This window comes from Heloderma suspectum, chromosome 4 (assembly GCF_057233095.1).
Source record: "Heloderma suspectum isolate Gila_16-S chromosome 4, 16-S_ref, whole genome shotgun sequence".
Taxonomy (NCBI): domain Eukaryota; kingdom Metazoa; phylum Chordata; class Lepidosauria; order Squamata; family Helodermatidae; genus Heloderma; species Heloderma suspectum.
The window spans coordinates 313,864,856-314,153,213 of NC_139461.1; the positions used below are offsets into that span (position 1 = coordinate 313,864,856).

At 49.4% G+C, this 288,358-nt stretch overlaps 1 protein-coding gene and 1 long non-coding RNA gene across 4 annotated transcripts; one reads left to right on the plus strand and one right to left on the minus strand.

Moving 5' to 3' along the window:
- Window positions 1-404: 404 nt before the first annotated feature.
- Window positions 405-156,834, minus strand: CTNNBL1 (catenin beta like 1). Of its 3 annotated transcripts, XM_084854910.1 has the most exons (18): window positions 156,695-156,834; window positions 129,896-130,076; window positions 124,596-124,706; window positions 120,616-120,801; window positions 118,376-118,482; window positions 112,158-112,297; window positions 89,695-89,792; window positions 80,901-80,994; window positions 79,116-79,207; window positions 73,850-73,922; window positions 73,509-73,567; window positions 71,812-71,960; window positions 55,498-55,679; window positions 17,528-17,625; window positions 15,726-15,806; window positions 8,562-8,699; window positions 6,977-7,049; window positions 405-629 (listed from the first exon to the last, which is right to left on the minus strand). In XM_084854910.1, exons 4-18 carry the CDS (start codon window positions 120,676-120,678, stop codon window positions 541-543), a joined length of 1,536 nt encoding a protein of 511 aa, XP_084711036.1. In that variant the 5' UTR covers window positions 120,679-120,801; window positions 124,596-124,706; window positions 129,896-130,076; window positions 156,695-156,834; the 3' UTR covers window positions 405-540. The 3 variants fall into 3 exon arrangements, with proteins under 3 accessions (XP_084711036.1, XP_084711035.1, XP_084711034.1); XM_084854909.1 differs by lacking the exon at window positions 124,596-124,706; XM_084854908.1 differs by lacking the exons at window positions 124,596-124,706; window positions 129,896-130,076.
- Window positions 156,780-176,315, plus strand: LOC146349089 (uncharacterized). The gene is made up of 4 exons (XR_014790828.1): window positions 156,780-156,928; window positions 164,274-164,659; window positions 174,551-174,617; window positions 175,063-176,315. It is a non-coding gene; the product is annotated as an uncharacterized LOC146349089 (long non-coding RNA).
- Window positions 176,316-288,358: the final 112,043 nt, after the last annotated feature.

Below are 288,358 nucleotides of genomic sequence, written 5' to 3' on the forward strand. Positions count from 1 at the left end.
ACTGCTGCAATAAAACCAAAAATCATTGTTAGTTTTATTGTTGGCTTTTATTGTTTTTATCTCTTTTAATATTTTAATTATTTTTATGTATTTTACTGTTGTGAGCCACCTTGGGAGGGCTTCTGCTCTGAAAGGTGGCCAAGAAATATTGTAAGTAAGCAAGCAAGCAAGCAAGTAAGTAAAAGGCTGGCTGGCTGGCGGGAGTCCAGCAACACCCGGAGGGCCTCATGTTCTTCCCCACTATTGTCAACAGCCAGTTCTGGCATCAGGAACCCATGCCCCCAACCCACGGAACCCTTTTTGGAAAGGAAAGGTCACCGGATTTAAGTGTCCCTGGCCAGGCCAGGCCTTTCCAAGAGATGGGTCTCATCTGTTGCACCCAAGCAGACAAGCAGTCGAGAAACTTAAAAAAACCAAACTCTCTTTAATATCTCAAAAAGCCTGGAGAGGCTCTGTTTCTTTAGGAAGTCCTTCTACGGCTCCGGGATGCCACAGATTACGGACTCTGCTGGGGCAACCTAGCGGCCAAATGCAGGACCTTCAGAAATTCTCCAGGAGCTCCACAATCCGCTTCTGCTCGCTCTCCCGGAATTCTGGGTTCTTCCCGTCCCCGATGTTCTCGGCATACTCTGCAGAAAGACAAGAGGCAGCCCTAAGCAAGAAGCACAAACAGCTGTGGCTCCCAATTTGGTGCAAAAAAGCAAACTAAACGTCTCTTACAGTGGGAACTGGAAGAGGGGGAAGCGTGTCCTTTCAAGCATCTCTCTTGGGCTTGCATTAGGAGAGAAGTGCTGCTCTGGCACTACTCAACCTGCTCTTCCTCCCCTCCAGCCCAGAAATCAGCAGATACCTGGCAACACTTCTACGGTCGGATAATGGGGGAGCACATTTTGAGACCTGGGCCCTCCACCATTGGTAAGAATGTCAGCTTTGGAAAGATCAAGCTGAGGAAAGGAAGACACAGCAGGGCCAGGAAGGAGAAGCTGAACCGCCCCAGTTCAGCTCCTACTTCCTGGCCCTGCTGTGTCTTCCTTTCCTCCTCTTGAACATCGTGGCCCACCCAACACTACAGGAAGATCCATCCTTTGACTGCAGGAAGACACGCCAACATTTGTTTCACTTCCAGAAGCCAGAGAGAATGGATGGAGCTACAGGTTATCTCTGGGGTCGTGAGCATGCAGTGGTGGAAAGGGCGTTTCTGGGAGTGAATCCATGGGTGGGAAGAAAGGGCCCTTAACCCCTGCCATGCCTGCCAATTCTCCCGTTCAACACCACCACCCTTCTCCCTGCATTTCAACTGTCCCACACTTTCAAGCTTTTCTAAAACCACGACCACTGGCCACGTGTCTCCCCGCTGCCCCTCCATGAGGGTAGACTGTCTCAAGAAAACAGACGGAGTGAAGGACACACCTTATCTACCAAGCCTTGCTTTTAATCCACTGAAGTGGGCCTGCATTGGTTTGGCCATTGCCATCAGCTTCCAGCAGTCTTTTCTGTGGAGGAAAAGCTCCGATGTTTGTGCCACTGAAGAGGCAGGAGGGTCATTCTGGCCACACTCTGCTCAAGGGCAGCCCTTCTCTCCGGGGCCAAGAATCAGCTCAGCCACAATGTTTCCTGCACATGCCAGGCTGCATCTGACCGGGTGAGCCAATAGGGCTTTCTAGACGGAACCAGTGAGGAGACTCCTTGGCTGCAGGCGCAACCTGTTCCTTGCCAGCCTTGTGGCAAAAGTCAACATGGGCTTCTCCTTCCAGCGTCACTGGCTCTTGGATGTGCATTCTCAAAACCCGAGTGGGAAGCAACACAAATCCTCCTGCTGTCACTGCCGCCAAAATACCAAGCAGGTATTTTTAATCTGCAACCCAATTTAACCCTCTGTGACATGGGGTGGGGGAACCATTATTTCGATCTCAGGGATGGAAAACTGATAAGACTTGTCCAAGACAATGGATCCATGGCCGGAGGAGGAAGACACCTCGGTACCGAAACACTGCCCCTCAAAATTGATCTGCAAGATCCAGGCACAGGGTGCCACAAGCAGACAGATGGGTGCTCTGCTTGCCCCAGAAGCAGTGACACAGGGCTCACACTGCGGGTTTGCAACAGCTGATGCGGGAGCGATGGCTGAGCTGTCGCTTACACAGAGGAAGCCAAAGCGGGCTGTGCGTGGTGCTGCCTGGCCACTAAAGCATACAGAGCTGCTAGTTGTGTCCAGTGCCTGGATGGAAACATGCAGCTGGGGCTCGCATGCATATTGATGGAGCTGGTGCTGCTGCATGTGCAAGAGGCCCATCAAACCCCTTCAGACGTGCACGACGAGAAGGCTGCTGGCTGGCTGGACGGATGGGGACACTTCTGCACAACACGCAGACACAAACAAAGGGGGGTAACTTGCTGCCGCTGCCAGGGCTCCTGGGAGGAAGCTGTGAAGATTGATGGTGCCCCAAGTCTGCTGTGAGGCCCCCCACCCCAGGCAGAGCCACTGGCCTGATCCTGAGCAGGCCCAACAGCTGTAGGGGACATGCTGCTGCTCCGTGGAGGTGGCACCTTTGGGCTTCCAGCAGAAGGAGTGACTGTAATGCCTTAAGAAGGGCCAGAGTGATGGGTTCAGATCCCTGAGCCTCTTGTTCAGTGGCTGTTTGCTGGACCTCCCCCCCCCCCCATAACTGGACTGCTGAAAGATCAAATGAGGCAAGAATTCTGCATGCGGAGGAGTGGTATATCTACGATACAGACGGTTCTCCAAGAGGTGCATGTTTATCCTGGCATCTCCGAAGTGACTGCATCTCTTGTCATGGGCTTCCAAGCTTCTGGTCCTTTCATTTAAGGCTCTCCGGCCCTACTCTCCCGAGTCGCCCACCCCCTTGAGAAGGAGACGCAAAGGTGGGTTGCAGGAAGCCAAAGAGATGTGGTGGGGGACAGCCTTGGGCAGAGGAGACTGAGGTTGAAACAGGTTCAGGGGCCAGTCACTCTCTCTCATCCTCATCCTCACAGGGATGTTAGGAGAATAAATAAGAATTTCAAAACATTTGTACACTAAAAGGGGCGAGAAGTTACTTTCCCCCAAGCCCCCTTTCACCATGCACCTCACCCTGCCTGAGCCTCAGATTCTGGGGCCTCTGTCATGCTTCATCACTTTTCAGCTCCACCCCCCCGCCCCCCACCAAGCAGCTGCAACGAGAACGCTACTGTGAGACACTCTCCCTGCACAGGAAATGTCGCTCTCCCTTGACTGCCCCAGGGCGGGAGAGAGGCAGCCGTACAGCTGCAACTGTCTTCACCCCCTCTCCGCCCAAGGGCAGCTCTTGCTCTCTTCTCCCCCACCCCATGTCCACATCAGGGCTCTCTGGCAGGCAGAACTGCCAGCTACGAGGAGGGGTTCCCGCCCCTCAGCATGCTCTCCACCTAGGAGGAATTCCTGGGACCCTCCCTTGCTCCTGGGAGGGTCCCAGGAATGTTCAGATCCTCCCACACAGCTCCGGGCAGCAGCTTCAAGGCCAGAGCAGCAGGCGGCCCGCAGAAAGCAGGGGGAGAGCATCCTGGCTTGCTCGAAGCCCGGTTCTGGACAGGCTGACCCAGAAGCACGCCTCACTGAGCTCAGTGGGATGGGCTTCCTGCAGAGGAGGCTTAGGGCTGCTGCCTTAAAGATGGACAGTTTCTGGAGGGATCTGTGCAAAGACTGTATGGCCCCATGACCCACATCTAACCATCAGCTGCAACACCCACCCCACCCCTCTCCACGGGACTGGAGCCTCCACTGGGGGCAAGGGACCAGGGACACCACCACCACTACTGTTATTTTAGGGTTACATTTATATCCCACCCTTTCCCCTCCAAATAGCCCAAGGAGGCTTACGTGGTCTTCCTCCCCTCCATTTTATCCCTACAACAACCCTGTGAGGTAGGTTAGGCTGAGAGCCAGTGACTGGACCAAAGTCACCCCATGAGTTTCATGGCTGAGTGGGGACTAGAACCTGGATCTCCCGAGTGCCCACCACTGCACCACACCGGCTTTCAAAAACTTTGGGTGATTTCACAAGACATTCTCATGCTGTCTCATGGATTCCCCATATCTCTGGGAAAGATGCCATGCCAAGCAACATTATATGCACTCAAACAAATACTGTGTCCACTGTTTTACAATGGATCTCTGTCTGTCTGTCTGTCTCTCTCACACACACAGGGGGGGAGGGAGAGAGAGAGAGAGAGAGAGAACCTGCATGTTGTGCTATTCTATAGCACATACAGGAATTGTTGACTGATAACACAGGTCTGTTCACAGGGAAAGCCCACGGCACTACATGATGAAACAGCCATATTTCTAGGCACTCTCACTCACCTCCAAAAGAGCCGCTTCTGGTCTTACATGCCCCACAAACCATATTCACAAGTTCTGAACACAACGAGCTGCCACCCAGCAGCCACATTAGGGAGAAAAATGGCTTCTTCGCCTCACTTGCGAGGGCACCTCAAGGTCACCACTCACCACTCTCTCTTGCATCTGCTGAAATGCCATTAACCACCAAGGAGGTGAAACTGAAACAAGCCGACAATTGAGCAAACTGTTCTAACCAGCCACCACTGTTGGCTTAGAGGCTGCTGTTCGGGAGTGATAAAGTCAACTGCAGCAGCGGAGAGCCAAGCGCTCTTTTGGGCCAAGATGGGGACATTGCCGGCATCTGCAGCACAGTGAAGCGGGGGAGGGAATGAGTGGTGGTGGTGGGCTGTTACTGAATGCTCAGAACCTCAGGAATGTGCCTCCTCATCAGTCCTCGGTGAGTATGAGCTCCCACCCCTACCCCGCAACCAAGCGATCTACTACTAAGCGCAGGATCTATCACACATTGGCATTTCCCCCTCCGAACTCCAGAGATTAACCTGCACTGTTTGGATGACAATGTGCCATGGTACCGTGTACAGGAGTGAATGAGACACATACAAGAGACCAGAAATATCTACAAGTATGGAATAATTCAATCCAGATGGCTCAAGCAAGTAAGCCAAGCTAAATGTTACAAAGGCAGAAAAAAATGTAACTGGAGCCCCTAGCAAATCCCAGGGGAAATGACAGATATCAGCCCCTGATGTGGCAATCTGAGAGAATGAGAGAGGCAATGTCCTGCCGCTTCCCTTCAAGTTGCCCCAAAAGAAGATGCCCTTATTGCCCTAGCATTCCACCCATCCACCCTGACATCTCAAGCTGTGGCTGCCTGCGATAACGGCAGAGGTGGGAAGAAAAAAGCACCCCAAAGACAGGGAAGAAAGCAGCCTTTCCTGACCCCCATGATCCTTGTGTGGAGTGGCAACCCCCACCTGCTCCCACCCAAGGCAGCCCACCCCCGCCCTTCAGAGCCCAGCTGGTCAACTGGCAAAGATTCGCTTTAATGACTCTGGCGCTCCTCCCTGCCCACCTCCATCTCCACTTAAAATAAATGGAGAGCACAATTCCCTCCCTTGCATCCGAAGCAATTCTTGGCCCTCCCGGGGGACCCATCAGCTGTCAGGCTGCCAGAGAAACACAGAAAATATGTAGGCCATAAAAATCAAACTAAAAAACAGGCTTCCAATTAGTATGCAAAAAAGCAGGAGGGAGAAGGGGACAGGAGCGCTGCATGCAAAGCAGAAAGCAAGGAGGCTGTGGAAGCTCTGCGTTGGCTGTGGCCCGGCTGAGGGAATGTGGGCTGCCGCTGGGGTGCTCCTGCCAGCCTGCCACCCATGGCTCATCTGTTCCCCTCCCTAAAGACTAACCCCTTCCTATCTCCCTCAGCCCCCAGATACCAGTTAAACAACCAGGTGGTACAGCAAATATGACCTATGACCCAGCTGTGCAACACTCAATACTAGTTACTCTCTCCACTATGTGCCATCTGTGCGGTATCCAATAATTGCCAACTGAACATGTTTCTTCCCATGCTATTACTTATTCTTCCATTGCGTGCAACGCAACTTGCTCCAAGGAAGCATGCACAGCATTACAGCCTTGATATCATATCTTTTCCAGCAAGAAAGCAATCGGCCTTTGCTGCTGTGGCACCCCAGCTGTGGAATGAGCTTCCCAGAGAGGCTCGCCTGGCACATTTGCTGTGGTCTTTTCTGTGCTAGGTGAAGACCTTATTTTCCCAGGCATTTCAGTCTTTCAGTTTCTATTGTTTGTAAATCTATTATTGTATTTTTAAAATCTTTACACTGCTGCTGGTTTTGGTTTCACACTGTAGTTTTAAACTTTAAAAAGTTTTATGTTTATCATGCTGTATTTTATGGCTTTAATTGTTGCAAACTGCCCAGAATGCTTTGGCTATTGGGCAGTACAGAAATGTAATAAATAAAATAAAATAAAAACTATCTGGATCCCACCAGTGGAGTGCAGAAATCCAGCCCTGCTGACAGAGAGCTGTGGCTGCAAGGAGCCGGCGCAAGCTATGGCCACACTGAGTAATTTGGAGGGTCGTGCTGCCTCGGAGTTGGCCCACACCACACAGGTGCCAGTCCATGCAAGCAGGTGAGCAGCTAATTCCCCCAGTGCGGCTCAGGCCTTGAGAGATCACAGTTTGGGTAGATACAGGCGGAATAAAGGGTCTGTTACAGTTCTCTCTCCACATCCCGTCTAGCAGAAAGACATTAAAAACAAGTCCTGCCTTAAAAGTGTGATCACACCAACCTATTTCTAAGCTCACAAATGTCACAACCCCTCTTAATCTGACCTTAAGAGCAAAAGCCTAAAGATCAGGAATCAAAGAAACCAGCCCGCTCTTTGGGTTTGCATTTAGCATTTGCCTTCTATGATTTCACTGGTAGCCCAAGGGACCAGAATGCAAGGACTACAGCAGAGCCCTTAGTGGGAGGAGAGCTTAGCTTTCTCCCAGACTCATGGCTGGGGCCAAAGAGCTGCCTACAGTCAGCTCTCCTGGCCAAACAGGAGCCTGAACGGGGCCCTGAAGCAAGCCTCACTTTTCCGCTCCTGGTCTTGAGGACTCACCTTTAATGATGTGCCGAACTATTTTGATGGAGCTTCCCCGCATGTTCAGAATCTGATGGACTCTCTGTCGAATCTGGCCAGAAAAAAAGACATAGAGAGCTGCAGTCATTTAAATGGAAACAGAGATCAGAAGAGCCGCCTAACAGCAACAGCCCAACAGTTGGAATTTTCTGGGAAGCAGCTTGGCTGAAATGTCTTCTAAGTTCTCTACCACACTCTACTCCCAAAGCCCAAAACATCCAGAGAGACTTTCTAGAGGGGGTTCAAAGAGAGCACAGCACTCAGCAAGGAAAAGGCAGGTGTGTTGACAAGGGAGACGATGGACACTGCGGGAAATCCTGCAGGAGGCCTCCAACTCCATCTAACACACCTCGAGGGAGCCTGCAGTGAGTGGCGAGGTGAAATGCTGCATGGAATGATGCCTGGACTGAGCCCACTGGGGTCTCTGCAAGCCTGAGTCTAGATAGCATCCACCACCATGCCTGACACCAGAGACCCTGCAGTGGAGGGGGCTGGTGATGGAAAGAGGAAGGATGAGATGCAGAACAGCCACCGCTGTGGCTGCATTCCACAACACACTTTTTAAAAAGGGCCCAAGAAGCCTGATCGCCTGGCTGGGGGCTCAAGGACCAGAGTTCAGTTAACAGGTAAAAGTCAAAGGGCATGGGAGTGTGGCCAACAACATGCCAAGCACCTCGCCTGACAGGCCTCATTCTTAATTTTATTTGTTGGCGTAGGGAGGGGGGTCTGATGCGGAGCAGCATCTCGGACCACAGAGCGTGAGTCACCATGACTCCCATTTTACAGGCAGGGAACTGAGCCTGAGTTACTTGCCCAAGGCCCCACCAGGAACCTACAGCCGTAGTGGGAGTGGAACCAAGATCAAAAACTAGCTCTCTAGCCACAGGAACACCAGCCCCCTGCCCTGCCACTGCCCAAGGCTCATCAGTCCTCTTACTGTCTCTGGCAGGGGAAGCAGGGGCCAGATAGTGTCCCTGCTCACCGAGGAAGTGAGGACTTATCTCTGAAGACTGCCCTGCTCCCACCACCCCCATTTTGTAGGCCTAGGAGAGGATCCTGCCACCTTCCAAATGAGACCTCCAGCCCTGGAGCCTACTTATGGGAGCAGGAATGAGCAGCTCTGTGTGCTGGTTGTGAGACCCCTGCTAGTGGTGGGATCCAGCCCACATGCGTGAAGGAAATGCCGGCTAACCCCGCACCTCCCGAGGGTCACACCACTAAAAGCTCAACAGTCCAAGGAGGGGAGGGGGACAATTTGCTCACAAGTGCCTTCCTTCCACGGCTGCGGCCCACTTCAGTAGCTCCCACCTCATCTCCCTTTACTGCCGTCCTCCCTCCCAGCGCTACCAGTCCTTGGCAATCTTGCCAAGATTCCACATTCTACAAGGGAAAACTCAAGCAAGGCCTCACAAGATAAAATATGCAACCCAAGCCTTTGGTTCAGGAGTGCTGAATTCACCTTGCAGAGCTGCAAAAGCGAAAACACGGCATGGCTGTGCAGTGAACTGGGAAAATGCGCGGCAAGCATATGCAGCAGGGCTGGCAGCGGCCGCGTTGCCCTCACCTGTGCGATGCTGGCACTGCATATCTCTGCCATGATGTAGCAGATGAGCTGGAGGACAAAGAGACCAGCGTCCAGGCGGCGGAGGTAGAACTCGTCTTCCATGTCGTCATCAATTATCTCTCCCCGGCGGACCATGTCCTGGAAGGAAGCAGGCAGAAGGCTGGGTCAAAGGGAGCTAACAACTACTTGCACCCTCAGTTTAGGCACCTGTCCTGGAAGCCCAGCAGCAGCCTCTCAAAAGTTAGGTGGTGCTCAGGGCAAGGAGATCTGTCCAGTTCCCAACCCTCCTCCCTGTCATGTTCCCCAGACTTGATCCACCCTCCAGCTCCAAAGAGGACTTGGAAGCAGAGGAGACTCCCTCCTTTATCCCATCCCCTGCTATGCCAGGGCCTTCCAGGCCAGAAAATGTGGTTCTACCTGACTCAGCAGATGCAGAGCACACTCCGCCATCACAGCCTTTGCCACCCCTACCCTATAGGAGCCAGTGGCTACAAAATTGGGCAGTGGCCCTTTAAGAAGCCTTTGACTGGTGCTGAGTCAACAGCTCTCCCTGCCTGAGTCTCAGCTAGCATGGAGCTATCCAAGGTCCTGAAAGGCCCTGCCTGGTCTAGCCTTGCCTTGCGATTCTGCAAATGACAAGACATGACATGATGTGACTGGAAACGACCTGATTTAACCCAATTTGGCCTGCCGAGACTGTCTGGCCTCAACGCTGCTTCCTTGCATGTAACCTGGCCTTGCTGGTTTCAGCACCTTGAACTGAGCCAGACAAGACGCTCCCTTGGATTGTGACGGAGTCACAGGAGGAGCCTTCCTGGGCAAAAAGAATCAAGCAATTCAGAGAACATTTTCTTTGTCGGGAAGGCCCAGAAGACTGGGCTGGTCTTGATGGGGGCAGGCCCCAGAATCTACTGGATTGGAGCTTGGAAAACGCCCTGGCAGGGTCATTTCTAAGGGCCAGGCCAGAGTTCAGGCAGGAACAGGAAGGGAAGGCAGACAGGCAAAGCCAGAAAACAGGAATCTGGAGCTGGTCCCAGGCGCAAGGAAAGGCTTGCAGAAGTGGGTGGCAGGGGGAGAGATAGAAGCGTGGGATTTGTAGGGGCTGCTATAAGGCCAGAGGCCTAATATTAGTCCTGGCTGTGCCTCATTCTGGGTGGAAAACAAGTCCTGGCAGAGAAGCCTCAGGAGGAGCTAGAATAGAAAAATCCATTTTGCACCCAAGTCTCAGATGAAATCCCTGCCCCTCCCCTGCCAAAGGAATTCCACGGGCCACCCACCCTCGAATCTGCCTGCTGCCCTCCACTTCCTGGCCCTGTGCCAGCAGTAACTCATGCCACATGTGACCTTTTGCTATCCTCACACTGGAATTTTGTTTTGCCAACCTGAGAGCTCCCTGCTGCCTGCGTGATTTATTATACAGTGGCCCAGCAGGTGGGCACACTCCTCTGGAGCAATATTTCCTCATTAGAGGGAGCACATGCTGCACCTGCAATGCTCAGCAAGTGAAGCCTCCTCCTCCTCTGTGTGTGTGTTGCAGACAAAAACATGTCAGCGAGCTTGCAGTGCCACAGGTGAGATCCACTTTTCCTGGCTAGCCCGGCCCCAGTGAGAGGCAGGAGGCTCCAGAGACCATGTGAACCCAGAGAGCTGTGGACCACGGACACCCTGCCTGCAATCTGCTGAGCTCAGCAACAGCCCGTAGGCGGAGCCGAGGGGCGGCTCCCTAAAATGGCTCCTTGGGTGACATCTGGAAGGGAACTGGAACGTTCCTTCACTCTCACCCCGGCCTCACTGCCACTACTCCTAGTTGAGGGGTCACTCCCCCATGATCCAGACCAGGGGCACGCAACCTTCTGGGCTGTAGGCACATTTGGCAATTTGAAGAACTATCCTGGGCACCACCACAACATGGCTAACATAGCTGCCATGGGAGGTGTGGCAAAGGACAAGGAACCTGCCCCAAAGACTGAGTACAAGGCAGCAGTGAGTTCTGAGCCCCAACACACTAAACAGCCCCTTTTAACCCAGAATTTTCAGCACCTCTTTCACAGCAATACCAGCTGCAGGTAAGAAAATAAGTTATTTTTTTTAAGTGGGTGGGGTAGGGCACCCTGGTGTGATCCAGACTGGAAGTGAGACCTGCACGGTGCATTACCAACCCAACTGAGGCCTGCCAAGGCCTCGGTAACCCAAGCAGTGGCAGAACTGCGGGGGGGGGGGGGGCTCCTCAGACGTCAAGGCCTGAGAGTTTGCGCTTTCTTCACCTCACTGAAGAAGTGCTACCACAGTGCTCAGTCTGGGCAACTCTTCGACTGACCTCGCTGCTGCCCCTTCCCCATTCCTGCTCTGGCGTGCTGCTCCCGGGAACACGCCTCTGCCTTGCTTGTGCCTGTCCAATCCCTGAGCCTAGCTGGGTTATGGCTGATGCCAGCTTCCCTCCCCTTGCTTTTCTGATGACAGGTTCCAGCCTGGATTTTGGATGCTCAGAAGCCCCATGCTTTGGCAAGCCACATTTAACCTCTTCTTCTTTCCCAATCCTGCCTCCACTTCTTCCACCTAACTGTACCGAGAACCAGCAGTCACAAGGGCGTGACTTCTGCAACCGAGCCCTGGCAGGAACGTTGCTGACATATACAAGCCATGGCGGGAGCTCTCCCATCAGCCACAGTTTCTCCCCATCTGCCTTGACAGCTCTTGAATTTTTAAATCCAAAAAGTGAGCTTTCCAGAGCCATCAGCCCTGCCAGCTCAAGCTGACATCTGAAGTGCGCGGCACACGACACCTGCAATCTAGGAGAACGACTGATTTGGAAGCCGGATCTGCTGATTACACAGGCAGCAAACAGGAAGGCTTTTCCCCCATGCAAAGTGGAAGCCCCTCCTGCAGTGCTGACAGCAGGACATGAATCGCAAGCGCCAGGAAATTAAGCAGAAGCCACTCGCCAGGTGCACAGGAAGCTGCAGTGTGCAATGCCACTGTGCCATTTTTAGTCTTGTTAACAACTGCTGCCGCACCCCCCTCCAAATGTTAATCTGTTTTCAGCACAAATACCACGCAGCCACCCTGCCTCTCCCTCTCTCCAAGCCGTCAAGATGCGAATCTCCAAGCAAGTGCTCAGATGCCATTCCTTATCTGCCGCGAGATGCCCCATGCTGATGGGAGAAGACAGCAATAAGATGGGCTTCTGTGAAGCTAAAACAAGAGTCTCTCACACTAATGAGGCTGGACTGACAACTGGGGAACGGCAGATGGCAACGCTCAGAGCCCCGGGAGCAGGGCCTGCTGCTGCCACGGCCGGCAAAAGCAGACAGGACTCCCTGTCCCTGACCCAGCCACGACTTTGTCCTGTTGCCCTTGTCTGGGGCATCAGGATCTGCCACAACTGGAGACATGATGCTGGGTGCTGTGGACTCCAGCACCAACAACATTTCTCTGAGGAACTGGGGTGATGGTGGCAGTGGTTCGCACCTACACAGGGAGTGACCACTTGCTGTAGCAGGGGTTAGGAAGGTTTCTCCAGCAAGACAGATTGGCTAGCGTCCAGGAAGGCTGCTTTGCCTTCCTCTGCAGGTTGTGGCTTGGAGGCCTTTGCTCTGCATGCACCGTTCCGCAGTCCATCTGTCTGTGGCCAGGGTGTGTGATGGTGCTGAATGTCCAGGCTACTCTGGGCAAGAGGGATGCATCAGACTAGACTGTCCTTCCCCAGCTGGCTGCCCTCCAGATGCGCTGGACTACAACTGTTGGAACCCGGCTGGGCAACACTGGCACAGACCATCTCTGCTCACCTCCTAATTATTACCAACTGTTATGGTGACTGAGAGGCTGTGACAGGATAGCAAAGGCACACGAGCAGCCCTTTGTGGGACTTGGTGCAAGGCACAGTGACGGCATCCTGGGCAAGCACTGTGAGGCTTCCCACCATGGGGCTGATCCTGCTCCCTCCAGCAGGAGCCATCCCAAATCCTTTCCAGGTATGGAGGGATGAGGAGGGACTCCAAGTCCAGAGTGCTGACCTTGGAAGGCCAGAAAACACCTCACCCCCCAGGCCAGGGGAGCTCCAGCTAAGGTCCAAGGCCCCCTTCAGAGAGCCTCTCCCAGGCCAAGATGCTGTGCCTGTTGCTGCTGCTGGGAGGAATGGCAAGCCTGGCCCTGCCACCCTCCTTTTTTAAAGTGGGTCAAGGGGAAGGTGGAGAGAACTCTGCTGCGCCCTTGCGGAAGTCTGAGAACCAGGATGTTAAAGAGGATCTCAGGTTCTCAGTGATGAAAATGGGTGGGCCTTGAAGGCGGGCTGGGCCTTTCACACTGCAAGCAGGGGAGATAAAATGTGCCGAGTTTCCCCCCACATAAAACACACCCTGCACCATGGAGAATGTACCAAGCTAACCTTTCCCCATGTTAGCTCTGTGTGTGAGTGTGCGCACACACTGAGTTGTTTTTTAATGCAAGTAAACATCCAGATATGCAATCAACACTGTGCAGTCTGAAACGGCACAGGCACAAACAGATACATGGGAAGGGCTGTTTGTGTATCTTCTGCTCAGCTGTTTCAGCTTTCCTTCAGCTGGGTGGGCAGGAACAACAAAGGAGAAATGTACAGGTGTGCGCAGCCATGTGTGGGACCTTAGTAGAAGAATGGGCATGACTCACAGTTGGCAAGGCCAAGAAATCCTGCAGCAGGATTAAAAAGAAAGCTGAAGAGGCCTCTGAATGCAGAGGAGCCAGGGCGCCACACCACAGTGCATGCTTTAGCTGGAACATCCACGTAAAGGGTCAGCAGGGCTGGCAAAGGCCTTTCTCTGCCCGGGTCTCTGGACAGCAAGCAAGAGCAGCCAAGCTGGGTCAGGCCAAAGGCCCCTCTAGTCCAGCATCCTGTTTCCCACAGTGGCCGATCAGATGCCTCAATGGGAAGCCCACAAGCAGGACATGAATACAGCGGCACCCTCTCGCTTGCGTTCCCGCAGCATTCATGACATTAATGGTCTTACTCTCCACGAATCTGTCAAACCCACTTTTAGCCATCTAAGCTGGTGGCCATCACATCGTCTTGCGGCAGTAAATCCTGTAGTCTGATTTTGTGCTGTGTGAAGAAGTCCTTTGTTTTGTCCGTCTTGAATCTCCCACCATTCAGATTCACAGGATGGCCCCAGGAGCCACTGCCTCCCCAACCTGGTGTCCTCCAGATGTTTTGGGCTTCAGCTCCCATCACCCCAGCCAGCATGGCCAATGGTCATGAATGCTGGGAGCTGTGGTGTTTTTCCCTATAATGAAGGGCACCAGGTTGGGGAAGTCTGGACTGGAGATTCCAGGATCTGACAGACCAGAGCCATGCATGGCACTGAAGCCACAACTCTTGGTGCAGCCCACATGGCCACGTTCTCGCTCTCCAGATTTCTGTGTTCCATCCAGTGCCTAGCACAGGCCGCTGTGGAGAAACACTGATGTGCATCCCCAGCCTCCACAGCTTAAAATGTGCTTTAGAAGCTGAAGGAGTGCTGGTAAAACTGGATCAGAGGCTACCTCTCACACTTGAGCAGCAAAATCACAACTCACAAAACGTATGCATGCAAGATGCACGCTAGGCAAGGCTGAGTGAGGATAATGGTGTGAGCACAACAATGTATCCCCCAGCCTGCCTACCCACAGCCAGACTGGCTACTCAGGTGACAGCTCTGCTGGCTAATCCAGTCTCACTCAGCCATCTGTACCCCCAATCTGAATCACACCTGCTCGAAAGTTCACACAGCATGCACAGCGAAGCATTTGCTGGGCTGTCTCATGCATCCCAAGCACTTCCACTCCGCCTGGGGCCAGGGGCTCGTAGGCCAGGGGCTGTGCAGTCGGCCAGCCTGGAAGTCGAGGGGCCTCAAGGATGCTTCCTGGCTCAACCCAGAGGCAGCTCAGAGCTCAGGCACAGAAGGTCCTCGTGGCTCCAACCAGCCTGTGAAGTCTCTGTGCCCTGCAGAGGATGGAGCCACGTTCCTCCCACTCTGCATTAACCCGTCATTATCTCCCGCCCTCGATGCAATTCCACACAATTCAAGCCATTTGCAGCCGCACTGAAATGCCAGGTTAATTCAAATCCCCCATTTGAGCTATCAAAACCTACGGACGGCCGCTGCTTCACTTCCAGGCGCCCCATCTCTCCCTTTCAAGGATGGAACGACTTAACTGTGGCACAATTAGCATCTAATTTGTAAGTCTTTATGGCGCAAAGTATCCGGTGAGAACGTTTTATTGAATAAACCTGCTGAGCATAATTTTCTCACAGAACTAAGAAGAAATGCATTAAGCCACCTCCCGCCTCGGCCTCCCATTTGTGGTGATCGCTGCCGAGGCTCTATAATTGTGCCTCATTTCAGAGGGCGTCAGGAGCTGAGGGACTTTGCCACCCTTTCCCGAAGGAAGGATGGAAACAGCCAGAAAAAAGACGAGGCATTTTACCCTCAAGTCGCTGCATGGAGATGTTCCGGGCTGTGTCTGCTGGAGGACAAAGAAGAGCCACGGCTTCCTTGGCTTCCTGCAGTGGTCTGGCCTGAGGAAGACCCCCAAGCCTGGCTTTGTGGCCCCCGCTGTGGCTCTCTGCACTGACCCTTGCCTCCAGCTGAAAGGCTCAAGGGCTCCAACGTGCACTGGGGCTGCCCCAGTCCTTCAATCCCATGGAAAGCATTGCACAGTTAATCCGCCACCATTGAAGGGAATGGTGAACAGATGTGCATGCACTCCCACACTCCCCTGGCAAACTGGTCAGCAGGCACTCCTCTGAGGAGGATGCATCTGAAGAACTGGGCACTAAGCTGCTGAAGCGTAATGGGGCAGGAGGCAGGGGAGCTCCTTTGCCACAGGAATGTCATTTCCAGCACTCCTCAGCTGCCTCCCTAAGAAGGGTCCAGCAAGAACGATGCAGGTGGCAGGCAACAGAACGAGGCAGCAGAAAGACAAGAGACCTGTGTCGAACCAAAGGCCTCTCCTGTCCGTCATGTTGTTCCCACCACGGCCAAACAGATGCCCCAGTGGGAGGCCTGCAAGCAGGACACAAGGGCAGCAGGCGCCTCCTGCTGCCACCCGCAGTCAGAGGCACACTGCTTCTGGTCCTGCAGGAGGCACACGGCCATCAGGGCTAGCAGCCACGGATGGTGGGTGGTGGTGGAAGGGAAGGACACTTACATGCTTTTCTCCTTCAATCTTCTTATCAGCTGCCTGCATTGCATCCAGGTACTTGAAATATAACTCCATAAGTCTATCCACCTGCCGTGGGGGGAAAAAAGCGGGTAGGGGGCTCCTGAGCATCAGAAAAGAAAAACTGTGTTTGCCGCACAACGATGCTGTCTCCTCAAGGCCAAGACAAAGGACCCAGAAAGCATGGGAAAGCTCTGTTCAGCTGGCCAGGTCTTTAGCCAAATGGGGCTGGCTTCGTAAATCACATCTGAACTAGATGGGGCAGTGTGCTTTGCCTTGTGCCTGGGCGGCCCTTCGGATTCAGAATGCAAGTGGCCTTGAAGGCAGGGCCTGGCGCGTTCTCCACCTGCAGGATTCATAGCATGACGCCCTGGGGGCACAACAGCCCCAGCAGCTGCCAAACCTCTGCTGCTCATCTCCCCCCTGCCCCCAGTTCACTCCCCACTCCCCTGACATGGGACTTTTGGTAGTCGCGTCTCCATACCAGCCTCACCTCAGCGCTCCCTTACATTGCCTCTTGCCAAAACAGCTGGGCTGCCGTCTCTTGAAATACTTCATCGCTAGAGCCCAAATGGAAGACCCCTGCAAAGGCCCCTGGCCAGACGCTTCTAGGAAGCCCACAAGGAGGACCGAAGGCCATCGCCCTCCCCTGCCCCCGGGCCTGGCACGCAGAGGTCTGCTGCCTCTGACCCAGGGGTTCCGTGTAACTGCCATGGCTCATAGCCGACGAAGGATCCCTCCTCCTCTTCCTTGAATTTCAGCGGAAAAACAGCTTTAATGAAAGCAATTCCAACAGCAAAGTTTTAAAAGGGCTGTGGGCACATGGACTGCTGCTCACTGCAGAAGGAAACCCACAGAAGCCCCCCTGGACCTGTTTTACAAGTCCCACCATAAATGTTGACTTGCATACACTTCAGTTTGGCTCCCTTCTAGGAGGGAATTCCTGGTTCTCACTGCTATGCTAATTCATTTTCAGAACAGACCCTTATTTTGAGGCATTTCCAGGAGCACTGAAAGCACCATCATCACAGACATGATGAAATGGAAGGCAGCCCAGGGGTGACACTGCTGCTGCCAACAATCCACACAGCAGTGGCAAGCTGCGCACAAGGGGGCTGCCCTTCACAAGATGGGACTATGCCACACGTCCCAGCGTGCCTTGCTGCTCCTGGGTGGGCTCCTCAAAACAGGCGCAGGAGCCCTGGATGCCACCTGGAGGTCTGACCACCACAGCATGCCCTCAGCCCACTGCCAGCACCGTGGGCGGTCCTACCCGGAAGCAAGGTGAGAGGGCCACCCGGGGAACTAATAAGGGTGAGCCAGTGTAGTGCAGTATAGTGGTTAGAGTGTTGGGACTGGGACTCGGGAGATGCGGGTTCCAGTCCCCACTCGGCCGTGACACTCAATGGGTGACCTCGGGCCAGTCACTGACTCTCAGCCTAACCCACCTCATGGGGTTGTTGTGAGGCTAAAATGGATAAGCTGCTTTGGGTTCCTCGCAAGGAGGTGGGATATAAATGTACTAACGAATAATAATAGAATAAATGAGGGTGGTAGATCTGCCTGACAGGGCACAAGCCCCACTGAAGGAGCTGAAGAGCGCAATGGCGATTGTGCAGAGAGCCTCCTGGCGGACTGGCTACACGGTCACGAGGGGACTGCACGCATGCGCACGTGTGTCTGAGGATACCGTGTGGATCTCCCTGAGGCAATGCGCAGCTTAAAGACAAGGCAGCCTGTTTCCCCCGCCAACCCCCCCCACTCCCATTCCCACTGCCCCAGCCCCTCACCTTCTCGCTGTCGTTCTCCGTGAACTTGTTGAGCAGCCGCGTCCTCTGCTGGCCCCTCAGGTTCCTCAGCAGGGAGGCCAAGATGGAGCAGACGTGCTCTGCAACGGACAGAGAGAAAAAAGGCAGATGTGGGTCAGGGAGCCACGGCTCCATCCCCCACCCGTTCTGCATCCGTATTTTATTTATTTATTTGCTTTAAGGATCCCTAAGCCCCTCCCAGGCAAAAGCCCGCCCAGGACACAGCACCATTCCAGTTCCTGTCCATTCGACAGAACGAGAAACAACTCATCCCCCCAAGCGACCCCAAAGGTGCCGTGCACAGCGGGACCATTGGCAGTGATGGGGATTCACTGGGTCAGGAAGAGGAGGCCCGGCGGCAGAGCCACCGCAGGAGCGCGTTGTGCCGCCAGGCTTGGCTCCATCCAGAGAAAGGCCTTTGTGCCAAACAGAGCTGCAGACAAAAGCAGCGCAACATAATGAGTTTTGCCTGCTCTGCAGCCTCTTGGATTTTGCTGATGGGTCGAGTTCAATGCAGCACAAGCCTTGGAAGAGGAGGGAGCCCGGCTGGGCAGGAGCCCCCAAAGGAAGCTCTTGTTCTCCTGCCTTCACACTCCACCTCGGGCTCTTGCTGGCAATGAGACAAACTCTTCCTTGCTGTCCCCAAGCCTCCGGCAGGGCTTCAAGGCACCAAAGTCAAGACAGCTGCACAGACCTCCTTCAAGCAGACAGGTTTTTTTTCTTGGATGGAGGGGGCCTCGCAGCTATTACTATTGGTCATGTATACAGCAGCAGTGCTATAGAGTATCCATTTACTTAATTTAAAACTTTCTATACTGCCTTTCACTATAAATATTTGCAAGGGGGCTTGCATAATAAAAATAAAACAAACATGATAAGAACATAGTAACGCAACTAAAATGCCCCTCCACCCCCCGATAGCAGATAAAAACCAGCATCACAGTTTAACAATTAAAAGCCTGGGGAAAAAAAGGTCTCAGCCTGGCACAAAGGTGGAAAGTATTCCACAAAGGACCCCCTGCCTCATGTCTGATGGGGGACACACCTGGAGGGTCTTAGATGGCGATCCCCATGTGGAGGAAGGTACTCCTTCAGGCAGACTGATGCCAAGCCATGCAGGACTCTGAAGGTAAACACCAGCACTTTGAATTGTGCTTGTAAACAGGCTGGTAACTAATTAGAATCTTTTAAGGATCCGTGAGATATGCTCCCACCTATTGATCCTGGTCAAAAGCCTTGCAGCTCAGCAGTTTTTCTTTTAATTAGCTGAAGTTTCCGAAAAGTCTTCAAAGGTAGCCCCACGTACAACACATTACAATAGTTGAACCTGAGGATTACCAAGGAATGGATGACCACTCATTATCCGGGGGTGGGGGAGGCCGCAGCTCAGTGGCAGAGCACACGGTCTGCATGCCGAAGGTCTCAGGTTCAATCCCCGGCATGTCCGGGTAGGGCTGGGAGAAACATCTGCCTGAAAGCCCTGGGAGCCATTGCTGCCAGTCGGTGTCGACACTACTGGGCTAAATGGACCGGGGGGGGGGGGCGGAGGCTGACTACAAGGCAGCCTCCTCTGAGTACAAGGCAGCCTCCCCTGTTCCTATATACCATGGCAAAGCTGTTTCTATCCAGGAGATCCCCCAGCTCTAGCTGATGCCAGGCGCCTGGAGCCACTGACACCACTTGGGGCTTTAGTGACAAAGCTGCATCTAGAAGTACCCCCAGACCGCACACGACCTTTCAGGGGTAGTGCAAGCCCACCCAGAACTGGCTGAACTCCACTTCTCTGGCTAGACAAACCACCTACCAACAGTCTTGCCTGACCTGAGCTTCCATTGGACCCCATCCAGTCCATTACAGGCATCAGTTAAGCCCTTCTGTTGCTTCAGCCCTGCCCAAGGCCTGAGGCAACAGCTGCTCAATCAGTAATGCTGAGCCAGATGGATCAGAGGTCGGGCATAAGGCAAGGCAACCCTTTGTGTTTCGAGGAAGGATGAAAGGCACCCTTTTCCCTCCCTCCCCCCCTAGCTGACTGAGCTCTGTGCTTCATGGGTACAATCTAGGCTACAGCACTGGGCTGCGTGAGCATTCCATCACGTGATCCGCAAGTCATATGGCCAATCCCTGTCCTTCAGGCCCCATAAAGCCCTGGACCCAGTGCTTGCTGCTCAGTCCAAGCACCTTGTCTCTGATGTGAGGACACTCCTTGGTTCCTTTTTCTGACAGCTGCCTTGGATCTTGGCTTCAGCCTGGTTTTGACTATCCATCTGCACCTGGCCCTTCTGATCCTTGTTCGGTGTTCTGAAACGCGACTCCTGCCTGGTTTTAATTGTATACCTCTTTCCAGCGCACTTGCACCGACAACCAGCTCCCCACAAGTCCCAGAACCTGACAGCCTGGAGCCTGACCCTGGCTGAAGCTAGACAGACCCAGAGTTTAGGGGTGGAGCATGTACTCTGCATGCCAAAAAGGCCAGGCAAATGGATCTCTGGTAGTCAGGCTGAGAGACCTCTGCTGAAGGCCAGGCAGAGCGGCTGCCAGTCAGGGTAGGCAATACTGAGCTATGCAGACTGCTGGTTTGACTCAGCCCTCCTGCCAAAAAAGTTGGCAGGAGGGGCCAACTTTTGGGGCCCATGGGCACATTTGGAAAATTAAGGAACTGCCCCGAGAACCACCATAAAATGGCTGCCATGGGAAGTGTTGGGAAGTAATCTGCCCAAAAGACTGAGCACAAGGCAGAGGTGGGGTCGGAGCCACAAACACTCCTTTGAACCCAGTTCTTAGCACCAACAGAAACCTCTTCTTCCTCCCACCCCACTACCTACTGGCATTCTGCTGCCCTTAACGCCCCCCACCCTGCTCATCCAACAGTTGTGACAGAGGTCCCTTTTCCTCTCCCCCTTCGTTTCTTGATGGCTCGGCACATGCCATCTTCACTTCCGAAGACTCTGAGCCCCACGTGTGGCCCAGAGGCATTCATGGGAAATGAAGATGGCAGCAGCTGGAGGCCCCACTTTGCTTTGAAGTGATCCCAGCTGCTGGAAAGAAAATATGTGTTATTTTTTCCATAAAAAGTGGGAAGAGCAGGGCACGGCGGGGGGGGGGGGGGTTAAGGAAGGAGTCCAGGGGTGGACATTGCCTACCACTGGTCTAAGGGCTTCTGCTTCTCCAGGCACTGGAAACTCACTCTGGGGAATGTAGGTTAGAGGCGGCAGGGTTGGAGCAAAGGCATCTGACAGTCAACGGCTGAGCGTGAACGGCGCATTAGATATCGTGCCCTGAGTCTTGCCCCACACGTGCTCAGGTTCTGTGGCCCTGCAGGGCCCAGCAGGCCCAGCTCTTAAGTTCTTTGAATCGGGGAGCCAAAGCCCCAAGCATCAAGCCACCCCTCTTGCCAAGGCGTGTGCGGCTGCTTCCTGCACTTAGAGCACGCCTTGGTTTGCAGACATTTCAGTGCAGACGTAATTCCAACTTCTCCACGCTGTCTTTGCTTTAATCTTGCTGATTAAGATTGATGAGGCAGAAGGGGTCATAAAATTTGCCTCTGTTGCCTCGCCGGAGGAGAGTGGTGTCAGAATGCGTTATTTTTCAGAGAGGAAAATGCAATATACAGAGGAGAAAGATCATCTCCTCATTGCTGTCAAGACAGATTAACATGAGTTTCCACAGCTCTGCTTTAGCCCAGGGGCCACAGGATGCCACGATCAATTGCGCTCAGAACAAGCACCTGTGAAGAGGGCTTCCAAGAAACGGATGGCTCAGGCCTTCACTGAAGGTCTGAAAGGGTTCTGCAACAGGCACATGACATCCCAAGTGATGGACACCCCCCCTCCCATCATAGGGGACCTGCGCTCCACATCTAGACAGCACAGACCAAGAACGAGAGCCCACTATGCACACAGGTTTCATTAGCTGCTAATAAACGTTGCTCCCTCAGCAACAGATTTCAGCCCGAAGTGGTGTTGATTTTTCATGCACCAAGGAGTTGGGGTGAGGGGAACCTGCTGGCAGGAAGAGGAGAGGCGATAAACCTGTTATCTGGTGGCCGGCTGTGCTCAGAGGCTTTATCATTCCGACGGAGCAAGAGGGAGGGGAGGGATAGTCAGGGAGATGCCAATGCACAATCTGTGTCAGTGCAGGATTCAGCAGTTGGCATCCACAGCGTGCACACACATGCATGCAAACAATATCAAATCAGCACCCTCTCCTTTAATGCAAGGAGCACGAGGGGGAAAAACAAATCAGAAAACCCAGCAAGACTGTTTGCAAACAACAGAGAGTCCCAAGGGTTCTCTCTGCTCACTGGAGGGATGAGGATGAATTACGAACACATCTCTGGCTCTTGTCTGAATGCCAGAAAACTGAAGATGAACCATCCCCACCAACACCCCTCACCTGCAAACCACAGCAAAAGCGGAATCTGGGCTTGGACTTCCGATTGCCTAGTAAAAAACACTTTGGTAAAAGGTTGAGATGGTAGTGAATGATGCAAGGCAGCCTTCCCCAACCTGGCACCCTGCAGGACTGTTGGACTACACCTCTCATCACTGCATGATGGGAGGTGTAGTCCAACACTTCTGCAGGGCGCCACCTTGGAGAAGCCTCATGTAAGATGACAGCCCCGTGGCCAAAGACTTGGCCCTCCCATCCTGCAGCACTGTGTGACGTTTCCTCCTAGCCAAACCTGAATTCCCACTCACCCCTCAGAGAAGCTGTGCAGCCCATGCTGGAGGGACGGAAAGGGGGCTGCAGCTTTCTGCCTCATCCCATGCCTGGCCAATCTGTTGAACCTTGACTACAACAGAAGCCATAAGTTTGCAAAGCCAGACATATGTGGAAGGAACACGGCCAGTGGGATGCCCACCGCCGGCCCCACATGCCTCGGCCCCAGATATGTGGGTCTCCAGGGGCCAGAGGGTGTCACCACCAAGCCAAGTGTACTCCAAACAAATGTGCCCAAACACAAGGCCCCAAAGGCCCAACACAAGCTCCTGCCGGCTGGATCAGAGAGGCACAGAAGGTGCCAGTGAGCACTTTGAGCTCAGCCTGAAGAGAGGAGCCTGCAGCTGATTGCCTTTGATCTCCCCCTCAGCTGCGGGGCTAAGGGTTAGCATTCCATGGGATGCTAACAGGCCTCAGGCCACACTTCAGGCATCAAAACCAAGGCTGGCCATTTTGCAAAGGAAGCTCCCAAACCGCGGCAGCAAGAAACACAGCAAAAAAAGCCTGCCTCAAAAGTTTCTGTGTGGGAGGGGGCAAACACAGTTCTGAGCCACTGGGCTGTGATGCATCCCGAGTCGGCACTCACGAGGCCCAGAAGAAACGCCGTGGAGGGGCATGCCCCACTGAAAAGGTGGCGGGGGCTGACACCAGCATCTGCCTGGAAGAAGCGGAGCCCAGCATCTCCTGTAGACTCTGCTCTCTCTAGTAAGCCTGGGTAGCCATTCTGGCAGGTCACAATTAAAAAGCAAAACGAGCACCCAAACATATCCATATGAACAGCACAGCAAAGTCTGGTAAAGCCTCAGGACTTTACAAACTCAGCTGAAACCACCCCAATCCTTCCCAAATTAAAAGGATGTGCTGCCAAAAGCTGTGGGTCAGCCACCAAGAAGCCTCCTCCTCTTCCAGTTTTGCCATCTGAACTAAGATGGCGCAGGGAGGGAGTAAACAAGTAGGTGGTAGAAATGTAGAAGCTGCCCCAGAAACTGGGTATCGGAAGCTGCCTTGTGCTGAGCCAGCCTATGGGGTCACTGAGCCCAGTACTGTGTACTGTGACAGGAAGTGGATCTCAGGCAGAGAGGGAGGGAGGCCTTTTCGATCCCCGTAACTGGAGCACGTCAGGGAATGAATTTAGGACTTGCCACATGCAAAGCATGTGCTCTACCACAGAGCTGTTGGCGGCTCCTTTTGTTGGGAAGATGCAATTGCTAAGTTATGTAGCTATGATCTCTGAGCAAGCTTTGTGGCCAAGTGTGGATTCAAATCCAGGCTTTGGGGAGCAGCCGTAGCTCGGTGGCAGAGCACTTGCGTTGGATGCAGAACGTCCCAGGTCTGATCCCTGGCAGCATCTCCAGGTAGGGCTGGAAAAACTCCTGTCTGAAACCCTGGAGAATCGTTGCTGCCAGTCAGTGTCGACAATACCGGGCTAGATGAACCGAGGGTCTGACTCAGTATACGGGAGCTTCCAATGTTCCTACGTTTCACAGGCAAATTCTCTGTCCGCTCTCTCCAGCTGGCTTTGCTGGTCTGAACCAGCACTGCGAACAGTGCCTGGAAGACAAGGAGTTGAGTGCAGAGGCTTCATTCATTCCTTACATTTCTATACCATCCAATAGCCAAAACTCTCTGAGTGGTTTACAAAGATTAAGAGCATGGGTGGAGAGCCAAGAGGTTTGAGAGCCTGGGTGGAATGCCAAGAGACCCAGCCCCAGCCCACAGCACTGGGCACGGTACAGGATGCACATCCTTGCTCCTGCCACCGAATCAGGGATTCTGCTCAGACCAGTTTCCAGCAGATCATCCCTTGCCCCTCCTTCTGCAAGTGAGCAAGGAAGACTTGGGATGCAGGCCGTGTTTAAAATATCCTAATTAGATTGATCTCGACTTTGGCGGAATACAGATTAGTCTATTCTAGGGCTGGCATGCTGGCAGCTGCAGCGGCAGGAGGTCCCGTCAAATCGCACCATAACACCCCGCTCCTCTGCCTTTGTTGTTATTTTTCTCCCACCCCCACTTTACATTACATTATAATGGACATCTGCCTAGCAGGGGAGGAAGGGAGGTGCGGGCAGGCAGAGCGGAAGTGTGTGCACACTCTGGCAGAATATTGATGCTAGTTCAAGAAAATCTCCGTCCCTCAAAAAACCAACCCCACCCCATGCATCACAAAGGAGGGTGATGTGGGTTCTTTGGTACAGATCAGATAAAAGCAGCAAGACAAAGAGTGGCAGCGGCGGTGGGGAGAGTTTCTTGTTAACAAGCTCTGAAGGAACAACAGAATAAAGCAACAGGAGCTGTTTGAAGACCCCTCCAGACTTTGGTTTGATTTCAAATGAGGAGCAGCCAGGACAAAGGAAAGGCCGGTTTCGTGCCCTCCATGCCAATCTGTGCAATGCTGCCTCACTCAGCCTGTTACAATTTGCCAGAATGGAATGAGATGTTTACAATCGACTCCAGAGATCGCCTCCGCTTTGCCTGGTGGAACAGGGTGCTGACTCTTCTGGGCAAAACACTGTCTGTATCAGCAGTCTACCTGCAGGGGGAATGAAAACTCCAAAAGTGTTTCATGCTTGCTGGCAAGTTATCTACTGGCCTGGCCCACTGCCCCTAGCCCCTCCCCCCAAATATTGGACACAGCCTCCCTCTGTGCCACAGACAGATGTACCTGGCTCTAAAAGCCGTGGTTTGATCACTATGTAAGAACTGCAGCAGACCAAAGCAGCAGCAGCAACAGCAATGACGACGGGCATTCTTTTTACCATGTAAGGAAATGCAGGATCATGGCAACAGCCCAAAATGTGCGGCTAACCCTGTACTGGGAAGACACTAACATGGAGGCGGTCTTCTGCTTCTTGGGACTGAATGCCAGTGTGCACAAAACTATTGTCAACCATCCTAGATCTGTTAAAGGCTTCTTGTTAAGGCATTATGGAGCTGAAGAGACTGGAAATATTTGCACTGTCACTTAAGTCATGGGACACTGCAGGAGGGGGAATACTGCCCATGCCAGCCCTGCCAAAATGAATAGGAGCTGCACCAGAACTCAGCTGTGCTCTGAGCCTTGGTGCCTGTGCATAAGCAATACACTGAAGCTTCTCATTCTTGTTTTGAAAGGACGACGTGGAGCTCAAACATGGATACCACCCTCCTCACAGAGAATCTAGCTGCCCAAAATTGCCACCTTAAACAAATCGCAACCCAATCTGCAAACCCGTTAAGGCATTTATCTTTCCCTATTCCCAAAAGATTTGTGGTAGGAAACACCTAGAAACAGTGTAATAAATGCACGGCTGGTCCCCCAAACACGCTAGTCTCTTAACACAACATGCTGGCCCAAATGACAAGTCTTGCATTGGCTTCTGAATGTATTAGTATTACATCCCTGGTGGAGGGCCAGCTCAGAACTTCATGGCCTCCGTGATAACCCTGGGGCTGCCTCAGTTTCTCATCGGCTCAACACGCAGGGCAGGGCGCACCCTTGATTGGGTCTGTGCCTCAGGGCACGAGGGGGGTGTCTGGATATTGTGTGTGGGTGCAGAAATCACCCTGTTATCATGGTCAGACCACCTCCTGGTGAAGTTTGGTCTCATGGTGCCAGTCCCTCCCTGGAGACGTAGGGGACCCATTAAGGTGGTCTGCCCGAGGAGACTTCCATAATCAGACGGAGTCCCGAATGCTCTGGGGAATTTTCCAGCAGCCAGAGCCAGCAATTCTGCTGAGGCCCTTGTCACGTTGTGGAATGGTGAGGTGCGAAGAGCCATCGACACAATCGCTTCCGAGTGCTCCCTTTGGCACTGTGGAGTTTGGAGGGCCCCCTGGTTAACCAAGGCGCTTCAAAGGATGAAACAGGCTAGAAGATGGCTGGAACAAAAGTGGCATGCATCTCATCATGAGGGTGACTGATCATGCATGAGAGTGTATAATTATGCCTGCCACATGGTGGTGAAAGCTACCTACTTTGCTGCCTTCATTGCATCCTCGAGTAGCTGTCCAGCTGAGCTTTTCCGAGTTGTCTGGGGACTGCTTTCATCTACACCTGTAAATCCAGTTCAAAGGCTCACTGCGATGAGTTTGCCAAACACTCTTTGAGGACAAAATCGCTCACCTTCACGCTGACTTGAATGCTAGTATTGATAAAATGTCGTTTGAGGTGTACAGTTCACTGTCTTGTCTTGGAGGGATCAGTTTCAATTTTTGGGGCCTGAAGTTGTGGACAAGATGGTTGCATCTGTGTGATCCACCACATGCTCTCTCACCCCTTGCCCTTCATGGCTTCTTCGAGCTAGCCTCAGGGGACTGATGGGATGAATCAGGGGAGTGCTGGGTGATGGTGTGGTATCAGCTGCCTTCAAGGAGACAGCAGTGCAACCATTCCTGAAAAAACCCTCCTTTGATCCCGAGATCTATACTAATTATCATCTGGTTGCAAACACCCCATTCTTGAGTAAAGTGCTCAACAGAGTGGTGGAGTCTCAGCTACAAGCGGTCTTGAATGAATCTGATTATCTGGATTCATTCCAATCTGGGTTCAGCCCTGGTTTGGGGATGGAATCAGCAGTCCACCTGCTGAATGACCTTCTTTGGGAGAGGGACAGGGGGAGTGTAACACTGATATTTCTTCTTAATCTCTCAGCAGCGTTCGATACTGTTGGCCACGATATCTCTATTTATTTACTTTTATTTATTTATTAAATTTCTTAATCACCCATCTGGCCGGTCAGCCGGCCACTCTGGGAGATGTACAACGGTACAATTTAAAACAGTAAAATTATACATTAAAACATTATTTAAAAATACCCTAACCCACCCCAAATGCCTGCCTGAATAACCAAGATTTCAGTGCGTGGCAGAAGCTCATTAAAGAGGGGGCATGGCGGAGTTCCCTAGGGAGGGAGTTCCACAGAGTGGGGGCCACCACAGAGAAGGCCCTCTCCTTCGTCCCCACCAGCCTAGCTGTCCTGGCGGATGGGACAGAGAGAAGGCCATCCAAGGCTGATCTTGTTAAGCGACCTGTCTGGTGTTGCTGGAAGCACTCCTTGAGATAGGCTGGGCCGGAACCATATAGGGGTTTAAAGGTCAAAACCAACACCTTGAATTTAGCCCGGAAAACAAATGGTAACCAGTGCAACTCCTTCAGCACCGGAGTGATGTGATCACGCTGGCGGCTGCCTTTAATCAGGCAAGTTGCCGTGTTCTGTACCAGATGCAGCTTCCGAACCGTCTTCAAGGGTAACCCCACGTAGAGCGCATTACAGTAGTCTAGACGAGAGGAGACCAGGGCATGTACTACCGATGGGAGCAGATGGTCGGGAAGGTTGGGGTGCTGCCGCCATACCAGATGGAGTTGGTACAGTGCTGTCTGGCTCACGGCTGACACCTCAGCCTCCATGGACAGCTGGGAGTCTAAAATGACCCCCAGGCTGCGGACCTGGTTTTTCAAGGGCAGCTGTACCCCATTCAATATCAGGTCAACATCCCCCAACCTCTTCTTGTCTCTCACCAAAAGTACCTTGGTCTTGTCAGGGTTCAGCTTCAGCTTATTCCTTCTCATCCAGCTGCTCAGCATCTCCAGACATCTGGACAAGGATTCCACAGCCAACCCTGGTGAAGATTAGAACGAGAGGTAGAGCTGCGTGTCATCCGCGTATTGCTGACACCGCACCCCAAACCTCCTGATGATAGCCCCCAGCCGCTTCACATAGATGTTAAACAGCATCGGGGAGAGGATGGAACCCTGTGGCACCCCACAAGTGAGCGGCCATGGGTCCGACACCTCCTCTCCCAGTGCTACCCTCTGGTACCTGCTGGAGAGGACAGACTGGAACCACCGTAATATGGTGTCTCCAATGCCCAACCCCTCCAGGCAGTCCAGGAGGATACCGTGGTCAACGGTATCAAAAGCTGCTGAGAGGTTGAGGAGAACAAGGAAGGAGCATTCGCCCCTATCCAGAGCCCTCCTCATATCATCCACCAAAGCGACCAAGGCTGTTTCTGTCCCATGCCCAGGCCTGAAGCCTGACCAAAATGGATCTAGATAATTGGCTTTTTCCAAGCGTGCCTTCAACTGCATCGCCACCACACGCTCAATGATCTTGCCCCAAAATGGCAGATTTGAGACTGGGCAAAAGTTGTTCAGAACTTGGGGATCCAAGGAGGGCTTCTTTAAGAGTGGTAATAAATTTTATCACTGCCTCCTTGAGGGCTGATGGCATCACTCCCTCCTCAAGCGAGGCGTTCACCACCGCCCTGATCCCCTCACCTAGTCTCTCTCTGCAGCCCATAATGAGCCAAGATGGGCAAGGATCAAGCAAGCAGGTGGTCGGCCTTACAGACGAAAGCACCTTGTCCGCGTCATCTTCCTGGACCTCCTCCACAAGATGGGAGCGGGAGGCTCTGTTCTACCGTGGTTTGGCTCTCACTTGCGGCGTTGGTTCCAGAGAATGACACTGGGTGATGTGCCTCGGCCCCTCAGCAGGTGGGGTGTCACAGGGCATGATTTGGCCACCAATGTTATTTAGTATCTACATGAAGCTGTTGCAAGCGGTCAGCAGATGTGGGCCAAGGTGTCACCGGTATGCTGATGACATCCAGCTCTCTTTGTCTGTGACATCTGAATCAGGAGAGGCCATGGACATTCTGAATGGATGTCATTATCAGATGGATGAGGTGAGGCTGAATCAGGCAGTTCCCAGGACCAGGAACTGCCTGTTCTGGATGGGGTTGCACCCCCTCTGAAGGAGCAGGTATGTCATTTGGGGGCGCTCCTGGATCCATCCTTGTCACTGGAGGTCCAGGTGACGTCAGTGGCTCTGAGTGCCCGCTACCAACTTCAGTTGGTGCACCAACTATGCCCGTTACTGGATAGGAATAGTCTAACCATGGTGATACATGCACTGGTAACCTCATGATTAGACTACTATAATGTGCTCTATGTGGGGCTGTCCTTGTACCTGGTTTGGAAGCTGCAGAAAGTGCAGAATGCAGCAGCTAGGATGCTCAATGGAGCACCTAGCTATACACATATTACACCTGTTCTAAAAGAACTCTGCACTAACAGCCTATTAGCTACCGAGCCATGTCCAAGGTTTTGTTGTTGACATTCAAAGCCCTGAACAACTCGGGGCCAGGATACCTAGCTGACCACCTTCCCCTATATACACCAGATCAACCGGAGATCTTCCAAGGAAGCCTTATTGGTTGTTCCACGACCAACAGTATGTTGTCAGGTAGCGGCACGTAAGTGAGCCTTCTTGGTAGTGGCACCCACCCTCTGGAACATTCTTCCACACATGGTTCAAGAGGAGGAAACTGTGGCAAGTTTCCAATGCCTCTTCAAAATGCATCTTTTCACTCAGACTTTCCCTGACTTGTAATCGATTGTGACACTGCTGTTTTTCTGCTTTTGTTGTAACGTTTTTAAAGTATTCATTGTTTTTATATTAGCTTTTATATTACACTGTATGTGTTTTTATGTAAACCACTTGAAAATCCTGGGATATCAAGCGGAATAGCAGCAGATTAAATACATCAATAAAATTCGAAAGCCACTACATACGCCTTTCTGAGTGACTCTGCCAACTAGATTTGGTGCATGAAGAGCACCACCGAGAGACCGCTTGGTTGTCCGTAGAGGTTCCAATGGGGCATAGAGAAGAACACATTCTCCATTTAGCCCTAATGCAAGTGGATCACTTCTTAAGCTGCCGTAGATGCATAGGGGGATCCACTTCACCAGCAAGATCTTCAGCCTGGTTTGAAATTCTCAATTTCAGAAGTCTATTAGCAAATCCAACATGCTGATGAATCATTAGCCATGAATCTGACTCCCACATCTGCAAAGGCAAGGCCATAATCCCTGCCCCAAATCAGTGAGATTAAAGAGGCTAAGCTCTAAGGATCCCAGCGCAGCTAGCCTTTAGCCCTCCCACTTTCTGGAATCACCCAGAATGGCTGAGGCTGTTCCCTGCCAACTTGCTGGCTGGTTACGGGCATCACTGCCACCTGTGCCAGCACTTCTCAGATCCAATCTGCAATTCTGAGTGGTGACAACCAAAAGCATTGGCTTGTTCGGACAGGCGGACAAACTCCTCTTCCTAGCTGGACATTTTAGCATTCCCACCACATAGCTCTCCCCTCCCTCCCTCCTTCCTACCAGGGCTCAGCAATAGAAATGGGGTCACAGTTTTCCTCACATGTGAGTGTTTCCAAGTCTTCCCTTTTATATCACTCAAGACCAAGAATTTAGGCAATTAACAAATTTGTTTTCTTCGAGCTACTTGACACCTTGATTCATTATGTTTGTGATGCTGTGAGTGAGATGCATGTTTTGGTGGCAAAGCGATTTACACGTTTAATGCAGGATGTCAGCTTAGTTTATCACAAGGAAAGTTAAACAGGCAGCGGACTGAAGCTTGGAAGCATTACATCTCGGTAGACCAAGGACACCTTGTACAGTCAGGCTCTACAGCTAGCAGAAAACAGAAGGTTCAGATGCAGGACCAGTTCAGATGACACCAACTATCCTGGGACAGAACCCCATAAAGACATGTCAGCCTCTGATCAGTTTACACATCCCAAGAGCCTGTCAGTGGATGAAATGAGATGACAAGGTCAGGGACTTGACTTGACTGACCTCACTTTCATCCTGGAGTCATATAACCAAACCATGGTTGTTATCTCTGATGGGTGGCACTCACAGTTCCACAGAGATTCTATGCAGTGATCTATGAATGGCCCAAGACAGAGTATGTGGCTGACACATTCTGGGATGCCTTGTTTGCCTCCAATGGAGTGGTTGTCCTACATCAAAGGTCACCAGTCCTGCACTTTATCCGTGATTGCAAATTAGAGAACAAACCCCCTGAATGCCTCCAGTGTGGGAAAGCCCACCATTTCCCTAGGTAATTGGTTCCCTTGTCATATTGCTCTAACAGTCAGGAAGTTTTTCCTGATGTTCAGCCGGAATCTGGCTTCCTGGAACTTGAGCCCATGATTCCATGTCCTGCACGCTGGGATGATGGAGAGGAGATCCTGGCCTTCCTCTCTGTGATAACCTTTCAAGTACTTGAACAGCGCTGTCTTGTCTCCCCTCAGTCTTCTCAAGGCTAAACATGCCCAGTTCTTTCAGTCTCTCCTCAGAGGGCTTTGTTTCCAGTCCCCTGATCATCTTTGTTGCCCTCCTCTGAACCCTCTCTAGTTTGTCGAAAGCTTTGCTGAAGTCAAGGTATATTATGTCCACAGCATGTATTTCTAACATATAGTGCAATGCCACTTTCTGTTCCTTGCCTCCTCATCATTACCATCTATAAATGGTTCCCTCTTTTGGCTGTTCCAAGCAACTGCCCATAGTAGGAATGACAACTTCGATTTGTATCTAAAATACAGTTCACAGTTTAGCTTCAAGAGATCCTATGGCAAGCTTCCTTTCTTCAAAGCATCTTTCTAGCCCTCGTGGGAAAAGAGAGAAGTTTGAAATGCTGGAGCAGCAGGTAACAGATGGATCCTTGGGCTGGGTTTGCATCAGGTGCTGAAGAGAGAGAATTTGAAGGCCATGCAAGACCTCCAGACAATGAATTTTTTGCCAGAGCTCAGCCATCACCTGTGCCACCAGCGACAACAGCAACAATTGCCCACTTAAGCCATGAAACTGTTACTTGTCTGTATAGATAAAGTGCTTTGTTGTTGTTGTTGTTCAGTCGTGTCCGACTCTTCGTGACCCCATGGACCACAGCACGCCAGGCCTTCCTGTCCTGCGCTCTCTCCCGGAGCGTGCTCAAGTTCATATTCATTGCATCCGTGATGCTATCTAGCCATCTCATCCTCTGCCGTCCCCTTCTCCTTTTGCCTTCAGTCTTTCCCAGCATCAGGGTCTTTTCCAGGGAGTTTTCTCTTCGCATTAGGTGGCCAAAATATTGGAGCTTCAGCTTCAGTATCTGTCCTTCCAATGAGCACTCAGGGTTGATTTCCTTTAGCATGGACTGATTGGACCTCCTTGCAGTCCAGGGGACTCGTAAGAGTCTTCTCCAGCACCACAGTTCGAAAGCATCAATTCTTCGGCGCTCAGCCTTCCTTATAGTCCAGCTCTCACAGCCATACATTACTACTGGGAAAACCATAGCTTTGATTAGACAGACCTTTGTCGGCAAGGTGATATCTCTGCTTCTTACTATGCTGTCTAGGTTGGCCATAGCTTTCCTCCCAAGGAGCAAGCGTCTTTTAATTTCATGGCTACAGTCACCGTCTGCGGTGATCTTGGAGCCCAAGAAAGTAAAATCTGTCACTGCTTCCATTTCCTCCCCTTCTATATGCCAGGAAGTGATGGGGCCAGATGCCATGATCTTCGTTTTTGTAATGTTGAGTTTCAAACCAGCTTTTGCACTCTCCTCTTTCACCCTCAACAAAAGGCTCTTGAGATCCTCTTCGCTTTCTGCCATTAGGGTGGTATCGTCTGCATATCGGAGGTTGTTGATAATTCTCCCAGCAATCTTAATTCCGACCTCTGATTCATCCAACCCGGCTTTTCTCATGATGTACTCTGCATATAAGTTAAATAAGCAGGGTGACAATATGCAGCCTTGTCATACTCCTTTCCCAATTTTGAACCAATCGGTTGTTCCATCTCTGGTTCTTACTGTTGCTTCTTGAGGTTTCTCAGGAGACAGGTAAGGTGGTCTGGTACTCCCATCACTTTAAGAATTTGCCACAGTTTGTTGTGATCCACACAATCAAAGGCTTTAGCGTAGTCAATGAAGCAGAAATAGACGTTTTTCTGGAGTTCTCTTGCTTTCTCCATGATGCAGCGAATGTTGGCGATTTGATCTCTAGTTCCTCTGCCTCTTCGAAACCCAGCTTGTACTTCCGGTAGTTGTCAGTTCGCATACTGCTGAAGCCTAGCTTGTAGGATTTTGAGCATCACCTTGCTGGCATGTGAAATGAGCGCAATGGTGCGGTTGTTTGAACACTCTTTGGCGCTGCCCTTCTTTGGAATTGGAATGTAAACTGACCTTTTCCAGTCTTGTGGCCACTGTTGAGTGTTCCAGATTTGTTGGCATATTGAATGCAGCACTTTAACAGCATCATCTTTTAGGATTTTAAATAGCTCTGCTGGAATACTGTCATCTCCGCTAGCTTTGTTGTTACTAATGCTTCCTAAGGCCCACTTGACTTCACTCTCGAGGATGTCCGGCTCAAGTTCAGTGACCGCACTATCATGGCTATCAGGGACATTCAGATCTTTCCTGTATAGTTCTTCTGTGTATTCTTTTCGCCTCTTCTTAATCTCATCTGCTTCCGTTAGGTCCCTGCCTTCTTTGTCCTTTATCATGCCCGTCTTTGCACAAAACGTTCCCTTGAGATCTCCGATTTTCTTGAAGAGATCTCTAGTCTTTCCCATTATGTTGTTTTCCTCGATTTTGCATTGTTCATTTAAGAAGGCCCTCTTGTCTCTCCTTGCTATTCTCTGGAACTCTGCATTCAGTTGGATATATCTTCCCCTTTCTCCCTTGCTTTTCGCTTCCGTTCTTTCCTCAGCTACTTGTAAAGCCTCATCAGACAGACACTTGGCTTTCTTGCATTTCTTTTCCTTTGGGATGGATTTCGTTGCTGCCTCCTGAACAATGTTACGGACCTCCGTCCATAGTTCCTCAGGCACTCTGTCTATCAGGTCTAATCCCTTAAATCTATTCCTCACCTCCACTGTATATTCATCAGGGATATGATTTAGGTCATACCTGAACGGTTTAGTGGTTTTCCCGACGTTCTTCAATTTAAGCTGAAATTTTGCAAGAAGCAGCTCATGATCTGAGCCACAGTCAGCTCCAGGTCTTGTTTTTACTGACTGTATGGAGCTTCTCCATCTTTGGCTGCAACGGACATAATCAATCTGATTTCGATATTGACCATCTGGTGATGTCCATGTGTAGAGTTGCCTATTGTGCTGTTGGAAAAGAGTGTTTGCTATGATCAGCATGTTCTCTTGGCAAAACTCTATTAGCTTTTGTCCTGCTTCATTATGTACACCAAGGCCATGCCTGCCTGTTATCCCGGTGATTTCTTGACTTCCTACTTTAGCATTCCAATCCCCTATGATGAAGAGGACATCTTTTTTTGGTGTTACTTCTAGAAGGTGTTGTAGGTCTTCATAGAACCGATCAACCTCAGCTTCTTCGGCCTCAGTGGTTGGGGCATAGACTTGAATTACTGTGATGTTGAATGGTTTGCCTTGGATTCGTACTGAGATCATTCTATCATTTTTAAGATTGTACCCCAGTACTGCTTTTCCCACCCTTTTGTTGACTATGAGTGCTACTCCATTTCTTCTCAGGGATTCTTGCCCACAATAGTAGATATGATGGTCACCTGAATTAAATTCGCCCATGCCTATCCATTTTAGTTCGCTGATTCCCAAGATGTCGATGTTCAATCTTGCCATCTCATGTTTGACCACCTCCAGCTTACCTTGATTCATTGATCTGACATTCCAGGTTCCTAAACAATATTGTTCTTTACAGCATCGGATTTTTTTTTCACCACCAGACACATCCACAGCTGAGTGTCCTTTCGGCTTTGGCCCAGCCGCTTCACTCTTTCTGGCGCTACTTGGAAATACCCTCTGCTCTTCCCCAGTAGCATATTGGACACCTTCCGACCTGAGGGGCTCATCTTCCGGCGTCATCTCTTTTAGCCCTGTGATATGTTCCATGGGGTTTTCATGGCAAGAATACTGGAGTGGGTTGCCATTTCCTTCTCCAGTGGACCACATTTGGTCAGAACTCTCTGCCATGACCTGTCCGTCTTGGGTGGCCCTGCACTGCATAGCTTATGGCTTCACTGAGTTACGCAAGCCCCTTCGCCACAACAAGGCAGTGATCCATGAAGGGGATTAAGTGCTTAGGAAAGGTCATTCCCTCTAAGTGTTGTGCTTTTGTGCTTCACTCTATATTGTACACGGTATTCTGTCAGCTCCTGGGAGGCTCACCTGGCTTATGCTTCTATAGGGATCATAATCCTTAATCCAGAAGATTACAACAAGCTGTTAATCCTAAAAACCCACAAAAAAACCCACAAAAAACCCCAAACAGCCCCAGTGATGGGCACAGTTAAATGTTTGGGATGACAGTAATTTCAGTCATTAACTTGACAACATTTGCAGAAATTTCCTGTGCACTCTCTCCAGCAGCAGTATGGTGTGTGTGTGTGTGTGTGTGGGGGGGGGGGTTAATAGGTTCATTAACATTAAAGGATGTTTTACACATTCGATAGAGCAAACCTGGGTCTGTCTTTGCATCAGGCAATTCTGGCTCCCAGATGAGCGCACCTGCATTATACATGTTTGTCTCCTTCACACTTCACATTTTTTAAAGTGCACACCTGAATATGTAATGTGTGAAGAGGCCCCAAGGTGTCCACAGATGCAATAGATGTTTTCTAATTTTGATACCCCCTTTGAAAGCAGCACATTTGATGGAGCCGAAGAGTTCCCCCTGCTACCTCTAAATACTCACCTGGCCAAACATTCACATTCATTTGATGATACCTGATGGACTTTGGTTCCAGTAGTGGTTTCATCTCGGTGCCGTTTCCCTTCTCCTCCCCTGTTGCCCTCGTGGCATCGTTTGCCCGTGCCGCTGCTGCATCAGACTGGCTTTGGACTACCATGAAATTCTATTTGCAAGCATCTGAGAGCAGGGCAGGTCACATGACCAGCAAGATCACATGGGTCGCCAGAGTTAATGGGATTAAATGGCAGTGTGGGCAAAGGAAGAGGAAGAAAAAGGTGCTGAGAATATATAGCAAATATATAGCATTTATTTATTTATTTGTTACATTTATATCCTGCTTTTTTCTCCAAGGATCCCAAGGTGGTGTAACATTCTAACCACTGAACCACACTGGTGTAGAATAGTATAGAATAGAATTTATTGAATTAGTCCACAGACCATATCAAAAGAATAGCACTGAAGCAACACAAGTGTGTTTTGCAATGCGTGGCAAGTCACCAGAGATGGGAAGCATTTTGTGACACTCACAATGAAGAAAACAAAATGTGGTATAATGTTTCTACTCAGCCCAAGCCTACATGTACTGCAGCGCACATGCACAAAATGCAGTGTCAAAACAGCCAGTTTTAGGGCAGTCTACTGGACAAGTAGAGCAGCTCTTGCTCCTTCCTAAAAGTATTTACCAGCATGTGCAGCTGCATGTAGTTACTTGCCTAAAAGGAACAGGTTATTCAGACTGGGCAAATGGATTTCGAGTGTCAAGTACATCCTCTGACAACAAAAGGCATGCATGACACAAGATGGCTGGCTGGCATTGTCCCGTTTCCATCCTTGCATCTCCTTGTAATATGCATCACAGATTATTTCCTCTTGCAATACAATCACCCGCAGGAGAGTTCCAAAAACACTCTACCAAATTTCCAGCTCTTTAAGCCAGCAGTGGCCAACCTTTTTGGCACCTAAACCCTAAATGACATCCAGAATATTGGAGTGTATTGCTCTATTTCACATGACAATACACATATATTCCCCCCGCTCCACTATCTGGGGTGCTTCTGACTCTGATATCTTACGCTAGGGAGGAAGCAGCTGCGCAGTGCAGTGCAGTGCAGTTCAGGCAGGCAGGCAGGCAGGCAGGCAGGCGTGCAGCATCGGTTCTGCATCACTGCCTGGCCTAGTAACTGGCGCCCCCGCCCAGGCTTGCCGTGAAGGTGCACCGCCTGTGACTCTACTTGACCAGCCAAGCTGGCTGCAGGGCCTCCCTGCAGCTCTGGCATAGCTGGTTTGTGTACATCTTGTGTATTGCAAACTCTGCCATTCTGCTGTGCTTGGTTGTGGGGCACGTGACGGTCTGGAACATGAGAGCTGATCTGTGGGCAGCCGGTGGCCTTCCCTTTCGTTCATCTGGTCTCTTCTAATTCTATATGGTGATCTTTGACAGCAAGCATACTCCTCTCACCCTGGTACCACCAGCAAATTGAAAGCATCCTGGAGTCACTGCTGCAAAGACACGCGCACACACACACAGAGCAGGAGGCAAAATTGGCCAGTCTTCTGCCAGGTGTACTCCAAGAGGGGCAGGGACTCTTTCTTCTCTACTGCAAACGGCAAAGTTCCTCTGCTTCAGCTGCAGGGGTAGGCAATCCAGTGCCCTCTAGAAGTTTTAGACTATAACTCCCATCAGCCCCAGCCAATGGTCAGGGATTATACAACTTGTAGTCCAAAACATCTGGAGGGCAGCGGGTTGCCCAGACCTGGTTTAGGGTAAAGGACAGACAGCCCTTACGTCCATCAGAGCAGCTGGGTCAGGACTTCTGTCTGAAAGCAAAAGCTGAACCACTCTCCTTGGGTGGTTTTTAGGATGCAATAGCCATCACAGAGGGAATCTGTTATTATGAAATATCAGCTTGACTAACGTACGCACATGTATCGGGGGTGGGGTGTGTGTGTGTGAGGGGATGCCCACACCCGCCTCTCTCCTGTAAATGCAGAAGAGAATGTGAAAGACTGATAAACAGCTTGCATGACAGTTCACAACATCCACCTCTCACAACATGCTGATTCACTGTGCTCCTCAGACAGTCATGGCCAGCCACATCTCCACCCCGCCCCTTCCTTGATTAACCAGTCGATCACAGGGTGCCACTAGTAAAAGGAAACAAGGGGAACCCCACCAGGCAGCCTGAAAGGAAATGTGTCAAGGAAGCATGCCAAGCCATGCACTGTAAGCAGTCCTTTGCCCCTGGGTTCCTGGCTATCTGGGCCAGAGGAAGTCAGAATCCAAGCACAAGGCCACCCCCACCCACAGGCTCTCCAAAACACTACACAGTGTGCATGTGGGCACGCTCCATCCTGCCATCCTTTTCCTAGTTGCGGGAGTACTAGAGGAGAAAAGAAAATCCCTCTTCTTTAGTGTGCATGCAAGGGGGATGCTTCTGAACCCATGAGGAAAACATGCTCCAGTTTTTCCAGTGCAAATATCATAATGCATGGAGGGAAGGTATGTCTTGGTCATTCTATGTGTTTTCAGGTATGGCATCTGTCCTCCAGACTATATAGTGGCCACTGCAGAGATTCATGGCTGAAAATAAGAGCTCCTTTTTGCCATAAGCATGTGAAAAGGCTTGGAAAGGTACAGTTTTGAGCCACTTCATTATGAGATTGTGGTACCACCTACAAGAGGAAGGATCTCGTACATAATACAATTTAAAATTTTGTGAGCTGCCAATTTTTGCTGACCTCTGCACCCTCAGATGTTCTGGGTACAAAAATCCAACTCCTTGGAGTACAAAGAAGACAGGGCTCATGAGGTTTTGTTGCCATGTTCAAACACTCCCAAGTTCACCTCCATTAAGCACATGCTCCCTCTCTCTCCTACACAGCCTGAAGATTAGGGCGCACAGTGTGGACTCCGGGCTGAGGCAGCAGAGGCAAGCAAACAATCTCTTCTATCAAAGGAGTTTTGTTTGCACATACAAGATGAGAGGGTGGCCAAACAACAGGCAGACTCACCAAGCTGCTGTGTTGTCGCCGGAGCAGATAACAAGCGATAATTAAACATTTATAGCAGAAAGACTGGCTGCTTTTTCTGACTGGAGCAGAGGAAAAAGAAGACTCCCACCTCCATTCCAATGTGCCCTCTTGCAACACAGGGACCGGGAGCTCTGAGGGCAGAGCGTGCAGCAGACTATGAACTGCAGAGCCCTCCTTCAGATCTCTGCTCAGCTGTGAAGTGCTTGGGGATGGTCTTCAGCAGACCACTCTCCCAGCCTAGCCCAGCTCAGTCCTGGGGGGAACTGGGAACATGGAGGTGCCCGTCCTCTTCTTCCTCCTCCTCCTCCTCCTCAGAACACACATCCTCAAAGAAGCCTTTCCAGGAGCACCTGACTCAGAGGTCTCCTCTACTGCATTCCCACTCCCCGTTTGTCAAAGTCTGGCAAGTCCACTCCACTGCTCCCTTGGCAGTCTTGCCTAGGGACTGTGTCATTCCTATGTTCTGTACAGCACCAAGCTGTACAGAACATAGGAATCACAGTTGGCTACAGAATCGGACTCAAAGAGTGCTTATCAATGGGACCTTCTCAAGCTGGGGAGAGGTAACGAGTGGGGTACCGCAGGGCTCAGTCCTGGGCCCAGTGCTCTTCAACATTTGTATTAATGACTTGGAGGAGGAGGTGCAGGGAATGCTGATCAAATTTGCAGATGACACAAAATTGGGAGGGATAGCTAATACTTTGGAAGACAGAAACAAAATTCAAAGTGATCTGGATAGACTGGAGCGCTGGGCAGAAAACAACAGAATGGCATTTAATAGGGACAAATGCCAAGTTCTGCACCTAGGAAAAAGAAACCAAATGCACAGTTACAAGATGGGGATACGTGGCTCAACCACACTACAAGCGAGAAGGATCTTGGAATTGTTGTCGATCACAAGCTGAATATGAGCCAACAATGTGATGTGGCTGCAAAAAAGGCAAATGCTCTTTTGGGCTGCATTCATAGAAGCATCGCTTCCAAATCCCGGGAAGTACTAGTTCCCCTCTACTCAGCACTGGTTAGGCCTCATCTGGAGTACTGTGTCCAGTTCTGGGCACCACGCTTTAAGAAGGATGCAGACAAACTGGAGAGGGTTCAAAGGAGGGCAACAAAGATGATGAGGGGACTGGAAACAAAGCCCTATGAAGAGAGACTGAAAGAACTGGGCATGTTTAGCCTTGAGAAGAGAAGACTGAGGGGAGACATGATAGCACTCTTCAAGTACTTGAAAGGTTGTCACAGAGAAGAAGGCCAGGATCTCTTCTTGATCATCCCAGAGTGCAGGACACGGAATAATGAGCTCAAGTTACAGGAAGCCAGATTCCGGCTGAACATCAGGAAAAACTTCCTGACTGTAAGAGCAATACGACAGTGGAACCAATTACCTGGGGAGGTGGTGGGCTCTCCCACACTGGAGGCCTTCAAGATGAGGCTGGACAGCCATCTGCCAGGGATGCTCTGATTTGGATTCCTGCATTGAGCAGGGGGTTGGACTCGATGGCCTTGTAGGCCCCTTCCAACCCTACTATTCTATGATTCTATGATTCTAAGCGCACTGTCAGAACAAATACATGTTTGTTAGCAGCAGTCAGCAGCAGCTATGTCACAAGCGGTTGGGGAGGAAGCTTGCAGCTTCGTATCTTGCACTATTCAGGACACGTGCAGTGTGGAGAGATCAGGATTCTTCCCTCCCCACAACACGCATCCATACACACACACGTGCTTGCTTAAGAAGGCCAGTTGCTTTACACATTTGTATAATTGAATAGTGGACGATTTCTAAGAAGAGACATGCCATCCCCACCCTCTGCTACATAATCCCAGATTGGTGGTGGTCACCCATGATTAGCCATGAGTGAAAAGCCTCTGTATGCATGCCCAGAAGCCCTCTGCTTTGTTCCTAGCCTGCCCATTCCAGGGCAAAGCCAACATTCCAGCGAACCCCAGTGGTTAAGCTAAATGACAAGGAAACCACTTCACCACATTAGATCAGGATTTGGACCTCCTGCCACGTTCCCTGGCTTTGAGGCTCTGCAATACTCTGAGGAGGACTCGGACAGGTCACAGATCGCCCAGCTTCAGGAGGAGCCCTCACTACCATCTCCTATACCTTCCCAGCCTGAGGACATCGCTCTCCCATCAACAACTCCAAGGATGGCTTCCCTACAGCTTGTCCTGTTCCTCACACGTGCAGCAGCATGAGACTGTAGAAACAGACTAGTTCTTTAATAGCTACAGTCAGCATCCAACAAGGGGAGAGCCACTGGGAGACCAGGCTTTGCCAGCCCTTTTAAGGCCTCAGTTGACTACAGCCCTTTGCTGGGGCAACAGCTTTCTTCGTGGAATAGTCCAGCCAGCACTTCCTGCATGTGCTATCCAAGTCCTGACAACCCAGGATAGACAGTGAGCATCATGTTGTAATCTGCTTCCCTTGGGCCTCACACATGCTGCTGTTCCAGCCTACCCCAGCCTGGTACACCCCACATCTGTTGACTACAATCAACCTGGCCAGCATTTGCCCATAGTGGCTGGGGATCATGAGAGCTGTAGCCCAACACTTCTGGAGGGCACCAGGTTGGGGAAGGTGGCTCTGTCTTGATATAAAAATCACAAGTGGTTTGGTGGGGAAGCGAGGAGAGAAGAAATGGAGAGTACCAAAGAGATTATTCCATGGCTAAACACTGGCACCACCATACAAACTTTCCAGAGATAAACACCTTTTACGTTTCTTCTATAAAGTTTAATTAGAACCATGAAATTTCATAATAAAGGGAAAGCTGCCCGAGCCACATTGATGTAGTAATAAAAAGACAGGAGCTGGGAGAAGAGCTTTGAATAAGAGGATAAACATTGTTTTACTCATAATCTCTGACGTGAAATGCAATAGGACTAGTGCTTCATCCGCTCAAGAACAGCGGGAGGGTGGGCACCCAATTCCTTTGTGGGAGCTCCAATGAAACAGGGAGGAAGTACCACTGCCCGCCTGTGCCATGGGAACCCACATGTACTCTACCCTCCTATTAACAGCAGCACCATCTCTGCATCATGCCATAGCAGAAGCATCTTCTAGCCAAAAGGGCTACTGAAATCCCAGGCACTGCCAAGGCAAGCCACAGCAACATATAACCCTCTCCCTCAAAGCTACAACTGGCTATTTGGCCTAGGGGTGGGGCCCAAGAAACTCCTAAAAGTACACCTGTCCCTCAATAAAGGATTGATGGATTGTACACGTTTCAAGTGACTGGTTAAATATGGATTATTCCATTTATGGAATAATCTCCCTGCCGAGGCCCATCTTTTCGGCACCAGGTTAAAACTGCTCTCTTCATTCAGGCATTTGGCGGCGTATAATGAGTCTCTTGATTGTCTCTGGCTGATTGTTTTAAATTGTTTTAGATATATGTTGTTGTTGTTGTTGTGTGTGTTACTTGTTTTATATCATTATGTGAATGGTTTTTATATTTTATATAATGTATTTTAATGGTTTTCAATTTTTGTGAACTGCCCAGAGAGCTTCAGCTATGGGGTGGTATAGAAATGTAATAAATGAAATGAAATATAGGTAGATTTCCAGGTAGAGAAAGTAACAGTCCTGAAGGGAGTTTTCCTGAAGAGAAAAGCAATCACTGAGGGAAGTCAAGGCCTGACCAATCCTAACTCAGCAGTTCCTAACTTCACCATGTCAAGGGCACTCTCCTAAAGCAGGAAAGGTCTCGGATGCCTTGGAGACTACCCATCCCTTTGGCATCAATGCAGTGTTAACAGGCTTTCACCTGCAGGCTGCTATATATTCTGTAATCTTGCACTGGTTACCGGCCTATGATTAAGGAGCTGAATGAGGGAACTTGTGCCGCTGCTCCCATTGTCAGGCTGACAAAACTAAGTGGGTCCCAGGAGGGGCACAAGGCTCCTCTAAGGAATGAAAGTGTGCCAGGCCGCTGGAGAAGGATAGGGAAGCTCCCTCCCCCACAAGGGAAGCAATGGCCAGGATCCAAATTAAGTGGGCCACTTGTGCTGCATGCTTCTTGAAGAGCAGCCACCCATGTCACATGGAAGCCTAACTGCTGTTGGAACCGAGGAGTTCTGAAAGCTGCTTCAGAGAAGTTTTGAGATGTGTGGGTATGCACGCATGCTTGCACTGTTTGGCAAGGGAAAGCCACAGACCCCACTAAAAAGCTACCAGCACACCGGAAGTTGCCATTTTCGATCCTAGTCATTATGAAGAAAGGCTCGGCTAAGCTGACAGGAGAACCTTATCCTCCCTGCCTGGAAACTCTGAGCACTGATTTCTGGGAAAGTCTCCCACAAAACCCCCACGTAAGTGAAGGGAAGGTAACAGTAAGCAGAGCTGATACACACCCTCCCCCCGCTCAGGGTAAAAGGGCTGGGGCCAGAGATGATCTGGGGGATGGTGTGTCCATGTGTCCTCGCTTGTAGCATTCCCTCCTAGGCCCAGAATATTGCTTTTGATTTTGGGGCAGGGGGAATGTGGGGTGCAGGGAGTAAAGATTTTATGAGGCACGGGCCATTACTCAGTGGTGGAGCTCATGCTTTGCATGCCAAAAGTCTCAGGTTCGGTCCCTGCACCTCTTCCAGTTGAGGAACCTGGCAGTAGGTGATGGGAAAGGGCCCCAGCATCTGCCTGAGACCTTGGAGAACCAGTGCTGCCAGCCACAGCAGATCATCCTGGGCTACAGGGACAGTCTGACCTGGCAGAAGGCAGCTTCCCATTTTCCTAAGCAGAGATGAGAATGGGGGCTGCTTGGGGATCTCCTGCCTGTTTTGTGTTTTCTCAAGAGAAGTAACAGAAGACTTTCCAACCCTGCTTCAGCACCAGCCTCGTAACAAAGCCCAAACTTTAGGCTTGTGCAGTGTTGTATAGTCTAATGTGTTCAGCCTCACAACAACACTGCAAAGACAGCTGATTGTTCTTACATTTGGGGGAACTGAGCTTCTCATGAGAGACAATGACTTCCTCATGGCCACAAAAGAACAGAGGTGAGGATTCAGGAGAAAAGGAGCTATCTTAGAGGAAACAAGACCACTGGTCCATCTGGTCTTTTCTGTCTTGTCTTTTTGGACAGACAGGGGATCTTCAGGGTCTCATCCAATTCCATTCGGCAGAGATTCTTTTAACTGGAGATGCCAGGGACAGCATCTGGCACCCTATCCCTAAACAGCATGCATTCTGTGCACTGCATTATATGGCCCTTCCTTGAAGCCAGACTTTGAAAGTTCAACTCTCTCAACAGACCATAATAGCTGATCTGGACACTCTCCTACTGACGCCAGAAGAAGTATCCTAATACTTGCTCAAAACATACACACACCACACACAAAAATGTATGTTACTGATTTATGTTTGAAAAAAATATTGTATGCACATCTTTGAATATATTGCATGACTATATATTTCTATATTATATTTAAAAGACAAGAGTATTGTTGTAAAACATGACAATAGTAAACTCATATATGGAAAATGTCCTGGAAATTCAGCCTTTCCAAACTAACTCTTCACTGAGCATGTGGTCTGACTGCCCATTTTAGTATTTGTCTTGGTCATGAGTGTTCATGAGAGAGAGGAGAAAAGAGGAATAACTGTACACCTATACTGTGGTGGTATGATAGAAAGTCATCAGCTATGGTGATTTCCACTAGTCTCTTGGAAACTGTAATATTTGATCTAAATTTTATAAAAATGATGGAACAAACTCTCCTTTTTTTGTTATTAACAGTTTATCTTCAATATGATTGATGTAGCACAGATGCAAGAGTATGCCTCTCTCTCTCTCTCTCTCTCTGTAGCTAGGCTCAAAATGCCCACTGTCCTGGAGTTCAATTCTCTGCTGGTGTTTACAAGAACTGCATCCTTCCTAACACCCACTCATAGAGCTCTCTGATTCCTACCACCATTACAGGAACTCCACAGGTGGGGGAGTCCTAGACCTATTTTAAATCCAACTTCAGTGGGCTACAGATGGTGCATTATCGCCCCGCACTCCCGGACCTATCATGGCTGCTGGCCGAGATAGCCTTACCCTGAGATTGATTGATTCTCTCTTTCTTTCCCTATCCCCCCTCTCTCTCTACACACACACATATATAAAAAGAGAGAGGGGAGGGAGCAGGGGGGAATCAATCTCAGGGGAAGCTAATAATGTGTTACTTCGACATGATGAGGGGGAGGTGGGTGTCCATTCGTGGAGCTGGTGGGTCACCTTCAAGCTGAAGTCGCATTCTGAAATTAGTCGCTTGGGATGATCTAGCCACTGAAACTCAGCTGGCAGCTTCATGTTACATTGCTACCAAACAGAAGCTTTCTAGATATGCTGCAAAGTTGCCACTCTCAGACACCTTTAGGGACCCCTCGCTCATCACACATTTGGAGTGGGGCAGAAGTGCACAGCTTGCCCAGAACTGTGCACTCCAGAGCCTGCAATGTTTCCTAGGGTGCCTATTTCTGAAGATAATCCAACTGAACAATGGCTTCCACTTTTAGAATAAAACCCCTTGTGAACAAGGATCACATACGTGCAGCCAGCATGTGAATTCACAGAAGCCTTTTGTCAAAATGCAGACATTTCAAAAGCCTACTAGGTATTAAACTCGATGGCCTTGTAGGCCCCTTCCAACCCTACTATTTTATGACACATACAGTCAATTCTCTGAATACTGGCATGGATATTTCAGGTGCACAGCAGCAACTTTGGCAACCCGGTTCCCTCTTGCAGAATGGAAGCATTTCAAAACTCAAGAGGTAACAGAAATTCAGGGAATGGATTTCCTACCTCAAAATGGATTTCCTACGCCCTAATCTGGACAGAGATATACAAATGGTAAAAGTCCACCTCTGGAGGCAACAAGACCCAAACCTGAGTGAAAGGTCAGGGAAAGAAGAACTGGAGCCATCCTCTGGAGCTGAGCTGGATGCAGGAAGCTGTATGAAGCAGTTTGGTGCTAAAACTATACAAATCAGGGGAAGGCCAGAGCTCAATGGCAAAAGGCCTCAGGTCCAGTCCCCAGCACCTCCAGTTACAGCAGATCTTGTCTAGCAGGGCTCAGGAAAGCCTGTCTAGCCCCAAGACCCTGGATGGCTGCTGCCGGTTAGAGTAGGAAGTACTAGGGTAGATGGACCAGGGATCTGACTTCGTACAAGGCAGCTTCGCATGTTCAAATTAGGCACCAAGAAAAGCCAATGTCGAGAACCCACAAGCATGCATAGCTTTATTTTATTTAGTTACACCAAAGCAATCAAATATAAAATATATAACTCCGGGCTGGTATTGAATTGTGTCAGTCCAGTAACGCAAATGACGTCGTGCTGGCGGAAATCAAGGTTCGAATTATGTACAAGGGGAGAATCCAACTAAAGTTCTGCTTGCGCAGCCACGTGCAGATCTTTGGCTCACAAATGGCCCCCTGCCTCGTGAGCAACGGGAAAAGGCGGCAAAACTCTGCTAGAGCAGAAATTTCGCTAACAGCACATCGGATTTAGGCCTATAAAAATGTTTATATAGTTATAACATGAACCCTAAAAGCTTTGCTTAATTTGAAGTTAAGCTGTCCAAGATGAGGCTGTCCAAGCCGAGGCTGGACAGCCACCTGTCAGGGCTGCTCTGACTTGGATTCCTGCATTGAGCAGGGGTTGGGCTCGATGGCCTTGGAGGCCCCTTCCAGCCCTACTATTCTATGATTCTATGGTAAGTGTTGATCCTGCTTCTGCTGGTCACTGGGGGGCAGGGGGGATAGCTCTGCACAGCATCCCAGACCCTGACTGCCAACTCCTCCCGCTCAGGTAGCCCAGCTCAGCCCACTCCCCACTCCCTCCCTTCCCCTCCCCACCTCAGCTGCGCCCCAACGCCGAGATTCCCAGAAGGCGTTCTGCCTGCACACTTTCAAGTCTACAGTGACAGCCCTACTGACAAGGAATAGACCTTGAAAAACAAAACCAAACCACAAATGCTTTTTATGGTTGTTTCAGTTAAAGGTTGTTCAGGTACTGATTTCTGGGTCTCAGTACAAGTTCTGCACTTTCAGAATCATACTACGAGGAAGAGTCCAAATAAAGAGGGTGTAGATGGGAGCTGGATGAACGCCGGGTCCAGGGGGAGGCGCTTTGGAGGAGATTCATAGCGGAGACAGCTCAATGGTGAGATTCTTAAACAGCAACAAAAGCCATCAAGACACACATTTTAATCCTTGTTTAACACAAAGTGCCTGTTAGTGAACAGCTTAATGCCATTCTTTAATTTAAACGGCATTGACTGTTTAAGGCTTTATAGCCAGGCAGGGAAAATCCTCTTTTGAGATTTCCAGCTCAGAAGGATGGGTGGCAGGCATATACACACACACACACGAGCACACACACACACACAGGATTTTGAAGCTCTCAGGGCCAAACTAGTTGCTAACATTGCAAAGGATCCGATTAAGCAGAAAAAGCCCATTCTGAACGGGGGCAGTGATTGGCAAGGATGCTTAACCCTTTCCCTACACTCATGTGATGCTGGTCCACCGCCCCCCCGCTCCCTGACAGGGTCCAAAGTGCACTAGGAACCTTAAGGGGAGGAGAATCTACTTGGGGAGGAGGGAGTTAAGAAAATGGGGGTGGGGAAAGGATTAAGCAGTTCCTCTTCTCCTCCTGTCATGTCCCCTGGTTCTGAGGCCCAGAGTCACTCCAGGGAGGACTCAGATTCAGACAGGTTACAGGTCATCACGGTCCAGGGGGAGCCCTCGGCACCCCTTGTATACCTTCCCAGCCTGAGGACGTTGGCCTCCCATCAACCCCTGACTCTGAGAATGACTCCCCTGCAGCTTCTCCTCTCCCTCTGCCTTGCAGGAGCATGAGACTGCAGAAACAGACACTGGCCCTTTAAGAACTAGAGTCAGCATCTAGCAGGGGTGGAGTCCCTGGGAGACTGGCCTCTTCCAGCCCTTTTATAGACAGCAGCTCTCTGCAGGAGAATGCTCCAGCCAGCAGTTCTGCAGTGTGCTATGCAGGGTCCTCACAGCCCCTGCCTTGTGTGATGTGACCCTGCCCTCCTCTGCCTCGCTTCGCCAGACGTGACTCAGAACCACCAGTAAGTGCCCCTGCTGCAGCCTGCATCCCTGAGCCTCCAGCCAGGATGCAACACCTCTGATCCTGATCAGTCCCGCCCACACCACTGAAGGGGTCTTTTCATAAAGGGTAACTTCTACACACAACTACATGCGGTGTCCAGTTTGGCCCGCAGGACTTTGGATGCAGACGTTGGACTTCACACTTATATGGAAGGGACAGGTCCTCCTATGGATTAATAACTGGTTAAAAAACAAGAAGCATGCAGTAAAATAAATGGGCAATTTTCACAATGGAGGGAGGACAAGAAGTGGGGTCCCCCAAGGATTTGTATTATTTTATTTTTAAAATGTGTACTCCACCTATTTTTAAAATGTGTACTCCACCTATTTCTCACCTATTTCCTGAGAGGGAATTCAAGGCGGTGAACAGACAAAATCAGCAATACTGAAAACAATCCTAAACTCAAAGAAATAAACACAAAAAGAACCATTTGTAAGAACAGCAGTTAACTCTAAGGAATGGATATTGGTACTGGTGCTTTTTAAGTTGTTTCTATAAATGGTCTGGAGTTGGGGCGAGCAAAGAAGTTGCCACATTTGTGGATGACACCAAATTATTCAGGGTGGTGAAAACCAAGGCAGTTCCAAAAATCTCTCTCCAAAATGGGTGAACAGCGAACAAAAGTGGCACATGCAGTTTAATGTATGTGTAAAGTGATGCACAGTGAGGCAAACAAATCCTAATTTTACATATGCAGTCATGGAGACTGAGCTGACTGGCCCAGAAAAAGATCTTGGCATCATGGTGCAGCTCGCGGAAAGCATCTAACCAGGTGCTGCAGCAGGGGAAGATGCACATATGCAGCGCTAGCGGCACCCGGACAGCCTGTGCTAACATCTGGAATTCTATTTGACACTAGACAATATTTATTTATTTATTTATTACATTTATATCCCACCTTTTTTCCTCCAAGGAACTCAAGGTGGCGTACATAATCCTCCTCCTCTTCCATTTTATCCTCACAACAACAACCCTGTGAGGTAGGTTGGGCTGAGAGTATGTGACTGGCCCAAAGTCACCCAGTGGGCTTCCATGGCCGAGTGGGGACTAGAACCCAGATCTCCCGACTCCCAGTCCAGCACTCTAGCCACTACACCATGCTGGCTCTCTATATTCTCACGTTGGGGGAAATCTACAGTATGCCAGGTCTGTGCAGCTGCCAGTTTGAATATGCAACCCACAATTGGGGCAACGGGGGGTTGTGGCATGCCATGCGAACCTTGCTAGCGTGGGTTAGTCAAGAGTTAAACAATCCTCGGATAACCCTCAATTAGTAGTAGCGCTATGCAAAGGTTGTTTAACCCTCTAATAAACCATGCTGGCCAGGTTCACATGACACGCCACAACCTGCTATCGCCCCAATCAGGGCTTGCATATTAAAAATGGTGGCTGCATGCACCCGGCACAGGCCGCGGGTCATCGTGGGTTAACCCATGATGACCTGGCTGTGTCATGAGAACTGGCCCTGTCTCACACAGAAAAAGAGTAGATGAACTTTATATCTGCTTGCATGAAGAAAGGGCTGGGCAGTCAAGAGGGGTGAACACAGAGCCACAGACACAAGATGGCCCAGCGTCTTCTGCATGACATTGGTAGTTTCAGCTATTCTAGACAAACAGACCCTATCAAGCTATGCATGCCCAGAGTCCTGCTGGATTGCCTGACCATTAGGAGAAGTCTAGCAAGGCAAAGGAAGGATATTACACTGCTGTATCAAAACCACTCCCTGCTCCATCAGGATAATGGCCGGCAAGACGCTGGGGAGGCCTGTTAAACATCTCAGTTAACTGCAATTGCTAGTCTCAATAACTCACTTGCCTAGTCATACAAAACAAAGAAAATTGGACTTAATTTTAAAAACCCCAGTATTTTAAGTCTATATCAAAACCACTCTTGGATTCTGTCTATCCTCACTGCCATTCCCCGTATTTGGTAGAAACATTAAGCAAAAGAAAGCCAGTAATTCAGTTCTCCCTACTCCCTAATCCCCAACATTCTCCCTATAACATATGAATTACTGAACAACTGGCCCTTCAAAAGTGTGATGCTTGTCCCAAGCCCGTGTTTACAGCTGCTGCAGGAACAGAACACATAACAGGATGGGGCATAAAAACATAAGGACATAAGAGGAGCCCTGCTGGATCAGACCAAGGGTCCATCTAGTCCAGCATTCTCTTCACACAGTGGCCAACCAGCTGCCCACAGGGAACCCACAAGCAGGATATGAGCGCAACAGCACCCTCCTGCCCAGGTTCCCCAGCAACTGGTGTACATAGGCATACTGCCTCTGATACTGGAGGTAGCACGTAGCCATCAGGCCTGGTAGCCATTGATAGCCTTCTCCTCCAGGAATTTGTCTAACCCTCTTTTAAAGTCATCCAAACTGGTGGCCATCACCATGTCTTGTGGTAGCGAATTCCACAGTTTGACTATGCACTGTGTGAAGAAGTCCTTCCTTTACTCTGTCCTGAATCTCCCACCAATCAGCTTCATGGGGTGACCCCACTGGGTTCTAGTAGTATACAAGAGGGAGATAAATGTCTCCCTATCCACATTCTCCACACTGTGCATTATTTTGTACACCTCTGTTATGTCTCCCCTTACTCGCCTATTTTCCAAGTTAAACAATCCCCGCTGTTTTAACCTTCCCTCACGGGGGGGGGGGGGGGGGTGCTCCAGCCCCTTGATCATTCTAGTTGCCCTTTTCTGCATAAGGATCTCATTGCATTTTAAGTGACCCAAATCTGAGAACATCTACCATGGCCCCAACTATGGCCCAGAACGGTCCTCTGCAAGGCCACAGACGGGACTTGCTATGCTGTATTCAAACAACAGCCCCTTCTGTGGGACCCTGAGGGGCTTCAAATGGGCCTCAAGGGCCCTGCAAATTCCTGTGTCGGCTGGCAGAGCTTTGCATGCTTCTGCCTGCACCACTGCAACCAAAGCAGTCCTTTGGACTGCAGGCATTAGGTATCCTTGCAAGGTTCAGTAACACTTCTGAGACCAGAGCAGCTGGCCATGCTAAGTAGGAGCCGAAATAGGGGGAATCCAGGCCCTGCTCCAAAGTAGCCCCACATTTTTTTTTATAAAGCTACAGCAGTAGTTGGAATTTAATTAAATGTACATTCAAAGCCAGATGCTTATTCAAGACCAGAAAGATGGATTCCAAAATGCTGATTTCCACGTGCACATTCAGTTTGAGAAACTCTCCCAGTCACTCCAAAAACAAGACATTTCTGCTCCAGGTAGAATTTTGGAACAACTACAAACCACATTCAAACAACTCCTTACCAAAAGCGAGGACTCAAAATACTGCACAAGTGAACTGTTTCAAAAAACAGAAATCTGATGTTTGAACTTCAAAAGCTCACCCCATTTGGTTTTTAATGCCAAAACTTGGGTACAGTCACCAGAGTTTGACACACAAAGACAGACATGCCATAATACAGGTCTGAAGCCTAGACAACGTTAAATTGCAAATCTGAATACTCAAGGGGATGTTGTTGTTGTTGTTGTTGTTCAGTCGTGTCCGACTCTTCGTGACCCCATGGACCATAGCACGCCAGGCCTTCCTGTCCTGCGCTCTCTCCCGGAGCGTGCTCAAGTTCATATTCATTGCATCCGTGATGCTATCTAGCCATCTCATCCTCTGCCGTCCCCTTCTCCTTTTGCCTTCAGTCTTTCCCAGCATCAGGGTCTTTTCCAGGGAGTTTTCTCTTCGCATTAGGTGGCCAAAATATTGGAGCTTCAGCTTCATTATCTGTCCTTCCAATGAGCACTCAGGGTTGATTTCCTTTAGGATGGATTAATTTGACCTCCTTGCAGTCCAGGGGACTCGTAAGAATCTTCTCCAGCACCACAGTTCGAAAGCATCAATTCTTCGGCGCTCAGCCTTCCTTATAGTCCAGCTCTCACAGCCATACATTACTACTGGGAAAACCATAGCTTTGATTAGACGGACCTTTGTCGGCAAGGTGATGTCTCTGCTTCTTACTATGCTGTCTAGGTTGGCCATAGCTTTCCTCCCAAGGAGCAAGCGTCTTTTAATTTCATGGCTACAGTCACCGTCTGCGGTGATCTTGGAGCCCAAGAAAGTAAAATCTGTCACTGCTTCCATTTCCTCCCCTTCTATATGCCAGGAAGTGATGGGGTCAGATGCCATGATCTTCGTTTTTGTAATGCTGAGTTTCAAACCAGCTTTTGCACTCTCCTCTTTCACCCTCAACAAGAGGCTCTTGAGATCCTCTTCGCTTTCTGCCATTAGGGTGGTATCGTCTGCATATCGGAGGTTGTTGATAATTCTCCCAGCAATCTTAATTCCGACCTCTGATTCATCCAACCCGGCTTTTCTCATGATGTACTCTGCATATAAGTTAAATAAGCAGGGTGACAATATGCAGCCTAGTCGTACTCCTTTCCCAATTTTGAACCAATCGGTTGTTCCATCTCTGGTTCTTACTGTTGCTTCTTGACCCTCGTACAGGTTTCTCAGGAGACAGGTAAGGTGGTCTGGTACTCCCATCACTTTAAGAATTTGCCACAGTTTGTTGTGATCCACACAATCAAAGGCTTTAGCGTAGTCAATGAAGCAGAAAGAGACGTTTTTCTGGAATTCTCTTGCTTTCTCCATGATGCAGCGAATGTTGGCGATTTGATCTCTAGTTCCTCTGCCTCTTCGAAACCCAGCTTGTACTTCCGGTAGTTCTCGGTTCGCATACTGCTGAAGCCTAGCTTGTAGGATTTTGAGCATCACCTTGCTGGCATGTGAAATGAGCGCAATGGTGCGGTAGTTTGAACACTCTTTGGCGTTGCCCTTCTTTGGAATTGGAATGTAAACTGACCTTTTCCAGTCTTGTGGCCACTGTTGAGTGTTCCAGATTTGTTGGCATATTGAATGCAGCACTTTAACAGCATCATCTTTTAGGATTTTAAATAGCTCGGCTGGAATACTGTCATCTCCGCTAGCTTTGTTGTTACTAATGCTTCCTAAGGCCCACTTGACTTCACTCTCGAGGATGTCCGGCTCAAGTTCAGTGACCGCACTATCATGGCTATCAGGGACATTCAGATCTTTCCTGTATAGTACTTCTGTGTATTCTTGCCACCTCTTCTGAATCTCATCTGCTTCCGTTAAGTCCCTGCCTTCTTTGTCCTTTATCATGCCCGTCTTTGCACAAAACGTTCCCTTGAGATCTCCAATTTTCTTGAAGAGATCTCTAGTCTTTCCCATTCTGTTGTTTTCCTCGATTTCTTTGCATTGTTCATTTAAGAAGGCCTTCTTGTCTGTCCTTGCTATTCTCTGGAACTCTGCATTCAGGTGGGTATATCTTCCCCTTTCTCCCTTGCTTTTCGCTTCCGTTCTTTCCTCAGCTACTTGTAAAGCCTCATCAGACAGCCACTTGGCTTTCTTGCATTTCTTTTTCTTTGGGATGGATTTCGTTGCTGCCTCCTGAACAATGTTACGGACCTCCGTCCATAGTTCCTCAGGCACTCTGTCTATCAGGTCTAATCCCTGAAATCTATTCCTCACCTCCACTGTATATTCATCAGGGATATGATTTAGGTCATACCTGAACGGTTTAGTGGTTTTCCCGACGTTCTTCAATTTAAGCCGAAATTTTGCAAGAAGCAGCTCATGATCTGAGCCACAGTCAGCTCCAGGTCTTGTTTTTACTGACTGTATGGAGCTTCTCCATCTTTGGCTGCAAAGGACATAATCAATCTGATTTCGATATTGACCATCTGGTGACGTCCATGTGTAGAGTCGCCTCTTGTGCTGTTGGAAAAGAGTGTTTGCTATGATCAGCATGTTCTGTTGGCAAAACTCTATTAGCTTTTGTCCTGCTTCATTTTGTACACCAAGGCCATGCCTGCCTGTTATCCCGGTGATTTCTTGACTTCCTACTTTAGCATTCCAATCCCCTATGATGAAGAGGACATGTTTTTTTGGTGTTACTTCTAGAAGGTGTTGTAGGTCTTCATAGAACCGATCAACCTCAGCTTCTTCGGCCTCAGTGGTTGGGGCATAGACTTGAATTACTGTGATGTTGAATGGTTTGCCTTGGATTCGTACTGAGATCATTCTATCATTTTTAAGATTGTACCCCAGTACTGCTTTTCCCACCCTTTTGTTGACTATGAGTGCTACTCCATTTCTTCTAAGGGATTCTTGCCCACAATAGTAGATGTGATGGTCACCTGAATTAAATTCGCCCATGCCTGTCCATTTTAGTTCGCTGATTCCCAAGATGTCGATGTTCAATCTTGCCATCTCATGTTTGACCACCTCCAGCTTACCTTGATTCATTGATCTGACATTCCAGGTTCCTAAACAATCTTGTTCTTTACAGCATCGGATTTTCTTTTCACCACCAGACACATCCACAGCTGAGTTTCCTTTCGGCTTTGGCCCAGCCGCTTCACTCTTTCTGGCGCTACTTGGAAATACCCTCTGCTCTTCCCCAGTAGCATATTGGACACCTTCCGACCTGAGGGGCTCATCTTCCGGCGTCATCTCTTTTAGCCTTGTGATACGTTCCATGGGGTTTTCTTGGCAAGAATACTGGAGTGGGTTGCCATTTCCTTCTCCAGTGGACCACATTTTGTCAGAACTCTCTGCCATGACCTGTCCGTCTTGGGTGGCCCTGCACGGCATAGCTTATGGCTCAAGGGGATGACCTCCACATAAAAATGTAAAATGTGAGAATTGGGTGAAAATACTTTCCCCCAAAATCTTTCCAACTGCAATGCTTAGCACTGCTTTAATTCACTGTCAAACACAACAATGAACTAGACAGTACTTATCAGAAATTGCAACCTAAACCCTGCAGTTTTCATTGTGCTTTGGAGAAGAGGAGGGAAATCAAGACTGGCCTCCTTGGAGCACATATTTTGTTGCAGTTTTTGTGGCACATTTTTTCAATGCAGTAAATAAGTGCATATCTGGGGATTTCCTTTGTTTGTTTTTGAACACCCACTGATATTCCTCACTAGTGGTGAATTGTTTTTGTTCACTGTCATCATCAGATGTGGTAAGTTCAGTATTTCTTGCTAACATTGCCGCACCTTGTGCTCAAAAGGAGAAAACAACAGCTCTGAAATCAGCAGCCGATTGGGTCGATGGGAATTCTGGATCTCTCCACAAAGCCAGCATCCCTGGGGAGCAGCTGCGTGGTGGAGAGAAACGGAGAAAAGGAACGGGAGCCACAAGAAGTTTGAGTCTGCAATGCCTGATGTTCACTCACGCTTCAGTGCTGGGAGCCAGGAAAAACACTGCTTTGGAGGTGACATTTGCAGTTGGCTCATTACTCCTTTCAAAAGAGTTTGGCATCAAAGAGCCAGCTTCAAACAGGCTCACATGCGCATATGCAAGAGCTAATTAACCGCCAGGGAGGAGCTGCTGGGAACAAGCCCAGCCCCACTGTGCTGACTGGTGGGGAAAGTCTGTGGATGCATTCTGGGCTGGCAGTCTGGGGAGGGAGGGGGGGTAAGTGAAGCTTTGATGGGCCAAGCCTTTTATTCTGGCAGCTCCTTTCCCCAGAAAGGTGGGAGGATGAGCTTTGACTAAATCCTACCTTCGTGTTCCTTTTCTGAGGTTCCAACCTTCTTGATTTTCTTTGGGGACTTCATGAAGAGCGGGAAGAGGGTCCGAAGGCCGAGAATGTCGACAAACTTGTGGCAGTTGTCTGCCCCCTCAGGCCCAATCATGGCATGATCCAGCACTTTCAGGGCGCTGCTCCTGGAGACCTTCTTCTCTCTATAAAAAGCAACGGTTGTCAGTGAAGCAGGCGGCAGTGTGCTTCGCGACAAAATAAAGGTTTCCCTATGCTATTCAGATGAGGCTCCAAAATTTAATTTCAGTCTGCAGAAAGGAGATTTTGGCGCCCACCATTGTAGGTCAGGCATCTAAACGTCACTCCCTTCCTTCTTTCTCCTGCGGTGTCTGCCATGCAGACACACTTGCCCCTTAAGGAACCCCCACTGAAATGGTAAACGGTGATGCACAAGAGACCTGCCCATATGTTAGTAGGCAAGCAACACACTGAAGCCAAAAGGCTTCAGCCAAACTGCTAATGTGCTTCTACAGTATGATCACTCACTATTAATCACCATTTCCAGGGCCACTAATTTGGATGGCACTTTCCATTTGCCAAGTGCTTTGTCAGGCTTATTGTGCTTGCTCCCACAGTTTGGATCACCATTATACCTATTTTACAGATGGCAAACCCAAAGCTGAAGGAGAGACTGACTAGGCCAAGCATGCACAATGAGCACAGGACAGAGGCGGGACCCAAGTCTCCGAGCTCCAAGTCAAACTCTCCATCCAGGAGACTACGCTGGCCATCACCCATCTCAGTGCTTGAGTTGGACCTCTTTGGATTCCACAGCTGGATTTCATAGGCTAACCTTTGAGAGAGAGTGAGTGATCAAATGGGGAAAAGGAGATGGTTCCCAAGTCCAGATTGGTTCCTATTAACTGTACACCCAATAAGGGACTTGCCCTGAAGTTAAGCCACAACTGAGAAATTTTCAAACTTGAACCATGGTGCATATTTATTCTGCACAAGATTTTCCAGGGCAGTTCCTGCGGTTTTATTGACCTTTTGCACAAAGGGCCCCAGCTTCCCCTCTCACTGCTGTAACTAGCAAGGAATGAGGCGCAAATGGATATGTCAAGGGGAAAAACACTCCCTACTCAGAGCATATCGATCCACTAATCATGTTTCATATTTCTTGTATGACAGCTACACGTGTGTGCAAATAAGCAGAAGCGGAGAGGAGAGGAAAGGAAGAAACTGTGTTCAACTGCGATTCCATTTTGCGCTTTCTTCTCAAGTACACCCCTAGTCCATGCAGTCTGTGAAGGGGCCCTTCCCATTCTCCCAGCCTTGGGGGAAGTGGTGCTTCCGCAGCACCTCCTCCTCAGGCAACAGAGAATGACACAATGGCAGAAGCAGCCCTGCTGGGCCAGATCAAAGATCCACCTGGTCCCGCCTCCTGCGTCTCACAACGGCCAAGTAGATGCTTCTGGGAAGCCTGCAGACAGGGCAGGAAGGCAGAAGCTCCCCCCTGCCCACCCCAAGGCATTCCTAGGCAGGGCAGGCCGGCTCAGAGCCTGGAGGTTTCACTTCACTGTCTTGGTGAATAAAGAGCCCTCTTCTCCATCAAGGGATCTAATCCCCCTTTGGACCCATCTCAGCTAGTGGTCACCAGCTCCAGATCCCGTGGTAGCTAATTCCACACGTTAATTCTGCATTGTGCAAAGGACTGTCAGGGTGGAAACTGTGCAGATAGAACCCCAGAGCAGTTCTGATTCTGAGGAGGAACAGCAATCCATGGGAGAGGAGCCAGCTCATCCCTCACAGGCACAGCAGCTGGCAGAGATTCCTCCTGCCGGCATTCCTGAGATAGATAGTGATCCTGGTTGTGGCGAAGGGGCTTGCGTAACTCAGTGAAGCCATAAGCTATGCCGTGCAGGGCCACCCAAGACGGACAGGTCATGGCAGAGAGTTCTGACCAAATGTGGTCCACTGGAGAAGGAAATGGCAACCCACTCCAGTATTCTTGCCTAGAAAACCCCATGAACATTTCACAAGGCTAAAAGAGATGACGCCGGAAGATAAGCCCCTCAGGTCGAAAGGTGTCCAATATACTACTGGGGAAGAGCAGAGGGTATTTCCAAGTAGCGCCAGAAAGAGTGAAGCGGCTGGGCCAAACCCGAAAGGAAACTCAGCTGTGGATGTGTCTGGTGGTGAAAAGAAAATCCGATGCTGTAAAGAACAAGATTGTTTAGGAACCTGGAATGTAAGATCAATGAATCAAGGTAAGCTGGAGGTGGTCAAACATGAGATGGCAAGATTGAACATCGACATCTTGGGAATCAGTGAACTCAAATGGACAGGCATGGGCGAATTTAATTCAGGTGACCATCATATCTACTATTGTGGGCAAGAATCCCTGAGAAGAAATGGAGTAGCACTCATAGTCAATAAAGGGGTGGGAAAAGCAGTACTGGGGTACAATCTTAAAAATGATAGAATGATCTCAGTACGAATCCAAGGCAAACCATTCAACATCACAGTAATACAAGTCTATGCCCCAACCACTGAGGCCGAAGAAGCTGAGGTTGATCGGTTCTATGAAGACCTACAACACCTTCTAGAACTAACACCAAAAAAAGATGTCCTCTTCATCATAGGGGATTGGAATGCTAAAGTAGGAAGTCAAGAAATCACTGGGATAACAGGCAGGCATGGCCTTGGTGTACAAAATGAAGCAGGACAAAAGCTAATAGAGTTTTGCCAAGAGAACACGCTGATCATAGCAAACACTCTTTTCCAACAGCACAAGAGGCGACTCTACACATGGACATCACCAGATGGTCAATATCGAAATCAGATTGATTATGTCCGTTGCAGCCGAAGATGGAGAAGCTCTATACAGTCAGTCAAAACAAGACCTGGAGCTGACTGTGGCTCAGATCATGAGCTGCTTCTTGCAAAATTTCGGCTTAAATTGAAGAACGTCGGGAAAACTACTCAACCATTCAGGTATGACCTAAATCATATCCCTGATGAATATACAGTGGAGGTGAGGAATAGATTTCAGGGATTAGACCTGATAGACAGAGTGCCTGAGGAACTATGGACGGAGGTCCATAACATTGTTCAGGAGGCAGCAACGAAATCCATCCCAAAGAAAAAGAAATGCAAGAAAGCCAAGTGGCTGCCTGATGAGGCTTTACAAGTAGCTCACGAAAGAAGGGAAGCGAAAAGCAAGGGAGAAAGGGGAAGATATATCCAACTGAATGCAGAGTTCCAGAGAATAGCAAGGAGAGACAAGAAGGCCTTCTTAAATGAACAATGCAAAGAAATCGAGGAAAACAACAGAATGGGAAAGACTAGAGATCTCTTCAAGAAAATCGGAGATCTCAAGGGAACGTTTTGTGCAAAGACGGGCATGATAAAGGACAAAGAAGGCAGGGACCTAACGGAAGCAGATGAGATTAAGAAGAGGTGGAAAGAATACACAGAAGAACTATACAGGAAAGATCTGAATGTCCCTGATAGCCATGATAGTGCGGTCACTGAACTTGAGCCGGACATCCTCGAGAGTGAAGTCAAGTGGGCCTTAGGAAGCATTAGTAACAACAAAGCTAGCGGAGATGACAGTCTTCAAGCTGAGCTATTTAAAATCCTAAAAGATGATGCTGTTAAAGTGCTGCATTCAATATGCCAACAAATCTGGAACACTCAACAATGGCCGCAAGACTGGAAAAGGTCAGTTTACATTCCAATTCCAAAGAAGGGCAACGCCAAAGAGTGTTCAAACTACCGCACAATTGCGCTCATTTCACATGCCAGCAAGGTGATGCTCAAAATCCTACAAGCTAGGCTTCAGCAGTATGCGAACCGAGAACTACTGGAAGTACAAGCTGGGTTTCGAAGAGGCAGAGGAACTAGAGATCAAATCGCCAACATTCGCTGCATCATGGAGAAAGCAAGAGAATTCCAGAAAAACGTCTCTTTCTGCTTCATTGACTACGCTAAAGCCTTTGATTGTGTGGATCACAACAAACTGTGGCAAATTCTTAAAGTGATGGGAGTACCAGACCACCTTACCTGTCTCCTGAGAAACCTGTACGAGGGTCAAGAAGCAACAGGAAGAACCAGAGATGGAACAACCGAGTGGTTCAAAATTGGGAAAGGAGTACGACAAGGCTGCATATTGTCACCCTGCTTATTTAACTTATATGCAGAGTACATCATGAGAAATGCCGGGTTGGATGAATCACAGGTCGGAATTAAGATTGCTGGGAGAATTATCAACAACCTCCGATATGCAGACGATACCACCCTAATGGCAGAAAGCGAAGAGGATCTCAAGAGCCTCTTGTTGAGGGTGAAAGAGGAGAGTGCAAAAGCTGGTTTGAAACTCAGCATTACAAAAACGAAGATCATGGCATCTGGCCCCATCACTTCCTGGCATACAGAAGGGGAAGAAATGGAAGCAGTGACAGATTTTACTTTCTTGGGCTCCAAGATCACCGCAGACGGTGACTGTAGCCATGAAATTAAAAGACGCTTGCTCCTTGGGAGGAAAGCTATGGCAAACCTAGACAGCACAGTAAGAAGCAGAGACATCACCTTGCCGACAAAGGTCCGTCTAATCAAAGCTATGGTTTTCCCAGTAGTAATGTATGGCTGTGAGAGCTGGACTATAAGGAAGGCTGAGCCCCAAGAATTGATGCTTTCGAACTGTGGTGCTGGAGAAGACTCTTACGAGTCCCCTGGACTGCAAGGAGGTCAAATCAATCCATCCTAAAGGAAATCAACCCCGAGTGCTCATTGGAAGGACAGATACTGAAGCTGAAATATTTTGGCCACCTAATGCGAAGAGAAAACTCTCTGGAAAAGACCCTGATGCTGGGAAAGACTGAAGGCAAAAGGAGAAGGGGACGGCAGAGGATGAGCCCCATGATATCCTGATGAGCAAACTAGCTCGAAGTGGGCTAGATGAAACAACGATCCGGTGGATCCACAGTTGGCTACAGAATTGGACTCAAAGAGTGCTTATCAATGGGACCTTCTCAAGCTGGGGAGAGGTAACGAGTGGGGTACCGTAGGGCTCAGTCCTGGGCCCAGTGCTCTTCAACATTTCTATTAATGACTTGGAGGAGGAGGTGCAGGGAATGCTGATCAGATTTGCAGATGACACAAAATTGGGAGGGATAGCTAATACTTTGGAAGACAGAAACAAAAATCAAAGTGATCTGGATAGACTGGAGCGCTGGGCAGAAAACAACAGAATGGCATTTAATAGGGACAAATGCCAAGTTCTGCACCTAGGAAAAAGAAACCAAATGCACAGTTACAAGATGGGGGATACGTGGCTCAACCACACTACGAGCGAGAAGGATCTTGGAATTGTTGTCGATCACAAGCTGAATATGAGCCAACAATGTGATGTGGCTGCAAAAAAGGCAAATGCTCTTTTGGGCTGCATTCATAGAAGCATCGCTTCCAAATCCCGGGAAGTCCTAGTTCCCCTCTACTCAGCACTGGTTAGGCCTCATCTGGAGTACTGTGTCCAGTTCTGGGCACCACACTTTAAGAAGGATGCAGACGAACTGGAGAGGGTTCAGAGGAGGGCAACAAAGATGATCAGGGGACTGGAAACAAAGCCCTATGAAGAGAGACTGAAAGAACTGGGCATGTTTAGCCTTGAGAAGAGAAGACTGAGGGGAGATATGATAGCGCTCTTCAAGTACTTGAAAGGTTGTCACAGAGAAGAAGGCCAGGATCTCTTCTCGATCATCCTAGAGTGCAGGACACGGAATAATGGGCTCAAGTTACAGGAAGCCAGATTCCGGCTGAACATCAGGAAAAACTTCCTGAGTGTCAGAGCAATACGACAATGGAACGAATTACCTGGGGAGGTGGTGGGCTCTCCTACACTGGAGGCCTTCAAGACGAGGCTGGACAGCCATTTGTCAGGGATGCTCTGACTTGGATTCCTGCATTGAGCAGGGGGTTGGACTCGATGGCCTTGTAGGCCCCTTCCAACCCTACTATTCTATGATTCTATGAGATGGCTTGATAGCATCACCGATGCAATGAATATTTTTATTTATTTATTTATTTATTTCTATACTGCCCAATAGCCGAAGCTCTCTGGGCGGTTCACAAAAAGAGAACTTGATATGAACTTGAAAAAATATGAACTTGAGCACGCTCCAGGAGAGAGTGCAGGACAGGAAGGCCTGGCATGCTATGGTCCATGGGGTCACGAAGAGTCGGACACGACTGAACGACTGAACAACTGGTAGCGAGAGAGCACTGGAGGGGAGCTTGCTGGACGCTCGACGCCGGGAGCGACAACAGTTGGAGGGCGCGGAAAGGAGGCATAGCACTCGTTTGGCGCGCAGGCAACAGTCGCGTCCCGAGGACCCAAGGGAAAGAGGGAGGATCTCTTTCTAGCCCATAAGTTCAGGGTCTTCCCGTGATTCTCCTTCAAACAGGGACCAACTGCCTAACCTGGAGCATAGGCTACTCTGCTATCTTTCCCCAGTGCTGTTCCTTGCTTAGTCACTGGTGATTAGCATCTGAAAGAGTCATTAAGGTGTAAAAGGATTAAAGCCTTGAAAATAATCCTTTTGTCTGTGTCTTGAGTTAGCTATTGGAGTAGACTGAAAGAGGCTGCCAGGGCGCTCCTGACAAGGACTATCTTTCAGGTTTCCTAAATCTAACTCTACTGCTCCACCTATTTCACTGGTGATCCCAAGTTCTTATATTAGGAGACAGAGACGAACACTCTCTATACACTTTCTCTGAACTATAAGTGTATACTCTTCTGTCATGCCCATCCCCTTCAGTCTTTTTTCAAAACTAAAAAAGCCCCAAATGCTTTAGCCTTTTTCCTTGTAAGCAAGGTGCTTGCTCCAGCCCCTTGATTATTTTGGTTTCCCTTTCTGGCACCTTCTCCATTACTGCTGATCCAGGCAGAATGTGCTATTCGGCAGGAGGATGTCCTTCTCTAGAAGGTCCACTGAAAGGAACCAAGCTCTTGCATAGCTCCCATTCATTTAAATGGCAGTCACAGAGAACTTCCTGCTGGATGTGTCCAAATAATTTTCACAAGGGCTGCTTTGTAGTCATTTATTTTACACTTGTGTGTTTTTCTTCCCACACACCAGCTTTGGCCAGCAAATGCAAAGTGCACGTTAGCAAATGAAGCAGGATTTGCTGCTTCTCCACAACTGCTGCCAGCACAAGTGTGGCAAGGAACGAGATAGCCACCTGTGTGAAATGCTGCTGTAAAATGCCACTGTGGACATGTATTTGTAATTCATGCCAACAAAAGGAATGCAAGAAGCATGCATTTGATAGCAGACGCCGCTTCATTCAGCAAAGCATAGTTTCCAATTTGTTCGAGAAGGGCGTTTCATTTTGAGAAACAACATTCTGAAACATAAACGGAAAGAACAGCCACTGGGATGCTTGAACTGGAACATGAACAGATGAGAGAAAGGGAAGAAAGAGAGAACCAATCTTGGCAGCCTCTTCTGAGTCAACACTGATCACTTCAAGAGAAAAGAGAATACAAGAGAAAGCTAAAAGACCAGCATAGCCACACACTGAGACCAACAATGCAGGAACAGCTCCTTAACCTGCCTTCTTGACTGGAACAAGGGTCTGCATTACCAAAGGCAGAAACAGAACTCAGACATCCAGCTTGTCCTGAGTGGAAGGGAGCCAAGAAGCCATGAGGAAAGAGGGTCAAGACTGCAGAAGGCTCAGCGACGCGTCGCAAGAAACATGTACGTGTCCAGCAGCTCATAAGTCTGGGAAAGCAGACTAAAGTAGGAGTGGTAGCTTTGGAACCACTGACAAAACTCCGGGCGGTTGGCAAAGGTTCTGACTCCCAATTTTTTTAACAGAAGCAACGATATCTTTTCTCACCTAAATTAGGCTGCTAAAATGAGGAAAGGTTGGGATAACCAGGACTAGACACCTGTTTAAGCTCAGTTCAGTTCTGGTACTGAAAACAACCCCTTAGGCTGAAAATGTGCTCAGAAGCACCCTGTCCTTTAATTTTAAGTGGGTTTCTTTTGCATTTGGCTCTGGTTGGTGGATCTTGGGGTTCTAGTAAAAAATCCAAAACCAAAGGAGAAGTGGCATGCCTGAAGTCTGTCCTCCGCTGCTTTAGAAGAAACAACTTATATTTTCAGCCCACTCTTTCTCCAAAGGAGGGGCTCAAGGCCACATACATGGTCCACTTGGACCCCCAATCTCCACACCACCATTTTATTCTGACAACTCTGTGATGTAGGTTAGGCGAAGGGAAAGCAGCTGGTCCAAGGTTGCCCAGCAAGCTTCACTGCCGAGTCGGAATCTGAACCCAGGTCTCCCCAGTTGGAGTCCAACGCTCTAGCCACTACACTGAGTGTAGAGATATGGAGGCGCATTACAGAAGGGGAAGGGGGAATTGGCACACAGCTGGGAATTGGCAGCTACCCTGCATCTCCTGTAATGTTATGTTTCACCCCAAGTAGGGACACCTCAACTGCTTTCTTAGAACCCAAAGAATAGTAGGGAGGTGCTGTTTATGCACAGAGGAGGGCTTCTAACTGGAAAAGTTATTGTTATTACCATGAGCACTTCTTAGTGGTTTGAAAACTAAGCCAGGGAGGGGGTCGCTATTCCTTGCCAATGTATCAGTTCTTGTTTATACCTGCATTTATATCCTGAGAGATTTGAGTCAGCTAAAACATATTTAAAAGCAAACACAAACAAAATATTACATATGAAACAAAAAAAATCATATATAATTCTTGCATCCCCTCACTTTCCCACCCAACTACTCATGCATCCTATTTTCTACCAAAAAGTCCTCTTCTCCAAACGCTGCGTTCTTATTCCATCAGATGCATTCAAGAGCCTCTGACAGGTTGGCAGTTCTGAACGTTTCAGGAAAAAATGAGGCCATAAAAAACATTTCTAACTAACCCAACCTCTGTCAATTCCCAGTTGTTCTTTAAGCCATAGCCCAGGCTTGCACAGTTCCCTTAAAATATGAAATTCTAAGCATTTAAACTTAAAAATATAATAATCATATTGTCAGCCTTATTAGAAACCTGGCCTAATGGCATGTTATGGCAACGAATTCAACAGGTTACCTTTTGGAAGCTCAACGGAGCACAGCGCTTAAAAAAAGGAATATGATGTGATGTATACTTCACTTCTCTCTCTTATTCGCTCGCTCGCTCGCTCGCTCACTCACTCACTCACACACCTCCTCACTTTCAACTCTCCTTCACCTTGTGAGTCAAAATAATAAAAGGCTAAAAAAATAAAGTTCAGGTTTTGGCTGGGGAACTTAAGGACTCTTTTTTGGGGAAGTAATTGCATATTGATCAGCATTTAGGCAGGTTGCAAGGAGCTGATCCCTGGAATATTCATTGGGTTTAAGTTCAGGCTTTTGGAGATCAATAGCTGTTTGACTGGACTGTCTCAGCTTGATTTTATTTGAAATATTTATTCTACTAGAGGCCAAGCAGTTTATCTCAGTCTCTTCATGGGCTTCCTGAAGTCTCCCTTGGATGGGAACTAATTCAAATACCAGTGCCCAGGAGCCTCACCAAATGAGGACTGAACTGGACCTTAGGCAGGCTGGCAACAACTTGGTTGCACCGACACCTTCTGGGGGCCACTTCTCCTGCATGCTCCTGTGATCCACCAAGCCAAATGCAGCCCACTCAGGCTCAATAAGCCTCCTGGGTTTGTTATCTGGCCAGGACTGGAAGAAACGTGCGTGTGAGTGTGTGTGTGTGTGTGTGTGTGTGTGTGTGAGAGAAGCACAATACATAGCTACATTCGGCTTGATGGGTGGCAAGTTGTAGAGACAGATAGCATGAAGATGCTCTCTGGGAGAGTTCTCAGGGGGGGGCATTCCAGTGGTGGGCAAAAATGCAATTCTTACAAATTTGCAGACACCACCCAAAAAACTCAAGCCAAAACAAAACACAAACCTATCACTCAGCTCCTGAAATTAACTAACAGCCCCGATGTTCCTCCGGAAAACAACAAAGGCAACGGAAACCTCTGGAGAATACCAAAGTGCTCTGGAAAGGCAGACCAGGAAGGTTGCCCAAGGTCAGGAGAAGACAGAATGTGTGGGAAAACCACAGACCATAAATGAGTGTTCACAGTACAAAAAGAAAGAGCAGAAGCTGGAGAAAAAGGAAGTGGGTGTGGCAATGGAAAGGGGGCATGCCCAGGCTGGAGAGCTTCATGGGCCAGATGAGGCCCATGGGATGCCCGTTTCCCATCCATGCATCACATGTTCCCCTACCTTACCCGTTATGAGCCTGGGCACCATTCAGGAGGGAGGACCAAAGGGCCCATTGAGACCTGAATGCATCGTATCTTCTCCCAAAGAGGAAGACCCCAAAGGCCAGGGGAAAAGATACTTCAACCCAAGGACTCTAAAGCTTCCAGAAAGATGCATTAGAAGAGTTGGCATGAGGATCTGATTCTGCTAGGTAAACACAGCATGAAGCTGCTAATAAAATAAAATTTCAGTAGATACACATTAATTTTCAGTTTCCAAGGACCTGATGTGACATGAAAACCAGAGGAGTAATGAAAGATTGTGCCGGGGCTGCTGCAGGCAAGCTGCACGGCACTCTGCACATCAATGTATTTGTCTTTTATTCTGTATGCCTGGTCATGCCCACAACCCTGCTTGCTTGTACAGGGCAGCTGGCAGACACCTATGCACACGTCAAGGAAAGCCACCGTGAACAGCTTCATAGCAGAGATCAGCCCACTCACACAGTGAGAGTGTCTGTGCAACCATTTTGCCCAATCCATTTAGTTTCATATGCACTCTTCCTGCACTTAAAAACCAAGACAAGCTCTCTCTCCTTTTGCCATAAATACAAGAGAGGCCTCCCTGGGAGGTCCCTTGAGAAAACAGGAGTATCTTCTCCCTACACAGGAGAGGAATAATACGTCTCATGTCAACGTTCCCAAGGAATTTGACAATGCAATTCTCTCTCCTCTTTCCACAGGGAAAGAAGGGAACCTTAGTTTCTCTCATGGAAGCCTCAGGCTGCTCCCAATCTGTGAAGAAATTGAATCATGCTTAGAGAGAGACCTTAAATGGATGTGACATTTCTAAACCTCCAGTTGGAGGTCATCAACCTGAAACTAAATTTCTTTCTTTTTAAATCTTATTGCAAACCGCCCAGGGAACTCTCATTATTGGACGATATACATAAATACATACAAACATAACTGAACCAAACCGGCTAATTTGCAGGCCAGGCAATTGCAAAGATAAATACCCCATCCCATCCTGCCCAACAACAGGAACATATATATTTAAGCAATCTCAACTCCTCCATGTCTTGGGATTCTCTCCTGTGTCAGGAATGTATTTATTATCCAGTCTATAGGAAGGTGATCTGAGGGTAGAGCCCCCCGTCTCTTGCTGCATAAGCCAACCACAACCCCACCCATTCCAACTGTTTACTTATTTGAAATTATTTTTAGGGGGCCTTTAAGGGTAGAACCCTCTCAAGGCAGCATACAAGATGAAAACAAAACAAAACAGTGCAAAACAAATGCAATAAAAAATATTCAGTACAAATTCTATAAAAACAGTTATCACCGATGAAGCATGCAGCCCACAGAGCATGGAAAGGCCAGTGAGAACAGGTGGGTCTCCAGAGCCTTCCTGAAGACCTGCGAAGGAAGGGCGTGACAAAGCCCTGATGCAGGTGGATTCCAAAGGTGTGGGGCCACCACCGAAGAGGCCCTCTTCTACCCTCTTACCTTCTTGACTGAGCTGATGCAGCTCCCTTCTCAGTGGTCAACCTTGCCCTCCAAGTAGAGAATGTGGCCCCTCTTCCACTCCGTAAGGTGCTTGTGACTGCCCCAACCTCCTTCTTCCCCATTCCCCACTTGTTTGACTTGTTATTCCAGAAAGCAACATAGCCCTTGCTAATGAAACTAGTACTGCCACTCCACTCTACATGTAACCAAAAGGAGTTGCCTCGTGCAGCGGTCTGTGCAGCAGTCCACTGAGCTGAGTGGTGTCTTCTGACTAGAAGCAGCTCTCCTGGTCCTCCAAAAGGGGTCCCTTTCTGGGCCTAGCTACCAGAGATCCTTTAAATGGGAGTGCCAGCAATTTAACCTGGGACTTTCTGTGCGCTAAAAGCATGCATTCTGCCAGTAAGCTATGGACCAACCCTCTATCACATCTTTCCTGGGGCTATGTACAGACAAGATCGTAGCTGAAGTTTTATTCCCTTCTCTCCAAAGCATGTTTGGAAGCAGCATTCAGGAAGATTTAGATGGCTATTTATGGCCCCAATTCTTACGAATTGCTGTAATAAATTCTGCCCCTGAAGAACCGCCCCTTGCCACTGGCAAGTCATGTCACCGACGATGATGGGAGGAGGAAAAATAAGTCAAGTTACACAGTGGCATCATAGACATCCTCCCCTTCTCCATCTCCACCACCACTGTTTTTCAGCCAGCCTCCCTGCCAAAGCCCAGCACTGCTACCCTCAAGGAAGGTTAGTCTGTCCCTCAGCACCTCACACCTACAGTTTAGAAGGCTTAACATTTGGAGGAACATGGGCATGACTTTCTTGCTGCAGTGGCAGGTGGCAAAATTACTTTCATTCCTGGGTAGCTATAAGTGTCATTGCTAAGAGAGATCTTGGACCTCAAGGAAACTTGAGAGCAGGAGGATCTGACCAAGGCAGAGATCCATGACCTAGTGACGTTTGTGCACTACACTCTCCATGGGCATAAGCAACTCTTACATCTGCCACAACCAAACAAACCCTAAGGATGCCAAGTGCATTCAGATTATGGGTAAGGAAGGTGCCAAAGAAGCAAAATGCTGCTCGTTAAGAACCGTTCCCCATTCCTCCCTCCACCACAACCACTGCTCTAGCCAGCATTTACTAGCTATCCCGTTGAACAAAAAAGAATTTCCCAGACATACAATAATCCTGCCCCCCCTCCAGCAATGATAACCTTACAAAATTCCTAACACTATAACCCCCAACTATGGAGCCAAAAATATATGCACCATGACAATTAAGATTGACCACCTCAAAACAGATTAGCCAGAACTGGAGTGGCTGAGTTCAGTAACAATCTGAGTGACAAGAGGGAAAGTGCCAGGTAAACCTTCCAAGGAAAAGTCTCCCACCAAATGGCTGCCAGTAACAAAAAAACCCCCTATTCCATGCCCTTGCCAACTATACCTGAGCAAAAGGTGACATATGGACCAAGGTCTCACCAGGTGATCTCAGTAAATGGGGAGGGATGCAGGGACGAAGATGCCCCTCAACGTGCACAGAAACAGGATTTTACATTGTGCCCAGAAGGAAGTTAGCAACCTATGCAGTGGAGCCAAGCTGCAGTTGTCCACAGCAATTCTGCACAAGCTGAAACTTCCAAACAGTCTCCAAAGGCAGCTCAACAATGAGCATCTTGCAGCAGCCTAAAGCAGGATTCACACCATTAGTAACCAAGCCAAGCAAAATCGCATCTGACTGAACAGACTGGAGACTACTGATCCCCATCTGTCCTTCGCTGCTTCAAGAGGCTCTGCAATGAGTCTGCTAACAGCGATTTACAATCCCTGAAGGATTCAATGGGTTTAGGCCTTTGGTGGAGGCCAGAGGGTCACACCTTTGCCCCTCACCCCGCTGACACTATATTGCTGGTAGCATGCAATGTAAGGTGCCTCCCAGGCAAGCTGCTGCTTGTGGAACATTTGGAGTATGGAACATCTGGAGGCTCCTATCATGCACCACCCGAAAGACCATAAACACAGTAAACTGTCACAGACCATTATCAGACCAGGAGGAAAAGGTATGAATTTGGAAGGGAGCAGGGCCAGGCTCTACAATGTTCCCTACTGCCAACCCTTCCTTGCCCATCAGGGAGAGGGGCTGCCCACCCTGTTTTTCAGAGCTGTTGTAGCAGCAGCAACAGATGGGATTGCTGGTTTATTCAAGCTTTGTCCTTCAGAACTCCTTTCAAATGCAGCCGCGTCCAGGGAGAGTTTTCTCCTTGTCATTATCTGCCAGCTGGGACCAAGGAAGAGAAGGATGGTAAACAGCACAACCCCCCCAAGGGGGGGGGGAACCATTAAAAAAAATCTAAAATGCAAGGTCCCACCCATATGGCTCGAGGACTCCAGGTAATTAGTTCTGCCAGGCTAGCTGAGCAGCTTAGCATTCAGAGGAGAAAAGGACAGGAATTCTGGGACGCGGAAGGAGGAGGGGGCCTCCCTCTTGTCCAGGGTTTCAGAGCTTTGCTTTAATTAGCCTTAAGAAAACTCAGCACTCCTATCTGAATAATCCATGTTCCTGGTTATTTATTCAGTTCCCTGCTGCTGCTGCGCATTACCCAGCCTTAGTCTGCAGGAATATATCATTTCTTGCCGGTGCTTGCCAGCCGCCTCTCCATGCAGCGCAGCTCAGCCCACCCAGGGAAAGCTGCAAGGCGAGAGAAAGTCCTTTCAATGCAGTTTGGGGAAGGGGAGCTTGATGCTGGGGGTGCTGCATGCGTGTGGTGGGGGGGAGTGAGGAAGGGCCTGGATGTACAAGATGGTACAAAATGTAGGTATAAAGGCCTGGAGGCCATTTCACAAAAGCTACTTTTCAAGGGGAAGAGATCACTTCAGAAGCATTCAAGAGAATTTGGGGAAAGGGTGAAGTGTCTGTGCTCATGCAGAGTGTCCATTCGCGGGACTCCCAAGCAACCCTAGTTGGCAGCCACTGAAAGCCCAATAACTGTTGCCTCCAGCACAAAGTCTGGCTGGCAGCAGTTTGTCTCCTGTACATACAACATTCACAGCTAGGATCAAACACATTGAATATAACAAGTGAAAATATATGCCAGTGGGGGTGGGGGGGAGGGCAAGTGGGTAAGAGGGATGCAATTCAGATTTGCTACCATCACACCACAGGGATCAGACTAGGGGCGTAGCACGGGATGTCTTCAACTCAATATGCCAACCCCCCCCCCCACACACACACATTGCCTGCCCCCACGTATAACCACATTGTTCTACACTGCCCAGAAGTGTTTGCTTTGTGCATTTTTAGCTTTCAGTATTTTAGCCAAAAGATGGGCAGCAAAATGAGAGTTGGCACTGGACAAAGGGAAGTCTCCAAATGAGTGTTTCCTTCAATCTCGTCCCCAGCTATGTTTCTCTGCCAGCTGGTTCTCCAGCTACTGATGACAGACCCTCCTGAAAGGCGGTTCCCAAGACTGAAAGGCTTTCCTTGCTGAATGGTAGCCAGAGGGAGTCAGGGATTTTAAGATTCAATGGAAGCACTCTAGAAGACACAGGGTGGAACATGCTTTCCAGGACTGAGAGGCCACACCACCAAACCTCCTCCTCAGAGTCAGTGTGTCTGGCTATGCTGATCACTTAAAGGCCTTGGGATCATGCCAATCACCTGCCAGTTGGGGACTGAGCACACAGGAGAGATTTCCAGCCAAAGAACTGGGCACATCTAGATTCTGAGTATGCTACAGACCAATAAGAGGCACAAGCAACATGTCACACCAACAGTTTTTATCAGGGAAAAGGTGTAGATCAGGGGTGGGCAACTTGTGTCCCTCCATGTTTGGGCCGAAAAGTCCCATCATCACTCACCACTGGTTATGCTGGCTAGGGCTGATGGGAGATGTAGGCCAACCCATCTGGAAGGCCATGCAGTACCCACCCCTGGTGTAGACACTTGCAAGCATGTGGATTCTGCCACACTTGTTTCAAGTGAATGTATCAGATCAGGTAATTGTTTCCCCAAACCGAAATGCAACAACTAACTAAACTAGGGGTGAAAAAGTGATGTTCTGTGGGCCTGATCTGGCCTCCAAAGCAATTGTGTGCAGCCTGTGGAGGTGTTACAATATTATAACCATTCTGTGGCAAAATGTCTGTCCACAGCTTTACTTGCACGGAAGAGAAATATGCTGACAAGTGGCAGGAAAGAGAGAGATTCCCTACTTCTATCATCCTCTCCCTCTCGGACTGTGAAGCCCAGACTGCTCAATGGTACCATCTTCATTGGGAAGCCTCCCCAGCCATGAGGGGTCACTCTGCATAGCTTGCTTCACAGCCCCTGGATCCCCCTAAGAAGAATGCAGCAGCCACTGAACATACAGCCTGACCACCCCTGAACTCAATGCTGGGCATGACAGATCAATCAAGGTTCCCCAAGAGAATGTTCTCTTTGCTCTTGAGCTCCCTACCTGATACCTGGATTTTATGCCTTGGGGTGGTGGGAAGCCTTCACAGCCACCAGAGGCCAGGCATGGTGGCTTACGTGTGCCAGTCTTTACCTGAGCATGAGGTTCATCAGCTGCAGCCCTTCCCCCTTCAGGAAGCGGTCCCGGTTGGAGCTCAGCATCAGTGAGGAGCAAAGGGAGTCGAAGAGGTTCTCCATCATCTCCTGCTCCTCGGCCGTGTTCGGGTTGTGGCGTTTGAACACCTGTGTGAAGAGCAAACCGAAGTCTTCACAGCCTGCTGTGCCAAGGAGCCCTCCTGACCGAATTCCCAACTACAGATGTTGCACCCACTATTTACTGCCATCAGCTGTGCAGTGAGGAAGATCATAGAATCATAGAATAGTAGGGTTGGAAGGGGCCTACAAGGCCATCAAGTCCAACCCCCTGCTCAATGCAGGAACCCAAGTCAGAGCATCCCTGACAGATGGCTGTCTAGCCTTGTTTTGAACGCCTCTGGTATGGGAGAGCCCACCACCGCCCTAGGTAATTGGTTCTATTGTCGTATTGCTCTAACAGGCAGTTTTTTCTGATGTTCAGCCGGAATCTGGCTTCCTGTCACTTGAGCAGGAAATTCATCAACCTTTAGCTCCCTTCTGCCTCAGTACACCACCTGTGCATTGCATCAGGCTTGCCAACATCTCCTCCCCTCCCCCCATTGCTCCCAGTAGCTTCCGGAATCCCCTGCTTTGACCACCATGTCTTCCTCCTGATGTTGAACACACAGTGCACTTTTTGTAAAACCACTGGCCTGGAGGCTCTTCAGGAGGCCTCCTTCTGGTGTTGGGTCATGTATGAACCATCCTTAGGTTGTTAATAAGTTCTATAATGTGAGCATGAGTCCCCCATGAACCCCTTGCTGTGGCCCCCTACAGTATCTTGTACAGTACAGTGGTTTTACAAAAAGTGCACTGTGGGTACAACATCAGGAGGAAGACGTGGTGGTCAAAGCAGGGGATTCCGGAAGCTACTGGGAGCAGAGGGGGGAGGGGAGGAGATGTTGGCAAGCCTGATGCAACGGACAGGTGGTGTACTGAGGCAGAAGGGAGCTAAAAGTTGATGAAACCCAAGCGTTCATTTCCATAGCTGCTGTTTTTATTCCCTAGTCATTAGCTGTTCCTTCATTTATCCCTTACTGACCTGGTTGTACATTTGGCTGTTTGAATGACCTGCTTTTTGAAGACCTTGGGCTCACAACCGGCCTCCCTGTCGGTTCCCTTTGTGTCCCTTGGACTTAGGCCTAACTCTCTCAAGGCCATTTACCCATTACTGCCAGCAGGAAGAGATCCCTTAAACACAGCAGCCTTCATGTACACACGAGCTGTGCAATGGGCACTGCCTCCCCCCTCCACCACCAGAGCCAACAGGGAGGATGTCCATGCTACTGCCAGATGCAGCCAAGTCAGCCTGGGCTGTACCATTTAAGACTAGGGGGTGGGGGCTCATGTGACGGGATGCTTGTACAGGAAGAAAACAAAACGCTGCACATGAAAGAAATGCTAATATTATCCGGGGGGAGGCTAGGCCAGAACACTTCGGCAGACATGGTAGTTTCTTATATGCAGGGAACACTTCTGCACTGAGGAGCATGTAATCACACAAGCCCCCCCCCCCCCCGCCGCCCCCCGCACACACAGTGGTGAACTGCCAGCTTCTCTCATCTCCACTTAGGCCTTCCTCCTCCCATTCCCACCCCGGTCTCAAGCCTGGCTCTGGGGCTCCAATGGCAGACAAGATGGCAGCGAATTACTCACAGATAACTGCTGAAGCAGCACATCGATCCCATCCAGCTCCCCCAGCAATTCTCTGTTGTCTACAGGAAGGAGTAGGGAGGGGAAGAAATGAAACCAGCTGTCAGATTTTACAGCCATCTCGCCCTGATATATCAGCAAAAAAAATCAATATGGCTTGACAGAGTACAAAAGCTGCAGCCAGAGAGGGAGAAGAGCGAGTGAGCAAAAGCAAGGGGAAGCCAAAGGCAGGAGAGAGGCAGAGTCGGAGAAAAGAGGGCACAAGCAAGTGCAGAGGATGCCATGATCTGACACACGCGGGCAGCACAGCCCACTAGGGCAGCCCTGGCAGGAGTGCAGCTCACCGTCCTTGTTCTGGAGGAGAATGGCCAGCACCTCACTGCAGTACAGCTTGTTGGCATCAAAGGGCATCTTGGCCTGTGGGAGGAATGAGAGCAGAGTCAGAGGCACAGAGCTGCTTGCCAGTGACGGCGGAAGAGGGAAGGGGCTCTAGTCGCTTGTTCTTCAAGCTACACTCAAGAAACAGCCAGATCCAACAGAGCCCCATTACAGGGGCCTCCCTGTCTGCAAGAGGCTTCTGGTGTGCCATTCCCACTCCCCACTAGGCTTCAATGTAGCATTTTTACTGGCTCTTGTTGGGTTACGACCTGCCTATGCAATTGCCCTGGGCCCAGCATATCTAAGGGAGAGTGTCTCACAATGCTTTCCAAGGTCAGCTTAGGGCACCCTCTGAACACCAGCCACCGCCACCTGTGTGCTGCGTTTGGGAAGCCAAGGTGCCAAGTGGAACAGTCTTGGTTGCTGTTCGGAACTATGGGATCCAGTTTGGTCTGAAAAAGGCCAAGCTATTTTCAGAAGGATCCTCAGACATTTCCCAATGGGAAGGAGTTCACACTCACTCTGCCTTTAAGCTTTCTACCCTGAAACTGTTTGGGCAGAGCAGAGTGGTACTGTTACCCAACAGAGAAAGTGGAGCGGCATCCTGTGGAAACACGTTGTGTGAAGACCTGGGGACCCAGCAGCTCCAGGCTAGCATCAGCAGGCAGAAATGCTACTTTTGGGAAGCACCATAACAGCCAATGGTCATGATGGTTGGGAATTATGAGAGATGCTGTCCAGCACATCTGAAGGGTGTCAGAATGGGGAAGCCAGGCCCAGTCAAAGCAAGCCAAGATGACCATTTTGTAAATTTACTGCCTTGTGGGATAATCTTGGGGAAGAACAAGAGTGGGGGAATTCACCCACACAAGAATTTGGGATCCAGGTACCTGAGGGAGTTGCTCCTCAAATACCAGTCAGCTAGGGCCCTTCAATTTGCCAGAGATGCACTGTTCAGTGTCCCCCCTATAAATGAGGGGAAGGGGGTGTGGAGGTGAGATAGGGCATTCTCAGTGGTGGCCCCTGTCTGTAAAACTCCTTCCCAGGAGAGGTGCAATTGGCCCCCACAGTGAGTAGTTTTAAATGCAAGTTAAAGACCTTTTTATTTACAAAAGCTGACATGTCGGTTTTGTGGCTTTAGTTTAGATTATTATTGCTGCATTTTAAATTGTTTTATTGCAATAGTACGATTTCATAGTTGTTTTACTGGTCCTTGTTTTATTAACATTGTAAGCGGCACTGTGCTCCTTTTGGAGGAAGGAAGGGCTATAAGAAATTTAAATAAACAAACAACCAGAGCACAGTCTATGTGCTCTTTGGAAAACTGAATCTAAACTGGTTCCAGCTGTATTGCCAGCTGCACTTCCTTTGGATTTAGCCTGCAAGGTCAAGAAATAGGAGCAAGTGCACAACCTTAGCCTGTTTGGGATGCAGTGGCACCCCAGGAATCTCACCCCATCTCAAGAATCAGGTTCACAGTTTGGGAGTGCTCTTGGATCTGGCCCTGCTTCTGGAGGGCCAGGCGGCAGAAGCTGCCTGGAGTGCCTTCTATTAGCTTCACTGTATGTGCTCACTGCACTCTTTCTTGGAGAAAACAGGACTGGCCTCAGTCATTCATGCTCCAGACACTTCCAGATTAGGCTATTGTAACATACTCTACCAGTATGTAGTCCTCTACCAGTATGTAGTCCCTCTACCAGGGACTGCCCTTGAAGACAACCTGCACGCTTCAACTGATTCAAAGTGTGGTAGCCAGAGTTTTGACTGGAGCCGGTTGAGGAGATCGTATTGCACCAATCTTCTACCTGCACTGCAGGTTGTCAATTTGTTTCTGGTCTCAATTCAATATGCTGGCTTTGACCATGAAAGTCCTAAATGGCCTGGGACTAAATACCTCAAGAATCAATTTCCTCCATACAAGTCCGCTCAACAACTTCATTCCTCTCCCAAGGCTGTTGTAGTTTCCCCCATCATCAGAAACACACAAGACAGGGTCTTTTCAACTGTGGTGCCCAAGATTTGGAACAGCTTCCCAAGGGAGTTCCCTAGGCCTGGCTCTGCTGCTGCTCACGGTTAGATGGGCAGTGGGGAGAGATTTACTGCAGTGAGATTTTGCAGAGTGCCCTCTTGAGGCTTCTTTACACTGATACAATCTTTTTTTTAAATTGTTTTTAATTTTTTAAAATCACGTATTATTTTATTCTGATGTTAAGCCACTGTGAGTGTTGAAAATAGATGGAAAGAGGACGCAAGATGCTGGTCAGGTTGGAGTCTCCATATTTCTGCTGTTTCACTTTAGCAGCAGATCATGGAGAGGACACTTTGCCCTAGTACTTTATTATAAAAGCCATCCAAAGTGATGGTGCAGCTGCCATATATGGGGGCTCTCAGCCTTCAGGAACGGCCAGCTAAGAACAGGGGAAGAGACAGATCACAACGAGTCCTGATCCAACAGAAAGCATAAAGCATTGGACATCTGCTTCAAGATCCTGAAAAACCTCAGCTTTCAGTTTTAAAGAAGGCCCACGTTTAGAGCCCCCATGGATGCAAAGATCAGAATGTGAATACAGGCTAGTGAAACTGGAAGGAGGCTAATCTGCTCTCCTGACATTCAGGGAATGGGGCTGAGGCTGAGCAAATGGCTCCATGCCCTTCCCAGGGCTAGCCGAAACAGCACATTATGCAAAGAACACAGATATGCAAATGCACACACTTTAAAGTAAATTAAATGTAGTTTAAAAGTCTTAGGATTAAAACATTAAACATGGTGCCTGCAGTGCTTTCCTTCCAGCGCTTTCTTTGCTCAACATGCAGCTCTAAACCCAGACCATTTTCTCCCTCCAATCACCAGAGTAACAGGAAAATTCCATTGCTGGGGACGTCTCCTGAGCAAGTCCCTTTGAAATGAGTGGGGGCTGCACAAAAGGGCTTCAGAGGAAGAAAGCCAGGCTTCTGAGGTTGCAAAATTTTTCCCGTGGGCCTGAGCTCAGTTTTTGTCACCACATTGGGACCCGAGAGGCAGATCCTATTGATGCCCTATTTTATTGAAGGGGGAAGCTGAGGCTTCAAGAGCAGTTTGGCAGGCTGGTGGAAGCCCAATTCTTCTGGGAAAGGGTCACATGAAGGACTCTCCTCACACACCCATTTACCAGCTGAATCTGCTCCCACTGGAAAAGAGGGTGCACAAGAAGAATTATCCCCATGCACCTTCTTTCCCAGTGCGATCACTGGAAAGAGGGCAAGGGCAAAGCTTCTCCCTCTTCCCAGCAGTCATAAGAAGAAGTGCTGGGATGGGGGGGGGGAGTGGGAGGGTTAACCTTGCCCTCATCCCAGCAGCCTGGATCAGGATTGGGGGGAGTGCACATGCATGCAGATGCAGCCCCCGCTCCCCAGCCCATGCTACATGTGGCCTTTGGGGCTGTACACACTGCCCACCCTTGTGCTAACAGGTACACAGAGTCACTGAGGAACAACGGTGGATTTCTGTGGATGATGGAGAGCATTCTTCCTATGAGCGCATCAGGGCACTTGGGCCAGCTAAAGAGCGAGGCAGATGAAAGGGCAGTGGCCATACGCAAGCAGAAAAATCAAAGCCCTGCATAGTTCTAATGCAGCCAGCAGCTGATCCCAAAGGAGAGGGCAGAAGACCAAGACATGCCTGGGATGGCCCAGGATGAGGCACACCCTCCTCAAAGGAGGCTCATGTAGACATGCAAAGCTACTTTATCCTGGGTTGACCGTCGGTGTATCCAGCCAAGGAACACCTGGCAGCCAGGTCAGGAAAGAGCTTTGCTAGCGCTCTCCGGGGTCTTGGGCAGACAGAGGCTTTCCAAGCCCTGCTACCAGAGACCCTGTTTAACTGGAGGTGCTGCAGGTTGCACCTGCTTAGTCTGCTGTAGCATGCTCTTTGTAGGACACCTCAAAAATCTCACAAGCCTCAGAAACCAGCAGCTCCAAAGCCCTCAGGAAAAGACTACCTGGAGCAGGTGAGATTTTAAGGTCCACTTGAAAGCCTGCATACCTCCACAATCAAGGGGCCACCATGGAGAAGCCCTGTTTTTCATGTCCACCAACCAACATGATCTTCCTGGAAGGCATATGTGAAGGGCCTCCAAAGTTGATCTTAATGTATGGGCAGGTTTGTACTAGTGAAAGGCAGCCCATCAGATAACCTTTACAGCCCTAAATGGTCTGAGATCAGGTTAACACAAGCACTTGAATTGGGCCCAGAAACATACTAGCAACCAGAGCATCTCATGCAAAATCTCAATAGGGTTGCAGCTATTGTACCAGCCTCAGTTGGTAAAAGGCACTCTTGAAAACCATCGCCACCTGCACTTCCACAGAGAGTGCCAAGTTCAGAAGAATCCCTAAGGTGGTCCTTACTGATGTTTTGCCTACCTGTTTTAAGGTTTTGATTGCTATTTTGTATGTGTTGTGAGCCACCTTGAACATTTGGTGGAAAGGCGGGATACAATAATGGATAATAAAAAACAAAGGACATCAACAAGTTGCCAACATTCCATGGCTCTTTTCAGATGATTTGGGCTCATACCCTCCCTCCTCCCTTCCCCCTCATTCACACGAGGGGAAGGGATGAGAAGGTTCTGCTTCTAATCTGTGGCAGTTTGCCATTTCATCCATTTGCAAAAAGCATAGTTTGCAATACACCAGGATCAATTTGCTTTAATAAAATAGGGAATGCGGGGGAGGGTGTCACCAATTCAGCTTGTCATGCAGGTTATAAAATAACTCCCACTCTTACCCATTCAGCCCCATATTTTGCCCCAAGCAAAACCCAACTATAGAGAACCCCTGAATAACTCTTGATTCCTGGATGTCATTCAGGAATGCTGATCCTTAAGTTGCATGGGCGCCCCACTCCAATCACATCACTAGCTGAAACATGCTGTAACCTGCAGTCCTGCCCACACTTCAAGCCATCAGGTGAACTGCTGGGATCCTATGGAATTTCCATAAACATTCTAACTGCAGACAAAAAAGATCAGCAGAGGTAAAAAGATTGTTTGGCTGAGGAGAAAGCTTCACACAGTAGCAAAGGACAGGAGAAACTGTATTGCCTGCTATTTCAGGAAGAGAGAACAGAAGAAAGCCATATACTTGCAATTCCCCTTAGCGGGGTGGGGAGGGGATGGAGAAAGGGGTAAAAAAGAAGGCAAAAGGTCCTAAAATCAGTGTTCTCAGGCCAAACAGAAGGAACCTTGTGCTTACCTTCAGCCTCTTTAGGAGCCATAGCATAAGGCCCTGTTGAGCAGCATCTGAGCACATCTCAGGCCGGAACTCTGCCATATTCTCAATGATTGCTTGGGGGGGGGGGGGGAGAGATGGTAAATTCTGAATTTCCTGGTTTGTTTATTTATGGTATTTCTATACCGTCTTTCTGAAGCCAAGCCAAGCAATTTACAAAAAATTCAGAAGATAAATCACTAATCAAATAAAAACACAGTAAACCACTAAAAGCAACCTTAAACCCCGTAACAATAATTTAGAAAGCCAAATTAGAAAGGTGCGCCCTGAGCCCCTCTTCCTGAATGCTTATGCCAGGTTTCATAATTAAATGCATTCCCCATCATCTTTGGCACTCCTCTCTCACTTCTAAGGCCCTCACTCACCTTGGCTGCTCTTCTGGAATTGACAAGCATTCATTAGGGCAGCACTGTTTGAAAGCAGAGGGGGCTTGTTATTTTTCTCTTTGAAGAATCAATCAAGACACTGCATGTGGCACTGTTTGGGGGTCATCCTTTGCAAGACAACCCAGAAAGAGTACTTCAGCGCCTGGAAAAGTTCAAAAGGACGAGTAGCCTCTTTTTCCTGCATCCAGGCCTGTAGACACCACTGGACACAGTGAAGAGCTGCTCATACCGAAGTATGTAAACTAGAGTAGCAACCTCTTGGCCACAGCTGCAGACTCTTTTTTGCACCCAGTAACTGGAAGCATGGAAAGACATCCCAAATTCCCAGGCATTAGCACCAGTTTCTTAGGCCAACAGGTGCCTGGACGATTTTCCCTATTCCTTTTCTTCCCTTCTTTATAGGGATGCCTGGACAGAGAAACATGGTCCTCTTCAACTGAGCACAAGATGACAAGAGATTCAGAGTGCCTGATGGCCACTGCATCGTGTTGGAGCTGGTTTAATGGGTTGCTCCAAGGAAACACAACTTTTAAGTGAACATCATCTGACTCCAACGCCAGGCTTTGAGGGCAACATCAGTATGAATGAAAGAAGGTAGTCACAGGGACCTTCACTCATTATTATAGGTTGAAAATAGGCTATTGCATTCCTAACATTACTTTGATACAGAAGCTATCGCTGTGGAAGAAGGTGGGGGACGGAGAGCTGCTCAGCCAACTGTCAGCAAAGAACTCTCTAGGACAGCACAGCCAGTATTTTAGGGCATTTTCCCCACCCTAGCAGTTACCTGCACGCAGGCTGAATCCACCATAGGTGGATCCTATCAGCCTGGTTTGAATTGCTGAGGTCAGGCATCTGCTGTGGGGGCCCCCTCTGTGCCAATACTCCCTCCCCTGTGGAAAGGCACACCCCTTAATTCATCCCCAGGTCTCCCTTTCGCCACTTGAGGGCAATTCCTAAGAACATCAAAGGGTTACTGGGAATTTTCCATTCATGATGAGATTTCTCTGTAAACCTCTTCTACAAAACCTCAGCCTCAAAATAAGCTGACCCTGCCTCCAAGCTGTGTGTGTCTGTCTACATGTGTAGACGCCTCTTTCAGGATTTTGGCCAAATGCATGGAAATCCAGGGACTGGGCCAATCCCTTCACACATGGAGCAGATGGGCTGATCAGGACCATGGCACTTGCTGGTGGATCTCAGGAACTCTCTCCACAACAGGAAACAGAAATAGCTGTCCTTCACAAAAAACCCAGAATTACATGGCCCGAGGCACTTCACCTTCCCCACACCCCATGAAACCAGCCCTTTGCTGGCTGAGCTTATGCCGTACGGGTCTTCCACATCATCAGGTCCTCCTTACCCAGAGTGTTATGAACGCCGTCTGCCTCTTCCTTGACACTTTCATCCAGGCGCTCCAGATTTTGCACTAGCAAGGCTACAACCTGCCCATCAACCTGGGCCACAGAAGAGGGAGAGATCAAGAACAGGGTGAGGGAGCTGGGGGCAATGCTGTGCAGAGGAGCTGGTAGAACAACAGAAATCAAACATTACAAAAATACAAACTGCTCCAGTGAGAGATGTTTTGATCAGGGAACAACCTTGGCTGTCAAAGTTCTTTCACAGCAAACTCCACTGCTATGTTTTCCCCTTAATTAATTGGACAATTTTTCTGAGTCAGACACAACAAAAAAAATCTGAAGAATATGAACCTTGTCACAAGTCTGCTATTCCCTAAATCAAGTCTTGATTGACTTATAATCGCTCTGAATTCCAAAGTGCCAAGCAGAACAACCCAACTGGGCATCAGCTAACTGTCAGCCCAGAAAGTGGCCCGGTGAGATTCGATTACCGGTTGCTGCTTGTGCAGGAACTCCCCCTCACTTTCAGCTCTGTCTCCCTGCCTGGGAAGTGGCTGGGGCAAAATCCAGGGGCTGAGCAATTACGCATAATGAAAGCCTAAGGGAAGTAATGTCCCTGTTTTAAAAGGGGAGGAAAACACGCGCCAAGCTGTCACTTTCTGCCTTTTATTATGTAGCCCTACACAGTTAGTGTGGCCAAAGGAAATTCTATCTGATTAAAATTGCCTTGTTTCTTCTTCTGTGTGTGCATGTGCTTTGGGCATGAACAACATTCACTTTGAGCACAGAAAGACAGTTTGCTTACCTGTAACTGCAGTTCTCTGAGTGGTCATCTGTGCATTTGCGCATGTGGGCTCTGTGCCTGTGTGGAGCCTCGATTTGGGAAACTTCTATAGCTGAGGAGTCTGAGCAGGAACCCTTCCCCCACTGTCCCAGTGTACCTGTCCCTAGCAGGTTCCCACTCAGTTTCTTGAGACTGTCACTGTAGCCTTGGAACTGAGAAGAAACATCTTCGGTACCCAACATCAAACTCAAGTTGGACACCAAAGATTAAAGCTTCAAACCTCTGTCAGAGAGGGACAGCACAAAGCGTAGAATCTGGTGCAACAAGCTCCAGCAAGGATCAAACCCCTGGGTGCGGGCGTAAGAAGAAAAGGTAGCCCATTCCCTGACACAGGAATGCTGCATTGAAGGCTGATGAGCTGCATTGAGGATCCTCAGAATCAAAGTACTCCGAGGATCAACGTCAACCACCAGATCCTTCATGCTATCAAGCGGAGCATCAACAATCTGGGTGATGAATCCAGCCCTGCTCCCTGGTGAGAAGGTGCGATAGTGACCACAGTTGAATGTATTCTCCCCATACCATCTGGAGAAGTGGAGCAAACCATGGCTGGCAAGGCCACCACAGGGCAATCAAGATGCACCATGTGCTGTCCATCCCAATCTTTGCCAGGACCCTTGTGATTAGTGGGACTGGGGGGAAGATGCAGAAAAGAGTCCCTGTCCACTGGAATACAAAAGCATCACCTCTCAAACTCAGATCGCAGCCTGTTCAGCTACAGAACACCAGACAAACTGCATTGCCCTTGCAGACAAAAAGATCAACCTCCGGTTTGCCCCAGAGGCAAAAAAGGGTGGCTAGGACTGTCCTGTCCAACTCCCACTCATGGGAGGTCAGCATCATTCAATTGAGTCCGTCAGCCAGCACATTGCTCACACCAGCCGCACAGATTGCCACCAGTCCAATTTGATGGGATACACACCACTCGAAGATCTAGAGAGTCAGGTCAAGCAAGGGAAGGGACCTTGTACCTCCACATTTGTTCAAGTGCACAACAACAGTGGTATTGTCCAAGGTAATCTGAACCTGTCCGCCCACCAGGTCCAGCTCAAACCCCCTGAGCTCCTTGTCGACTGTCCTTACCTCTAATAAACTGATATGCTTGGTGACTTCATTGGGTGACGACTAACTGTGTACTATGAGTCCTGAACAGTGGGCTCCCCAACCTGAGAATGAGGCATACGTAGTTACTACTTGGGATGGTGAGGGTTGTAGAAATGGCAATCTTTGTGTGAGGTTGCCTGGTATTGTCCACCAGCATAGGGACTTCCATACTTCCAAAGGGAGGCAAAGCGCAGTCCAGCAAACATCTTGATCAGTATTGAATCATAGAATCATAGAATAGTAGGGTTGGAAGGGGTCTACAAGGCCATCGAGTCCAACCCCCTGCTCAATGCAGGAATCCTGACATTGTGTATCAGCCAGTTCTGTATTGGTCCCATATGCAACTGGGCATAAAGAACAACTGCTGTCATTGCAGCCATCAAGCCAGGGAGATGCTGGAGCCTGAAGGCCGTTGTGGTTCTCTGAGTGAGAGACTTTGCAGCCAGTGACATTAAAGCAGACACCTGATCTTCGGGCAGGAATGAATGCCCCTCCCAATGAATTGGAGCATCCAAGTTGGTTGAAGGTGGGACTTCTCCCAATTGACTTAGAGGCCCAAGTCCTGGAGGGGAATGCAAGTCACCTCTGTTGACAGAAGCTGACACCTGGTTGATGCTATCAATAGCCACTCATCTACAGACAGACAGACTTCAACGCGTACACGCAAAGGTGGGAGCAGACCACTGCCATGCACTTTGAAGCAGTGGCCAGGCTGAAAGGCAGGACCTGAAACTGGTAAGCAAGTATGCCGATCATGAATGGGAAGTAGCGTTGGTGTGACTTTGCTATCGCATTACGGAAGTAGGTATCTTTCAGGTTGATCGAGGCAAACCAGTCTGCCTAGGAGAGTAGTGGAAGAATGGGTGATAGAGAGACCATGCAGAACTTCCTGGGCATGATGTACATGTTCACGTCTCTCAAGTCCAGGATCAGACAAAGCCCTCCATCCCTCTTTGGTACCATGAAGTACCCTGAGTAGAAACCTTCATGGAGGTTATCATGTGGAACTGATTTAATGGCGCCCTTTTGGAGGAGTGTCTGTACTTGTTGGTGGAGAACTGGCAAAGGGGTTGTTGCTCACACAGCTCCAAGCAGAGGGAGGGTGTCAAACTTGATCTTGCACCCCCTCCAAACAATGGACAGGACCCAGGAGTTCAATATGATGTTGATCCAGGCAGGAAGGACAGAAGGGTGGTCGACCACAGGGATGAAGAAAGAGGGAGATAAATCAAAGGTTTGTTGTCCCCGTCACCCTTGTGGCGAAAGCTGCGGAACTTTGAAGAGGAATAGTGTTGCCTCAGTACCAAAGGCTGTTAATGCTGTTGCTATGAGGACACCATCTGTTGGTATGGGCAGTGAGTAGTGGGTTGCTGGAACCACCGATGCTGCTTAGGATGTGGAGTTTGGGAAAAATCCATGCAGCAGGCTGTGGTGCACACCTTTTGGACCAAGTCCAGAGCATCACCTGTTTTGGCATTAAATAGGCCATGGCAGTCAAAGGGCAGAGTCTCGATGCAAGATCAAGCCTCTCGGGAAAGTCCCGCACACCTCTGCCAGGTGTGGCACTGCAGAGTTATGGAACCGACAGGAAATTTAGCCTGACAGTCCACTTGATGCCTTGAGGTGTTAACTTGCTGTCTAGACTGCTGCATCGCCTCAGTTTGAAAATCCTGGGCAAGGTCCTTTTTATCATCAGAAAGATGATCGAACAGTTGGTCAACTTTGCCCTAAAGGAACAGCTAGTAGCCAGACATAGCCACCAGGTAATTTGACACCTTTATGCTTAAAGCAGTGGAAGAGTAAAGACACCTCCATAGGAGGTCATGATCCCAACCTTACTTGTTGAGGCGATGAATGCACTCTCTGAGACTTTCCTTGAGCCGCCTCCACAACTATCGAATCTGGGGCAGGGTGACTGAAAAGGTATTCAGCATCAACATCCTGGAATCTGTACATCCCCTCCAAACTCTTAGACGTGGAAGGCATAATAGAGGGGGCCTTCTACAACTGTCTGACCATATCCTGCAAAGCAGGGAGAAGAGGGATCACCACTGGCCAAGAGAGTTTGGTGTGGACCACGTCAAAGACAGGATCCCAAACTGTAGATGCAACCTGCTGTGTTGCCAGCCATAGCGACTGAGCCATCCTCAGAACCTTGTCTAAAAATTGGCCAAGATCGTCTGATGGCAAAATGGCATCCTAAGACCCCACCGCCGCATCTGGAGAAGAAAGAGAAGGATGCAAGACAATTGAGAAGTGGTGCCTGACTGATAGCCCTCAGTACTGGAGACCGGGGATTCACCTGGGAGTATTCCTGTTTTACATTGCTGGTCCTTCTCCTATGAGGGCAGGAAGGGACAGATAGAGCCAAAGGGCTTCAGTCACACGATAGACTAGTGGAGGGCAAGAAGCCTTCAGCTGTAGAGACAATGTCACCATAGGAGGGGGCCTGGGAAGTTAGATGTGGATAGGGTGGGAGCAAAGTTGATGCCTGCTGATTAGAGGCCGATGACAGCATCTGAGTAGCCAGCAGTGGTTGGAAGTCCTGGGTGGTTACCAGAGGAGGAACAGGAAACATGCCCTCATTATCTGGCATCCTTGACATTGAAGTCAAAGGCTGACAGCAGTACCACGGGCTTCCCAATCATAGAAATCCACAAGATGGTACTAGTAACGGTGACTGTAAGAATGGAGACAGTCCTTGTCCCGATCTCAGACTCTCACGTATGGCACATCCCAGTCAGAGCGTCCACCCCAATCTGAGGCCAGAGATAGTTCCGAGTCATACGAGTCCACTCATATGGTCTAGGTGCATGACTCTTCCATGCTGAAACCACGGAGAAAACAGAGTCTGGTGAATCATGGCGTCTGTCCCAGTATCTTCATGCCACGGTGGCTGGTGCGGATGAGGTGATGTTTCCCTCGAAGCCAGGGAATGTCACCCTCTGACATCAGCATTGGAATTGTCTCATGCATCGGGCGACACAGCCATCCGAATTGCGGAGAACAGCACTGGGGGAGGAGCGATTGGCGCCAGTGATTGCGTTTGATCCTGAAACATTGGAGAACAGTGGAGGAAGGGTTTGGTATAGGTGACTGACTGATCTCATGGCGTTGTTGAAGGAGCGGGAGGAGCAATTGACACTAGTGATTGCAGCTGGTCCCGAGGCAACTCTGCCAACTTCTTCTACATCTCTTTCTTCTTTTTTTGAGGTTGGAAGAAGGGAGACCAGCCTGTTTATAAGGCTTAGCTTTCTTTATAAGCTTTTTGGCCAACGAAAGCGTCAGAGATTGCCCCAGTGTGCGTGGTCTGATCTGCTCAGGGACGCTTGCCTTCAAGTTTCAGCATGACACCGAGGGGATTCCAACCCCGGTACTTGTACAGGTTTTACCATGGCAGGAATGCCCTGGGGAGGGATATTGAGCCATTGAAAATGTAAGCTCCTCAACTGCCTTCCTCCATAAAACAGCCTTCAGGCGATCAGAACGGTTCCCCCTTGCCTGGTTAGTTAATGGCTGGCAATGTGGGCAAGATTCAACAATGTGCCCCTCTGCCAGACAGAAAGGGCAGAGTGATTGTCTTTCCACTGGCAGCAACTTACTTGGACACATTTATGAAATGGAGCCCTGAGGGCCATGTGACATTCGGATGATTGCTAGATGGTAAAAAGAAAAACAAAATAAAATAACGCCAGAAGAGATTGATAGAAATATACGATAGAAAGAAATAAAGACAGAATAAAAACCTCAGCTTTAACAACAGCTACGAGCAAACTGATCACAGAGAAGTTCCCTCACAAGGCTACCACAATGGTGGTTGAACGAGAACTGAGGGGATAAGCGGGAACCTGCTAGGGACATGTACACTGGGACTGTGAGGGAAGAGTTGCTGCCAAAACTCCTCAGCTACAGAAGTCTCCCAAATCAAGGCTCCACACAGGAGCAGAGCCAATAGGTGTGATGCACAGAGACCACAAAGAAGAATTTAGCAAACACTTCTGCTGTTGCGCTGTAGTGGATTTCACTGAATTGGATTTTCCAGGGCAAAATTTGGTGAATACACTAGAATTCTCTTCTTAAGGGCACCCATGTGTATGTAGATGTTTAGTGTCCACACCTGACACATGATGTTGGTACAGAGATCATCAAGTAGCTTGCTCAGGCATAGGGAAGTACAAGAATTTCATTTCAGTTTGCAAATCATCTGACCTTGCCCCATTCACAACCCCCAAATTGAATGCAAACGGGAGTGCATTTTTTAAAAACATGTGTCACTTTGAAATGCACATTAAAAAAAGCATTTTCATGCTTTAGACAATGGGGGAAAAGTTCACGTTTGAAAAGTGTTCACAGAAATGTGCTCTTTTCCTGTTCAAGAAGGGCACTTTTCCATTCAAATGAACCAGAAAATATGGCACCAACAAAAACAGGAGTAAGCTGAACCGAACTTCAAAGTTCAGAGAATTCTGGCGAGTTTGAGCATCCCTGGTTCTCCCATCCCTGCTCATGGCCACCAAGCAGCCAGCCAGCAGAGAAAGCACACCCCAGGAGCTTGTGACTCCCAAAGCAAGGTTCCGCACACCCGGCCAATTCACACAATGAACACAACTGTTTGAATTCTTCATCATCCATATGGCTCTTTCCAGGATATTGTCTTTATCGCCATGTGGGCAGGAACCATTGAAGGGGGCAAATACATGGTAATGTCATTATATAAGCCAGCTACATTAAGTTAGGAGCTCCCCTGTCTCCAAGTCAAGGTGAACACAAGGGATTTGGTCTTCAAAGTGGATGACAACTCTTGGCAGTGAACATCGAATGGCTACAGCCTGGACCAATCGAGCAATTTGGCATCCAGAAGAGGCAAGCTGGATAGCCATTTGTTGCAGACAAGGACAGTAGAGAACCAAGGGCTTCACTGCTGCCACAGCCCACATGGCAGCCATTTGGCTTCGACACAAGCAATCATACAGCAGCAATGCTCTCAATATTCAGTCACGGGTCCTGGATTTGGGGGGGGGGGGGAGAGGGCTGGAGGGGGTTCCACAGAAAAGATCAAAGATTTGCCCTGCAGGGAATGTTTAGCTTAAATGAAAAGAACGTTCCAGGCCTGGGTGAGAGACAGGAGAAAATGGCAGCTTGCAAAATGTCAAAATAGAGAAGAGGCATTTCCCAAGCACATGAAAGGGAAGAAGGTCACAAAGAAAGAGTCCTGCTGCAGCAAGCAAACTTTTGCTGGATAAAAAGGGGAAAAGCTGCCTTTGGTCTATCTAGCCCAGTGCGGTCTACTCTGGGTGGCAGTGGTTCTCCACAGCCTCAGGCAAAGAGATATTTCCAATCAGCTGCTATCTGAGATGTTTTTAACTGGAGATGCCAGGGGTTAAACCTGGGATCTTCTGCAAGCAAAACAGGTGCTACACTACTAAGCTATGGTTTCCAAGCGGCAAACTGAAAGAATAGCCAGACAATGCAAAGCAGCCCAGGGGCTATGCAACATCTCCACAAGAGGGCCAGGAACACGTTTCAGTGAAACATTTTGTATATACCAGGTGGCTTCCACAACCATTCATGTGGGTGCACATGTATGAAAAACCCAACAAATTCTGTGGAGGACTGCTAAGGATGTTCCCATGGGCTGAACCTGAATTCATGGGTAGACAAGAGTCCACAAAATTGTCCTTCAGAGAGTAGCATTGATGGACCATCATGAACTAGCAAAGGAATCATTCAGGAAGGCATCCCTTGAAGACAAACCATTTGGTCAAACAAAATCCTGCCCCCTCCAGCAAGTTAGACTAGATGACCCCTTTCACACCCTATCCAGCTTTACAATCCAGAGCGCTCTTATAATTTGTTGCTGGAGCATACACAATCAGTGGGAGTGAATTGTCTGAGCAGACACTTTAGGGATCTCGGCTCAGATGTCCAGAGAGTAATTATGTCTGTAAAATAAAGAGGAGCCATTCAGAAGTCAGGCATGACCCATTTTGTTCAAGGTGGACAATAAAAAACTCTCTCTCTCGCGCACACACACACAGTTTTTGTCCAGATTTATTGCTTCCCTGTGCAACAGATTCAGCATACATCCTCTACACCAACTTCTTCTCCCCAACCCTACCGTTTCATTCATTCAGCCTGCCCTTGTAAGGAGGAATCAGTAATTAAAAGAGCTCAGAGGCCAGCCGGAAGAACTCATCCGGGGCAACTGTAATTAACCTCTAGAAGGTAAGATCAGAAGCAGGGGGATGGAGAGGCTGCAGCCCTGGCCAGCACCTTGCTCTGCACCTCCAGACTGACAGTTCCTGCCCTCTCCACCTCCACACGGCAGCAGAAAGGCCACATGAGAGCCCAGCTGTTTCACAAGCAGAACCCCCCCCCCCAAAAAAAAGAGGATGGGAATGTTAACACTGACTCTTGGTCATCTACCAGCAACTTGACTGGCAGCCCTTCCTCACCCTGTACAACTTCCTCACCTAGAACAGTGGAAGCTCCCCGGCCCCAGCAATGTGCACACTGGGTAGACGGCCCCCTGCTCTGCTCCCCCACCCTCATCTCTTTTGGATGCCCTCTCCCTTCATTTCTTTCCCTCTCTACTCCTTTTCATTTGGCCAGGAATATGCCCCCAAGATTCTCATTAGAATACTCAACTGCAGTGGGGACGGTGCTCACCTCTTCTTTCAAATTGAATGTTTGCCTTTGAGAGAAGCTTTTTTTTAAAGGTGGCACATGTTTTGCAGATGGGTATACTGAAAACCTTCGTGTTATCAACTAGAAGAATACCAGATATTCCTGTATGGTAACAGGGGCTCTTGCCCAGACAGCGGGTCTTGTGGGAATGAGCTACTTACCAGGGCATCTATGAGGATCTCTGCTCCTTCCTCACTTTCGTGGAGAGTGTCAATGTCAGTGAGCTCTTGAAGAAGATCTACTACAGCAATAGACACATGTACAGGAGGTTAAGGAAAGCAAGCAGGGAGAAGTAGGTAGACAAAGACCATCTCAGAGCCTGCCTACTCCTGCCAGACTGTCCCACAGGGCATCTGCCACCATCTGCCCTGTGTGAAGGATCCCAGAAGAGCAGGGGTGGGGGGCGGGAAAACAGGCAAATACCACCAGAGCCTACTCCACTGGACTCACTGCTCCCTGCCCAACAGGGACAAATATCACGACCTGTCCTATGGGAAAAATCCTTATCACTTAAAAAAAATTGTGATTTTATTAATGATTGTTGTTACTTGTAGGGATTTGTTTACTGAAAGGTAGGACATAAATAACTGCAATAAATCGTAATAAGTAAATAAGCAGGGCACTATGTGCAGCGACAAGCAATGTGTACCCCTTCTCAGCTGCGCAAACATTTGCATTGCCAGCAACAACATGATACCTTCCAAAATGACAACCAGTCCATCCACAGAAGATTGATCAAAATGAAAATACAGATTCAGGCTGAAACTGATGGACTTGTTTTTCTTCCAGTGATGACCTTTAGTCCTCAAAATTTACACTTACCTGGTCCTTCCATTTCTGTTATGATCCTGGGACTTATCCAGTCCCAGTTCCTCTCCCTACAAGCCAACCCCAAATCCTGCAATCTCTGGTAATTCCAGTCCCTCATCTATTTATGTAAAGACTTACATCCTGCCCTTCTGTTGCTTACACACCACTCAGGGCAGCTTACAGTAATTAAGACCAGTTAGGAAATATAGGAACATTCCGTAAAAACAGTATGATAAAATAGAGATTCAGCAGACGGCAAAGACATTGGATAGGAAATTATCTATTAGGTAAAACAAAGACCTGCGAAAATAAAATGTTTTATTATCATCTGGCAAAATACAACAAGAGAGAAGGGCAACTGACTTCCATGGGACAAAGAATCCCACAATTTGGCCACGACCACTGAGAAGTCCCTTGCCCCTACCATCACAGAAGAGCATCAGAGAAGGGCATTTCTGCCAGCCTTTAGGGTGTGGGTAGGGGCAGGTGATCCTTAAGAGAAACTCTGCCCAATCCATTTAGGGCTTTAAAAGTGATCACCAATGCTTTGAATTGTGCACAGAAACAGACTTGTAACTAGTGCAGCTGTTGTGGGACAGAAGTGATATCATCCCGTGAGTAAATACTGACTAAGATCCTCGTGGCAACTTTCCCTTTGATCATTAGTCACTTGCCCACTGAACCCTGTGCAAGTAACACTTCCCTCTGGGTGAACTAGGTTGCAATCCACACTACCAGCTGACACATCAGAACATGCATGATTAGACCTTTTGCCCTGCAAGACTACTGTTAACCCCAGGCATGTGTGATCCAACCTAACTCACCCTCACTGCTATAGCTTTCTCACTCCTCAGTTTTACAGAGAAAGTTAAATGGAAGCCTGCTTCAGACAGAACCTCTCCAGAAATAAACAACTCCACCCCAGCAGTGCTACAGATGGAATAGGAGCATAAGGAGGAAAAGTTTATGGCTACTAGTCATGGTGGCTATATATCACCTCCAGTATCCATGCCACTTGTTGGGGAACATGGGCAGGAGGATGCTACTGTACTCATGTCCTACTTGTACTCTTGCCACAGGCAGTTGGTCGGCCGCTGAACAGAATGCTGGATGACATGGGCCGTTGGTCTGAACCTACATGGCTCTTCTGATGTTGTTCTGAGTGGATTGCTAATTGTGCAAAGTATATTAAGGGGCCACATGCTAGGGTGCCACTCATTCCACTAGCAAATACATACTAAGAAATGGGGTGTGGGGGGGTTCCCAGGTGCCGGCTGCAGCATTTGCTTTCAAAACCAAAGCTAATGCTGCAGTGTAGCCAAACCCGTACCCTGGATTTTAGGAAAGCTGATTTTAATAAATTCAGAACAGTGATAAGGAGGGTCCCATGGCAAGGGACTCTAATGAGAAAAGGAGCCCAAGATGGGTGGGAGTTTTTTAAAAAAGAAATTCTCAAGGCACAATTACAAACCATTCCGACAAGAAGAAAAGGTGAAAGACAATAGAAGAAGCCAATGTGGCTTCACAGAAAGCTAAGAGATGACCTGAAAACAAAAAACAACACATATAGGAAGTGGAAAGAAGGACAAGCAACAAAGGAAGACCTGTACCTGCTACAGGCAGGTAGCACAGAATTGCAGGGATGGTGTCAGGAAGGCTAAAGCTGAGAACGAGCTGAGGTAAGAGAGAGAGGCTAAAAGCAACAAAAAGGCTTTCTTCAGATACGTGCACAGTAAAAGACAGAGGAAAGAAATGATGGTTCAGCTATTAAATAAGGATGGCAAAACAATAACAGATGACAAAGAAAAGGCAGAGGTGCTCTATTCCTACTTTGGCTCAGTCTTCTCCCAAAAGAGGGTCTATGACCCCCCTGGCAAAGGTGAAGTACAGGCTGAAGGGGCAGGATTGCAGCTTGAGATCGATAGGCATATGGTCAAGGAATACCTAATTACTTTGAATGAGTTCAAATCTCCAGGGCCAGATGAACTGCATTATAGAATAATAAAGGAACTGGCAGAAGAACTCTCAGAACCGCTGTCTGTTCTCTTTGAGAAATCACGGAGGACGGGTGAAGTGCCAGATGACTGGCGGAGGGCTAATATTGTCCCTATCTTCAAAAAGGGCAAAAAGGAGGAACCTGGGAACTACAGACCAGTCAGTCTGATATCAATCCCTGGGAAAATTCTGGAGCAGATGATAAAGCAATCAGTCTGTAAGCACCTTGAAAACAATGCAGTGATTACTCAAAGCCAACATGGACTTGTCAAGAACAAATCTTGCCAGATGAATCTGATCTCATTTTTGGAGCAGTGACAGATTTTACTTTCTTGGGCTCCAAGATCACCACAGACGGTGACTGTAGCCATGAAATCAAAAGACGCTTGCTCCTTGGGAGGAAAGCTATGGCACACCTTAGCTAGACAGCATAGTAAGAAGCAGAGACATCACCTTGCCGACAAAGGTTCGTATAATCAAAGCTATGGTTTTCCCAGTAGCAACGTATGGCTGTGAGAGCTGGACTATAAGGAAGGCTGAGCGCCAAAGAATCGATGCTTTCAAACTGCGGTGCTGGAGAAGACTCTTACGAGTCCCCTGGACTGCAAGGAGGTCAAATCAGTCCATCCTAAAGGAAATCAACCCTGGCTGCTCATTGGAAGGACAGATACTGAAGCTGAAGCTCAAATATTTTGGCCACCTAATGCGAAGAGAAAAGTCACTGGAAAAGACCCTGATGCTGGGAAAGATTGAAGGCAAAAGGAGAAGGGGACAGCAGAGGATGAGATGGCTAGATAGCATCACTGATGCAATGAATATGGACTTGAGCACATTCCGGGAGAGAGTGCAGGACAGGAAGGCTATGGTCCATGGGGGTCCATGGGGTCACGAAGAGTCGGACATGACTGAATGACTGAACAACAACAACAACCTCCCTTGTGGACTGTGGGAATGCTGTGGACATCATAAACATCAACTTCAGCAAAGCTTTCGACAAAGTGCCCCGTGATATCCTGATGAGCAAAGTAGTTCAAAGTGGGCTAGATGAAACAAGGATCAGGTAGTTCCACAGTTGGCTACAGAATCGGACTCAACGAGTGCTTATCAGTGGGATCCTCTCAAACTGGGGAGAGGTAATGAGCGGGGTATTGCAGGGCTCGGTCCTGGGCCCAGTGTTCTTCAACATTTTTATTAATGACTTGGTTGAGGAGGTTCAGGGAATGCTGATCAGATCTGCAGATGACACAAAATTGGGCGGAATAGCTAATACCTTGGAAGACAGAAACAAAATTCTAAGTGATCTGGATAGACTGGAGCGCTGGGCAGAAAACAAGAGAATGAAATTTAATTAGGAATTGTGGTAGATTTAATTAGGAATTGTGGTAGGGGAAGGAGCCTGGGAAAGGAGGACCAGCCAGCAACTGCACCGGGTGATCCTGATCCTGCTTCTGCCCCCGCCCACAGGTACTTAAGGCGGGGCTGCCAGAGGCAGTGCCTCGGCGTCGCGCCAAGTGCAACGCTAAGTGCGCACTTAGCATCGCACTTGGAGTCGCGTAGGACCTGAAGACCTACCCACCTGCTTCTCCAGAGACACCAGCAGCCACAATACCAGCAGCAAATAGCGGCAGAAGAGGGCAGCAGCTTTAAAGACAAGGGGAAAGGGGCAAACGTGGACTTTATCTGCTCCTTCTTAGCTGCTGTTCTCTTTTATCTTTTATATTCTTTTAAACTGTTGTGCTATTTATATCTTAACATTTTAATATGTGCCTGGGAGGACTATTGGGCAACTCAGGGAGTCAGAGAGGTGCCACCATAACTGTGGTCACGGGCAGGGGGAGGTATGGCGTTGGGGGATTAACAGGTCAGATGAGGAGAAGAGGGGCTAGACACCTTACAGCTGTCCCCTCTTCTGGTTCTTCCCCCAACCTGATGGTTCCTGGCAGCCTTACCAGTCTGCCCTCGGGTCTGGTGGTGCTGCTGCTGAATGCCAGGTCGGTCCAAAATAAAATCTCCCTCATCCATGATTTGATTGTGGATGAGGGGGCTGACCTGGCATGTATTACTGAGACCTGGGTGGGGGAACTGGGAGGGGTCACTCTCTCCCAGCTGTGCCCTCCTGGGTACTCAGTGCAGCACCAACACCGACTTGAGGATTGGGGAGGGGGGGTTGCCGTGGTCTATAGGAATTCAATCTCCCTCTCCAGGCTTCCTGCTCATTCGAGTGCAGATCTTGAGTGTTTGTACCTTGTGTTGGGTACCCGGGACAGATTGGGGATTCTGTTGGTGTACCGCCCACCCCACTGCCCATCAGACTCCCTGCCTGAGCTGACGGAGGTGGTCTCGGACTTGGTGTTGGGGACCCCCAGGATGATGGTCCTGGGGGATCTCAACTTCCATGCCGAGGCCGCTGTATCCGGGGCGGCTCAGGACTTTATGGCCGCCATGACAACCATGGGGCTGTCCCAACATGTCATCGGCCCAACGCATACAAAAGGACACACGCTTGATCTGGTTTTCTCGACTGGGCAGGAGGATGGTGATCTGAAAGTGGAGGAATTAACATCTGTTCCTTTGTCATGGTCAGATCACTTCCTGCTGAGGTTTAGACTCCTGGCGGCCTTCCCCCTCTGCAAGGGTGGGGGACCTATTAAAATGGTCCGCCCCCGGAGATTAATGGATTCCGATGGATTCCAGAGGGCTCTGGGGGATTCCTGCTGGTATGGCTGGTGCTCCTGTCGAAGCCCAGGTCGCTCTGTGGAATGCAGAGATGACTCAGGCGGTTGACACGATCACGCCCAAGCACCCTCTCCCTCTGAGCAGAGCCCGGCCAGCTCCTTGGTATACACCTGAGCTGAGGGCAATGAAGCAAGAGGGGAGATGGCTAGAACGCAGGTGGAGGAAAACTCGTGCTGAGTCTGACAGAACACAGGTAAGAGCCCACTATCGAGCCTACTCTGTGGCGGTGAGGGTGGCAAAGAGACAGTTCTTTTCCACCAGCATTGCATCTTCTCAGTGTCGTCCAGCGGAGCTTTTCCGAGTGGTTCGCGGCCTGTTACATTCTGGGCCAGGGAGAGAGACGGTGGAACCCTCGGTAGCACGCTGTGACGAGTTTGCACGGCACTTTGAGGATAAAGTCGCTCAGATTCGTCATGAATTGGACACCACCATTAATGCAGTTCCATTGGTAGAGGCGTTCAGAGCACCGTCTGGTCCAGTTTTATTGGATGAGTTTCAGTTACTGAGGCCTGAGGATGCGGACAAAGTGCTTGGCCAAGTCCGATCGACCACTTGTGTGCTTGACCCTTGGCCTTCATGGCTTATTAAATCAAACAAGGAGGGGTTGTCCGGCTGGGTCCAGGAGGTTGTAAATTCCTCCTTGAGAGAGGGAGTGGTGCCTGCCGCTTTAAAAGAGGCGGTAATTAGACCACTCCTGAAAAAGCCTAACCTGGACCCAGAGGATGTTAACAATTATAGGCCAGTGGCCAACATCCCCTTCCTGGGCAAGGTGCTTGAGCGGGTGGTTGTAGGACAGCTCCAGGCACTGTTGAATGAAACGGATTATCTAGATCCATTTCAATCGGGCTTCAGGCCTGATTTTGGAGTGGAAACTGCCTTGGTCGCCCTGTGGGATGACCTCTGCCGGGAGAGGGACAGGGGGAGTGCGACCCTGTTGATTCTCCTGGACCTCTCAGCGGCTTTCGATACCATCGACCATGGTATCCTTCTGGATAGGTTGTCTGGGTTGGGAGTAGGAGGCACTGCACTACAGTGGTTCCGCTCCTACTTGGATGGCCGATTCCTGAAGGTGGTGCTGGGGGATTACTGCTCTGTGCCATGGCAATTGTGCCATGGGGTTCCACAGGGCTCTATTTTATCCCCCATGCTGTTTAACATCTACATGAAACCGCTGGGGGAGGTTATCCGGAGGTGTGGGCTGAGGTGCCATCAATATGCAGATGACACCCAGCTCTACCTCTCTTTCTCATCAAAACCAGGTGAGGCAGTGGCTGTTCTGAACCAGTGCCTGGGCACGGTAATGGACTGGATGAGGGCTAATAAACTGAAACTCAATCCAGACAAGACGGAGGTACTGTTAGTGGGTGGTTCGTCTGCCCGGCTAGGTGATATTCAACCTGTTCTGGAGGGGGTTGCGCTCCCCCTAAAGGATCAGGTTCGTAGTTTGGGGGTGCTCTTGGATCCAGAACTGTCACTTGAGGCACAGGTGAACTCAGTGGCACAGAGCACTTTTTATCAGCTTAGGCTGATATACCAACTACGCCCTTATCTGGACAGAGATAGCCTTGCTACAGTGATCCATGCTCTGATAACTTCTCGTCTGGATTACTGCAATGCGTTATACGTGGGGATGCCTTTGAAAACGGTCCAGAAACTTCAGCTGGTCCAAAACAGGGCAGCAAGATTGTTAACAGGGACCGGCCTGCGAGCTCATATTACGCCAGTACTTTTCCAGCTGCACTGGCTGCCAGTCCATTTCCGGGCCCGATTCAAAGTGCTGGTGTTAACATTCAAAGCCCTTAACGGCTTGGGGCCAGGTTACCTGAAGGATCGCCTCCTCCCATATGTGCCTGCCCGGACCTTGAGATCATCATCAGCGCCCGGTCCTTCTCCGTGAGCCCCTGCCAAAGGAAGTGAGGCGGGTGGCTACTAGGAGGAGGGCTTTTTCTGTTGTGGCAGCCTGGCTCTGGAATGAGCTCCCTAGTGAGGTTCGCCTGGCGCCTACATTGTATTCCTTTCGGCGCCAGATGAAGACCTTTTTATTTTCCCAGGCATTTTAGCATTTTAGCTTTCTAAATTTTTATCTTTGCTGTTTTAAATCTGTATTTTAAACTCCTGCACTGCTGCTAGGTTTTATTGTGGTTGTATTGTTATATTGTGGTTTTAATGTTCTGTATATTTTCAATTGTTTTATTGTGTGTTGTTTGGATTTAATTTTTGTGAACCGCCCAGAGAGTTTCGGCTACTGGGCGGTATAGAAATGAGATAGATAGATAGATAGATAGATAGATAGATAGATAGATAGATAGATCACAAGCAGAATATGAGCCAACAATGTGATGTGGCTGCAAAAAAGGCAAATGCTCTTTTGGGCTACATTAATAGAAGCCTAGCTTCCAAATCCTGGGAAGTACTAGTTCCCCTCTACTCAGCACTGGTTAGGCCTCATTTGGAGTACTGTGTCTAGTTCTGGGTGCCACACTTTAAGAAGGATACAGACAAACAGAAGGATACAGAGGGAGGGTTCAGAGGATGGCAATGAAGATGATCAGGGGACTGGAAACAAAGCCCTATGAGGAGAGACTGAAAGAACTGGGCATGTTTAGCCTTGAGAAGACTGAGGGGAGATAGGATAGCGCTCCTCAAGTACTTGAAAGGTTGTCCCAGAGAGGAAGGCCAGGATCTCTTCTCAATCAAACCAGAGTGCAGGACACGGAATCATGGGCTCAGGTTAGAGGAAGCCAGACTCTGGTTGAACATCAGGAGACACATCCTGACTGTCATAGCAATAAGACAATGGAACCAATTCCCTAGGGAGGTGGTGGGCTCTCCCACACTGGAGGCATTCAAGACGAGGCTGGACAGCCATTTGTTAGGGAGGCTCTGGCTTGGATTTCTGCATTGTGCAGGTGGTTGGACTCGATGGTTTCATAGACCCCTTCCAACCCTACTATTCTATGATTCTATGAAAACTAGCCTCAGCTGATTCAATTTTTTTTTAAAGCTACATTTTGTGGGCCAGTGGCTGAACATTTCTGTAAATTCTATTTGCAACTCATCAGATCTTCCAGCTGTCCCTGTAATTTATTTTACTCCCTCATTTTGTGACAGACAGCCCATGGGCCACACTGGGACCATTCCATCCCTGCCTCTTCCCAGCACCAGTCAGCTGCTCCTTAGGGTCATCTGGAACACCAGTCCGTGTGGACAGCTGGCACATGGGCAGCAGAACCTTTGTTAGGACTGGCCAACAGCCAACCAGATTGTTTGAGTAACCTTGTCCCCCCTTCCTTGGGAGTCTTTTTGGCAACAGGCAGTTCCCCGCACACAGAAACAGTATGGGCAGCAGCTCTAATTGTTTTGACAGGAATGAGAGAAGTGATCTGACAGCTCAGGCATTCCGCAAAACATGCAGCTTCTGGGGTCAACTCATTCCCATTACCTAGTTGTTTACTATCTTACATGGAAATAATTGCAAAGGCACTAGACAGGTCCACAGACAGTGCACATTGCAAAACTCCAATCTCTGGATGCCATGTTGCCTTTGCTAACTGGATAGCAAACAGATTCTTAACAAGGCTGTAGCACTCAGGAGACTAACAAACCGGACCAGAATTCTGCATATGCCAGGACCCCACAGAAGTACCCAATTTCCAATCATTACCTCAGGGCCGGGCCTAACAGGCAGCTTCATGAACCACAGGGCAGCAATATGAGACATCTAGGCACATTTCTGCTCGTTAGGCCTACTTTGCTATTCTCCAAGACACGCCGATCAATCCTGACCCATTCCCTGTGCATCACAAGAGGCAACCTAGATTTTGAGATGTCCTACATAGTACCCTCCTGACAGAACATGCTAGGCTGGCAAAAGCAGCTCCCGTTCGGCACCTTGTGCTCCCCCCTTTCCTCTTCCTGGAATCTTTCAATCTCATTTGAAATGTTAGAAGCTGCAATCTCCAGTTCAATGCCACGGGTTCTGTTTCCCCTCATCATAATTTGCAATTTTCTGTGGAGAGTGAAAACTGCTTACTGCAGAAAGAAAATGCCATCTCAGGTGTCTAGCCCACAACTGCTACCTCATACATGTCACACAGCAGTGATTTAAGCGCTTTCTCTGGACCACAGAGCCAAGCATTGCCCACCCTCCCAAAAGCGGGCACAGGTAGAAAAATCATAAATGAGAACGCAGCAGCTCTTTTGAAGCTCCCTCCTTCCCAATCACATTGCGACAATGGGGATTATGGGGCAGGCTAGTATGCAGTTAAAGGTAAAGGTGTCCCCAACCAGTCATGTCCGACCCTAGGGTGCAGTGCTCATCCCCGTTTCTAAGCCGAAGAGCCAGCGCTGTCCGAAGACGCTTCCGTGGTCATGTGGCCGGCATGACGGAACACCGAGGTGCACGGAACGCTGTTACCTTTCCCGCCGAAGCGGTACCTATTTATCTACTTGCAATTTCTTGCTTTCGAACTGCTAGGTTGGCAGAAGCTGGGACTGAAGACGGGAGCTCACTCCGTCACGCAGCACTCGGGTCTCGAACTGCTGTCCTGCCGACTTCCGGTCTGCAGTTCAGCGTCTTAACCACTAAGCCACCGCGGCCCCAAGTATGCAGTTACACCCCCACAAATCCAATGTGGATCAGGAAGGTCAGTGGGCATTCGACCCACCCACATCTTGGTTGGTGGCCAGGTGGGTGGAGAAAGGTATTGCCTGCCTCAGGATCCAACCCTTCTCTGAAACTCCAACCCCTTTCAGGTGCATTATGCCCCCCACCCCAAAGGAGGGCCACCCCACAAATACAGAATCACTATCTTGACCTGTAAAGCCCTTAAAGGCCTGGCCCAAACTCTCATGAAAAAGTTGCCCCTCTGCAACATCCTGCTGGGATCACTGAAAGAGCCCTGTTGATCAAATCAGCTCCATGCTGCGGTGGACTCCTCCCCGCTCAGAGCCTTTCCAAAGCCAGAGCTTCCTCCACAACTACTGTTAAGGCACCCTTCTGGAAGCTGGCTTTTTGTGGACAGAGGCATGCTACTACTCAGGGAGAGGGGATATGAAGCTTACGCTTCTTATCTAGCTGGGTGAGAGAGTGGGGTTTTATGGCAGCATTTATCCGTAGGGGTTTAACTTTTCATTGAAAACTCCGGCCCCTCAGGGAGATGGAAGAGGATAAACATCTTGGTGCATAGCTCTGCAGGTAGGAAATCAAGCTGAACCTCAACTGCCTCTGCTCTTAATTCCTTTTAGTAAAGGCAAAAATGGGATAGGAAAGCAGGGATTGTCTCTGCCAGCTATGCCCTCAGGCCCAAGCCTGGCATCAGACACACACAGGGAGGGAGGGAGGGAGAGCACGCTTCTGTGCAGACTGCCATTACTGGGGCATAATATTCTAAGTTCACCCACAGGTTGTTTGCGAGCTGCAATCCTCTTGCACCAAGACAGAGGTTTTGCTATCTGTTTCCTGCAGATGCTACCAGCTGAGCTAAAGGATTTTGGAGAACAGAGCAGGTTCCCTCCCAGGAGGTCTTAGCCTTTAGTAATTTAAGCCACCATCTGGGCATTATCTTTTCCTCGCATCCTCGGCTCTACTTCAGCAGAGGAGCTGCCTGGTACTCTAATTTTATTGCTGGGGATCTTATCCAACTCGTGTCTCCATCCTCCCCTGCCAAGGCACCATATTCAAATCAAGCGTGAAGAGCGAAGCATCAGTTTACCATTCCTTTCAGGTGAACCAGCTTCCAAAGCACCTCTTCACCATTTTACGCAAAGCCACTGACTGAAGGAGACCTTCTCCCAGGTACCTCATTTCAACAGTCCTTGCATTCTCACTTCTGCTGCAATGTAGCATTCCAAGCAAAATAATTCAGTCTGCCCCCTACACTTTGCCTTCCAACATTCCAGAGAAGCTTCAGCAGTTGTTTGCTACTGCACCTCCCCTGGGGCTGCAAAGTGCAAGCCAAGCCTCTGCCCCCAATCTAATCAACAGCCGCAGGATGACCCCGCGCTGCTAAAAGCAGGGGCTAGCAATCGAAATTCTGACAAGCCATCAATAGCAACTGCCATCCCCAGAAATGGCTGGAGAGACACAACAAGCTGTGTTTCCTCCTCTTAAAGGTCACAGTGAGCAAGACCACCAAGTCCCAATCAAAATCCCCACTGTTTATGTTTTTCCCAGAGAATGACAAATGCATGCTAACCTTTTGGCACAAGACATCACACTCAAGCTGCCCGTGGTCTCCTGCAAAAGCTTCAAAGAATGATCAACCAAAGCCATGAATCGGGTAACACATGGGAGGCATTTCCAGCTCAATAGCACTGGGCTGCTAAATTTACTTCATTTTTTTTTTTCAGTTCCAAACTAGAAATAAGACAAACAACAGAGTTTGCAGAGCTCAGCGTTCTGCTGATCAAGATTAGACAAATGGCAAAAATGAAACTGGTGTCCTACTGAAGGCCTGGTCAAAAATAGTCCCAGGTGGAGAGCTGCAGCCAACTTGGAAGTTTTAGATGCATATATTTCTCACAACAGGCACATACATTTCCATAAACATGAAAGAGTCTGGCCTATGACATTTAGACACACTTCCCTTATTATGATAAAGTACTCCTACTGCAGTATGTTTATCGTCAAATGAGCTGGCCCTCAGAAAACCTTCCCATGGAGATATGTTCTTGCTTTCAGCCTAATGTGTCGTCTGCCTTCTCATGTATAGTCCTTTTGCATTCTTACAGAACTCCGGACCTACCAGCTACTAGGAATGTCACAATGGATCAAGGTCTTTGGCAGATATAGTTATATGTATTTATTCATTTATCCAGCAAAGGAGATCGTTACCTTGTCATGGTGCTGGAGCTTGAGCACCTCAATGACGTCATGAGCTAAACCGTGAAGGGACACCCAAGACAGGAAGGTCATGGCAGAGAGGTCAGACTAAATACGATCCCTGGGGAAGGAAATGGCAACCCACCCCAGTATGCTTGCCATGAAAACTAAATGGATCAGTACAACCAGAGATATGCTGCTACAGGTATACCATCAGGAGATGGGACTCCCAGGTCGGAAGCTGGTCAAAATGCTACTGGGGAGGAACAGGGGATAAGTTCAACTAGCCCCAGATGAGATGACGCAGCTAGCTCAAAGCCGAAAGGACAGCTAGCAGCCGATGGTGCTGGTGGTGAACGACGAATCCGATGTTCTAAAGATCAACACACCATAGGAACCTGGAATGTGGGATCTATGAGCCAGGGCAAATTGGATGTGGTTATTGGGAAGATGTCAAGATTAAATATAGACATTTTGGGTGTCAGTGAACTGAAATGGACTGGAATGGGCCACTTCACATCAAATGACCACCAGAGCTACTACTGTGGACAAGAGGACCACAGAAGAAATGGAGTAGCCTTCATAATTAATTATAAAGTGGCTAAGGCAGTGCTTGGATACAATCCAAAAAATGACAGAATGATCTCAATTCGAATTCAGGGTAAGCCATTTAACATCACAGTGATCCAAATATACGCCCCAACCACAGATGCCGAAGAAGCAGAAGTAGATCAGTTCTATGAGGATCTGCAGCACCTACTGGATAGGACGCCAAAAAAAGATGTTATTTTCATTACAGGAGACTGGAATGCTAAGGTAGGTAGTCAAACGACACCTGGAATTACAGGCAAGCACGATCTGGGAGAACAAAATGAAGCGGGACGTAGGCTGATAGAATTTTGCCAAGACAACTCACTGTGCATAACAAACACTCTCTTCCAACAACCTAAGAGACGACTTTATACATGGACTTCACCAGATGGTCGACACCGAAATCAGATTGACTACATCCTATGTAGCCAAAGGTGGCGGACATCTATGCAGTTGGTAAAAACAAGACCTGCAGCTGATTGTAGTTCAGATCACGACCTTCTTATTGCACAATTTAGAATCAGAATAAGGAGAATAGGGAAGACCCACAGATCAGTTAGATAGGAGCTCACGAATATTCCTCATGAATATGCAGTGGAGGTGAAGAATAGATTTAAGGGACTAGATTGAGTAGATAGGGTGCTGGAAGAACTATGGACAGAAGTTCGCAACATTGTTCAGGAGGTGGCAACAAAAAACATCCCAAAGAAAAAGAAAACCAAGAAGGCAAGATGGCTGTCTGCTGAGACACTGGAAGCAGCCCAAGAAAGAAGGAAAGCAAAAGGCAACAGTGATGGGGGAGATATGCTCAATTAAATGCAAAATTCCAGAGGTTAGCCAGAAGAGATAAGGAATTATTTTTAAACAAGCAATGCGCAGAAGCGGAAGAAGATAATAGAACAGGAAGGACAAGAGACCTCTTCCAGAAAATTAGAAACATCAGAGGTAAATTCCAGGCAAAAATGGGTATGATCAAAAACAAAGATGGCAAGGACCTAACAGAAGCAGAAGAGATCAAGAAAAGGTGGCAAGAATATACGGAAGATCTGTATAGGAAGGATAATAACATCGGGGATACATTTGACAGTGTGGTCAGTGAGCTAGAGCCAGACATCCTGAAGAGTGAGGTTGAATAGGCCTTAAGCAGCATTGCTAATAACAAGGCAGCAGGAGATGACGGTATCCCAGCTGAACTGTTTAAAATCTTGCAAGATGATGCTGTCAAGGTGATGCATGCCATATGCCAGCAAATTTGGAAAACACAAGAATGGCCACCAGATTGGAAAAAATCAACTTATATCCCCATACCAAAATAGGGAAGCACCAAAGAATGTTCAAACTATCGAACAGTGGCACTTCTTTCACATGCCAGTAAGGTAATGCTCAAGATCTTGCAAGGTAGACTCCAGCAATTCATGGAACGAGAATTGCCAGATGTACAAGCAGGTTTTAGAAAAGGCAGAGGAACTAGAGACCAAATTGCCAATATCTGCTGGATAATGGAGAAAGCCAGGGAGTTTCAGAAAAACATCTATTTCTGTTTTATTGACTATTCCAAAGCCTTTGACTGTGTGGATCATAACAAATTGTGGCAAGTTCTTGGTGGTATGGGGATACCAAGTTATCTTGTCTGCCTCCTGAGGAATCTGTATAACGACCAAGTAGCAACGGTAAGAACAGACCACGGAACAACGGACTGGTTTAAGATTGGGAAAGGAGTACGGCAGGGTTGTATACTCTCACCCTACCTATTCAACCTGTATACAGAACACATCATGCAACGTGCTGGGCTTGATGAAGCCAAGGCTGGAGTTAAAATCGCTGGAAGAAACATTAACAATCTCTGATATACAGGTGATACCACTTTGAAGGCTGAAAGTGAGGAGGAGCTGAGGAACCTTATCATGAAGGTGAAAGAAGAAAGTGCAAAAGCTGGGTTGGAGTTAAACCTCAAAAAAACCAAGATTATAGCAACCAGCTTGAGTGATAACTGGCAAATAGAGGGAGAAAACGTGGAGGCAGTGACAGACTTTGTCTTTCTAGGCGCAAAGATTACTGCAGACGCTGACTGCAGCCAGGAAATCTGAAGACGTTTACTTCTTGGGAGGACAGCAATGACAAATCTTGATAAAATAGCGAAGAGCAGAGACATCACACTGACAACAAAGGTCCGCATAGTTCAAGCAATGGTATTCCCCGTAGTAACCTATGGCTGCGAGAGCTGGACCATAAGGAAGGCTGAGCGAAGGAAGAGAGATGCTTTTGAACTGTGGTGCTGGAGGAAAATTCTGAGAGTGCCTTGGACTGCAAGAAGATCAAACCAGTCCATACTCCAGGAAATAAAGCCAGACTGCTCACTTGAGGGAATGATATTAAAGGCAAAACTGAAGTACTTTGGCCACATCATGAGAAGACCGGACACCCTGGATAAGATGCTGATGCTAGGGAAAGTGGAAGGCAAAAGGGAGAGGGGCCGACCAAGGGCAAGATGGATGGATGATATTCTGGAGGTGATGGACTCGACCTTGTGGGAGCTGGGGGTGGCGACGGCTGACAGGAAGCTCTGGCGTGGGCTGGTCCATGAAGTCACAAAGAGTCGGAAGCGACTGACCGGATAAACAACAACAACAATTTATTCATCTAAATTATTTATATCCCACTTTTCAAATGCATCTCTAGCATAACTTAGATCAGCTTCCCCAACCAATTGCCATGCTGGCTGGGAATGATGGGAGTTGCAGTCTATCTCCTCTGGAGGGCACCAGGCTGGGGAAGGCTGGCTTCAGTTGTGACTGCTTTAATGCTAATGCACTGCCCTCAGGTGAAGTGATGAGGCATGGCAGAAATGCCACAGATGGCCTTCCTGGAACTTTGTTGTCCCTCTGACTGCCACTGCCTTCTTATGGTAACTCATGCACCAGCCTCCTTCAGCTGAGGCTCAACTCAGACAGCAGAGACACATGCCAGCAGCCCAGTAAGCTTTGCCCAAGTGGCACTGCCTCCCCTATGGCATGGCAGGTGAGGAGCTATGCAGGCTGCACAGGTAGAGCTGCTTGGGAATGAGGTCCAGGGTCACTCCTGCCCTGCTTACCTGGGTGGAGGAACAACCAGGACAAACTAGCTGCCCTTGCCTTTTTGGTCCTGGGAGTTCCTTCAAAAGGAAGCATGAGGAAAAGGAAGCATTTATCAGGGGACTGGAAACAAAGCCCTATGAAGAGAGACTGAAAGAACTGGGCATGTTTAGCCTTGAGAAGAGAAGACTGAGGGGAGATATGATAGCACTCTTCAAGTACTTGAAAGGTTGTCACAGAGAAGAAGGCCAGGATCTCTTCTTGATCATCCCAGAGTGCAGGACACGGAATCATGGGCTCAAGTGACAGGCAGCCAGATTCCGGCTGAACATCAGGAAAAACGTCCTGACTGTAAGAGCAATACGACAATGGAACCAATTACCTGGGGAGGTGGTGGGCTCTCCCACACTGGAGGCCTTCAAGACGAGGCTGGACAGCCATTTGTCAGGGATGCTCTGACTTGGATTCCTGCATTGAGCAGGGGTTGGACTCGATGGCCTTGTAGGCCCCTTCCAGCCCTACTATTCTATGATTCTATGATAAAATGATGAATGTCTGCCAAAGACAAACTATACATTGAGCTCATTCCTAAGACACAAGATGCTGTTTCTTGTCTCCTAGCTCAGCAGAGCAAAGGAAGCTGCTCTAGCTGGTCTAGGGGATATACAAGGAAGCAAGCTCCCAGAGAGTGAGCGATCAGAGCAAGCGAACAGGGAGAGCAAACCGGAGATGGCCAGGAGAGTTGCGGTGGAACAGGAGACAAAGGCAAACCGGTGAGAGGGCTGGAGTAAGCCCAGGGGACTTTCCACTGAGTCGCTGTGTGCTCACCATGTGCTCCTGAGAGCTCCAACTGAATTGAAGGGGCGTGGCCTGAGGACTCCCAGCAGCTGTGTGTGCAGGAAGTTTCAGTCTGTTTCCTGTCTCCTAGCCGAGCAGAGCAGAGAAAGCTGCTCCAGCTGGTCTAGGAGCTACACAAGCAAGCAAGCTCCCAGAGAACAAGCAATCAGAGCACGCAAACAGGAGTTTGCCAGGGGAATTTTACAGGGGAGGTCAAAGGGAAGGCCCCTAACTTTTTTTTTCATTCTTTTTAAAAAAAATTTTCTTGTAACACACACTTCCATACCAGTGGGACTCTGTTGTTAACCTCCAGTGAACAGAGGGCAAAGCACAGGCTATTCCAGTACAATCAGAAAGCTAGGAACATAAAGGGAATAGAGACTATGGAAGGGAAAGACTCTCTAGTGGCGGTGACCTGCAACGTTTGTGCCATGTTTGTTTTCTTGCCTGAGATCAACATGGCCTACACCTGAAACAAGTGCAAGTTGATCACGCTGTTGGAAGAAAAAGTAAGAGGACTGGAGGGGCGAGTGTTGACCCTCCAGAGAATAAGAGAACACAAAGAGTGCTTAGACAGAACAGTGAAACTACAGCAGCAAAGTGAAGACCAGAAGCTAGAAGAGCAACAGCAAGCTGAGGCAGAAGAGGAAACTGCTGAGGAGAGGAAAAATGAAGTAGAGAATACTTTCTGGAAAAGGGTGACAGTAAGGAGCAGAAGAACTAGAAGCCACTCTACACCAGTGGAGCTATAGAACCATTGCCAGGTACTTGAGGATGAGACTGGAGGACAGCCTGCAGAGGAAGAATTTCAGGGGAACCTGCATGGGTTGCACCTCACAAAGGCTGGGAAGAACGTGTTTGGCCACAGCATGAGGAACTTCATCAGGAGGGCTTTAAACTGAATGCTACAGGGGAGGGAGACACAAAGTTGGGGGTAACAACGGACATAGGCTCATGCACTGCAACAGAGGGAACAGCTCTAATAGTGCCCAATAATAGTCTTCAGACACATGTAGGAAGGAAGCCAGACATGGTCTTCGGTGTCTATATACTAATGCCCAGAGTATGGGAAAGAAACAGAACAAACTTGAACTCTTAATACAAGAGGGAAATTATGACTTGATAGGTATAACTGAGACTTGGTGGGATGACTGTCATGACTGGAATACAGCAATTGAAGGATATAACTTGTTCAAAAAGAAAAGGAGGAACAGAAAGGGAGGTGGGGTTGCACTATATGTGAAAAATACATATCTCTGCACAGAAATACAGGACGATGAACTTGGTAGCCCCATCGAGAGCATCTGGATCAAAATAAATGGAGCAAAGAATAAAAGGAACCTGATGGTCAGAGACTACTACCAGCCACCCAATCAAGTAGAAGACGAGGATGAAACTTTTGAAAAGCAAATAGACAATGTTTTAAGGAAGCATGATGTAGTAGTAATCTAACCTAGCAGGGGGGCAAAAGAAAAGAAGGCAACGCCAGAGAACCAGGAAACGCCCAGTTTTCAACTGAATCACCCACATGATCACCTTCTCACGTGGCAACCAGAATCAAAGAATCGGGGGGGGGAGGGGGGGATGTTCACAACACACGAAGCAAGAAAAGCTGACTGTGCCGTACCATTAAAATCCAGTTTGGGGGGGTCACACAGCGCTTGAAAGGAACATATTCCTGGTGGGGTGGGGGGAGTAGAACTGAACATCATCAAACTGGCAGCGGCTGCTCAACCCATGAGAGAGGCTTGTTCCCTGCCCCTGTCCAGGCTTCCGCCTGCTACTACATTATGAAGGGAGAGCAACTCATTTTCCCCAGATGTGCAGACTTCCCTGAAGAAGCCCAAATCCCCAGTTCTCCAGTGCAGCATCTGAAGGCTCCCCCTGAAAGCTTCCCCCAGCCCAATTTTGCCACATTCCAGCAATCTCCTGCAGTTATTGCTACCACCCCATTTTCCCCAAGTGTGCACTTTTGCCTATTGCTTCCAGCACCCCCTTTCTCCTTTTCCCTGCTTGCAGTGAGAAGCTCCATAACAAGGGAGAAACTTTACATCAGAAAAACTACAGAACATCAAAGAAGCACAGATTTAAGACAGCAAGGGAGAAGAGAAAAAGCGCTCTAGGGAGAGTTACTAAAGTCAGCGTTTAACCCTTTCACTGCAGGGGAACAAGATGTATTTCTTACTTCTAAGTAAACATGCACAGAAGGGGGATATGCTAAAGGTTAAAAGCAGGCCAGGTAAGGTGAATGAGTGTCCCCACTACTGCGATAACGTAAGGGGTCGCTGCTGCGCTCCAGAGGATTTTCTCAATGGCAAAAACTACTTCCACTGGGGAAACAAGAGGGAATGGGGCATCCCACCCCCTTGACCATGTCACTGCCAGGTCACAGAGGCATGCCCAAGATTTAATGCGGGGGGAGGGGATGGCACACTGCGGCAAAACCATTACGGAGCTACTTTCAGTAAAAAAAGTTGGAGTAAAAGGAGTTTCAGAAAATGCAGCTTTTCAAGAGGGAAGCGGCTGGTTGGCAGCGGATTGGTGACAACGTCATCTGTTGCGAAGGAACTCAGGCTGCTCTAACTTTGCACTAAATCGCTCGTGAAGAGTGCCCCATGGAGTTGAAAGGGACCTCAAAGGTAAATGAGTAACAGGGGACTTAAAGTTCCCCGATATTTGCTGGGAGACAAATTCTGCAAAACATGGCCCCTCCAGGAAATGCCTGACTTGTGTGGCGGATAACTTCCTCCTACAGAAAGGAGAGGAAGGAACTAGAGGATCAGCTGTCCTTGACTTGATCCTAACCAACAGAGATGACTTAGTGGATAAAGTAGCAGTTACAGGAACTCTGGGGGAAAGCAACCATGTTGTACTTGAGTTCTTGGTTCTAAGGGAAGCAAAAGCCGAGTGTAGCCAAACGCGTACCCTGGATTTTAGGAAAGCTGATTTTAATAAACTCAGAACAATGATCAGTAAGGTCCCATGGCAAGCGACTTTAATGAGAAAAGGAGTCCAAGATGGGTGGGAGCTTTTAAAAAAAAGGAAATTCTCAAGGCACAATTACAAACCATTCCAACAAGAAGAAAAGGTGGAAGACAACAGAAGAAACCAATGTGGCTTCACAAAAAGCTTAGAGATGACCTGAAAACAAAAACTATCACATATAGGAAGTGGAAAGAAGGCCAAGTAACAACGGAAGAGTACAGGCAGGTAGCACAGAATTGCAGGGATGGCGTCAGGAAGGATAAAGCTGAGAATGAGCTGAGGTTAGCGAGGGATGCTAAAAACAACAAAAAGGCTTCCTTCAGCTACGTGCATAGTAAAAGGCAGAGGAAAGAAATGGTGGTTCAGCTATTAAATAAGGATGGCAAAACGATAGATGACAAAGAAAAGGCAGAGGTGCTCAATTCCTACTTTGGCTCAGTCTTCTCCTAAAAGATGGCCTATGACCCCCCTGGCAAAGGCGAAGTACAGGCTGAAGGGGCAGGATTGCAGCTTGAGATGGATAGGCATATGGTCAAGGAACACCTAATTACTTTGAATGAGTTCAAATCTCCAGGGCCAGATGAACTGCCTCCTAGAGTAATAAAGGAACTGGCAGAAGAACTCTCAGAACCACTGTCTATTCTCTTTGAGAAATCATGGAGGACGGGTGAAGTACCAGATGACTGGAGGAGGGCTCATGTTGTCGCTATCTTCAAAAAGGGCAAAAAGGAGGAACCTGGGAACTACAGACCAGTCAGTCTGACATCAATCCCAGGGAAAATTCTGGAGCAGATTAGAAAGCGATTAGTCCATAAGCACCTTGAAAACAATGCAGTGATTACTCAAAGCCAACATGGATTTGTCAAGAACAAATTCTGCCAGACGAATCTGATCTCATTTTTTGATCAAGTAACCTCCCTTGTGGACTGTGGGAATGCTGTAGACATAATATACCACGACTTCAGCAAGGCTTTCGAGAAGTGCCCCATGATATCCTGATGAGCAAACTAGCTCAAAGTGGGCTAGATAAAACAACGATCCAGTGGATCCACAGTTGGCTACAGAATCGGACTCAAAGAGTGCTTATCAATGGGACCTTCCCAAACTGGGGAGAGGTAATAAGTGGGGTACCACAGGGCTTAGTCCTGGGCCCAGTACTCTTCAACATTTTTATTAATGATGTGGAGGAGGAGGTGCAGGGAATGCTGATCAAATTTGCAGATGACACAAAATTGGGCGGGAAAGCTAATACTTTGGAAGACAGGAACAAAATTCAAAGTAATCTGAATAGACCGGAGCGCTAGGCAGAAAACAACAGAATGACATTTAATAGGGATAAATGCCAAGTTCTGCACCTAGGAAAAAGAAACCAAATGCACAGTTACAAGATGGGGGATACGTGGCTCAACAACACCACAAGCGAGAAGTTTTTGGAATTGTGTTAGATCACAAGCTGAATATGAGCCAACAATGTGATGTGGCTGCAAAAAAAGGCCAATGCCATTTTGGGCTGCATTAATAGAAGCACAGCTTCCAAATCCCTGGAAGTTCTATTTCCCCTCTACTCAGCACCGGTTAGGCCTCACCTGGAGTACTGTGTCCAGTTCTGGGCACCACACTTTAAGAAGGATGCAGACAAACTGGAGAGGGTTCAGAGGAGGGCAACACAGATGATCAGAGGACTGGAAACAAAGCCCTATGAGGACAGACTGAAAGAAGTGGGCATGTTTAGCCTTGAGAAGAGATATGATAGTGCTCTTCAAGTACTTGGAAGGTTGTCACAGAGAGGAAGGCCAGGATCTCTTCTCGATCAACCCAGAGTGCAGGACACGGAATCATGGGCTCAAGTGACAGGAAGCCAGATTCCGGCTGAACATCAGGAAAAACTTCCCGACTGTTAGAGCAATACGACAATGGAACCAATTACCTGGGGCGGTAGTGGGATCTCCCACACTGGAGGCATTCAAGACGAGGCTGGACAGCCATCTGTCAGGAATGCTCTGACTTACGATTCCTGCATTAAGCAGGGGGTTGGACTCGATGGCCTTGTAGGCCCCTTCCAACCCTACTGTTCTATGATTCTAAGATAAGGGGCTTAAGTTACAGGAAGGCAGATTTCAGCTGAACATCAGGAAAACCTTACTAACAGTGAAAGCAGTCAGACCATGGAACTAGCTGCCAAGGGAGGCAGTGGGCAGTTCGCTGGAGGTCTTCAAGCAGAAACTGGACAGCCATCCGTCGGGGATGCTTTAAACTGGATTCTCGATGGCCTCAATGGCCCCTTCCAACTCTAGGATTCTTCCTCAACAAGCCCTGCTTGCTGGCTTACTTCTTTTCCCAGCATGTTCCGAGAACATTCCTTTGTTCTCTTCAGCCTATCCTCAGCCCTGAATGACTATTCCCAGTCTTGCCTGGATGTGTCTGCACAGTCTCTACCTGGATGTGATCCATTTTTGCCTCTCTCCTAGACTGGGTTCCTCCCCTAGATCTGCTCTTGCCAAGACTGCACTTAGGAGCATCAATTCTATAAACGCAGCTCACGCCCCGTCTAGCCCATGACAATCTGTTGGCTTTTAAGTGGAGGCAGAATGCCACAGCAGTACTGCTCTAAGCCTGGCTGGCTGGCTTCACTCTCCCACATGAATCCAAATTACGCTACTGCTGATAATACACATGGAGGGACAGTCAGTGACAGGAAACTAAAATCCACGGGGAAATAATGACAAGTGACACTGAGCTCACAGGAGCACTTGGCTCTCCACCACGGAAAGGATATCAGTGTTGTCATGCCCAAGCAGCCCCAGGAGGGAATGCACAGCGTTCAGTTCCACCAGGAGATGGTACAGGTCTGGCATGGTCGCAATCACGTGCATCTCCTGGATGATGTCGTTGAGATCCAGCTCCGACTCCATGAACCTGCAGGCAGACGTAGGACAACGTTCAGCAAGAACAGTTCAGCAAGACAACCACACCCCTGCTGGCTAAGTGTCCCTGGGACAAATACGGCTGCTGCAATCTGACTAGCTACAGCAGGCCCTGAGTAAGGAAGCAGGAAAAGGGTGCTGGTAGGGTGGCCCACGACTGGTGTCTGAGCACCCGCTGCTGTGTCTCTTCTGCTAGTCTGCATCTAGGGGAAGTGTGCTTTATAAATAATAACCAAGCCCATTTCGGTTGCTTTGTTTCTCCTTGTTCCAGCCTCCCCCTTCCAAAAGCTCCTTACCTGTCCTAAATTCCTTCCTGCTTTTCATCCATTTTCCTGACCCGAGCCTTCCTGCTCTCCTTTCTCTAGCTTCAGCAATACCCAAGCTTACCTTCTAGGTCAGGGGTAGGGAACCGGTGGCCCTCCAGATGCTGGACTACAAACCCCATCATCCCTGACCACTGGCCATTCTGGCTGGGGCTGATGGGAGGGCCACAGGTCCCCCACCCCTGTTCTAGGCCCTAATGCAGCTAAATGTTACTTTTGTCTAGGCACTGACAAATGGAGCAAAATGTACTTTGAGCACAATGGCAACCAGGACCAGACACCCACCAACTCACCCGCATCCCACCAAAGCTAAAGACATTCCCTGAATCCCAAGCCCAGTCTACGTTGTTTGCACAGGCCCTCCCCTCCTCGGCTTCCAACAACCTAGAGGTACTCTGAGTTCAGGTAATCTCCATAATTTAATTTACAACTCTGTCATTCAGAAGAGAAAGGATGCAGGAAGGAACCAGGCACTTTGTGAAATTGAAAGCTACAGGACTGTGGCAAAGACCTGACTAGTCAAAACCGCGTACATCAGCATAACTGCCCTCATCAGGGCTTACTAGAGAACGCTGCTGCTAACGGATCAGGATGTTATATGCACCACACCTTCAATTACCTTCAACTGGAGAGTAAAGGAGGGGAGCAAGATCTTCCTATGGCCACTGTTAAAAGCAAAGTTGAGTTTGGAGGATTATTTTCTTTTTGCTGGGATCCAGAAAGGTGTTACACTGATTTTTCATTGATTACATATTTGGCCATTTAAGAAATACCACAAAAGAACCCACTTTCATTTTGTCCTGAGCATCTGCTTAAGAATGGCTTAAAATGTACATAAGCTACACAAATTCCAAATGCACCCTTCACATTACAGCGACACTGGGAATTGGCAGACTGAAGAGTGCAATCCAGTTCTTCCACTGGGCTATTCTGAAACCCAAAAGAGGGAGTGAGGGAGAGGGATGCTCATGTGCAAACAAGAGGATGAATCTTCTCCTCTTGCTGGTTCATCCCAACCTTTTGTCTGCTTTCCTGCTCGCCTTACGTAGCAGAAGAATGACAGGGAAGCCTGTCCTATTGGGCTCTCCTCACTTCTGCTCATTAGGGCCTCTCTCGTTCCTCCAGGAAAAAAGGCTGGAGTGGGGGCCTGAGACTGACGAGCTCCAGTGCCTTCCCCTTCCCAGCCCCCATCAGCTGTTTCTAGAGATCCCCAGGGGAGAGGGAACAGCGCCTGCATTTGGCAGCAGCACCCTTGGCCTGGCACCCTCTCCCCATCCGTAACGGTGTTTAAAAGGAGGACCTCAGGGACCTCCCACCGACCCCCACTATGTTCTGGCTTCACTTGTAGGATGAAGCAAGAGTGCAGAACATCAACAGGGGTGTACAGAAGCCTTGGAATGGCTGCACACCCATTTCCCAAACTGTTTCCCACCACAAACGAGCCACCAACGTCCATGGCTGAAACACCTGGGAGACAGTATGACCTCCTTGCGTAGGCTGTATTATTTTAATGTTCCATTGTTATTATTTTCAAATGTTTTGCAGCAGGCTTTGGGGGTGTTATTGCCCGCCCCAAATAAAAGGGCCAGTAAAAATGCCCACAGACACTCTGCAGGAAGAGGCAGAGTTTGAGCCAGCTTCAGGACTGCCCGCTGCCCCCTGCCCACAGAGCACAGCCTTCTTTACTCTGCATTTCACCTGCCCCCTGGGAACACATCGATTCAGACACAGGCATTCTGCAAAGGGGCCTTTTCTTCACACTTGAAGCAAACTCTGCCCTCCAGAAAGGCTCGGCCCAGGGGGATCCAGCATGGGTCAATTGCTTGCAATCTGCCAGCTGGGAAGAAGAGTCAAAGCAGAGAGCAACTGCTCAGCACCATGTCTCACCACTACCTGCCTGCTTTCAGATGACACTAAAAGGGCCCAAATGCAGCCTGATGGTTCACAAGAGTTCTAATTTCCACTGGGGCTCTGAAACTGGAGAAGAGCAAGGACCAACAGGGGCTAGTCAAGCTGCAGACTGCCAGGAAAACAGGCAGGGCTGATGAACGGTGACAGCAGCCATGGGAGCAGAGAGCTATCAATGCAAGAGCCTGGAATTGACTTTGCCGGGGGGGGGGGGGGAGCTCTTGGTTTTCAAGGAACTGCCACTCAAACAGATCTCCAGCAGAGCGGCAAAGCCTACCCCCATCCAGCCTGGCACAACACATCCCCCCACATTCCCTGCAAGCGGCACACAAAGGCTCTCATGAGCTAACTGTCAGCTGCAGCTGCAAGTGCTGTTCAGCCAACTTGGCAGTTCTGAGTACATCATAAAAATGATGAAAACCTGATGTGGGCGAGCAGGCAGGCCTGCACCTGGCAGGCAGCGAAGTCAGGCAAGGAACAGCAAAAGCCATCTCCAACTGAGGTTACAAGGAACAGAACAGGCTTCGTGGAGACTGGAGTAGCAATGCAGGATGTAAATGCATGCAAGCCAAAGAAGAGGAGATACGGGCAAAGGCCGGTGCAACTAAGCTACAAAGAAGCCACTCTCCAGTTCAAAGCTCACCTCTGCTATGCCACTAGGTAGTGATGGCCACCAATTTGGATGGTTTTAAAAGGATATTAGACAAAGTCATGGTGCATAAGGCTATCAATGGCCACAAGTCCTGATGGCTATGTGCTCCCTCCAGCATCAGAGGCAGTATGCCTCTGTACACCAGTTGCTGGGGAACATGGGCGGGAGGGTGCTATTGCACTCATGCCCTGCTTGTGGGTTTCCTATGGGCAGCTGGTTGTCCACTATGTGAAGAGAATGCTGGACTAGATGGGCCTTGGTCTGATCCAGCAGGGCTCTTATGTCCTTACTCAGTATTCACAAGCAAGAAACTCCCTTGAACTCAGCTTCCCCTCTCCCCAGTCTGTAACATGGGGGTAATAATACTGACCTATCATACAGGGTTGTTACAAGGGCTACAGCAAGTAATATATATGCAGAGTGTTTGAATACTGAAAAGTGCTACATAAATGCTATTACTACTACTACTACTACTACTAAAAAGGATTATAAAAGCACCATTAAGGATTGGGAGGAGTCATTTAAAAGGAAAACTAAAGCAAGGATACAGCTTAAGCAAACCATACACCAAACTGAAAGCTTTTGAATGGGAATAAACTGAAACTCAATCCAGACAAGACTGAGATGCTGTTAGTAGATGGTTCTCCTCAGAGGATGGAGGGTGCTTAAGCTGTTCTGGATGGGGTTGCACTCCCCCTGAAGGAGCAGGTTCATAGCTTGGGGGTCCTCCTGGAGCCATCTTTGTCACTTGAGGCTCAAGCAGCCTCAGCGGCATGGAGTGCCTTTTACCAACTGTGGTTGATGGCCGAGCTATGCCTCTGTCTGGAGAGGGATAACCTGGCTTCAGTTGTCTACGCTCTAGTAACCTCAAAGTTAGATTACTGCAATGCACTCTACATGGGGCTGCCTTTGAAGATGGCTCAGAAGCTACAGCTCATGCAAAATCAGCAGCCAGACTGATAACAGGGATAGGATGGTCTGACCATATAACACCAATTCTGGCCTGCTTGCATTGGCTGCCTGTATGTTTCCAAGCCCAATTCAAAGTGCTGGTTCTGACCTATAACGCCTTACATGCCTTGGAACCACATTACCTGATGGAGTGCCCCTCCTGGCATGAATCAACCCATACGCTACGCTCAGCGTCCAAGGCCCTCCTTTGGGTGCTTCCTCCGAGGGAGGCTTGGAGGGCGGCAACAAGGGAGAGGGCCTTCTTGGTGGTGGTTCCCCATTTATGGAATGATCTCCTTAACAAGGCCTGCCTGGTTCCAACATTGTCACCTTTTTGGTGCCAGGTTAAAACTGCCCTCTTCTCTCAGGCATTTGGCAGCATATAATGAGTTTTTTGATCAGGTCCTGGATTGTCTCTGGCTGATTGTTTTAAATTGCTATAGATATATGTTGCATGTGCTATCTGTTTTATGTCCTTACATGAATGGTTTTTAATACTTTATATAATTATTTTAATGGTTTTTAATTTTTGTGAACCGCCCAGAGAGCTTCGGCTATTGGGTGGTATAGAAATATAATAAATGAAATGAAATAAGGAAAAAGGCTCAGGAGAGTGAAAGTGATGGAGCACCAGAAGGTAAGAGAAGGGAGACAGCAGCAGCACAGGAATGCAGGGATGCAGAACATCCCCTCTTGACCGGGCAAGAACAAGCAGCTTATTGCCTGATTGATGGACTAGGTAACCCTCCCTTCAATAGGATTTGGGAAGGGGAAAAACAAGCTCAATATGTCCCAGTGCTGTGCTTTGGCTGAATTTTGAAAGATTGTGGTAATTATGTTTATATCTCTGCATTTTTTTTGTTTTTTTTCGAAGTTAATCATTTATTTATTTTATTTATTGCATTAATCAAAATGTAAAGTTTTTTAAAAAAATATTTACCAGCATTGAGCAGATTTTGCAAACATGTAAAGGGAACTGCAGGTAACTAATCTCAATTTGGCCAGAAAACTAATCATAGAATCATAGAATAGTAGGGTTGGAAGGGGCCTTACAAGGCTCAATGCAGGAATCCAAGTCAGAGCATCCCTGACAGATGGCTGTCCAGCCTCGTCTTGAATGTCCAGCCTCGTCTTGAAGCTGAACTAACACAATGGACCAGAAAAGCAACAACAACATTACAGCAGTCTGAAGATTACATGAAGACCGCCACACAAGGCTTTAGGCTTTGGGCATCCTGTTAACCAAGCTCTTTTTAAAAAATGAGACCCACTTGCCCTTTAGAAGTCTGAAAGCTCCATGATGGGTGTAACAGAGGAACAGGACATCTGAGATTGCTCTCAGAGTTGCCCAAATACTGCCAGCCCTGTGGCAAGCACAGGCACTAGGGATGGGAAATATGACTGTGGCTGCTTCTCTGCTGGGGCAGAGATGACGACAGCGCTTGGGAGTCCTTATGTGCAGTCCTTCAGTAGATGGCATTAAGTAGCTGCTCACAGGATCAGGCCAGAAGAGCTGTCCCTCAACTACAATGGCTCATATTTCAGAATGAAGCAACACTTTTTGCCTTAGTATTTAGCCGCTTCTATACTCAGCCACACTGCTTGCTGCCTCGTGAGGTTTTCTCTGATGCTTTATTGTCATCACCTGCATGAGCGTCAAAAAAGCCCCTCCTGCTACTTTCAGGCACGGTTTCTGATTTATACCTGGCAAGTCAGAAATGTAAAGCGTGACACGTCCCTCTTTGACACCAAACAGCAGCAGGCCAGAACACTGCTCTAGAAAGATATGCACTGAACAACAGCATGCCAGATTTTGTGTGTTAGAACAGAAGCTGACCTGTCATGCTGACAAGCCTTGAGATTCACAGTACCTGCAACAGACTTCGACTCAGTGAAGTGTGGCTTGATCTACACATATGAATTCAGAAGCCACTGGATCCGCTAGGAATTATTACAAGCTTGCCTTGGGCAAACAAAGAGTTCCTGAACCTAGCAGGTGCATAACCTTAAAAGCTTATTTCCTTGGAAATAAGAGGCCAGGATCCCATGCCTGCTATTGCCCGGCTCGCATTCTCTGAAGCAGGTAGCTCTAAATTAAAAAGCAACCAACCAAGTTTTATCCCACCATGTGAAGCCTATCTGCTTGCCCTTTTCATTAATGGGAACCTGAGAGGCTGACAGCAGCAACCTAAAAACAGTGGACCAAGGAAAAAAGCCAAATCCTGACAAGACTTACTTCTCTGGGTTATCTGGGAACTTGATCCGAAGTTCCTGATTCTTGTAAGATCTCTTCTCAAAAGTGAGGATCATCTTCTTTACTGAGCTTTCATCCAGGGGTTCCTCCTGGCCAAAAACATATTCATTCATTCCAGACGACATCAGATTCATCATTCAAGGCGAGCTAGCAATTTCCCCCAGCCTTCAGACCTACTAGTATTGCTGTGAACCGCCCAGAGAGCTTCGGCTATTGGGCAATTATAGAAATGCAATTAATAAATAAAGCTGTGTACTAGTTCTAGTTTGTGCAGTTGTTCAACCCTTAACCACATCATGTCAAAACACAACATGACTACCCATTCCCCAAACCTCATCCTGTGTCCACCCCCACTTCAATAGAAAAGGGGGTGTAGTTTTGTGACTGACAGCTCTAGCTTCCAACCAGGGGATGGCTTTGGAAGGGTTCTCATTGTTGCTTCCAGTCATAGAGATTTGGGGAGGAATGTAGAAGGAACCTAGCAGAAAATGTTATGGGACTTTGGGATACTGTGTGTGTGGCAGCAGAAGTACTCAGGGCTTCTAGCACTAACCCCAAAATGCCTGTGCTTATTGCTGTTGGTTCAATTGGTAGCTGCTGACATCCCAACCAGGCATGCAGAGTCCCCACAAGTCCCCACAACCCATCACGCTCCCCTAGATTTTCTCTTTGTTTGCCAACAGAGGGAGGGAGGGCAGAGCACCTGCCAGCTTTCTGCTACAGGTGGTGCCTGCCCACAATTTACAATAGAGGCCCTCGAGCTCCAGGCAGCCAGGAAGTAGTGTGGGAGAGAGCACTGGTCTTGCCATCTCTAATGCTTCTTCCCCCATGATTTAACATAAAGCCCACTGATGCACTGGCTTCTCACTCCAAAACAAAGTGAGAAGGACATGCCTTCTCTGTCCAAAAGAATACAGGGGGAGGGTGCGCTCCAAGGACTTTGCAAGCAAGCAGGGTTTTAATGGCGCTCACTCGCTCGCACACACTCTCTCTCTCTCTCTAACACAAGACTTACTTTTCTGGGTTATCTGGGAACTTGATCCCAAGTTCCTGATCCTTGTAAGATCTCTTCACACGTGCGCGCGCGCGCACACACACACACAGTTGCGCACCAACAGACACAGTCACTTGCCCACAGAAGGTGGGTATGGGAATCCCTTTTAAAGAATGCCCCAAACTTTAAAGGTTCCTCTTCACTATATTATACCATATGAACAAACACTAGATAGTGTACACTGTCATATGTTTTCTTCACCCACTCCACCAAGGATGAAGCACTTCCTGTGACTCTGGGTGCCAATTCTGAGCAGAAAACAAAATAAGCCTTAGTTTTTCATTCATCATAGCTCCCTAACCCCTGACCTGTCTGAAATATTGCAATGTAGAGGTGCACTTAAGACCTACACTGTACATCATTTTCAGACAAATTGCTCATATAAACAATAGGAGGGGGGAGCCTGAATCCCTTTTTAACACACTCAAGACCACTGCACTTATCTGTCTGAAATTTAGCAGACTTCATCCCCTCAGAAGGGGCTATTATGCCTGCAATGTCATCCTATTTGTCAAAAAGTAAAGACGTTATGGCTGTTCGTTGATTTCCCCATGGTGGTCAACAGGGAGTCAGTGTTGTGCCTCCATCTGGGATGGAGGAAGACATGGAATGCCTCAGCCTAAGAGTGTTTGGGGAGGGCCCAGCACATGGGCAGGCGGAAGACAACTGCAGCTCGACCCAGCTGGCCTCACCTATCAATCAGCCTCTGCATAAAAGACAAGCCTCAAACCCAATTCAGGTGCTGGAAATAACTGCTGATGCTCACCCATGCACCCATAGCAGAAAACGTTCCTGCCAGCTCCTGGACCCAGCTCTGATTATTCTCGAACCCAGAACGACTCTATTCTTCAACGTGTCCCTATACCTGGGTTTGTCTTCCTTGGCTTCGGACTGGTACTCTTGGCTTCTTGACCTTGGACTATTTAATGACTCATGCTCGCTGCTGCTTATCGCTCAACTCAAGTGATTTGCGACAGTCACAAAGCTTTGGATCTTCCACAGTGGGGCTCTGCTTCAGACCCAAGACGAAGCAGGTCCAAAGCGGTCCAAGCCAAATCAACCCACTGTCTGAAGCGGGTTCCAAGCCAAATGTTGTCTTCTGCGCACACCCCTAGTGGGAACCCAGAGAAGAGAGCAAGTCATCCCCACCTCACAATGGCAAACGTACCTCCTCCTCTTCCTCGTCGCCTTTTTCAGTTACATGAAGCAGCTTCTTTTTCTCACCATCCATCTCCTCTGCTGCAGGGAACTCCTCTTCCCGGTGACGGCCACGCTCCCGCACGCTGCCTTGTTTGTGCCGCACTTTAAGATCTTCTTCTTCATCTTCACGAGTTCTTTTTGTCCCTCTATTTGGCTGTGGAGAGAAAAATCAAATGATGAGCCAAGAGAACCCATCTTCCCTTGCCTCTGGTAGGTCAAAAATAAAAATTAAAAAATGACTATTTCTTTTAAGACTGCTCTCAACATGTCTGCAAGCTACAGGCCAAATCCTATGGTGCTGTCTGGGGCTCAGCCCTCAAGGAGTATCTTCTTGGGGTGAGAGCAGCAAGCAGACCAGAGCCACAAAGCTCTGTCTCAGTCAGTGATGTGGGTTTTCCAGAAAATTCTGAATCGGAAAACTTTCTTAAAAAATTCCAACACACATCAGGTTAATTTGCATGGGGTCATTTCCATAGGAAAAAAAATCAGTTGAGACTGAAAAAATTTCCATTGAAGTTCATTTGTACTGGAAAATGGCCAGTTTGAACCAGAAAGTTTTCTGATGCCCTAGAGAAATCTAATTTAGGATGTTTATTTTAATGGCATTTAGTAAATGACGAAGCTGAAAAATAATGCCACATTCATTTTTGGTCGAATGTATCTGACCTGAGATGTTTGAGGGAAAAAACCATCACACTTAATGTGATCTAAACTTTATATGTAGAATTTTTGATTGGAATACTCATTAAAATGTAAAGAAAATAGCATGTTCTTTGCTTACATTATTTAAAGTCAAGAAAAAAACAAAGTTACTGAAAACTGTTGACATGCTAAGGCACAATCCTATGCATGCTTAGAGAGAAAAAAGTCCTACAGCTCCCAGCGTTCCCCAGCCAGCATGGCTTTTTTCTGCCGAGACATGCATAGGATTGGACTCTTATTAATTCTGGCAAGCCAAAGAACTGTGCATGATATGCTGACAACCACTCATCTATTTCAACGGAGTGCAACCCGCTTCCACTGAGGTTGCTCGGGCACCTTCCGTTTCGCTGTCACTACCTATTGGTTCCATTTCACTCTGAGGCATATATGTATTTCAGTGACATATATGGATTCTCTCATATATTTGCTATGGATAATTACCTGAAAAACATGAATTACAACTTTGAAGCTGCTAAGCTTACTTCATAGATCATAGAATCATAGAATAGTAGGGTTGGAAGGGGCCTACAAGGCCATCGAGTCCAACCCCCTGCTCAATGCAGGAATCCAAGTCATAGCATCCCTGACAGATGGCTGTCCAGCCTTGTCTTGAAGGCCTCCAGTGTGGCCTCCCTAGGGAATTGGTTCGTTTGTCGTATTGCTCTAACAGTCAGGAAGTTTTTCCTGATGTTTAGCCGGAATCTGGCTGCCTGTCACTTGAGCCCATGATTCCGTGTCCTGCACTCTGGGATGATCAAGAAGAGATCCTGGCCTTCCTCTCTGTGACAACCTTTCAAGTACTTGAAGAGCGCTATCATATCTCCCCTCAGTCTTCTCTTCTCAAGGCTAAACATGCCCAGTTCTTTCAGTCTCTCTTCATAGGGCTTTGTTTCCAGTCCCCTGATCATCTTCGTTGCCCTCCTCTGAACCCTCTCCAGTTTGTCTGCATCCTTCTGAAAATGTGGTGCCCAGAACTGGACACAGTACTCCAGATGAGGCCTAACCAGTGCTGAGTAGAGGGGAACTAGTACTTCCCGGGATTTGGAAGCGATGCTTCTATGAATGCAGCCCAAAAGAGCATTTGCCTTTTTTGCAGCCACATCACATTGTTGGTTCATATTCAGCTTGTGATCGACAACAATTCCAAGATCCTTCTCGCTTGTAGTGTTGTTGAGCCACGTATCCCCCATCTTTTAACTGTGCATTTGGTTCCTTTTTCCTAGGTGCAGAACTTGGCATTTATCCCTATTAAATGTCATTCTGTTGTTTTCTGCCCAGCGCTCCAGTCTATCCAGATCACTTTGAATTTTGTTTCTGTCTTCCAAAGTATTAGATATCCCGCCCAATTTTGTGTCATATTAAATACTTAATATTGTATTTGCAATTGGTATACATTCATTTTACTAATGAACCTATGAAATGGAAAATCTTCCATGGAAAAATGGAGCACTGGAAAAATGTCCGTCTTGGAAAATCTTCCATCCCGCACCACTGTTCTCACTGGCTCAGAACCTTCCATCAGCATCCCACATGTAGGGTATGGGGCTACTCCAGTGGCCCTTGCAATCTCACTCCAGGGAGAAGCTGTTGTGCACGACCCTGTCCCTGGCAGAGGCTGAAGAAAAACTGGCCCAACATCGCCAATAGCTGTGCCAATAGCTTGCTCCAGTGCCAAGGCAAGGCATCTCATTGTCACCTCTGGGATCCTATACAGAGCTGGCCACAAATCCTCCCCACTCAATGAGCTGGACTTGCACCAGTCCTTTTCAGCCACAGGGAGCAAGCATGGACCAGGAGGTCAATGCACACCATGGAAGAGTTGAAAAGTGCACCCAGCTCTAGAAGCAGAGCTGTCAGGATGCACTGCCAGCAACGCAGCCCTGTCTTCTTGATTAGCAACAGTCTTGGCCTACAAGAAAAGGAGAAGTGGTTCTCCATGTAGTTTACAATGCCCAAGTATTTCCAGTACAATGGCCCTGCACATTTGCACATTACAAGCAAACCTGGTATTGGCCTCATAATGTGAGGAGAGAGGAAGATAGACATTTGCAGGAAGATATCAGTAGGTGGGAGGGGGCTTTACTTTCCCCCACCTCTCCTCACAACTATGCTCTGGCTATATTTAGCCTGTTTTTCTCCCAGTCAGAGTTGGGAAGTAAACCCAGCTGGAGGGTGAAAGGTTTGGGGGTGGAGAGGATTTGCCAGAAAAAATAGGCAGACATAGGAAAGGTTAAGCATTTTCTCCATGAACCTGTTTTCCCTGACAAATGTCCCCCTTTTCCTGTATTCATTTTACTTCAGCAAACACAAGTTTGTAAAGACACATTCACTAGAAGCGATGAATAGCTCCACCCTCATTAAGATCTAATTAGGAAAAAAACATCCCAGAAGGAAGGATGCACCACTGAGGCCGGCTTCCCTAAGAAGAAATGTCTATTGCACCCAGCTTGAAACAGCAAGTTACAAGTTCCAAAATGGTTGCAAGCATTTGTTTTTGCTTCTGCCCATCAAGGCAGTGTGTGATCTAGGCTGTCAGTTCTTTTTTTTTCTCCCTCCCCCCTCCCTCCCCCTCCACTTTTTTTTAAATTAAAAACAATGAGACTACAGCCGTAATGAGGGGCCAGGGGAGCACATGGTGTGGTTGGGCACAAAGTAATGTACCATAGAAGGGGCTACATCACCAGAACGACCGCGAAATTAAAACTCCTCTACAAAGCCAACACCATCTCCTCCAAGCGTGCAATCAATGTCATTATCGGCAGTTATGATCTGTTTCAGCCTCAACTGGGGGAGGGAGGGGGAAAATCCTCCCTAATATGCAATAACAGAGTCATTATGATAAATTATGGAAGTGCTGGAAGTGTAATTATTAATGCCGCCAACACATTAGCACCCAAACACCAATGAATTCCTAGACAAAAACTATGCCGTTCAGATACGAAGCTGGAGGGGGGGCTTTCCAAGAACTCCAGCAGGCTCAAACAAGCTCCAACAGAAAGTCACGTCATGCCGAATTATGGCAGCAATAAACAGGGAAATGATTCCCCATGTCACCAAAACTGCTCAAAAGACAAACCCTCCATATTCTAAGACAAGAGTGGGCAACTTGCGGCACTCCAGATGTTTTAGCCTACAGTTCCCATGATCCCTGGCCCCTGGCTATGCTGGCTAGGGCTGATGGGAGTTGTAGGCCAAAACATCTGGAGGGCCACAAGTTGCCCACTCCTGTAATATAAGACAATGTACCTGGGAAGAAAAAGCAGGTGCTTCCCAGAAACATCTAGCTTGTCAACGCAGGAAACAGGATGCTGCACTAGACAGACCTTCAGGCTCTTCCGACATCCTTAAAAACAGACCCTGTGGTTACAGAAAGGAGAGGAAGTGGTTTGCATCCTGCAAGAGGGCTAGTTGAGTCCTGAGATTATGTTCCAACCTAGCTTTGTTGCCTTTGGGTGGTGTTAAAGACAGGACCAAAACATTGGATACATGAGCTTCAATTCAACTAGGGGTAAGTTGTACAGGTCCCCTTTCCTAGCTTACAGACCTACCAGGAACAGGGTCTCCTGTAAAGTATGCAGCAACGCCTGAGGCACCCATTAAGTTTGTGAGGACGCCGATGTCTGGATTTTCATCTACTATTTGAAAATATGCTCAATAAAAACATTTCACTAGTTAATGTGATTCTAATAAACATTAATATATGATATGATCCTTGATGCCCATTTTGCACTCAGGGAAGGTACACCACATGCTACTGCTGTGCATGTAATCCCAGGGAATTCCCCTAATTTTTATGTGGGGAGGGGGTGCAGGGGAGAGGAATGCAATGTTTTGTGCTATCCTCCCACAGCATCAAGACACAACCTATCCATACATATTGTGGGACTTCAGTGGTGTAAAAGCAAAAACAAAGCCTACAAGCTTTACGATCAGCGTGCCCACTCTCATGCCCACCAGCAGTAGCCACTGGTGGGTACTAGGGACAGGACTTTCTCAGTGGTGGCCCCACACCTTTGGAACTCTTCCTCTAGAGAGATGTACAGCTTCATCATGGCCAGCTCTTTAAAAATTCCTGAAGGTTCATTTGTTCCAGTCTGCATTTGGTACTTAAAAAGATCTGCTACTGCATAACTGGAGTGTGCAACTGTAGGTTCATGTTTTTGTGCTACCGTAAGCCACCTTGAGAAGATGGTGCACCCTGAAAGGTGGGCTGAAAATCTCTTTTAAAATAATAATAATAATAATTAATACTCATAACATTAATACTAATAGCGGGAAACCAACTATTAGGCAATCTCTATTTGGCCTTTTCTGTAGCAGCACCCCTATTCCTTAAGGAGGTCAGATAGACTGAATCTTTGTCTAGCTTTAGGCAGGCCATAAAGACTTATTTTATTTAGGGTGGGTTTTGATGGGTTTCAAAATTTTATTCTCCTCTCTGGGACAGTATCCAAAGCTGGCACTCTTCCAGTGCTTGTTAGGCTGTGCTAGCGGGAATGACCACTAGCACAATGGGAAGCTAGCATTTCCTAAAGCAACCCCAGAAACTACTGTTTGCAGGACAGGACAGTCAGTGGAGCTCAGAATGGGACAGGTCAGCAGCGCTCCCTTCTGCAAGCTCCACTGACCTGTCCCATTCCGGAAACGCTAGTTTCCGGGGTTGCTCTAGAAAGTCCTGGCTTCCTGCTGCTCTAGCAATCATTCCTGCTAGCCCAAGGGCAGCTTTGGATATTGCCCTGGATGTTTTAAAGATGGCTTTCTCTGTACTTTATTTGATTGTTTTGTTTATAAAGTTGCATATTGCCTTGGGAGACCTTTTGCAGAGAAAGACGATTTATAAGAGCCAGGGCCTGCAGGAGAAGCCACCACCACCACCACCGGGGAAGAGGCGTGCTTGCCGCCGCTGGGCCTGCTGCTGCCGCCGCTGGGCCTGCTGCTGCCGCCGCTGCCACCACCACCAGGCCTTCCCTGTGGACTTCTGCCTGGCAGACCGCCAGTCCCTGCAGGACCAGGCCCCCAGGTACCGAACCAGCTGTGCTGCTCCACCTGCCCCTCCCTGGAGGGGCTACATAAGCTGGCTGGCTGAGGTGGCCTGGGAGAGCCAGGGCCTGCGGGAGAAGCCACCACCACCACCACTGGGGAAGAGGCGTGCTTGCTGCTGCTGGGCCTGCTGCCGCCGCTGCCACTGCCACTGCCACCAGGCCTTCCCTGTGGACACCTGCCTGGCATTTTTAAGGGGATTTTAATTGTTTGGTTTGTTTGTTTTATTTTGTTGGGGGGGATTTTGTTGTGTTTTTAGGGGTGGGTAGCCTGCCTGATAGGCGGGAGCGAGGGGGCATGTGTCCACCTGATGGAGGCAGTGGGGGGAGTGTTGGGGGCCAGAACATACCGAGGCTGGGCGGCAGGCGCTGGCGGAGCGCTAGGGGCAGGCCATGCCAGGTAAGGGGAACAAGGGAGAGATGTGTAGTATCTGTCCCCTGCTCCGGGCCTGTCCAGAGCCAAAGGATGGCTGGGGGAGGCGTGACCCGATCTTCTGGCCTTCGTTTGCTGCTCTGCAATGCCAGGTCTGTTACCCAGAAAACCTCCCTCATCCATGACATGATCCTGGATGAGGGTGCAGACCTGGCATGTATTACGGAGACCTGGCTGGACGAGGCTGCTTCTCCAACCCTTGCAGCCATGTGTCCAGCTGGATTTTCGTATGCACAGCAGCCGAGGGCTGGGGATCGGGGAGGGGGAGTGGCTGTTATCTACCGAGAGTCCTTGGTCTTCACCAGACCCCCTCTCCGGGAGACCAAGGTTGCTGAGTGCATGTACCGGAGGTTGGGCCCGAAGGGCAGCCTGGGGATTCTGCTCGTGTACCGTCCACCCCGCTGCACGACTGACTCCCTGGCCGAGGTGCTTGAGGTGGTCTTGGATGTGCGTGTGCAGTCCCCTAACTTACTGGTGTTGGGGGACTTCAACGTACATTCGGAGGCCATCCTCACAGGAGCACCTCGGGACTTCATGGAGACCATGGCCTCCTGGGAGCTGCACCATATTCTAACTGGGCCCACCCATGTAGCCGGTCATGCGCTAGACCTTGTGTTTGTTTCTGGAGAAGCGGGGAGTGATCTGGAAGTCAGGGGTATATCCACCACCCCCTTGTCATGGTCAGATCACTATCTGGTGATGTTGGACTTCTCGGTTCCACAACCCCTCCGCAGGGGTGGAGGACCCATTAAAATGGTCCGCCCCAGGCGTCTTATGGATCCAAATGGATTCCTGAACGCGCTTGGGGATTCTCTGGGGCACGCCAACGGCCACTCGGTCGAGACCCTGGTGGGTGGCTGGAATGCCGCAATCACTGGGGCATTAGATCGGGTGGCTCCGAAACGCCCTCTCCCCCTGAACAGGGCTCGGACTGCACCATGGTTCAATCCGCGGTTACGAGCTCTGAAACAGGAGGTGAGACGGCTAGAGCGCCGGTGGCGGAAGTCTCGCTCCAAAGACGATCAGACACGGGCTAGAGCTGTATCTTCAGCCTATCACGTGGCGGTGAAGGCAGCAAAAAAAGGAATATTATGCTGCCTCCATCGCGTCTGCAGAGTGCTGCCCCAGGAGGCTGTTCCAAGTGGTCCGGAGCCTGGTCGGTCCTGTGGCTCCGGAACCACTGGAGCATTCTAAGGCCTCCTGTGAGGCTTTGGCAAGGCACTTTGCAGATAAAATTGATCAGATTAGGTATGTTACTCTGCACGCTGTGGATACAGTTAGTGAGCAAGAGGCGGCTTGTGGCAAACCGGTTTTGTGGGATCGGTTCCAGCTTCTTCCTCCTGATGAAGTGGACAAGGTGCTTTCATCTGTAAGGCCGACCACCTGCTTACTTGATCCTTGCCCATCTTGGCTCATTATGAGCTGCAGAGAGAGACTGGGTGAGGGGATCAAGGCGGTGGTGAATACCTCCCTTGAGAAGGGAGTGATGCCATCAGCCCTCAAGGAGGCAGTGATAAGACTGCTCTTAAAGAAGCCCTCCTTGGATCCTCAAGTTCTGAACAACTTTCGCCCAGTCTCAAATCTGCCATTTTGGGGCAAGGTGATTGAGCGGGTGGTGGCAGTGCCTTTGAAGGCACACTTGGAAGAAACTGATTATCTAGACCCATTTCAGTCGGGCTTCAGGCCTGGGCATGGGACAGAAATGGCCTTGGTCGCCTTGGTGGATGATATGAGGAGGGCTCTGGATAGGGGTGAATGCTCCTTCCTTGTTCTCCTCGACCTCTCAGCGGCTTTTGATACCGTTGACCACGGTATCCTCCTGGACCGCCTGGAGGGGTTGGGCATTGGAGACACTGTATTGTGGTGGTTCCGGTCCTTCCTCTCCGGCAGGTACCAGAGGGTAGCACTGGGAGAGGAGGTGTCGGACCCGTGGCCACTTACTTGTGGGGTGCCACAGGGTTCCATCCTCTCCCCGATGCTATTTAACATCTATGTGAAGCCACTGGGGGCTATCATCAGGAGGTTTGGGGTGCGGTGTCATCAATATGCGGATGACACGCAGCTCTACCTCTCATTCAAATCTTCACCAAGGTTGGCCGTAGAATCCCTGTCCAAATGTCTGGAGACGGTGAGTGGCTGGATGGGGAGGAATAAGCTGAAGCTCAACCCTGACAAGACCGAGGTACTTTTGGTGGGAGACAAGAGGAGGCTGGGGGATGTTGACCTGGTGTTGAATGGGGTACGGCTACCCTTGAAAGACCAGGTCCGCAGCCTGGGGGTCATTTTGGACTCCCAGCTGTCCATGGAGGCTCAGGTGTCAGCTGTGAGCCGGACAGCGCTGTCTCAACTCCATCTGATACGGCGGCTGCGCCCCTTCCTTCCCGACGATCTGCTCCCATCGGTAGTACATGCCCTGGTCTCCTCTCGTCTAGACTACTGTAATGCGCTCTACATGGGGTTACCCTTGAAGACGGTTCAGAAGCTGCAGCTGGTACAGAACGCGGCGGCTCGCCTGATTAAAGGCAGCTGCCGGCGAGATCACATCACGCCAGTGCTGAAGGAGTTGCACTGGTTACCAGTTGTTTTCCGGGCCAAATTCAAGGTGTTGGTGTTGACCTTTAAAACCCTATATGGTTCCGGCCCAGCCTATCTTAAGGAGCGCCTCCAGCAACACCAGACAGGTCGCTTAACAAGATCAGCCTCAGATGGCCTTCTCTCTGTCCCATCAGCCAGGACAGCTAGACTGGTGGGGATGAGGGAGAGGGCCTTCTCTGTGGTGGCCCCCACTCTGTGGAACTCCCTCCCTAGGGAACTCCGTCATTCCCCCTCTTTAATGAGCTTCTGTCATTAAAAACGTGGTTGTTCAGGCAGGCATTTGGGGTGGGTTAGGGTATTTTTTTTAAAAAAAAAATTATGGTAAAATTTTATTGTTTTAAATTGTTTTATGGTGGGTTGTACATCGCCCAGAGTGGCTGGGTGACCAGTCAGATGGGCAATTAATAAATTTAATAAATAAATAAATATAAATATTTTAATAAATAAATAATATTATGAATGGTTCTTTGCATGATCACCTGTAATTCATTTCCTATTCACCACAGGCAACCAGGTGAGTGTCTGTTGACAACCTTGGCTTCCTGAGTCAGTGCATTTGAGAAGATTTCCTTCCCTGTAACACTTCCTTCTGGAAAAACAAAGAATTATCCTGAGCTCTAGTAACTGCCAGCCTTCATCAGCAACTCAGCGACATCGGACCTGGGGGCAGAGAAAAACAGAAGCTAGTAATAAATTAACTTATTCTGTTTAAGAAAAGAAAAAGAAAGATGCCTGCTTTGCATGGCACAAAAGCAAAATAACGTGGTTACTATGGAGCTCGGAAATGATTTGTTAAAGAAATTTGAAATGAATCTTCGTAAGTGAAAGGCTCCCTTTGTGCACAGATCTCCGCCAGTTAAATCTAGCTGGAAAGAGCCATCAAGGAGAGCTACCTATTAGCTGTCAATTTAGAAAGACTTCGGGAAGCAAGCTCCAAATCTCCAGCGATATCTCTCCAACAACCTCTTAATCTTTTTTGTAACACCTATGTTAAGCCAGCCTGCTTTCAATCCTGCTTTTCGCTAGTGCATCTCAAAAGGAATAAGCAATGTCAGGGAGTGCAAGAGCTAAATGTTTTTAAAAAAAGGAAATTAGGTTGCCTTGCAGTGGAGAAAATTCACAGGCATATCCAGGGAGTACATTTCATACCAACTAACAGGTGGGCACAGAAGGGGAAATACATGCACACACCTTGGCATGGTTCTTTTAAGAGAGAAAGAGACTAGCGTTCTCGCCACCCTAAACCTCAAAAGAGCCAACCTGATCCTTCCCCATAGTGGGGGACGGCTGGTGGAAAGGGTGTGGCACAAAAGCCTCAATGTACTCCAGGGCCTGTGCTGGCTCCCCTTGGCCTTAGAGCCAAAATTTCAGGTAATTCTACTAAGTTCCAGCCACTTTTTTTGGATGCTGCTTTTAAATAACATCTGATTGCTGCTGTTCCTGTTTTTCTAACTGTTGTTTTTAGACTATTTTATTGTTTTTATTATTGTTTTACTAGTGTGTATGTATGCATACAGAGAGGGCGGGTTTTGTTGTTTATTCGGTCAGTCGCTTCTGACTCTTCATGACTTCATGGACCAGCCCACACCAGAGCTTCCTCTCGGCCATCGCCACCCCCAGCTCCCCCAAAGTTGAGTCCATCACCTCCAGAATATCATCCATCCATCTTGCTCTTGGCCAGCCCCTCTTCCTTTTGCCTTCCACTTTCCTTAGCATTGCAGGGGCTGCGGTGGCTTAGTGGTTAAGACGCTGAACTGCAGACCGGAAGTCGGCAGGACAGCAGTTCGAGACCCGACTGCTGCGTGACGGAGTGAGCTCCCGTCTTCAGTCCTAGCTTCTGCCAACCTAGCAGTTCGAAAGCAAGAAATTGCAAGTAGATAAATAGGTACCGCTTCGGCGGGAAAGGTAACAGCGTTCCGTGCACCTCGGTGTTCAGTCATGCCGGCCACATGACCATGGAAGCGTCTTCGGACAGCGCTGGCTCTTCGGCTTAGAAATGGAGATGAGCACCACACCCTAGAGTCGGACACGACTGGTTGGGGACACCTTTACCTTTACTTTTTTTCCCTAGCATCAGCATCTTCTCCAGGGTATCCTGTCTTCTCATGATGTGGCCAAAGGACTTCAGTTTTGCCTTTAAGATCATTCCCTCAAGTGAGCAGTCTGGCTTATTTCCTGGAGGATGGACTGGTTTGATCTTCTTGCAGTCCAAGGCACTCTCAGAATTTTCCTCCAGCACCACAGTTCAAAAGCATCTATCTTCCTTCGCTCAGCCTTCCTTATGGTCCAGCTCTCGCAGCCATAGGTTACTACGGGGAATGCCATTGCTTAAACTATGTGGGCCTTTGTTGTCAGTGTGATGTCTCTGCTCTTCGCTATTTTATCAAGATTTGTCACTGCTCTCCTCCCAAGAAGTAAACGTCTTCTGATTTCCTGGCTGCAGTCAGCGTCTGCAGTAATCTTTGCGCCTGGAAAGACAGAGTCTGTCACTGCCTCCACGTTTTCTCCCTCTATTTGCCAGTTATCACTCAAGCTGGTTGCCATAATCTTGGTTTTTTTGAGGTTTAACTGCAACCCAGCTTTTGCACTTTCTTCTTTCACCTTCATCATAAGGTTCCTCAGCTCCTCCTCGCTTTCAGCCATCAAAGTGGTGTCATCTGCATATCTGAGATTGTTAATGTTTCTTCCAGCGATTTTAACTCCAGCCTTGGCTTCATCAAGCCCAGCACGTCGCATGATGTGTTCTGCATACAGGTTGAATAGGTAGGGTGAGAGTATACAACCCTGCCGTACTCCTTTCCCAATCTTAAACCAGTCCGTTATTCCGTGGTCTGTTCTTACGGTTGCTACTTGGTCGTTATACAGATTCCTCAGGAGGCAGACAAGATGACTTGGTATCCCCATACCACCAAGAACTTGCCACAATTTGTTATGATCCACACAGTCAAAGGCTTTGGAATAGTCAATAAAACAGAAATAGATGTTTTTCTGAAACTCCCTGGCTTTCTCCATTATCCAGCAGATATTGGCAATTTGGTCTCTAGTTCCTCTGCCTTTTCTAAACCCAGCTTGTACATCTGGCAATTCTCGTTCCATGAATTGCTGGAGTCTACCTTGCAAGATCTTGAGCATTACCTTACTGGCATGTGAAAGAAGTGCCACTGTTCGATAGTTTGAACATTCTTTGGTGCTTCCCTTTTTTGGTATGGGGATATAAGTTGATTTTTTCCAATCTGGTGGCCATTCTTGTGTTTCCAAATTTGCTGGCATATGGCATGCATCACCTTGACAGCATCATCCTGCAAGATTTTAAACAGTTCAGCTGGGATACCGTCATCTCCTGCTGCTTTGTTATTAGCAATGCTTCTTAAGGCACCTTCAACCTCACTCTTCAGGATGTCTGGCTCTAGCTCACTGACCACACTGTCAAATGTATCCCCGATATTGTTATCCTTCCTATACAGATCTTCCGTATATACTTGCCACCTTTTCTTGATCTCTTCTGCTTCTGTTAGGTCCTTGCCATCTTTGTTTTTGATCATACCCATTTTTGCCTGGAATTTACCTCTGATGTTTCTAATTTTCTGGAAGAGGTCTCTTGTCCTTCTTATTCTATTATCTTCTTCCGCTTCCGCACATTGCTTGTTTAAAAATAATTCCTTATCTCTTCTGGCTAACTTCTGGAATTTTGCATTTAATTGGGCATATCTCCCCCATCACTGTTGCCTTTTGCTTTCCTTCTTTCTTGGGCTGCTTCCAGTGTCTCAGCAGACAGCCATCTTGCCTTCTTGGTTTTCTTTTCTTTGGGATGTTTTTTGTTGCCGCCTCCTGAACAATGTTGCGAACTTCTGTCCATAGTTCTTCCGGCACCCTATCTACTCAATCTAGTCCCTTAAATCTATTCTTCACCTCCACTGCATATTCATTAAGAATATTCGTGAGCTCATATCTAAATGATCTATGGGTCTTCCCTATTCTCTTTAGTCTGATTCTAAATTGTACAATAAGAAGGTCGTGATCTGAACTACAATCAGCTGCAGGTCTTGTTTTTACCGACTGCATAGATGTCCGCCACCTTTGGCTACAAAGGATGTAGTCAATCTGATTTCGGTGTCGACCGTCTGGTGAAGTCCATGTATAAAGTCGTCACTTTATTTATTTATTTATTTATTTCTATACCGCCCAATAGCCGAAGCTCTCTGGGCTGGTCTCTTGGGTTGTTGGAAGAGAATGTTTGTTATGCACAGTGAGTTGTCTTGGCAAAATTCTATCAGCCTACGTCCCGCTTCATTTTGTTCTCCCAGACCATCCTTGCCTGTAATTCCAGATGTCGTCTGACTACCTACCTTAGCATTCCAATCTCCTGTAATGAAAATAACATCTTTTTTTGGTGTACTATCCAGTAGGTGCTGCAGATCCTCATAGAACAGATCTACTTCTGCTTCTTCAGCATCTGTGGTTGGGGCATATATTTGGATCACTGTGATGTTAAATGGCTTACCCTGAATTCGAATTGAGATCATTCTGTCATTTTTTGGATTGTATCCAAGCACTGGTTTAGCCACTTTATTATTAATTATGAAGGCTACTCCATTTCTTCTGTGGTCCTCTTGTCCACAGTAGATCTGGTGGTCATCTGATGTGAAGTGGCCCATTCCAGTCCATTTCAGTTCACTGACACCCAAAATGTCTATATTTAATCTTGACATCTCCCCAATAACCACATCCAATTTGCCCTGGCTCATAGATCTTACATTCCAGGTTCCTATGGTGTGTTGATCTTTAGAACATCGGATTCGTCGTTCACCACCAGCACCATCGGCTGCTAGCTGTCCTTTCGGCTTTGAGCTAGCTGCGTCATCACATCTGGGGCTAGTTGAACTTATCCTCTGTTCCTCCCCAGTAGCATTTTGACCATCTTCCGACCTGGGAGTCCCATCTTCCAATGGTATACTGACATATCTCTGGTTGTACTGATCCATTTAGTTTTCATGGCAAGAATACTGGGGTGGATTGTCGTTTCCTTCCCCAGGGATCGTATTTAGTCTGACCTCTCTGCCATGACCTTCCTGTCTTGGGTGTCCCTTCACGGTTTAGCTCATGACATCATTGAGGTGCTCAAGCTCCAGCATCACGACAAGGTAACGATCTCCTTTGCTGGAGGGTGGGAGTAAGGTATAATTACTTATAAATCCAGGCAAGATGAAGATAGTTGATTGGGAATTCTACTGATCTGGGTGGAGATGGAGAATGCAACCTGGTATAGATTAAGAATCAATTACACATCTGGGGGCTACTTCTGGATTCAGTGTTATCCTTGGATGCCAGGTTACATTGGTTGCTAGGAGCACCTTTTACCAGTGTCAGCAGGTTGGCAATCTGTGGCTCTACCTAGAGGAGGCAGATCTGGCCTCAGCTGCCTTGGTCAGTTGTGCCATATTGAGCAAATAACGAAAGACAGGTACAGTCATAACTGAACAGTGCTGGAATTTCCACCTATCAACACTCTGCATCGATGCCTGCCAAGGCAGCTTTTTCTGTAGCATTACGAGATATAAACACCTGTCAAGCACACACCTTGTGGGACCCAGAACAGATTAAAGAATCAAAGAAACATCTCAAGCTTCCCCTGCCTGCCATTTTGCAAGTCATCGAATGCAGGAATAGGGAACTCCACTCTACTCAGCTCTTATTCTCTTGCTGAGACAACAAAGAAAAGGATGCAGCAGCCACTCCGACTCATAGACTGCGTTGCGAGAGCCATCAATTCTTACCCCAGCACAGCTTATTTCTGCTGGGGGTGGGGGGAGGATATACGGCTTCATTTGGCCATTTTACAGGCTCCATTTGTGAAACAGGAGGAAGAATCTTCTCCCAAAGTCCCATCTTAGTTGCCTGTTTCTGAGGATCATTATTTAACACCCAGACTGTCACCTACTTTCTGCAGAGCTAACCAGCTGGTAGACATGTTAAAAATTGTGGTGTTTAAGAACATGGCCCAGTTCCTTGCTGCTCAGTTTACCCCAGACAAAAGGTGAATAGAACGGTCTCTTCCAAGAGATGGGGGGTACAAGTTTTTGTTAAGAGTAGGGATCATACCTTCAGCAAAGGAGATGGTTACCTTGTCATGGTGCTGCAGCTTGAGCATCTCAGTGATGCCATGAGCTAAACCGTGAAGGGACACACAAGATGGGAAGGTCATGGCAGAAAGGTCAGACTAAATACGATCCCTGGGGAAGGTAACGGCAACCCACCCCAGTATTCTTGCCATGAAAACTAAATGGATCAGTACAACCAGAGATATGTCGGCATACCATTGGAAGATGGGACTCCCAGGTAATGCTCAAGATCTTGCAAGGTAGACTCCAGCAATTCAAGGAACGCTGGGTTTAGAAAAGGCAGAGGAACTAGAGACCAAATTGCCAATATCTGCTGGATAATGGAAACCATCTAATTTAAACTCCTTGGAGAAAAAGGCTGCAGATGAGCAAATCGCAATAAAGCCGCAGCACTGCCTGACACCATCCTCCTTGCCACTTTCTGCTATTGAGCCTCTCAAGTTCACCTGTTTAGGAAAATCATAGAATCATAGAATAGTAGGGTTGGAAGGGGCCTACAAAGCCATCGAGTCCAACCCCCTGCTCAATGCAGGAATCCAAGTCAGAGCATCCCTGACAAATGGCTGTCCAGCCTCGTCTTGAAGGCCTCCAGTGTGGGAGAGCCCACCACCTCCCTAGGGAATGGGTTCCATTGTCATATTGCTCTTACAGTCAGGAAGTTTTTCCTGATGTTCAGCCGGAATCTGGCTGCCTGTCACTTGAGCCCATTATTCCGTGTCCTGCGCTCTGGGATGATCAAGAAGAGATCCTGGCCTTCTTCTCTGTGACAACCTTTCAAGTACTTCAAGAGTGCTATCATATCTCCCCTCAGTCTTCTCTTCTCAAGGCTAAACAGGCCTAGTTCTTTCAGTCTCTCTTCATAGGGCTTTGTTTCCAGTCCCCCGATCATCTTCGTTGCCCTCCTCTGAACCCTCTCCAGTTTGTCTGCATCCTTCTGAAAGTGTGGTGCCCAGAACTGGACACAGTACTCCAGATGAGGCCTAACCAGTGTTGAGTAGAGGGGAACTAGTACTTCCCGGGATTTGGAAGCGATGCTTCTATGAATGCAGGCCAAAAGAGCATTGGCCTTTTTTGCAGCCACATCACATTGTTGGCTCATATTCAGCTTGTGATCGACAACAATGTGAAGATCCTTCTCGCTTGTAGTGTGGTTGAGCCACGTATCCCCCATCTTGTAACTGTGCATTTGGTGTCTTTTTCCTTGGTGCAGAACTTGGCATTTATCCCTATTAAATTTCGTTCTGTTTTCTGCCCAGCGCTCCAGTCTATCCAGATCACTTTGAATTTTGTTTCTGTCTTCCAAAGTATTAGCTATCCCGCCCAATTTTGTGTCATCTGCAAATTTGATCAGCATTCCCTGCACCTCCTCCTCCAAGTCATTCATAAAAATGTTGAAGAGCACTGGGCCCAGGACTGAGCCCTGCGGTACCCCACTCGTTACCTCTCCCCAGTTGGAGAAGGTCCCATTGAGAAGCACTCTTGGAGTCCGATTCTGTAGCCAACTGTGGATCCACCGGATCGTTGTTTCATCTAGCCCACTTTGAGCTAGTTTGCTCATCAGGATATCATGGGGCACTTTGTGGAAACCTTTGCTGAAGTCGAGGTATATGATGTCTACAGCATTCCCACAGTCTACGAGGGAGGTGACTTGATCAAACAATGAGATCAGATTTGTCTGGCAGGACTTGTTTTTGACAAATCCATGTTGGCTTCGAGTAATCACGGCATTGTTGTCAAGGTGCTTCCAGATGGATTCCTTTATCATCTGCTCCAGAATTTTCCCTGGGATTGATGTCAGACTGACTGGTCTATAGTTCCCAGGTTCCTCCTTTTTACCCTTTTTGAAGATAGGGACAACATTAGCCCTCCTCCAGTCATCTGGCACTTCCCCCGTCCTCCATGATTTCTCAAAGACAATAGAGAGCGGTTCTGAGAGTTCTTCTGCCAGTTCCTTTATTACTCTAGGATGCAGTTCATCTGGCCCTGGAGATTTGAACTCATTCATAGTAATTAGGTGTTCCTTGACCATATGCCTATCCATCTCAAGCTGCAATCCTGCCCCTGCAGCCTGTACTTCGCCTTTGCCAGGGGGGTCACAGACCCTCTTTTGGGAGAAGACTGAGCCAAAGTAGGAATTGAGCACCTCTGCCTTTTCTTTATCATCTGTTATCGTTTTGCCATCCTTATTTAATAGCTTAACAACCATTTCTTTCCTCTGCCTTTTACTATGCACGTAGCTGAAGAAAGCCTTTTTGTTGTTTTTAGCATCCCTTGCTAACCTCAGCTCATTCTCACCTTTAGCCTTCCTGATGCCATCCCTGCAATTCTGTGCCACCTGCCTGCACTCTTCCTTTGTTACTTGGCCTTCTTTCCACTTCGTAGATGTGTCCTTTTTTGTTTTCAGGTCATCCCTAAGCTTTTTGTGAAGCCACATTGGCTTCTTCTGTTGTCTTCCACCTTTTTTCTTGTTGGAATTGTTTGTGATTGTGCCTTGAGAATTTCCTTTTTTAAAAGCTCCCACCCATCTTGGGCTCCTTTTCTCGTTAGCGTCGCTTGCCATGGGACCTTACTCATCATTGTTCTGAGTTTATGAAAATCAGCTTTCCTAAAATCCAGGGTACGCATTTGACTACACTCAGCTTTTGCTTCCCTTAGAACCAAGAACTCAAGTACAACATGGTTGCTTTCCCCCAGAGTTCCTGTAACTGCTACTTTATCCACTACGTCATCTCTGTTGGTTAGGATCAAGTCAAGGATAGCCGATCCTCTAGTTCCTTCCTCTACTTTCTGTAGGAGGAAGTTATCTGCCACACAAGTCAGGAATTTCCTGGAGGGGCCATGTTTTGCAGAATTTGTCTCCCAGCAAATATCGGGGAAATTGAAGTCCCCCATTACTACTACATCATGCTTCCTTAAAACGTTGGCTATCTGCTTTTCAAAAGTTTCATCCTTGTCTTCTCCTTGATTGGGTGGCTGGTAGTAGACTCCAACCACCAGGTTCCACCAGATTCTTTGCTCCATTTATTTTGATCCAGATGCTCTCGATGAGGCTACCAAGCTCATGCTCCTGTATTTCTGTGCAGAGATATGTATTTTTCACATACAGTGCAACCCCACCTCCCTTTCTGTTCCTCCTGTTCTTTTTGAACAAGTTATATCCTTCAATTGCTGTATTCCAGTCATGACAGTCATCCCACCAAGTCTCAGTTATACCTATCAGGTCATAATTTCCCTCTTGTATTAAGAGTTCAAGTTCATTCTGTTTGTTTCCCATACTCTGGGCGTTAGTATATAGACATCGAAGACCATGTGCTTCATAGTCTGGCTTCCTTCCTACATGTGTCTGAAGACTATTATTGGGCGCTATCAGAGCTGTTCTCTCCGTTGCAGTGCATGCGCCTCCATCCACTGTTACCCCCAACATTACATCTCCCTTCCCTGTAGGATTCAGTTTAAAGCCTCCTGATGAAGTTCTTCATGCCATGGCCAAACACATTCTTCCCAGCCTTTGTGAGGTGCAACCCGTCCCTAGCCAACAGCCCATCTTCCAGGAAGTATAGCCCGTGGTCCCAGAATCCAAATCTCTCTCGTCAGCACCACCTTCGTAGCCAGTCATTCACCCGGAGTATTTTTCGTTCCCTTTCTATCCCTCTTCTAACTACTGAAAGGATGGATGAGAAAACTATCTGGGCCCCAAAGTTCTTGAGTTTCCTTCCCAAATTTAACTGAGCTGGGATTCTTTCAAACCAAACTTCAAAAAGTTACAGCAGAAATAAATTTGCCACCCCGCCTTCCTGCACAGCCTCTGGAAAAAAGGGCCACTGTCCTGCCCCACCTTCAAACACCTTCAAACCATGCAGCACAGAACTGTATAGCTGACGGACACTTCATAAGGCTAGAATCTGCATGCGAACAGCAGTCAACTCCACCCTCTCAGACCCCAGCAATAGAAAGGCCATGTGGAGATAGGGATAGCGGAATTATATGTGAAGCAACAGGACTCCACAAACAAGCTGCTGTCAGCATTAAGAGGGCTGGTCCATGCTGACTATCTTCCTCTCCATAGGTTGGCACTGCTATTTTTATTAGATTACTCTCTTGGAATGTTGCAGGATGGGCCTCCAAGCTGGTAGATGAGAATTTTAAAAAATTTTGCACTCAGTTTGAAGTTCTTTTTATTCAAGAAACCTAGCCTACTACTACGACTGTTCCCACTTTTCCAGGATACCTTGTGTTTACCCAACCAGCTAGCAAATCAGATAGTAGAGGCCGTGCCCGGGGCAGTCTAGCGACTAGGTTTCAGTGGATAATAACCCAAATATTTTACAGCTTGATGTAAGCGATAGTAGTAACATCTTAATTCTTCAGGTGGATTGGGAAAATTCTGAGAGTGCCTTGGACTGCAAGAAGATCAAACCAGTCCATACTCCAGGAAATAAAGCCAGACTGCTCACTTGAGGGAAGGATATTAAAGGCAAAATTGAAGTCCTTTGGCCACATAATGAGAAGACAGGATACCCTGGAGAAGATGCTGATGCTAGGGAAAGTGGAAGGCAAAAGGAAGAGGGACCGACCAAGGGCAAGGTGGATGGATGATATTCTGGAGGTGATGGACTCGACCTTGGGGGAGCTGGGTGTGGCGACGGCCGGCAGGAAGCTCTGGCATGGGCTGGTCCATGAAGTCACGAAGAGTCAGAAGCGACTGACCGAATAAACAACAACAAAATATTCTCCCCCACAGAATTCAAAGTATGAAGATACCTCCATATGGAATGAACTTGATCGGGTCCTCTCCACCCTATTTGAAATACAGGCTGACCCCAAAATCTTGATAGCAGGTGATATGAATGCTAGAATAGGACAAAACAACTGTAAAATCGGTGAGAAAATGGGACTTACTCCAAACGATCTAGCTTCTCCCCTACTAGAAATTCTAAGGATTTGGGGCTTAATAAAGCTGGTCAATTCCTCTTTGCTCTTGTTGTTAAGTTTCACTTGTATATATGTAATGGGCAGATATAGACCCAGATTCGAACTTATATACATATATTGGCCCAAGGGGCAGGAGTGTGATAGATTTTATGATCCTCTCAGAATCGTCTCTATTCTTTTTCAACAATTTTAAAGTCCTTACTAGACTAGAGAGTGATCACATGCCAATTCAGATGTGTCTTTCGTTACCAACTGGAAAAGTTCCCCTCGTTTTCGCTTCTGCAAATAATTTAATAACCCAGGGAGAAAAAAGACTGTGTTGGAATGGGAAGCTGCAAGAAAAAATAAATTTATTTCTAGCAACCCCCAAGATGTTATCTTTGAGAGAGGAATTCTTTACCTCCCTGGACCCCCTGGGAACTTATGGGAAAATAGTGAAAGAACTTAGACCATTTGTGGTCACTACTAAAGCTCCTTTTCCAGGCCTGTACACTAGTCAAGGCTGGTTTGATAAACAGTGCACTGCCCAGAAATGTAGGCTGGCAGGAGCAATCAGGAGATTGAGGCAAGAAGACTCCTTAGAAAATTTTACTGTGTACATCAGCTTGCGCAAAGAGTATAAAAATCTCCTGTGCCAGAAAAAGAATGAGTATGTACGACAATCCTGGATGGAACTAGGGCTGGCAATTCTAGAAAGAGATTCAACTAGATTCTGGATGTTAGTGACAAAAGGGACAAGGAGACATCATGGCTCTATTGATAATCAAATTACTTCCTCACAGTGGCAAGCTCACTTTTCAGCCTTGTTTAGACAATCTTTTGTTGGGACCCCATCTGATCCCCTTCACGGCAGGGATTTTTTGTCTTTCTCTTCCTGCCCTGATTGGGAACCAGTAACCTGGGATGAAGTGCATGATTTGATTGCCTCCCTGCCTCCAAAAAGGCCCCTGGAGAGGATATGCTTCCTGGTGAATTGTTTAGAACTAATTCTACTTGGTGGTGCCCAATTCTTGCTAAAATGTTTACTTATATAAACCAGCATGGAAAAATCCCCCAGGGCTGGGAAGTGAGCATTGTTGTTCCTATTCACAAGAGAGGCTCTAAAGCAGATCCAAACAATTTTAGACCAATCAGTCTGCTTAATGTTGTTTCAAAATTATACACTAAATATCTTTTACACAAATTAGAGTCATGAGCAGCTGAAAACTTGATCTTAGCTGAAGAACAGGCCGGGTTTGTGAAGGGGAAATCTACAACAGACTAGTGTTTTGTTCTCCATCACCTAATACAGAAATATTCTCAGCAGGATAGAAAAGAGTTATTTGTTACTTTTGTGGATTTTAGTTCAGCCATTGACCTTGTAGATAGAGATCGTTTGTGGCAAAAGCTATCTGCCACAAAAATTGATAAAAGGCTGTTTCTTTTAATCCAAATGCTTCACTCTTGACACTACTCTTAGAGTTAGGCTGGGGGCGAATGGATTGTTATCAGAAAGCATCCCAACTGATAAAGGAGTGCGTCAGGGATGTTTATTGGCCCCTTTTCTTTTTAATGTTTATAGTAATAGCATTGTACAAGAACTGAGTGATTTGGAATGCTTCCCAGCTTCTATTCAGGATGTTAAACTCTCAGTCCTCCTATATGAGGATGATATCGCAATGATTTCCACTACATTAATTGGTATGCGAATGCTCTTGAGAAAGTTGAATACATTTTGCACAAGACAGCATTTGTCTATTAACTATACTAAGACTAAAATTGTAGTATTTGGGAAGAAAAGGAAAACATATGTGGAAGTTGGACAATGAATCCATTGAACAAATGAATAACTTTAGATATTTGGGCCTTAATTTCAATGCCCGACTTTCGTGGAGACAACATCTAGAGGTAATCAAGCTGAAATCATCCCAGTCTACTCAATCTCTCCTTCAGTTCTCTCGAAGTTTGGTTGCCCCTGCAGTTGAGATATTTCAGAAGAAAGTAGTTTCACAACTGATGTATGGGGCTGAGGTATTTGTTGTTGTTCAGTCGTTCAGTCGTGTCCGACTCTTCGTGACCCCATGGACCATAGCACGCCAGGCCTTCCTGTCCTGCGCACTCTCCCGGAGCATGCTCAAGTTCATATTCATTGCATCGGTGATGCTATCTAGCCATCTCATCCTCTGCCATCCCCTTCTCCTTTTGCCTTCAGTCTTTCCCAGCATCAGGGTCTTTCCAGAGAGTTTTCTCTTCGCATTAGGTGGCCAAAATATTGGAGCTTCAGCTTCAGTATCTGTCCTTCCAATGAGCACTCAGGGTTGATTTCCTTTAGGATTGACTGATTGGACCTCCTTGCAGTCCAGGGGACTCGTAAGAGTCTTCTCCAGCACCACAGTTCGAAAGCATCAATTCTTCGGCGCTCAGCCTTCCTTATAGTCCAGCTCTCACAGCCATACATTACTACTGGGAAAACCATAGCTTTGATTAGACGGACCTTTGTTGGCAAGGTGATGTCTCTGCTTCTTATTATGCTGTCTAGGTTTGCCATAGCTTTCCTCCCAAGGAGCAAGCGTCTTTTAATTTCATGGCTACAGTCACCATCTGCGGTGATCTTGGAGCCCAAGAAAGTAAAATCTGTCACTGCTTCCATTTCTTCCCCTTCTATATGACAGGAAGTGATAGGGCCAGATGCCATGATCTTCGTTTTTTAATGTTAAGTTTCAAACCAGCTTTTGCACTCTCCTCTTTCACCCTCAACAAGAGGCTCTTGAGATCCTCTTCGCTTTCTGCCATTAGGGTGGTATCGTCTGCATATCGGAGGTTGTTGATAATTCTCCCAGCAATCTTAATTCCGACCTCTGATTCATCCAAACCGGCGTTTCTCATGATGTACTCTGCATATAAGTTAAATAAGCAGGGTGACAATATGCAGCCTTGTCGTACTCCTTTGCCAATTTTGAACCAATCGGTTGTTCCATGTCGGGTTCTTACTGTTGCTTCTTGACCCTCGTACAGGTTTCTCAGGAGACAGGTAAGGTGGTCTGGTACTCCCATCACTTTAAGAATTTGCCACAGTTTGTTGTGATCCACACAATCAAAGGCTTTAGCGTAGTCAATGAAGCAGAAAGAGACGTTTTTCTGGAATTCTCTTGCTTTCTCCATGATGCAGCGAATGTTGGCGATTTGATCTCTAGTTCCTCTGCCTCTTCGAAACCCAGCTTGTACTTCCGGTAGTTCTCGGTTCGCATACTGCTGAAGCCTAGCTTGTAGGATTTTGAGCATCACCTTGCTGGCATGTGAAATGAGCGCAATTGTGCAGTAGTTTGAACACTCTTTGGTGTTGCCCTTCTTTGGAATTGGAATGTAAACTGACCTTTTCCAGTCTTGCGGCCATTGCTGAGTGTTCCAAATTTGTTGGCATATTGAATGCAGCACTTTAACAGCATCATCTTTTAGGATTTTAAATAGCTCAGCTGGAAGACTGTAATCTCCGCTAGCTTTGTTGTTACTAATGCTTCCTAAGGCCCACTTGACTTCACTCTCGAGGATGTCCGGCTCAAGTTCAGTGACCGCACTATCATGGCTATCAAGGACATTACTATCATGGCTATCAAGGACATTAAGATCTTTCCTGTATAGTTCTTCTGTGTATTCTTTCCACCTCTTCTTAATCTCATCTGCTTCTGTTAGGTCCCTGCCTTCTTTGTCCTTTATCATGCCCGTCTTTGCACAAAACGTTCCCTTGAGATCTCCGATTTTCTTGAAGAGATCTCTAGTCTTTCCCATTCTATTGTTTTCCTCGATTTCCTTGCATTGTTCATTTAAGAAGGCCTTCTTGTCTCTCCTTGCTATTCTCTGGAACTCTGCGTTCAGTTGGGTATATCTTCCCCTTTCTCCCTTGCTTTTTGCTTCCCTTCTTTCCTCAGCTACTTGTAAAGCCTCATCAGACAGCCACTTGGCTTTCTTGCATTTCTTTTTCTTTGGGATGGATTTCGTTGCTGCCTCCTGAACAATGTTACGGACCTCCGTCCATAGTTCCTCAGGCACTCTGTCTATCAGGTCTAATCCCTGAAACCTATTACTCACCTCCCCCGGATATTCATAAAGGATATGATTTAGGTCATACCTGAATGGTTTAGTGGTTTTCCCGACGTTCTTCAATTTAAGACGAAATTTTGCAAGAAGCAGCTCATGATCTGAGCCACAGTCAGCTCCAGGTCTTGTTTTCACTGACTGTATGGAGCTTCTCCATCTTTGGCTGCAAAGGACATAATCAATCTGATTTCGATATTGACCATCTGGTGACGTCCATGTGTAGAGTCGTCTCTTGTGCTGTTGGAAAAGAGTGTTTGCTATGATCAGCATGTTCTCTTGGCAAAACTCTATTAGCTTTTGTCCTGCTTCATTTTGTACACCAAGGCCATGCCTGCCTGTTATCCCGGTGATTTCTTGACTTCCTACTTTAGCATTCCAATCCCCTATGATGAAGAGGACATCTTTTTTTGGTGTTACTTCTAGAAGGTGTTGTAGGTCTTCATAGAACCGATCAACCTCAGCTTCTTCGGCCTCAGTGGTTGGGGCATAGACTTGAATTACTGTGATGTTGAATGGTTTGCCTTGGATTCGTACTGAGATCATTCTATCATTTTTAAGATTGTACCCCAGTACTGCTTTTCCCACCCTTTTGTTGACTATGAGTGCTACTCCATTTCTTCTAAGGGATTCTTGCCCACAATAGTAGATGTGATGGTCACCTGAATTAAATTCGCCCATGCCTGTCCATTTTAGTTCGCTGATTCCCAAGATGTCGATGTTCAATCTTGCCATCTCATGTTTGACCACCTGCAGCTTACCTTGATTCATTGATCTGACATTCCAGGTTCCTAAACAATATTGTTCTTTACAGCATCGGATTTTCTTTTCACCACCAGACACATCCACAGCTGAGTGTCCTTTCGGCTTTGGCCCAGCCGCTTCACTCTTTCTGGCGCTACTTGGAAATACCCTCTGCTCTTGCCTTGTTGCGGCAAAGGGGCTTGCGTAACTCAGTGAAGCCATAAGCTATGCCGTGCAGGGCCACCCAAGACAGACAGGTCATGGCAGAGAGTTCTGACAAAATGTGGTCCACTGGAGAAGGAAATAGCAACCCACTCCAGTATTCTTGCCAAGAAAACCCCATGGAATGGGCTGAGGTATGGGGATACACGAATGCCTCTATTTTTGAGGTGGTTCAGAACTCTTTTATGAGATCTCTCTTAACTGTCCCCCGGAGTACACCTGGGGCCCTTCTAAGGGCAGAAGTAGGATTGATTTCAGTTAAAACATCTATTTACGCTGCTCTCGCTTTGTATTGGCTCAAGTTGACCCATATGAGCGATTTCCGCCTTCCAAAAAAATGCTTTCAAGAGCAACTTCAGACCCCATCCCAAAAGTCTTGGGTAAACCTGATCAAACCTATGTTGCAAGCTTATGGAATTGATACTGAGTCCTTTCCTTCTTTCCCTTCTGATAGAGTAAAGCAGAGGCTTAAAGAAAAAAATTATCTTTATTCTAAGTGGATGGATTTGGTTACAATCTCACAAATGCCTTACTCTTGCTGGTACCCATTATATAAGACGTCATTTGGTCTGGAGGGTTACTTTACAACTCTGACTGTGCCTCACTTACGGAAATCATTTACAGCATTGCGTCTACAATGCATGCCTTCTGCCTTCTTGGAGGGAAGATCTGACAATACCCCAGTCCATCAGAGACTCTGTATCTGTGGGTCTGGGGAGGTTGAGGATGTCTCTCATTACTTACTAAGATGCCCTCTCTATGGCCATCCTAGACATAAATTTCTTGCCATTATTTCCTACAGCCTCCTAAATAGAACACCTTTAAAACAGATATGTGTCCTTCTTTCTGGCACTGATGCTTTCACCACTGCTCAGGTAGCAAAATTTGCCTTGGCAGCAAGGAAAATAGTGCCAAAGCCCAAACAGCCTACTAGGGATGATTCTGTTGGATGTATGAATTTATGTATATACCAATATGTAACTGTACTGTTTTTTTTTTCTTGCTCTCTCTCTCTCTCTCTCATGTACATTGTGGTGGCCTATGGCTTTAAGCAATAAAGTATCATATCGTATAGATTAGGAAAGGAGTATGGCAGGGTTGTATACTCTCACCCTACCTAGTCAACCTGTACGCAGAACACATCATGCGACCTGCTGGGCTTGATGAAGCCAAGGCTGGAGTTAAAATCGCTGGAAGAAACATTAACAGTCTCAGATATGCAGATGACACCACTTTGATGGCTGAAAGCGAGGAGGAGCTGAGGAACCTTATGATGAAGGTGAAAGAAGAAAGTGCAAAAGCTGGGTTCCAGTTAAACCTCAAAAAAACCAAGATTATGGCAACCAGCTTGAGTGATAACTGGCAAATAGAGGGAGAAAACGTGGAGGCAGAGACAGACTTTGTATTTCTAGATGCAAAGATTACTGCAGACGCTGACTGCAGCCAGGAAATCAGAAGACGTTTACTTCTTGGGAGGACAGCAATGACAAATCTTGATAAAATAGTGAAGAGCAGAGACATCACACTGACAACAAAGGTCCGCATAGTTCAAGCAATGGTATTCCCCGTAGTAACCTCTGGCTGCGAGAGCTGGACCATAAGGAAGGCTGAGCGAAGGAAGAGAGATGCTTTTGAACTCTGGTGCTGGAGGAAAATTCTGAGAGTGCCTTGGACTGCAAGAAGATCAAACCAGTCCATCCTCCAGGAAATAAAGCCAGACTGCTCACTTGAGGGAATGATATTAAAGGCAAAACTGAAGTCCTTTGGCCACATCATGAGAAGACAGGATACCCTGGAGAAGATGCTGATGCTAGGGAAAGTGGAAGACAAAAGGAAGAGGGGCTGACCAAGGGCAAGATGGATGGATGATATTCTGGAGGTGACGGACTCGATCTTGGGGGAGCTGGGGGTGGTGACAGCCAACAGGAAGCTCTGGTATGGGCTGGTCCGTGAAGTCACGAAGAGTCGGAAGCGACTGAACGAATAAACAACAACAGGGATCATACACAATCTTGTACATGTGAGACCTGGAACAAAAAGGGTTCCGGGTTCTAGCCACCAATGCCCTTTTCCAGGAGACTATCAGCTGTAAGGGTTTAAGCACTCCCCCACACTGCAGTTTTCCTTTCCAACAGACACTCAACATTCTGAGGCACCTGGAGACCACCGCGTATGCTCAGTTCTCATTGGGCTGCTTAGGGTTAAAAAAATGTTTTCTACTTTTGCCTTCCCTGGACTTCACCGAAACATGCTGATACCATGCTGATGCTTTTCTTTTTTGGTGATTCTATTTTGGCTCCAATCCTGCCAGCACATAGGCACTTAATTTGCTATTCAAGGGAGTGAAGATTGAATATAAAATTGGTTCCAACAGCATTCTTTGGAAAAAAAAAACTTTGTAATTTCAAGTAAACTATGTTTCTCATTTGGGGCTTCATCTGGGGAATGGCTTCTCACTTTCGAGGCTTGTTCTGTAGCAGATAATCAACCATGTCAGGAACATGCTAGGAAGAGGCACATTTTCTTTCATGCTATCTCCCAAAGAGTGTGCATGAAGGCCTGTGTGTCAACTGCACAGCCCACACTGGTCCCATACTGTTAGTCCCTAGGCATCCACAAGGACCAGCACAGGCAGAAGTGGCACATTACGAAAGCTGGAAGGATGGGAACAAGCCCTTAATGTGACGATTTCTCTCCTTAAGCACACCCACCATGTCACACCTACTAGGGCAGGGCTCTCCCAGGATTTACTTGCGCTTCTCAGATGTAAGCAATCCCACTCGAAAGGGCAGAAAGGGCTGCAGGATGTCTGGAAAGGCTTTAAGGACCCAAAGGAAGGCACATCTTGATGAAATGACTGTCCCTGGCATCTGCCGGGTTTGCTACATAGAGATTTATAGCCTGTTGCCTAGCACAGCAATCTCAATCACTTTGCACCTGCACCAGCAGACAGAGCCACGATCCATCCTTGTCTTGCTCTCTCAGCTGTCCTCGAGCATCACACAGGCATTCTGTCCTGAAACCCAAACTGGCAATTGGGAATCGACTGACTGCAGTAGCACAAATCAGCTCTTGGCAATCATGACAAGTGCTTCCCCTCTCCTCTCCTGAGATAAATTGGAAGAGGAAACCTGGAAATAGCTGGACTTGGCTGTGACCCCCTAATTACCTGATGTAATCAGAAACCAGACACACAGGGCCTGAGCACAGCCGTTCTGGGCAAAGCAGCAGCAATATTTAATCATCGGCTTAGGCCATCTGCAACTGTTTTGCTGCACCATATAAAAGTTTATGGATTCCTGAGCTCTTTGTAAACTGCTAGGTGCTGTACTCAGTGTAACTGTATACTCAGTTGCACGAACTGCCTTCCCTCCCTCTCCCCCCTCTGATCAATGTTTGATGCTGAATTAAAAGGCAAGATGCCCATCACTGTCCAAGCCAAACCTGGCATGGTGGCAGCCCTGCTATTTGATTACGCAGAGCATCGATTAAATGTTTAGAGAAGAGATACCCAGGACAATCGGAATGGAAAACCAATTCATCTGGCTGGCTCACTGAGGGGGAAGCAGAGTTCCTAAGGAACTCAACAACATAATCATGAAAGGCCAAGGGAACCATGCAAATGTTGCTTCTTCACAGCCACCAGTCATTCCTGTGTAAGGCCCAAACGTTTTGTCTGGAACAAGCATGTTACCCCTGGTAGGAAACAGGAAGTCACTGCACCAGAATGGGCTAGTCTTGGGTTGCGAACACAGTACAAAGTTGACATCCGTTTAATTTGGCTTCTGGCAATCTAAGCAAAACCACGCATGGCTCCTCCCCTATTTGCACTAAAATCATAGAATAGTAGGGTTGGAAGGGGCCTACAAGGCCACAAGAAAACCACCTCCACCCACTTGTAATAGTGCAAACAAAGCACTCTGATTTCCAGTCAGGAGGATACAAACAAGGTACCACCTTCACCCATGACTTATCAGGGTGAAAATTATCTTTCTCCCACAAAAGTAAAACCAAGTGTTAACTCAAGCATGAAGCAGCAAAGGACACAACTGCATGCACATAGTAATTGGCATCTTAAAATATATTGCTCAGCAATCGCCTCAACACAGATAGCCCAACTTTTTTGAAAACCATTTCAATGGCATCAGGAGGGAGGGAACTAAACAGAAGGCTGAACAAAATCAATGGAGGCTGTGCACCATCTGTATTTGGTGTCCTGGGTTCAAACCGACAGTAGGGGAAAAGTGGCTCAACACTCAACAGAGGGCTTACTAGCTAAATCCAGAAGAGAAGCTGCAAGAGCATCGAAATAGCACACAGAGCAAAACCTAATTGCTGGTCTTACAGCAAAGTGAGAAATTCCAGTCTTTAGACCTTCCAGTGGATACTTCTGGGATGCATTTGCAGCTTAATGGAATCAAAGAACTGCAAGTCCAACAGGAAGAGGATGGTCATGAAGCCACCTCAAAGACTTGCCCAACAGATCCTATATTGCAGAAACGCCACAAACAGGAGTGAATAGAATGCACTATAATTATCAAGGCATCTCCTCTGGATGCCTTCCAGATGACAAGCAAGTAAGCTAAGCAACTACAGGGAAGGCAAACACCCAGCAGCAGAGTATGAATTACAACCTTCTGACATGATGGAGCCATTTCAGGGAATGCTGAAACGGACCATATTAGTGCAACACAGACATTAGAAGTGGAAAGGAGCGGAAATGTGTAACTTCTTTATCCCAGTAATACCCAGACTATGCTTTGAAAATAAGCAAATAAATCCCCCACCCCATTCACACACCCCACTTTCAACAGCTTCATCTCACTGAGGAATGGGGAAGGGTGTGTGCGTGCACAGAGATTTGAAATATGCCTGAATAGATGCGCCCCCCCCCACCACCACCCCCCACACACTCTTTTCACTGCAGGAGCCTTTCATTTCCAAAACCAGGACAGAAAAAATATGAGCAAAATCAATCTTCTTTTCCAAGACAAGCTGCCGAAACAAGCGAGCTCAATGAAATACAACGCAGCATTACATTTTATAATGTCTTGCATGCCACATGCAAATTGCATCAAAAATACTTAGAATTAAATAAGAGGGTAATAAATAATAGCAAAACTCAAGAAAACTGAAGAAAGAAAGACAGGAGAAAAATGAATGTTTTCACTTGGGATTAGAAGAAAGATGAAGAGTTGGCATAAAGTACAGAATGTACAGGAACCAGGGTGGGAGCATAGAGGGGAGAGAACAGTATGCATGTGTGTGTGTAGCGGGGGGGGGGAGTCACCTCAGGAATCTGCAAAAAGCCTGACACCTGACAGAGGGAGAACTTGTATACAGGAAGTGAGCAATTTTCTTGCACTTCCTAGAGGTGAGGATTAGGAATAAATGGGAAAGTGTATTTTAAATCAAAAGAAACCAACATGAGAGTGTAGAAAAAACTTAAGTCTGTTGTCTCAAGCATGATCATTTCCCATCATACCCTCAAACTAGCACCCTCCTAGAATTTAAAGACATCTATGCATTCTCAAACTCTGCTGTGAGGATGAAACCTTGTCACAGGCATGCCCACAGCCCAAGCGACACCAAGGTTACAAACAGAAGCTGCTCCCAAGACATTCCCAACTGCTAGAGTCTGCAGAAATCAATCTAGCTGAAGCTCCCTTAAATGAGACTGTCCCCTGTAATGACTCTGGCTAATGCTGTAACTGCTTTTTGGCTTCCTCCTGAACTGTCAGATGAAGAATAGGCTTGTTTGAGCATGAAACTCTAGGCCCGGTGCAAATAAATGGATCAGAACACTGTTATAAAAACATTAGTTGAGTTTAGCAAGTCTGCATTCAGCGGCCCATATGAGATTATTTTGGAAAGGGAAATGCAGTTTGCTATGGCAGTCTAGAAAACAGCTCCCAGTGCACTTGATGAGGTTGCCAAGGAAGCCAACTAGCAAGAAATATTTCATACCATGGGGCAGAGGACACCATCTTCTGTGGAAGCATGAGCCTGCTGCCCACAAACAGTGCCATTTCCACAAGGGATTCTTAAAATGGTTTTCATGGTTTCCATTTCTCCACAAGTCTCCACAAGAAGTAATCTTCATGCTTGCACATCCTTAGCGGTACTGTCAACATTGTTTTATAGGGTGAGAAAGGCCACACTAGGAGGAAGATAGCTAGTCACAGGAAAAAATGGTTTATATTACGACCATGCTGATTAACAGGAGACATGGGATCATCTGAATTAAACAGCCACATTTCTAGGGGATATCACAGCTGTGGCCAACCTTTGTGGCAATGGTTTTGACATTTCTAATACCCACCCAGCCAGACAACATGGAAATAAATCCCATTTACCACATAGAAGAAAGCTCAGCAGAATGTGCTTAAGATACAGATTTAAATTTCAAAACTTTCTCATCCAGTGTCAAGAAGAATGGAGAGAAGAGATTGTTTTTGAGCAAGGGTGGGCAATTTCCATTGGGGCAAGGGTCATATGGGGGGTTAGGTGCGTGGCTAGGGGCTGCACACCCATGCATGCACAATGCACACACACACACAAACTCCACCCCCACCCCCCAAATCCTGCAGCAGATCACTGGGGAGAGGGCACTTTAAGCTCCCCTCTCCCATCCCAGCAATACTGAGTAGTATTGCTGGGATGAGGTTAAAGTCTCCCCCCTCACGCATGTGCACACAACAACGCTGCTCAAAATCACTGTGATGGAGAGGAGGCTTTAATCCTGCCCACACCCCAGCAGTTCTTCAGGGAAAGACAGCACATGGGGATGACTCCTCACACACCCACTTATCCTGTAGCCTCAGGTTCCTGCCAGGCCCCCAAACAACTGTTTAGCAGCTGGCGGGAGCCCAATGCTCCAGAGCAATGTTTTTGGCAGCAGCAATGGGGGACGCACGATGCCCATCCCTGTTTTAGAGGTGTGGATATAACATAGCAGTACTGCATTTTTTAGAACTGGGGGTGAAAGGTGGGGTACAATTATATAATTTTAACCTGTTTGCCCTCACAAAAGCCCAGTAAGAGAAATATGTATTTATTGGTTTATTTATTTTTAACATTATTTTGAGAACACCTTTATGTGGGGCAGAAAATTTTCCAGTCTTTTATTTTTCCATGGAAAAATTTCCCTTTCATAAGTTAGTTAGTAAAAAGGAATGCATGCCAGTTGCAAATCCAATATTAGGCAAGCCTGGCAGTTTCAAAGTTGTAATTAATGTTTTTCAAGTGATTATCCCTAGCAAGTATATGAGAGAACATACGTATGTCACTGAAATACATATATGTCTCAGAGTGAAATATGGTTGACAGCATATCATGCACAGTTCTTTGGGTTGTTAAAAGTAATTAGGGCCCAATTCCATGCATGTTGAGGCAATAAAAAAAAGCCAGGCTGGCTGGGAATTGTAGGACTATTTTCTGTCTAAACACACATAGGGCTGCACCTTTAGAGTAACAACAGTTTTCAGTCACTTTTCCTTTTTCCTTTACATTTAAACAATGTAAGGGGAAATACATGCTATTGTGTTTAAATTTTTTACAAGTATTCTAAAGTTATCATCAATAGAACCTGCAGCTCACAGACTATGAAAAAGCCAGTGAAAACAGGTGAGTCTTCAGTGCCTGATGAACCCAACAGAAGCCAGTTCCAGAGATGTGGGGCCAACACTGAAAAGGCCCCTTCCCTTGTACTCACCAGCCTACTCACCCTTGTTGGCAGGCAAGTGAGAAGGGCCTCCCTTGATGACCTCAGAGTGCAGGTGGGTTGGTACGAGAGGAGGTAGTCTTTCAAGTAACTTGGGCCTAACTCATTTAAGGCTTTAAATGTTAAAAACAGCACTTAAAATTGGCTTGGAAATGCACTGGCAACCAGTGCAGCTAATGCAGTATTGATATCACATGAGCTGACTGCCTGGCCCCCACCAATATCTGGGTGGCTGTATTCTACACCAGCTGGAGTTTCTGAACTGCCTTTAAAGGCAGCCCCACGTACAGCGCATTACTGAAGTTCAGTCTGGATGTCACTAAAGCATGAATAGCCAAGGCAAGATCCTCCCTCTCCAGATATAGTCACAGCTGACGTACCAGCCTAAGCTGGTAAAAAGTACTCCTGGTCACCGCCACCACCTGAGCATCCCCAGTAAGCACCTGGTCCAGGAGCACTTCCAAACTGTGCACTTGGTCCTTCAGAGAGAATGCAACCCCATCTAAGGCCAGATGTATTCCTCTATCCAGATTGCTCTGGAGCACTGCAAGGAATCCTAGGGCACCCATCTGAAATGGCACACTGTTTACTTGGTGCCTTCAGAAACAATGTCACCCCCAACAGTGGCTCAGGTTGGTTGAGCGGATATACCAGGTCTGTGCATTGTCCATACCAAAGAGTTTTTTTTAGGAGTGGGGCTATTAGGATGACTTAAAGTACAGAGACATACCTTTCTCCTTCAGATCACAAAAGGCACAAAATGAAAGAGGTGTACAAAATTATGCAAGGTGCAGAAAATGTGGATAGGAAGACATTTTTCTCCCTCTCTCATAATACTAGAACCCAGTGGGGTCATCCCATGAAGCTGAACAGAAGGGGATTCAGGACAGTTAAAAGTAAGCACTTCTTCACATAGTGCATAATTATGAAATTCACTACTACATGATGTAGTGATGGCCACCAATTTGGATGACTTCAAACGGGGAATTAGATAGTCATGGAGAAGGAGAAGGCTATCAATGGCTACTAGTTAGGATGGTTAGATTACCTCCCGTATCAGAGGCAACTTGCCTCTGCATGCCAGTTGTTGGGGAAGATGAGCAGGAGAGAGCTATTGCCCTCATGTCCTACTTATGGGTTCCCCATAGGCAGTGAGCTGGCCACCGTGTGAACAGAATGGACGAGATGGACCCTTGGTCTGATCCAACATGGCTCTTCTTATATTCTTAAAGCAATTCCGCCCCACCCACCCCCACCCCGTTTGAAAGGCATTGAGTTTATTACAATAAATATGGAACATATCTGCTCTGGATTAACCACTCATTTAACCATTAATTAAGAACCACCCATTTTATTCAATTATATAGACTGCCTTAGTAATCCTGGCTCAAAAAAGCAATATGAAAATGAAGCATCTGAGTAAACCCCACTCCACAAATCCTTTGTGTAGAGATCTCTGGCTCAGTAGAGATCTTGACTAGCATAGCTACTCTAGAAGGCTGGAGGCTGAACCTGTGGCGTCTTGATGCCTTATTCAAGGCAGGGCGCTTCCCACTTAGTGGACTTGCAGGTGCTCTTCTGAGCGCTCCAAGTTTAAAAAAGGGAGAAGGCTCCAAAAGCTTCCACTGCAGAGATCCAATATTAGCATCTTAGAGAGCAATCCTATGGCTCACTAGACACTGTCTAGCGAACCATAGGATATGCTCTATTCCGGGAACCGACCTTGGAGCCCATGCTCCGAACTTGGTTCCCAGAAATCCGAGCCCCCCTGCCCCCGTCCATGCTGCCTTGGAGGCAGCATGGAGAAGCCCCATCCTCCATGCTCAGAGAACAAGCACAGAGCGACTGAAAAGGGGTAGGGCTGGGGGGGGGGGCTTCCTCTCCTGGCCGCCCGCCCTCCTGCCGCTAGACAGCCAAAAACAGCTGTCTAGCAAAAAAGAGCAAGGCAGGAGTGGCGTAGAGGGAACGATCCCCCTGTGCCTCTCCTGCCTTGCTTTGGATAGGTGGCCGCCTCAGACTTTCTACTTAGGATTGTGCCCTTAGAGAGAGAGTGGCCAAGGGGAAGAAAGTAGATGGGGGGGGGGGCAGGGGAACAGTAGCACCAGAGGGAAAAAGAAGGGGGGAAGAAGAAGAAGAAGAAGAAGAGAGGAGAGGTGGAGCCTAGAACTGGTACTCAAAATCAGTAATTTATTGTGTCATGTAAATTGGAAAAACCAATGAGGTGTAACTGTAATTTAAGATAGTTAACATCAACTCTATCTCACTGGCTTGCCTGTTGCAGTTTCTGTGCAACGTTCTCTCTGTTTTGCTTGTAGTGCATAAATTGCAGTGTGTTTATTTCAGTAACAACCTTTTTCTAGGACACAGAAAGAGGTAACATAAATGAAATATAAGAAACATACATGAAACTGACACTGAAATGCATAGTGTATTCGATGGGGTGGGGTGGGGTGGGAGGGAATCACTGAGAAGGTCCTCCTCCCTTGTTGCCATCCTCCAAACCTCTGCCGGAAGAGGGCCTCGGACGCTGGCACAGGTGCTCCAATAGGTATTGTGGCCCCAAGATATGTAAGGCTTTACAGGTTAAAATAGCACCTCGACTTGGGCTCAGAAACGTATAGGCAGCCAGTGGCGCAGAATCAGTGTTATGCGTTCTGATCTTCTGCTCCCCTTTATTGAACCGGCTGCCGCACCTTGTGCAAGCTGCGGTTTCTGAACCGTCTTCAAAGGCACCCCGCACACAGCATGCTGTGGCCATGTAACGAGGAGGCTATCAGAACAGAGGTGACTGAGGCCAGGTTGTCCAGGTCATCAGGGCATAAGAAGAGCCCTGCCGGATCAGATCGACGGACCATCTTGTCCAGCGTTCTGTTCACACAGCGGCCAACCAGCTGCCCACAGGACACCCACACGCAGGGCACGAGCGCGGCAGCGCCCTCCCGCCCCTGTTCCCCAGCTGCTCGTACACATGGGCACCCTGCCTCCGATAGCGGAGGCCGCATATGGCCATCGGGGCCACGGAGAGCCTTCTCCTCCAGCAACGTGTCGAGCCCTCTTCTGAAGGCCATCGCCACATCCTGCGGCAGCGAATTCCGCAGCTCCCCGCGGCCGACGGCCTCCTCTCACGGTGGACCCCGCCGGAGCAGGAGCGCGCTCCTCCCGGCCAGGCGCCGCGCCTCCCCCAGGCCAGGCTGCGCGCCCCGGGCAGCGGCCCGGGGGCTCCGGCTGCCTGCCGCCCCGCGAGCTGCCGCCGCCGCCCCGCGGGGACGGCGCGACCCGCGGGGGCTTCCGCGGGCGCAGCGGAGCCGCGGTCCCGGGACGAGCCAGGCCGCCTGGCCGCCGCCGGACGAGCGCAGCCTCCGCGCGGCCCGGAGGCCGCGGCCCGAGGCAGGCCCGGCCGCCCCGGCAGCGCCGCGAGCGCCCCTGCGGGGCCGCGCCCGCCTCCGCGCCGCTCCTCGCCGCCTCACCTGGTAGCTGAGCAGCTCGCCCACGTCCATGCCGCCCGCCCGCCCGCCGGCCGCCGCCGCCGCCGCCGCCGCGCTGCCGCAAGTTGTCGCGAGGCTGCCGTGAAGCGCGCGGGGCCGGCCGGGGCGCCGCCCCGAAGCGCGCGCGAACCCGCCAGCGCGCCGCCGGAAGCCCGACGGGGCGCCGCTGCGGGCCGCCGGTGCTCCGTCGCGAGCGCGGGGACGCGGCCGACGCGGGTGGGTTGTTTCTCCCGATGTTCAGCCGGCATCTGGCTCCCCGTGGCTTGAGCCCGATCCCGTGCCTGCGCTCCGGGGTGATGGGGAGGAGATCCGGCCTGCCTCCGGGGCAGCTTCCAAGTCCTTGAAGGGCGCTGCCTGCCTCCCCGCGGCCTTCTCTCCTCAAGGCTAAACCGGCCCAGTTCCTTCAGTCTCTCCTCACGGGGCTTTGTTTCCAGTCCCCTGATCACCTTTGCTGCCCTCCTCTGAACCCTCTGGGGGTTGGACTCGATGGCCTTGTAGGCCCCTTCCAACCCTACTATCCTGTGATTCTCTCCAGCTTGTCTGCCTCCTTCTGAAAGCGTGGCGCCCAGAACTGGACACAGGATTCCAGATGAGGCCGAACCAGTGCTGAGTAGAGGGGAACTAGTACTTCCCGGGATTTGGAAGCTATGCTCCTATGAATGCAGCCCAAAAGAGCATTGGCCTTTTTTGCAGCCACATCACACTGTTGGCTCATATTCAGCTTGTGATCGACAACAATTCCAAGATCCTTCTCGCTTGTAGTGTGGTTGAGCCACGTATCCCCCATCTTGTAACTGTGCATTTGGTTTCTTTTTCCTAGGTGCAGAACTTGGCATTTGTCCCTATTAAATGTCATTCTGTTGTTTTCTGCCCAGCGCTCCAGTCTATCCAGATCACTTTGAATTTTGTTTCTGTCTTCCAAAGTATTAGCTATCCCGCCCAATTTTGTGTCATCTGCAAATGTGATCAGCATTCCCTGCACCTCCTCCTCCAAGTCATTAATACAAATGTTGAAGAGCACTGGGCCCAGGACTGAGCCCTGCGGTACCCCACTCGTTACCTCTCCTCAGTTTGAGAAGGTCCCATTGATAAGCACTCTTGGAGTCTGATTCTGTAGCCAACTGTGGATCCACCGGATCGTTGTTTCATCTAGCCCACTTTGAGCTAGTTTGCTCATCAGGATATCATGGGGCACATTGTCGAAAGCTTTGCTTTAGTCAAGGTATATTATGTCCACAGCATTCCCACGGTCCACAAGGGGGGTTACTTGATCAAATGAGATCAGATTTGTCTGGCAGGACTTGTTCTTGACAAATCCATGTTGGCTTCGAGTAATCACGGCATGGTTTTCAAGGTGCTTCCAGATGGATTCCTTTATCATCTGCTCCAGAATTTTCCCTGGGATTGATGTCAGACTGACTGGTCTGTAGTTCCCAGGTTCCTCCTTTTTACCCTTTTTGAAGATAGGGACATTAGCCCTCCTCCAGTCCTCTGGCACTTCCCCTGTCCTCCATGATTTCTCAAAGAGAATAGACAGTGGTTCTGAGAGTTCTTCTGCCAGTTCCTTTATTATTCTAAAATGCAGTTCATCTGGCCCTGGAGAGATGAACTCATTCAAAATAATTAGGTGTTCCTTGACCATATGCCTATCGATCTCAAGCTGCAATCCTGCCCCTTCAGCCTGTACTTCACCTTTGCCAGGGGGGTCATAGACCCTCTGAGCCGAAGTAGGAATTGAGCACTGCTGCCTTTTCTTTGTCATCTATTATCATTTTGCCATCCTTATTTAATAGTTGAACCACCATTTCTTTCCTCTGTCTTTTACTTTGCACGTAGCTGAAGAAAGCCTTTTTATTGCTTTTAGCCTCTTTCGCTAACCTCAGCTCATTCTCAGCTTTAGCCTTCCTGACGCCATCCCTGCAATTCTGTGCTACCTGCCTCTACTCTTCCTTTGTTGCTTGGCCTTCTTTCCACTTCCTGTATGTGTCCTTTTTTGTTTTCAGGTCATCTCTAATCTTTTTGTGAAGCCACATTGGCTGCTTCTGTTGTCTTCCGCCTTTTTTTCTTGTTGGAATTGTTTGTAATATTGCCTTTAGAACTCTCTTTTTAAAAAACTCCCACCCATCTTGGACTCCTTTTCTCATTAGAGTAGCTTGCCATGGGACCTTACTTGCCATTGTTCTGAGTTTATTAAAATTGGCTTTCCTAAAATCCAGGGTACCCGTTTGGCTACCCTTGGCTTTTTCTTCGTTTAGAACCAAGAACTCAAGTATAACATGGTCACTTTCCCCCAGAGTACCTGTAACTGCTACTTGATCCACTAAGTCATCTCTGTTGTTTAGGATCAAGTCAAGGATAGCTGATCCTCTAGTTCCTTCCTCTACTTTCTGTAGGAAGAAGTTATCAGCAACACAACTCAGGAATTTCTTGGAGGAGCCATGTTTTGCAGATTTTGTCTCCCCAAAAATATCGGGGATATTGAAGTCCCCCATTACTACTACATCATGCTTCCTTGAAACATTGGCCATTTGCTTTTCAAAAGTTTCATCCTCATCTCCTTGATTGGGCGGCCGGTAGTAGGCTCCGACCACCTGGTTCATTTTATTCTTTGCTCCATTTATTTTAACCCAGATGCTCTTGATGGGGCTACCAAACTCATCCTCCTGTATTTCTGTGCAGATATATGTATTTTTAACATATAGTGCAACTTCACTGAGCCTGCTTAAAAAGGCTCTGCGGCTGGGAGACATATGCCCCGGGGGCACATCGCTGCACCCTTCCCCACTCCAGTGCCCTCCAGAGGTGTAGCACTGCAACCCCCATCCTCAGCCAGTATGGGCATGGCTGGGCATGATGGGAATTGTAGTCCCACCAACTCTGGAGGGCACCAGCTTGGAGAATGCTGTACTACAACAATGGTTCTTTGAAACAGATGAATTGCCCATTCTCATCAGCCAAAGCCAAGCCCGTAAAAGTGGCCAGCCACCTTCGCTCCACTGGGCCTTGTGTCACCCGAAACTATTGTTGTAATAACACTGTTGTATGGGTAGTAGGAATGACTGCAAGAATCAGCAGGCCTTCCTATCATAGTCTTCCAACCAAGGAGGAGGTACCCTTTCACAGCATGGTCTCTGCACTTGACTAGTAGGTGTAGCTTGCTAAGATGACTTCCTTTCAGTAACTGCTGTAGGCAAGGAAGGAGTTTTGCTCCCATCACTTAGCAGTTCTGGCGCTTCAACTGGTGGTGAGAGAAACACATCAGTTCCAGATAGATCTTCAGCAGCTACCTCTGTGGATGCCAACCAACTCTGGCCAGAACGCCTTCTCAGCTGGTGAATATGGCAATGCCACACTGACCCATCTGCACACCGGACTTTGTATGACACAGGTCCAGTGACCTCAGTGATTTTATTTATTTTATTTTATTTTTATTTATTTCATTTCTATACCGCCCAGTAGCCAAAGCTCTCTGGGCGGTTCACAATAGAGGAAGGAACCCTCCTCAGTCCAGCACCATTGTTCCTAGCAAACACCTGATCTTGTGAGGCAAATAAACGGAGAGCAGGAGCTGAGAAGGCAGCACCAGAGCATGCTCCCGTTTGCTTTGCAAGTCTTCAGCTAAATCTGGGTGGAGACGGTCAAGGCAAGTTTTTAGGTGCCACCCCATAAGTGGCTCTGCAGGACTGATGCCTGTTGTTGCACAAGAAGTAACATGTTGGCAATGAGAGACCTGGCAAAGCGAGTCTGCCAGTCTTCTCCGCAATGTGCTTCAGGGCATCTCTTGTTGTCTGCACCATCCGTTCAGCTTGGCCATTTGCTTGGGGATGACAAGGTGCCATGGTGACAGCCCAAGTAAGGTTCTTGTCTGCAAATATTTTAAATTCAGCAGATGTACATGGCATAATGCAGTCCCATTGTCTGAGACGATAGTGTCAGGCAACCCCTGAGTTGCAAATAGGTAGCGCAGTGCTGTGATTGTCACAGCGGCTGTTTGTGATGGTACTGAGACTACTTCAAGCCACTTCGAGTAAGAACTACCACAACCAAGAAGATTTTTCCTTGAAATGGTCCTGCAAAATCTATATGGATTCTTGACCAAGGCTTCTTGGTCACTTCCCTGGGGCCCTTGGTGGATTGTGCCTAGTGGCTTGACAAGTACTGCACACATTTACAATTTGTTCAATATTGGAGTCCATACCGGGCCACCAGACAGAGCTCCTGGCCGATGCTTTCATACCAATTGGTGCAATAAATGTATCCAGATGGAGTACACTGGCTTCCCTTTGTATTCTCCCAATTCTTCAGAAAATACCCTGGGAAATGTATTAACAATTGCTGCAAGCCAACCTGTAGTAAGGGTGTGAATTCCTTGAACGCCAATCCCTATTGATGAGAACGAGTTTCTCCCCAAGAAGTTTTTCCTCTGCTCCTCCACAGTTATATATGGAAGCTTCCTTTGGAAGGAGACTACTGTACATCCACAGTAAAGCATCCAACGATATCGACCTTCTTTGCATTGTAATCACGCAGAATGCATAATGGACTTGACACCTTTGGAGCAAGGGTCCCAGGTAATATGTGCCTCTGTTAATTACGGATACCCCAGACCCCGGAGCCACTTCCATTTTGCACTCCCGGCCATTGATTAATACTGTTGCATCCAACACAGGATCGTGAGGTTCCTTGCCACAGGTCTTCTGAATGTGCTATAGCTGTTGAATTTCATCACCCTGTGGATAATCAACCCTGTGAGATGCTAGGTGGAGTGACTCCTTGTTATAGTTCCTTCGCCTTGTGCTGTCAGATTTTGAATGGCAGACTCGTTCAACGTGACCTTTCTTGCAAAACCTGCACTCAGCACCCTTGAATCTGCACAGGGAGCGCTGATGTGGTCCTCCACAGCCTGAGCAGGAATAGGTTAGCCAGGGCCTATCTGCAGATTTTATGGAGGGTGCATTTCTTGTGTTCTGTTGACCTTGTTGCCCAGAATTCTCAGCCTGCTTGCTCCAGGTGGCATTTACATCACCTGCATTCCTCTTGAATTCTGTGACATAGTGATGCAGTCTCACTGGCTAATGCCTTTTCTTGAGCCATTGCAAATGTCAAGTTTGGCTCAGACAGGACGCGTTGTTGTAGTGCTTCATCATAAACCCCACAGACAAGGCGATCCCTCTAGAAAATCCCCAAAGCTGCAGTGTTGAGAAAGCTGATGCAGTTCTGCAATATAAGTGGCAATGCCCTCCAGGTTTCTGCATTCGTTTGTGAAATTTAAATCTCTCCACAATAACTGAAGGATTTGGTGAGAAATGTATCTTCAGTAATCCTAAAAGTTCATCAAATGTCTTAGTTTTTGGTGAGGCAGGAGCAGTGAGGGAGCTTATTATGGCAAATGTCTGTGGCCCACAAACAGTTAAGAGCACAGCTCGCTTTAGTTCAGCACTGGCTGTCTTATTTGCTTCAAAGAATGAAAGCCGTTCTGCATAAGAATCCCAGGAAGCAAGTTCACTCCCATCAAACTCTTCAGTATGTCCAAGAGCAGCCATTTTGATTTTAATTATCTTTAAATAGGGATGGGCGGCTTCCCTGCCTGCCGGTACATGGAGAGTCCGCCTGCGGGGGGGGAGGTGATCCGTTCTTCCCCTCGGAATCCTCTTCGGCCGGCTCCGCTCCGTGGCAATTCCGCGGAGCCGCTGGCCAGCTCCGAAGCTCTAGGAATACGGCCGCCATGCCGTATTGCTGGCTGAGGGGTAATGACTGCGGACACGAATGGCGTCCAGGATGCCATTTGCAGCCGTAAAGGTCTTAGTTTAAGGTAAATGCAGCTGTAAATGGCTGCATTTTGCTTAAACTAAGACCTTTACGGCCACAAATGGCGTCCTGGACGCCATTCGTGTCCACAGTCAATTCCCTTCAGCCAGCGATACAGCATGGCAGCTGTATCGCTGGCAATCCGGAGTGGAAGGATCTGGCCAAAGAGGATTCCGCGCGGAGGCGGAGGTAAGTGTTCTGTTCCACCACGGACTCTGGGGACGGAGTCTTATTGGAGACTCATTGGAGTCCGTGGTGGAATTCTCCGCCATCCCTATCTTTAAAACACACACACACACACACACACACACGGGTTGCTCAAGTTCTTAAGTGGGTCTAGCTGACTGCTGTGTAAATGGATTCACGGTCCTTGCTGCCTGTATAGCTCTCAGGATCGCATCCTCATTGCACTAAATGTTGTATAGGTAGGAGGAATGACTGCAGAACCAGCAGGCCCCAAGCACAACCATTCTTTGATTCAGCACACACACAAGTGAGCACTTAGCAGGCGCTCTGCCCACTGTTGCTACTCCCAGCTCTACAGGAGCTGCCAAGGTTCAAAACAATAACTTACTCACACTACCACCCACCCAATACATAACAAACACTTGGCATTTACATAGCAGCTTTTGAATGCTCACAGACACTGGGCATCTCCGCATCCAGTTTTTTATCCCACAACTTTACCGGGGCTTCTGCTTCCAGATTCTTTGCGGGATTAAGATGGGTTCCTTCATGCACACTTCCTGGTTTTTGTGGGGAGGATTGGCTTTATATGCAAGTTCTATATGTTTCATTATATAGCCGCTAGATGGTGCTGTTGTTATAGCACCACTTCCTCTTTACACAGACAAATTCAAACCACTTCTTTTTATTAGCTCATTATTTCTGTTTCAAATAAAGCCATGGCAATGGTCGGATAGCATGGGACAGGGTCTGGAGGTTGACAATGTCATGTAAAGGATCCACAAACTTCCATGAGTAGCCAATCTCAATTGCAGGATAAAAGTCCCATGTGGAGAAGCCCTTTGTCTCAGCAGTGTTTACAATAACCCTGTAAGGTAGGCCAGGACTACTATGCCCATATTACAGATGGGGGCCTGAGAGACAGGGGCTTGCCTATGGCCACCCAATAAATTCACAGCCAAAGTGAGATATGAGCCAAAGCGCACCCAGTTCATACTTCAATTTCTTAATCTCTCCAGTAGCTGTTTAAGAATAAAAATATCCTGGAAATGCCAACATTTTCAGCTTTAATGATTCCCTTAGGGTCCCAGTACCAGTGTTTGTAAATGCCACTGTGTTCCTACTTTTTGGCAAAGGGCATGTAACTAACTGGCTCATCTGCCTGTGTTCACTAGAAGATAAAACCATAAGAGCATTCCTCCTGGACAGGACCAACGGGGTGGGGCTGCATCTCAGTGGCAGAGCTCATGGTGTGTGTGTTTGCGCATAGAGGGCCCCAGGCTGAATTCCTGTCAGTTCCAGGCAGGGCTGGGAACCCCTGAGGGAAGACGTGATAAATGCATTTCATTTGCAGCCAGATATGACGTACTCGTGAGTAAAATTTGCCAGTGAATCCAAATAGTTAGGAAAGTAAAGATAGCTGTCTGGAATCCTACAAAACACAGTCTAGTACTTTTTTTTTTTTACTTCTTCTCTGTCTTTAATAGCAGTGCTTGCGCAGTTATCTCAGTGGGAGTTTGCTTGAAAGATAGGCCTCAAATTAAAAACATATATAATTTTTTGACAGAAGCCCCCAGCCGGCACTTTGGTCGTTCCAATGAAGCAGAGGACGAACCAGTCAGGATGAAATTAACTCAACAAATCTCTGCTCTAAGGAAGAGATAAATGGCACATCATGATTGCATCATCTGCCATCCTTTTATTGAGTATCCAGATAAAACACCAGCTGTGACAAACGCACATGTACAGTTGTTCTGCAGAAATCAACATATTCTTGGGAACATTACAAAGTTATTGGAAAGCTCAACAACTAATGCTAATAAAGAAGACATAAGGACATGTAAAAAAAAAAAAGAATATCTAAGAAGAGAAAAAGAGTCGATCCTCGGTTTACAAGCAGAAATCTAAGGCCTGCAGATGTGAAACCACGAGCAAGAACATCCATTTACACATGTGAGTGGACAAGCCATTTTGTTATCTGAGCCATTTTGCTATGGCTTCTTTATTTCTTTTCCTTCCCTTCTGTTGCTCGCTCTTTATTCCCACCACGTAAAACTCCCAAGCAGACATTTATAAAGCAAACCAGAGCACAAACACAGCCCCTCTCCCCAAGGGGGGGGGGATAGGGAGAAGTGCCCCGTCTTGCTGAGTACTCAGAAAGATGAGTGCTGGAGTCCTCTCTGCCTCCTATCCTCCAGCACCGAGGAGGGCAGAGTCCCATTCTGACAGGTGTCCAGCACAACCGGTGCTCAGCCCCATGCCCACTCGAGATGGAAGTTTCCTTTGTGGCAGTCTAGACCCACCAGGGAGGGAAGCTGTAGGTGGTGACAGAATTTAGCTCCTGGGACTGGAGCAGGACCCTTGGAGACAGCCCCCCATGTGCTGCACTGACACCTCTCTGAATATGAGGAGATTCCAGCACTGCTTTAGTTTCAGAGAAGCTGCTTCGGGTCAGGAGAGAGTGATTTTCAGCAGCGCAGTGGCAAGATGCCTGCATGCACACGCCTGAACCTTTCCCTGGCCATGTCTCTTCTGCTGGAACTTTCCACTAGCCCAAACTGTGGGCACTGTTAGAAACTAGCTCACTTTGGCATGGGCCCTGGATCTTCTGAGCCGAGCTCCACATCTTTAGAGCTGCTCCAGTTGCCATCATCGCCTTAATACAAGCCTGCTTCTTCCCTCTGAACACAATAGCCTTGCAGTTACTAGAAGACTTTAGGACTCACTTCTTTAGCGGTATAATATGGAGTTGAGCATGAAGACACTAGCCTTTTATACTAGAGGGGAGGCTACCCCCTTTCCTCCCACCATCTGCTCCTTACTTTCATTGAGTCCAGAATTGCCTAAGAGCACCATTGTCACCCAACTTTCTCCGAGTATGCCTGACCCAGCAGAGTGCTGCCCAGCCAATTGTTACTGGACAGCTGCTGTTGTTGCCCTGGGCCATTGTAGGCAGTGAGTCCCCAACAACAGGAAGAGCAGGCACATTGGCTGCTCACATATCCAACAGAGTACCTCATCTGTTGCTTCCTCCAAGCTAGAGGCTCCTTATCGTGGGAAAGTTGAAGTGGGGTTGCTTGCAAAAAGGGTTTGAATGAGCTGCAGTGTCTGAATTTGGGGTAAGGCAATATATGAGTATTATATTATAATATATTATACTGGGGCCGCGGTGGCTTAGTGGTTAAGACGCTGAACTGCAGACCAGAAGTTCGAGACCCGAGTGCCGCGTGACGGAGTGAGCTCCCGTCTTCAGTCCCAGCTCCTGCCAACCTAGCAGTTCGAAAGCAAGAAATTGCAAGTAGATAAATAGGTACTGCTTTGGCAGGAAAGGTAACAGCGTTCCGTGCACCTCGGTGTTCAGTCATGCCGGCCACATGACCACGGAAGCGTCTTCGGACAGCGCTGGCTCTTCGGCTTAGAAATGGAGATGAGCACCACACCCTAGACTCAGACACGACTGGTTGGGGACACCTTTTTAATATATGAGTGTATGGCTTGCTGGCTGGCTTGAATGTGCCTGAAGCTCCATGGTTTTGCAGTCACCTTTTTCTCTGCTTCCTCATCTGGTCCAGGGACCAGGAGCAGCAAAGCAATGACTTTCCTGAGGTATCTGTCCAGTGCTGTTGTGCTTGTTGGTGATTGGACAGGTGGGGGTAGGGAGTGAGGATTTACTCAGAAGTAAATTCCTTATGTTTAATGGGGGTTATTCTCCAGTAATTGTGTAAGTTTGCAGCCTAAGAGCATGGGTTATTACAGTTTACAATATATTCCCACACTCTCCCTTGCCAGTGTGCCATGTTCAGTTTGCAATTAATCAGTAAATGTTTAAGTTGTCATACAACTCTGTGTGGGTTTGAGGCATTCCATCCTCTCCATCTGGATTTGGAACTGAAAGACCAAGGAAAAGTGTGGGTGCATGGAGGGTAAGTTTTAAGCAAGCACAATTTGGGACATTGCACAGGTCTGTTGTGAAAGCAAGTAAAAGGTTAATTACCTTGTCTACTATAAATTTTAAATTATAGTAATTACTTCTAATTATGCACATATATTTGCATATGTAAATCAGCAAAATTTGAGCAAATTTGTGTTCAATGGGCCTGAGCCCTGGATATTTTAGTACTGCCCCTGGCCCAGATATGTTAAGGGCCCCCTGGCTGAAACCCAGTGACACCATCTTGGCTCTCAATGCCTCTGCCCTGGCTAGCTAACACACACACACACACACACACACACGGCATTAAGAACATAAGAGCCATGCTGGATCAGATCAAGGGTTCATCTCATCCAGCATTCTGTTCACACAGTGGCCAACCAACTACCCACATGAAGGGGGAAAATGTCTTTCTATCCACTTTCTCTGCACACACCTCTGCTCAGTCACCAAATGATGAATATGTAGGTATGAACCAGCCACGCAGTTGCTTCCTCCCAACCTATGGTGTATTTTCTTTGCTCTTGCTCTGTTGGGAGGGAATTTTCTCTTAGATCAGGGGCAGGCAACTTGTGGCCCTCCAGATGTTTTGGCCTACAACTCCCATCATCATCCCTCACCATTAGCTATGCTGGCTAGGGCTGATGGAAGTTGTAGACAAAAATGTCTGGAGAGCCATAAGTTGCCCACCCTTGCTGTAGATCAAATGAGCTAGAGACCCAAGGTGGGGGAGGGGGAAGAAGCGTGCCTGGCATTCCCACACATGGGCACATGGCTGGATTCCTTGAGCACATTTTCTCCAAAAGTGCCTTTCCATGGTATGCTTTCCTCCTCCTTGTGCAACACCATGGTCTGGACTGATCTGTGAATGTCTGGATGGTCCTGCTACTTTGGGCTGAGGGTTTTCCCAGATGGCTGTCCAGCTCCTTCCAACTTTGATGATTCAGAACAAAAGACAAACGCCGACAGACCCTGTGCACCTAGCAGAGCTGCGGCTTTCACCAATGTCTGTGGAGCCCCTTTCATGGGCTCCTCCAACCTTGGCACCATTCCTGGCCTCAGAAGACTCTGATCCAACTTTATTGCTGCCTGGAAAACTAAATTTTCTCCCTGCGATTGCGGGGGAGGATTCAATAACAAAGTAGTGTTATCCAATAAAGGGAGATGGCGCATGGGACAAAATATTGAATTAAAGGCAAATACAGAAAGCAAACGAAGTTGAAAAGAAAGTAGAGAAAAACAGGGAAGCAAGGGACAGGGTTGAAGACTGGCTGCTGTGCAACTGCAACATGAGACAGCAAGGGAGGGGGCCTCCAGCCATCTGCCACATCCCCCTCCCCACACATACACATTAAATCATGCTTTAAACATGTAGAGTCTTAAGTGTGTGAAAAGCAAACCAGGGAGAGGGAGGGTGAGAAGAAGGTAAGAGAGCCAGGAGCTCAATGATCTTCCTTGCATTCAAAATGTTATTTTCTTCATGTAATTTCGACTTGTGTGCAGTCCCTCCCCAAGATATCCTGTCCCTATTCTTCCATCAAAGTAGCAGGACCATCCAGACATCTCTCACACTCCGGGAGAGAGCGGAGTACAGGAAGGCCTGGTGTGCTATGGTCCATGGGGTCATGAAGAGTCAGACACGACTTAACGACTGAACAAGCCAGTTCTTCCATCATGCCTTTGTGGGGTTTAAAAGGCCACTACATAATAACACACAGAGAGAGATGATTCTCCTTGTGATCAGAGAACCCTAGAATCTCCTCATAATGCCCTGATATCCTAACAATGATAGGAGCAGATTTGATACAAAGAAAAGGCTCCCCTGGAAGTATTTTGAAGGAAATTAAGGCAGAGAAAGGACAAGATCATAGAATCATAGAATAGTAGGGTTGGAAGGGGCCTACAAGGCCATCAAGTCCAACCCCCTGCTCAATGCAGGAATCCAAGTCAGAGCATCCCTGACAAATGGCTGTCCAGCCTCGTCTTGAATGCCTCCAGTGTGGGAGAGCCCATGACCTCCCTAGGGAATGGGTTCCATTGTCGTATTGCTCTAACAGTCAGGACATTTTTCCTGATGTTCAGCTGGAATCTGGCTTCCTGTAACTTGAGCCCATGATTCCGTGTCCTGCACTCTGGGATGATCGAGAAGAGATCCTGGCCTTCCTCTGTGTGACAACCTTTCAAGTACTTGAAGAGCGCTCTCATATCTCCCCTCAGTCTTCTCAAGGCTAAACATACCCAGTTCTTTCAGCTCTCCCCATAGGGCTTTGTTTCCAGTCCCCTGATCATCTTTGCTGCCTTCTTTTATTTATTTATTTATTTATATTTATTTATTTATTTATTTATTTATTTCTATACCGCCCAATAGCCGAAGCTCTCTGGGCGGTTCACAAAAATTAAAACCAAACAACACACAATAAAACAATTTAAAATATATAGAACATTAAAACCACAATATAACAATACAACCACAATAAAACCTAGCAGCAGTACAGGAGTTTAAAATACAGATTTAAAACAGCAAAGATAAAAATTTAGAAAGCTAAAATGCTAAAATGCCTGGGAAAATAAAAAGGTCTTCACCTGGCGCCGAAAGGAGTACAATGTAGGCGCCAGGCGAACCTCACTAGGGAGCTCATTCCAGAGCCGGGGTGCCACAACAGAAAAAGCCCTCCTCCTAGTAGCCACCCGCCTCACTTCCTTTGGCAGGGGCTCACAGAGAAGGGCCGCTGATGATGATCTTAAGGTCTGGGCAGGCACATATGGGAGGAGGCGATCCTTCAGGTAACCTGGCCCCAAGCCGTTAAGGGCTTTAAATGTTAACACCAGCACTTTGAATCGGGCCCGGAAATGGACTGGCAGCCAGTGCAGCTGGAAAAGTACTGGCGTAATATGAGCTCGCAGGCCAGTCCCTGTTAACAATCTTGCTGCCCTATTTTGGACCAGCTGAAGTTTCCGGACCGTTTTCAAAGGCAGCCCCACGTATAACGCATTGCAGTAATCCAGACGAGAGGTCATCAGAGCATGGATAACTGTAGCTAGGCTATCGCTGTCCAGATAAGGGCGTAGTTGGTATACCAGCCTAAGCTGATAAAAAGTGCTCCGTGCCACTGAGTTCACCTGTGCCTCAAGTGACAGTTCTGGATCCAAGAGCACCCCCTAACTACGAACCTGATCCTTTAGGGGGAGTGCAACCCCCTCCAGAACAGGTTGAATATCACCTAGCCGGGCAGACGAACCACCCACTAACAGTACCTCCGTCTTGTCTGGATTGAGTTTCAGTTTATTAGCCCTCATCCAGTCCATTACCGTGCCCAGGCACTGGTTCAGAACAGCCACTGCCTCACCTGGTTTTGATGAGAAAGAGAGGTAGAGCTGGGTGTCATCCGCATATTAATGGCACCTCAGCCCACACCTCCGGATAACCTCCCCCAGCGGTTTCATGTAGATGTTAAACAGCATGGGGGATAAAATAGAGCCCTGTGGAACCCCATGGCACAATTGCCATGGCACAGAGCAATAATCCCCCAGCACCACCTTCAGGAATCGGCCATCCAAGTAGGAGCGGAACCACTGTAGTGCAGTGCCTCCTACTCCCAACCCAGACAACCTATCCAGAAGGATACCATGGTCGATGGTATCGAAAGCCGCTGAGAGGTCCAGGAGAATCAACAGGGTCGCACTCCCCCTGTCCCTCTCCCGGCAGAGGTCATCCCACAGGGCGACCAAGGCAGTTTCCGTTCCAAAACCAGGCCTGAAGCCCGATTGAAATGGAGGGTTCGGCCTTCTGAACCCTCTCCAGCTTGTCTGCATCCTTCTTAAAGTGTGGTGCCCAGAACTGGACACAGTACTCCAGATGAGGCCTCACCAGTGCTGAGTAGAGGGGAACTAGTACTTCCCAGGATTTGGAAGCTATGCTTCTATTAATGCAGCCCAAAAGAGCATTGGCCTTTTTTTGCAGCCACATCACATTGTTGGCTCATATTCAGCTTGTGATCGACAACAATGTGAAGATCCTTCTTGCTTGTAGTGTTGTTGAGACACGTATCCCCCATCTTGTAACTGTGCATTTGGTTTCTTTTTCCTCGGTGCAGAACTTGGCATTTATCCTTATTACATTTCATTCTGTTGTTTTCTGCCCAGCACTCCAGACTATCAAGATCCCTTTGAATTTTGTTTCTGTCTTCCAAAGTATTAGTTATCCCACCCAATTTTGTGTCATCTGCAAATTTGATCAGCATTCCCCTGCACCTCCTCCTCCAAGTCATTAATACAAATGTTGAAGAGCACTGGGCCCAGGACTGAGCCCTGCAGTACCCCACTTGTTACCTCTCCCCAGTTTGAGAAGATCCCACCGATAAGCACTCTTTGAGTCTGATTCTGTAGCCAACTGTGGATCCACCGGATCGTTGTTTCATCTAGCCCACTTTGAGCTAGTTTGCTCATCAGGAGATCATGGGGCACTTTGTTGAAAGCTTTGCTGAAGTCGAGGTATATGATGTCCACAGCATTCCCACAGTCCACAAGGGAGGTTACTTGATCAAAAAATGAGATCAGATTCATCCAGCAGGATTTGTTCTTGACAAATCCATGTTGGGTTTGAGTAATCACTGCATTGTTTTCAATGCATTGTTTTCAATTGCATTGTTTACGGACTGATTGTTTTATCATCTGCTCCAGAATTTTCCCAGGGATGGATACAGACCTACTGACTGGTCTGTAGTTCCCTGGTTCCTTCTTTTTCCCCTCTTTGAAAATAGGGACAACATTAGCCCTCCTCCAGTCATCTGGGACTTCACCCGTCCTCCTTGATTTCTCAAAGATAATAGGCAGTGGTTCTGATAGTTCTTCTGCCAGTTCCTTTATTACTCTCGGGTGCAGTTCATCTGGCCCTGGAGATTTGAACTCATTCAAAGCAATTAGGTGTTCCTTGACCATATGCCTATCTATCTCAAGCTGCAATCCTGCCCCTGCAGCCTGTACTTCGCCTTTGCTGGGGATGGGGGGTCATAGACCCTCTTTTGGGAGAAGACTGAGCCAAAGTAGGAATTGAGCACATCTGCCTTTGTGATCTGGTATCATTTTGCCATCCTTATTTAATAGCTGAACCACCATTTCTTTCCTCTGTCTTTTACTTTGCACATAGCTGAAGAGAGCCTTTTTGTTGCTTTTTGCATCCCTTGCTAACCTCAGCTCATTCTCAGCTTTACCTTCCTGATGCCATCTCTGAAATTCTGTGCTAACTGCCTGCACTGTTCTTTTGATGCTTGGCCTTCCTTCCACTCCCTATATGTGTCCTTTTTTGTTTTCAGGTCATCTCTAAGCTTTTTGTGAAGCCACATTGTTTTCTTCTGTTGCCTTCCACCTTTTTTTCTTGTTGGAATGGTTTGTAATTGTGCCTTGAGAATTCCCTTTTTTAAAAGCTCCCACCTATTTTTCTTGTTGGAATGGTTTGTAATTGTGCCTTGAGAATTTCCTTTTTTAAAAGCTCCCACCTATTTTGGACTCCTTTTCTCTTTAGAATTGCTTGTCATGGGACCTTACTGATCATTGTTCTGAGTTTATTAAAATCAGCTTTCCTAAAATCCAGGGTATGCGTTTGACTACACTCGGCTTTTGCTTCCCTTAGAACCAAGAACTCAAGTACAACATGGTCGCTTTCGCCCAGAGTTCCTGTAACTGCTCCTTGATCCACTAAGTCATCTCTGTTGGTTAGGATCAAGTCAATGATAGCTGGTCCTCTAGTTCCTTCCTCTACTTTCTGTAGGAGAGAGTTATCTGCCACACAAGTCAGGAATTTCTTGGAGGGGCCATGTTTTGCAGAATTTGTCTCCCAACAAATATCGGGGAAATAGAAGATAGCTGGAAAAAGGGAAACAAGGCACACCTTGGCTCCCCTCCTCTTGCACCCTTAGGGACATCAGTATTGTCTACAGTAGCTGGCAGCAGTGGGTCCCCAGGGTTTCAGGCAGGATTCCTCTCCCAGCACTACCTGGATATGCTGTTGATTGAAAATGGGATCTCTTGCATGCAGAGCAGGGTCTCTGCCACTGAGCTACAGCCCTTCCTAAGCCTCATCAAGCCCCAGAAAATGGGATGTGTGTACTTCCAAGTAAAGATGCCTACAAAAGGATCTGGCTGGAGGAGGCCTGATCAAGGTGGGGAAGACCAGTGCAGGGCCAGGTGGCCAGGGGCAGTCCTGTTCCCCCACTCCCTGTGTTGATTATCTGCACATTTCGTGTTTCCCTGGGCTCTTGTTTCTTCCTTGGTAATTTGAGGATGTCTCCATATAATGCTACTTGACACCTGCTTAGCCCCAGCATCCGTTTTAATGGACGAGAGGTGCAAAATCTACATTGTGCAAGCGTGGTCTCTCAAATCCTTTGCTCTACTAGTGTAGAACAGAGTAGAGACACCATCATTTCAGCCACCTGCTGAAGTAAGTGGGGTTTAAAGGAGACATGAGGCCTTGGATCCACCCCTTATGGATTTCAGAGCTGTCAGCCTAGGAGTGGTGATGAATAGCAGAAGTCTTGCCAGCATAATAGGTGGCAGCTTAGCCTAATAATAGTGTAGAGGAAGCTGCATTCCTACATACATTTAATGCTGTAGACGTAATATACCTCGACTTCAGCAAAGCTTTCAACAAAGTGCCCCATGATCTCCTGATGAGCAAACTAGCTCAAAGTGGGCTAGTTGAAACAACGATCCGGTGGATCCACAGTTGGCTACAGAATCGGACTCCAAGAGTGCTTATCAGTGGGACCTTCTCAAGCTGGGGAGAGGTAACAAGTGGGGTACCGCAGGGCTCAGTTCTGGGCCCGGTGCTCTTCAGCATGTTTATTAATGACTTGGAGGAGGAGGTGCAGGGAATGCTGATCACATTTGCAGATGACACAAAATTGGGCAGGATAGCTAATACTTTGGAAGACAGAAACAAAATTCAAAGTGATCTGGAGAGCTGGACAGAAAACAACAGAATGACATTTAATAGGGATAAATGCCAAGTTCTGCACCTAGGAAAAAGAAACCAAATGCGCAGTTACAAGATGGGGGATATGTGGCTCAACAACACTACAAGCAAGAAGGATCTTGGAATTGTTGTCAATCACAAGCTGAATATGAGCCAACAATGTGATGTGGCTGCAAAAAAGACAAATGCTCTTTGGGGCTGCATTCATAGAAGTATCGCTTCCAAATCCCGGGAAGTACTAGTTCCCCTCTACTCAGCACTGGTTAGGCCTCATCTGGAGTACTGTGTCCAGTTCTGGGCACCACACTTGAAGAAGAATGCAGGCAAGCTGGAGAGGGTTCAGAGGAGGGCAACAAAGATGGTCAGGGGACTGGAAACAAAGCTCTTTGAAGAGAGACTGAAGGAACTGGGCCTGTTTAGCCTTGAGAAGAGGAGACTGAGGGGAGACAGGATAGCGCTCTTCAAGTCCTTGAAAGGTTGTCCCAGAGAGGAAGGCCAGGATCTCTTCTTGATCATCCCAGAGTGCAGGACACGGAGTAATGGGCTCAGAAGCCAGATTCCGGCTGAACATCAGGAAAAACGTCCTGACTGTTAGAGCAATACGACAATGGAACCAATTCCCTGGGAAGGTGGTGGGCTCTCCCACACTGGAGGCGTTCAAGACGAGGCTGGACAGCCATCTGTCGGGGATGCTCTGACTTGGATTCCTGCGTTGAGCAGGGGGTTGGACCCGATGGCCTTGTCGGCCCCTTCCAACCCTACTATACTATTCTATGATACTATTCTATGATTATTTCTGAGTAGACTATAGTAGACTGCACTGTAAGTTTGTCTTATTAGTCCATTTCAGACCACAGTGCAGTACTGGTGTGACTGATTCTTGTCTCTTTATCTATCCTTGTTAACTTAAAATCTTCCCTTTATTATTACACCCTGACAGGACTGGACTGACTGAATGTGACCCCTGGCGTGGACAAATGGAGGGCATGGATGCCTGTGTTTTCAAGGTATGAACACTGTTATTTTCAGCTGAACAGCAGGGTGAAATGCTTTAAATAATAAATATTCTTCGTCGTCGTCATTCTATCCAGCAACATCAACGCCACGGCAATAGAGAGGGTTCCACAAGTAAAAAACAAAACAAAAAATGGCTCCCTGACCTCAAGGAGGTTACAATCTAAAGTTTGCTGGTGTGGAAGTCAGCAGAGGAAAGGGGAGCCAGGGCGGGGGTGGGAGCGCACGGCGTGCTTGCACAGCTTGCTCTCACTTCCAAGGGGCTCCCTGCACAGGGGCCATTCCCCCTGGACTGCGCCCTTCGTCTGCCGGGTGCGGTTGGGTCTTTTGATGCTGGATCTTTGCAAGGCATCCTCCGTGGTACAGATCCAGGCAATGTTGCTTTCCATGGGGTAGAAGCAGCAGCTGCAGCCACTGTCTTGTTTCCCCTGCCCGCAGCCCTCAAGCCGATTTTCCCGTTGCAAGGTTGCTCGGCTGTGCAGATGAGGAACCGAGGAACGCGGGACGCGCATCGCAGGCCTGTGGTCCATCCATCACCCGCCCGACAAGTGCTTGCCTCCCGCAAAGAAGTTATGACAAGAGTCTGCAGCCCGCTCTCTGCCGTCGCCTCCCCGCCTCCATCGCAGCATTACGGGCCGGCCGTCAGCAGAGCTGCTTGTCTGGGTCGGGTCCCTCGGGGGCGAGGGTGGCGACGGGGCTCAGGAGCGCTCGCCCAGCACTGTGCCAGGACGAGGCCGGGGACAGCCCAGAATACTCCCCAAGACCCCAGTGCGGCTGCCTGGAACCAGGGTGCCTGGCTGCCTTTCCTGCTGCAGAATTGTTATTATTAACAACAACAACAACAAAGTTTCATCCAGCACATCCTACCAAAATGCACACACAGTTTGCTCTCTTCCTTACACACACACACACACACACACAGCATCTTATTCTGTAAGCAGCTTTGGAAGAATCATTATTATGAAGAGTGGCATATAAATTCAAGTATGCATGTATAAATACATACATACATACATAAGTGCCAGAGCCTGCAGTGGCCCTGGGGCGTCAGCTCAAGGGCTATATAGCCCAAAATAGCCCTTCGTTTTAACTTAAGGGGACAGTGTCCAGTTTTTCAGTGAGATTAACTGGAATCCTGAATGAACCTTGTTTTAAATCAACTCCTGGATGGTGTTTTGTTTTGTTTTTTGCTAGTGTCCTTTGTGAGAATCAGGTATGGGCACAGATGGATTTGATGTCCCCATGCCAGCAGACGGCATGGCAGTGGCATATTTGGGATTATCCCACTTAATCATCACAGCAATCCAGCGAGGTAAACTGATAGGGCGTGCCAGCACCTCCACATCCCTTCCACCATGGCCTTGTTACTCCATGGATGGGTGACTGGGCCACAGAGATGCTGGTCAGCCCTAAGGAGGGCAGCACCTGTCTGTGGGACAAGGGCCACGAGTCCCTCAACCTGAGCCTAAAGGGTTAATAACATGCACCTGAGTGATCTCTGAGAGGCTGTTCAGCCTTTTCCTTGTCTCCTCTCCTCTCCTCTCCTCTCCTCTCCTCTCCTCTCCTCTCCTCTCCTCTCCTCTCCCTTCTTCCTCCTGCAAGGGATGCTGGCCATGAGGCTGACCTCAGCCAACTTCCCTCGAGATGTGAGTTTGTTATATGCCCAGTAAAAGTCTGTTCTTAACCCTCCACTCGAGTGTTTTGTCTACATCCGCGGCTGCTCGCTGGGGCTGATTCTGGAAAGGACCCTGATGCTGGGAAAGACTGAAGGCAAAAGGAGAAGGGGACGACAGAGGATGAGATGGCTAGATAGCATCACCGATGCAATGAATATGGACTTGAGCACGCTCCGGGAGAGAGCGCAGGACAGGAAGGCCTGGCGTGCTATGGTCCACGGGGTCACGAAGAGTTGGACATGACTGAACGACTGAACAACAACAACAACCGCACATCAACAAACATCCCGCCCCAGCCTTCCTTCAGCAAGGCACCGCTCCGCCGGGCACTGGCTGTGCTTCTGCTTTGGTGCTTTTAGGAGCCACTGATAATACGTTTTGGTTCGACTTGTATGCCACTTCCATGTAGTAAAATCTGTAAGTGGTTTACATACAAAAATATTTAGAATCACAGTGAAAAATACATATATAATACAACATTAAAACTTTTTAACTTCCAACAACAAAAGACACAATAAAAACACAGCACAGCAGAGCAGAATCATGATGATCAATGACAAACCAGGGAAAGCTTGCCTGAACAAGTCTGTTTTCAGGAGGTGTTTAAAATGAGCCACATTTTCTGCCTCCCAGACTATACAGAGGAGGGGGTTCTAGAGGGTGGACATCACTTCTGAGAAGGCCAAAAGAAGAACCGGGGGGGGGGGGTGTCCAGGAAATGTGATGGCAATGTGAAAACCACCAGTATATCATATTTGACAGTCTTAATAGTTGACCTGTATTGGTATTTCACATTTGAAAGATAACATACAATGGCAAATAGCATTTGACAGTTTGCAGTTTAAGAGATTTCATATTCAGAGTCTGCCAAAATCTCAATAATCTAGAGATGCCAGCAGGTCTAAAGTATCTGAATGTCAAGGTAAATTTTTCAAAAGGAGACTTGGAATGTTGAATGGCCCTGGTGTAATGCCTTGTGTTGTTGTTGTGATTGTCTCAAACTTTCCACCACGGACCACTGAAGCCTTTCCAGATGGATGTGCCTGCAGAAACGCCCCTGAATGCTTGCCATGGAACTGTGGCGGGTCACAGACAGGGTTTCTGGGGCACACACTGAGTCTTGCTCTGCTCACATGAGGCCATGGGGGATGACCTGTTGCGCCTAGCCCTGGCCGCCTTCGAGTGCATGCTGGAACTCAGCCAACATGCCCCTTGGCTGCACCTTCTGGAGGAAGACTGGTTGTGGTGAGGCAGTTGCCTTTCCAGAAGTGTATCTGTCTACCCTTACTGGTCTTCTAAATGAGGCTCCCGTGGTATGGTTGCAGTGAGCCCCGAGATTCCCCAGAATGGTTTGGAAACCATCGCAGTAACTAACAATACACCTTTAGTGTTGTCCCTACCAGGGCTGCCCCCAGAACAGTGTTGCCCCCAGTCTCCTGGGTGCTGCATGTATATTCTGCATTCGGCGGCAACATCACACTTGATCCAGGCTCACATGCACACACGGCATCTAGAATCTTCAGCTTGCACTGGAAGGGGGACATGACAGTGTGTAAAAGCAATCCACACATTTGTCGTGCTGTGCTGAATGTTGGCACACAGGTAGGGGTGCAGCTTGGTCATATTAGGCCCTGGGCTTCATGATCTTATGGGGGCTCCTTTAGACGGCCAAGTACATCCCTTCAGCTGTGAAGCAAAAAAATATCATCTCCCCTCCCCTTTGCATGATAAACTCACTTAAATCATGGTACCATCATGACTACAGGAATAAAATTCTGCTGACGTTAAACACATTTGCATGGAAATGATCCCCATTTCGTTATAGAAAAAGATATTATGACCTGCATCCAATGTTAGTCAAATCCCATTCATTTCAATGGGTCTGCTCTTAGAAGCACTAACTTTGGATACAACCCTATATTTTAAAAGGAACACTATTGAAATGAGTGTCTGTAAACTTGTGCATCCCCACCAGCTGCCCCCTATTTCTAAAATGTTTTAAAATGAGAATGGGTGCTGTGGTGAGCAGCATCAGCCATAGTGGGCCCCCACAGGACCATGCCAGCCCAAATGCTGGTGCTGGGCCTGTTCGCTGCTGCCCCAGAACCTGCTGCTCTCAGGATCATCATGGGGGGGGGGGCTCTGGGCTGTGGGGGCCCTGGGCTTTGGCCCCAAGGTCCATCCCCAGCTGCACCACTGCCACACAGGCATTTGGAGTGTGAAAGGAGTGCTTTTGGAGAACACACATTTTCCCCAACCCTCCTGCTCGCCATTTTTGTGGCCATAAGATGATGGTTTCCCACTCCGCAGCTGCTTCTTTCCATACCATTTAAAAAAAAAAAGAAAACTGAATTTCTGGGAATTTGAACCCACCCAATTAGATATCAAATACTGAGCATGGTGGTGTCGTGATGCGACACAGCCAATTCAGAGTGAAGACAATGCTTACTGCCCTCCCTCTGAATGGGCACATGCTTTTGCAGCCCTCCTTCTTTAATCATTGAAAGAGTGTGGCATGCTTTTCTCCAAGGTTTTTGGCTCAGCAGTATCCTTTTGTCACCCTAATTATGAGTACAAGGTGATTGACAGCAAGTTTAACTAAGGGCAAGGAAAGAGGTGGTAGCTTTGTGTGATGGTTTGGGGCCAGAGCCCTCCATGGCCCTTGTGGACTTCAGGGCCTAGCATCTGCCTCACCCCCTGGAGCCAGCCATGCCTAGTCCACAGTCATTGGCTACCTTCTTTAAGAGCAATTTAGACATTTCTAGCAGCCTGTAGCATGGAACAGCAATGGCCTCCCTCAGCGTTTTGCATCAAAAGGAGGAAATGCCACTCTAGACACCAGTTCCGCTCAGGACCACAGAACTGCCAGCAAGAACACAAGAATTTTCCACTCCACCCGCCCTAACTGGGACCAGGAGAGAGCCACTGGGACCTGACCAGGCAGAGGAAAGGAAGAGAATCCCTTTTTAAATTGTATTCCTCGGGCACTTTCCAATCCAGATGCCTCAAGATCTAATTCCGAATAAATAATTGTACTGAGTAACCCAGGTCCCCCGGTGATTAACTAAACACATGGAGGCTCGGCAAAATTGAATTAGTGGTGTGCACTCAGCCGTCATTACCCTCCCCACATCATGAATATTAATGAGGGGTTATTAAGAAATGTAAATGATGCCTCAGGGGGTTGGGAATCAAAGGGGGGGGGGCTCATAGGGAGCTGCAGCTTGATATGACAAACCATTAGGAAAACAGCCTGATTGAAGTCACTTTTTAATTATGTCAGATCTGCTGCTTTCCTGGGCACCACAGCGTTTCCGGATGCTTTCGTTTTTATTAAAACGAGAAAACGAGAACCAGTTATAATTGGACGGTAAAATTAGCATTAGCAAAGCAGCAAATCTGCAGCAACACAGAAATGTTTTGATAGACCACAGGCACTCTGTGTGTGTGTGTGTATGTGTGTCTGTGCACACAAGCACATCGCAGAGCCTGATGGTTTGGGTTTTTGACAGAACTATCTTGAAAGATTTTTCTATGATGCACAAAGAAGCCCGGCAGAGTGGAAAGATATAACTAACAGGCAGGCGAGATATCTTTGCAAATGGCAGCACTTTGCTGCCACGTTAACACCAGCAGTAACAGACTCCACTTTAGTACTGTTTGCACAGATCCTTTGGCATGGATCAGACTTCTGCTGCTCTTCTTTGTTTTGGAGAAGAAAATAATCATGGCTGCCCCGTATTGATTCTCCTGCACTGAAAAAGGAAATATAATGGATACCACCTTTGTAGAAGGGCACTCTAGCCAGCTATTTTGAGTAAAGTAGTATGGAGTAACCTAACTTTGAAAAGGCCACTCTGCCCAGCTCTTTCTGCTCAGGAGGACCAGGATAGTTACACTCTGCTCTCCATCCTTCCACTCTGTCTCTAGAAGCCTACAGGGCAGAGCAGTGAGAAACTGATGGATCTCCTGGCAGTAATTGTACATTGAGTTACAGCAGGTCAAGAGGGAACGATGCAGCGACGGATACAGCGAGCTGGGGTGACTAGGAGGGTGTCTCCACGGTCCATTTGCTTTGAGCTCGCTCTGTTTGGAGGTCATTTGGGGCACATGATGTCGTGGCCATCCCGCAGCCGCCTTGGAGCTTTTCGTGAAAAAAATGGATTTCCTGAGACAACTTAAAGTCTGATTCTTGTCCTTAAGCCGGGTTCTCCGCAGTATAGTTGTTGTGTATCCCAACCCCCACATTGACCTTGGGTGTGCTAGCTCTGCCCAGGGGTGTGCCTTTCATTGTGACCCTGGTCAAGGGATGTTTCCTGTCTCTGTGGTTACCAGCACAAACCAGTTAGTATCTACTCAGAAGTAACTCCCATTGTGGTCAATGAGGCTTGTCCCCTGAATGTGCATTTCAGAATTTACACAGATCACCCTCAATCAAAATAGCACATTTTAAAGCACTAATTCCCTAAGGTTATAAAGCGCCAACATTCTCTGTTTAGTGTATTGCCATTTGGAAGTAACTAACTCACACCTTCGATTGTGCACAGCATCGGGTTAGAAAGCAGGCTGGTTTCCCATCCCTGTCTTTCCCACCACAAACATATGTGTGTCTACTCAGAAGTAACTCCCACTGTGTTCAATATGGCTTGTCTTTGATATTTACTTCCTTTCTTTTTGGAAGTAATTAATTAATTAAAAAAAAACCTGGCAAAGGCTAAGTACAGGCTGAAGGGGCAGGATTGCAGCTTGAGATCGATAGGCATATGGTCAAGGAACACTTAATTACTTTGAATGAGTTCAAATCTCCAGGGCCAGATGAACAGCACCCTAGAGTAATAAAGGAACTGGCAGAAGAACTCTCAGAACCACTGTCTATTCCCTTTGAGAAATCATGGAGGACGGGGGAAGTGCCAGAGGCCAGGGGGAGGGCTAACGTTGTCCCTATCTTCAAAAAGGGCAAAAAGGAGGAACCTGGGAACTACAGACCAGTCAGTCTGACATCAATCCCAGGGAAAATTCTGGAGCAGATCATAAAGGAATCCATCTGGAAGCACCTTGACAACAATGCCGTGATTACTCGAAGCCAACATGGATTTGTCAAAAACAAGTCCTGCCAGACAAATCTGATCTCATTTTTTGATCAAGTCACCTCCCTTGTAGACTGTGGGAATGCTGTGGACATCATATACCTCGACGTCAGCAAAGCTTTCGACAAAGTGCCCCATGATCTCCTGATGAGCAAACTAGCTCAAAGTGGGCTAGATGAAACAACGATCCGGTGGATCCACAGTTGGCTACAGAATCGGACTCAAAGGGTGCTTATCAATGGGACCTTCTCAAACTGGGGTGAGGTAACAAGTGGGGTACTGCAGGGCTCAGTCCTGGGCCCAGGGCTCTTCAACATTTTTGTGAATGACTTGGAGGAGGAGGTGCAGGGAATGCTGATCAAATTTGCAGATGACACAAAATTGGGCGGGATAGCTAATACTTTGGAAGACAGAAACAAAATTCAAAGTGATCTGGATAGACTGGAGCGCTGGGCAGAAAACAACAGAATGACATTTAATAGGGATAAATGCCAAGTTCTGCACCTAGGAAAAAGACACCAAATGCACAGTTACAAGATGGGGGATACGTGGCTCAACCACACTACAAGCGAGAAGGATCTTGGAATTGTTGTCGATCACAAGCTGAATATGAGCCAACAATGTGATGTGGCTGCAAAAAAGGCAAATGCTATTTTGGGCTGCATTCATAGAAGCATCGCTTCCAAATCCCGGGAAGTACTAGTTCCCCTCTACTCAGCACTGGTTAGGCCTCATCTGGAGTACTGTGTCCAGTTCTGGGCACCACACTTGAAGAAGGATGCAGACAAACTGGGGAGGGTTCAGAGGAGGGCAACAAAGATGATCAGGGGACTGGAAACAAAGCCCTATGAAGAGAGACTGAAAGAACTGGGCATGTTTAGCCTTGAGAAGAGAGGACTGAGGGGAGATATGATAGCGCTCTTCAAGTGCTTGGAAGGCTGTCACAGAGAAGAAGGCCAGGATCTCTTCTTGATCATCCCAAAGTGCAGGACACGGAATAATGGGCTCAAGTGACAGGAAGCCAGATTCCAGCTGAACATCAGGAAAAACTTCCTGAGTGTCAGAGCAATACGGCAATGGAACCAATTACCTGGGGAGGTGGTGGGCTCTCCCACACTGGAGGCCTTCAAGACGAGGCTGGACAGCCATCTGTCAGGGATGCTCTGACTTGGATTCCTGCATTGGGCAGGGGGTTGGACTCGATGGCCTTGTAGGCCCCTTCCAACCCTACTATTCTATGATTCTATGATTCTATAATTCGAAGCTTTGCTCCTTTGCAGCATCAGGAGCTTCAGGGGAAAGGAGAAAGGGGATTAGAAAAAGGGCTGGTTAGAGGCAGGGTCCCTCAAGTATTCACAGGGTTAAGTCTCCTAAAGGCTCTGAAGCACTTCACCAGCTTTGAGGGAGTAGTTAATGCGGATCTTCACTGGATCACAGCATGGAGAGCTTTAATGGAGGGAGAAGGATCTACCTCTGTGTTTCTGTAATGTTTCATGCTGTAAGGAAGTAATTAAGGCGGGGGGGGGGAGAAGGAGAGTGCTTTATTGATTGATTGATTGATTGCATTTATACCCCGCGTTGTTTCCTCTTGCAAGGAACTCAAGGCGGCTGACATTATCCTCCTCCTCTCCGTTTTATCCTCACAACAACAATCCTGTGAGGTAGGTTGGGCTGAAAGTCTGTGACTGGCCCAAAGTCACCCAGTGAGCTTCCATGGCTGAGTGGGGACTAGAACCTGGATCTCCCAGCTCCCAGTCCGTCACTCTCACCACTACACTACACTGTTGAGACACAGGAGGAAACCTCCCAGGATTTTATAGAAGGAGAAAGTGGGGTGCGGGGAGAGAGCCTGGATGGGGGGGGAGCCTCCCTTATTGGTTGAGCAGCCCCTGCCAGTCAGATAACATTCGCTCCACCCCCCCCCCCGAAATATGTTCTGTGAAGCGACTTATGCTGGTGCACTCAATCGTGGAGCCCTGCGCAGACCAAAGTGCACCAAAGCTGATTCCTAGGAAAACCCAGATAAGCCTCCACTTGCTTCTCCTTCTGTTGTTGTGGAGAAACCCCCCAGGTCTAAATCATGGGGAAATGGCTGAACCTTGAAGAGATGCACAGAAGGAGAATTTTGACAACGACAACTTTTCCCGTCACTGTGCTTCATGGTGCTTGGTGGATTTTTTTTTTTTTATCATGTCACCTCTTATGTGATACCATTTATGTGATGTCATTATATGATATAATTTCTATGGATTTCATGCACACTGGTGGCAGCTTTCATCACGCAGGTGAGAGAGAGCCTGGCAAATGAGTGAATAAACTCCTACAGTGGAGAATGTGGTTCGATACTTTACAAGCTACTAATTTCCTTTGGCCATGTTGCTAGTCATACATAACGGGGCATAACGCATGCTTTCTCCTACACAATTAGGCTGACATACATACAAAATAACCATGGGAGTAGCAGCAGCCCTTGGCCTTGGAACTGGCAGCCAAGGCTGGCGTCAGGAGTCGGAATGGCCGAGGACTTGCCGGGTGCTCCTCCAACGAGGGCTACATGCCGCCATTTTGTTCAGCCTTGTGTGCGTGGTGTAACATCAGTGGCTGCCACTGCAGGAGCCAAAGGAGGAAGAGCAGCAGATACTGGCTGGGGCAGCCCAGGAAGAAGGTGCCACTGAGACTGTTACTGTTGCCACACGACCTCGTCCTCCTTGCTACCCAACATCTCTCTCTAGGCCTACCTGTCACTGGTAGTGGAGACTAGGAGGAGAAGCAGCAGCAGAAGCCCTCTTTCTCACCAGACGAGCTGGCCACTTTTCCACCTGGGCCCACCAATGGTTTGCTGGAGAGCTCATAGATTAAAGCACTCACTGATAGTCTGATGCCCAAAGGCCTAATTCTCAACACGCTGACTAGGGAGAAAGCCCCACTGAACACCGTGCAATTTACTCCTGAGTAAAAATGTGTGGGATTTTGCTGCGCCGCAATGAGTTTGTGAGTTGTGCTTTGGGGGAGATCAGCGCTAGTTCTAATAAATGACCTGAAGGAGAAAATTGCTCATACATGCAGCCTGCACAAACAATAGAATTTAATATATCTGCTAGATGTGAGCTAGGATGAGGTGTGACCAGCTGTTGTCCCTTTCTGTCCTGCCTGTGATCTCTCAAGTCTTAGCCGTTTGGAAGTACAGCCAGAGAATCACAGAGAGCTCAGGAGATGTAGGAGGCACAGACATCTCAGCCTTGGAAAGAGGACAGGAGGCGGTCCCCCAGTGTGGGTACCCATGAGGGCTCACTGTGGTTGGGGCATGAACCTTCAGAAAGAGGACTGAGCCATGGCATGTCCAATTGTGATCTTCTAATCTAGGCCCACGGTAGAACTCTCACCCAACTACACAATGAGCAGAAAGCGGGATGTGTGTGTGCGCGTGTGCTTGTAATCCAAGCTGCGAAGAGAGATGGCCCATTGCAAGGACTGCAAAACTCTCTAAGAGAGAGTTTACTTTCCGGAGGTGCTGGGCTGACAGCTTTCAGAACCTTCATAAAGTAGGAACTGAACTTCTTGGAAACCCCGACTTGTGTTTTGCAAGCCGTGAGCTTATTCTGCCAGCCAGCCTGTTGCTCTTCATTGGAGCGACGAGCCCCAAGCTGCCTCCTCCCTTCCCCACGCCAGCGGCTGGTTCAGCGTTGCTGGCCAGGAAAGAGCAAATGTGATAAAAACTCATGCATTTTAACAGGTTCTCAGTAGCACTCCCCGCTCCATGGAATAAAGGCTGACAGGTGCAGTTGAGTTAATCAGGGTGGATAATAGAGGGAAAGAAAGAAATCTCAGACCAAATTGATGGAGGCAAAAAAGAGAGAGAAAATCATGAGACTGAAGTTCAAAACTATCAAGTTAAATTGTGATGAAACTTAAAGAGACAGCCCTCTTCTGCCAGGAAAATCAGCCATGGCTGGACTGTTTGGGTGGAGGAAAAGGAAGGCCATCCCTGGACCCTGGGCAAGGGTGTGGCCACCACAGGTGTTGCCAGGACTGCAACTGAGTGGAAGCCCTGCTTAGGAGAATGACATCTGTTTCCAAAAGACCTCCATAACATCGCCACACCTGACCTGATCTTTCTGCCTTTCCCTAGAGATTTGTCCCTGCCCATGTCCTTTGCCACCTGCAGGTGTTCAGCTCTCTTACACAAGTCTGCTCTTTCTGCCTTGTTGCTCCTCGTGCCCAGAACATCTGGGAGGTGTGCCCACCCTTCCTGTCCAAATTGCTCCGATGTTACGTCCTTGGGAAACAGAAGAGTGTACAGGAAAACTGGGAAGGCAGAAAGAAGCTGATGTTGCCATCCCTGGTGGAGTTATCTCTTCCCACAGGTGACGCCTCACCGAGGAGAAACACACTCAGAGCTGGCCACTGCTGAAAGGAGAAATGGAAGCCAGATCAGGTGCCTCCTCACTTTTAGCCAGAACAAGTGACTTGTCCACCACTCTCAGGCCTCCATTCTGCTCTGGAGGTTGTGGGAACAAGTTGGCTCTCTTCACACAGAGCTTTCATCCTGCTGTTGAGATGGCTCTGTCACGGAGGTTTGTGGGCTCTTTAGATGACGCTGTTAACCTCCAGGTCGGCTCCCGCCATTTCCCCTAGGCTATCCCGTGTTTTCTCCAAACACAAAAGATGTGCTATTTTCCCCAGCCCACAACAGGAGTGCCATGACCTCCCTGTGAAATTCTCCAATAGCAGAAGAAACCACTCTGTCCGTCTGTTGTGGGCATTTGTTTTCTGTTGTTGGGGGTGCAGTCAGGATGACGAAGGCATTGGGGATGGGCTCCAGGGCTGCAGGGCATGTTGCGCTTTGGAGATCTTGAGCAGAGTTGCTCGGAAGGAGACCAAGCAGATTTGACAGGTGCAAGGGCAAGAATCGCCTGCCAATTGCGCTCTCCCCCTTCCTTACAAGGAGGGGAGGGCGCCTGGTTGGAGCCTCCACTCAAGCCTTGCTGAGGAAGGACTTTCCGTGATTCAACCCACGTGTCTGCCATGTAAATTCTTGAGCACATTTCTCAGTTGGAGGGAGAAGAGGGTAAAAGGCCTCCCTGCAACGAAGGGAGACAGATCTGATCCCCCACCCCACCAAACTAAAAATCAACATCCTCTGTTGATTCAGAGCACCCCATTAAGTTCAATGGGGCTTACTCCCAAGTAAGTGTGCTGAGGGTTGCAGACTTACAGCACAACAACATTGCGGGGACGAGGGGGGGGGGAGAAAGCCAGCCATGATCTCTTCTCCTAGCCCACCTTGCAGGGTCGTTGGGAAGCCAGAATAAAGAGGAAGAGCAACAACAGCATGCGGGGGGGGGGGGAGCCAGTAGATGGGACGCCTCCTGTGGAAGCAGCATGAGGACCCAGGCAAAGGTATCTGGAAGGAGGGCTCCCTCCACCTCCAAAGTCACTAGAAGGGCTTCTGACTTCCCTCCTGCTGCGAGGAGTGGAGGGACAGGCGGAGCCATCAGTCTTGTTACAGGAACCAACGATCAGCCCTCTGTCCTGATTTTTCCCTGCAGCCATGAAAAGTTACAGAGTGGAGGGAGGCGCTATGAGAGATGCCTTTATACAGGGCCAGTCTAAATCCCAGAAAGGATCTGAAATCAAAAGGACCAGTTTGTAGTGGGATAAAATGCCAGGTGTGAAGAGAGCCTTTGTCTGCTTGAGATCTGTCCACTCTCCAAGAGTTCTTTTAACTTCCTGCTTTGCCCAGACCTTTGGCATAAAATCACCAGTTTGTTCCCAGCTGCATCCAGTTTACTTCTTCCTAGTTCCATCCACTCAGCTATGGTTTTCATGGTGATTTCATGTTAATTCCTGCTTCTTAGAGAGGTGCCTTCTGTGGATGCTTCCAGACAGAGAGTTCCTAGTGCCATCACTCAAAGGATATTGTGCAGCTATCCATCTTTTCATCTTTGATGGATTTCTGTGGGCAACATTGAAGGCCTACAAATAGAAGACAGCATCTTCTGGAACCCCTGTGAAATTTTGTGTTTGAGGCAAGGCAGTGGCACAATAAAAGCCTCATCTGGAAGCATCCGATGAAGGATTTTGAAGCATATAAAGTGGCCTCCTCATGAGTTGGGATAAGGGTATCTGAAGGGAGTTCTGATACATTGGGCCAGTTCGCATGAGCAAACAGCAGGCCTAATAATGATCAAACATGCAGGCGGCTGTTATGAATAGTCAAGCCGTGACTGTGGCTGGTTGTGTCATCTGAACCTGGCAGTAGTTGGTTATGTGAGGGTTAAATTACCCTTGCATAACCCCAAAATATGTGAGGGTTGTTTAACCCTTGCACAACGCGCCCTGGGCAGGTTCAGATGACACAGCAAGCTGCAGTAAGGCTTGAATATTCAAATTCCGCCTGGCATGCACCAGAACATGTTGTTACCCAGTGCTGCAGTGACTGTGTGAACCCGGACCTTTTCTGCACAGCTCAGGTCCTCTCCACAGGAGAACTGCCACACCTGGGGGTTCTTGTCTTTTGTGTCCCCATCTGTTCTACTCCAGTAGGAAAGACATGGGGGGATGGCTGGAGAAATCCAGTTTCCCCTCAGGTGGGAGGAAGGAGTCTTGGATGGACATCCCATTCAAAGCCCCACCCCCGCCCCCAATCTGACATGCCAGGACAATGGCTTGTGCTCAAAAAGCTCTAGAGTTCTCCCTCTGCCCCCCAAGACCTAGCTATGCTATTCTGTTGTGATGAGAGAGAAACTGACCCAGTTCACATGTAATGGTGGCAAATTGTGGGTTAATTAATTAATCTACAATTTGCCATGGCATGTGCTGGACACATTCCGCAGCCATTTTGAATACTGAACTCCCAATCAGGCCAAATGGGGTTTGCTATGTCATCTCCAAACCTACAATTAGTAGTTAGGCTATCTGTGGGTTGTTTAACCCACAATTAACCTATAGTGTCCATGTTTGGACGTCACGTAGCAACCCTCGATCAACCCAAGCACACACTGCAGCAAATAATGGGTTAATTAACCCAGAATTTGCCACCATTACATGTGAACAACCCCATTCTCTCTCCTTCCAGCTCCCAGCAGGCCATACTCCACCCCCGCCCCCCTAACTTGAACTAGTTACTAGATGCATAGCTGAAATGATTTTCAGAAGGCCAGGCCATCAGACAGGCTAAAAAATAATAATATGTGCATTTAGTGTAGTCAAGGTCCATTACAGCTGCCGATGGAAATCCGCCAGCATTATTGCGGTTTTATCACGGATAAATCAGGCAGGCCACAAAGAACAGGAGTCGGTTAGCATTCAGGTCTCTCCACACCGACAGATTCATAACTCCAGCCTTCTATCTAATTGCACCCTGAAGTGTGGAAATTACTGAAGAGTAAAATGCAAATCGCTGGTAACCTTTCTGGAGTTCACCACTGGAACTGCAGTTCTGGGGGCGGGGGGAGGTACGTGCACACAGGCCAGTGTGGGGAGTTCTCCTCTCCTCTCCCCCCGCCCCACCCCACCCCCTCATTCCTTTAATTGCTAATAGAGCTGAGAAGTGATCCCTTTCCAGGGTCCTCATTACAGGAGAGTTAAATGGTGCCTCTGTTATTGCAGATTAGCACTATTAGACATAAAGAGAGGGAGGAGAACAAGTGACCCAATACCGCCTTCCTTGGGCAAACGGCTGCTGAAAGTATTGGAGGTGAGCTTTAAAACTTTTTCAGTTGTAGGTACATACAACAAAACAGTAAAATAAAAATTAGGCTGAAAGGTACTATGATGAGAGAAAGGCTGAAACACGTCTGTAACCTCCTTACAGATAACAGGCTGAACTTAACTCAGCAGAGGGTTCTTAAAAAACCAGGCCAGGAGAGTTTAGACAGAGACTCTGCTAACTGGATTACAATTAAATAGTTTGGCTTTTTCTAGAATACAGTACAGAAATCCCAAGAGACAAAGCAGAGAACATTTTCCAGCAAGAATATAAAGAAAGAAGACTTCCCTTGCAGGGACCTTGCAAGAGTCTTTTAGCATTTGTATTATATTTGGGGAATGCCTTCTTTTTAGCTTAGTTTTCCCATAGTCTATATATTTTGTTAATTTATTTTATTATTAATTATATTATGTATGATTAAGGCTCCATAAAATAATGACTCCAGCAGGAAAAGCCAATATGCAAACTTTCAAATTACTGATGGGTGGATGCTCCTAGAAAGTGCCGCTTTCCCCCTGAGAGTTCTCTCCAGGTCTACAGGGTTGCTGCATGAATGTCCATCATCGCATTGCCCCCCCCCCCCAACTGTAGTTTGGCTGCAGATGATCAAACATTTAGGCTGCAAGCCTGTGCACACATGCCAGGGAATATGTCCCACTGAAAGCAATAGGACTTACTTCTGTAATAATGGGTACTTCAATTATCCTCACATAAGCTGGATAAGTGAATGCACTGGTCACAACAAGGAGGTAGAATTTCTTGAAACATTAAGGGTGCAACCCTATCGAGATAGCTGGCAGCCTCCAAACTGGGAGGCTGCTGACTATCCAGCGTGGGGTGTCCAACGCAAGGTGGGAGGAGAGCTACGGCTTCGCGCTCCAGCTCCCCAGCATTTCTGCTAGACAGGGATTGTTTGCTGTCTAGCGGCAGTGCCTCGGAGAGGCAGGGAAGAAGGCTGGGCAGCCATGGGAACGGTATGAGGCAGCCGCCCCAGTCCCCGCCCCGCCCCCAGGAACGCCCCCTTTTCCCCGCCTCCCGGCTCTGTTCTGTGAGTGCGGAGCAGTGGCCAGCGTGGTTCTCTCTGCGCCGGCTATGAGGGGGAGGGGGAAGGGTTAGGGGTTCTTGGCTCTGAGCCAGGAGATGGAACAATCCCATGGCCCCCCCAGACGCTGTCTGACGGGCACAGGATTGCTCTCCCCGGGTGCTAGAGCACTCGTCTACAGAACTGGCGAGAGCGGAGGGGACCTTGGACTCAACCCCAAGTCGCGCCCAGGACCCGCGTGAGGTGTGAGCATAGCTGGAGTATGCGCAACAAGGACCACGATCCAATCAAATTTAATGTGTATGAAAGCTCTGACTTGGATTCCTGCATTGAGCAGGGGATTGGACTCGATGGCCTTGTAGGCCCCTTCCAACCCTACTATTCTATGATTCTATGAAAGTGGAAAATTGCCCAGGCAGTCCGACACAGTAACATTTAACTTCAAAGGAGAGAACCTCTCTGAAATGAGGGATTGGTAAAAAGGAAGTTGAAAGGGAAAGTCAAGAGGATCACATCTCTCCACAATGTTTGGGGGTTACTCAGGGTCACAATAGTGGCTCAGCTCGTGCGCATCCTGCAGGTCAGGAAAAGCAGCGCCACGTCCCGGAGGCCACCGGCATGGCGGACGAGCAGCGCCAGGAGAGGAGGAGGCGTCCATCAGGAAACGGAAGTCTTGCCCAGGTGAGGAGAACAAAAAAGAACAGGAACGTGCACACAAGCAACGCACGCGGGCCCCGTGGCAGCTGAGGGAGGTGCCCTTGCGCCTGGGTTGTGCGCCCCGGACTGGGGGGAGGCCTCACAACCAGCACTGTAGCGGAGCCCCGGCTTCCGTGCCGCCGCCCTTTCGGTCCAGCAGGCACGCTGCGCTCCCCCGCCCCGACGTCCCTGCTCCCTCCGAGCTGAGCCGCAGTCCTCCCCGGAGCTGGCAGGTGGGGAGTGCATTTCCCAGGAAACAATGCAGTGTTCCCTCTCGGGACCTGCTTTGTCGACATGAATGAACCCAGCTGCCTGGATGCTGAGCCCCTCCTCAGGGGCATGGCTATGGGGGGGTGTCCTGGTGACCGCCCGCACCTCAGCGTTTACCACGACCCCGCTGTGCCCAGCTGCGTGCGTCTTCACGCAAAGATACCCCCTCCACTTGCCGTCTGCAGGGGTGCAGCCCAGACAGCGGTCGAGCACCGCCAGAGTCAAACACAGGCGGCCTCTGAGAGCCCAGAAGACCCAGGCTTGCCTCTCCAGCCGAGGTCTCGAAGTGAGGAACCCTGCCGAGGGCTGCTCGGGGGGCGGCCAGGAAGTGGACGCCCCGGTGCCTCCGTCTGGCGCCAGGCTATTAGTGCGTCGCGCTCACCGGTGTCGGGTGAAGCATGCTGCCCCTCCGCATCTCCTCCTCCATGCGTGGGCTGCAGGGGTGCCTCAGGAGAAGCAGGTCAAGACGCAAAGGTCATCCCAGCTGCCAGTGCTTGTGGACAGCATTGCAGGACTTCTTTGCCATGTGGCGGGGCAAGGGCGGGGAAAAGCTGCAATGAAAAGCTGGCGGGCGGCTGAGTGAGATGCAGGACCCCCCGGCTAGGCAGGGGCGCGAATTCGCGCGCATCTCAGGTTAACGAAGTTTCATGAGCCTGCAGCTTCCCGTTGCGAGAGGGGAGGATGGGAGGCTGGCTGAGGAAAAGGAGCTGACCTTGCGGGGAGAAAGGCAGGGGGAGCGGGGGGGGGCTCTGTGCATCCATCTGGGATCCTGACAAAGCTTGGGGCAGTGAACAGGGGTCTAGAACAGGAGAGCTGCCCGGCAGGGTAAGCCCAGTGCCCACCAGCCTCTTGCCTCACACAGTGGGGGCTCACAGGCAAGGCTTGCTGCCGCCATCCTTGCTCTGCACCCGGTGGCACCTCAGCTTTTCCTGTGGAAAACCTTGTTTTGACCATTTCATGGAAGACAAGCAGTGACGGAGCCAGGGGGTGGGTTTCCCTCAGAAGGGCATTCCACAACTGGGGTGCCACAACCAAACACGCCCTGTTTTGCATGCCCATTTCCTGAGCTTCAGACAAGGAGGGGAACACAAAGCGAAGCCTGTGAGGGCTGATGAGACGCAGCTCACCAGCAACTGGAGGCCCACATGTTCTCCACCCCACTTTAAAGGAAGGAAGAACCAGCACCTTGACCTGGGAGCAGGAAACAAATTGGCAGCTAGTAAAGGAACGATATTTATTAAATAATTACTTAATTTATATCCCACATTTCTGGAAAAATAAAAGATGCTCAAGGCGGCTAACAATAAAATCTAGATTAATAACAAAATCCAAATTAAAACATAACATAAAAGCAAATAAATTGCCAACGTAACAGTAAAAGAAATAAACAGCACTAACCAATGAAAAACCCCTTCAGCAACCGACCAGCTTATATGCCAAAGGACCTGCCTCGGCACAGAGTTCTGTAGCCCGGGAGCAGCCGCCAAGAAGGCCCTCTCTCACGTCCCCACCAAGGGCACCTCCGGGGGTGGCAGGGCCGACAGCAGGGCCTCCCCTACAGATCGTGAGAACTCAGGCAGGCTCCTGTGGGAGGAGGCGGCCTTCCAGGCAGCCTGGTCCCAAGCCGTATGGGGCTTTATAGGGCCTAACCGGCACTTGGATTTGTGCCTGGAAACAGACCAGTGGCCAGCGAAGCTGTTGCAACAAGGGGTCACGTGCTCTCTGTAACTGGTCCCAGTCAGCAGTTTGGCTGCCGCACTCTGGACCAGCTGAAGTTCCCGAACAGTTTCCGAAGGCAGCCCCACGCAGAGCATGTTACAGTAGTCCAAACAGGATGCAACTAAGTCCTGTGTGACCATGACCAGATCAGACGTCTCTAGGAATGGGCGCAGTTGGCGCAGTAGTCTCAGCTGCGCAGACGCACTCCTGGCCACTGCCAGAACCTGGGTGTCCAAGTTCAGAGCCAAGTCTAGGAGGGCACCAAAACTGCGAGCCAGAGCCCTCAGGGGGAGTGTACCCCCATCCAGCATGGGCTGAGTCCCTAAATAAAATAAACATTCCCCGATCTTTCTTTGGCTAACCAGGGGCACCACTGTCTCATCTGGATTACATTGGCCTTCATCCAGTCCATTACTGACATCAGAGAACAACTTAGCACTAGAATATCAGAGTGATGTGCTCATTTGGCCTGATCCAGCCAGCTGTATTCTGCAGCCACATCACGAACCAGCGGAAGTTTCCAAACACCCATCAAAGCATAATGCGCATCACAGCAGTCCAATCTGGGGGTTTGGGAGGAAGGCTGAACGTGGACCTCCCTGGATGATGTGGAGCAGGTAACCATCAGGCTGAGGTTCTGGGAGCGGGTCTCCGAGATAGCCAAGGGGCCACTTGTCTGGATTGTGGACTGCAATTGTCTGGATCTGAGCTGCAGACAGCAGCAGTACCTTCCTTCAAAGAGGCACGCTGGTTCTCCTTGAGCTGTTCTCTTCGCCCCCTCCAGAGCACCACATGGCCCCAGGTTCTGCCACAGATGGTGGCTGTGTCAGGGGACCTCCCCCCACTCTTTCCAGCCATGAAAGGGGGAATGAGGCCCAAACGGTGCGGGTAGCAGGAGATGCCGTTTGTTTAATGCAGCTCCGCTCCAATCACATCTTAAGCAAGGAAGCGGGGCCACCCTTAGACTGAACGGCGATGTGGATGGTGGGGGTGCGCTCAGCCCTTCTGCCCCCCGTGGCTTCCCTGCCCACAGGCTCTCTCCTAAGCCCCCTATCTCCCCAGCTGGGATCCAGTAATGGAGAACAGGGTCTGTGGGCAGGAACATAGAGGCGGCAGGGAGGTTTCAGCTCCTCTCTTCCACATCCTCCTGCTGCTTTGGAAGTCAGCCCCACCCCCCGGCATTCCATTCCCGAGCGGACAGGCCACCTGGACCTGAAGAGAGGCACCTGCGGCCCCCGCCTTGTGCAGTGTGAGCCTGCCCTGATCCAGGGAAGGGTCCTGGGGGGGTTTCATGGAGAAAAGCCTCTCTGGGGGAGCTGTTTGTAGGAGCCACCCGTCTCCATGGCAGTGGCTTTGTTTTTCTTCTGCCTGAGCTGCTGCTTTTATTTATGGCTCCACTTTCTTGATTTAAAACTCCACAAAGTGTGACAATCAAAATTAAAGATTTCTCCAGAAAGCCAGCCTGGGGGGAAATCACGGCTGAAGCCATGGGAGATTTCCCAGCGGTGACTTTCAAATTAAAGGGGGAAAAGAATTTCTTTAATTTGGTGGCGTTGCTGCGATGCAGCTCAGTGGGCACATCATTACCAGCTCAGGAAGCGCACCTGGAATGCACTGGCTCTTGAAATTACCCGTTTATCTGCCGGCCACTTCCCTACCATCACGCTTCACAGTGTGGCATTGCTGCAGACAGGGCTGAAACCGTGGCCACGCGTGGGGACCGTCTTCCGTGGGATTCTTCTGGAGGGAGGGCCTTGGGAGTGCTTGGCTGCTCTCTCCTCTGTATGGGCTGAGGAGGGGGGCTCCTCTATGTACAACTTTGCTCATGTATCTTCATTTCCATGTTTAAACTATGCTTCCTCTAAGAGCCTCTGGGGGGTGTCTCCACAAGCGATTTACTGCGAGTTTGCTGCGTTTGGAGGTCGTTCAAGGCACATGATGCTGTGGCCATCCCACAGCCAACCTGGAGTTTTGCACCCAAACCCCGGTTTTTCTGAGACTACTTTTAGTCCAGCTGTTTTCCATAATTCGGCTTGTCTGCACTTCTGTTGCGGTGTGCACCAGCCCTCCACATTTACTCCAGCATGTAGCCCTGCCAGGGGTGTGACTTTCACCTAGCTGTGACCTCACTCACCCCGGTCAAGGGGAGTTTCCCCAGTGTTTTCCCCGCCTGTGTTTCCCCGATGTTTCGGCCATTTCACTCATTGAACAGGAGTAGCTATAACCCTGTAGCACTACAGCACTATCATGAAATCGCACATTTGAATAGGAGTAGCTATACCCCACTCTTCCACCACTCACTTTTGTCCTGTGGAGGAGGAGAACCAGATCCAAAGGAGACCCTTGGCGTGAGGCACCTGTACCTTCAAGAGCTGAATGTAAGAGGCAACTGCAGCCCAGCTATTACTCTTCCTTGCTCACACCGATCTCTCCTTCCCCACTGTCCTTTCTTTCAGGCCAGCATGTCCATAGGCCTGTTCCTTAAGGGCGTTTAACTGGTTGGGTACTGCCGATTTCTTTTATTGCATTTTTAATAGAGTTGTTTTTATGTTATGTTTTAAGATTTCATTTTTAATCTGTATTTTATTATTGGCAGCTGCCTCGATTGCCATTTTTGGTGGAAAGGTGAGATAGACATTTAATAAGTAAATAACATTTCCATCTATTCATCCTGTGAAATAACTCCCTGGCCAAATCTCTCAGGGACATCTTACCCCAGAGTAGCAGTGTTTACCTACAGAGAGGAAGGGAGGGCCAGAGCTCCTCCCTTACTGGATTTGGTGTGTGTGTGGGGGAGACCAATATCCTCTGGTGGGGTGGTGGTCATGGTGGAAGAAGTGTTTCTGGAACAGGCCCAGGACTTGCTTCATTCCTTTCCTTTCCTTTGGTCCACAGGAAGCGCTCTGGTGAAAGGATGATGAGCTGCTCCTTCAGCCCTCGTCCTGCCTCAGAGTTCTTGGGACATGCAAGCAGGGTGGGGGGGACTCTTTGGGGATGTGAAGGGGGTCTGCAGGCTGGGGCAGTGGTGCCAACAGGACAGGACTTGGGGGCAGATGTTCGGGCCCATTGGAACATAGGAGCATCAGAAGCTGCCTTATCCCAAGTCAGACCAGGGGTCCACCTAGCCCGGTATTGTAAACGCTGACTGGCAGCAGCGGCTCTCCAAGGCTTCAGGCTGGATTCTTTCCTAGCCCCCCCTGGAGATGCTGCTGGAGACTGAACCGGGGGCCTTCTCAACGTGAAGCAGGGGCTCTGCCGCTGAGCTGCAGTCCTTCCCTTCCCTGCCTGTGGGGGCCCCCTCAGCAGAATGGGCCAGAGGGTCCCCAAAAGCAGCAGGGCTGACTTGCCGTAAAGTCAGTGAAGTCATACACGTCCCCTTCTAAAAAGACCCCACTCCCATGAGACCATTAAGTCCAGGGTCTCAAATGACCTAACTGCACCACTGGTTTGGGGGCTGCACCAGTGCACGCCCCCCCTCTCAAGATCTTAGGATTCTGATCAGATGAAAGGGAAGGATTTAAATAAAAATCCATATCCACCCCAGCCCCAATCAGAGACCTTCCCTCTTGTCGATTTCTGGGCACACAGGTGTGTGTGGCTGTTGTACGAGCTCCCTGGCAGGAGGCCGCATGGGCCGGGGCCTGGCGCTGCTTGGCTCTGGACTCTCCCCCGAATGAGCCCAGAGCTGACGCACAACTCTACCCTCTTCTCCTGCCCATTTTTTTCCTCCTTTTAAGATGAAGCAATGAAATTATTTTTCTACTTGAGCAGTTTTCAATTTAGATTAAGAAAAATCTGTGCTCCGTTAGTGGCGCTGCAGTAAATCACAAGCAAGCGACACTCCGCGCCTGACAGGCCGATCGCTTATCGGATGCAAACCTTTTTTCAAGTTGACAGACTCCAAGTGTGACATTGAGCGAGGGCAATCGGCACGGCGCCACGGGGAGGGGAGGGGGAGGGAGGTGCATTTGGGAAAGATCAAGAGGGAACTAAACCACCGGGGCCTGGCTGGGCATCTTCCCATCCAAACCCGGGGAAACACAGTGAGGACACAAGAGCAAAAGGACTGCTTTGCAGGACCACATTAAAGGTCTACCTAGCCCAGCATCCTGTTTCTGACAATGGACAGCCAGATGCTCCTAGGGAGCTATCCAGCAGGGCACGAAGCTGACAATCCATCCGTTCTCTTTGATTGTCCTCTGGAAACTGGTGCTCAGTGATAGACTGCCTCTACCCATGAAGGGTCAGTCCATTTAGCTATCATGGCTGGAAGCCACTGATGGGCCTGCCGTCCATAAATTTGGCTGACCGTATAAAAAACCATCTAAGCCTGCTGCATGAAGAAGCCGTTGTTGTTCTTACAATTTGTATTATTATTATTATTATTATTTACATTTCTATACCACCCAATAGCCAAAGCTCTCTGGGCAGCTTACAAAAGATTAAAACCTTTAAAATATAGTACAAAACGTAATATAAGAACCATTTACACACAAAGGTAAAAACAATCAGCAATAGAACTCACAGGACTGGTTATCATATGCTGTCAAATGCCTGGGAATAGAGGAAAGTCTTCACCTGGCACCGAAAGAATGACAATATTGGCTCCAGGTGGACCTCAGTGGGGAGATCACTCCAGAATCGGGGGCCACCACCGAGAAGTCCCCCTTCCTTCTGGCCATCGTCCAAACCCCCTTGGAGGAGACGTCTGGAGGAGGGCCTCAGACGGTGATCAGATGTTTCGTTTTGTCCATCTTGAGGATTTTCGGGGCCAGGGAGGGGTGCGCAGCGGCAGCCACAGCACCCTGAAATGTTTGAAGTGATCCCATCGCACTCTGCCGTAGTGAGTGACCGGGTAGATTGGGCCTGCATGGTTCCTGTGATTTCCACAAGCGGAAGGGCTGGATTAACTCTTTTTAGAAATGAAAGAATGTCAATTCAGGGAAGGGCCTGGGAAGCCCCTGAAAGGCTGGGGAGGAAAAGAGGCCACGTGACCTCAGAGTCCCCTGACCCGACGGGGTGACGAGTGGAATGCGCCTGCAACTGTTCCCATGCTGCCAAAGGTGATGTCAGGATGGGCCTGAGGACCGAGAGAGGTTGCAGGTGGGATGGCAGAGGCACTGTGGCCTTAGAGGCACACACGCATTTCTTTTGTTTCACTATCATCTCTCTGATCAAACAGGGTTTGCAGGATTTTGAAGCATTTCCCAAAACCCTGTGAAAACTGTGAGCACAGATGCACATGCCCCAAGCAACAGTGCCTCTGTCACACCACTTTCAGCTTCCTGGGGGGAAAAACCTGCCTCTAGCCAGAGGTCACATACTGCTATGTCTCCTAGCCAAAAAAAACCCATTAAAAGTTTTTAGCAATGAGTTTGGAATGCAGCCTGCAAAGTTGAGAACATTTACGCAAAACAAATATATTTCTCTGCATCATTTATTCTGTGCTTAGGATTCCAGCTTCTTCCATGCAGAATTATCCCTGCTTCAGTGCAAAAACAAGCCAGGGTGTCTGTGGTCTCATGAATCAATACTTTGTAGTGTTCATTTTTATTGTTTTTGTCGAAGTGCAACGTTTTCACCTCAGTATCATGTTTTACAAATTTTCCTATATTTCTTTGTTTCTAAAAAGAGACAATAAACAATTTCCCAAGTGTTCACAAATTAGAAAAAAAATGGATAAAACCTGCGGGAAGTTGGCTTCAAGCTCAAGGAGCCATTGATGTGCCGGCAAAGGATGCCGGGGAGAGATGGAGCTTGCACAGTTTCCTCTGCTTCCATTCCCACAGCTGTCAAGCAGGGCTGGGTTACTCGCAATGTGAGGTACTCCCTTCTCCAGCTCAGCTGTCTGGAGGTGTACAGCTTGCTTGTGGGCTTCCTGGTGGGGCCTGGCTACGTGGACCCACATCAGGCTGTTCCAGCATCTCCTGATGTTCTAAGGGGGGTGCCCAAGATGCTTCAGGCCCAGGTCCTTGTTCTTTTAAACAGCCCTACAGCGAGGACAGTGGCGGCTGACTCTTTCTCGCAGGCCAAGGAAGCCATGGACAGGGGCTGCTCACTTGCAAGGAAACATGGGATGCTGGCAGCCCCACCAGTGCGAGGAACAGACTTGCCCTGGAATGCCCAGCAATTTTCGTGCTAGGCCATTATGGGCTGAGGAAGGCCAGTCTTGGCCCTTGAATGTTGGCCGATGAGGAAGCATGGCTGAAGGGTTTGGGGTGCTTCCAGGCAGAGGGCTCCTAGTGCCCCCAATCAGAAGGCCCTGTGCAGCATTTTTCCTTAATGGATTTTCTCCTCCAAGAGAATGGATGGAAGAAACGGTGGGAAAACAGGGGAGGGTTACACGTGGAAGGCGACATCGTCTGGACCCCCCTACACTTCTGTGAATGAGGCAGGGCCATGGATCATAAAAACCTCCTCTGACTGGCAGCAGCCTTGGTGTGCTGGGATCCCAAAATATGAGAGCCGGCATGGCGCAGCGGTGAGAGTGTTGGCCTGGGACTAGGGAGACCTGGGTGGCAGTCCTCACTTGGCCATGAAGCTCCCTGGGTGACCCTGGGCCAGTCAGCAACTCTCAGTGTAATCTACCTCACAGGGTTGTGAGGATAAAATGGAGAGGAGGCTCATGTACACCGCCTTGGGCTCCTCCAGGGAAGGTGGGATATAATTGTAGCAAATGAAATAAAATCTACACCAAAGAGGCAAGTCAGTTCCATACTCAAAACAGCTTGCCTCATTGGCTGTGGGGGCAGTGCAGTGGCTGTGACGGTGGGAAGCCCAGCCATGCGCTTGCTGCTCCTTTCCCGTGCCTGCGTATGAAGGGCTCCTTTGGTTCAGGGATTCTGCCTCCTTCATCTGAATAATGTGTGCCACTAGCATAATGTTTCTTGGTGCATAATGCAGTCCTCCCCCCGCACACCCACACACTGCCCCCGCCTGAGAGCTGCAGCACAAGAGGCTGCCCAGAAGCAACTTATTTCCGCGCCTGCCGGGATGTTGCTCTTGAAAGGCAACTGCCTGTGTCCAATAGCCCTGCGCAGCGGCTCCTTCCTGGACACTGGGCTGAGTGCTTCTCCAAAGACACCAAGCATTTTCCCCTCCCTGTGGACTATCCATCCCAGAGGGGATTTATGGAGATCCTTCTATTGTGCGGCCCTTATCTGGTGTGAAACAGACATTGCCGCTGGCTGGGTCAGCACTGTGCTCAGATGCTCAGCAAACGCTCTTGCTCGCGGGCTGTCTTGCAGAGCTCACCAGAGTTAATCCCATTCGGGGTGTGAGGCTTGAGAGAGATCCCATTGCTCCTACCACTGAGGCTGGTGAGCTTTGGAGAGGTACCCCCAGGGTCCCCTCACCTGCCCAAGGCTCATAAGGCAAGAGAGCACTTGGGGACAAAAGACGGCTTAGCACTGGGGCTTTTTTTACTTTGAAAGTGAGGGGCCCCCAGAGAGGTTTGTGGAATTGAGAGCAGCCTGGAGAGAGTAAACTGGACTCGAGCTTCTCCCTCTCCCTCTCTGTCTTTCAACCCCCCTCCTGCCCAGAAAAACCCAGTTCATCTATCAAAACAGACAGGTTTAAGACAAAATGGAGTAGTTCTTCACAAAATGCATATAATCAACCTAAGGAATTCATTGTCACAGGATGCACTGTTGACAAGCAGCATAAAGGGCTTTTTGAAAGGGTTAGACGAACACATGGGAGGTTCTGAAGTCAGCTGGCTTTGCGCCACAAGAGCTGGTGGCTCACTTCACGCCCAGGCGCAGCCTCGCTACATCTTCGCAGGGAGCAGAGTCAAGCTCTGGTGTTCACCACCACAAGATGTAGCGATGGCCAAGGCTAGGATGGCGTTAAGAGGGCTTGGACATATTCCCAGAGAAGGCTATCCATGGCAGCTCGTCCTGATGGCTATCTGCTGCCTCCAGGAGCAGAGGCAACATGCCTCTGTATGCCAGTTGCTGGGGAACACAGCTGGGAGGGTGCTCCCACACTCATGTCCTGCTTATGGGCTTTCCACAGGCATCTGTGGAATGCCTGTGGAAAGCCCATGGTACCACAGGGCTCAGGGCATACAGCAGGGCTCAGTCCTGGGCCCAGTGCTCTCCAACATTTTTATTAATGACTGGAGGAGGAGCTGCAGGGAATGCTGATCAAATCTGCAGATGACACAAAATAGGGCGGGACAGCTAATACCCTGGAAGACAGAAACAAAATTCAAAGTGATCTTGATAGGCTGGGGCGTTGGGCTAAAAACAACAGAATGAAATTTCATAGGGATAAATGCCAAGTTCTGCACCTAGGAAAAAGAAACCAAAGGCAGAGGTACAAGATGGGGGATACATGGCTCAACAACACTACAAGCGAGAAGGATCTTGGAATTGTTGTCGATCACAAGCTGAATATGAGCCAACAATGTGATGTGGCTGCAAAAAAGGCAAATGCTCTTTGGGGCTGCATTCATAGAAGCATCGCTTCCAAATCCCGGGAAGTACTAGTTCCCCTCTACTCAGCACTGGTTAGGCCTCATCTGGAGTCCTGTGTCCAGTTCTGGGCACCACCCTTTAAGAAGGATGCAGACAAGCTGGAGAGGGTTCAGAGGAGGCAACAAAGGTGATCAGGGGACTGGAAACAAAGCCCTATGAGGAGAGAATGAAAGAACTGGGCATGTTTAGCCTTGAGAAGACCGAGGGGAGAGAGGATAGCACTTGAAAGGTTGCCCCAAAGAGGAAGGCCAGGATCTCTTCTTGATCATCCCAGAGTGCAGGACACGGAATCATGGGCTCAAGTGACAGGAAGCCAGATTCCAGCTGAACATCAGGAAAAACTGCCTGACTGTTAGAGCAGAACGACAATGGAAGCCATTCCCTAGGGAGGTGGGGGGCTCTCCCACACTGGAGGCGTTCAAGACGAGGCTGGACAGCCATCTGGCAGAGATGCTCTGACTTGGATTCCTGCATTGGGCAGGGGGTTGGACTCGATGGCCTTGTAGGCCCCTTCCAACCCCACTATTCTATGATGCTATGATCTGGTTGGCCACTGTGGGACCAGAATGCTGGACTGGACTGGAGAGACCTGTGGCCTTCCATGCAGCACAGCTTTTCTCATGTTCTTAGATATTGGGGACTGACACCACAGGGGATTTTCAGCATCCTGTGTTTGTTTACTGCCCTCCTTGGGCACTGGGCTGTGATAGCAGGGCCACCCACAGACAATCTTTATGTCAGGCAGGTTCTCTTCTTTCCAGTCTCCCATGTGAGTTGAGGAGGAGGAAAGGTGTGCCCAGCTCTGTGATGCTGCTCTGTCCGGGGTGGCTTCTCTTGCAGTAGTCTTGAGTGCCATTTGCCACTCCCACCTTCCACTGCTTCATCTTCAAGATTGCCCAAGAAACTGGGGTTGGAAGAGCCAGTGTGGCGTAGTGGTGAGAGTGTTGGAATGGGAGCTGGGAGATCCAGGTTCTAGTCCCCACTTGGCCATGGAAGCTCACTGGGCGACTTTGGGCCAGTCACAGACTCTCAGCCCAGCCTACCTTACAAGGTTGTTGTTGTGAGGCTAAAATGGAGAGGAACAAGATAATGTAAGCCGCCTTGGGTTCTTTGTGAGAGGAAAAAAGGCGGGATATAAATATAATAAATAAATAAATAAATAAAATCTTCCATGGCCAATTGTGGAGCAGGAAGAAATGCCAAGAGGTCTTCCTGGCAGAAGGAGTGTGCGTTCAGTGCGTGGAAGTAAGACAAGCAGCCCAGCTGTGGCATGAGGTCCTTATGCTCATGAGAAGCATCTCCCAGCTTCAGCTGGAGGCCGATCTGCACCCATGTCTGGACAGGGATAACCTGGCTTCAGCCATCTACCCTCCGGTAATCTCCAAGTTAGGTTACTGCAGTGCACTCTGCACAGGGCCGTCTTGGAGGCTGCAGCTTGTGCAGAATGCACTGGCCAAACTGATAAGAGGGACAAGAAGGGCTGAACGTATAACACCAATTCTGGTCCACATGCACTGGCTGAGTGTCTGTTTCTGAGCCTGATTCAAGGTGCTGGTTCTGACCTATAAAGCCTTACGTGGCTCAGGACCACAATACCTGATGGAGCGCCTCTCCTGGCATGAACTGACCCATATGCTCTGCTCTGCATCCAAGGCCTCCTCCAGGTGCTTCCTTCGAGGGAGGCTCAGAAGGCGGCAACAAGGGAGGGGGCCTTCTCAGTGGTGGCCCCCCTGATTATGGAACAATATCCCCAGTAGGGCCTGCCTGGCACCAACATTGTCATCTTTTCGGCACCAGATCAAGTCCTTCCTCTTCTCTGAGGCATTTGGCAGCATATGATAATATTTTCAGTTCAGGTCTTGGATTTGTTATTGTTGGTTGTTAAAATGGTTTAGGTGTGTGTGTGTGTGGGGGGGCTGTCTCCTTATATGTTTGTATGTAAATGGTTTTTATATTATGTAAACTATTGTATTGTTAAGGATTTTAATCTTTGTTAGCCACCCAAAGAACTTTGGCTATGGGGCGGTATTGAAATGAAACCAATGAAATGAAGAATGTCCCTGCTTGGAGCCTTGGGACACCTTGAGAGGCCTCTCCTGGAAGCCCCCGCAAAGAACGCCAGGCAAGTGAGGAGAGGCTTTCCCAGTCGCGGTGCCCCACTGGCGGGATCCCTTTACAGGCTGCCCTTTCCTCCCGGCCTTTCACACACTTCAGGAGTTCAATTTTAGGGCTGTTTTTATGTATTCTTTTTCCTTTGTGGGTTGTTGCTGTTGTTTTGGATTGCATTTTTCAGCTTTATGTAATCTTGTCATTGGGTAGATTAAAAATATAATACATAATTGATAAATGTGCCAATCGTGCCAATATTTATTTGATGAAATAGCAGTGTTTATCTGGTAGTCCTGGCTGAGAGGTGAGTGGGTGGGCGGCCGGATACGGGAAGACAGCCCCCCCCCCGAACCACTGACAGAGTAGTGCTTGGGGAGGGGACATCGCATGGCTGTTTCCCAGTTCTCAAGCCCCATCAGGCACTTCGCAAGAATCCCAGGTCAGACTCTCCCCCTCTTCCCCCATAGCGAGATTCATGAATGAGCTGCCCTGGGAGATGAGAGTGCAAACAATCATATTCATTCTCCTGGACTTTTCAGTGGCTTTCAGGAGCATCCACCATCATGTTCTTCTGCGTTGCTTTGTGGAAATAAGAGTGGGAGATGCTGTATTTTGGGGGCTTGAAGTCCCAGAAGGTGGTGCTGGGAGACTGTTCCTTTCTCCATCCTGTGGATGTCAGTAGTGTAGTGAGCTTTGGCTATTGAGCGGTATAGAAATGTTAATAACAACAACAACAACAAATCCTGCCAGACGAATCTAATCTCATTTTTTGCTCAAGTAACCTCCCTTGTGGACTGTGGGAATGCTGTGGACATCATATACCTCGACTTCAGCAAAGCTTTCGACAAAGTGCCCCATGATATCCTGATGAGCAAACTAGCTCAAAGTGGGCTAGATGAAACAACGATCCGGTGGATCCACAGTTGGCTACAGAATCGGACTCAAAGAGTGCTTATCAGTGGGACCTTCTCCAACTGGGGAGAGGTAACGAGTGGGGTACCGCAGGGCTCGGTCCTGGGCCCAGTGCTCTTCAACATTTTTATGAATGACTTGGAGGAGGAGGTGCAGGGAATGCTGATCACATTTGCAGATGACACAAAATTGGGCAGGATAGCTAATACTTTGGAAGACAGAAACAAAATTCAAAGTGATCTGGATAGACTGGAGCGCTGGGCAGAAAACAACAGAATGGCATTTAATAGGGTTAAATGCCAAGTTCTGCACCTAGGAAAAAGAAACCAAATGCACAGTTACAAGATGGGGGATACGTGGCTCAACCACACTACAAGCGAGAAGGATCTTGGAATTGTTGTCAATCACAAGCTGAATATGAGGCAACAATGTGATGTGGCTGCAAAAAAGGCAAGTGCTATTTTGGGCTGCATTAATAGAAGCATCGCTTCCAAATCCCGGGAAGTACTAGTTCCCCTCTACTCAGCACTGGTGAGGCCTCATCTGGAGTCCTGTGTCCAGTTCTGGGCACCACACTTTAAGAAGGATGCAGACAAGCTGGAGAGGGTTCAGAAGGCAGCAAAGATGATCGGGGACTGGAAACAAAGCCCTATGAGGAGAGACTGAAAGAACTGGGCATGTTTAGCCTTGAGAAGAGAAGACTGAGGGGAGATATGATAGCACTCTTCAAGTACTTGAAAGGTTGTCACAGAGAAGAAGGCCAGGATCTCTTCTTGATCATCCCAGAGTGCAGGACACGGAATAATGGGCTCAAGTTACAGGAAGCCAGATTCCAGCTGAACATCAGGAAAAACGTCCTGTTAGAGCAATACAACAACGGAACCCATTCCCTAGGGAGGTGATGGGCTCTCCCACACTGGAGGCATTCAAGACAAGGCTGGACAGCTACCTGTCAGGGATGCTTTGACTTGGGGCCGATCTACATTGCGCCCGCCATTGCAATGAATTCGGTGTCCTGTCAGGTTAAACGCTCTCGCATTAAAACATGTTTATTCACACTCACCCATTTTCCCCGTTGCAGTGCTTCATTGAATGCACGAGCTTGGTTCACACTTGAGTGCTGTGCTGTTTTCCTGCTATTTTCCTGTGAGTGCATGTCTGATCTCGGATGCTAAGTGGGGTCGGCCCCGGTCAGTAGTTGGATGGGCGACCACCTGAGAATCTGGCTTCCTGCACTGAGCAGGGGGTTATTGTATCCCTTCAAAGGAGACTAAGTTTTACCCCCCCTATCCCCCGCTCTGGATGTTTTTTAAAAAATTCAAGCATTATCGTCGCAGAATCGGGACTTCTCTGAGATTTTTTTTTCTAATTGAGGCATGATCTTCCAAGCTTGAAAGTTGTGAAGCTTCACAACTTTGAATCTTGGAAGATCATGCCTGAATTAGGAAAAAAAAAACATGGCGGAGAAGCCCCGATTCTGCAATGATAACACCTTAATTTTTTTTAAAAAATCCAGAGCGGGGGATAGGGGGGTAAAACTTAGTCTCATTTGAAAGGGATACAACAATCTCCTGCTCAATGCAGGAAGCCTGATTCCCAGTGTCAGGAGCACCCTAGCTGCCTCTTGCAGTCCCCACCAATAGCCAACTCAGGCCACAGATGATGAGGAATTCTTTCCAATACTTTATTCTTTTATTACTTTATGACTCTTTCAGAATACTAGTTGCTAGCGCCAAAGCAAGGAACAGCACTGGGGAAAGATAGCTGAGTAGCCTAAGCTCCAGGTAAGGCAGTTGGTCCCCGTTTGAAGGAGAACCACAGACCCTGAACTTATGGGCTAGGGAGAGATCCTCCCTCTTTCCCTTGGGTCCTTGGGACGCGACCGCTGTTTGCGCGCCAAATGAGCGCTATGCCTCCTTTCTGCACCCTCCATCTGTCATCGCTCCCTGCGTCTGCGCCGAGCATCCAGCAAGCCCCCCTCCAGCGCTCTCTCACTGCCAGGTTCACTATCTATCCCAGGAATGCTGGCAGGAGGAATCTTTGCCAGCTGCTGTACTTGTGAGAGATGAGTGAGCTCCTCTCCCATAGATTGCTGTTCCTCCTCAGAATCAGAACTGCTCTGGGGCTCTATTGGCTCAGTTTCCACCCTGACACCCAGGTGGTTGCCCATCCAACTACTGACCGGGGCCGACCCCGCTTAGCATCCGAGATCAGACAAGCGCGTGGAGGAAAACAGCACAGTGCTTGAGTGTGAACTGAGCTCACACATTCGATGAAGCACTGCAACGGGGAAAATGGGTGAGTGTGAATAATCACATTTTAATGCGAGAGCGTTTAACCCGACTGGACACCGAATTTATTGCGATGGCAGGCGCAATGTAGATTGGCCCTCTATATATACGTGTGCACGGTGCGCGCACACACATCTTCTTTCTCACCTCCCCCCAACTGATTTTTTTCTGTTTCTCTCCCCTATGCCCAGGTTTGTTTGCCCAGGTATATGCCAACCTTGTACCAAAAAGTGTAGCTGACAGAGCAAGTTGCATATGGCAATTTCGTTCACTGTAGAAATTAACACTGCAATCCCCTGTGTGTTTATTTCAAATTAAACGTACAGAGATCTTGGGAAGGCAGCTAAATCCTAGGCACGCTTACCTGGGAGAAAGCCCAATTGGCAATTGAACATAATGAGACTGACTTCTGAGTAAACATGCACAGGATAGTGTGATAAATCCTAAAAACTGGCCAAACCAACTCTTACAATGAATATTAATAATTCAGTAGCTGAACATCATCTTGCTTCTCATTTGCACCACTCAGCTGCATCCATCTTTTTCATGTTCATCAAGATGTGAAAGAAACTTTTCCATTAAAGTTCTCCACGCACACACCCATACCGTAAATCACAAAAAGGCACCAATCCTAAACACACTTAATGAGGGAGCTGGTGTATTGCTGTGGGCCTGTTCTCCTTTCCTGCCCTGGAATTGTGGAGGTGGGATAGGATGGCTCTGGCTGCTGGTACTGGGGTACAGTTTGGAGAACGGCCAAGAACAAGTTTAAGCATCAGAAGTTTTAAGGGTGATGCAGTAATGAGGCCCCCACACCATAAACAAACCTCTGTTAAGGGCTTGTAAATCAGCTTTATGTGTGTTTTTCAATAAAAGGTACAAAACAATGGGAGCATATTTTCAAGAGGAGGACAAGGGTCTAGCCATTCACATCTCCACCCCTTACTTCCTAAAGGCACATTATATCTAAATGATGTGAGGAAAAAGGAGAACATAATGATAATAATAATAACTTGTATAATCAAACATTAAGTTGCAAACAGCTCTGTAACTTTAGATTACAAATTAAATTTAAATTTAGATTGTATTCCAGGCAAAAATGGGTATGATCAAAAACAAAGATGGCAAGGACCTAACAGAAGCAGAAGAGATCAAGAAAAGGTGGCAAGAATATACGGAAGATCTGTATAGGAAGGATAATAACATCGGGGATAGATTTGACGGTGTGGTCAGTGAACTAGAGCCAGACATCCTGAAGAGTGAGGCTGAAGGGGCCTTAAGCAGCATTGCTAATAACAAGGCAGCAGGAGATGACGGTATCCCAGCTGAACTGTTTAAAATCTTGCAAGATGATGCTGTCAAGGTGATGCATGCCATATGCCAGCAAATTTGGAAAACACAAGAATGGCCACCAGATTGGAAAAAATCAACTTATATCCCCATACCAAAAAAGGGAAGCACCAAAGAATGTTCAAACTATCGAACAGTGGGACTTCTTTCACATGCCAGTAAGGTAATGCTCAAGATCCTGCAAGGTAGACTCCAGCAATTCATGGAACGAGAATTGCCAGATGTACAAGCTGGGTTTAGAAAAGGCAGAGGAACTAGAGACCAAATTGCCAATATCTGCTGGATAATGGAGAAACCAGGGAGTTTCAGAAAAACATCTATTTCTGTTTTATTGACTATTCTAAAGCCTTTGACTGTGTGGATCATAACAAACTGTGGCAAGTTCTTGGTGGTATGGGGATACCAAGTCATCTTGTCTGCCTCCTGAGGAATCTGTATAACGACCAAGTAGCAACCGTAAGAACAGACCACGGAACAACGGACTGGTTTAAGACTGGGAAAGGAGTACGGCAGGGTTGTATACTCTCACCCTACCTATTCAACCTGTACGCAGAACACATCATGCGACGTGCTGGGCTTGATGAAGCCAAGGCTGGAGTTAAAATCGCTGGAAGAAACATTAACAATCTCCGATATGCAGATGATACCACTTTGATGGCTGAAAGGGAGGAGGAGCTGAGGAACCTTATGATGAAGGTGAAAGAAGAAAGGGCAAAAGCTGGGTTGCAGTTAAACCTCAAAAAAAACAAGATTATGGCAACCAGCTTGATTGATAACTGGCAAACAGGGAGAAAATGTGGAGGCAGTGACAGACTTTGTCTTTCTAGGCACAAAGAAAACCAATGACCGAATAAACAACAAAAAGGTGTAACTGAAACTTGGTGGGATGACTCTCATGACTGGAATACAGCAATTGGAGGATATAGAATCATAGAATCATAGAATAGTAGGGTTGGAAGGGGCCTACAAGGCCATCGAGTCCAACCCCCTGCTCAATGCAGGAATCCAAGTCAGAGCATCCCTGACAAATGGCTGTCCAGCCTCGTCTTGAAGGCCTCCAGTGTGGGAGAGCCCGCCACCTCCCCAGGTAATTGGTTCCATTGCCGTATTGCTCTGACACTCAGGAAGTTTTTCCTGATGTTCAGTCGGAATCTGGCTTCCTGTAACTTGAGCCCATGATTCCGTGTCCTGCACTCTGGGATGATCAAGAAGAGATCCTGGCCTTCTTCTCTGTGACAACCTTTCAAGTACTTGAAGAGTGCTATCATATCTCCCCTCAGTCTTCTCTTCTCAAGGCTAAACATGCCCAGTTCTTTCAGTCTCTCTTCATAGGGCTTTGTTTCCAGTCCCCTGATCATCTTTGTTGCCCTCCTTTGAACCCTCTCCAGCTTGTCTGCATCCTTCTTAAAGTGTGGTGCCCAGAACTGGACACAGTACTCCAGATGAGGCCTAACCAGTGCTGAGTAGAGGGGAACTAGTACTTCCCGGGATTTGGAAGCGATGCTTCTATGAATGCAGCCCAAAAGAGCATTTGCCTTTTTTGCAGCCACATCACATTGTTGGCTCATATTCAGCTTGTGATCGACGACAATTCCAAGATCCTTCTCGCTCATAGTGTGGTTGAGCCACGTATCCCCCATCTTGTAACTGTGCATTTGGTTTCTTTTTCCTAGGTGCAGAACTTGGCATTTGTCCCTATTAAATGCCATTCTGTTGTTTTCTGCCCAGCGCTCCAGTCTATCCAGATCACTTTGAATTTTGTTTCTGTCTTCCAAAGTATTAGCTATCCCGCCCAATTTTGTGTCATCTGCAAATTTGATCAGCATTCCCTGCACCTCCTCCTCCAAGTCATTAATAAAAATATTGAAGAGCACTGGGCCCAGGACTGAGCCCTGCGGTACCCTGCTCGTTACCTCTCCCCAGCTTGAGAAGGTCCCATTGATAAGCACTCTTTGAGTCCGATTCTGTAGCCAACTGTGGATCCACATGATCGTTGTTTCATCTAGCCCACTTTGAGCTAGTTTGCTCATCAGGAGATCATGGGGCACTTTGTCGAAAGCTTTGCTGAAGTCGAGGTATATGATGTCTACAGCATTCCCACGGTCTACAAGGGAGGTGACTTGATCAAACAATGAGATCAGATTTGTCTGGCAGGACTTGTTTTTGACAAATCCATGTTGGCTTCGAGTAATCACGGCATTGTTGTCAAGGTGCTTCCAGATGGATTGCTTTATGATCTGCTCCAGAATTTTCCCAGGGATTGATGTCAGACTGACTGGTCTGTAGTTCCCAGGTTCCTCCTTTTTACCCTTTTTGAAGATAGGTACAACGTTAGCCCTCCTCCAGTCATCTGGCACTTCCCCGGTCCTCCATGATTTCTCAAAGAGAATAGACAGCGGTTCTGAGAGTTCTTCTGCCAGTTCCTTTATGACTCTAGGATGCAGTTCATCTGGCCCTGGAGATTTGAACTCATTCAAAGTAATGAGGTGTTCCTTGACCATATGCCTGTCGATCTCAAGCTGCAATCCTGCCCCTTCAGCCTGTACTTCGCCTTTGCCAGGGGGGTCATAGACCCTCTTTTGGGAGAAGACTGAGCCAAAGTAGGAATTGAGCACCTCTGCCTTTTCTTTGTCCTCTGTTATCATTTTGCCATCCTTATTTAATAGCTGAACCACCATTTCTTTCCTCTGCCTTTTACTATGCACGTAGCTGAAGAAAGCCTTTTTGTTGTTTTTAGCATCCCTCGCTAACCTCACCTCGTTCTCCGCTTTAGCCTTCCTGACGCCATCCCTGCAATTCTGTGCTACCTGCCTGTACTCTTCCTTTGTTACTTGGCCTTCTTTCCACTTCCTATATGTGTCCTTTTTTGTTTTCAGGTCATCCCTAAGCTTTTTGTGAAGCCACATTGGCTTCTTCTGTTGTCTTCCACCTTTTCTTCTTGTTGGAATTGTTTGTGATTGTGCCTTGAGAATTTCCTTTTTTAAAAGTTCCCACCCATCTTGGACTCCTTTTCTCGCTAGCATTGCTTGCCATGGGACCTTACTGATCATTGTTCTGAGTTTATTAAAATCAGCTTTCCTAAAATCCAGGGTACGCGTTTGAGTACACTCGGCTTTTGCTTCCCTTAGAACCAAGAACTCAAGTACAACATGGTCGCTTTCCCCCAGAGTTCCTGTAACTGCTACTTTATCCACTAAGTCATCTCTGTTGGTTAGGATCAAGTCAAGGATAGCCGATCCTCTAGTTCCTTCCTCTACTTTCTGTAGGAGGAAGTTATCCGCCACACAAGTCAGGAATTTCCTGGAGGGGCCATGTTTTGCAGAATTTGTCTCCCAACAAATATCGGGGAAATTGAAGTCCCCCATTACTACTACATCATGCTTCCTTAAAACATTGGCTATTTGCTTTTCAAAAGTTTCATCCTTGGCTTCTCCTTGATTGGGTGGCCGGTAGTAGACTCCGACCACCAGGTTCCTTTTATTCTTTGCTCCATTTATTTCAACCCAGATGCTCTCGATGGGGCTACCAAGCTCCTCCTCCTGTATTTCTGTGCAGAGATATGTATTTTTCACATACAGTGCAACCCCGCCTCCCTTTCTGTTCCTCCTGTTCTTTTTGAACAAGTTATATCCTTCAACTGCTGTATTCCAGTCATGAGAGTCATCCCACCAAGTCTCAGTTATACCTATCAAGTCATAATTTCCCTCCTGTATTAAGAGTTCAAGTTCGTTCTGTTTGTTTCCCATACTCTGGGCATTAGTATATAGACATCGAAGACCATGTGCTTCATAGTCTGGCTTTCTTCCTACCTGTGTCTGAAGACTATTATTGGACGCTTTCAGAGCTGTTCTCTCCATTGCAGTGCATGCGCCTACGTCCATTGTTACCCCCAACATTACATCTCCCTTCCCCGTAGGATTCAGTTTAAAGCCCTCCTGATGAAGTTCTTCATGCTGTGGCCAAACACATTCTTCCCAGCCTTTGTGAGGTGCAACCCATCCCTAGCCAACAGCCCATCTTCCAGGAAGTATAGCCCGTGGTCCCAGAATCCAAATCTCTCTCGTCGGCACCACCTTCGTAGCCAGTCATTCACCCGGAGTATTTTTCGTTCCCTTTCTATCCCTCTTCTAACTACTGGAAGGATGGATGAGAAAACTATCTGGGCCCCAAAGTTCTTGAGTTTCCTTCCCAAAGCTTCAAAGTCTGACGTGATCTCTTCGTAGCTCCGCTTGGCGGTATCATTTGTTCCCACATGGATGAGAAGAAAGGGATACCTGTCAGTGGACTTTATGAGTGCAGGCAACCTTTCAGTCACGTCTCTAATCTGTCCTCCCGGGAGACAACATACCTGGCGAGTCCACGGGTCTTCGCGACATACTTGGGTCTCGATCCCACGCAGCAAGGAGTCTCCCACTAATACCACTCTTCTCTTCTTCTTCTTGTAGGCCTGGGTTTCATCGCCTCTGTTTGACTGACCTTTAGCCTCTTGCTCACTCTCATGCAGGTTCCCCTGTGATTCTTCCTCTGCAGGCTGTCCTCCAGTCTCATCTGCAAGTACCTGGAATCGGTTCCACAGCTCCACCGCTTCCACTGGTGCAGAGTGTCGTCTAGTTCTTCTTCTCCTAACTGTCACCGTTTTCCAAGGAGTATCCTCTACTCCATTTTTCTTCACCTCAGAATTTCCCACTGCCTCATCTTGCTGTTGCTCTTCAAGCTTCTGGTCTGCCCTTTGCTGCTGTAGTTCCCCCATTCTGTCCAAGAACTCTTCGTGTTCTCTTATTCCCCGGAGGGTTGACAGTCGCCGCTCCAGTCCACTTACTTTTTCCTCCAGCAGCGTGATCAACTTGCACTTGTTGCAGGTGTAGGCCATGTTGTTCTCAGGCAAGAAAACAAACATTGCACACACCTTGCAGGTCACCACCACTGGAGAGTCTTGTCCTTCCATAGCCTCTTTTCCCTTTTTGTGTCTAGCTTTGTGATTGTTCTAGACTAGCCTGTGCCTGCTCCTCTACTCAGTAGAGGTTAAAAGCAGAGTCCCACTGGTGTGGAAGTGTGTGTTACAAGACAAATAAATGAAAAAAAGTTAGTAAAAAAAAATAAAATAAAAAAAATGTTAGGGGCCTCCCCCTTGACCTCCCCTGCCGAACTCCCCTGGCCAACTCCTGTTTGCTCCCCCTGTCCGCTCGCTCTGTTTGCTCGCTCTCTGGGAGCTTGCCTGCTTCTGTAGTCCCTGGACCAGCTGGAGCAGCTTGCTCTGCTCTGCTCTGCTCAGCTGGGAGGCGGGAAACAGACTGGAGCTTCCCGCCCAGTCAGCTGCTGGGAGTACTCAGGCCACACCCCTCCAATTCAGTTGGAGCTCTCAGAAGCTCCTGGTGAGCTCACAGCCAGTCAGAAGGATAAAGGGCAGCGCCCTGGGCTTCCTGCAACCCACTTACCTCTTAGCCTCTGTCTCCTTTGTCTCCTTTGTCTCTTCAACCACTGCAACTCCCCTGGCCAACTCCTGTTTGCTCCCCCTGTTCGCTCGCTCTGTTCGCTCGCTCTCTGGGAGCTTGCCTGCTTCTGTAGTCCCTGGACCAGCTGGAGCAGCTTGCTCTGCTCTGCTCAGCTGGGAGGTGGGAAACAGACTGAAGCTTCCCGCCCAGTCAGCTGCTGGGAGTACTCAGGCCACACCCCTCCAATTCAGTTGGAGCTCTCAGAAGCTCCTGGTGAGCTCACAGCCAGTCAGAAGGATAAAGGGCAGCGCCCTGGGCTTCCTGCAACCCACTTACCTCTTAGCCTCTGTCTCCTTTGTCTCCTTTGTCTCTTCAACCACTGCAACTCCCCTGGCCAACTCCTGTTTGCTCCCCCTGTTCGCTCGCTCTGTTCGCTCACTCTCTGGGAGCTTGCCTGCTTCTGTAGTCCCTGGACCAGCTGGAGCAGCTTGCTCTGCTCTGCTCAGCTGGGAGGCGGGAAACAAGATAACAAATATAACTTGTTCAGAAAGAACAGGAGGAACAGAAAGGGAGGAGGAGTTGCACTATATGTTAAAAATACATATTTCTGCACAGAAATAAAGGAGGATGAGCTTGGTAGCCCCATCAAGAGCATCTGGATCAAAATAAATGGAGCAAAGAATAAAAGGAACCTGGTGGTCGAAGTCTACTACCGGCCACCCAATCAAGGAGAAGACGAAGTTGAAACTTTTGAAAAGCAAATTGCCAAGGTTTCAAGGAAGCAAGGTGTATTAGTAATGGGGGACTTCAATTTCCCTGATATTTGTTTGGAGACAAATTCTGCAAAACATGGCCCCTCCAAGAAATTCCTGAGTTGTGTTGCTGATAACTTCTTCCTACGGAAATTAGGGGAAGGAACTAGAGGATCAGATATCCTTGACTTGATCCTAACCAACAGAGATGACTTAGTGGATCAAGTAGTAGTTACAGGAACTCTGGGGGAAAGCGACCATGTGATACTTGAGTTCTTGGTTCTAAGGGAACCAAAAGCTGAGTGTAGTCAAACGCATACCCTGGATTTTAGGAAAGTTGATTTTAATAAACTCAGAACTATGATCAGTAAGGTCCCATTAGGGGTGCACGAAAGTCACTCACCTGGTCTCGCAGCTTGCTTCGCGGTGGGGGGGAGGCGCTTCGCTGCTCCCCCCGAAGTTCAGGCAGGGGGGGAGGCTTCCCTCCTCGCCCGGCCGAAATTCAGGCAGGGGGGGAGGCTTCCCGCCTTGCCCAGCCGAAATTCAGGCCGGGGAGAAGCGCCCCGTCTCCCCGGCCGCGAACTTCAAAAGAAAAAAAACAAAAACCACACCCCTGTGATAGGCTACGTAACGATTAACGCTGACTTTGCAAATCTAGCCGTGATAGGCTACGTTAATCGTTACGTAGCCTATCACAGGGGCGATTTTTTTTTTTTTACTTTGCTTGTAATGGCGGCAGCGGCAGCCGGTCAAAAGACCAGCTGCCGCCCCCGCCCCTGACGAAGACCTGCCGAACCGCCACCGGGACCCGCCGCTGGGAGGGACATTTGTGAAAGGTAAGTCCCATCCGGGGGGGGGCAGGGGGGCGGAGAAGTTCTCCCCGAACAACCTTCGGAGGACCGAATGCGTTGGCGCTCGGCCCCCCGAAGTTTCGGGGAGAAATTCTCTCCCATCCCTAGGTCCCATGGCAAGTGATTCTAACGAGAAAAGTAGTCCAAAATGGGTGGGAGCGTTTAAAAAAGGAAATTCTCAAGGCACAATTACAAACAATTCCAACAAGAAAAAAAGGTGGAAGACAACAGAAGAAGCCAATGTGGCTTCACAAAAAGATTAGAGATGACCTGAAAACAAAAAAAAGACACATATAGGAAGTGGAAGGAAGGCCAAGTGACAAAGGAAGAGTCCAGGCAGGTAGCACAGAATTGCAGGGATGGCGTCACGAAGGCTAAAGCTGAGAACGCAGACAGAGGAAATAAATGGTGGTTCAGCGATTAAATAAGGATGGCAAAATGATAACAGATGACAAAGGCAGATGCGCTCAATTCCTACTTTGGCTCAGTCTTCTCCCAAAAGAGGGTCTATGAGCCCCCTCGCAAAGGGGTGGGATTGCAGCTTGAGATCGATTGGCATATGGGCAAGGAACACCTAATGAATGAGTTCACCTTGAATGAGTTCAACTCTCCAGGGCCAGATGAACTGCACCCTAGAGTGATAAAGGAACTGGCAGAAGAACTCTCAGAACCACTATTATCTTTGAGAAATCATGGAGGACGGGTGAAGTGCCAGATGACTGGAGGAGGGCTCATGTTGTCCCTATCTTCAACAAGGGCAAAAAGGAAGAACCTGGGAACTACAGACCAGTCAGTCTGACGTCAATCCCTGGGAACATTCTGGAGCAGATTGGAAAGCGATCAATATGTAAGCACCTTGAAAACAATGCAGTGATTACTCGAAGCCAACATGGATTTGTCAAGAACAAATCCTGCCAGATGAATCTGATCTTATTTTTGGATCAGGTAACCTCCCTTGTGGACTGTGGGAATGCTGTGGACATACTATATCTTGACTTCAGCAAAGCTTTTGACAAAGTGCCCCATGATATCCTGATGAGAAAACTAGCTCAAAGTGGGCTAGATGAAGCAATGATCAGGTGGATCCACAGTTGGCTACAGAGTTGGACTCAAGGAGTGCTTATCAATGACATGTTCTCCAACTGGGGAGAGGTAACGAGCGGGGTACCACAGGGCTCAGTCCTCCGCCTCCCCGCAGAAGCTGTCCAGGCCTGCTCTGTCGCTGCCTCAGTCCTGCGGAGCTGGCCGCCAGCTCTGCATTCCTGATGAATGTCGATACGGCCGGCAGCCATTGCCGTGCCATATCGCTGTAAGTCAGTCTCCAGACACAAATGGCGTAGGGGCACCATTTGCGGCCGTAAAGCTGGTAGATTAGCCTACATGCAGCCATTTACGATTGCATTTAGGCTAATCTTCCAGCTTTATGGCTGCAAATGGCACCCACTATGCTGTTTGCGTCCAGAGACTGACTTACAGCAATATGGCACGGCAATGGCTGCCGGCCGTATTGACATTCGTCAGGGACTCGGAGCTGGCTGCCAGCTCCGCAGGATCGAGGCGGAGTGGAGCTGGCCTGAATGGATTCCAGAGGGGAGGAACGGATCACCTCCCCCCCGCGGACCCCCCTGCACGTAAGGTGGGTTTTTGTACATCCCTATTGAGAAGACTGAGGGGAGATAGGATAGCGCTCTTCAAGTACTTGAAAGGTTGTCCCAGAGAGGAAGGCCAAGATCTCTTCTTGATCATCCCACAGTGCAGGACATGGAATCATGGGCTCAAGTGATAGGAAGCCAGATTCCGGCTGAACATCAGGAAAAATGTCCTGATTGTTAGAGCAATACGACAATGGAACCCATTCCCTAGGGAGGTGGTGGGCTCTCCCAGACTCAAGGCATTCAAGACGAAGCTGGATAGTCACCTGTCAGGGATGCTTTGACTTGGATTCCTGCATTGAGCAGGGGATTGGACTCGATGGTCATATAGGCCCCTTGCAACCCTATGATTCTAGGTTTTTTTCAAACTGTGTTTTGGTGACCAGCAACAGGGAAAGATAAAGTAGATTGATTAGCGTGTTTCTACCGTCCCTGTGCCTTCTGGATGAAGTAGAGTATACATCCAATTAATTAATTAATTAACACGTCAGATATGAACAACAATGATGATGTGTGTGTTTTTCTACCTCAGATAAAATAGTAACCCTGTCATATGGATAGAATAAAGCCTCATAGCCATGGGGCTTACTCTCAAGTATGGGCACTTACTTTTAAGTAAGTGCAAAGCAAATATATGGAGGAAATGACTGTGTGTGTGTGTGCACGCACACATGTGGCGATGGAGAACAAGAGAAAAGCTTCTTTATTAACAAATTTATTTAAAGACCATCAGGGTTGCTGGTAATATGCACTTTAGGCCCTCACCCTCTCCAGGAACAGCCAAGAAGAAATGCAGCAAGCTGCAGCCTTCCCCAACCTGGCGCCCTCCAGATTTGCTGGACAACAACTTCAGCTGGCTCCAGGCAGCATATTGGCTATGTTGGCTGGGAGGGGGGATGATAAGATTTGCAGTCCAACACATCTGGAGGGCCCCCTTCATGGATCACTGCCTTGTTGTGGCGAAGGGGCTTGTGTAACTCAGTGAAGCCATAAGCTATGCCATGCAGGGCCACCCAAGACAGACAGGTCATGGCGGAGAGTTCTGACAAAATGTGGTCCAATGGAGAAGGAAATGGCAACCCACTCCAGTATTCTTGCCAAGAAAACCCCATGGAACGTACCACAAGGCTAAAAGATATGACGCCGGAAGATGAGCCCCTCAGGTCGGAAGGTGTCCAATATACTACTGGGGAACAGCAGAGGGTATTTCCAAGTAGCGCCAGGAAGAGTGAAGCGGCTGGGCCAAAGCCGAAAGGACACTCAGCTGTGGATGTGCCTGTGGTGAAAAGAAAATCCGATGCTGTAAAGATCAATATTGTTTAGGAACCTGGGATGTAAGATCAATGAATCAAGGTAAGCTGGAGGTGGTCAAACATGAGATGGCAAGATTGAACATCGACATCTTGGGAATCAGCGAACTAAAATGGACAAGCATGGGCGAATTTAATTCAGCTGACCATTATATCTACTACTGTGGGCAAGAATCCCTGAGAAGAAATGGAGTCGCACTCGTAGTCAAGAAAAGGGTGGGAAAAGCAGTACTGGTGTACAATCTCAAAAACGATAGAATGATCTCAGTATGAATCCAAGGCAAACTATTCAATATCACAGTAATTCAAGTCTATGCCCCAACCACTGATGCCGAAGAAGCTGAGGCTGGTCGGTTCTGTGAAGACCTACAACACCTTCTAGAACTAACACCCCAAAAAGACGTCTTCTTCATCACAGGGGATTGGAATGCTAAAGTAGGAAGTCAAGAAATCACCAGGATAACAGGCAAGCATGGCCTTGGTGTACAAAATGAAGCAGGACAAAGGCTAACAGAGTTTTGCCAAGAGAACACGCTGATCATAGCAAACATGCTTTTCCAACAGCACAAGAGGCGACTCTACGCATGGACATCACCAGATGGTCAATATTGAAATCAGATTGATTATGTCTTTGCAGCCAAAGATGGAGAAGCTCTATACAGTCAGTAAAAACAAGACCTGGAGCTGACTGTGGCTCAGATCATGAGCTTCTTATCGCAAAATTTCAGCTTAAATTAACTTAGGGAAAACCACTAAACCATTCAGGTATGACCTAAATCATATCCCTTATGAATATAGAGTGGAGGTGAGGAACAGATTTAAGGGATTAGACCTGATAGAAAGAGTGCCTGAGGAACTATGGACAGATGTCCGTAACATTGTTCAGGAGGCAGCAACGAAATCCATCCCAAAGAAAAAGAAATGCAAGAAAGCCAAGTGGCTGTCTGATGAGGCTTTACAAGTAGCTGAGGAAAGAAGGGAAGCAAAAAGCAAGGGAGAAAGGGGAAGATATATCCAACTGAATGCAGAGTTCCAGAGAATAGCAAGGAGAGACAAGAAGGCCTTCTTAAATGAACAATGCAGAGAAACCGAGGAAAACAATAGAATGGGAAAGACTAGAGAACTTTTCAAGAAAATTGGAGATCTCAAGGGAACGTTTTGTGCAAAGACGGGCATGATAAAGGACAAAGAAGGCAGGGACCTAACAGAAGCAGATGAGATTAAGAAGAGGTGGAAAGAATACACAGAAGAACCATACAGGAAAGATCTGAATGTCCCTGATAGCCATGACAGTGCAGTCACTGAACCTGAGCCGGACATCCTCGAGAGTGAAGTCAAGTGGGCCTTAGGAAGCATTAGTAACAACAAAGCTAGCAGAGATGACAGTCTTCCAGCTGAGCTATTTAAGATCCTAAAAGATGATGCTGTTAAAGTGCTGCATTCAATATGCCAACACATTTGGAACACTCAACAGTGGCCACAAGACTGGAAAAGGTCAGTTTACATTCCAATCCCAAAGAAGGGCAATGCCAAAGAGTGTTCAAACTACCGTACAATTGCGCTCATTTCACATGCCAGCAAGGTGATGCTCAAAATCCTACAAGCTAGGCTTCAGCAGTATGTGAACAGAGAACTACCGGAAGTACAAGCTGGGTTTCGAAGAGGCAGAGGAACTAGAGATCAAATCGCCAACATTCTCTGGATCATGGAGAAAGCAAGAGAATTCCAGAAAAACGTCTATTTCTGCTTCATTGACTACACTAAAGCCTTTGATTGTGTGGATCACAACAAACTCTGGGAAATTCTTAAAAGAGATGGGAGTACCAGACCACCTTACCTGTCTCCTGAGAAACCTGTACGAGGGTCAAGAAGCAACAGTAAGAACCAGCAGTACGACAAGGCTGCATATTGTCGCCCTGCTTATTTAACTTATATGCAGATAGGGTTGGTGGAGAATTTCTCCACGAATCTTCGGGAGGCTGAGTGCCGACGCATTCGGCCCCCCGAAAGTGTTGGGGAAATTCTCTGCCGGCCCCCCGCCCCCCCCAGGTTGGGACTTACCTTCGGCGAATGTCCCTCTCGGCGGCGGGTCCCAGAGGTGGTTCGGCGGCGTTTCGTCGGGGGCGGGGGCAGCGGCCGGTCTCTCGATCGGCTGCCGCCACCGCCATTGCAAAAAAAAAAAAAGTAAAGTAAAAAAAACACACACACACCCGTGATAGGCTACGTGACGATTTACATAGCTGATCACGGCTGACTTTGGAAATCTAGCCGTGATAGGCTACGTAAATCGTTACGTAGCCTATCACGGGTGTGTGTGTGTTTTTACTTTTTTTTTCGCGGCCGGGTAGTTGGGGCGCTCCTACCCGGCCTGAATTTCACCGGCGAGGGATGGGGCACCTCCCCCCTGGCCTGAATTTCGGCCGGGCGAGGCGGGCCACCTCCCCCCCGTTGCCTGAACTTCGGGGGGAGAACTGAAGCGCCTCCCCCCCACTGCAAAGCAAGCTGCGGGACCAGGTAAGTCCCTTTCGTCCATCCCTTTATGCAGAGTACATCATGAGAAACGCCAGGTTGGATGAATCACAGGTCGGAATTAAGATTGCCGGGAGAATTATCAACAACCTCCGATACGCAGATGATACCACCCTTATGGCAGAAAGCAAAGAGGATCTAAAGAGCCTCTTATTGAGGGTGAAAGTGGAGAGTGCAAAAGCTGGTTTGAAACTCAACATTAAAAAAATGAAGATCATGGCATCTGGCCCCATCACTTCCTGGCATAGAGAAGGGGAAGAAATGGAAGCAGTGACAGATTTTATTTTCTTGGGCTCCAAGATCACTGCAGATGGTGACTGTAGCCATGAAATTAAAAGGCACTTGCTCCTCGGGAGGAAAGCTATGGCAAACCTAGACTGCATAGTAAGAAGGAGAGACATCACCTTGCCGACAAAGGTTCGTATAATGAAAGCTATGGTTTTCCCAGTAGCAACGTATGGCTGTGAGAGCTCGACTATAAGGAAGGCTGAGCGCCGAAGAATTGATGCGTTCGAACTGCAGAAGACTCTTACAAGTCCCCTGGACAGCAAGGAGGTCAAATCGGTCAATCGTAAAGGAAATCAACCCTGAGTGCTCATTGGAAGGACAGATACTGAAGCTGAAGCTCAAATATTTTGGCCACCTAATGCGAAGAGAAAACTCTCTGGAAAAGACCCTGATGCTGGGAAAGATTGAAGGCAAAAGGAGAAGGGGACGGCAGAGGATGAGATGGCTAGATAGCATCACCGATGCAATGACTATGGACTTGAGCACGCTCCGGGAGAGAGCGCAGGACAGGAAGGCCTGGCGTGCTATGGTCCATGGGGTCACGAAGAGTCGGACACGACTGAATGACTGAACAACAACAACATCTGGAGGGCACAAGGTTGGGAAAGGCTGGGTGAGAGGCACGATGGAGAAGTTCCGCGGCCCCTGCCCAGAGCTGTGCAGATGTAGGCGAGGCGGCCCCTATGTCAGGGCCCCCAATACCCATGTACATGTCTTCTTGGAAGTAAGGATATAGATTTCAGTGGGTTTTATTCCCTGCTATTTATCATTTTAATTTAATTTTTAAAATTCCTCTGCATTTATTTTTCACTCATATAGACTTCCTCCTCCTTCTGTCTGCCCTCCCCATGCTCCCGCCCTACATCCCGCCTCCTTTTTTGGCTGCCCCCCCACACCCCAACAGACTGACTGAGCTGACCTATCCGCACCTGACACTGGCCAGCATGTGCTCGGGCCCAGGGCTGCTGGGTTGTTGTGGCTCTACAACTGGCCGGGCTGGCTGGGGGCACGGGGCTGAGGATCAGGGCAAGCTCCCCAGCAAGCAACTCAACCTGGCCTGCGTGCTCCCGCCCTTCCCCGAAACCAGGCGGCATGGCGCAGTCTCAGGCATGGCAGGCAGCGCCTGCTTCTCTCCCCCTCAGAGCGAGAGGAGGCGGCTGTAGAGAGGGCGACTTCACCCTGTGCCCAGCGAGGCTGCCTTGCCCAGCAGGCACTCTGGATGGGGGAGGGGGGACCTCGCTGCTCTTCTTGTCCCAGGCCTGGCGCTTCAGGGAGAGTAGCTGCTGCAATAGCAGCTACCGCTCCAGGGCTCCTCCAGCTGCCTGCCCTGTCCCACGATTAAACAATGGCTGCAGCCCCCCACCCCACGCTCCGAATGGGCGGCCAGTGCAGGATGACCGAAGAGGGCAGTGCCGGGCAAGCAGGCATGGAGCAGGGGCGGGCAGCAGGATGGGAAAAGGGTCAGGAGGCTGAAGGGCTGGCCGGGGACAGTCGGTGGAGTGGCGAGGCCTGGTGGCTGCTCAGGGGGTGGAAGGCGGAGAAGCTGAGAGCTGCGGAGGAGAATGGGGGGGGGGTGCCGGAGGAGGCTGCAGAGCTCCATCGTCTTCCACGCTATTTGCCATCTGCAGGAAACTATTGGGGGAGGCCATCCAGAGATCTGAGGAACAGTGTTCTCAGTATGCTGATGACTCTCTGCCCTGTCGTTTCCATCAAGTCCTAGGGAGTTAGTCCAGATTGGATTACAATAATATTATTATTTATTATTTATTACATTTCTATACCACCCAATAGCCAAAGCTCTCTGGGCAGTTTACAAAAGACTAAAACCTTAAAAATACAATACAAAACATAATATAAAAACCATTAACATACAAAAACAATTTAAAGCAATCAACAATAAAAATCCCAGGACCACTAAAAAACTTACCATATGCTGTCAGATGCCTGGGAGTAGAGGAAAGTCTTAAACCGGTGCCAAAAGGATGACAATGCTGGTGCCAGATGTGCAAGGGAAAAACTGGAGGCTAAAATTTCAGGGTCCCTGGTACTGGATACTTAAGTACACTTACTTTTGAAAACAGCCTTAGTTTGGCCCAAATTTTGCAGGTGAGGTTCCTTCAAGGACAAGCTAGAATGTTCACAAAGTTCCCCTTTTCTGCAGTCAATGGCTCCTTTAACTTCTTCTGTGTCTAGACATCTAGGCAAAGGAGAATCCCAAACCACAACATGTTCTTTTCTATGAGCCCTTACCTGTTACCTAGTACCAAGGGACAAAAAATCCTTACAGGAGGGGGGAGCACCACCGAGAAGGCCCCCTCACTTGTTGCCAGCCTCTGAACCTCCCTCAGAGGAGGCACTTAGAGGAGGGCCTCGGATAACCTTTGTAGCATCATCTGTGGCCCTCACATGTGCTCTATGCGAGGCTGCCTTTGAATACCAAGGAGAACTTAACTGTCAGCTACATGGCTACAGCCCCACAGGTGCAGCATTGCCAGGCATACAGATATAACAATGGGGAAAGATGCACCTGTTGGATTTCAGAGAGAAAAGTCTGGCAGCCCTAACTGTTCTTCTGTTGTGCATTTATTTTTTTGTTAGTGATGGGGAGGTGGGCTCTGCCCTTCAAACAAGTGCTCAGGGCAGACTTTACTCCGAGGAGGTAGGTGGCTGTTCTCCCGCCTGAGCTTTGAGCCCACCCAGTGGGGCTGCTGCCTCCATAGCTATGCAGGCACCACGGCCAGGCCAGGCAGCCAGGTGGAGCAACGGCAGCGAGGACTGCTCCCCGCTTCCTTTCTCAAGTCTCCTTAGCTCATTTATTGTTCCAGCACGGAAGCAGAGCTGTCATCGCCTAAACCTCACTCATCCATTTAACCTTGGAGGAAGAAACACATTTGTGCCGGATAACGTGCATCAGATGGTGGCAAAGGAAAGGCTCCCGGAGCTGCCATGGGGCCTGATGGATGGGTTACACGGGCCTCGGCTGACCGGGGCTTGTACGTTATCTGTGTTCTCCCAGGAGGCTTTTCATCATGCCAAGAGGGAAAGGCAACACGGCTGCCAGACAGAGCTCCTCAGGGCAGCGGTGAATTCAGGGGACATGTGCGCACGTGTGACATTGTGCACTCTCGCGCAGTGTTGTCTGCACTGATTGGCAGGGGCTCCCTGGGGCTTCAGGCCAGGGGTCTTTCCAAGCCCTACCTGGAGAGGCTGCTGGGGATTCAAGCTCGGACCTTCGTCATGCAAATCACGAAACCTGCCGCTGAGATGCAATCCTCGCAGGAACAAAGGGAGCCGCCTTATACGGATGTACAGTTGTACAGTTGTCCCTGATGTACAGTTATCTGAAACAAGCTCCCCTGAAGGCATCCCACCCTGCAGGCCAGGTGGGCTGTGGCAGGGACAGATGGTGGTGCTCAGAACCTGTTTCCTGTGTGCCTTGTTTCCAGCAGAATCGCTGCAGCACTGTGGCGGCAGGTTTCAGCGACGAAGATCTCCAGCAGCGCAGCACCAGTGGTGGGCCCCTGCACAAACGGCCCGCGTGTTGCCCACTCCTGGTGTACACCATTCCACTCTCACCTCTGATCAAACAGGTCTGTATTGTTTCAAAAACCTGCAGCACCTAGAATCATAGAATAGTAGGGTTGGAAGGGGCCTACAAGGCCATCGAGTCCAACCCCCTGCTCAATGCAGGAATCCAAGTCAGAGCATCCCTGACAGATGGCTGTCCAACCTCGTCTTGAAGGCCTCCAGTGTGGAGGAGCCCACCACCTCCCCAGGTAATTGGTTCCATTGTCATATTGCTCTGACACTCAGGAAGTTTTTCCTGATGTTCAGCCGGAATCTGGCTTCCTGTAACTTGAGCCCATTATTCCGTGTCCTGCACTCTGGGATGATCAAGAAGAGATCCTGGCCTTCTTCTCTGTGACAACCTTTCAAGGACTTGAAGAGCGCTATCCTATCTCCCCTCAGTCTTCTCTTCTCAAGGCTAAACGTGCCCAGTTCTTTCAGTCTCTCTTCACAGGGCTTTGTTTCCAGTCCCCTGATCATCTTTGTTGCCCTCCTTTGAACCCTCTCCAGTTTGTCTGCATCCTTCTTCAAGTGTGGTGCCCAGAACTGGACACAGTACCTGTTGGACAAGAGATGACAAAGGAAACTTGTGTGCACACCCGTGGGAAGCGAAGCCTCTCCCAAACCACTTTTGCCGATCTCTTTAAAACATTATCTGTCTCAGCCCTTTGTGGAGCATCCCCGCTGCTCAGGACTCAGATCAATCAAACTGTTATTTCTGGTGCAGCAACAGCCCCCTCAGAACCTGGAGGCCCCAGCACTTCCTCGCACTGCAGTCACCATGGAGATGGTTCTCAAGGACTTGGCCAGGGGCAGGTGGAGGAATTCCATTTGCAATAAAATGCCTTTGATGGGCAAATGAAGAAACAAGCAAACAATTAGCAACAGATAAAATGTCTTTCAAATGTATTCTCTCAACTTAAAAAAAATCCTCCTCCATTTCAGTTTTATTTTGGGCAGCAGCTGCTTTTGGCAGGGGTCACTTTCACGGCATGGCAAGGCTCGGCTCGGTGGTGGTGTGATTTCCACCTCGGGTTAATTTGTGGATTGGGGCAATTCTCAGCTGTGGCACACCCCACCCCTGCAGGCCCGTCTGGCATCAACCTTGGATTCATTTCAGCTCCAGGCTATTTACCCAGGCTTTGTGGGTTTATTGATGGCAGCTTACTTTGGATCTGTTTGCATGTATTACTCATGTTGATTTTATGCTGATAATGCTCGTGATGTATTGTAGATTGTGTGGAATTGTTTCCTTGATTGTCTCTGGCCCTGAGATGGATCCATGTACGGTGGGTGAGAAATATTTTGATATATAAATACACTTCTAGATACTGTCACACATGTGCACCACATGTCCAAGTGGTGAGATGTTTCAGGGGCTCCAGCACTTACCCAGAGTTCAGGAGGAGGTCAGAACCATCTGTAGACATCCTAGAGGATCGCCACCAGTCAGATGAGCTCCAGAAGACTAGGGAATCTGCCAGGCTACACTTGCCCAACTGGTGTGACCCATTCAGTCTCTTTTCCCAACCACAGACTCGTAGGGTTGGGGAGTCCTTGAGAGATCATTTAGACCAACCCCACACCCACAACAAACATTTCTCTAGAGCGTTCTTTATCTGGGGAGGAGTCAGCCCTGGGAAATGGGTTGAATGCCTGCTTTGAGAGCCTGCAACACATCTCCCTCATGACAGCCCATTCCTCGCATCTGGGATAGAGGGAAAGTGTTTCCAGCGGAGAAAGCATGCATCTTTGGAAAAACAACCACAACACACCCGGCAAACGTTTTTAGATTCAGTACCTGGCCATGAAATGTAGCTTCCTTTTAGCCAAATGTCAGTGCACGTGATCCATCATAGAGTGCAAAACTGGTTTCTGCTACTTAGAGCAACAAAATGGCAGCTGTCCCTCCTCAGTAGGGGCAGATGAAGGCCTTGGGCTTGACTGCGGTGCTTCCTGCTTCAGTCTCATCCCCAGTGGAAGTTCTCTGCAGGAACAGGACTGTGTTTTTCATCCGCTAGGTAAGCGCCCCCTATGTAGCCCTACATTAGCCTTATAGAATCACAGAATAGTAGGGTTGGAAGGGGCCCACAAGACCATCGAGTCCAATCCTTCTGCAACTTGGCACCCTCCAGATGTGTTGGATTACAACCCTCTCACCTATGCCGCCTGGGGATTATGGGAGTTGTAGTCCAACACATCTGGAGGGCGTCAGATTGGGGAAGGCTGTACTCAGCACTACCTCCTCCACCCACAGCGGGAAAAAACCCCTACGGAACATCCAAATTGGCCCCACGCGGTATGAAACGCACAGGCTGGAGACCGGGTTCCACACATTCCTTCGCAGGGCCTGAGCGCCACGCTCGCGGCAGCCGCCTCTCCGCCACGACGAGGGCTTCCAATCCAGCCACAGGAGGCGACGCTCGCGCGCCCATCCTCTCACCGGCCAGGCCTCACGGGCCTCCCATCAGCCGCCGGGCGGACCCTCCCAGAGGCTTTCGGAGCCTCCTCGCCCCGGCGCGGCGCCGGCCGCGCGCGCAGCCTCGGAAGCGCTCCGCCCGCGCGCCTGCGGGCGCCGAGAGAACGGGGCGGGCAGCGAACGAGTCTGTTACGGCGCCCTTAACGTGGCCGGGCAAACAAGCCGCTCAACGACGCGCCTCCGCTCCCGTGATGGGGGGGGATTCGCAGCCGTCCCTCCCGGGCGCCACGCCGGGCCGCGGCAGAGCAGCGCGCCGTCCAGCAAGAGCGCGCCGATGCCGCCGCCCGGGCCGCCGCGTCGGCACGCAGGGCGGCGCGGGCGGGCCGGGGCGCTCCGCCCGCCTGCACCAGCGCTGCGCGACCCCGGGCGGGCTGACCGGGGGTGGCTGGCTTCCGCTCCGCCCTGGCAGGGAGCCGGCGGGCGCCCGACGCCGGCCATTCATTTCGTTTCTCTACCGCGCAAGAGCCGAAGCTCCCGGCCGGGTCACACCGCCCGGCCCGCGCCCCGCGCTTCGAGACGCCCCTCCGCCAGGCAGGGGTCGCGCCGGCCGCCTCTCCCGGGGCTCGTGGCCACTTTCCCGAGTGCCGGAAAGCTCGGGACGCCCGTGGGCGCCTGGCCTGCGCGACCGCGTGCCTCGGGGCGGGCAGCGCAGCAGCAGCAGGCCGCGACGGGGCCTCCCGGGCGGCTGCTGCCGGGCCTGAGCGCTCGGCGCCCAAACAGCCAAGGGCGGGCAGCACGCGCGCGGCCCGGCCCGGCCCGGCGCTCCCAGCCTTCCTGCGCGCGATGGCTTGGCGCTGCTCCCATGCAGCTGCTGGAAGCCCCCCGGACAGGGGCGGGGGCTTCTTTGCTTGGGTGACACGGGCCCTCGCTCGGCTTTCGCCGCTGTCCGCCTCCTTGGGAGGGCTTCTGCCCTGAAAGGCGGCCAAGGAATATTTTAAACAAGCAAGCAAGCAAGCAAGCAAACTTGGTTAGCTCACATGAATGAGAGCGACCCGCCCTGAAGAGGCGTGGGGAGCCCACGCTCGGCGGAGGGGACGCGGCCCGGCCGTGACACCGCGTCTCCACCCAAGAGGGCAGACCCCCCTTTTCCGGGGGCCGCGCCGCTCGTCCAGGCGCCGCGCGCCAACCCCCGGAAAGCGCACGGATGCGAAGCCGAAAGGGCCGGGAAGGCCAGCTGGCGTCGGGAGCTTCGCACTTGGCCGCGTGCGGCGAGGCGTGCCGGGCAGCGCCGTGCGCCTGGGCTCGGCTCCCTTCGCGGGCGGGACCGCTGGGGGCCTCGCGCGCTTGCATCTGCTCGCAGGCAGACAAGCAGCGCCCCGGTGGAGGCGAACATCAGGCCTAGCGACCCACTACCCTCAAGGCGCAGTCAGCCAGCACATAGGCGCCATCAGCCCCCTTCCCCTCTTGCCTTCAAGCGCCAAGGAGGGTCCCCCAATCGCCCCCTAAGGCTTTGCCCTCGTTGAGGAAACCTTGGCCAAGCACCCCGAGCGCTAAACAAGCAACGCCCCTAAGGGAGGCAGGCTGCGGGCCGGTCATAATACAAAGGAAGGCAGAGGAAAATGTGGATGCTTAGCAGACCCAGCCTTTTCCGCACCTGCAGCTCTGACTTGCGAAGTTGCATGGGCAGAAATTCCCTCTTCTACTTGGCAATTCCGGGAACGGGAGTGCTGCCCTGTCTTGCACCTGATCACCCTGCTCGGAATGAGCGAGCACACGAAGCTGAAAAGTCGCCCTTAAAGTGGGTCGAATCCAGTTTCTCTGTCCATGACGGGGTTGTGAGGATGCAAAGGGCTTGGCCACAGGGTGTCCCGATTCCCAGGCTTCCTTGTGGGGCAGCCAACTCACTCGCTTTGAATGTAGACAAGCCCAGAGAGATGGGGAAGGGCTCATTGCCACCTCCGGGGCATTTTGGAGAGGGCTCCTAATGAGGCACTTGCCCTTTTGGTGGCAGCTGCCCCCCCCCCAGGGTCCAGGAGCTGGCAGTGATGGAGAAGAGGTGGGGGTGGGCCACGAGCATCCTGCTGACAGATGAGAGCTGCCAGCCGCAGCCGACACAAGCCCATTTGGTGATATGATAGATTCTAACACTAATTTTAAACACGGGCAACTGAATTCCTCCAGACAAGCACCATGCTCAGAATTTAGGGCACAGCTGCTGGGTTCAGATAAGGTGTGGAAACTGTCCCTGTGTACAGAATGTTTCGTAATAATGAAAATTTGGTGATGGATGAGGCTGTCGCTGGGATATAACCTCTGCAGCTGGAACCTTTCAGCTCCATAACCATCTATTTTGGTCTCTGGGTGGCTTGGGAGGGGGAGGAGGGGGAGCCTGGAGAGAGGGGGGTTGGCTCTGTTCTCTGGCTCTAGGTGGGACAGGCAGCATTTTGCAGGAGAAGCCCCTGCCTCCCTCTCGTGGTCTGTTTGTGGAAGAGAAACAGTGTGTGTGTGTGTGCGTGAGACTATGGCCTCCCAACGCCGGCCTTCGGCATTTGGGTGTGATGGAAATCACACAAAACAGGAACAGCTGCAGAAGCAACACCAGTGATGGGTTGGGGTGGCAATATTTGTAAGGGCTCCCATGAAGCCACATGAGATCCCTGCAGTAGATCCCAGCCAAGATTCTCTTGTAGCGCCACAGAGGATGCTGGGATGGGCTGCCCCTCTCTGATTGCAGGATGTGGCTGCCTGAAATCCAGCTTCCTCCCAGCATTGCGTAGAATCATAGAATCATAGAATAGTAGGGTTGGAAGGGGCCTACAAGGCCTTTATTTATTTATTTATTATTGCATTTATATCCCACCTTTTTTCCTCTTGCAAGGAACCCAAGGCGCATTGTGTCCAACCCCCTGCTCAATGCAGGAACCCAAGTCAGAGCATCCCTGACAAATGGCTGTCCAGCCTCATTTTGAAGGCCTCCAGTGTGGGAGAGCCCACCACCTCCCCAGGTAATTGGTTCCATTGTCGTATTGCTCTTACAGTCAGGAAGTTTTTCCTGATGTTCATCCGGAATCTGGCTTCCTGTAACTTGAGCCCATGATTCCGTGTCCTGCACTCTGGGATGATCAAGAAGAGATCCTGGCCTTCTTCTCTGTGACAACCTTTCAAGTACTTGAAGAGCGCTATCATGTCTCCCCTCAGTCTTCTCTTCTCAAGGCTAAACATGCCCAGTTCTTTCAGTCTCTCCCCATAGGGCTTTGTTTCCAGTCCCCTGATCATCTTTGTTGCCCTCCTCTGAACCCTCTCCAGTGTCTGCATCCTTCTTCAAGTGTGGCGCCCAGAACTGGACACAGTACTCCAGAGGAGGCCTAACCAGTGCTGAGAAGAGAGGAAATAGTACTTCCCGGGATTTGGAAGCTGTGCTTCTATGAATGCAGCCCAAAAGAGCATTTGCCTTTTTTGCAGCCACATCACATTGTTGGCTCATATTCAGCTTGTGATCGACAACAATTCCAAGATCCTTCTCGCTTGCAGTGTTGTTGAGCCACGTATCCCCCATCTTGTAACTGTGCATTTGGTGTCTTTTTCCTAGGTGCAGAACTTGGCATTTATCCCTATGAAATGTCATTCTGTTGTTTTCTGCCCAGCGCTCCAGTCTATCCAGATCCCTTCGAATTTTGTTTCTGTCTTCCAAAGTATTAGCTATCTCTCCCAATTTTGTGTCATCTGCAAATTTGATCAGCATTCCCTGCACCTCCTCCTCCAAGTCATTAATAAAAATGTGGAAGAGTACTGGGCCCAGGACTGAGCCCTGCGGTACCCCACTCGTTACCTCTCCCCAGCTTGAGAAGGTCCCATTGATCAGCACTCTTGGAGTCCGATTCTGTAGCCAGCTGTGGATCCACCGGATCGTTGTTTCATCTAGCCCATTTTGAGCTAGTTTGCTCATCAGGAGATCATGGGGCACTTTGTTGAAAGCTTTGCTGAATGCAGTGTGTGATGCACTGCAAGAGATCCTGGGACACACCTGTCTCGCCTGGCTGTTTCATGTAGGACTGTGCATGGACCCCCCCCCCCATCTGGGTTGGAAGCCGCTTCAGGGCTTCTGAGGTGGGCCCGATTCAGCTCGGGCTGATTCCCCCCCCCCCAGCCTATGAAGCCAAAGCGGGATTTGGACATCCGGACCACACTTTGCCTCCCCAACACACTGCCCAGCCCCCCAGCTCCTGCCCTGGGCCCTTGTTCCGTGTGTGGGGGGGTGCCACCAGGGGAGCCACTGCTGCCAGGGAAGGTGTTGCTGGGGAAAATGCTGCCCGTTGCAGCCGCTGGCCGCCAACAGGCACAAGAGCAGGAGTCGCCCTCCAACTGCGCTCTCTCCCTTCCTTGGAAGGAGGGCAGGGCACCTGGTTGGACGCCGACTCCTGCCTCTGTTCAAGCCTTCATAGGTTCCTTGCTTGTGAGGAGCCCGTGAAGGCTTGAGTGAGGCAAGCGGTGGTGGCTTACAGTGCGGGTGGGTTGCTGCCACCAGCACCTAGGCCCCCTGGACGCGCACCAGCAGCCACCTTGTTCTGGGGAATGGGGGAGCCATTTCCCTGTTTTTGTGCCGTGGCTGTGCCCGCGAGTGGCAGATCAATTTTTCTTGTTCAGTCCACGGAGGCAGATGTGCTCTGTGATTGGATGGTGGTTTTGTGGGTCTCCCCTTTAAAAATCTTACGAAATCATGAGGATCCCTCTTTGACTTTATGGATCCTCATTCTACCCAGTCCCCATAGCACGCGCTTTCTTCTCGGCTTCGTTCTGCCAAAGGAGAGTGGGAAGGGTTGAGGCTTCCTCTGCCGTGCCTGGCAGAGACTGGGGCAGTGGCTCCCAGTGGCCGCTGCAGAGGCAGGATAGGACTGGAGCAGAGAGAGAAATGCCCTGGAGCTTCCCTCTCGGCTCCCGTCCCATCCTGCCGCCGCCGCTGCTGCCGCCACCACCACCATCACGGCACACAATGGCAGCTTGTCAGGGCAGCAGGAGGCTGCTCAATGATCAGGCGTCTTGCGCACCCCAATGGATCATCTTGCACCCTCCCTAAGGTGCATGCACCCCACTTTGGAGACCACCGCTCTAGCCAAATAACGTTCAGAGAGTCCTCTCCTCTCCAGTAGCACCACCTTTCTCACAATGAGCAAACGGAGGCTGACTCACAGCAAAGCTCCCTCCCTCCTCCTCCCTCTCCTCTCCTCTCGCCTTCCCCCGCCCCTCCCAGTGGCCGGATCTTTCTCAAATTGATACATTTGGCACCTCTGTATCCTCTGGCCTTCCGCCCCCTGCCCCTCTGTGTGATCTTTCAGAAGTTGATACATTTTGGAGACAGCCTGACTGGGCTGCTCAGAAGCATAAGAAGAGCTCCGAAAATATGAGGCGGACGAGGTGCTTTGTGGAGGAGCTGCTTTGCTTTGGGGTGCCTCGGTGCTGGTCTGATCCACTTTGTATCATGATGAGGCTCCTCTGAATCAGCCCTCCTTGCCTCATTATTCAGGCTTCACACTGAAATGGCGCACAGCTCTAGTTTCATGGCTCCCTCTTCCCAACACTATAGGAAAGAAGTTAGTTAGACACACACACACACACACACACACACACTAGATAGAGAGAGAGAGAGAGAGAGAGATAGATAGATATAGATGGATGATAGACAAGCACCCTGACAAAAAGTATTTGTCTCTAAAGAGGAATCAATCCCTCCACCACAAAAAGCCCTGCATGGTTCTCTAGATGGGCTTTTTTGCCCTTCCAGCAGTGGCGTTCCAGAGGGGGAGGAGGCCGGCAGAGGCTCAGGGTAGCGCTGCCTCTGGCCTCAGCTTGGGAAATGGAACTACTGTGTGGCCCCTCAGGTGCTGTCCAGGGCCACAGGGTTGCCCCCTTCATCTTCAGTCTGCTGCTCCGATTATTGACTTTGCTGCTGGCTTGTCAGTGTTTTGACATTTTTTATTGTTGAACGTGTGGTTTTGGTTGTCATTGTACCGTTGTTGCTTTTCGGGTGATAGCAATCCACCCCGAGAGCATCAGCCAGTTGGGTGGCATTTCAATGAAACATGGATAAATAGTACATGCCACCAGAGCAGGTCCCCCACCCCACCCCCTGCCCTGCCTACTTCTCCTTACGCACCATCTGGATGGGCTGGAGCAGCAAACACGGAAGCATCCGAAATGGCACCGCCTCAGCCACGTGGGCTGTGTGCCTCCTCGTGCAGCCAGCTTCAGATGGCCCCGTCTTGTCCACTGAAAGCTCCATCCTGAAAAGCCACATTCCCCACACAGCCCCCAGGCAGCTGAGCAGGGCAGGGGGTGGAGTGTGGCAGTGGAGTGGCAGGGGAATCCAGGCAATGGCCACACACCTGTTGGAGGCCCTGAGGAAAGAAAACGGTGCTCTGAACAGAAAATGGTTCACTGGTTCGAGATGCTTAATCTTCCATTTGACCTTATCAAAAGCTTATTTGCACTGGGATTTGAAATTAAGTTTTCTTAAATCGTCTGCTGCCGATTTTACACCATATTAATTTCTCTTCAAGCCAAAGGAGCCGAGGCCTGCTTTCAGCGCTCGCAGAGAAGGAGAGGGAGCCAGGGCCCAAGGCGCTCTTTTCACTCCCCTTCTCCGGCGTTGGCTGCCCAGAGCTTGTGTCCGAGGAGGCGCTGTTTCAGGCGGAAGGCCGGTCTGGCCCAGCCCTCTCGGCCCCACTGGAAGCAGCAGGCTTTAAAACAGGCCCACTGAGGTCACCGGCTGAGGCCTCTTGCCGCTCCGTGCTTGAGATCTTAACAGCAGCCCAGCCCAGCCCATGCGAGGACTACACAAGCATCTGCTTAACCCCAGCTGCATGTTAGGCGCCATGAAGAGATCAGAGATTGCTCAAGGGGTTCACAGATGGCATTAGACCAGGCAGGAACTGGACAGAGCAGCGCCCGTAGCTCAGTGGCAGAGCACCTGCTCCACGTGCAGAACATCCCAGGCCCAATCCCTGGCCTCTCTTGACAGAGGGATCAGGTAGCTGTTGATGGAAAAGGCCTTTAGCTGAGATTCTGGAGAGCCACTGGCAGTCACAGGAGACAGTACTGGGCTGGTTGAATAAATAGTCTGACTTCCTACGTTGCTGCGACATGAGTGAGGTGTAAGTTATGCCTGGTGTGGAGAGAGTGGGCAGGGAGACATTTTTCTCTCCCTTTCATAATACTAGAACCCAGTGGGGTCCTCCCATGGAGCTGATTGGTGGGAGAGTCCAGGCAGAGAAAAGGAATGGCTTCTTCACACCGTGCACAGTGGAAGTATGGAACTTGCTACCACCAGACATGGTGATGGCCACCAATCTGGGTGGCTTTAAAAGGGGGTTGGGCAAATTCCTGGAGGAGGAGAAGGCTATAGGTGGCTTCTAGTCCTGATGGCTCTATGCTACCCCCAGTATTAGAGGCAGTCTGCCTATGTACACCAGTTGCTGGGGAACATGGGCAGGAGGGTGCTGTTGCACTCATGTCTTGCTTGTGGGCTTCCCGTGGGCAGCTAGCTGGCCATTGTGTGAACAGAATGCTTGACTAGGTGGACTCTTGGTCTGTTCCAGCATGGCTGTTCTTACGATGTGCCCCATTTGGTGTACACAGCTTGTACATTTCTAATGCCAACTTGGCTGGAGGAAATTTTCATCAGGACAATGGTGCCAAGGAAAACATCCCTTCTCCCGTCGTACTGACCCAGATCAGCCTCCTGCCCAGCTGCTATTTGCTAAAATTCACACAGACGGGGAACCTGAGCATAGATCTCCGAGTGGCTGGCATCTAGGTTTGGCCTGGAGTCAGCTCAGCCTGTGGAGAGCTGCTGCTGCTGCTGACCCTCGTCAGCATATGAAATGCCACGAGGGTCATCGAGGCGGCTTCATCATATGCGGTCACGGGGAGAGCTCAGGGGCTGCAAGCGAACCATGTGGCGGATCCAGAGGCTGGCAGAATCAAGGGTGGGAAGAATGGCCTTGCTGAGGAGGAGTGTTCTGGGCAAGCTGCCGAAGGCCAGGCCAGGGCAAACCGGAAGGGCAACAACAGTAAACACAGAGAGGGTGGGTGGGAAGGGGACCAGGCGGGACTTGGAGGAGGCAGTGACAGTGGAGGGCATAGAGCAAGCAGCTCATGTGCATCTGAGTGAGCCAAAGGGGGATGTAGGGGAGAGGAGGGAGGACTCAGAGGGGACCCGGCACGGGACCAGAGGCAGCCCCAGAGAGAGGCTTTGTTCTTCCCACAACACATGCAAAGAACCCTGGACTCTGCACTGCACAGATGGTGTAGACTGAAGGGGAAGGACGCTGCTCTCCTGGGAAGACTTTCCATGCTCGGAACAGAGAACATGGGAAGCTCCTTTATAGTCATATTCCTCGGCAAAAAGGTTCAGCATTCCTAAAGTGAGGACTAGAAACTTGAGGCCAATCACAGATATCTTGGAACAAAGACTTCTGCTGACCCAAGTGGGGTCAGGTGGCTTGTGTGGTTGGGCCGCTGGTGACTGTTGGCGTGTTCCACCCTTCACATTCCTTGCCTGCCCTTTGCAGGTGGCCCCCCTCTGCCACCAGAACACACCGGGCTGGCTTGGCAGCTGGGCCTTCCCTCCACCACGTGCTCCACCAACTCATCCACTTCCACCAGGTGTGACAATTGAAAAGGGGAGGAGCCTCCGGGGGAAGGAGCCGATAGCTGCTGCTGCTGCTGTACAGGAGTTCCAGGAACAGACCCCTCTGGCGGCGGAGGTGGTGGGCCAAAAGCAAAAGGCCCAATCTGCCATCTTGAACCACAGTTGCTCCTTCCTCGCAGAGGGCAAAGACGGAGGCACAGATGGAGCGGCCTCACCGCGTGGCTTCGCCTCCCTTCTCTCTCGCGCTGCGAGTGGGTTAGTGGCTAACGTGTCTGAGGAGCAATACCTCCGACTGCCTCCCGTTGCCAGGCAACCAGCCCAGGCGAGCTCTTGAACTTTATCAGGAGAGCTGAAACTTACTAGGGCGGCGTGCTGCATGCCCAGCTGCTGCGGGGCCTCGCTCTCCATCGCTGGAGTCAGGAGCTTCTTCGCAGGACTGGGTGCGCTGTGTGCCCCGTGGGAGCAGGTGTGAGATGCAAGCTTAGGAAAAATATCCGTGAGCCCCATCCGCAAAGCGAAGCAGTGATAGAGGGAGGCATGTTCTGCAGCATCGCCACAGGCCCTGGGAGCCCTATCCCAGAGGGGACATGGCTGATGCTCCGCCGCCACCGCTGCATGATCGCAAGGTTGCTCGCGCAGCTGGGCCAGTCCTGACAGAGGAACCCGTGGCTTTCCTGTTTTCCCTATATGCACTGCCTTCTCTTGCTCCTTCTCCTCCTCTTCCATCATCATCATCATTATTATTTTACAGCGCCATCTGGTTTATGAAAAGTTAGAGGATAGGTCCCTGCCCGAAGGGGCTTGTAACTGAAAAAAAAAGACAAGGAAAACAACACAGCCAGGAGAGGGAAATGGAGCAAGGACAAAACAAGGGAAGAATATGCCATTCCCCCCCCCCCCCCAGTTTGGCTTATTTAGTTTTAGTATTTTTTTATCACCTTTTTCTAAAAACCACCAAGGTGGTACACAAAAAAATCAAAACAATAAGAGCAACATCATAGACAACAACAAACCATCATTAAAAACAACAAAAAATAAGTTAAAGGAACAAGTTAAAAAGATGTGTCTTGACACCTTGAGCTTTTCTACATGAGGCTGTTCATCTGCTGTATCTACTTTCATTTTTGTTGCAGAATGAGCACTACACAAGGAATGTTTCCTTTCCTGCTTTTCCATTACATAACCTTTAGGTGGCACTGTGGTATAGCAGACTAGCACAAATACACAAGAGAAAAAATTCTTTCTTTTGCTTTAACATTTAAATGCTGCATTTTCCCTGTTCTAAAAAAACTCGCAGAAAGTGCTGGTTGGACACAGAAGAAAAACTAGAGGGTCATATTGTCTAAGGAATCCACAGACAAACATGAGTAAGGAATGACAAGTGCACAATAAATGCCTCGTGTGGAAAAGTTCTTTTTTTAAAAGCAGGGAGAGTGGGGACCTAGTGTAACTCTGAAGGGAGTGTATTTCATGCTGTCTCCTGGGGGGGGGGGCACACATAACTAGTTGCTTACAGTCAGTTTGGGAACTTTTGTGTTAAGAGGCTTCCAGGAAAAGGTGAGTTTTGAGGAGGGACTTGACGGAAGTGTTGGATTGTGCAAAGGAGGCCAAATGCCCTGAGGTGGCCCAATGCAGCCTTTCCTGGCCACTGACAAGGGGCAACTGAATGAGGGCTGAAGGTTGCCAGGCAGGAGTCTATATGCCCCTTGGAGCCACAAATGGAGCTTATTGCCAGTTTCAGAAGAATGGCTTTTATTATTTATTTATTTATATCCCGCCTTTTTCCCAATACTGGGACTCAAGGCGGCCTTATGATGTTAAAACTGCTACAATTAAAACCTATAAATAGAAATATAAGTACAACTGTATAAAAGTTAAAAATATAATTAAATCATCAATATTAAAATTGTAAAAATATTAAAACATTAAAAGACAACCAGAACAACAAAAATGGTATCCATACGTCGTATTTTCCCAGGTCCAGACTAGTTATCCTCAAAGGCCTGCTGGAACAAAAAAGTTTTTGCATGCCTGCGAAAACATATTAAGGAGGGTGCCACTCTTGCCTCCCTGGGAAGGGAGTTCCAGAGCCTTGGGGCAGCCACCGAGAAGGCCCTCTCCCGCATTCCCACCAGGCGTGCCTGTGATGATGGCGGGATGGCAAGAAGGGCTTCCCCTGAAGATCTCAGGGCACGAGTAGGCTCATAAGGGAGAATATGGTCTTTCAGATAACCTGGACCCGAGCCGTATAGGGCTTTATAGGACATAACCAGCACTTTGAATTGTGCTCAGAAACAGACTGGGAGCCAGTGAAGCTGTTTTAACAGGGGAGTTGTATGCTCCCTGTAACCAGCTCCAGTCAGCAGTCTGGCCGCAGGTCTTTGAACCAGCTGAAGTTTCCGAACACTCTTCTGAGGCAGCCCCACCTAGAGCGCGTTAGAGTAATCCAAACAGGATGTAACTAAGGCATGTGTCACTGTGGCCAAGTCAGACATCTCAAGGAACGGGTGCAGCTGGCGCACTAGCTTCAACTGTGCAAATGCACTCCTGGCCACCGCTGAAACCTGGGCATCCAGGCTCAGGGCTGAATCCAGAAGTACACCCACACTGTGAACCTGTGTCTTCAGGGGGAGTGCAACCCCATCCAGCACAAGCTGTATCCCTATTCCCTGATCTACCTTTCAACTGACCAGGAGCACCTCTGTCTTGTCTGGATTAAGCTTCAATTTGTTTGCCCTCATCCAGTCCATTACTGCCGACAGACACCGGTTCAACCGTTCAGCACCCCAACAGCTTCCTTGGAATTAGATGGAAAGGAAAAGTAGAGTTGGGTGTCATCAGCGTACTGGTGACACTGAACCCCAAAACTCTGGACAACCTCCCCCAGTGGTTTCATGTATATGTTAAATAGCATGGGGGACAAAACAGAACCCTGATGGACCCCACAAGCCCATGGCCAGGGAGTCCAACAGGAGTCCCCCAGCACCACCTTCTGGGTCCGCTCCTCCAAGAAGGAATGGAGCCACTGTAAAACAGTGCCTCCAAGTCCCATCCCAGCGAGGCGGCCCAGAAGGATACCATGGTTGATGGCATCGAAAGCTGCTGAGAGGTCCAGCAGAACCAACAGGGACACACTCCCCCTGTCTAGTTCCTGGCGTAGGTCATCCACCAAGGCAACCAAAGCTGTTTCTGTCCCATAACCGGGTCTGAAGCTGGATTGAAATGGATCTAGATAATGTGTCTCATCCAGGAATCTCCGGAGTTGGGAGGCCACCACGCGCTCCAATATCTTGCCCAGAAATGGAATATTGGAGACTGGCCAATAATTATCCAATATAGTGTGGTTCAGGGAGGGCTTTTTTAACAAAGGTCTCACCACCGTCTCCTTCAAGCAGGCTGGAATTCTGCCTTGCCTAAGGTAGGCATTAACCACTCCCCTTACCCACTCGGCCAGTCCACCTCTGGCTGCTTTTATGAGCCAGGAAGGGCAAGGATCTAGAACACACGTGGTGGCTGTCATCTCTCCAAGGATCCTGTCCACATCCTCAGGCTGCACAAATGGAAAAGTATCCAACAACACTGGACAAGCAGGGGCCAAAGTTACATCCTCTGGGTCTGTAGCAACCATAGTGTCCAAGTCAGAGTGGATCCGAGTGATTTTGTCTGCAAAGTGCTGAGCAAATTGTTCACTGCAGGCTGTTGAGGGGTTTAAATTATCCTCTTGCGGGCTAGCATATAAAAGACCCCTAACCACTTGAAACAGCTCCACTGGATGGCTCTTTGCAAAAGCAATAGTGGCAGAAAAAAATATTTTCTTTGCTGCCCGTATTGTCACAGAGTAGGCCTTCAAATAGGCTCTAGCCCATGTTCGATCGGATTCACTTTTCCGCCAACGTCGCTCCAGTCATCTTTTCACTCGTTTCATCACTGCCATCTCCCTAGAAAACCAGGGTGCTGGTGCAGCTCCACTTCGTGAGAGAGGACGCTCAGGAGCGATAGTGTCCACGGCCCTGGTCATTTCTCCATTCCAGAGATCGGCCAGGGCTTCGACAGAATCGCCTGCTGAGGCAACAGGAAAATCCCCAAGAGCTGTCAGGAAACCATTCGGATCCATCAGCCTCCTGGGGAGGACCATCTTAATCGGCCCTCCACCCCTGCAGAGGTTCCACGTGCCAGCAAGTCTAAACCCCACCAGGTAGTGATCTGTCCATGACAACGGAACTATAGACAGTTCCTCCACTCTCAGATCACTATCACCCCATCCAGCACAGAAAACGAGGTCCAGAGTGTGTCCAACAGCATGGGTGGGGCCAGATACCTTCTGGGACAGACCCATGGTTGTCATGGCGGACATTAAGTCCTGAGCTGCTCCTGACAGGGCAGCCTCAGCGTGGATGTTGAAATCCCCCAGCACAACAAGCTGAGGGGTCTCCAACACCAAACCCGAGACTACCCTGGCCAGCTCAGGAAGGGAGACTGTTGAGCAGCAGGGTGGACGGTACAACAACAGAATCCCTATTCTGTCCCGGGCACCCACCTGCAAATACACACACTCGAACCCAGCAGACTGTGGGATAGGGCACCGGGTAAGGGGGGATTGAATCATGATAGACCACTGCCACTCCACCTCCCCGCCCCCCAGGCCTTGCCTGCTGCTGAACAGAGAACCCAGGAGGGCAGAGCTGAGAGAGATTAACCTGCCCAGCTTCGTCCAGCCAGGCTCTGTAATATAAGCCAGGTCAGTGCGCTCATCCAGGATCAAGTCCTGGATAGCAGTTGTTTTACCATTCACTGACCTGGCATTCAGCAGCAGTAGTTTCAACCCAGGGGGTCTGTTGCCAGGGCCATCCAGGTTATTTGAATTGGGGAACAGTTTAGGGACAGTCAGCACCCTATTGTTACACACTCTGCCTTTAGAGTGTGACTGTCTCCCCCCTCCGTATCTCCCTCTGCCCTGTAGAACTGTAATGGCCATTCCCTGGCTCCCAACACCTCCCCCCTTCATTGGAAACATCTTTTAAACATCTTGCCCATCTTCTCATCATCTAGTGGCTTCATTCTCTGATAAAAACTGCTTTTCATTATTGCCTTTATTGATTGCTCGTCCTTTGCTTTGGGTATTACCTTCTTGGCAAGTGGGGCAGGCTGCAGATTGCAGGACCCCTGAAATCAATCGGACGACTTGCTCTCTGCAGAGGAAACACTTCTGGGTCAGATGTACTGCAGGCTCAACCAGCTGTGCCCACTTTTCCATCCTGTTACTGGTCTTCAATTGTGTGAGAACTGCCTGGTGGGCTGCTTTTGAACCTGAATTTATTCTTGTGCACAGTCTCCTAGAGCTGTGTTATGAGAGGAGATGGAGTCACAGAGCTGGGGGACCCTTGTAGGCCATCTAATCTGACCCCCTGCCAGCCAATAATGTGACGTGGGAATGCACTCAGTCCATGAAGTAAATTGTACTACAAGACTGAGCAGAGATGGCATGTGTTGTCCTTTTTAGTGGCAGCCCTGTGTTTGGGATAAAGTGCAGCCCCTGCCCCAAAGAATGGAACCTGCCAATGGGGCCAACATGTCTTCCAAGATGCCTGCCTGCCTGCTGCTCCGTTCGTTGTCATCGGTTGAGCTGGCAACAGATTCGGGCGTGTCCTGCATAATATGTCCTGCCCCAGCCAGTGTTGGCTCCTCCACGTAGCGCCCCATTCCTTGCCCTTAAAGGTGTGGGTCACGCAAGCGGGTTCTTGAGCAGTGTGGCTCCACAGACCCAGCTCCCTGGCAGGGCCCTTTGCACAGGCCTGCGGCAGGCTTCTCCTGGGCCCAGGGAAGGGCGGGAGGCAGCCATCACTGCATCCTGTGGTAGTGAATTCCAGTGAAACAACGTGCTGTGTGAAGTCCTCCCTTGTAACTGCCCTGAATCTCCCACCAATCAGCTTCATGGAAGGACCCTTTGGGTTCTAGTATGATGAAAGATCGCTTCCTGCCCGCTTTCTCCACACCATGCAGTTTTGTAGACCTCTGCCATGTCTCCACTTAACTTGCTTTTTCTCCAAGCTAAACAGTCCCAGCTGTTGTAACCTTCTCTCATAGGAGAGATGGTTCAGCCCCTTGGTTTTAGTTGCCCTTTTCTGCACTTTTTCCAGCTCTACAGTATCTTTTTTTAGGTGTGGTGACCAGAACTGTATTCCAAGAGTGGTCACACCATAGATTTGTATAGGGGCAGTACGATATTGGCAGTTTTATTCTCAATCCCCTTTCTAACTATGCCTAACATGGAATTTGTCTTTTTTTACAGCAGCCACTCACTGGGTTATTTTCATTGAGCTGTCCACCACAACCCAAGGTCTGTTTCTTCGTCACTCACCATTAGCTCAAGTTATACTTGAAGTTGGGATTTTTTTGCCCCAGGGTGCATTATATTACACATACTTACATTGAACGGCATTTGCCATTGTGATGCCCATTCTCCCAGGGCTTCTCCACACAGGGCTTATATCGTGTGATCAAGATCGCAGGTCCTTTACACAATGTTGTCAACCTCCAGGGTCCCTCCCATGGTTTTTGACCTTTATCCCACCTTTGTAAAGCATGGGGAAAGTCCAATTTGAAAGTGCTATGAAGCACTTTACTTGCTGGGTGTACTCCTGTAATGGCCCTATAACAGCAGCACCATCTAATGGCTGTAAAATGAAACACATAGAACTTGCCAAGAAATAAAAACAGCACGTCAGCCTGTGAAAAGGAGCTGATATTCATCCTGCAAAGCAAAAGCCCTGGTAAGGATGCGGGATTTTAGGCTCATGTGATGACGCTCCCAGTTTGGAGAGATCCTTTTGGAGCTCTTCACAATCCCTTTTTGTTTTAACCACCCTAAATAATTTGGTGTCATCCGCAAACTTGGCCACTTCACTGCTCACTTCTAATTCCAGATCATTTATGAACAAGTTGAAAAGCATTGGTCCAACACAGATCCCTGTGGGACCCCACTATTTGCTTCCCTCCATTGGGAGAATTTACCATTTATTCCTACTCTCTGCTTTCTGTTCTTTAACCAGTAACTGATCCATAAGAGGGCCTCTCCTCTTATTCCATGACTGCTAAGTTTGCTCAGGAATCTTTGGTGAGGGACTTTGTCAAAAGCCTTTTGGAAATCCAAGTAAACAGTGTCCACTGGATCACCCGTCTTCATGTTTATTGACACTGTCAAATAACTCTAAAAGGTTAGTGAGACAGGACTTACCTTTGTGGAAGCCATATTAATTCCTTTTCAGCAGGGCTTGTCCTTCTGTATGCTTACTAATTTTATCTTTAATAACGTTTTCATCCCATTTACCTGGAACAGCTGTTAACCTGACCGATTTGAAATTTCCTGGACCCCCCCGCCCCCCAGATCCCTTTTTAAAAACTGGTGTTAAATTGGCTGTTCTCCAGTCTTCTGGTATAGAGGCTGATCCTAGGGACATGTTGCATATCTTGGTTAGAAGATCAGCAATTTCACATTTGAGTTCTTTTAAGAACTCCATGATGGATACTGCCTGGGCCTGGTGATTTATTTATTTTCAATTTGTCAATAAGGTTGAGAACTTCATCTTTTGTCACTACTATTTGCCTCAGTTCCTCAGACTCCCTTCCTGAAAACATCAGTTCAGGCATAGGCATCTGTCCTATATCTTCTGCAGTGAAGACAGATGAGAAGAATTCATTCAGCTTCTCTGCAATCTCCTTGTCCTCCTTCACTACTCCTTTAGCTCCCTTGTCATCCAACGGTCCAACTGCCTCCCTAGCTGGTTTCCTTCTTCTGATATATTTAAAGAATTCTTCATTGTTGGCCTGGATGTTGTTAGCACTATGCTCTTCCAAATGCTTTTTTGCGTCTCTTCTTGCCTGCTTGCATCGCCTTTGTGCAAGCTTGTGCTGCCTTTTGTTTTCCTCACTTGGGCAAGACTTCCATTTTCTGGAGGAAGCCCTCTTTTCTCCAATAGCTTCCTTGATGCTGCTCATTAACCATGCCAGTGACCTCTTGGACTTGGTGCTACCTTTCCTAACCCACGGTATACATTCTAGCTGGGCTTCTACTGTTGTAGTTTTGAGTAACCTCCAAACATTTTGAAGGGATTTACCCCTCTTGACTCCTTCTTTCAACTTCTTTTTCACCGTTTCACTCATTTTTACCATGTTTTAAACATCTCAGAAAAGAGATTTATGCTCTTCCTCCTGACTTTGTGCCAAATAAGAAGAACCATGCTGAATCAGACCAAGGGTGCAGCATCCTGTTCCCACAATGGCCAACCAGCTGCCTGTGGGAAACCCACAAGCAGGATAGCACCCTCCCACCGATTCCCCAGCAACAGGCATTCAGAGGCATACTGGAGATGATTCTGGCTGAGATGGACCAGTGGCCCAAATTGGCTTAAGGCAGCTTCAGGTGTTCCTATGCGGTGGGCCATTGGGGAGCAGGGTGGGAGCGGCACAGCCCACCAGGACTCACCGTGTTCTGCACAAACATGGCTGATCTCTTCCTTGCAATGAGGATCCTGCCCACCGTGATCAGGGAGGAGGCCATTTTGATTTCCCACATGCCTTTGGCCAGCCTGATTGGCAGAAGCAGATGCTCCCACGGGCTGGCTTCCTTGGTTCACAGCAGCAAATTCCATTTTCAGGAAAGGGCATGAGCAAAAGCAGTGGGTGGGACAGGTTGGGGGGCTGCAGGAAAGATGCACATTTTCCCTCGTGGCTGTGAAGTGAATGTAAATGTAACCTGCTGATTTATGTTGGTGGAGACACTTCATTTGGATGATGTATTTGAAAGGGGCTAATTAGAATGCTATTAATATTTATGAGCCGTATGTCAATGCTGATAGACACCATTGGAAGATATTAAGCCTTATCTAGTTGGCCAGGACTTTGGGGGTAATAGGAGGCAAATGGAATGACTCTGGGGGATGGAAATCCAGGTAACTTCAGCAAAAATCAACCATCAGTCGGCATGGAGGAGCTGGGGAAATGGGTTTTACTCCAGGCTCACCAATTGTCTTTTAGAATTCATAAGCCAGACCGTCTACCAAGGGGGCTTGGGGTGGTTTTCCAACTCCCTCTGACATACTTTGATATGGGCCCATTAGCCAGCCAGCCAGCCTGCCTTTCTTTTTCTCTCTCTCTCTCTGTCTTTCTTTCTTTCTACTTCTAAGCTGCTTTACAAAACCTTTCCCCCCCCAAAGTGGCCTACAGTAAAAGCAGAAATATTTAACCAAAGACCGTTTCAGTAAGACAGCACTAGTAATTAAACAGTAAGATCTAAAATGTTCAGAATTCAAAATTCAAAGCCAGTCAATCAAAAGGTAAAACAGCGCAACGGAGTAACACCCTCCTTAACCAAAGGCGGACCTAAATAAAAAGGCCTTGAGGGCTAATATATGAGAGAGAGAGAGAGAGAGAGAGAGAGAGCTGAGGATATCTCCTGGGTGAGGGAGCACCATAAAGAAGAGGCCACTGCAGAAAAGTCCGTCCCTTTTGCCCACCTGTCTAAGCAGATCTTAATGCCTGGGCAGGTTCATATGGGCGTAAGGCAGCTGTTCTCCAGGTGACCTGGTCCCAAGCCTTTTAGGACAGATCTCCCTAGCTTGACTCCCTCCAGATGTGTTTGACTATAGCTTCCAGTGGGCCTACTGGCTGGGGATGATGTGAGTTGTAGTCCAACACATTGGAGGGTACCAGGTTGAGGAAGACTGGTTTAAAGCATCAAAAACAACACCAGCACTCAGGAGCAAATAGGCAGTCAGTGCGGCTGGTGCAAAAGAGGCATGACATGATCCCGACGCCTGGCTACCGCCAGCATCTGGGCTGCTGCTTTCTGCTCTAGCTGAAGCTTCCAGACTGTCTTCAAAGGCAGTCTCATGTAAAGCTCATTGAAGTCTAGTCTGGATGTCACCAATGCATGAGTAAATGAGGTGAGATCCGCCGCACTGAGATAGGGTTGCAGTTGCTGCACCAGCCTGCGCTGGTAAGAGGCGTTTCTGGGCTCTGCCACTGCCTGCACCTCCACACTCAGCCCCAAGTCCAGGAGCCCCCTCACCCCGTAAACTCAGTCTTTCAGAGGGAGCATGCCCTCATCTAGAACAGCTCCACCCAGATCTGCTGACCTTCCCACCAACAGCACTTCTGTCTTTTGTCGGGTTTGTTCACCTGTATCCATCCTCAAATAGCCCCTCTGGGATCAGCAAGTAGAAATGCGAGGTAGAGCTGCAAACCTCTGGATGACTTTCCCCAGCAGCTTCATGTAGTTGTTTCAAAGCTTGTGGTATCCCATGAGCTAAAGGCTGCAGCATAGAACAGAATGCAATGCAGATTTTTCACACCGGGGCTTCATAGATCCCATTCACTGATTCTGTGTGCTGGAATGCAAAAGATTCTTCAGCACTTGAAAAGGGTCCGCTGGCCAACATCCGGCAGATGCAGCACTGGCAAAGCAGCAAGGTTCCTTCATCATCACCACTGTCACAGGGCAGCCAGGGCAATGGTTGCTCGCCTGAGTTCAGTTGTGCTGGTCGTGAGTCTTCTGCCATCTGTGCTCCACCCTTCGACTGAACCGTTTGTCTGTGGCTCCCCAGAAAACCAGGGAGCGGACATGGCTCTATGATTCGGTGAAGGGCGTTTGGATGCGACCGTACCGGCAGCCCTCCTCAAATCCTGATCCTGGGCAAAGACAAGAGTGTCGTCAGCACTGCTGGCTAACTCTGCAGAGGCTCCCCAAGAGACCTCAGGGCAGCCTCTGGATCCACCAGCCTCTGCAGACAGGCCGCCACAATAGGTCCTCCGCCCCTGCAGGCTTTCCAGAGGACAGAACTGGCAGCGATCCACGCCTCCCCCATCCTCCAACGAGGCCTCAGCTGTATCAGCCAGATCACCATGAAGTTCCTGAATAAGAACCAAAAGATAGATAGAACCAACCACTGCCTTACCACTAACTGACCTGGCATCCACCAGCAGGACCTCCGGGCTCGAGGGGATTGCAGTAGGAATGGGTGGTTCTCTCTGTTTTGGTTTCCATTATTCCAATCTTAAGTTTGGCTTGTCTCAAACTTTGAGGATCTCTCCAGGCTTAAATCCAGTTCATCCTGAACTTTGGGAATATCTTTAAATATTGTTTGCTTAAAAGTGCATGAGCATTTTTCTGCACATTTCTTGTAATACATGCATTTTTGTATGCATGTTTGCCTTACACATTTTTTGCAAGCAACATTCCTAATATCATGCATTTTTAACATTATTTCCCCTAATATATGCAGTTTTGTATGCATTTTTATGATCAGAGAACTCCACTGCAAAATCTGGAGAAGTGTGAATAAAGAAAGATAAATGAGGTTTGGTTTGCATTGTGGCTTGAAAGTGTGAAATTAGTTAAGTTTGCATTAAAATGTACAAAGAACAAATTTCTCCCCCCACCAGACTGCAGCCCCCAAGACTGAGCAGCAGAGCAGAAGGGCGAGGGACAGAGAGACACTGATTCCATTGTCCCCTCTTTGTGGAAACTCCTGCTTCCCACCGACAAAGCACCACCAGCTCTGCCCTCGGTGGACGTCATGCTCCCCCGCTTCCTCCCAGTTCATTCAGCATTTCAACCTACTGATAAAGACAACCCTAAAATACTTACCAACTAAAACAGATTGTTGATAACCCAATTAAGCCAAGAAATAAGGCCATCAATTATCCATCCATTACCCAGAACGAATCCTTCCAAACTCCTCGATGCATTGCCATTAAATCCTAAAATCACACAGCCACCATAATCCTGTTAAACAGCCGACCCATGTTAAAAGCAGCCAGGGAGCCTTCCTGGCGGCTGTCGTTTGAGCCCCCTTTGGGGATGCCCAGCCTGTGGCTGCCTGCCACCCACAGCAGCCCAGCGTAAGACTGGCCACTTGAGAGCTCCTGCTGGGCAACAGGCGCATCTCTTCAGCTAGTCTGGGCACTGCCAAGACGTCTCTGGGTGGTAGAGTCCGCCCCTCCCGCCAGTGGCTGGCTACTGATTGCTAGCTTGGGTTTGTCCGCATCCCCCCCACCCCATCTGTTCAGGGCTGACTCAGGACATATTTGGTGTCTGAAGCTGGAAGTCCAAATCCCCCCTCTGCCTGGTTAGGGATGTACGAAACACCTTGTTCCGTGCTGAGCAATCCGAAGTGGGGGGAGGTGCTCCGTCCCTCCCCCCAGAATCCTCCCCGGCCAGCTCCGCTCTGTGGCGGCTCTGCCCACAGCTGGAGTTCCGGCTGTGGCCGCAAATGGCAGCCATCGTAGCGGTCAGCCGTGATAGGCTTCTAAGTATCTACGTAAGCCATTTGCGTCCCTGCTCTTTGCCATGACAGGCTACGGAAATACTTACGTAGCCTATCACGGCTGACTGCAAGGACGCAAATGGCGGCTGCTACGAGGGCCGCCATTTGCGGCCGCAGTAGCCCGGCAGTGGCCGGCTGGGAGACCAGCTGGAGCTGCCGGCGCTGCATCCACCGGCGCCGCATCTGCCACCAGGTAAGCTTCGTCCCGGGGAGATTCCGCAGGGTGGCGGAGGCCATTCCGCCACTGCAGTCCGTGGCGGAATTCTCTGACATCCCTACCACCAATACACTGATGAATATGGGTCCCAATTGATGGGTTCAGCCAGTGTCAGGGCCAGCCAGGGCTGCAGGCAGCTGTCTTCAGACGCAGGATTGGAGGAGAGCAGAGGGAGCTGCCTTCTCCGGAGCCAGAGTGCTGGACCCCTCTGGACCCATCCTGTGTTCTCTGCCTGGCAGCAGCTCTCCAGGCTCCTCAGGCAGGGAAAGATCTTTCCCAGTACCTGCTGCCTGACCCTTCAAACTGGAGAGGCCAGGATTGAACCAGAGGGCTAATGTTGTCCCTATCTTCAAAAAGGGCAAACAGGAGGAACCTGGGATCTACAGACCAGTCAGTCTGACGTCAATCCCTAGGAAAATTCTGGAGCAGATGATAATGCAATCCATCTGTAAGCACCTTGAAAACAATGCAGTGATTACTCAAAGCCAACATGGATTTGTGAAGAACAAATCCTGCCAGACGAATCTGATCTCATTGTTTGATCAGGTAACCTCCCTTGTGGACTGTGGGAATGCTGTGGACATCATATACCTTGACTTCAGCAAAGCTTTCGACAAAGTGCCCCATGATCTCCTGATGAGCAAACTAGCTCAAAGTGGGCTAGATGAAACAACAATCCGGTGGATCCACAGTTGGCTACAGAATCGGACTCAAAGGGTGCTTATCAATGGGACCTTCTCAAGCTGGGGAGAGGTAACGAGTGGGGTACCGCAGGGCTCAGTCCTGGGCCCAGTGCTCTTCAACATTTGTATTAATGACTTGGAGGAGGAGGTGCAGGGAATGCTGATCACATTTGCACATGACACAAAATTGGGCGGGATAGCTAATACTTTGGAAGACAGAAACAAAATTCAGTGATCTTGATAGACTGGAGTGCTGGGCAGAGAACAACAGAATGAAATTTAACAGGGATAAATGCCAAGTTCTGCACTTAGGAAAAAGAAACCAAAGGCACAGTTACAAGATGGGCAATACTTGACTCAACAACACTACAAGCGAGAAGGATCTTGGAATTGTGATAGATCACAAGCTGAAGGTGAGCCAACAACGTGATGTGGCTGCAAAAAAGGCAAATGCTCTTTTGGGCAGCATTAATAGAAGCATACCTTCCAAATCCTGGGAAGTACTAGTTCCCCTCTACTCAGCACTGGTGAGGCCTCATCTGGAGTAGTGTGTCCAGTTCTGAGATGCAGACAAGCTGGAGAGGGTTCAGAGGAGGGCAACAAAGATGATCAGGGGACTGGAAGCAAAGCCGTATGAAGAGAGACTGAACGAACTGGGCCTGTCTAGCCTTGAGAAAAGAAGACTGAGGGGAGACAGGATTGCGCTCTTAAAGTACTTGAAAGGCTGTCACAGAGAGGAAGGCCAGGATCTCTTCTCCATCATCCCAGAGTGCAGGACACGGAATCATGGGCTCAAGTTACAACAGCCAGTTTCTGGCTGAACATCAGGAAAACTTTCCTGACTGTGAGAGCAATACGACAGTGGAACCAATTCCCTAGGGAGGTGGTGGGCTCTCCCACACTGGAGGCATCCAAGAAGAGGCTGGACAGCCACCTGTCAGGGCTGTTCTGACTTGGATTCCTGCACTGAGCAGGGGGTTGGACTTGATGGTCTTGTGGACCCCTTCCAACCCTACGATTCTGACCCCTCCATGCAGAGTGTGACCACTGAGCAATGACCCCTCCCTGTGGCTGGAACTGGGAAGTACTGCTGCAGAAAGGTCCAACTCTGTTTAAGCAGGCCCAGGCAGAAGGCTGGGCTGCTGCAGCCCATACTGGGCCTAACACACCCAGAGGCTTCCTCCCAGCAGCTAATCCTGAGGCTGCACATCCTCGTTCCCTCTGGAAAAGAGCACTTTGGCCTGAGCAGTGCATGTCACCTGTGGACGCTCAGCATCGCCGTTCCCCGTGCAAGTCCCAGAGTCCTTTCCAACCCCATAGAAATGAATGGGGCTGCACTAGACAGCTGCTGCTGCGCATACCATCCGCCCCGCCCCGGGAATTTCGTTAGGTCCGTGACATTCTTTCGGCTTTTCCTGAATCCCCCCAGCTGCCTCCCGTCCCCGGGGGGCTCTTCAGCTTTGCACCAGGCGGAACGTTCCGCCCGGCAGCTTGCGAGCCGCGCACAAAGGCCTCGGGGCGCCGCGGCGACCCCGGCCGGCCGGCCCCCCCGCAGCGCCGCCGTTCCGGCAGCGCCTCGTCAAGGCTCCGAGGGCGCATCGCGAGTCCCTCGCGCGCGCGGGCCTCTCGCGGGGCAAAGTTCGCATCCATTCCCCTTCCCCGCACTTGTCCGCAAACCAGGGGGAGCCTCAGGCGGCCGCGCTGGCGTCTGGCTGCAATAAAGAGCCCATTTCCAGCCGCCGGCTGCTGCGCCGGGGCCCGAGCCGCGCGGGGAGGCGGAGGCCGCGGGCGGCGACGCCAGTCGGGGCCGGGCTCCCGGGAGCGCCGCTCGGCGAGGGAGAGCGCAGGCGGCCCGGCGAGATGGGCGGGGCGGAACAAGTCACGTCCAGCGGGAGGCAGCCCCGCGAAGGTGCCCGGCCCCTGCGGGCGATGGCGCCGGGCTCTGGGCACAGGCTGCCGCGCCGTCTCCCCGCTGGGCCGAGCCCACGTCGCCGGCCCGGCCCGGGGCCTGCGCCGGCCTCGCCCCGCTGCCGGCAGGACAGGCCGGGCGCAGCACAGCCCCGCCACGCCCCTGCCGGAGCCTGCGGCTGCCAGAGCGGCCGGGGTTCGCGTGGACGGGCGGCGCAGGGCCTTCTTCGGGAAGGCCGCTCCGGCTGGGCGCAGGGAGCCGAAGCGACGGCGGCGGTCGCTCGCCCGCCCTGGGCCCGGCTGCCTCCGCGGCTGCCAGCGCCCGCGTCGCCGCCCCTTGCAGCGTGGCGCGCGTGCCCGGGGCAGGGGCTTGTCCGAAGGGAGCGGGGCACCGGAGAGAGGGGCGGGCAGGCCGCCCCCCGGGAGCGGCGGAGGCGGGGGGATGAGGGGCGGCGGCTCGGGGCCTCTGGGGGTGGCGGCGCTGCTGGGGAGACGGGAGGGCGGGCCCTCCAGCCCGGCCAGGGGACTGCGCGCGAAGCAGTCGCCCCGTCCGGGGCCCAGCGAGGCCGCGGTCGCCGCCCCGCCGAGCAGCAGGCGCTGCGCGGCGCCCCTGCCCCCGCCCCCCCCGCCCCTCTCCGGCCGGCGCTGGAAGCCCCGGACCGCTGGGCGCGTCGGTCGACCCCGCCGCGCTTCGCGTGCGTCGGGCGCCAGGCGCGCGGGCGCCCGCCGCCGGGCTTCCTCCGGGCGGCGTCTCCGTCCCGCGAGAGGAGGAGAAGGGACATGGGCGGTGTCGGGGCGAGGGTGCCGCGCGCCCAGAGCCGCCCTGCCCGGTCTCTGTCCCACGGCGCTTCGGAAGGCCCCAGGCGGAGATCCGCGCCCCGCCCCCCGCAATGCTGCTCTTGTCCGGGATGCTCTTACGGGCGAGACACTGAGGCACAGCCGCGGGGGGGGGGGGGGACTCTCCAGCACAAGCCCCACTGTGATGAATGGGAGGAGCGCGGGAGCACAGGCCTAATCGACCTTGAACCTGCTGCTGCGTGACCAGCTCGTAGGGGGAGCGTCTGCTTCACCCGCTTCCTTCTGGCACGGCCAAAGGAGGAACGGCCAGCTGTCTACTTGTCCTCCCCCACCTCAGCCTCACTGGCCGAAGTCGCTCTCTCCCCCCGCTCGCGGTGCCCAGGCTAAGGGGAGCGGGTCCGGTGCCCGGGCGGTTCGCACAGAGATGTTTTTGCAGGCGTTTAGTGCGTGGCTGCCAGCAAGGAGCCCGCCTGGCTCATCCACATCCTCCCACAGATGAAAAAAGAAGCCCAGGTTGCCCACAGGTGATGTAGTCCATGGGTGAGGGAGGGGGGCGGAGGGGAAGGTGCAATTTTGGCTTGAGGATATCTGCACGGCCTCTGCTGCCTAGGACTGTTTCCTGCTATCCAGGTTTGTGCAAAGGAGTGCTGTGAATGTGACTGTGCACAGACATTGCTCTGTATTCTGCGTTAATCAGTGTGGAACAAGTGCTCTCCCTGCTGCCTCATTCTGTGCTCAGGATCCTGCTTGTGGGATTCCCCTTAGGGTCATCTGGTTGGCTACTGTGGGAACTGAACGCTGGACTAGATCTGATCTTGCTCTGATCTGGCATGGCTCTTCTGATGTGTGTTAGTTATGGGCAAAAGCCCAGTGAGAAGCTGCAAAGGTGCCACTCTGCCTGGCCCACTGCCCTCACTAAGCCTCTGAGCCCAATGCGCAATCCAGCTTTTTATCTACCATCTTGTAAACATGCTTCACCCTTCCATAATTTAAACGTACATAATTTAACATTAATTTACTATCTGGCAATGCATGACATGATCTTTGATGCCCAATTCCCATCCCTGGCCAGGTTGTGTTCTTGGCGGAGACCCCTCTCACCCCGCCAGTGGGTCAGCTAGGCAAGTTTAGACCCTGGGCTTGGTGATCTTGCACCCTCATCGCCTGCTATTCTCTGGGTGGTCCTTTGTGGGGGCTCTGGACCATAGCCCCACGGCCCAGCCCCAGCTGCCCCATAGCTCCCCACCCTGGCTCTGTGGCGGAACCTTCTTTCTCCTGCTCGCAGTGCCCAGGTCAGCATCGAGGCTGTGGGGCCAGCAAACCCACCTCGGGGCCTCCCCCGCAGAAGCTGGCATCCATCTGGAGGGGGCCTGTGCAGTGGCGGGGGGGCGCCTGTTGCCCAGGCATCCTGCTGGGGAAGCACTGTTGTCGAGGCACACTTCCTGCGTGGCACAGCCGGAGGGGCCTGCCGGCCTGTGAGCCAGGCTCAGCGTGTACAGGGAGCAGGAGCGGGTGGGCTGGCGGGTTCATTGCCCCTCCGGGCAGAGACAGCATCCGTGACGCTAATGCGCGGGTCAAGCCGTGCGCTGCAGGGGCACCTGGGTGGGCTGCCTGCGTTGATCTCCACCCACAGTGGCAAGCCAGGCGTGTTCCTGCTGCGCTTGGCAGAAGCTGGGGACGGAGGGCAATGCGGGTGTGGGCTGCTGGGCACTAGGAGCAAGCTTGGCAGCTGGGGTGCTGGACGTGGGACCAATTTCAGGGGGCAGCTGCAGAAGAGGACGCTCCCTGCCTGGCCTTCTGCAGTTGCCGCGGAGAGCAGGGCGCTGCAGCCAGTGCAACTTGTCGAGTCTCCAGAAAGCAGAGAAGGGAAAAGCCGCTTCTGCTGAAAATCCTCTCTGCCATGCATAGAGAATGTGACACACTGAAGCGAACGGGGGCTTGCAAGCATCCATTTTAGCACCAGCCCTAGGCACCACTTTGCCTGCGACAGAAAAGGGCCCTGCTGAAACCGGTTGCGTTCTGGGGAGTCCTTAGAAGCCCCTGCACCCCCGAGAAGGCTGCCTTGTAAGACCCTGCAGATTCATTACTCTGCTTTTTAGTTTGTCTTTAATTCCACAAGTGCAGCTCCCCCCCCCCAATCAAAATGCCATGCTGGCGAAAGTGCATCTGTCCTGCAGCTGTTAAAGGCACAGGAGCCTTGGCAGATAACAGGAGGTACCTGTGTGGCCTAATGCCCCGTTCCTAATTCAGTCCCTGCTTGGGCAGGTCTGGACAACCGTGGCACATCCCACTGGCCTGGAATGTTAGTGCACGCCTGGTCAGTTGTGGAGCAGCCTACAAGGACTGGCTGAGCCCCTCCTGGAGACCCTAAGCAGGCTTGCAAACTGACATCACACAAAGTCCATTATCCCCATGAACTGGTGTGGGTGTGCACCTGTGGATGGAGAGCTGCCCCCTACCCAGCACCTGCCCCTCCCTCTCCACAGCAGACAGAGCCCGAGGGCTAGAAGCCACGGGTGGAAATTGCAGGGAAGCAGATTTCAGCATGACATTAGAAGGAATGTCCTAACAGGGACAGCTGTTCAAGAGTGGAACAGATTGTCTCTGGAAGTGGTCGGCCCTCCTTCGCTGGAGGTATTGAAGCAGAGGCTGGATGGCTGTAGCTGCGCCCTGCAGAGGAGACTGCATTGAGCTGGAGGTTGGACTAGATGATCTCCACGTTGCTTCTAACACCATGATTTTATGATCCTCTGGGGAAGAGAGTGCTTCAGAGATTAGCTCGCAAGGGTAAGTCCAGGAAGTTCCCACTCCTCTCAGTCTGCTGTGTGTGGCACTACTGCCCTCTAGTGGCCAGAGCCACAAGTGGCCAGAGAGCTGGGGTCCTCGAACCTCAATGCGGGTGCTGTGCTGCTTTGGCTGAGGCGGTGGCGTGGTCCCAGGACAGGCTTTGGCAGCCAAACTAGATGTGACACACAAGACCCTTGAAAGTCCCCATATTTTTAAAAACTGAAATGCAACTGTGGGGGTTGCACATTTCATCAGAGCGGTGACCCCAGCGAAGGGAGTGCATAATGCCTGCACCATGTTTCCCATTCACAGCCCCTCACAGAGCAGCTTTCCCACTGGAGATGGGAAAAGGTTCAGAGTCCTCATATCTTTTCCCTGCAGGAACAAAGCAGTTTGGACTGGGAAATGTTTAGGAGACAAACAGCCCACCGGGAAAGGTCTTGGCATCCCTCCCCTTGTTGCAGCTCTGAGCAAATGTGTAGCCCTCTGCAGCTGCATTTCCATATTAAAAGGGGGTCAGGAGAGGCCAGCAGCTTTCCTGGGTCACTTCTTGCTCACGCCTTAAAATAAGTGGCAGAGGCACCAGGCGCCCCTGACCCAAGGCCCCACTCCCTCCCCCATCCTATATGCCGGACAAGAAGTGCTGAGCCAAGCCACACCAAGCTGAATCTGCGCTGTGAGTGGGAAGGTGGCGAGTGGGAGCCCCAGGCCGCAAGCCAGAGAACGCGCAGCCGCCTCTAAATGCAGCAATGCAACGGAAGACCAGAGCAGCCACAGCAGGCACTCCCTCCTTCCCTCCGCCCTGCCCTCCCCTGCAGTCAAGCAGACACAGGAGAGGCTGGGGCTTCACTGTCTTCGCTGAGGTGGGGGACAACAGAGGGCGCAGGCGCAGGAATTTTGGCATTTGAGCTTGCTTCGTCCCCATAGGACAAGCTCAAATGCCCTCTTCTGCAAGACAGCTCAGGGCTGAGAAAATGAGCATCCCTTCCTGCTGCCCTCCAACATCTGGTTACTCTACAAGCTGTCAAACAGGAGTGTGTGCGTGCGAGCACATATGTGAGTGCAAAGATTCCTTGAGCTGCTGCAAGTCTGAGAAAGCCTCCTCCTCCTCGCAGCTGGGCAAATGGTGCCCAAGACTTGCTCTGGGGTTTGCATAGTCCTGTGTTTTCACAATGAATGTTTTTTAAAGAAAAAACACTTTGAGAACACTTTTATTGAAAGGCAGCATATAAATATGGTGAATGAATGAATGAACGAACAAATGAATGAATGAATAAAACATTGGGCAGAAAAGAATACCCCCTTTCCTGTTTGGCCTATTCAAATCCCTTGCCTTTGGAGTCGGGGGCAAATGTAGATTAAACTCTTACTGCAATTTGGCAAAAATCTGAAGCCCGTGCAGACGTCGCAAGGAAAGTGGTGCAGCCTGCTCTCTCTGCTCCTGGCCTCCGTGGGTTCAGCCACAGAGCAGCCTGTGCGAGCGTAGCCCTCTTCCTGCAGAACTGGGGATGCTCCGGTCACTCCAGCCGCTGAATCCTGCCCGTCCCACGTGCCTCTGTGCCAGGGTCTGCCTGCACAGGGCGAGTGTCTCGCGCCGCCTAAGCAGCCTCCGCGAAACAGCCCGCCCCTGCCGCCTGCTGGCTGAGCGAGCGCATTGCCCCGGCTGGGGAGAGCGCCCCGTCGGCCGGGTCGCTGGGCTTGGCGAAGCCCCGTCCGCCCGCCGCCTGCCCAAGAGCGTGCGCCGGGATGGGAGAAGAGCTCCCTGCCTGCTGGCCGCACCTTGGGGAGAAGGGGGCGGCCGCTTGTCACCCGAGTCCCGCCAGGGGGTCGAAGGTTCGCCGATTCACACCGGAAAGGCGCACCGCTGGTCTGCCTTCCCTGCAGGGCCTGAGGAGGGCTGGCTGCTGCATCGTGTGTGCACTGGCCGCGCTGCGGGATCGCTAATACGCTGGAAGACGGAAACAGGATTCAGAGTGATCCGGATAGGCTGGGGCGCTGGGCAGACAACAACGGAATGAAGGTTAATGGGGATAAATGCCAAGTTCTGCACCGAGGAAAGAGGAGCCAAATGCACAGGTACAAGATGGGCGATATGTGGCTCAACAATAGCTCAAGCGAGAAGGATCTTGGAATTGTGGTAGATCACAAGCTGAAGATGAGCCAACAATGTGATGTGGCTGCAAAAAAGGCCAATGCTGTTTTGGGCTGCATTAACAGAAGCATAGCTTCCAAATCACATGGAGTACTAGTTCCCTTCCACTCAGCACTGGTTAGGCCTCATCTGGAGTACTGTGTCCAGTTCTGGGTGCCGCACTTTAAGAAGGATGTAGACAAGCTGGAGAGGGTTCAGAGGAGGGCAGCAAAGATGATCAGGGGACTGGAAACCAAGCCCTTTGAGGAGAGACTGGAAGAACTGGGCATGTTTAGCCTTGAAAAGAGAAGACTGAGGGGAGATAGGATAGCGCTCTTCAAGTACTTGAAAGGTGGTCCCAGAGAGGAAGGCCAGGATCTCTTCTCGATCATCGCAGAGTGCAGGACACGGAATAATGGGCTCAAGTGACAGGAAGCCAGATTCCGGCTGAACATCAGGAAAATCTTCCTGACTGTTAGAGCAATACGACTATGGAACCAATTACCTGTGGAGGTGGTGGGTTCTTCCACATTGGAGGCATTCAAGACGAGGCTGGACAGCCATCTGTCAGGGATGCTCCGCCTTGGATTCCTGCATTGAGCAGGGGGTTGGACTCCATGGCCTTGCAGGCCCCTTCCAGCCCTGCTGTTCTATGATTCTGTGACCTCTGTCTGGTGCTGGCACCGCTGGTTCACTCCTGCTACTCACCTCTTGAGGCTGCAGTAACAGACAGGGGCATGCTGGCACAGGTGATGGGTGATGCTACAAATGCCTGGGGTGGGGTGGGGCTGCTGTAATTTAAAGTTATGGCCATGCTCCCTGAGGCACCTAGCGTGGGAAAAGCTATTGCTAGCCCTCTGGAATGTGGCTAATCCCTCTAAATGAGCTGGTGGCCACACCTTTCCCCATTGGAGGCACAGTCTTATCAATGCATCTCATTGTTCACCAGTGCTGCTGTCACATGGAAAGGCTGCCTCTGATTCTCCTCTCCTGCCACGGCCTCTCTTGCATCTTGGATCCCCCAAAGGTGATATGATTCATGCTTGCTGCAGCTCCCACAGCAGAGGGTCTGGCAGAGCTCAGTGGCCAGGTGCCCATTTTGCTTGTGGAAGATCCCAGGCTTGACTCCCAGCATCCTGTCCTTGGGAAGAGGGCAGGCCCCCTCTCTGGCTAACACCCTGGAGCACCGTTGTGGTCACTCAGAGTAGGCAGTGTGGGGCTACGTGGACCAAGGGCCTGGTTCGGCATAAGGCAGCTGCCCAAGCTGCCCTGGAAAACAGCAGGCGGGCTCTTTCACAGAGCAGGAGAACAGGAGACTTGGAGCAGGTCTCCTGCACATAGGTGGGGCGCCGTTACTTAGCAGCATGGGGAGAGAAGGTCAGTCAGCCGGAGAGATGGAAGAAAACAAAGCTCAAGACTAGGCAGCCCCTAAGAGAGATGGGCTGAAGCATTTACCAAAGCAAGACCAGCCCCCTCTGGGAAAAGCTGAGAATTACGGAGGTTGTAGTCCAGCACCTCTGGCGGATGCCAACTTGGGGAAGGCAGCCATAATGAATCCCAGAAGTGCAGCAGCCTGGCAGCCAGGACCCAGCCACTTGTCCTCTGCCCAAACATGGCCATCCTGCATTGTCCAGCTACGCCCAGCCTTCCTGCAGGGATCCATCTCTAGCTCACCTGGACCCCGCAGGTTAGCTGGCATTCCTCTTTTGTGAAGAAGTTGCTGGTGCTCCCCCCACATCCACCATAGCAGAAATTTGTGCACAGCCTGGTGGTGGAATTATAGCGGAACTTCTGCATGTTGGCTTCATGTGGGCCCATCATCTTGGGGAGTTTGCAGGTATCTGTAGCCACAGAGCAGCAACAAGGCATGCGCCCCTCCAGCGCTGGAAAGCACAGGGTGAGGGTCTGAAGGGGGTGCAGAGAGTGTGGCGGCGTCCAGGGAACTCTGGCACCCATTTTTCCTGCTAGATATACACAAATGAATTTGAGGGGCGGGGGCAGGGGACCCTCAAGGAAATGACAACTCGCGTTTGCTTGCAAAACATTTTGAACTAAAGTTTCCCTACCAAGAATGATTTATGAATTTCCCAGTTATAGCTGCTGTTGAATATCGATGTTATAGGGGGGAAATAGGAAAATACTGAATTTTGCAACTTTTACAAACGTTAGTGCTGTAACATGGTTTTTCTTAACAAGACAAAAGATTTAATGGGCAATTTACCTGGAGATGCGGGGTGAAATGTGAGTAAAGAAAGTAGTTAGCAGTTTCATTTAGGAGAGTCAGAAAGAGAGCTGGGCGTTTTTGAGTTGGAATTTAGCTGCACTAGAAACAGGCTGGAGCAGGGCTGGAGCAAGGATGGAGGGGAGCCTCATCGCTGCTCTCTGGGAATCTCAGGCAGGATCAGCAGTGTTTCTGCCTGCTTTTAGCAGTCTGCTTGCTTCCAAAAGGCTCTGCCTGTATATCTTTAATAATAAAAGTGTGTGTGTGTGTGTGTGTGTGTGTGAACACCATAGTGCCAAGACCATGGAACCGAGTCGCCTGAAACTTGGCATGCATACCAAGGGGACTGTAAGGGTTGCATCTTGGGGTTATTTTGTTTTTAAAACAGATTAATTTTAATTCATTTAAATGTGTCCACGTGTTTGAAGCCCACAGTACCATCTGCAGTTACTAGATGGCAGACTTCCCCAAACAGCTGATAGCTTTGCAGACGGCTGCCTGGATTGCCGGCGGCTTTGCTGCGTCAAAGGAAGTGCTGCTCCTGCCTGTGCAGCGCCGGATCCCTTTGCTAGTTTGCAAATGAAGCAAATAGTACAAAGGCACCAGCGCACGTGTGTTCTCTCTCTCACCCCCCCCCCTCAGAAACTAAACCTAGCAGAGTTTCGCCTGCAACTTTTTACTGCTCAGGGACCTGAGGGGTGCTTAATAGAAATACCGTCTTGGGTCAGGGCCGAGTTTCAGTAAGGGGGGACTTCAAGCAGTCCAGCACAAAGGGTGGCCCAACCAAGGGTTGATTCACACATTATTTGAGCACAGTAGAGTCATCATAAAGTGATGGGGGGGGGGTCTTGTATGGGGCAAATGGGTCCCCTGAATGAACTAGGGATTGCATATGGGGATTCTACATGTGCCCCTACAATGTTCACACAGTGGCCAATCAGAACCCACAAGCAGGACACAAGTGCAACAGCACCCTCTCACCCATGTTCCCCAGCAACGGGTGTACCTTGGCAGACTGCCTCTGATTCTGGAGGCAGAACAGAGCCATCGGGACAAGTAGCCATTGATAGCCTTCTCCTCCAGGAATCTGTCTAACCCTCTTTTAAAGCCATCCAAATTAGTGGCCATCGCTGCTATCCACTGATGGCCACTACCTTACAGGGGACTGGTGGGATGTTTCTTGACATTCTCCCAGGGCTGCAGATCGGTCTGGGTTGCCCCTCTGGCCTTTGAACACGAACAGGTCACAGACTGTCCTGACAGGGTCATAGCAATATATGGATATGGCGTCGTCCCCTTCTCCAGGATTCATAAGGAGCATACAGGGTCGTAGTTGCATAGCAAGGAGAGCTGGGTTTGAAGGAGGGAGTGGGGACAGAATGGGGCATGAAGAGTATTCTGGGATCTGCCTAGCTCAAGGTTCACTGATGGTCTGGGGGAACCAGGGGACCATTGAGGTGGTGCAATCAGCAGAGGTGGCCAGCCCCAGGGTGGCAGCATTCACTCTGCGGCTGGCCTTTCTTTTGGCAGGGAACCTGAGCCAGGGAGGTGGGCTCCCCTGCAAAGAATGGAGCAGATGCACTAGGTCTCAGCTCTTGGGTGGGTTGGGTCTGCATGGCTGCGTGGATGCAAGCTAGGCAGCATGTCTTTCTAGCATGTAGCATCTCAACAACTGGCCTGGATGGTTCTTGCAGCAGCTAACAAATAGGATTAAACAGAAAAATAATTGTACAGGTAGAAGCAGCAAACACATTAAAATTGCAATGATAAAACACTACCCCCCTTCTCTCAGATGGAAAGCAAAGTAACCCTTTCTCTCTATTTCTTAGCGTTAGCTTGGCATGTTCCGCCAGAATGGCACAGTTCAAGCAAGCACGCTAGCTGAGGGGTCCTGAAGCCAAGACAAGAAGACTGTGTGAAGAAGCCAGCTCCTTTGAGAACCACTGTTGCTTACCTGTTTTTTTGCAGGTGTGTTCACAATACCATACAGTTTCAAAGCTGTTCCCAATTCCCATTACCTTGGCAGCTACCAGAAGTAAATATTCATAGAATCATAGAATAGTAGGGTTGGAAGGGGCCTACAAGGCCATCGAGTCCAGTTCCTCATGCTTTAGTGGCTGAGTTGCAATAGTATCTAAGCAGGGCAGCTCTACACCGGCCACACTCCTTAGGCAGCTTACACATATCTGCAGATATACAGAGGCAGCAGTGAATATTAAAAGATAAAAAATAGAACATCAAATTAAAAAAATGTTATTTTAAAAAACAATACCAGTAAAAACTGTGGCTGGTCAGTCAAGGAAGGCTTCCTGAAATAAAGATGTTTTCAGGAGGCACCAAAAACAACAAAATGTTGGTTCCTGCCTGACCTTGAGAGGCAGGGAATTCTGTAGAAAGGGGGCCACCACACTGAAGGCTCTTCTCCAGATGGACTGGATGTTTATGTATGTATGTATGTATGTGTGTATTACATTTATATCCCTCACCTTCCATCATGGAACTCAAGGTGGCTGCATGTGGTTCTCTGGGGGCCTCCCCTCCAAGCACTGACCTGCTTAGCTTCAGCAAGATGGCTGCCTCATGTGCCTTCAGACTATGCCTTGGGACCATGTTATGGCATTATAATACCTCTGACTAAGACTTTGCAGGACTGGCTTTGAAGAAAAGAGGAAAAAATGCAGCCATCTTTGCAAGTGTCTTCACCAAGCAAACTCAAGGTCACAAAAGCAGACTAGCCGATATTAATGTAAGAGCAGAAGAACTGAGCATGCTCAGAAGTCCACTAGGAGGAGGAAAATGGTTGTTTGACATCTCGTGGTGTACACCTGCAGATAAGAGAATCTCTTTACTCAACGCTAGTTGGGTGAGGGAGCATGAGCAACAATCGGTGTTCGGGCGGATATGACTGAATATGACTAACGATGAACATGACTTTTAGCCATGTTTTAGGAAACTTCAAATTAACCCGTTTGACCTAATGCCAGAGATGTTCCCAAATCGCATGGGCATAAAACATGAGATTGTTGGGGACAGAGAGACACCCCACTTCTGATTGGTGAATGGGTGGTCTAATCACTCATGCACCCCATTTCTGATTGGGAGATGGCTGTCTCATCACTCTTTGGGGCCCCCACCTTTGACCAGAACAAGTGTATAAAAGCAGAGGGCGCGAGGGCTACAGCTCATTTCGCTCTTTCACTGCTTCTCCTCTGATCTTCTCTGGACCACTGGACCCAAGGATCTGGTAACTGTGGACCCCTTTAGACTCTTAGACTTCAGAACTTAGAATTCTTTCTGAAGTTAAGACTCAGGATTATTTCTGAAGGTAGAATTTAGAATTTTTTTGAAGTTAGGACTTGGAATATTTTCTGAGATTGAGACTTAGAATTATTTCTGAGGTTGCATCTCAAGAGTATTTTCTGAGCTTGAGTCTTGGAATATTTCTGAGGATGAAAGTTAGGGGGTGTTTCTATCAGCAATTTACTCTGAGCTGGCTGTGTGTGGAGATCATTAGGGATACATGATGTCGTGGCCACCCAGCAGCCACCCAGGAGCTTATCAGGGAAAAACCGGATTTCCTGAGATTGCTCGAAGTCCTATTCTTTTCCTTAAGTTGGGTTCTCCTGGGTATAGTTGCTGTGTGCCCCAACCCCTGCATTGACCTTGGGTATGCCAGCCCTGCCCAGGGGTGTGCCTTTCCCCGTGGCCCCGGTCAAGGGGTGTTTCCTCCCACTGTGCTGAATGAGGCCTGCCCTCTCAGTGACCACAGAAATGACAGAGAAGCCCCTCAGTTGACATGGCACATATCAAAGCCCAAATCCTTAAATGCGATGAAGCGCGATCTTGAGGCTCCAATTCATTGCCTTAGGAAGTAACTATTTCACAGCTCCCTTATAGAGATCCTGTGTATTAAAATGGGGGCTGGTTTCTGTCTTTGTGTTTACTGCTCTCTTTCCCACAACAAACCCATTACTGTCTCCTCAGAAGTAACTCCCATTGTGATCAGTGAGTCCTGTGGGTTAAAATGGGGGCTGATTTCTGTCTTTGTGTTCTCCCCCCCCCCGGTTCCCAGTACAAGTCTGTCTACTTGGAAGTAACTCTGTGCTCAGTGAGGCTTGCTGCTGAAATGCAGGTGCATCTGGACTTTCAGGGGAAAAGAGGAGGGGGAGGGGGGAAGCATCTCCTATTGGTTGAGCAGTCCCTGCCAGTCAGATGATGGTCACTCCAGCCCCCCCCCCCCAGAAGTATATTCTCTAAAGCAATTTTTACTGGTCCGGAGAATTTGCTTGTGGAACCTTGTGCACAGCAAAGCCAATTCCTTTTTGAAAAATCCGGTACTTCTCCATTAGGTACTCCTTCCATTGTTGTGGAAACACACCCTTAGACTCATTTCCAGGTCTTGGTTTTTCCTTTAACTCTAGCTTCTACCATTAATTCTTCACGTGCCTAGAGGAACTAGAGCCATGCTTTAGCTTAGCTTTTAAATTCAAATCATGTGCAGGAGGAGATAAAAGGGAGAGTTAACAATTATGTTTTAGTTTAGTTTTAAACCACAAGTAGTAAACAGGAGAAAATAGGAAGGAAGTGTCATAACAATATTAGAAGCTCAAGCTGTTACCTTATTAGCTAAATACATAGTACCAGCTTTGGCAATTGCAATTCTTTTAATTCATCTCATATTCTCTTTCCCTTTAATCATTGAATAGTAGGGTTGGAAGGGGCCTATAAGACCATCGAGGCCAACCCCCTGCCCAATGCAGGAATCAAGTCAGAGCATCCCTGACAGATGGCTGCCCAGCCTCATCCTGAATGCCTCCAGTATGGGAGAGCCCACCACCTCCCTAGGTAATTGGTTCCATTGTCATATTGCTCTAACAGTGAGGAAGTTTTTCCTGATGTTCAGCTGGAATCTGGCTTCCTGTCACTTGAGCCCATTATTCCATGTCCTGCACTCTGGGATGACTCTCTGTCACAACTGTTCAAATACTTGAAGAGCACTATCATATCTCCCTTCGGTCTTCTCTTTTCAAGGTTAAACATGCCCAGTTCTTTCAGTCTCTCATCACAGGGCTTTGTTTCCAGTCCCCTGATCATCTTTGTTGCCCTCCTCTGAACCCTCTCCAGCTTGTCTGCATCCTTCTTAAAGTGTGATGCCCAGAACTGGACACAATACTCCAGATGAGGCCTAACCAGTGCTGAGTAGAGGGGAACTAGTACTTCCTGGGATTTGGAAGCTATGCTTCTGTTAATGCAGCCCAAAATAGCATTTGCCTTTTTTGCAGCCACATCACATTGTTGGCTCATATTCAGCTTGTTGTTGTTCAGTCGTTCAGTCGTGTCCGACTCTTCGTGACCCCATGCACCATAGCACGCCAAGCCTTCCTGTCCTGTGCTCTCTCCTGGAGTGTGCTCAAGTCCATATCCATTGCATCAGTGACGCTACCTAGCCATGTCATCGTCTGCCATCCCCTTCTCCTTTTGCCTTCAGTCTTTCCCAGCATCAGGGTCTTTTCCAGAGAGTTTTCTCTTCGCATTAGGTGGCCAAAATATTTGAGCTTCAGCTTCAGTATCTTTCCTTCCAATGAGCACTCAGGGATGATTTCCTTTAGGATTGACTGATTGGACCTCCTTGCAGTCCAGGGGACTCGTAAGAGTCTTCTCCAGCACCACAGTTCGAAAGCATCCATTCTTCGGCGCTCAGCCTTCCTTATAGTCCAGCTCTCACAGCCATACGTTACTACTGGGAAAACCATAGCTTTGATTAGACGGACCTTTGTCGGCAAGGTGATGTCTCTGCTTCTTACTATGCTGTCTAGGTTTGCCATAGCTTTCCTCCCAAGGAGCAAGCGTCTTTTAATTTCATGGCTACAGTCACCGTCTGCGGTGATCTTGGAGCCCAAGAAAGTAAAATCTGTCACTGCTTCCATTTCTTCCCCTTCCATATGCCAGGAAATGATGGGGCCAGATGCCATGATCTTCGTTTTTTTAATGTTGAGTTTCAAACCAGCTTTTGCACTCTCCTCTTTCACCCTCAACAAAAGGCTCTTGAGATCCTCTTCGCTTTCTGCCATTAGGGTGGTATCGTCTGCGTATCTGAGGTTGTTGATAATTCTCCTGGCAATCTTAATTCCGACCTGTGATTCATCCAACCTGGCGTTTCTCATGATGTACTCTGCATATAAATTAAATAAGCAGGGCGACAATATGCAGCCTTGTCGTACTCCTTTCCCAATTTTGAACCAATCGGTTGTTCCATGACTGGTTCTTACTGTTGCTTCTTGACCCTCGTACAGGTTTCTCAGGAGACAGGTAAGGTGGTCTGGTACTCCCATCTCTTTCAGAATCTGCCACAGTTTGTTGTGATCCACACAATCAAAGGCTTTAGCGTAGTCAATGAAGCAGAAATAGACGTTTTTCTGGAATTCTCTTGCTTTCTCCATGATCCAGAGAATGTTGGCGATTTGATCTCTAGTTCCTCTGCCTCTTCGAAACCCAGCTTGTACTTCTGGTAGTTCTCAGTTCACATACTGCTGAAGCCTAGCTTGTAGGATTTTGAGCATCACCTTGCTGGCATGTGAAATGAGCGCAATTGTGCGGTAGTTTGAACACTCTTTGGCATTGCCCTTCTTTGGGATTGGAATGTAAACTGACCTTTTCCAGTCTTGCGGCCATTGTTGAGTGTTCCAAATTTGTTGGCATATTGAATGCAGCACTTTAACAGCATCATCTTTTAGGATTTTAAATAGCTCAGCTGGAATACTGTCATCTCCGCTAGCTTTGTTGTTACTAATGCTTCCTAAGGCCCACTTGACTTCACTCTCGAGGATGTCCGGCTCAAGTTCAGTGACCGCACTATCATGACTATCAGGGACATTCAGATCTTTCCTGTATAGTTCTTCTGTGTATTCTTTCCACCTCTTCTTAATCTCATCTGCTTCTGTTAGGTCCCTGCCTTCTTTGTCCTTTATCATGCCCGTCTTTGCACAAAACGTTCCCTTGATATCTCCAATTTTCTTGAAGAGATCTCTAGTCTTTCCCCTTCTGTTGTTTTCCTCGATTTCTTTGCATTGTTCATTTAAGAAGGCCTTCTTGTCTCTCCTTGCTATTCTCTGGAACTCTGCATACAGTTGGATATATCTTCCCCTTTCTCCCTTGCTTTTCGCTTCCCTTCTTTCCTCAGCTACTTGTAAAGCCTCATCAGACAGCCACTTGGCTTTCTTCCACTTCTTTTTCTTTGGGATGGATTTCGTTGCTGCCTCCTGAACAATGTTACGGACCTCCGTCCATAGTTCCTCAGACACTCTGTCTATCAGGTCTAATCCCTGAAATCTATTTGTCACCTCCACTGCATATTCATAAGGGATATGATTTAGGTCATACCTGAATGGTTTAGTGGTTTTCCCTACGTTCTTCAATTTAAGCCGAAATTTTGCAAGAAGCAGCTCATGATCTGAGCCATAGTCAGCTCCAGGTCTTGTTTTTACTGACTGTATAGAGCTTCTCCATCTTTGGCTGCAAAGACATAATCAATCTGATTTCGATATTGACCATCTGGTGATGTCCATGTGTAGAGTCGCCTCTTGTGCTGTTGGAAAAGCATGTTTGCTATGATCAGCGTGTTCCCTTGGCAAAACTCTATTAGCTTTTGTCCTGCTTCATTTTGTACACCAAGGCCATGCTTGCCTGTTATCCCAGTGATTTCTTGACTTCCTACTTTAGCATTCCAATCCCCTATGATGAAGAGGACATCTTTTTTGGGTGTTAGTTCTAGAAGGTGTTGTAGGTCTTCATAGAACCGATCAACCTCAGCTTCTTCGGCCTCAGTGGTTGGGGCATAGACTTGTATTACTGTGATGTTGAATGGTTTGCCTTGGATTCGTACTGAGATCATTCTATCGTTTTTGAGATTGTACCCCAGTACTGCTTTTCCCACCCTTTTGTTGACTATGAGTGCTACTCCATTTCTTCTAAGGGATTCTTGCCCACAGTAGTAGATATGATGGTCACCTGAATTAAATTCGCCCATGGCTGCCGCTTTTAGTTCGCTGATTCCCAAGATGTCGATGTTCAATCTTGCCATCTCATGTTTGACCACCTCCAGCTTACCTTGATTCATTGATCTGACATTCCAGGTTCCTAAACAATATTGTTCTTTACAGCATCGGACTTTCTTTTCACCACCAGACACATCCACAGCTGAGTGTCCTTTCGGCTTTGGCCCAGCCGCTTCACTCTTTCTGGCGCTACTTGGAACTTCCCTCTGCTCTTCCCCAGTAGTATATTGGACACCTTCCGACCTGAGGGGCTCATCTTCCGGCATCATCTCTTTTAGCCTTGTGATACGTTCCATGGGGTTTTCTTGGCAAGAATACTGGAGTGGGTTGCCATTTCCTTCTCCAGTGGACCACATTTTGTCAGAACTCTCTGCCATGACCTGTCCGTCTTGGTTGGCCCTGCATGGCATAGCTTATGGCTTCACTGAGTTACGCAAGCCCCTTCGCCACAACAAGGCAGTGATCCATGGAGGGGCCAGATGAGGCCTAACCAGTGCTGAGAAGAGAGGAAATAGTACTTCCCGGGATTTGGAAGCTGTGCTTCTATTAATGCAGCCCAAAAGAGCATTTGCCTTTTTTGCAGCCACATCACATTGTTGGCTCATATTCAGCTTGTGATCGACAACAATTCCAAGATCCTTCTCGCTTGCAGTGTTGTTGAGCCACGTATCCCCCATCTTGTAACTGTGCCTTTGGTTTCTTTTTCCTAGGTGCAAAACTTGGCATTTATCCCTATTAAATGTCATTCTGTTGTTTTCTGCCCAGCGCTCCAGCCTATCCAGATCACTTTGAATTTTGTTTCTGTCTTCCAAAGTATTAGCTTTCCCGCCCAATTTTGTGTCATCTGCAAATGTGATCAGCATTCCCTGCACCTCCTCCTCCAAGTCATTCATAAAAATGTTGAAGAGCACTGGGCCCAGGACTGAGCCCTGGGGTACCCCACTTGTTACATCTCCCCAGTTTGAGAAGGTCCCATTGATAAGCACTCTTTGAGTCCGATTCTGTAGCCAACTGTGGATCCACCGGATCGTTTCATGCAGCCCACTTTGAGCTAGTTTGCTCATCAGGACATCATGGGGCACTTTGTCGAAAGCTTTGCTGAAGTTGAGGTATATTGTCTGCAGCATTCCCACAGTCCACAAAGGAAGGTTACTTAATCCAAAAATGAGATCAGATTTGTCTGGCAGGACTTGTTCTTGACAAATCCATGTTGGCTTCGAGTAATCCCTGCATTGTTTTCAAGGTGCTTACAGATGGATTGCTTTCTAATCTCCAGAATGTTCCCAGGGATTGATGTCAGACTGACTGGTCTGTAGTTCCCAGGTTCCTCCTTTTTGCCCTTTTTGAAGATAGGGACAACATGAGCCCTCCTCCAGTCATCTGGCACTTCCCCCGTCCTCCATGATTTCTCAAAGAGAATAGACAGTGGTTCCGAGAGTTCTTCTGCAAGTTCCTTTATTACTCCAGGATGCAGTTCATCTGGCCCTGGAGATTTGAACTCATTCAAAGTCATTAGGTGTTCCTTGACCATATGCCTATTGACCTCAAGCTGCAATCCTGCCCCTTCAGCCTGTACTTCGCCTTTGCCAGGGGGGTCATAGACCCTCTTTTGGGGGAAGACTGAGCCAAAGTAGGAATTGAGCACCTCTGCCTTTTCTTTTTCATCTGATACCGTTTTGCCATCCTTATTTTATAGCTGAACCACCATTTCTTTCCTCTGCCTTTTACTATGCACATAGCTGAAGAAAGCCTTTTTGTTGCTTTCAACATCCCTCGCCAACCTCAGCTCGTTCTCAGCTTTAGCCTTCGTGACGCCATCCCTGCAATTCTGTGCTACCTGTCTGTACTCTTCCTTTGTTACTTGGACTTCTTTCCACTTCCTAGATGTGTCCTTTTTGTTTTTCAGGTCATCTCTTAGCTTTTTGTGAAGCCACACTGGCGTCTTCTGTTCTCTTCCACCTTTTCTTCTTGTTGGAATTGTTTGTGATTGTGCCTTGAGAATTTCCTTTTTTGAAAGCTCCCACCCATCTTGGACTCCTTTTCTCTTTAGTGTTGCTTGCCATGGGACCTTATTGATAGTTGTTCTGAGTGTATTAAAATCAGCTTTCCTAAAATCCAGGGTATGTGTTTGACTACACTCGGCTTTTGGTTCCTTAGAACCAAGAACTCAAGTACAACATGGTCGCTTTCCCCCAGAGTTCCTGTAACTGCTACTTTATCCACTAAGTCATCTCTGTTGGTTAGGATCAAGTCAAGGATAGCCGATCCTCTAGTTCCTTCCTCTACTTTCTGTAGGAGGAAGTTATCTGCCACACAAGTCAGGAATTTGCTGGAGGGGCCATGTTTTGCAGAATATGTCTCCCAACAAATATCGGGGAAATTGAAGTCCCCCATTACTACTACATCGTGCTTCCTTAAAACCTTGGCAATTTGCTTTTCAAAAGTTTCATCCTCATCTTCTCCTTGATTGGGTGGCTGGTAGTAGACTCCGACCACCAGATTCCTTTTATTCTTTGCTCCGTTTATTTCAACCCAGATGCTCTCGATGGGGCTACCAAGCTCCTCCTCCGGTATTTTTGTGCAGAGATATGTATTTTTCACATACAGTGCAACCCCACCTCCCTTTCTGTTCCTCCTGTCTTTTCGAACAAGTTATATCCTTCCATTGCTGTATTCCAGTCATGAGAGTCATCCCACCAAGTTATACCTATCAAGTCATAATTTCCCTCCTGTATTAAGAGTTCAAGTTCGTTCTGTTTGTTTCCCATACTCTGGGCATTAGTATATAGACATCGAAGACCATGTGCTTCATAGTCTGGCTTTCTTCCTACCTGTGTCTGAAGACTATTATTGGACGCTTTCAGAGCTGTTCTCTCCATTGCAGTGCATGCGCCTACGTCCATTGTTACCCCCAACATTACATCTCCCTTCCCCGTAGGATTCAGTTTAAAGCCCTCCTGATGAAGTTCTTCATGCTGTGGCCAAACACATTCTTCCCAGCCTTTGTGAGGTGCAACCCATCCCTAGCCAACAGCCCATCTTCCAGGAAGTATAGCCCGTGGTCCCAGAATCCAAATCTCTCTCGTCGGCACCACCTTCGTAGCCAGTCATTCACCCGGAGTATTTTTCGTTCCCTTTCTATCTCTCTTCTAACTACTGGAAGGATGGATGAGAAAACTATCTGGGCCCCAAAGTTCTTGAGTTTCCTTCCCAAAGCTTCCAAGTCTGACGTGATCTCTTCGTAGCTCCACTTGGCGGTATCATTTGTTCCCACATGGATGAGAAGAAAGGGATACCTGTCAGTGGGCGTTATGAGTGCAGGCAACCTTTCAGTCACGTCTCTAATTCGTCCTCCCGGGAGACAACATACCTGGCGAGTCCACGGGTCTTCGTGACATACTTGGGTCTCGATCCCACGCAGCAAGGAGTCTCCCACTACTACCACTCTTCTTCTTCTTGTAGGCCTGGGTTTCATCGCCTCTGTTTGACTGACCTTCAGCCTCTTGCTCACTCTCATGCAGGTTCCCCTGTGATTCTTCCTCTGCAGGCTGTCCTCCAGCCTCATCCGCACGTACCTGGAATCGGTTCCACAGCTCCACTGCTTCCACTGGTGCAGAGTGGCATCTAGTTCTTCTTCTCCTGTCACCCTTTTCCAAGGAGTATCCTCTACTCCATTTTTCTTCACCTCAGCATTTCCCACTGCCTCATCTTGCTCTTGCTCTTCAAGCTTCTGGTCTTCCCTTTGCTGCTGTAGTTCCCCCATTCTGTCCAAGAACTCTTCGTGTTCTCTTATTCCCCGGCGGGTCGACAGTCGCCGCTCCAGTCCACTTACTTTTTCCTCCAGCAGCGTGATCAACTTGCACTTGTTGCAGGTGTCGGCCACGTTGTTCTCAGGCAAGAAAACAAACATGGCACACACTTGGCAGGTCCCCACCACTGGAGAGTCTTGTCCTTCCATAGTCTCTTTTCCCTTTTTGTGTCTAGCTTTGTGATTGTTCTAGACTAGCCTGTGCCTGCTCCTCTACTCACTAGAGGTTAAAAGCAGAGTCCCATTGGTGTGGAAGTGTGTGTTACAAGACAAATAAATGGGGGGGGGAAGTTTGTTAAAAAAGAAAAAAAGTGTTAGAGGCCTCCCCCTTGACCTCCCCTGCCAAACTCCCCTGGCCAACTCCTGTTTGCTCCCCCTGTCCACTCGCTCTGGTCGCTCGCTCTCTGGGAGCTTGCTTGCTTCTGTAGTCCCTGGACCAGCTGGAGCAGCTTGCTCTGCTCTGCTCTGCTCAGCTGGGAGGCGGGAAACAGACTGAAGCTTCCCGCCCACTCAGCTGCTGGGAGTACTCAGGCCACACACCCCCAGTTCAGTTGGAGCTCTCAGAAGCACTTGGTGAGCTCACAGCCACTGAGAAGGATAAAGGGCAGCCCCCTGGGCTTCCTGCAGCCCACTTACCTCTTAGCCTCTGTCTCCTTTGTCTCCTTTGTCTCTTCTATCACTGCAGCTCCCCTGGCCAACTCCTGTTTGCTCCCCCTGTTTGCTCGCTCTGGTTGCTTGCTAAAGCATCAAGCCATCCCTAGCAGCCCCCCCCCGGCAACTGCTTCACGGGGGACACCTTCTTCATTAGACCCAGCTTGCTCCCCCCCTTGCTGTTGTTGCTCTTCCCCCTTATTCTGGCTTTCCAACGACCCCACCAGGTGGGCTAGGAGAAGAGAGAGTGGCTGGCTGGTGGGAGGGAGTACTATGGAAAACCACCTCAGCATTACTGCCTTATCTAAAACAACTCCACACCCCAGAAGGAAACCATTAAAAATGACCATGCCAAGCTCTGCATGATGAATTTATTCAGGGGAGGAGAACAGGCACTTTTAATACCCATTGAAATCCTAACGGTCAAGTCTTTCTCCTGCGTGGCTGAGAAGGGAGACTCCCCATCCACCCTGGGAGGAAAAAGCCCATCAATCTGGTGAGCAAAAGGGAGAAGAAGCCATCAGTGAAGTCAATGGGAGGAGGTTCCAAGTAAATGCATTGAAGGGGATGGGAGACCTTAAGACTGCTACTATAGGTAGACTTCCAATGCACTCCTATGCATGCCTACTGAGAAGCAAGCCACACAGATTTCAATGGTACTTACTCCCAGGAAAGGAAAGCCTTTCAGCCAATGAGTTTACTCAGAAGTATGCATTGCTGTGTTCAAGGGGATCTTGGAGCCTGTAGTGGAATGGGAGAGAGGCAGAAACGGTCACTGGAAGTGGTCAGTGACCTGCCCCCCTTCCCACCAATTTGTTGTCATGACAATGTTATTCAACACCGCCCAGCAACACCCCCTAGCACAGGCCCACACAAAGCGGGACAAAGCGCTAAAGGGGACATACACAGCAGGGAGGAAATGACAATTTCAATCTCATGCACAGAAAATGCAGGGTTTTCCCCATTCTCAGATAACAGGGGAAGAGGGAGTGGAAGTTGTGAGATAGCAGCAGGAGAGCAGGAGCTCCCGTGAAAACCAGTGATTAAAGACGAATGATCCTGCTAAAAAACTCAGGTGTGAAGAGAGCCTTAGAAGTGAAGGTTTGAAGCAAAATACCTGGGTTAGCAAAAAACTGTGGGGTTTTGCTTGGTTTACTGGCAGTTCAAGCCCACAGCCAGGTGTGCAAGCAAGGCAAAATGCTTGCATTTCTACATCTCTGCAACTCTGCAAGTTAGGAACACACCAGAAATGTGTCAGCTGCGTACCAACAGACAGGAATAACTGAATTGGGAAAAGGTAGGGATGTACGAAGGTCACTTAACTTTCCGCGGATTATGTTGATGGGGGGGGGGAGGCATTCCGTCCGTCCCCCTGGAATCCTCGACAGGGGGAAGCAATCCGTTCCCCCCCCCCGGAATCCTCCATGGCCGGCTGTGCTCCATGACAGCTCCGCGGAGCAGCCGGCCAGGCCCAGGCCAGAGCCGTCCGCAGCTGGATTTCTGGCAGCGGGGGGGGCTCTGGGTAAAAAAACCGCACAAACAAACACGTACGCAAATGGCGGTGGCTACGGCCGCCACCATTTGCATTCCCTATTTTTGGCCGTCTTAGTCTATGTAAATATTTATGTAGACTATGATGACGAAAATATAGGGGAATGCAAATAGCGTAGCGGGCGCTATTTGCATCCCTTTTTGATTCACCGTTTTAGCCTACGTAAATATTTACGTAGGCTAAAACAGCCAAAAATAAGGAAAGCAAATGGTGGCGGCCGTAGCCGCCGCCATTTGCGTACGCTGTTTTTTGTTACCCAGCCATGATAGGCTATGTAAATCTTTACGTAGCCTGTCATGTCTTGTGAAAAAAAAAAAAAACAACTGCAAATGGTGGTGGCAGCAGCCGGTCGGAAGACCAGCCGAAGCCGCCGCCGGAGCCGCTGCCGCCCGGAACATCCGCCCCAGGTGAGTCTCGTCCCGGGGGGGGATCCGCGGGGGGGTGGCAGGCCGTTCCGCCACGGAGTTCGGAATGCGCTGGCATTCGGCCTCACCGAGATCCGTGGCAGAATTCTCTGACATCCCTAGGAAAAGGGGTCCTGAGAAAGAGGACAAAGTGCTCTGTGTCACAGAGAAAAAGGGTTGCCATAGCAGACAACAGGGGGCATCACGGACCACATGAAGCTGACCAGGAACAGGATGCTGCTGGTTGAACGCCAGTTGCTGGGGGCAACAGACAGCAGTACAGGGCAATTGTGGGCTTCCCAGGCAATCTGGTTGGCCACTGTGGGTAGCAGGATGCTGGCTGGCCGGCCCTTTGGCCTGATCCACCAGGCCTGTGCTTCAGTTCTTACCTTTGACAGGGAGCATGCACCTACAGCTACAGCCGCATCAACAGCAGTGCTCATCCACCGGGCAGTGGGCATCCATGAAGCAGAACATGCCACACTCCTCCAAGGGCACCAGGCACTCAGGGCATGTCCCACTCTTCGCTGGAAAAGGGACAGGGAGTTGCAGGGGTGGGGGAGGGCTTCAAGGTGCCTGCTTCCTGCCCCCAGAGAGCAGCACTAGTCTCTAGCCTGCCTCCCCCAACCCAGTGCCCTCTATGTGTGTTGGACTACAACCCATGCTGCCTAGGAAGGATGGGAGTTGTAGTTCAGCTAGGGAGGCATGGGTTTTGTTCAGTCTATTCTGTCTGTGTTTCATGGATTCTTGGGCGTCTTTCACTCCATCGCTCATTGACAGAATTGGATTTTTTAAAACGGATGTACAAGAATTTAGTTCCACTTGTGCAAGTGCACATTAGTGTTAATGTGCATTAGTGTAACTGTTGTTGTTCAGTCGTTCAGTCGTGTCCGACTCTTCGTGACCCCATGGACCATAGCACGCCAGGCCTTCCTGTCCTGCGCTCTCTCCCGGAGTGTGCTCAAGTTCATATTCTTTGCATCGGTGATGCTATCTAGCCATCTCATCCTCTGCTGTCCCCTTCTCCTTTTGCCTTCAGTCTTTCCCAGCATCAGGGACTTTTCCAGAGAGTTTTCTCTTCGCATTAGGTGGCCAAAATATTTGAGCTTCAGCTTCAGTATCTGTCCTTCCAATGAGCACTCAGGGTCGATTTCCTTTAGTATGGACTGATTGGACCTCCTTGCAGTCCAGGGGACTCGTAAGAGTCTTCTCCAGCACCACAGTTCGAAAGCATCCATTCTTCGGCGCTCAGCCTTCCTTATAGTCCAGCTCTCACAGCCATACATTACTACTGGGAAAACCATAGCTTTGATTAGACGGACCTTTGTCGGCAAGGTGATGTCTCTGCTTCTTACTATGCTGTCTAGGTTTGCCATAGCTTTCCTCCCAAGGAGCAAGCGTCTTTTAATTTCATGGCTACAGTCACCGTCTGCGGTGATCTTGGAGCCCAAGAAAGTAAAATCTGTCACTGCTTCCATTTCTTCCCCTTCTATATGCCAGGAAGTGATGGGGCCAGATGCCATGATCTTCGTTTTTTTAATGTTGAGTTTCAAACCAGCTTTTGCACTCTCCTCTTTCACCCTCAACAAAAGGCTCTTGAGATCCTCTTCGCTTTCTGCCATTAGGGTGGTATCGTCTGCATATCGGAGGTTGTTGATAATTCTCCCAGCAATCTTAATTCCGACCTGTGATTCATCCAACCCGGCGTTTCTCATGATGTACTCTGCATATAAGTTAAATAAGCAGGGTGACAATATGCAGCCTTGTCGTACTCCTTTCCCAATTTTGAACCAATCGGTTGTTCCATGTCTGGTTCTTACTGTTGCTTCTTGACCCTCGTACAGGTTTCTCAGGAGACAGGTAAGGTGGTCTGGTACTCCCATCACTTTCAGAATTTGCCACAGTTTGTTGTGATCCACACAATCAAAGGCTTCAGCGTAGTCAATGAAGCAGAAATAGACGTTTTTCTGGAATTCTCTTGCTTTCTCCATGATGCAGCGAATGTTGGCGATTTGATCTCTAGTTACTCTGCCTCTTCGAAACCCAGCTTGTACTTCCGGTAGTTCTCGGTTCGCATACTGCTGAAGCCTAGCTTGTAGGATTTTGAGCATCACCTTGCTGGCATGTGAAATGAGCGCAATTGTGCGGTAGTTTGAACACTCTTTGGTGTTGCCCTTCTTTGGAATTGGAATGTAAACTGACCTTTTCCAGTCTTGCGGCCATTGTTGAGTGTTCCAGATTTGTTGGCATATTGAATGCAGCACTTTAACAGCATCATCTTTTAAATCCCCCCAAGTTTTAAAAAAATGGTTTGCAAGACTGCAGAATCCACACAACTCAGAAGAAGCCAGTCCACTGCAGAACCTGCATTTGAACTCATTTGAACCCATTGCAGATTTCTCCGACAACCCTAAGTCCAGCACGCCTGGATGGCACCAGGCTGGGGCAGCTAACCTAAGTCATGACGCTAGTCAGTATCTAGCAGCCTAACTTGCCTCACCAGGTTGTTGTGAGAAGCAAATGAAATGCCCTCCCCCCGGGATGCCACCCTCAACTCCTTGAAGTGGGACACAGAGCTCTTTGAAGGGGGGATGGCTCAACAAATATGACAGATGAACAAGGGGAGCCTGTAGGGCAGAGGATGGGCATTGCGCATGTTCCGGGGTGAGCCAGATCCAGTGAGGAGGAGTCACTGCTCTTGAACTCCCCCATCTCAGGAAGCCTTCAGACCAAATATTTCAGGGTGTTTTCCCTACCTTCTCCTTCTACCCAGGTGGAACTCAGCATGCCTGGAACATAAACAAGTAGGCAGGCTATAGATTTAAACTGCCTTGAAACTAGGGATGTAAGAAAAAATCGTTTCAGTTCGTTGTTTGCCAGAATTTACCTCATTTGCACCCAAACACAATCTGCACTCGAAGTCTGTACACTCCTGTGCTTATGTTGTGATTTGTGGACCAAATAAACTGCACTTAACAATACGGGTTCATTGGAAACACGCACCTTTGAAAAATGTGCACAGACACGTTTTAATTAATGAGAGAAAAATGCATGCATTTCAAAAACGTGCACAACTGATTTGGAAAAATGTGCATGAAAATGCACATGCATTTTCATGTGAACTGGGGTGGGGGGGAAGCTCACAATCTGATACGGACGCGAGTTGGAATGAGCTTTGAGGTGGAATTCAGGGAGCCTCGACAGGCTTGGGTTTTGCCGACTTCACGTCCTTATTAGAAACCTGTCCATCTGTCATGACTCTCCCACACCCCCTTCTGAAGAGCTGCAACTTTGTGCCAAGCGGCGCGCTTCTGCCGGAGAGGCCTCGAGCCCCTTCTCAGACCTGCAGTCCCCAGAGTTCTACCCTTGGGAGCCATGTTCACTCGTGGGAGCATTAAGATGTTACACATTTTTAAAAGCAGACTCAGATAAGGGGGAAAAGGAGGGAGAAAAGGCGGGGAGAAGGCAGTGCATGTAAAGGGAGTCCATCGTGATCCTGCATTTAAGGTGGAAGCAGAAAGCCCCGTCTTGAATGCGGGATTTTAGGCTGGTGTAGACATGCTCTGAGTCTTCCGTATGTTTCACTGGTCCGGCTCCTCTTCTTGCCGGTTTCCCTCTTTTCACAGAGGGAACTCAAGCGGAACTCAAGCGCTGTAATTTGATAGCTCATTATCTCTGATCTTTTAAAAAACGGAGTAAAGGCCATTTAGTGCGGGAGGTGTCCCCTAAAGGGCCTGCAAAGATTGGGATTGCTGAGTGAGCAATCCCAATCTCAGGATAAAAGCTCTGTGTGAAGGATCCCTTAGCACTGGCCACTTTCTTTGTACAGAAAAGCCGTGGTGCGGGGCTCTGATCTGGATCAAAATGTCAGTTTGAGTGGGGCGGGGGAGGGTTTTTATTCCTGCCAAAGGGCAACACCCCCCAGCAGCGACTTGGCTTTGAAGGTTTTATTATTTGCTGTGGACAGATTGGAAAGTGCCTTCAGTCCGTGGTGCCCACAGGCCCACCGGACAGCAGAGGGCGGCTGCCTCCCGCCTGCCCGGCCTCGTGGGAGGATGAGCAAACAGCAGGGACAGTCGGAGCCCAGGGGGAAGGGGCTCTCGGGTGGCTGCTCTCATACGCTGCTTGGACTGGGCGGGTGTTGCTGCCTTGCAGATCTGTGTTGGTTCAAGTGAAAGGCAAAGACGTATTTTAAAAAAATGAAGAGAGCAGAAATTAATGTTCCCCCTTGTGAGTTAGACCAGCCTCCCCCAACCTGGGCCCTCCAGATGTGTTGGACTACAGAACCCGGCTTTGCTGGGAGTTGTAGTCCAATGCATCTGGGGGCACAAGTTGGGGGAGGCTGAGATAGACCATGGGTGAACCTTCAACCATGCATGGTTTACCTTTGGCAGGGCCAGCAGGTAAGAGAGAGACGGCTGCTGGGAGCAGATCTGGCCCACCCCTGCTTATGAACTGCAGAGGAATGCTTGTTCTCCCATCGTTCCTGGCTAGTTTCACTGAAGCCGCTTAGGATGGAGCCTCCTCGGTGGCCAAATGCTATGCTGTGGTAGGCCACTAGCCCCCTTTTATCAGATGAGAAGTGGCTTTAAGGGGGGGCACTCAATCCTTTGCTAACATGCAGCTCCCCCCACCCCCGGCCCCAACCCAGCCAGGTTCTGTCTCACCTCCTGGGCTTTCCACAGACTTGCATGCACGCTTGTTTGGCGTAAAACCAGTTCGCATTCCCTTTGCAGCCACTGAACTGAAATTCCTCCGTCACAGCGGAGGAGTTGGGGTAAAAGCATCCCAAAGCGGCTGTGCAAGAGCTGGGCTCCTTGGGGCATTTGCAGAGACCTGCCACAGAGCAGAGGAACGGGGGGACAGTGAGACTGGTGGAAACGGGCTGGCCACACTTATGGCCCTGGAGGGGATGGAACCGGGAACCTTGTGCAGCATGCAGAGCACCACCACTGTGCTGCCGCCGGGGCATCTGCAGAGTTTTGCTCTGGAGGCCTGCCCAGGCTCAGCCCTGCCCGACCTGCAGAGGGCGCGGCCAGCGGCTCTCTGCTTGCTTCTCTTTTCAAACTGAGCTAAAATCTTTTTGTCACCCAATTGAAGTGTGATTCCTAACACCTTCCTTAATAAAAGCAATTGAACCGCTGAACAATAGCAAGCACAATAATTCAAAGAAGTGAATACATTTTTCTTTAAAAAAATGGCTTTATGGTCAGGGACTCCATGGCCTTCTAGTCCCCGTGCGTGAATGTGTGGCCCTCCAAATTTCCTTGCAAGCATCTCCCGCCCGCGAACCTCGATCCCGTTGTACATCTGGGCAGTCCATTTCGCCATGACTGCTGTGACGTTATGCTGGTGTTTATCGTTTAGAGTCACCACTGCTTTCTAGCTCCATTTTTGTAAGTGAACTCGTAGGGCGGTACTGAGGGAGGGGCTCTTTGTCTTGAAATTCCCTCCTTCGGCCAGAGATTGGGGGAGCACATGGGTGGAATGGTCCATGGAGAAGGACCCTTTCTCTGTGGCAGAACAAGTGCTTTGCATGCAGGAAGTCCCTGGTCCGACCCTTGGCATCCCGTTTCAAGGGCCAGGTAGCAGCAGGTGATGGGGAAGAAGGCCTGAGGTGCCAGAGCAAACGACACTGGCCTAGGTGGGCCCCTGGCCTGATCTGGTAATAAGGCAATTTCCTATGTGCCACACTGGTCTTTGGCCCTGCTATCCTGCCTTTTTCCTCCCCATCAGCACAAGCTCTTCCTGGATGCGACTTTTGAGATGGGAAACAGTAGTGGACAGACAACAGCGCCTACACTTTGAAGGGGGTCAGTCTGGGGTCAGCTTAGAATCGAGTGCCTGGATGAGCACTTGGGCTCCTTGCATTTACAACAAAATTCATCCATCCAGGACCAGATCACGTGACAGTCCCAGGCCGGCTGCTTCAGCTGCTGCTCTATCCCTGCTGTTGCAGCCTCTCCTGGGATGGGATGACATTACCGCTGCCCTGCTGGCACGCAGACCCTCAGCTGCCTGTGCAAGTCAAACCGTTTCCTTTGCTTTTCTGATTTGCTTTTGCAAAGCTTTAGTCCTGCTGCCTTCCCCAAGGGCAGCCAGGAGACGGTTCTGATGGGCTTCTAGAGTCTGACACACCTTCGACTGGCTGCCAGTGGCAGGATGTTGTCCAAGGGCAAGTTGGAGGTGAAATGGCTTCTACAGGCCCAGACTTCACAAGCCTACTGCACATACACATGCCCGGAGAGTGACTGCAGACTGCCCTGGCATCGCCCCTCCCCACTGCACCCAGAGGGGCAGGGTCCATTGGGGAGGCAGGGAGTTCCTTGGGGACCCACAGCCGTGGCCACATCCCCGCTGAGCATGTTGGGCACCACGGCTGTAGGCCGTGGCACACTGGTAAACGCAGAAGTGCCGGTGCTCCTCATGGCAGCCCCCAGCGCCACGCCCCCACGGAGAGTCCCCAGATGCAGGCGTTGGGTTGATCCATATCAACAAACCACTTCTGGCATTGTTCCTCTCCAGCAGGAGCAGTCTTTGGGAAAGCGAATGGGTCATGCCTGGGCTGTAGCTCAGCGGCAGAGCTCAGGCTGGGCGCACAGAAGGTCCCAGGTTCCGTCCCCCGCTGTTTCTAGGTAGGGTTGGGGAAATACCCTTGCCTGAAACCCTGGGGATCTGCTGCCGGTCATGGTGCTGTGCGGCCCATTCTGAGCTGGCTGGCTGGACCAATGGCCCGATTCCGCATGAGGCTGCCTCCATGTTCCAAAGAAAGACGTGGCGCATCTATTCCCCAAAAAAGGCTCAGGCTCAGACACGGCACCCTACGTCCAGCTGTGGGGCGTGGCGGTGTCTGTGTCCGGGCAGCCACATACACAGCACCCCCAAAGAGGAAATGCATCACCAAAAAGAGGGAAAAGGAAAACACATATTTGCATAAAATGTGCACATGCTGATTTATATGCATAGATGAGAGTTTGGAAGCAATGGCTAGAACTTCAGTAGCGGTACAGTACCTCTCCCCCTAGTCGGTGAGCAGGTGAGCTGGGTGTCTGCCCGGGTGCTGCTAGCTGTGAACGGGCCATGCCAGGCCCCTCCAGCGCTCCCTCCTGAGGGTTCTTCATCTTTTCCCCAGACTGGGGCTGGGCGCCCTCTGTGAAGGGGGGCACGAGACCAGCCTGGAGTGTGTGATCCTGAGCGTTCCACCGAGGTGCTTAGCCACATAGTTCTTACGAGGCACAGAAATGAGACTCCGAAGGGCTCCTCTCCCCAGCTTAGGAGCGTCGCCTAGAAGGGCGCCTGGTGGGGCGGCTCCCAGTACCTCCCTTCAGGTCTGTGCACTCCAGGCCGCATCCTGTGGAGCAGCACTTCTGCCTCGGGAGGCATTCCCGGTCATCCTTGCAGGTGCTCCTGCAGGAGGCCTGCCTCTGCAGGACTTTCTTCTCTGGGCACACGCCAGGGTGAGCTGGGAAGAAAAGGGCGGTGATGCAGTTTTCAAGGGGGCAGGCACACCCCTTTAAATCAGACCAAACTAAGGGGGAAGAATGCCCAGTGAGATACAAATGTACCATGGAAAGTTAGACTGAAATCAATCCACATAAAGTTAACTCTAGTCTCTAAAGAAACAGCCCAAAGGCCCATTCCTATGCATGTTTAGCCAGAAAAATTCCTACAAGAATGCTGGGAGTTGCTGTCAGAATGGAAACCTTTTTTAGAATTTGTACAAGAAACAGAGAAAAATGATATCTATGCATGTGGATTCTGATCTTTGAGATGGTCAACTCTCTTTTATCTTTGTTAAAAAGTAGGAGAGAAATGAGATAATGTCTGTGAACTCAGTGTATGATATACAACTAAGATAAGAAGCAGAGAACAATAATAAGCATTTGTTGTGTAAGGGGAGCAGAAGGTAGATACCTTGTTATCTTAGATGTATTTTAGTGTATTCCTGTGTGTGTTGTTGTAATGATGTGTATTGTGTGTCTACGTTGTTTCCCCCCCCGCTTTAAAAATAAAACTATTAATCAAGAAAAAAAAAAAGAAAGCTGGGAGTTGCGGGACTTTTTTTTGTCTAAACTCAGATAGGATTGCATCCTAACTTGGAAAGCAAGAAAAACAGCAGCAACAGATCTGAAAGATGGTCAGCTCTAGACGCTCATGTGTCTGCAGGGAGTGCCACTGATGGAGTGTTGCCAGGATAATGCATTTGACAGCCACACCTTCGTACCCCTGTGAAGGAATGTGGGATGCCACCCCCTGCCTTTCACACTCAATACCATGGGTTGGATTCTAGAGCTTTTCTGCATGAGATTGTTCATCCGCTGTTACTCCACTGTATCTACTTTCAGGACTGTCGCAGAATTAAGATCTGAGTACTACACGAGAAAAGTTCCCTTTCCTGCTTTTCTGCTACACAACCTCTAGGTTATGTGGTACAGTGGAACAGTGCAAATACACAAGATGAAATCGCACTTTCTTTCACTTTCACAATTAAATGCCGCATTTTCCCTATGCTATAAAAACTCGCTGAAAGTGCTGCTTAGACACAGAAGAGAAACTGGAGGGTCACACTGTTGTTTACAAAATGCATAAACAACTGTGCGTAGGGAATGACGGGCACACGAAAAGCCCCTAGCCTTTAGATCTCTTCCTCACTCATCATCAGCAAGCATTAAAACTTTGCATTGCAGGGCAGGGTCTGCCACTCTTACCACTGCGAACACCACTGTACGTGGTGCCCGTGCCTCCCCAGTTGCATAGCTGGGGGCCAAGAGGTCTCTGCCCTGAGGACTGTTCAATCTAAATTAGGTGTTGGAAACTAACTACGCTTTAGCTGTACCTTTTAGCTACCCTGACTGCAAACGCAGAAGTATGCTTAAAACCTGGGAACTGATCTATAGCATAAGAACATAAGCAGAGCCCTGCTGGATCAGACCAAGGGTCCATCTTGTCCGGCACTCTCTTCACACAGTGGCCGACCCGCTGTCGACCAGGAACCCACAAGCAAGGCATGAGCGCAACAGCACCCTCCCACCCATGTTCCCCAGCAACCGGTGTGCATAGGCTCACTGCCTCTGGTACTGGAGGCAGCACATAGCCATCAAGACTAGTAGCCGTTGATAGCCTTTTCCTTCATGAATTTGTCCCAACACCTTTTTAAAGCCATCCAAGCTGGTGGCCATCGCTACATCTTGTGGTAGCGAGTTCCGTAGTTTGACAATGTGCTGTGTGAAGAAGCAAGGGATGGAGAATGTGATTGTGCCCCCTGGGACTGTGGCGCCATCCGTGTGTGTGGATCAGGCCATGATGCCGAGAGATGGATGCGTCTCATGGGCTGCCACTGAAGACAGTCGCCGCCCGATGGGATCCTGTTGCGCTGCTTCTGAGGGAGCTGCGTGGCTGCCTTTTGCTTCTGTGCCCAGGGCAAGGTGCTGGTGTCCTCAAAGCCCTGCATGGGTTGGGACCTGGACACCTGAAGGAGTGACTCTCCCTGCAGCAACCTGCCTGAGTCTGAGGACCTGCAGAGGAGACTCTTCTGCCAGGGGAAGATTGTTGTGGAGGAAGGAGGGAGGGGCCTTCTTAGGGACGGCGCCCCGTCTTTGGAACGCCCTCCCCACGGAACCTGGCCTGCTACTGATCCTACCATCGTTCCTATGCCAACGGAAACCTTGTTTATCTGCCCAGGTGATTCAAAGTCTTACATTGGTTCCTGTGTAGTCTGCTCTGCTGTTTTTACATCTCCGGTTGTACTGTGTTTGCGACATGGTTTAGCCTTTTCATACCTTTTGTGTACTGATATCCAGTACCTGATATCCACTAGCAACAGGATGGAGTACATGGGGCCCTCTAGATGTTGTTGGACTGCAACCCCCATCACCCTTTCCCCTTGTCTGCACTGGCTAGGGGCTGACGGGAGTGGCATTCCAGCAACCTCTGGAAGGCCAGAGGTTGCCAGCCCTGCTGCCTTTGCATGAAGGCCGGCGTAAAAATGTTTAATGCCAATAATACTGCTAATCATACCTTGCCCCTGTGCCCCATTCCTCTGTTTAATCTCCCCCCACCCCTGCAGCTTCCATTAGCTATGGAGGGCAAGACAGACAGGCGTCTCCCCATATTGTGCCTCTCTTTGTTCTTTCCCACAGAGGGCCAGTGTGGTGTAATGGTTGCAGCACTGGACTGGGATCCAGGAGACCCGGGTACTAGTCCCCACTCGGCCATGAAGCTCACTGGCTGACTTTGGCCCAGTCCTTGACTCTCCATCTAACCTACCTCACAGGGTTGTTGGGAAGATAAAATGGAGAGGAGGAAGGTCATACAAGACACCTTGGGTTCCTTGCAAGAGGGGAAAAGGTGGGATATAAATGCAATGATGAATAGGCAATGATCTAAACAATTAATAATAGCCGCTGGGGGGGGATTAAGGAAGGGGGCAGCAAGGAGGAGGGAGATGGGCTTGAGTGATGACGGCAGAACACAGCAGCACGTCCCTAAGGGGAGGCATCTGCGTCCAGCTGAGGCTGATCTTCTCTTCGTGCTGCTGCTCTTCTCCCTGCTGGGCTGGCGGGGGTACAGCTGCCCAGTGGCTCTTGCTCCCCGGGCTGCTGGCAGAAGGACCAGGTGATGGGACCCCCGTCGAGGAGGAGGGTGCTTTCCCTGCCCCTCTCTGCCCACATCCCCTCCCCTTCCACCACCCCCCGAGTGCCAGCCCAGCTTCAGGCACCGCCAGCGTCCGCGCCAGCTCCCCTCCAGGGTCAGCTTTACCTGGCTCTGCAGTGACACAGGTGGAGAAGCAGTCCCAGCGGCAACACTTCTTCCCCTCCCCACATTTGGTGTCCACGGTGCAGTTTGTGCTGCATGTCGCAGTGGTGATGGGCTTGGCCTCGGGGCAGTAGCCAGGGTTCACTGGGAGGCAAGGAGAGAGCAAAATGACGTGGCTAGCAAACAAGCCTACAACACAGCAACCCAGAAATGGTGGCCAGCCACGGGGCCTGACGTGCACCTCTGCCCTGGCAGGCACCCGCCACTCAGAGCATTGGTGGCCAAAGTGGAGGCGGGGGCCAAAGACCAGCGGACCCATCCGGGCAGCAGCGCAGCGGCCTTTTCTCCTTCCTGGTTCTGCAGAAAAGCAGCTTCCCTGTGTTAAGGAGTTTCCCCTTCTTCCCAAGCAGGGGCATTGCTAGGCCAGGGCTCATGGGGCCCCCATCCGTTTCCTACCCCCCGATCTATTCCCCAGAGCCCCGAGTGGTGCTTGGCTTCACTGCCACGCAGGGGGTGACTTTCAAGGGGAGTTGCGGCTGGGGAGGGAAGGGTGAATTTTGCCCTCCCCACATTCTGCCACACACACAGACGTCCCACATCTCCCCCTGCACGGCAATGAAGCTGAGAAAAGTGTTTTCCCATTGGTTCTGGGTGATCTGGGGCAGGGTACAAATTAACTGAAGGGTTATTTTATCTGATGTTATTTGGCTGAAAAATTCTGGCTGGCTTTGCCTTGGGTGGAATTTAAGTAAATCCTAGTAATTATTTCTACATTTGCATATATGGATATCAATCAACATACACAGATTTGATGCAGATTTGGGCCCTATGGGCCCAGGCCCTGAATCTTTGTAGTTCCCCTGTTCCCAACACTGCCTACAGAAGAGACGTTCCATATGTGAGCTGAAATGGAGGAGCAACGTGCTATGGACCTGCAAGCAGAGGGCGGGGGAAGAGGGGGGTGGCGCGCTCCAGGAAGGCTCATTACCATCAACTGGGAGCCGACACTCCCGGCGGCAGCCATATTTACAGCAGAGCTCATTGCCTGGGCAGTGGTCACCCAAGGAGCACATTTCTCCACACTCGAAGGTTCTGCCCTTCACATTTGTGGGACATTTCTTGGCTGGAAGACAAAGAAGGTTTTAAATGGAAATCCAGCTTGTGCTGCAGGGGATTCACTGACTGACGATTGGGAAACAGCTCTCATGAGCAGCCCCCAGACTCAGGGGGGAAAGTGGAGGACATACAGGGAGGTCTGGGAGGACTTGGAGGGCTTGGAAGTCTTGGAGGTCTTGGAAGTCTTGGAGGGCTTGGGGGGCTTGGAGGGCTTGGAAGTCTTGGAGGGCTTGGAGGGCTTGGAGGGCTTGGAAGTCTTGGAGGTCTTGGAGGTCTCGGAGGACTTGGAAATATTGGAGGTCTGGGAGGCCTGGGAGGCCTTGGAAATATTGGAGGTCTCGGAGGTCGCAGAGGCCCATACCATTCCTCAGATGAAGATGAGGACCCTGGGGGGAAAGTGAAGAACCAGCAGACTCAGACCTCAGTAGCAACAACAACTCAACGTTCCACAGACACTAACGACAAGTCTGGTGTGGGATGATTCTTCCATCAAAACAGAAGCCCCATCTAAGTCAGCTGCCTTCTCTTCTGCTGGCTCCGAGGCATCTGTGGGGCCCACTTTGGTTGAAAATGATTTCCAGAACTGGGGACAGACTTGGGGCCCTAATTCATTTCTCCGTTGCTCAGGATGTTGTCCTGCTAGATGCCCAAGGTCAGCCTTCCTCAACCTGGTGCCCTCCAGATGTTTTGGACCACAACTTCCTTCAGCTGCAGTTAGCATGGCCTGTGGCCTGGGATGATGGGGGCTGTAGCTTAAAATGTATTTAGGGCGCCACGCTGGGGAGGCTGCCCAAAGTTATAAGCATCTTGGTTATAAGAATCTAGGTGATACGAGCCTTGGGTGTTCCACCAGCCAGGCTGACATTTCCAGGGAGCCCAGAAGCATGAAGATGACAGCTCTCTCCCACTGCGTTTGTCTCAGACTTCTCGTCTTTAGAGCTAGACTGCCTTTGGACATGGAAGCTCTAGAGGGCAGCAGCCATATTAGTCTGCTGCAGCAAAAACAACAAAGATTCTTGTGGCAAGGCTAAGAAATATATTCCGGTGAAGGCGTTTGGGCTATGCCAGAATAAATGGGTTAGTCTTCAAGGTGCCACAAAACTCTTTGCCCTCATGACTCATAACTGTCAACACACCTGTCTTCCTAATTATTAGAATACCCACTGAGCTGGAAGAATGTACTGTTCAAACTTGTTTCAGATCATGGGATACAGCACCCCTAAACCAGAGAGTGTTAGGGGAGAAAGAGCTGGAAAGTGGGTTTCAGGAGGAGCGTCTGGGTTAGCAAGGCATGGCATGTTCCCTAATCTCCCCCTCCCCACCTGGTATTACACAGTGGAGGCTGGTGAACCCTCGGTTCAGCACCTTGGATAGCTCCTTCAGAGCTCTGGCTGGCTCTGACTGAAACCCAGAATGGATCCACAGCCCCACGGAAATTGGAGCCACCAGCCTCCACTGTAATTTCTCCATCTGTAAAGAGGCCCCAAGACCCAAGGCAGAGACAGCAGCTTTCCCCCAGTGCAGAGTTGGGAGGGGGATTTTTGCCAGGACCGCATATGCATGGGCGGGGGGTGGACAGCTAAGCCCCTGCCTGCCTGCTGCTCTCACCCAGAGAACATGGGAAGCATTTGCTCCATTACTTACCGCTCCACCACTGAGCAGACACAGGTGGCACCCAGGCCCAGAGGGCAAAGAGGCCGGCCAGGAGCACGCTGCCTCTTGCCTCCATCGTCCTGGCACTTCGGCCTCCAGCTGGCTGCAGCGCCCGTTTGCTTTATACCTCGTGTCAGGAAGATGCAAGGGGAGGAGGAACGACGGGGGGGGGGGGGTGGAGGAGGAGGAGGAGGAGGAGGAGGAGGAGGCACAATGAGCCAGCCCCACCCCTGCTGGGAGAAGAGCAAGCTCAACTGCTGGGGGTTGGCACGCCGGTCCTCATGTTTGGACTCACCTGCCCTCCCCCCAAGTCTTGGATAGGTAGCAGCAGTGCACCTGAGACCCACAGCATGTCCTGAGGTACCCCCACCCCTCAAGGTGGGGAAATGGAGCCCTGACATGTCCGCAAGAGGCACACTCCAGTTAGGGGAGGAAACAACACTGGCGTGCACAACCCCATCCTCTCCGTTGTACTTTCTTGTGGCACACTTCCAGTTAAATGTCACAATTTGCTCTCTGCAGGGCTGAGAGATTCTCCTCCTCTGAAAGCTCAGTTCCAGCCAGAATACCTTGATGCTGAGCCAAGGAGGGAAGCTTTGTTTCCATAGTCAGGGCTTGGCTCCAGACTATGTAGAGTCTAAAATGAATGGTGTCTCTGAGCATGTGCAAAGTTCTCCCCCCGCAATCACAGCTACTTGACCACCACAGCTCATCCCCACAGTTATGGGACTAGGGACAAGGCTTCCTGGCCAGAGGTGTGGCTGTCAGCTCATTCAAAACGAGCCCCCACTTTTCATCAGAAATTGGGGCTCTGGGACTAGGCCCTTTCCTGAAATGGGATTCTTGTCAGGGAGGCCTGGAAGATTTGGCTTCAGAGGAGAGTGCCGTGCACACTCTGGGTTCCTAGCTTGTGGCTAGGTGGCATCCACAGAGGTACAGGGCCAGTTGTATGTGTCAAGAAGTGGTGTGTGTGTGTGTGTGTAAGAAGCCAGAAAGTGGTCCAACTCTTCAACAAAGAAAGGGCAGGCCAGAAGGATGGCCCTAGGCCGGGGCGGGGGCGGGCAGAGGAGAGGGTTCTGGAATATTGTCAAAAGTTTGCGGAGTTGGCCTGGGGGTGCCTCCCACTCAGCAATTCTTGATTTTAAGATTTCTGGGAAAGGGTGTCCATGAACCACCACTGGTGGGGAAGCAAGGAGCTTGAGCAAGGAGCTCGAGTGGAGCTGTTAACCCAGCAAAGGTCCAGAGGAGAGAGAGGAAGTGATGTCCCCCCATCGGTCCTCCTCTTCCTGGTCCTCTGCTGCTTCACCCCTCGCAGCTCAGTCCGCGCCCTCCTCCTGAGTGGGCTCCTTCTCCCAGCAGCCTGTTCCTCCTAAGCGATGATGATGAAAATACCCTGAATGCATTCATTATTTCCTTGGAAAGTCACCAGTGCATCCAAGTGAGCTGGGAGGAGAGGTCTCCTTTAATATGAGATCTTGTTCTGTGGATGTGATTTTCTGCAAATGTGCAGTATCAAACTGCATCTTCAGAGCTGTGGTTTGGAAGTGCATAGTGTGGCATGACATCATGCATCATTGCGTTATGTAGCCCCTTCCTGATTGGTGATTTTCACATGGCCTGCCTGTGTGATGTGATGTTGATATCACTGACCTGCAGAGCCTTCCTCCTCCTCCTCCTCCTCCTCTTCGCAGAGCCGGAGCTGCAGCAGCAATGGCGACGACGAGAGAAACAGTGGTGGATGCACTGGGCCATTCAAGGGTTTAACCAACCAGCTCAGCACATGCACAGAAATGGCTGTTGAGATGCAGACTGTGCATGCTCCAAAGCTCGCATCAGTTCGGAGCATCAGCAAATCTGCAGTCCAGCGATCCAGGCGTGCTATA

Coding starts and splice junctions, on each gene's coding strand:
- CTNNBL1 (XM_084854908.1), bottom strand. CDS start 156,724: ATGGACGTGGGCGAGCTGCTCAGCTACCAG. Junction 71,961..73,508: donor TGCTGCTTCAGCAGTTATCT/GTGAGTAATTCG, acceptor CTCTTCACACAG/GTGTTCAAACGCCACAACCC. Junction 17,626..55,497: donor CTCAGAAAAGGAACACGAAG/GTAGGATTTAGT, acceptor TGTCCGTTGCAG/AGCACGTCTGCTCCATCTTG.